A 288,358-nucleotide genomic window follows, 5' to 3' on the forward strand; every position below is an offset into this window, starting at 1 on the left:
TAATGGGAAACTGCCTGTGTGGATTAAAAACACAAACAGATTTCACTTCAAGATGATTGTGTGAGATGCTAAATTTTCAGGATGTGAAAAGTATCTACAGACTATGAGCCACATAAAAGTATCCACGGGGAAGATGAGAAAAATAAGGACTAGAGGCACAGTTCATACATGAATTTTCCCTACCTACTTGTGGGGCAGAAGATAAAAGGGGCTTTGTAAGCTGGATCCCAAGTTGGCTACTTTACTGTTTATTCAAGTAGGGCAAAGTCCACTTTTTCGAGTGAAATACACAGGTGAAATCTCAATAAAAGTTTATAGAATGCATGCAACTAATCTCCACTAAATAACAAAAAGTAAAATAAAATCATAAACCTTTAACAAACAGAGAAGGGCACGGTGGCTCGTGCCTGTAATCCCAATGCTTTGGGAAGCCGAGGTAGGAGGATTGCTTGAGCACCCAGGAGTTCAAGGCTGCAATGAGCTATGATCGTGCCACTGCAACCCACCACCCCACATTAGATGACAGAGCAAGATCTCGTTTCTTTAAAAAACAAAAAAAAATTCAGCATAAATGTGAGAAATAAGTAGAATTAAACAGTCTTTAAGTGAAGCAAATACAGATGAATTCATTCACCATCAGACTTGCTCTTTTTGCAGGCATATTACTTACTAGGGCACCTCTATGAAGTTTTCTGAGGGATCCTGACATCTCAAGATGAGGGAGGAATCAGGGTGCTTTGTGATATTGAGTCAGGTGGTTTTCTGAGATCTGGGAACAGGATTTGTTTGATAATTTAGTAAATTAAGGTGGGGGGGATTTTTTAATGTCCTTCAACACCAAGTGAAACATGATTGGGTTTATGATGACTGTAGTTCTCTTTTCCATAAAGTCCTTGTTGATATGACTTAGGTATCTGCCAGCCCCTCCAGAAGTAGAAAAAAAATCATTAGAATCTATCATTTCGATGTCCCCTCATCCATACACTCTGGGACATCCACTAGTGTAGGTGTCCTTTGTGATTTATGAGAAATTCTTATGGGAAGGGCTCCTTGTAACCCAATATCCACACACTGCTATTAATAACTCTCAATAATGGCATCTGTCATGTGCCAAACATGACACTAAATACTGGATATGCATCATTATCTACCCCTTCACAACAAATCTCTAAGGTAAGTTTTATTATGTTCATTTTACAAATGAGCAAGTTGAGGCTCAAAGATGTAAATTAAGTTGTTCCAGGTAACAGTGCCAAGAAGTAAACAGGACAGATTTAGTCCTGGGCGATTTGATTCTAATAAGCATGTGTGCATGCTTTTATTGAGAAACTACTAGGTATAATGGGAAAAACAGGCACAAATAAACAAGACATAGGTAGTCAACGTGTCAGAAGTGTGACCCACTAACCATAATACAGGCACTACAACAGATTTTAGACCAAGAGGGAAGGATTCAGAAGGTGGTGTTTGAAGTAAGGTGTGGCAGAGAGAAAAAGGTTCCCTTTTCTCATTAAAATCCTACTCTCCCTTCCAGGTTCATCAGGGATTCCTAAGTGCAAAAAGGACATTTACAATAAAGAAAAAATGTAACGGGGTGGAAAATGAAGCTCACATTTATGAAATTGCAGACTATCTAGGTTGGCTGAGGTGTAAGCATGTGAAAGGAACCGTATAAGGTAAAACTAGAAAGATGAGATTGAGCTAGTTTTGCAAGCAATAATTCTTTATAACTGTATTAAACCTCTTTGACATCACAGACAAATTCCATCAACATCTATACTTGCATTTTCTTGCAAGTCTCTTCATTCCAGTTCCATAGGTATTTTCCTTTCCTCTCACTTGGCTTACTCCAAAGTCACTTAGCATCCTAGTCCTCTTCCATCTTTCTTGAGTTCTTCTTCAAATAGAGTTCAAACTAAGTCACTACTCCTCATCTGCAAACCTGCCCTCTCACTGAACATTCATGGACTTCTAACTTGGTCCCACGCCTTGTCTACCAAGGTCTGGCCTCTATTCATATCTGTGAGCCTTGCCTCTCACTATTCCCTGCCTTGTCCCTAACTCTAGTTAAAAGGAATACTGGAAAGTTCTTAAACTCTCATATATTCTTTCTTACTCTAAGCCTTTACACAGGACCACCTCTGCACATGGCATGCCTCTCCTTGCTCTTCATATGTGCCCAGCTAATTCCCCCTTATCTCTGAGTATCAGTTGATATGTTACGTCTGTCAGGAAAACATGTCTGTCTCCTCACATCTAAGGTGCGCTCCTTTGCTTTCTACACACCCTGATACACTCACACTCACCATTCAGTATTGCAAATGCTTTTCTATTTGTCTTTCTCACTTGTTATCTTAAACAGCTATTGAGCGTCATTAAATCCTGCAATCTCACACATGAAAAAATGAACTATTTTCCATAACAAGCCAATACTACTGAATTCACTCGTATATTACTCATTTTTCACAACTCTTCTTCAGATTCTGAAGAAAAATACTAAAGAAAAAAACTGTATCTTCATATTTTCTCTACTCTCTTCCATTTATTTCCTCTGCTCTTAGATCTACCTACCTTAGATATTGGCCCCTTCGAGGGCTTAACGAACATCCATCAGTAAGAGAGTACAATAAGTGAATCAACTTAATATACAAATAAGTATGATGAGCAACTGCTCCATGTACCATTTTTTGAGACTATTACATAAATTTCATTAACCTCAGTTGGTACCGAGAAGCATCCAGTCCACCGGACTAATATGGGAGAAAATAAGTCAGTATTCATCCCTCTATGTCACTGCATTTCCTCACATTCTCTTTCTTCATTCAATTTTCTCTGTTGTTTGAGAGTAAATTCTCCCAATTCTCCCAGTGAAGACAAGCTCTCGAGTGCGTAAGGCACCATGGGCCTTTGATGCCTCCACGTATCTCCAACAATGAGAGGTTTAAGTGGGGACGCAACAAGTCGCCCAATTGTTGACTCATCCAATCAAAGAAAATTAAGTGATAAAACATTTATAATGTTAATATTGCCCTCCAATCACTTGGCAAAGAGATTAGTGCCTCTCCCTGCCACATATTCCTGATCACAAATCCAAAGGCAAATACTAGACATATCAAACAAGGCACGCGCCTCTTTAAACTGGGCAGATAAAAGCAGAACTTTCAGGTGGGCACAATTAGCACCCTCCCGAGGGAGAACAGAGAGAGGGGAAATGATGTAAAATAATGCAGAGACACTTAACTGGTATTCACATTCTAGCTTGCAAACAATTTCTAATTCACTTGCCTAGACAGTTAACCATCAGTCTGGATGTAAAGAATTCAAGCTCAACCGAGAAACAGGAAGCATAAGTTCTGTCACAAGTGTGTTTATTTTGGTGGCTCACATCTGCAGCTTTTTCCCCCTCAATGTATTTTTTTCAGAGCCAAACGAGGAAGGGAACAAAGTTACTGGGCCTAAATCCATCACTGTGATTGTGATATGCTGAACCACCCACAGCATCATGAGAAGGAAGCTATTAGTTTCATGCTGAAGAACTCCAACCCACATAGGGGCAGAATCTAGAAGGAACAGTCTATTCAGCATGATTAACTTTATTCAGTATACCCAACAATGTCTAAGAACCGATCTAGTCATGCTCGGTTTAAAAGCAGCATTATCTAAAGGGATGTGTTCTAATGGATGTTCCAAGGTACCTGGTGTTCCACTAGGAATCCAGCATCAGCAAGAGATCTTTTGGTGTCATCTCGTGTTGATAACATTACTGTTAAATCACTAGAACTGCGAATAGAGACTGAACACTGTGTAGGTGCAGGGCTAAACTATCTTAAACCAAACTTACAAAACCAAAGGGTGTAGACTTCACAACAGCAGCCTTGTTAACTGCATCGCATGGATCCAAATCCTTGGATGGGAAATCTCCTATACAGATTGAGTTCTTGTAATCCAGAGAAAGGGTCAGCAAACTATGGCCTGCAGGCCAACTCCTGCCAGCCACTTTTTTTGTAAATAAAGTTTTACTGGAACATAGCCACAATAACTCATTTAAATATTATCTACTGCTGCTTTTGTGCTACACTGGAAGAGCTGAGTAGTTGTATAGAGATCCTATGGTCTGTAAAGCTTAAAATATTACCTGGCTCTTTACAGAAAAATTTTGCCAATCCCTGGTCTAGAATGGTGGAGCATTCACTAATTCTTGCTCTGCAAAACCTGGTTCTAGGTCAAAATTATTTTGTCTTGATGCTGTAATTCCTCACTGAAGATCCTAGTACTTAAGGCTTTGGGTTGGCCCACAGACATCCCAACCCTCTGCTTGAAAACACTATAGGAACAGGTCCAGGTGGCAACCCTGCAAATCTGAACAGATGCCTATTTTTCTTCTGCCCATGAGACAGATGGTCCTCAGAGAGGGGGAGAAGAATTAGTCCATGAGAGAGAATTCTCTGTGCAGCACTAATTTTGGAAATGTATCCCTGATCCATCTGGCCAAAGAGGATTCCTTAGGAGTACCTTTGCTATTCGGGTTTGCTGAACACTCAGGAGGGGAATCCTAAGTTCCAAGGCTAGAACCTCAGGTATTTGCTCTCTGTCAAAAGGTTAAGTAAAGCCCTTGAGACAAGAAGTCTCAAATAATTATGACAGAAGATGATTATAAGGATGAAGACAAGGATAGCTGACTACTCATTCAGGGACCTCTTTTCAGCAATTTTCTTCACTTTCCTTTGACAGTAAATTTTCCCTTAGATGAAAAAGATGATACTCTGATATTCTGCTATGCACAGAAAGCAGGAAGAACAAGACCTTCTGACTGGCTAACAACAGTAGCTGTCCTCTAGATATAACAATATTTCTCCTTCTCATTAACCACCTTAACTCATCTTTCATATTCAGACCTTGTTATCCTAAAGAATATTTCCCCGCAGAACAAACCATAAATTTGCAAAGTTAATTAGGACTCTGAGCTTAACACATTTTCCCCCATTTCATTCCTAACGCTCAGCCAGGGTGTCCAAGGGAGAGGAATACAGTCGTGCGTTCTTGGTTTCTGTTTCTGGTTGAGCCAATAAAGCCCCTTCCTCATCCCTCTTTTCCGCTTATCACTAGAGATGTAATATAAAAACTATATAAAGATAGAATGGAATGTCTTAAACTCCTTCTCCCTTTTATAATTAGTTGGCAGAGAGACATTTAAAGTGTGCACATACTTCAGGAAGACACCATATAAATATGATTTTATCTAGGTATGACATGGCTTCAGGCTGCTAAAAGCCTAAAACAAAACAAAGCAAAACAAAACAGAAACAACAACAAAAACAAAATAAGGCGGGTTGGACAACATTGCTAGTATAACAGGAGTGTCCAATATTTTGGCTTCCCTGGGCCACATTGGAAGAAGAATTGTCTTGGGCCACACATAAAATATACTAACACTAATGATAGCTAATGAACTTTAAAAAAAAAATGCAAAAAAAAAAAAAAAATCTCACATTTTAAGGAAGTTTATGGATTTGTGTTGGGCTGCATTCAAAGCCACCCTGGGATGCAAGTGGCCCTACAGGTCGGACAAGCTCGCCGTAAAGGGTTGGTTCTGTTCAGCCCCAAATAGGAAAGAGACAATATTAAGATCAGACACGGGGGGAAAGTTAGGCAACTAGAAGCAGAGGCATTAAGAAAAGCAACTGCTGACAGATTCTCATCATTCAATCTTAGCCAACAGGCTTTCGAAGTATGATGGACTTCATGTAAGTGAAAGAGTTGAGTAGTTGTATAGAGAACACATGGAAACTACCATTTACTACCTGGATAATCTCAGAGTCCTCATCTATAAAACAAAATAATAACGTAGTTACTGGTGTTGTTATTGTGAGGATTGAATGAAAAATGCACATAAGTCATTTAATAGCCTGAGTCACAACACAGTAAGTCCTTAATATGTACTTAACAATCATCACTGAGCAAAGTTCCTGCTAAAAGCATAGTTGCTGTTAGAAGCAGAAACAAAGGTGGAGCAGAGAAGAAGTCACAAGGGAAAATATCTTTCTTGACTTTCTTCTGAGTCATATACTTGGAGACAAAGGAAAATTCTTAGTGATTTTGGTCTCAAAACCCTGTGTGGCGATACCTGTGAGCCTGACAAGAACCTTCCCTCAGTTTCAACATCAAGGGGAAGAAGATGCTGCTTCATATAATGCAGGTCTCTGCAGATGATGCTGTGCCACAGGAATCAATCAAGAAATAGTTACATCCCCAGCATTGCTCCGTGGGTTGTAAAATAAATGTTTCTTAGACAAAGAAAGTATAAGTAGCTGAAACATTAGGAAAATAGTATCACTGATCCTAACACGGTAAAGTACTTGGCTTAAATTTAGCCTTACAATGTTTTCTTAAGAATATACTATTTGTTTATTTGTTTACAAAATTTAACTCAGTATTTTTCTAAATTTTTAACACCATCTACATGAGGTCCCCAGACACAGGCACAAATTGTAGGAACAGAGACCATGAGCAAATAATAAACCAGGAAAAAAAAAAAGAGTTGATTTCATGATAACCAGGGTGGGAACAAAATTGACATAGGTTTTTATAAATGAAAACCAATACTTGATTTGTAACTAGAAGCAAACGGGCAGCCGGGACAGATGACAGAACACAGCTGCGATGACTTCTAGCTGCTGATAATCTCATAAAGCTCACCTCTGGGGCAACTCCCTGAAAGCAAATCAAGATCAACCCTGCTCCTCTCAGCAGATGCTTCTTTTTCCAAGCTCCATGGGTTTAGGTTATATCTGAGCTCGCTTTCACGCATGTTGCGAGCTAATTACAAAGAATCCAGAAATGTGGGAATGAACTGGGAATATTGTAGGCTGCTTCAACAAACCTTAGCACCATCTGCTGAAATATTAAGATGCTTGTTTAAAAAGTTGGCTGTCAGAGAAGGAGGTCACAGCACAGACAGTGGGGAAGTTCTCTTAAATAACTACTCTTTCTTCTCTTTCCTGTATACAAGCAGTAGGGCACTGAGCCAAAGGTGAACTGTCCAGAGACAGAAGACCGTATCTGCTAACTTCTGGTCCAGGTGCTAGCAGGAGATAACCTAAAGCATGTTGGTCATCAAAAGAGAAGAGATACGGTCAAAAGACTGTGGCATGTTTGTGCATTTCAGTGAGCAACAACAGTCATTTGGGAAAACAGAATGGAGTGTCTTACATTCCTTTTCCCTTTTATAATTAGTTGACAGAGAGACATTTAAAGTGGGCATATACTTAAGGAAGACATCACATAAATATGATTTTATCCAGGTAAGACAACCCCTTAGTAATCTGAGACTTGTGAGATTTGGGGTTTCCCTTGGTAGATAAGATGTTTCTCTCTTAAACAGAGCAGCTGAAAAGAGCCTCAGGTTTGTAGACAATGATCAGGCTAATGCTTAGAGTTCCAAGGGGCTTAGGGAAAGCAAAAGAAAGCCTTGCATCATTTAATGTCAATGTTGAAAGGCCCCAACAGAATCACATATTAATAATAGTAACAGCAGCAGCTAACATCTTTCAAGCATGTACCAAGCATTATGTTAATGGTTACATCTGTTATTAAGTCTTCCAGCATTCTCAGGTAGGTACTGCTGTCTCATTTTATAGAGGAAGAATATAGATGCTTACAGAAATTAAGGAACTTACAAGAGCTCATCAGTTTGGAATGGGTGAAGCTGTTATCGAAGCTAAGCTGCTGACTCCAGAGGCTAATTTCACTTGGAACCATGAAACTATATTGACCATGGACTGAGATTCATGTAAGGCCACTTACACAAGGGAGCGTCATCATAAGGATATGAGCGGTAAAGTGGAAGACAAGGATCTTTTAAGAGCCCAAAAACCTGCTTCAGGGAGACAATAAGTGGAGCCAAAGTAACTAGAAGGATGTCCAGCAGCACAAGTTTATGGGTGTTCACTCTTGCGTATCACTATTACTGACGCAGCTCCTCTGCCTATCTGCTTTCCCTTCTATTAACTTGTTTCTGTTCTCTGTAACTGGCCCAAGTCACTCATTGGCTAGGCTACAGATTTGTTGTCCTTGAGTGAGGCACCAATTAACTGAGGCCAGGTACAAGAGTGGGGGCCTCAAGGGCTGCTGAGGGCCCCAACTTTAGCAGAAGTTATGGGAAAGGCAGATACCTATGGAAGGGACCATAGAACAGTGAGCCCCATGCTGCTCATGTAGTACAGAAAGCAATTCCACATCCATGTTTGTACTCTGCCTCACATTTTTGACTTTTACAGAGATTATTTATATCCAAAAGGGCACACAGGATTACTTTCAGTCCCAACAGTCTATGTGTAGTGACTACACTGATAAAATAGTATATACATACGTGAAGATCTCTCCCACTAGTAAGTACAGAGAGTACTAACAAAAACAGGTTACTTATAAAAGGGTTTCCTCTTCCTTCTTCACTGTTTCAAGGTCCTGTTCATTAGAATTAGAAGGTGCATGGTCCTGATTTCCACTTACCAGGAGGCTGGTCATTTTTCATCATTATGTAGAGGGGTGGCTCCGAGTTTAGCTCAACCATCTGTCGTCCCTCGCAAGCCTGAGGGATTCACAGCAGGACCAGGAGAGTTTGCCAACCCTCTCAAGCAGGCTCTGAGGGCAGGGTTGACAAGTTACTTCCCAAGCCTGGGTGGACCAGACAGGAAGAACAGACCCATACATATGACTAGACAGAGCCAGACACTCAGGGATAATAGGTCATCAAAAAAGCAAAGCTGGTCTCCAGAAAGAAGAAAACCCACCCTGCAACAATCACTATCAAAGTCACAGGTATTCACACAAGACACTTCCATCAAACTCCAAATGTCTCTAGACCAAAGAGGTTAAAAATGTTCTTGTGGTAAGTAAAACCTCCTTTTCATGCAAACAAAAATTAATCACATAAACATTACATGGTGACATAAGCCAAAAGATCAACAAAGCTTTATAGTAAGTATGATCAATCCACTGAAAAGAATAATTAATGTTCAAATAAGCAGGGCATTAATTTCCCTAAGAAAATTAAATTCTGAAGATATGGGTTACTGAATATCATTAGATGAGAACCAAACTATTAACACGCTTCATCCAGGTGGCGCTCAGCTCCACACAGCTTTCTGCTAGAGTCAGCTTAGAAAGGATGAGTGGGGAGTGAAAGTAAAGGCGTACTTTACAGCGCTTTTTATGAAATGTTACAATCCTGAAATATTCCACTTAACTTCTCCAGGCTCTTTTAAATACACTTCTAACAAACTGGTAGGACGGGCATGAGAAAATATATGAGGCTCCGAGTCACCAGGAGCAACTGCAATCCTAGGTTCCGCCATTTACTAGCCTTTGTTACATACAGCAAGTCCTTCAGTGTCTCGAGATTCAGATTCTTACCTTCTCACCCCAATCCCAATGAGCATCTTAGCACTCGCCCTATCTATCTCACAAGATTCTGCAGATCAAATTAAAATGTATATTCAAAGCTTTACAACCCTGAAGTAGTCATCAGACATTTTCATTTTTAATGGTGGCATGGACTCAAATCTGTTTTACCCAGCTTTCAATAAAACAGGGTACACGATGAGAACAGGTTCCAGAGGCCAAGTTAAAACCTCAAATTTAAATCTTAGCTCTCCAAATAAATCTTGGAAATCTACTTACGCTCTTATTTCCTCAGCTGTAAGAGTGGAACACACAACTCATTTGTAGAACTATGAGGTGTTGCACACAAGGCGAGGCTAACAATGGATACTAAATAAAACACTGGTTTTCTTCTTCTAATCTTGTGGTGCCTTCCAACTAAATCTTCTGTAATTATCCAATGGCTTTCTGGTATTATATCTAAAATATATATAATAAGCAATGCTCAAAATGAACACAAAACTTAAGATGGCTAACCTTTTCAATTCTTATATTGTTCCAAAAAGCACACCTTTATAAACTGAAACAAAAGAAATCTACAGGCAGTAAAGCTTTCAAAATCCTGACACGTGTCATACAGGAATGTCCTCTCTTAGCACTTACTTTATATTATCTATAAATGACTTACTTTTTATTAAAGGAGATAAATGAAAATTAAGGACAAACGAACAAAACTTCACATACCCAGGCTTTACCCCAAACTCTAAAAAGTAGAGTTTGCTAAGGATTGCACCCACTACAAGTAATGAAACAACTTATTTCCCTTCTAGTAAGACGTATCAAGCACTTGATGCCAACCAGAGAAGATAAATAATGGTTTAAACATTATAGGAAAAAGATCCTTAGAAAAACTTACTTCTGGGGTATGTATAATTTTTCCTGTGTCACTGCTGTACTAAGATTTTACAACACAAACAAGAATACCTGTCAACTCAAAAGAATTTTCATTTTGACAAGAACACAAACATACCTACTGAAACCCATCCAATATCCAAATCCTCCTGTTTCCTCAGGCTTAGAGATTTAGCAGTCTTACAAGGGTGAGGGCCAGTACTTCCTGACCACACTGATCAACCGAACTGTTTGCAACCCTCAAATGTACCCCTGCTCTCAGTGTATAAACACATAAAAACACCTTAAGGCAAAGTAGGTGGCGGCCAAGCCTTGGCTGCTCAAGAACTGCCCTAAGTCAGTTCAAAAAGGAAAAAACAAATAGTGATGTCAGCTGCTGCAGGGTTCTGATATGTGTTGGCTGTACCTGGCAAGAGGAATGATGAAGTCATCAAAGTTCTCAGAAGGAAGTGGAATTTAGAAAAGCAGAGATGTGCAATTTGTTTTTTCTTTTCCATGGACAAAGACAGCAAGGCCCCTAGCCAACCCATTAAATGGTTTACTGGAAATTGTTTGCATATTATTCCTCTGGCCTATTTATCTCTACATAGATTTTCACTTCTAGGAACCACAGAACAGTTTTTTCCATCAACCATAGTCCTTTGCAGAGTAACTTTTAACAAATAAACGTGGAACTACTGTAGATTCTACCTCCAGCCCTTGGTAAAAGTAACCAGAACTGGTTGTAAAGATCTGCTACAGTTTGAATGTCCCTTCCAAATCTCACGTTGAAACTCAAATGCCATTGTGACAATATAATAGGTAGAACCATTAGGGGGTGATTAGGCATTGACAGCTCTGCCCTCATGAATGAATTAATGCCATTATCACAAGAGTGAGTTCCGGATGAAAAGCAAGTTCAGCCTTCTCTGCTCTTGTTCTCACATTCTCTTGCCCTCTAGCTTTCCACCATGGGACGATGCAACAAGAAGGCCCTACCCATATGCTGGTGTCAAGCTCTTGGACTTCCTAGCTTCTGCAACCATGATACCAATACATTTCTGTTCATTGTAAGTTACCCAGTCTGTACATACCCAAAGGAATATAAACCATTCTATTATAAAGATGCACACACACATATATTCATTGCAGCATTATTCACAATAGTAAAGGCATGGAATCAACCCAATTGTTAATCAATGATAGACTGGATAAAGAAAAATGTAGTACATATACACCACAAAACACTATGCAGCCATAAAAAGGAATGAGATCATGTCCTTTGCAGGGACATGGATGGAACTGGAAGGCATTATCCTCAGCAAACTAATGCAAGAACAGAAAACTAAACATTGCACATTCTTACTTTTAAGTGGGAGCTGAGCCACGTGAACAAATACACACAGGGAGAGGAACAACATACACTGGGGCCTGTGTACCAAGAGGGAGAGTATCAGGAAAAATAGCTAATGCACGCTGGGCTTAATACCTAGGTGATGGGTTGACAGGTGCAGCCAATCATCGTGGGACACGTTTACCTGTGTAACAAACCTGTACATCCTGGATATGTACCCCAGAGCTTAAAATAAAATTTAAAAAGAAGTTGCCCAGTCTGTGGTACTCAGTTATAGCAGCGTAAAATGGACTAAGACAAATCTTAAACTAATTGAGTTCAACCACCTAAACGACACTTGGGATATCCCAGCCCTGGGGGCCATCCAACCAATGCTGCAAGATGTCCAGGGAAAAGACAACTCCTAATGCATGTACCCCAGGCCTATGAAATCAAGTTTTGGGCCCAGGAATCTACGTATACATGTTTCAACAAGTCCTCTGGGTCAATCTTAAGAATGCTCAAGTTCAAGAAACACTGCCTCACATCACTTCTTCTCAAACTTTAACACGCGTATGGATCAACCTGGGACTTCTGGTAAGATGCAGATTATGACTCAGTAGTTTAGGGATAGAAGCCATTATACAATGAGTTTGCATTTCTAACAAGTTTCCAAAGGTATCAATGCTGCTGATCGACGAACCATACTTAGAACAGCGTCCAGTGCTCTTATTCTATGTACTATAATAATTTATTAGCAATCTTCTTTGGCAACCAGGATTATGTGATGTTGAAGGCGATACGGTGGTAATTGGACCACTATCTGAAATACTGCACATTTTATTTCAGGAAAGTCCATATCCTTCATGTTTATGCACTTCAATTTAGATAGCAAGTGCTACTATAAAATGTATTTGAATACTTTCAGGTATTATTTCACTCATATGATACTACTCAGTTTCTAAATCACAGCTTGGTACATAGAGGTCTGTGGTTCTAATCAAACAGAGTGCACAACATTAGTCAAATCAATCACTTTTCCTTTACCAGAGTTCCTTACCTGCCAAACAAAGGCATTTGCATCAACTAATCCACAAGGCTTATTACTCCTTAAGCGTACAACCGCATGCATGAACAACAAGAAAGAGCAAAAACAGAAATACCCACAACTGCTACCAAGATAATTTTCTACACACAAAAAGCAGTTAAGATCATTGCTTATCTTGCCACCAAAAGAACAAATGTTCCCTTGTCTCTGAAGGCAGAAAAATAAAGATTTTAATCAAAGATTTTAATCTGAACTGGGTTCCATTGAAGCTTGCAAGTTTTCTTACCTCTTGGAGGTTCACATACCACAAAACAAAACGGAAACAACCTGGGTTCTACTCCAAAAAGTTTGACCCTGACCATGCTTTAGTCAGGATACACGCTTTAGTCGTTTTTCGTTCACTTACCTAGAAACAGATAACTCATCTTTCCATCTTATTCTGTGATGATGAAAGAAGCTAAACCCTAACCCCTTATTCCATTAGGGGTTGCTTTGTCTTTCCAAACCTCAGGTTTTCCTATCTGTAAAATGGGGATAATATGTACCTTTCAGAATTATGAAAATTAGTAATTAGGTCATGGTCTACATTCAGCAAAGGAAAGCAATAATGACAAGACAGTTTTATATAAGAGTCTGACACTAAGTCAGAGAAATATCTGCCTAAGTACACCCAAGAATTCCACATGCGCATAACCTCCTGATATTGTTGTATGACTCTTAGGATTCAGCTTTGGTCTGTAAGTGGCATTAGTCAAGCTATCAACTCTAAGTAGAGGATATTCTACCACTAAGAGTAAATTCAAGCAAGTCAGGTTACTTTCTGGCTATAAACACCATAATATTTCCATCGAAAGAGGAGAGTTATGAAGTCTTGTATTTATAAGTGTACACTAAATACCACTCACCTGGTCTTCTAATAGAACACCAGACATTTCAACTTTTCTTTACATTTGTCTGATTTATACTGATACACAAACAACACACACACACAAAGACACACACACACACAGTTTATATATTGCCCAAGACAGAAGACATTATAATTAACTGTTTATATCACTAACTTTATATGAGAAACATTCACACTTAGAAGACGTTTTTATCCAAGGAGAACAGAAACAACACGTAGCAGTTTACTGAGTGTGTACACTTGCACTTTCTCTTGAAACACAGTAATTCCTTTTCCATACTTTTCCTGGGGTCACTGTTTTATAATTTGGGCATTATTTTCAACCCTGACATACCCTCGAAACAAGCGAATCCAAAATATTAAAAAAAAACAAAAACAAAAAACCCCACAACGAATATTATCAGCACTAATGTTCTGATAGAGAAAATAAATTTTAAAATGAGCCAGGTCTCACACCCTAACTGTGAGTACGTAGTAACTCCTCAGACTTCACTCTCACCTTTTATGTATCCTACATCCATTCTGAGTGCTCACTATGCTCAAGGAACTGAGGTGGATACAGAGGGAAAGAAACAACAAGCTGACCTGCAAGAAAGGTACTACTCTAAGGAATTTTCCAGTCTAGAAAGCTAAAACATGAGCTAAGTTATATATGTATTATAGACTTCCCCTCACACACACAAAAAGCCCAGCTAGACTTTTTTCTAAGTGATGTATTTTCAGCAGTAAAACCAAACCACCTCGCTTAAGGGTAAAATTCAAATATTTCTATCAAGGCCACCTACTACTGACCACTACTGTATACTGTGTTAAGACTGCAAGTTTTGAAGTCACAAAACTTCAATGAGTTGCAAATCTAGCTTAACAATTTGCTAATTGTAGTCCTTGGACAAGTTTTTAAACCTCTTTCAGTCTCATCTTATTCCTCTGTAAAATTGGATTAGGAGTATCGCCCTCATAATGTTAAGTGAGATAATGCACAGAAAATACTTAGCACAGTGCTTGACCCAAATCACTTAGTCAAATTTAAGTTTTCTGGGTGTCAACTGGTGTAGAAACAGACAACCACAGGGTTCCCGGACCCTGAAGAGAACACAACAGAGGAGGAGGAGGAGGAGGAGGAGGAGGAGGAGGAGGAGGAGGAGGAGGAGGAGGAATGAGCAGAGTAAGAACACCTCAGATTTCCTATACCCTTTCCAGCTAACTCCAACCACTACTGTGTCTCTAACTTGGCTGAAAAAGCCCTGTGTGTTATAAAACCTGTCTGGGACTTACCCTAGAGCCACTGAATCAGAATCCAGTTGTGTCTGAAGCATCTTTATTAATAAGCTCCAAATGTGAGTTATCATGCATACCTAAGTTTGAGAGCCACAGTGGAAGATAAAATGTTTTATAAGTGTTTCAATATATGTTGAGACATGATTCAGCTAAGATCTGATGTTTTACTTTGAGCCCAATACACCTGTCCAGTCTTCAAAACCTCGGGAGCATTGTCCAAACTTTCATTCAGAAGTCTTCCTAATGGAGTTCTTCCTGATTTACCTCCACTCCTTGCCCAGGGCTCCTGCTCACTGTGTGGGAAAGGAGAGCGTGACACAGAGGTGCCCTCACTGATCCCTCTGCTCAGAGGTCTGGTCAACCCCTCTATCCTCACTCACAGCTCCACACCCTTCTCATCTCACTTCCGTATCTCTGATGGGTCCTTAACTAATTTATTCAAGATGATGTTACCACACTGCTTTCAAATACATTTATAATCAAGTCTGAGTATGAAAAAACATTGTCTAATAGACACACTTCAATTCTGATTCTGGTGTCCTAGTATATATTGGCTTGGTTTCCAAATAGATAAAATATAAATTGTCTCAAAGAAACAAAAAAAATCCATCAACGATTCACACTATTGCAATTATTTAATCTTCATTAGAAGGAAAAAGGGAAGAAAGTCTTGCATTTGCTGAAACTTGTGTGTGGTCAATTCAAAACACAAATACTGTAGGAGACTATAGTATTATTTAAAAATCGTTATCCAGAGAGATAAAAATATTCACAGAAAAAGTTTTATTAAAATTACTAGATAAATTACTAGATAAAATATACCAGCATTTATACCTCTCCAATTATATGAAAATTTCTATTGCAGGGAGGTGTGATTAAAGAACTACACTACTTGACTTAGTAACAGATCTAAGCTGGCTACTCAAACAGATTGCCATCTGGTCAATCAATTGCCATTTGAAAAGCTGCTCTAAAAATATCTTCATATAAGTGCCTAAATCTCATCAAAATGTAATGACTTCTAATTAATTTATGCTAGTTAGCAGGAAACAAACTTTCAATGTACACTTTAGATTCCCACTTATAATACAATTACCAAAACCCTCCAACATTCCCAAATTATTTCCCCAAAAAGAGACACAGTAACAGCTCCTGATTCCACTTACTATGAAGCCACTATGAACTAGTCCTACAATTAGGGCAATCTCTACCAGCCTTTTAAATGTAGGGGAGTCCATCAATTTACTTTAGCTACAGAATATACAAAATATGCATTTTCTTATTTCCACTAAATGGCAACAGTGCACAAAAGGAAGCAGGTGCTGCTATTTACCAACTCTGAAGTTTACGTACACTTCTGTAAAATGGGAACAATACAGAATTCTCTGCCTCAAAGGTTGTGAGAATCAGAGGAGAAAACGTATGAAAAAGCCTATTGTTTCCCAGGGCCCAGCAAAGGGACCAAGTCTCCGGAGCCCTGACGCTAAGTGGTAACACACCAAAATATGGATTCATCTTCCACTCCACCTTCACTGGCCAAGCAGCTGCTAGGAATAAAGGCCACATCTCCCGATACCTGGCAAACAATTGCAGTATTGCCTCGCAAATCAACTGCTTCGCCGAGGTGCTCATGAGCGTATTTGGGGAGACGCTTCAAGAACAAGTTGAAGACTGTCTTTCTATGAGACTGGCGAGATCCCATGAAAGAAACCGGATGTCATGAAGACAGAAATGGTTCAGGTAGAGAAAACTGCTGCTGAGATTATTAGGAGGCTGGAGAAACAGGCGTAGAAACGCTTAAAAGGGGAAAAGAAATGCTAGCTGTGCTTGCTGTCGTGTCTTTGGAAAATAGCAGTAGAACTCCAGAGGAGTATGCAAAGATAAGTGTAAAACCCAAAAAGAAGAAAAAGCAAAAGCCCCAGGAGGCTCCTCAGGAGAATGGAATGAAAGATCCATCTAACTATTTCTCCAAACCTAATAAAAGGAAATCTTTTTCCAAGGAGAAATTGGTTAGTAGCCATCGAGAACAGACCCCTGGCAGCATCAGTCTTCCCAAGAGGAAGACATCTTCACCCAAGAAGGAAGCAGTTAGTGATCCCAAAGAGGCAGGCAACAGGAGGGTCGCTAAGAAAAAGAGGAAATTCTCCTTCAAAGAGGAAGGAGCCAGTCAGCAGTTGACCTGAAGAGGCTGCTGGCAGCAAGAGCAGCTCCAAGAGAAAGTTACATAAAGTACCCCAGGAAGATTAGAGCGCAAATGGACGTTCCCTGTCAGGCGGGGCACATCCTATCCCAAGGCAACATTTCCCATTCCCATTCCCCAATAAAAAATTCTCACACACGAAGCATATTGTGAATCCTAAGGCAGTATGATTATGGATATGCACAGAAATATACACTCCTTCACCAAAAGGATATTCATAGGCAGAAGTACAGACACTAGAAAAATACTGAAACAACTCCTTCATTTGAGCTGCTGTTTCTGAAGTGTCAGCCATTAAACTGGAGCCAAGATTCTCTAAGAAGATACTCTTTCCAAAAGACATAAATCAATGGGCACCAGATTGTATCTGTGAATCTCTTTCTCATGCGTGCACATGCAGATTATCTCACAAAAGCTCTAACAAGTCAAAAGCAGCAAACAAGAAGTAAACACAAAAGGAAAAATTCTTGAGAAAACAGCATAATGTTTTGAGATGAGTCACATCCAGGTTTGCATGAGGAGGATTCAGGAAAAGGAACACTACATGTTCTTTCTGCACATGCAGCCACAGCCATCCTGGCTTGCACAAAGCAGCAAGGTGTTTAAGTGACTCTGATCAACACAGCATGCTGATGATCCCATTGTACATTTGATTTGGCTCAGGATCGCCCAATCGAATTTGCTAACACAGTAGACTCCAGAAGAATCACCCATTAACAACAATCCAAATACAGAGTCTAAATGTGCATAAGGCCTTTTGTGATCTCCGCTGGAGCTTATAGTATCTAACAGCTGCAACTGTGACTGTTCTAGCTAATTGCTCTCAGCAACAAAAATAAACAATCGCTTCAGGAAGGAGACTGTATCCACCAAATATTAATGAATTTTTAAAGTCAGAAATCTCAAATCTTAGTTTAAAAATCTTGCTACTGCTAAAAAGTCTCAAACAGAGTTAAGGAGGCCCTGAAAGTCCTTATTTTGTAGTTAATCCGACCCTCCCACCCACCTAAACCCCTCCCCCACAGTAAAAAAAAAAAAAAAAAAAAAAAAGGAAAAGGAATGTGCCTTGCGTTTGGAAGAATTTAAGCAATCTGAGATATTTTAACTCATGTATAACTTTTTAACATATGGGGGAAAAGAGTCGCACTGATTGGAGCTATTTTTAAAGTGCAGCTCTACCATAAAAATAGACATTTACTCATAAGGATGCTTGAATAGAGAACAGGCCCAATCTACGTCTCATTGTTAAGAAAGGGGTGAAAAAAGGCCGTCGTGCTTTCTGGAGAGCCGTTTATGGTCCGCCTGTGATGTCATGACAGGATCCAGGTGCACTCTAACAAGCAGCTTTCAGTCTCATCAATTCCTTTAAAAGTGCTCTTCTACCATCAGCTACTTCTCTGAGCACAAGCAATAAGGAGCCAGTATTTACCCAGACCCTTGCAAGACAGAACATCACCGCAATCACAGACCCAGGAAGGAGGAGGAAAGATTACTCACCCACAATTGGGTTCATCTTCGTCCTCTCCTCCTGTCCCCATTAGGGAAGGAAGCATTTTCTTTTGCTAAGAAAAGAAAGGACAGAAGTAGTTATCAGTACCCTATGACATCTACTTGCCCTCTGTCCATAAAGAGAAAAAATAGCTTCATACTTCTCTCCCTATCCATGACCCTACTGCACAGCTGATGCTTGCAACCAAATTGCCCACCGAACACAGTGGCAAGTAGTCATTTAGGCATCACTACCCCAAACTGAGGTTTGGAGAGATCTTAGTGTCTGGACTTAATCTGTCTTTAGCCTTTTTAAAAGCTTGGAGACTCCGGCCCATAATCCCAGCACTTTGGGAAGCTGAGGCAGGTGGATCATGAGGTCAGGAGTTTGAGACCAGCCCGGCCAGCATGGTGAAACCCTGTCTCTATTAAAAATACAAAAAAAAAAAAAAAAACTGGGCGTGGTGGCAAATGCCTATAATCCCAGCTATTCCGGAGGCTAAGGCAGGAGAATCGCTTGAACCCGGGAGGCAGAGGTTGCAGTGAGCAGAGATGGTGCCACTATACTCCAGCCTGGGCGATAGGGCGAGACTCCGTCTCACAAAAAAAAAAAAAAGCCTGGAGAAATACAGTTGTAATAGGAAACCACACAGAACTCCTGATTTTTATATCTCCCTGACATGTCAGCAACACTCAATATAACAAAAAACAGAAGAAAACAGCTTTGACATGTCTTAAAAATCAGATATTATTTTATGTCTCAAAAAATATTATCCATATACATAAAGAACACAATTAAAAATGCAAAAAAACTTTATTAAAGAAAAAAGCAAATCTGAATGTTTGAAAATGTTGTAGAAAGGATTAAAAATAAAGAGGCAGAAACAAAATGTACTAAAAAATGTTTTCTTTCCATGAAAGGACTGAGTAAATTTTGACTTGTATTTTTTTGTACTTTATACATTTGACACTATGTTATTATTGACTGAAATTATTCTTAAGGGAGGTAAATGATATTGAGCACATCAAAAAATACTATATGCACTTACCTATGTCCAAATTCTAGATGCCATACATACCCTGAAGGATTTCAAAACTCTGATGTCATAAAAGGACACAGCTTATTAAAGTTAATTCAGCTTGTGTTTTAGTACTTTGATGGTAGGAAGGACAGAGTTCCAAGAGTGGGGAGGGCTGGGTTTAAGTGCCAGGTCTCAGGCTAGCAAAAAATCTTGGAGAACCTTAACTTCTTTGGGTCTGGCTCATATATCTGCAAAATAAGGTGTGCTGAACAAGACCACTGAAACGTCTTCCAACTCAAAACCGGACGGAGAAATAGAACATAAATTAAGTCTTCAGCCTAAATCTTACAACATAGTGACTGGTACAGAGCAGGCGCTTACGTACACTTAGTAAAAGGATGGAAATTTTTAAAAAGTATTTAAAACAGAGCTTCCCACACATAAGCTCTGGTGTGCTGCTAGGCCTAGAAGTGGTTGTACGTGTGTGGAGATAAAGGTTCTTCCCCCTTAGGAAAGGCACTCATGACATAAAAGAGCTTGGGAGGCACAACTTTTAAAATGTACTACTATTTCAGCAAAAAATAAAATAAATTTTCATTATTAGGATTAGGATAAGTTTCAGACTAAATTTATGAAAAGTTCTCACCACCTTTATGTAGGAAAGATCGAATGCTTGGCTTATCAGCTGGTCCTCAGGCCATCTTAAGACAGAAAACATAAGTAGCAGTCTACTTATGCATTGTATGAATAGAAGACAGGTACTTCTTTAAGAGTAACTCCTGAAAAACAGAATACATTCAACAACACAGTTCTCTACATACAGACCACACACTGTAGCAACCATTCTTGAGAGATGAAATTTCTACTAAAGAACATTTAATACAGTAACAACTGCAATTTCTGGTTCAGCATTTATAGTAATATCTGCTTAACCTTTCTGATAGTAACTCAGGGTTTGTGTGTGTGTGAAAATATGCAGTATTTCTTGTAATTATTACTACCTAAAGCATAACAACATTTTTAAAGAAATAGATGATCGATAATATGGATGTAGAAGTACGGGGGTTTTCTTTCAACAAGGTGCTCAATGGTACTTCCTGATGGGCTGCTTTTTTCTTCAAGGTCCAAGGAATAAAGCACTGCATCTTCTGGATGCCTACACAGATTTATGGGTCATGACCTCCCTCCCCCATTCTCATGGTCAGCTGCTGCACCTTTGCCACACTGCAATCAAAAACCCGCAATCCAGATAACAAAGCTACCTTGCCAACTGTGTTTCATTCCAAACGGTGAGTCACCCTAAGAGTGGCTGCTGGTCTCATCATGTCTGCAAGAAAATCCACAGATGGGCGGGTGGCTTCTGAAGCATGCATTCAACAGGACGAGGAGGATTCTCAAAAGGAGCATACCATGAAAATCAGCATTAGAGATAGCATATGGCTATCGACAACCTGTAGGTCAAAGGGCCTTACAGGATTGAAAAAATCAGCAAGGTTCATCATTGAAATGGTTACTGAGTTTCCAAGCACCAAAAACCAAAACAACAAAACAAAAAACAACAACAAAAAGGCAACCTATCAAACTAAAACCTCATCTTACAAATATCTGAGAAATATTTGAATTTTAATTTTCTCTTGCCTTCGATGAAGGTGATGCTTGAGTGATACAGGTTAAGAAGAGTGTAAAACACATATCCAAGAAAGGAATGAATCAGGTACTGTCACGTAGAAATAACATAAATCCTAATAGATGATCACTGTTATCATGTTAACAATAGAATTTGATAGGTATAATAGTGGGAGAAACAGATCAGTATTCCTTTGCTGGAGATTCTGTTTTTGTTTGATCTTTTCACATATACTGACTGCCTGACACACCCCAAATAAATGTCTGTTTTAAAAGAGAGGAATGTCCCTAGCAAGTTCTATGGAACTCCCCAAACCACACATAATCTATCATGGCAAATAATTTTTAGTATTTCAGTAGAAATGGGCAAGAAAGCAAAAAGTTTTGCTGTTTCGGTATTTTTTAGACTTAACTAGTCAAGGGCACAAAAATGTCCAAGAACTCGTAAGTCTGCACTGAATATGATTAATTCTCCAGAAATAATAGAAGTAGATAGAGGCTTGCCTATGTCTTTGATCACAGGGATCTCTTCTTGAATTGCTTCCCCTGGTATCTTTTAAAATCCCACCTACCCTTACTGACCCAGCTCAACTGCTGTCACTTTTGTGTGACTCAGCATTCCCATCCCAGGAACAACCGTCTCCCCGATTACACACAACATTAGGAGTCTCCCCTTCCTCCTCCTTTAACACACTTTGTGTAGAACACTTTACTGCAGTTACTTGCAGATGTAATCTTCTAGAGCATGACAGGCTCCAAGAGAGCAGAAAGGCATGTCTTCCACACATTTATGTCTGCAGAAAGAGACAGTTTTATTTATAAGGTTGCTATAAGGTACTTATTTGAAAAAAACACCTATGAGTGTTTTTGAGGCTAAGTATTAATGTACTCCTCCCCTACATCTTCAGTTACTTAAACTAAAAGTAATGTTAATAGTAAGTTTAAGATCCTAAGATAGTGGTCTTAAGGTAGGGTAAAACCCATCAATCATACTTTTAATATCCAGAGTACTTTACTATATTAGTACATTCAAAATGGTCACTCCATAGATTATGTTTAGAGAGAGTAAGACTATCCAGTCAGATACCTCACACCATCCAATTATTCAGATAGACAGTGTCTTATTGTGTATCAGTAGCTTCGCGTTTTTTAAAGAAAGGATCTGGACAACTTGAGTATGAGAGTATTCAAAGATTTGCAAAACTAAGTGATACCACTGTCAGACTGAAAATTAAACAATCAGCCAATAATTAGTCCAAGAAAGGGAAAGAAGCATCCATAAGAGGAGTAGAACAGGTTTTACTTTTGTGAGTTGTAACTGGATTTATAAAAACTACAGCAAACTAGCTTGACAGCTGCTCCTGGACTCTCACAGCACTTAGGACGTTGCAGTCATAACCTGCTGGCTTGTTTGTCCTCCCTTCTAGGTAGTATCCAAGAAGGTAAGAGCAGTATTTTGCTCACTTTTATAGACCCAGGGCACAGCAGATAGCTAACTATGTGTTGACCAACCAAAAAATCTGTTTATTTCTATGAGCCAGAATTCTAGAAAGGTTAATTTCAGTAAGGTCCATCCTATATCCACAGGATGCCTGTATTAGTGGTGTAAATATTCAATCTTTCCAACTTGAAGGGAAATGGGCCTACTTTTGGAAATTTTCAAAGGAAGAGTGTGAATACTACTAGAAGTAGAGAAATATGGACTATTAACTGCAATGACAGACTGTAAATGCTCTTCATCCAGTAATAAACTGTCATGATTTTATCAGTATTTGTTTGATCCCACTGTTTGAGGTGCCAGTATAATAGAGGCATAAAAAAGCTAAATGTTCCCCTTTTTTTATTCTACCCAGTAAAAGGTATATGGCATATTGCTCCATAAGTAGGTTAATAGGCCTAGGTACTACAATTTCAACAAACTTATTAAAAAACACATTTTCTTTGTTCCAGGTTAACGCTGTAAGCAAGTAGTTGTCAGTTTCCACTAAAATTCATGTGTAAACCTCTTATAAAGAGTAGAAATCTTGAAATCTGTTTATCTTAAAAAACAGTAAGGTTAAATTGCTAATATTTTTCCTCAGATTAAAATAATGTAAAATGATGTGAACATTAAGAATTTCATGTTGGCCACTCTAACACTGAATTTCAATATTGTTCAGATAATTTCCAAGCACAGGTAAGAAAAAAAAAATGGGAGAAAAACGAAGTTTCTCCTCAAACATACCAGTAGTTACTAAATCAACTTCCTTTGCTGAGAATTTTCCCACTATCTGCTCAATTATAAAAGAACTGCTGACATGCAAACCAATCAAAATACTGATACAGCATGCAAGAGGAGAGAGGTGAGGGGAGGATGTTCCAACATCACAAAATTAAGAGTATTAAATTCATATAATAAGAAAAGACTAATTGCATGTTGAAAAAAGAAAGTGTCTTGTCACTCAACTACGCTCTTGACTAGTAGGTTGTGAATTCAGGACAATTACTTTTAGAATGGCTTCTACCAAAAAAGCCAACAGATACAATAAAATTAAAATAAGTCATTTAGTATACTTTGTTTAAAAAAAAGTGTTTCATTATTATACTCATTTGTCTGAAGTTCTATAGAAGTAGAATCCTTCCACAAAAGAACAGCAGGAAATCTTTTTTTCCTTCACAGATCTGTTAAGGGTGTATACAAGAACTGAACTTGTATGCGAAACACAGGGTTGGCAGAGTTCACGGTTTGTAACCTGTGCAACACAGAACAACACTAATTTAATAGAAACTGAGTTTCTGATTTTAGGGAAGAATCTCTTGACAATCTAGCATGTGTGCAAAAAAGTTAACTTTTACACACCAACATTTAATCCCATGAGTGAATTAAAGATTGCCAGTGGAAGCTGAGTAAGCTACTTTCCTTCTATTTCGTTTTTAACTCATACAAATGTGTAAGGGTGATTATTTGTGCAAAAAGCTGAAGGTGGAATCCCAGCCATAAAATGGTGTTGATATCCAATTTCCCAAACTTTACAACTAGCAGATGAAAGTATGTTCTCCTGTGAGAATTACTCATTTAGTAATATTTGAAAACTAATCAGAAGGTGTCATTCAGTCCAAAAATTTTTTGCGTGTTCTACTTCAAATAACTTGCCTTTTGGAATTCTAAGAGGTAACACTGCTTTCCACTGAAACTCTGAGGGAACTTCTTTTAACTCAAGAGGGCAAGTCTGCGTATTAGACTGAGCACAGGTGCGCCCGAATTGTGTATAAAGACCTACTCACCACACTGTTCTTTCCCTTCAACTTTGTTTATTGATGTACTGAACATGAAAAAGTACAAAGAATCCAAACACAAAAGAAAACATGTACAGCCTCTTAAATACTCAACAGAATATATTTTCTATTCCAACAGATGTGAATTAAGTCATACTGTACAACTTCAAATAAATACCAGCCTTACATTTTATTAAGTGCTCTGATAAACACTGTAAAGTGAAGCACAATTTGCATGCCCTCTCATCAATGCCTTGGTTTGCTACAGTAGTATAGGAAAGAAGCATGTAGCTGCTGTTTTCCCTTGAGGGAAACCTTATTATTTTTTTTTAAGTATATACATGTATTTTATTTTTTAGTGTTTTTTTTTTTTTTTTTTTTTAAACGCAGAAGGTTAACTCTGACAATCTAAATGCACCTAAGGATATGAGAAAGTGCTAAGCCAATTGATTTCTGAATAGCATTGAGTGGGTCAGCATGAAAACTCGCTTATTCACTTTAGCACGCGCCTCACAGTATATGTACTGTACTATACTGAAAAATTTTATAACTACAATTTTAAATAATAAAAAATAAAACTCAAAGCAACCGCAAAGATAATGTACAACTATGTTATGCATAGCACATTGCCTGTTCTAAGGGGAAGCATGTGAGCATCTCAGTTTATACAAAAAGCAGGACGTAACTATATAGTTCTCAGTGCATCCTGATGAAGGCATTTTTGCCTTCAGCTTTTTTGAAAATTTATTATAAGCTAGATGCTAATCAGAAAATATTTTGTATTTTTTAAAATTTCTTTCATACATGGTAAAGACTTATTTTATTATTTCCCCAAATAGTGGTTTAAGCATCATACAAAGTTAAATTTCAATAGCATACAGATATTTATGATTTTTGTATGAAAAATGTAAGGAAATTTGTTCAAAACCTATGGTTATACTCATTTTTTTATACCACAAACATATTTATAAACGAAAATGTAGCATCACCATAAACAGCTGAAGCTAGACTATCTACAGACGAAATTAGCAACAAATCTGATGCACTGTAAATTCAAGTCCTCAGGACAACAAAAGTGGTTAAGCAAGACCTCAAGTAACAATGTTAATGCCATTTACAAAGGAAAAAACTGATACAAAAACATTCAAAACCTGAACATCACTTGGCATGTAAGGGAAAAAAAATTAAATTAGCTGAAAGGTTCATAAACACAAGGTCTTATTTACATTACACAAAGCTCAGGTGTTAGCCTTGAACGTAACTTTCAAAATACCTTCAAATATATCCAACTCAGATCACTTTTGCTGATTTGCTGCAGTACAAATCATGTGCAACGTCTTTTTTCCTTAAGACAAAACAATTCTTCAAACAATACTGCAAGTACATCACTAAACACCATGAGCTCTATCTGAAGGGATTTCTTTAGGAAGAACAGATTTTTTCCCCCATCTCTCGGTAATTTAAATTTCTTGCCTGCTCTTATATATTCTTTTGTAAATTTTTTTTATTTGTTTCAAAATCACAAATCAATGTGAGCCACCTATCATAATAACCAGGATGATCAGACGCTCCACTGGTGATTACAAAAATGAAACCAGCAGTGTTTCCCCCAATGATTCTACTCCTTTCATACAAAGATCTCAAAAGTATTTTCTACACCATAAATCTTTCTAAATTTTTCAACCGCTGCAAATTTCCTGGTAAATTTTAAAAGCTCACTAGGTGTCATATGAAGAGATTTCTCAAAGTATTCAAGTCAAAATATTTGTTCCAGGACCAGTAAAAAGTTTCTCCAAATTTTCTTTTTTATAAAAATAGATGCTTTTTTTAAACCCACATCAAAGAGGCTCTTATCTCTTTGGCAAGGTACTGCTTTACGAAAAGTTCTCCAGTATTCTTACAATAAGCGTTTATAATGTAGCCCCCCCTTCCCCAACCCAAATCATAATTACAAAATAAATACTGTTTTAAACTTCATAAATAAAAATGTAAACTTCAAAATACTTTTCTTAAACAGACATAACAGCAATGCTTTAAATGTAAACCAAACACAAAGCTAATCAGAAAACGGAAAAAAAGGGGGGAAAAAAAAGACACAACCAACTGAAGAATTACAACACAAAGCCTCAATATTTACTCACAGGTTCAAGGCAGTTATGTAAAAAGAAAAGAAATGTCTTCCCTTAGCTGAAACACTTTAAAAGGTCCACCTTCTTCAAAGAAGGCAATAGAATGCAATGTGACAGGTAAAAACCCTGTACCTCTTGTCCATATTCAAACATAAAAGATATTTAAGAAGTTTTAATTCAAATACTAGCAATAAAAAATCTCACATATTTCTTAGGATGCTAAGTAGTCGTTTTATCCCCATCTCAACACTGACTTACAAAGACATTTACTAATGTATAAAGTTTCTCTTAACTTGCCTTTGTTGTATAGTTTTCATATATAAATGGACTGAGGACAAGAGCTCATTAGGCTTTGTGCGTTTTGTTTGTCTTAAAGGAGACCTGCAGTACTCTGTCTCCCAGACGGTATCCATTGAGGCTAGCTATCGCCATGGCAGCCTCATCATAGTTTGTCATAGTCACAAATCCAAAACCTTTGCATTTATTGGTGTTAAAGTCACGGATGACCTTCACGTTGGTGACAGCTCCAAAAGGCCCAAACATTTGCCACAGGATACTCTCATCTGCATCAGGAGCCAGGTTGTACACAAATATACACCACCCTGTTCCAGGGTGCCCAGGGATATTAATTCCAGCCAAACTGGTCATTCCGTCAATGGTCATTGGAGAAAACCTACTAAACAGAATAGGAAACACACACATACACACAAAAAATGAAAACAGAGGTTGGTTATAGCAATGAACTTATACTTTTTCCATCCCCAATAATTTTAGTAATTCTCCTCCCCCAACAAATACATAAACCACTTGATGTTTTGACCAAGGTCTGTGTGTGGCTTTGCAGTGACATGCTAGACTACTGAGATATTAATAAGTTATAAAATGACCATTATTCACCATACTAAATATCATCCACAATAGCAAAGAAATATATTTAGAACTGGCTTCATGAATTAAGCAGGATTGGCAGGGGAAGGGATCAACACATATGTAAACATGCTATAACGTCATAACGCAATACGAAATAAATGATGGGTTTTTAAGACCAGGTGGCATCCAGTGGTATAAAAATTTCTTGAGTCAATTGTGTTTCCAAGAGCAGCTTTTCATTAGGTTGCACATGCAAAATAAAACCCAACAAAAACTTATGAGGGGTGTGAATAGCACTCCCAAAATCAAAGAAACCAATCAACTGTGGAAAGGGATTATGAGTATCATGAACCTCTATCATTACCTCTTTACTCCATAAGCCATATTGAGCAGATTGTCCAACCTGCAAAACACACATTTAGCAAACTTCAGTTTTTAATTTTTCCCCTTGATGTTCAAGAAAGCTGGGCTCATTACTGCCGTCTTCCGAGGGGATATTTGTACACTGATTATATGTGAAGTCTCAGAATGCTGGGTCTTTTTACATTCTTAAGCTAATGGGCACCAACTGCCACAGGACAGTTCTTCCAGTGAACGGTTTCTCTCTACAAGGGTCAGTACATGGGACACAGTAACGGTCATCTGAGGATACCTTTCAGAGAGGAAGTGCGAAAGCTCTGGGATAGTTAACTTTAGGGTTCTCATCAGGTAGGTTCAAAGTGATCAATGGACAGCTACATGTACTTTATACGACTTTTGATTTTCAAAACTCCTTTGGTCCCTGCAGATACCTAAGGCACACAGGGTTTAAGTGGCTTGCTCAAGACCACAGGGCTAGTAAATTATGGCATTGATATTCAAACTCTGCAGGTTATAGAATTCCGTAAGTTTCCCTTTCATATCCCAACTTTGAAGGACTTTCATCTCTTAGAATCAAGGAGGTATAATTACAGGTAGAAAAAAGCCTTATAGACAATCCGAGCTAACCCTCCCCATTTCTGAAATGTGCTCAGCTGAGGTCTAGAGAAGGAAAAAAGAAAAACCCACCACTCTTATGTGCAACAAAGCCAGGAGTTCAGATCCTGATCTGGATGCTGTATTCAAATTATGCTACAGAAAGTGTCGTCCTACTCAGTTTTCAAAAGCCAGGTAGGAAACAAAATAAGCCAACCTGAGTCTCACTTAAAAATGTTTAAAGAAAGTAAATAGGGGTGGGGTTGGGGGTGTCATTACTCTTTAAAACCTTCTACCTTTTTCTTATATCAAAAATTAGTTTTACAGCATTTGCTTCTTCTTTATCAGTTTCAAAACATCACTCTAATGTCCCAAAATTTCCACAATGTTTACCAATTAATTACGTGTTTTGAGGAGGTAGGCATAACTTAATACAATACATAGCCCACAACCACTCTCAACTGCTACAATGTTCAACACTCTCCAAAGACATCCCAGGGTTGTCCCTCCAGGACTGGGGATGGTGGGGAGAATTTTTTCTTTAACACCTGTGAAAGCTAAGTTTGAAAAAAGTCTCAACCTTATTGCCTAACCTGTGGCATCAAGTCATGCTAAAGTACACATGCAAAAGTAACTCCTTTTAGTTTTGTAAAAGCCAAAACACATCTCATCTGGTCTTTCAGAATGGGGAAAAATATAGTCTCCCCACATCCCTGCCCTCAATCTCCACTGAAAATTTTGTTTTGTAAAGATGAAAGGAACTGAGCTTATGCAAAGTGTAAGGAAACAGAACAGACCACAATGACAAAATATCTTTGTGTGTGTGTGTGTGTCTGTGTGTGCCTTGACTTACCACCCTTTCATTGCACTACTGAGCACAAGCCAGGGTCACTGATAGTTTATAATAAATATATGATGACCAAAAAAAGACAATGAGGTTACCAAAAATATTGTCAACTTAGTCCAGAATGAAAACTACTAAGAGGATTGGTTGGATGACCTTGTTTGCACATAAGTAAAAAGAGTATATATGTGGGGTTTTATTTTTTGCAGAGATGAGTATAGTCAAAGATGCCATGCCTTTATAGTCAAGAATAAGGGTCACCAATACCAGCAATAAAGACAAACACATTATTAGCATCACCAATCATAAAGTAACAACACAGTTTTATCAAATTGCTGGAATGATCAATACAGAATGCACTTGGCATATGGTACCTATAGAACAGAACAGCATATTGAGGTCTCCAACCAAAGTGCTAGAGGGCCAGAATGCAGAGGCACCTTATCAATTCACTCAAAAGTTACACTATCTATGCCCATTAATTGCATCCAGCTAGGGACAGGTCACGTTTTGCTACCACCCACTCAGGACACCAAGCACATGCCCAGAGACAGAATTTCCTAAATGAGTTTTCAGAATTTTCAAACAGGGTAGAAATCAAACTTGCCCCTGAAATGAATTACAGTCAGGCATCGTTTAACAATGGGGATATGTTCTGAAAATGTGTCACTGGGTGATCTCGTTGTTGTACGATCAGAGAATGTACGTATACAAACCTAGATGGTATAGACTACCACACGCCTAGCTATATGGTATAGGCTATGGCTCGTAGGTTACAAACCTGGATAACATGTTATTGTACTGAATACTGTAGGTAATTCTGACACAATGCTAAATATTGTGTATTTAACCATATCTAAACACAAAAAAGGTAATGCATTGCACAATGTTAGGATGACTATGATATCACTAGGCAATAGGAATGTTTTGCAGTCTACTATATTATGGGACCATGGTCATACATGTGATTGACTGAAACGTTGTTATGTGATGCCTGACTGCACACGCAATGAGGTAGAAACATTTCGTTTTCCATCCTCCATTTCCCCCACTTCCATCTCTGGCATTTCCAGACAGGAAGGCTGGAATTTTTATAACAGGATCTCTGAGGACCCTCCAAATTATGATAGGGCATCTTATTTACCCTATCTGTGAAGTCTTACATGATACCATGATCTTCACTGATTTCTTCACTTCTCTCTCATTTTAGAAAAAAAAATGGTCCTTGGAATTAAGCCAAGTTATCTACTCTAACATTTCTTTTCCTCCCATCACCAACGAGTGTAGGGAGAAGCACGGAACCTAGAAAACAGGGCCCAGGCACTGCTGAAACGCCCCTGCCAGTATGCAGCTGGGCCCAGAAGTGTTTCCTAGCTTTCTCAGTGCCACACATTCATGTTTCCCATGGGAGCTCAGAAAAGGCAGCGGGTGCTCCACATGGACACCATTCACTCCAAATCTAGTAGCACTTGGCAAACTGTAACGCAGGCAGCTGTAAGAGAAAATGGTGCAGCAACTAAGACACAAGGACTACTACAAGCCCCTAGAAATATGTCTTTGCTGGGTCTGTCCACTGCTCAAGGACATCTTTTATTTATGGTCATTTATTAATGGAAGTCAATTTTTAAATGGAGAACAAGCTAGCTGCCTCCAGAGTTATCTCACAGAGGGGTGTGGATGATAATGTACTACATCATGGAAGGTTAATATTAAAGTATCCATTACATATATATTTAAAATATAATATAATATAAAATAAATATGTATTTAAAATAAAATATTTTTACTTATATTTAATAGATGCACTGAACCCAGTAACCCTCTCAGTCCTGTGTATCACCTGCCTCCCTGGTGGAAGACTGAGCAATCATCGAAGGGGAGAGGTGGCCAGTGGCACTCTCCTCTGCTCTTTAGCCCGAACAAAATCCATTTTACAAGTAACACAGTAAGCAGATACGGAGGATTAGTCTGGATGACCTGCTTTAATTAAAATAACCTTCATTTAAAGAAAAAGTAACTTAAAAAAAGATCACTACAAATAAAAATCAGAGTAAAGAATGGTACCAGTAAGGGAAATACAAGTAAATAAGAAAAGGGAGAGACGATTATTTCTCCTACTCTTAGTACAAGCTACATTATGAGGTTAGACACAAGATAATCCAACATGAATCACATGAAGTCAGATGAGAAATCTGAAATGATTTTATGGATCTTGCTTTAAAAGATATTTACTAAGATATTAGGTACATGGAAAATGAAGCCAAGCAGTATAGTAATGAGCAAGATATTTAATATATTTGTCCGTCTTTATCCTTTTTTATGTTTGATTAGAGTTTACAATTTAATGAATAGCACAAGTCCATGTACATACGTAGTTTATGAAAAAGGCACATAGGAGAGATATGTGTACAAACATTTTTCTATCAACTGGAACACAGCTCCAATTATAACTTGTCAAAATTTTGAACAGAACCATGTATCAGGTAGATCATTCCTATTTTAAAGCTCTGTGTTTATAAGTAGAAAATAAAGTACCTGCCTAGTTTCTAAAAAATTTAGCTGAGGGACTATGGGAAGGCCTACATGTAAGTAAGGGGAAATGTGAACCCAATTAAAGTCAGAAATAAAAATATGAAGTTATTGATGGGTAAGAAAATATACTCGGAATCCCACAAATAACGATTATCAAACTCTCTCCAAAGTACCAACCAGGAACTTCTTGGAAATTATCCACAACAAGACCATCTTCTTAGTGCCTTACTGCCTTATCCAATTAGATGGTATCATCTGTCCTCTAAGAAACGGGAAAATTATTCAAGGGAATTGATACCAGTTTCTTCCAAAAGGAAACTGTGATAATGCAACCAGCACATGCCTTAAAGGCAACTCAAGTGCTGATTTAAAAGGCTTTTTAAAAATTGCATAAAGGCTCATAGAAGCAGGCACACAGGCCATTAGACTAGGTCATATTCAATAAAATTAAAGCGCTCCACAAGAAAAGAACATGAAAAAAATTGGCCTAAAGTGTAATTCTGATATCATGTCCCAAGAATATACTTAAGGGGCTTGAATTACACCATCCATCCAAATAAATAAGGCTTGTCCTATTTTGAAAGCTGCAGTCAATTAAACAAGCATATTAGACCAGCAGTGCTCATATTACAATAATTCTCTAATCATTCATACGGGTTGACTAAGCCATAAACCTCACAAACCCACCTTTAAACTTAACCCTTATTACACGGATTTTTAAGTTTTTTGACCTTAAAAGATATGGCTCATACTTTATGATTATTAAAAGTATTCTTGACTATAATACATATAACTTATATTCCTCAATCCCTCTCAACTCCCAAGGTACTATTACAACATAAAAAATACAGTGAGAAATTTTCTACATGTCTGCTGAAAGGTGACAAACTCAAGGCAAGAGCAATAAAACACAAATATCAGGGACAAAATATCTGTGCAATGGTTTAGACTCGAACTATAGAAAACAGCAAAATATCAACAAAAGCAGCAAACCCTTAATTCAAGTGTCTTTATGAGGTGAAAGAAGTGGGAGTGGGGCGGAAACCAAGATGATGACAGCCAAGTTCAATACACCGTATTAAAGAGAAGCACCAAACATCAGGTTAAACCTGAATTCTAATTTCTTCCAACACACCAAATCTAGATCAAACACTATCTCTGAGCACACTAACTCATTCATATTGTATTATCTGGACAGGGATCGTGGGAGGAATGAGAAATGGGGTGAACGGGACAACAGTTAAAAATCTGAAGAGAGAGTAAGAATTTCTCCCATTTTCTGAAACCAAGTTTCCCTTACAACTGACAATCTCTTATTCTTGTCTTCCAAAATGTCTTTCTATAGGAGTCAAAGAAAGAGAATTTTCAAGTTAATGATAACATATGGTACTAAAAGACAAAAACACAGAATGGGCCAGAAAAAGATAATTAAATTTGACCATCAGAACATCCTGTAAAGCTTTACCCAACCAAAAATAAAAAGCACAGAGCCTACAGGGATGGAGGCTAGGTAAACCTAAGGGCTGACACCCATCAACAACCTAGCACCTGAGTCACCTACAAGCCTTGCCATTTCAATAATCAGGCACTCCCCAAATCCTGTCTTCTCAGTCCTCCTGCTCAATCTTCCTAAGAACTCAATCTTGATTTCAAGAACATTGTTTCTTAATAACTATTACACAAAACTATTGCTTCAATCAGGAAAAAAATAACTAATATGGCTTTCTACTAACAGCAAACATTTTGTAACTTCACAATGTTAAAAATCAACCAACACATTTTGAAGAACTTTCCTCTATCTAAACTCGAGATCATTTTCAAGGCCCCAAAGAGCTCTGAAATTAACTGGACAAGCTGCCTAGGAAATAACCTGTAAAATTCCTTCAGGCTTGTTTGTTCTACATTTGCATTTTAAAAAGTATATTTACACATATATTATTCACTTAAGATGTCACAGAGGAAACCTATGTGCAGAGCTGAAAAAGGGCTTTCTGTGTGAGACTTCTTTCTCCACAAAGGCAAGCATCAAGCAGCCCTACGCATCTCTCACTCTAGACTGATCACCAACAACCATGGGAAGTCAAAGGTGGCAAAGGTTTTTTTTTTTTTTTTTTTTTTTTTAATTTTAAACCAATGCCTTTTCCTCACAGCAGAGCATGAAGTACAAGGCTTGATCCACTGGCAACCTAATAACCCAGAGTTCAGATGTAGCCTTTTGACAGTACCACCTCTTCTCCCACAGCAAAGGCCAACTTAAGTTGAAATTTAATGTGGCATTTATAACAAATTTCCTTCTCATATCTCAAGCAACATAATTTAGTATTTTTTAAAAGGAGCTACTTGGACTGATTTTATCTCCACTCTTTTCAGCACTGTAAATATTCCAATGAAAAAAAATAAATGCATAGATTTAATCTAGAAAACATAACTCCTTGATCTTATTAGGTTGTATTTGTGATTTTATTTTTGGTAATTAACTATTCCGTCCCAGGAATTAAATAAAATTGATACGCACTTGGAAATAATCTTTAAAAATCAGTGTGGGGTTAGATAGCATTCTGGGTGTAGTATACCATATGGCCAAAAAGGATATTTAAAAATGTCCTGGAAAATAAAAACTGCATGACTTGCTTATGAAACCAAAAACTCTCTGCTCTGCTTAACTTCTTAAAGTCATTGTTCTTCTCACATGCAGATTAGAGATTTTTTCAATGACTCCTGGTTTGTTATTCCGGGATCAGAATAAAACTTAAAAAGTTAGACTATTTATGCCTGTCAATGAGATAGAGTGTCTTCTTTGGGCTAAAGCCATGGTCATTCTATGGACTATAGAGAGGTCAGTAAATTACAACCGACAGGCCAAATGGAGACTGCCTGTCACCTGTTGGTGTATGGGCTATAAGCTAAGAATGGCTTTTACATTTTTAACAGGTTAAGAAAAAAACAAAAACAAAAACAAACAACAAAAAACAAGACAGATGCAACAGTGACCATAACCCATAAAGTTAAATATTTACTATCTGGTACTTTACAGGGAAAGTCTGCCAACCTGTTTATGAACAATTTTAAAAAGGAAGACAGGAACTCATTTGTAGAAACTTAATGTAGTCACATAGGTTATATATCCTTAACTGTGCACATATTATAAAGTGAAGTAATAGAAACAGCTTGACCTAAAAACTGACACATGAGAATAAAATCTTTTAAGAAAAAAAAAAAAAAAGAGGAAATCTGAAGCCCTAAAAACAATTAAGATGACCCCCTGGAAATCTACAGATTAGAATTTCTCAACCACAGCATTATTGATGCTTTGGGCCAGGTAACTTCTTGTTGTTGGGGCTATGTTGTACATTGTAGGAGCTTAGCAGCATCCCTGACCTCTACCATTAGATGCTAGTAGCACCCCACACAAGTTATGCCAACATGAATACCTCCAGACATTGCCAAATGTTCCCTGGGAGGCAAAATCACCCTTGGTTAAGAATCACTGCTGTAGGTTATTTCCTTTGGTCCCTATCTTCCAATATTAGCAAAAGACACTATTCCTCAAGTAGATTCTCTCTGTGCCCATGAAGAAGAAAAATTAATAATAAAAGCAGCAACACTGACAAAAGCAAACCAGAGATCCTGTCAATAAAAGTACGGGACAGTAAACCTGAGTATTCTCTTTCAGTTTAGTAGGTGGGCACAAGAACCAAACCAGACTTACCTAAAACGCTGTGCCTGCTGAGCTAGCGGTCCTGGATACCTTCTGTTTGGAGACTGGTACAGCTGGGAAAGGATGGCCTGATTGGTTTTTTGGCTTGGATTATTAGCAAACTTTACAGTGATTGGCTCCGTGGCACCGGGAGGTTTCTGGCCATTTAGGCCTTTGATAGCTTCTTCTGCCTCAATTCGCTTGTCAAATCGAATAAACCCTACACCCCTTGATATGCCTAAGGTAGATTTGAGTAAAGATTTGGAAAAGAGGGGACAGAAGGAGAAGGGAAGGAGAGAAGAAAGGACACATTAATTCTTCCTTCTAGAGAACATGTTTTCACCTACATATAATATTTGCCACAAAATCACACAAGGAAGAAACTTTCCCCTTAAGTTACTAGCCATTCAGTTTGGAATCACAATTTCGCATTTTCAGAAAAATTCATGTCACTTATATAATCTGAGTACCCATTATCATATGCATTCCAATAAACTAAGACAAGAAAGCACAAGCATGTCCATGTTTTCTCTCTCTCCCACCTCCCTCCTGTACACTCTTTTAATGTCAACAGTGTACTGGAGTTCCATTTTTCAAATTGTGCTATTGGACAAGCAGCTCAGAAATGAGGGACACAGTAGCTCCTGTCCTTGAAACAAGGAGAACAGAAAGAAGAATTTGCTAAAAATGCTACAAAGCTATGCTAAAAATACATACACTGTGGTAGAAAGACACTTCAGTTGAAATTTTAAATAATATATTCAGCTTAATAATATTGCACAGGATATAGGTCCTTTAGGGAAAAAAACGCCTGAGAGGCTCTTCCAGTTCTCTGAAGCTCTCTTGTGCTTCTAACTAGCTGTATTTTATTACAGAAATAATATTATATGGAGAAAAAGACCTAGATTTTAAAAATAAATAAATTTCTACAAGCAAAGCATCAAAGCTTTCTGACCTCAGCAGCATCACTCCTGACTACAGAAGATCACTCCCTGCCCCACATTCTCCCCAGTGTGAAAGACACAAATGGGAAAGAAGGAGAGCCAAGAACCTTTCCAGATTATGAAAAATTGTAGAGGGAAACCCAGCTCATTCCATTTAATTAGCGTGAACAGGCCAGTGGGGTGGCCACAGCTGGTCATCATGAGATAAGCAGTGGCAGGGAAATTTTTTTTGGCAAGTAAATGAGTACTAGCAGGACCGGATTAGACTAGTAGCAAGAAAGTACAGATGATTCAGAGTATGTCAGTGAAGAAAAAATAACAGGATTACTAAGAAAGGTATGCAGAGAAAAAGCACTGGACCATCATGCCTGGAGGAACTTAAAAAAAAAATGAAGGTCTACTTGCTTTAAAATTAATACTGTATAAGGTCAATGACTTAGAACTTTCTAATGTAGATAAAGCTTTTTTTCCACATATGCATATCTAAGATAACCCCTATCACTTTACCTTTTCTATTTAAAGTGCATGCATTGCACATTATTACCACCTGATGGCTGAATAAGAAAATTGCAGGGCTTCATTTTTCATTTCAGGTAAATTGAGTAAGTTCACTTTGAAAGCCTTAGGTATGAAGAATAAATAGTGAAATGATAGCAAATATATCTTTTCACTTATCTACTAGCGCCCATTAAGAATTAATAACCCCTAGAACTTAGCTGTTCCATTAGAAAAGCATTAGATTAGCAAAAAAACAGCCTCTACACAACTTGAGTCACCTACACCAGTGGTCCTCCTACTTGAGCACACATAAGAACAACCTGTGGATCACCCTCAGAGATTTATTCAGTAGGTTCTGAATGAAGCTCAAGAATGCATTTTTAGCAGGGTTCCCGAAGACTGCTGATATGGCAGGTGTGGGACATACTTGAGAACCACTGATAAAACAAGCTAGGTCCACCTGTGATGGACTATCAGGTAAAAGGAGACGCACTTTGTGTCACAGGTGAAACCTACTCTCAATTCACAAGATCTCAGAACAAATGAAATAGAAAGCATGAATGAAATAAAATACATTTTTGTTGCTTTCAACAAATTCATCTGTATTTCTAGGCCTGGATTTCTATTTAACACCATTATTAGTCTATGTGATAATAACACAGGGTGGCAACGTATGAGTATTACGAATTAACTAACACATTTAAGGAGGCTGAATTTTACGTATTCTCACTTGACTAAATATTCTCATGACAGCAAAATCTTTAGGCTCTTCTCCCAGCATGCATATAGTGCTAGCTCTCTCAGAACTCTAAACGTGGTGCTTCCTATGAAGCCAATTAACAGCACAGAGGCAGGTAATATGGGCTCCTCTGATTACACTGAGATCAACTAAATGGATCTTCACTTGATTAATGAAAAATCTGGCTCGATTTTCTTCTGAAGTCATTTCTTTAAAAAAAATTAGACATTGTAATATACAACATGCCTCCAGGGTATTATCATTATGCGGGTCGAGAGAGAGAGAAACAAACAAACAAATAGGAGAAAAGCTACCTTAAAAAAACAAAAACAACCTCACAAATCTTCATGTGTCTGCTTCAGTCTATGATACTACAGCTAATACTTCCCCCTCACGATGTTTCTCTATTTTTTTTAACTGTTTCTACTTCCCCCTCACGATGTTTCTCTATTTTTTTTAACTGTTTCCTAAAGAACAAGTATTGCTTTTATTTTATTATTTATTTTTTGAGATGGAGTGTCACTCTTGTTGCCCAGGCTGGAGTGCAACGGCACGATCTCGGCTCACTGTGACCTCCGCCTCCTGGGTTCAAGTGATTTTCCTGCCTCAGCCTCCCGAGTAGTTGGGATTACAGGCAAGGCCACCACACCCAGCTAATTTTGTATTTTTAGTAGAGATGGGGTTTCTCTGTGTTGGTTAAGCTGGTCCTCAACTCCCAACCTCAGGTGATCTGCCCGCCTCGGCCTCCCCAAGTGCTGGGATTACAAGCATGAGCCACCACGCCTGGCTAAGTATTGCTTTTATAATAGAAAACTATATCTGTATTTTATTTTTAAAATCCATAATCAAATCTACATTGCTAGCTTTAACTAAAAGATCTGGCAGAACAGCTCCCTTACATTCAAAAGTTTTAATGAACATTTTAGTCTTCCCATTTCAGTTGGGTTAACAGTGGTATCAGAAATAAAATAAATTTTTAACATTCAAAATTTCATACTCTTACATATGCCCATACAGCACAGCATGAATCTGGAAAACAGCCTGAACAGCAATTACCAGTGTGGATGTAGTGTAAGCCTCCCTTGGAGAACTAGCTGCATACTAGTGCATTAAACTTCGCTTTTTGACAAAAGAAAGGTTGTTTATTAGTACTTTATAAGCAGGATGAGGGCTTTTATCACACAGTGGCTTGGAAATGAAGATTATAGCATCTATAAATTTATTACAAGCCATGAAACAGGCTTCAAACCTGCACCTTCGGGGTGGGAATGACTCAAGCACGCTCACTATACGCCACAATCTATTTTTATCCATGCATATTTATGAACAATTACAGCAGAAAATTGCATTTTCTGGCCCACATATACCTTTGATATGTTCTAGAGGCAAGACTGCTACATGGAAAGACAGAATATTTCACAATCTGCTAGTCAGAGACAGGGAAAGACTGTCCAGAGTGGCTATCTACTTACCAGTGACCTGGTCGACAAGAATACGAGAAGTAATAATGCGTCCATATTGTGAAAAAAGCTGTTCCAACTCCTTCTGGGTCATTGTTTTTGGAAGTCCGCTGACATACAAATTTGCATCTCTGATAGAAGCTGAACTTGGGCGAGCATAGGAAACCTGGAAAAAGAAAATAAAATTAAATGTATATGCACGCTCACTCACCTCCCTTTAGAAACTCAAAAACTGCCTCAGTAACTTTCCCATAAAGAGCATAGAACACTGAAGTTCACGCAAGTCACGTACGTGCTAAATGCTTTATTCTTTTCTGGGAAAATTCTAGACACATAGGTAGTAGTATTCCCATTCCCTCTCCCGTGGGTGGAGAGAGTATCTGTAATATGCTGGACTAGCCTACTGCGAGGGACAGAAATTTCTCAATATACCCCATCCTCCAGATTATTACTAAAAATGGTCAATGGGTCTGGGATCAATTTGCTGAGGTATAGTGATATGATAACGACTGCCTGCTCATTTTAACACTTGTACCCACCTTTAATCCAATTTTAATTCACTAAAATTTAAAGTTCTTTAAACAGACCAGTGGTGCATATAGCATAGTACTATTCACGAAAATAGGTTGTCTTCTGTGGGGCCAAACCCCTAGAGCAGTGGTCCCCAATCTTTTTGGTACCAGGGACTGGTTTTGTGGAAGACAATTTTTCCATGGACCGTGGTGGGGGATGCATTAGATTCTCATAAAAAGCGCACAATCTAGGTCCCTCGCATATGCAGTTCAAAACAGGGTTTCTGCCCCGATGAGAATCCAGTGCTGCAGCTAATCGGACAGGAGTTGGAGCTAGGGCAGTAATGCTGGCTCACCTGCTGCTCACCTCTGGCTGTGTGGACCGGTTCCTAACAGGCCACGGACCAGTACCAGTCCACGGCCAGGGGCTGGGAACATCTGCCCTAGAATAGGGATTTAAGCCCAATCATTCTAAGCTTTAAGATTCCAGATTCATGGAGACATTTTTTGTTTTCTAGCTTCTCCTATCTGTGTGGGTGGTAGTGCTACATTTATAAAAAAAATTCACCCTTATCATTGTCCATATCATTGTCCACAAATTCCCAGAAATTTGAATGTGTGAACAAGCCTTCATTATCCTTTGTCTGTTGTCTTCTCATCCACAGGTCTTTTTAACCTTGATTTTCAAAAGGTCTTAAGTCCCTATAACTAACTTTACCTGCCATTGAGAGTACTTTCAAAAGTTTCATGTCTTTTGAGATATGGTATACAAAATCCCACAAGGATGAAAGACAAAATAGGTCTGCATGTATTTGTTTATAATCATCATTCCTCATGTAAACTCCATGAGGGAAGAAACCTTATCGTTCTTGCTCATCACTGTATCCTCAATGACTAGTGAATGCCTGACATGTGACAGATGCTAACATATTTGGTGAGTAAAGCCCATCCAATAATACCCCATTGATCATGCAGATCCACAACGGCTTACTGAACCAGAACACTTAAGGGTCAGTTCAAGTCATCCAGATCTCCTGCCCCAATTGTAATTGATGGCTCTCTAGCTATCACCTATCTTTGCCAACATTGAGTCTCATGAGCTATTCCTGATCACATTCCCTTTGGTTTAGCTGTAATATTCTGGACTAGCTTACTTCAAAGGACAGATATTTCACAGCATACCCCATCCTCCAGATTATTCCTAAAAATGGTCAATGGGTCTGGGGTTGATTTGCTGAGGTATAGTGATAACTACTGCCTGCTCATTTTATTATTGGCACCCACCTCTAATCCAGTTAAAAACAAACTTTCCCAATTTACACTAATATTGAAATAACTTTAGGTATGAAACACCAAACATTTTCCCCATAATCTGAATTGTGCCCACAGCTCTGCTGCCACTTTTTCTTGGCTTTCCAGAAAAAAAAAAAAAAAAAAAAAAAAAAAAAGCCAATTTTTATACTACTTTATAAAGACGTTAACTTTCACACCCCTGCCCCAATGGTGTTAACATTTAATATTCCTCTTTATTCAAACAGTTTGCTCATCAGCAAGTGAAAATATACCTGTTGTTCCAAGGGCTGTATTTGGAAGTTATATTAGCACTGTCCTGTCCTACAGAAACAAGGAATTTGGAATAGTGGTGGAGAGAACATACATAACTATTCATATAGTACTTTTTCTCTCTATGCCTAAATACTTAAGAACAGTGAAGATTGGGGAACTCAAATGTACGTGAAAAACAAGTGGCCAATTTCAAGTGTTATAACTTAGATGGAATCAAATCTTGGGACTGCCATAAACTGATGAAACAAGGCCAATGAATTATATATGCATTCAGTAATATGAATCAATGAAAATCTCATTTCTTTTCTGTTGTAAGATTCTCAATTATTCAGAAAAGCTGAAACCCCACCAGTTGGGACCTGCATCCCTATCTAGGATTCTATGGCTTTATTTCAACAGGAGGGAGCACTCAACAAGTCAGCTGTTACTCTGTTCCAGATCATGTGACTAAAGTACTCCCATTATGAAGAGCCATGTCCCATGGGCTCCAGGGCAGGCATCTACACATTCTCCAAGGAGGCTAACTTCCAACGACTGATGAAGCAAGCAGCAGCAGGAGACAGGCTCTGCACAAGATCAAGTGTTGCAGGAGGCAGTGGAAATGTGGTTAAAGGTAATGGTTGATCAGTGTGCCTGGGCTCAAAACTAGGTTTAATTCATCACCAGTTCTGTGAACTTAGAACTAAGTTCTTCAAGCCTATTACCACAATTCTACCTTCTTTATATGGCTATTAGGAATAAATAATTTCTAATCCACATGAAAAGCTTCAGAATCTAAAAACCTATGTGACTACATTATAAATATTATTTACCTCTACATGCATCTGAAAATTTAGGTAAATACCCAGCCCACTTTAAAGTAGAGAGAAACCTGGGTCCATTACAGTGTTCCAGAACAATTTACTCATGCAGTGACATTCACCGCTTTGTACAATTCAGATGAGTGTAGGTGGTGTGTCTTAAAAAGTCACCCTAAAATATATTTAGGAAAATGGGTTTATATTTAGTGCTTATATAAAGGCTTTGAAAACATACCTAGGTTACGTGATTTTTTTTTTCCAATGTCCACTCTTCAGTTTATATTGCATCTTTAGTTCCCAGTCACATTAAAAAGTCTACAAGACAAACCTTCTCAAAACAGTCTCTTTCAGTAACATCGTCAAAGAACCATTTTCCACTACCACAGGCAGGACAGGAGTGATTAGATTATATATAAACTTATGTTGGTAACAATGCTTAATGCTAAACTTACGTTTAGGGGATTATGAGACTTCACCATTTACAAGGCATTTTCACAAACTACATATTTTGTCTGTGCCTCACAACAACTCCATGAGGTAGGCAGCATACATATTAGCATTTTGTAGCTGGGGAAACCAGCATAGACAAGGTAAATAACATGTCTAAGGTTATACACAACTAGTGTTGGATTCTGGCGTCAAACTCTGATCTTTCTCGTTCTGTGTCCCGGTCTCCTCATCCAGTTTTCCTTCCATAATACTATGGTAAATGAGCCTTTCAGTTCACTTTTTCTAAGAGTTATGAAAAATTAAATAAATCTTGGTTGTTTCTTAAAGGCATACACAGAAAAACTGGCCACGGACAGAAAACAGGATGTTGCTAAAATTAGTTATTTTATTCCACTTCGTATTATTATTATTATTATTTTGAGATGGAGTCTCACTCTGTTGCTCAAGCTGGAGTGCAGTGGCATGATCTCGGCTCACTTTAACCCCTGCCTCCTGGGTTCAAGTGATTCTCCTGCCTCAGCCTTCCAAGTAGCTGGGATTACAGGCATGCACCACCACACTGGCTTTTGTATTTTTAACAGAGACAGGGTCTCACCATGTTGGCCAGCCTGGTCTCGAAAGCCTGACCTCAGATGACCCACCCGCCTTGGCCTCCCACAGTGCTGGGATTACAGGCATGAGCCACCACGCCCGGCTCCATTAATATTTTTAAGAGTAACTTTTTCTAAGAAAAGAGAAGTGGCCACTAATTAAGATTAACCAGACAAACTACATATCATCATTAGAATTTTTAAATTAATATTTGTTACTTTCTAATCTCAGGAGGAAGCAATGCCATTTCCACTCACTTTCAGGAAATAAAGATGTAAGAAAGGGTAATTGCCTTCTCCTTCCTCCCAGACTAAGGCTCAAGGTTCCACCCCTATCCCTTTATTTACTTTCTTATAATTAAAACAGCTTCCTTTCCCTTCCATTATCAAGGATATTACTGTCATCAACATCCTCCCTTCCTGGAAACACTTCTGCTTCCATCTCAAAAGATTATAAATAAAAAATGTATCTAGACCAAAGTGGGAAGAAGGCTGATAGTGGAATAAGGACTCACACTCTGAAGACTCAAATCAGTTACCAAACTAAATTTTGTATCTGACAATTATCAGCAACCTTCTCCATTCTGATTTTTTTTTTCCTATGGATTTAGGTCTTGTACAGGCGCCCTCATATGCACCTAGAGAACCATGCAGGGGCTATCTTCAGAAAGCGTTCAAGTATCTTTTTGGTTCTACAAGACTAAATTCCGTTGAAGACCCAAAAGAGGGTTCGCTTTAAATGACAAATTCTATATTAGAAATGCTTAAATACAATGGACTTCTAGCATATGTCCTACTGAGGTGAAAATAGCCTCTTTCTCCACTGCAAGCTGTTCTCCATTCTACATTTGCTGGATTAATATATGAGTTTGGATTTTAAATTTTCACTGCCACTTAAACAGGTGAATATTTAATGCATGAGGAGCAAGGTTATGAAATGTCAAAACTACTAAGTGAAGGATCTAATTTAAGAGGCAGCCAGAGAGTCTGCAATTTAAATATTTAAAGATGATACAGGGAGTACAACACTGAACACCAATCTACTCCAAAGATAGCAATTTAAAACTCAGGTTTATTCTGGAATTTCTCACAACCCTACAAGTGATACAATAAACAAAGACAAGCAATACTGACATTATATGAGAGAAGGTGAGAGACAGGGGAGCAGTTAAGTACTTGCTACTACAGGTAAGTAAGTAAATGGCCCATGGCTTCTCAAATTGTTCTTCACAAACAAGACTAGACAGGACAAAATAAAGATAGAAATCTATCTAATTATGTCAAAATGGAACAGCTTGAAATATAGTGTATTCCTTGAAATTTTTTAAAAGCTCAGTTCTTCATCAGCAGCTAAAACTAATTATACATTAAACATGCAAAGATGAGTAACACATGTACTAAGAGTGGGCTATCAAAACAAAAGTTAATCAAAATATACAAAGAAACAAAACCATCTTATGAATTAGTACTTTATTAATTAAATATACACAGCGATGTTTAAAATCCCAGTGCATCACTTTCACAAGTCCCTCTACATGCTTTTGTCCAAACACACAACTGCTCTCGTTTCTCAAATTCGTCAATGGAAAGATCAGTAACAGTGGACATTAATACCAACAGATTACAGTGATAAGGTCCATAAATGAACAAAGAAGTTCCCTCTTTTTTAAACTAAGAACACTTGAGAAGTCACCCACTGACAAGATCACCACCGAACAACTTTTATCACTTGTCAATTTCTCACCCAGGACTACAAACACTAAACCTGAAAATTAGACATTTGCCACTTCAGACTTTTTTCAAAAAGCTCCATTCAATCTCTTCAGCTGAAAGGTCACAGTTATGCCTATTTAAACGGAGAGTTAATTGCTGTTCATGATGGAGTCTTCATGGGACTATCTGAAAAATGATACTACAACTGAATAAAAGTTAGTTCTAGCTCTAAGTAAGCAGTAGCAAAGGTCTTGTGACAGCATCATGGATATCTAGACAGTTGGCTACATCAGACCCTCCGAATGAGCTCAGAAGCATAGTACACAGAAGAAGGGGATCTCTAACCACAACTCAGGCCAGAGACCTCAAAATTCACCCAGAAGAAAGATGTGTACTTTGATCCGCTTCTAAATACAAAATCCTACCAGGAACAAGTCTCAAACACACATCAAGGCATAGACGTATCACAGTCCAGTATTGTTTTCAATAAAGAAGGGCATATTTCATAATGGATCGAAAATGACTAAGCCTAAGATAACAATAAGAAATTAAGTATTTGCTCCAGCAAAGTTGTTAGAGCTAAAAGAAACAATCACATCAAACAGGAAATTTTATAAAAGGTATTAAAGGTTAGGGCAGTTATCTTTAATAGATATTCCAAAATACAGGATTTAGGAAACTATCAGTGGAAAATACATACAATACATACAGAACCTTAAATTTTATTTTGACTGGATTTGTTGAATGTTTTAAGACTGAACAACTGCTTTAATTCCAGTGAGAAGTTCAGAGATACCATGGAATATATTTGATAATGTCATCCTCAACTTAAATTCCCTAAAGGGCTCCCTAAGACTTTCAGATAAATTTTAGAATTCTGACTCCTTTATGATCAGAGCACTGGCTAGCTACCTTTTCTATACAAGCATACAAAACCTTCAGTAGTTTTCCAAGCTTCCTGCTCTCACTTTTCTGTGTGAAAAATAAGCTGCTCTCCTTCCAATCAGCTAAATTTCAGTCATTTCAGACACCTCATGGTTATCAACTTGTCCCTAAAGTCAACACTAATCAGTCCTCTCCACTACAGTCTGAGTTAAGTGCCTCTTACCCATACCCACACTGCATTATATGCCTTGTTCTCTTAAATACTGACTCAACCAAAATGTACTTATCTCTTAACCCTGTCTTGTGACTGACTTAACCCCTCGAAATAAGAAAACTTGTCCTCATCCTACTTTGTACATCCTGGTACCTACCACACACTTATTGTAATGAAGATGATTTATAATCACATACTAAATTGAGAGTTTATTTTTGAAATATTGTTTGAAAGTTAACAGAAGCCACAATCTTTGTAATATACCAAACATTACAGGCAATGGTACTTTGTGTAGAGACTAAAATGAAAATTCTATTAAACATTTCAAAAATGAAGTTTCACTTCTCAAATTTTCAAGTCCCCAGAGGTGACACAATCTTCAACAAAATAATATGGTGCTGATAGAAGGGTGTGGGGGAGGGGAGTCTTAATTTTAGAGCAAAAAGAAAATACAGTGATCATTTGGTCCAATTTCTTTATATTTGGGAACGAGGAAGACTGAGGCACAGAAAGGTAAAGTAACTTTTCCAAAGATACAAAGAAAAAGAGTTGGGTGTAGGACTCAGGGGACCTTAGCTCTTCGTCACAGGATTTTCCGTTACACCATTAGCTGCAACATAGTCTTCAAAATCATAAAATTTTCCTGTGAAATGACAGTGACTAGGATGATAATCAGACATTTCCAAGGAGATTATCCGAAGAGCTATTCCAAGAAAGAACCTTAGCTTTGCTACAAAGAATATTTTCTTGTATACACATAAGTAAATATAAAACACATCAAAATAACTGTCTTAGGACAGTTATTGTATTTCTTCTACTAGTAATGCCTGAGAATTATTTAGATGTTGGAGAAAAAAATCTAATTATTTTGGGAGTTGGAAGAGAAAAATCAAACTAAGAATCCTGAGACCAGCATTTTCCACCAATTAAAATGTACCAACCTACAATAGCCAGAATCTTTTTGATAGTCAGTGTCTCTGCCCTTTTATAAAATTACAAACCATTTAACAGGAAAACAGAATGGCAACTGGTTGTTTACACTAGGAAGACTTCTCATTTTCACATAATTTTCAAGTTTTAATGCAACCTCATTAAATAACAGTCAAGGCAGTTGATCTTAGCTTCAACTTAAAGATGAAGCTAGGAATAAATAAGTAATGTCATAAAAATAAGTGATCCTATGACATTGTTAAAGGCAATAATAAAACTACTGAATAGCCACAGAAAAATAAAAAGTGTTCTGGCTTTAAGATCTGTATCAAGCAACTAATCATAAACTACAGACTTGGCAAATTAGACCTCCATTTTCACACATCTTCAACAGCCTCTAACAAACCACACTGAGTGGGGTTTATTAAATGCTACCCAAACATATACATCCATGTGTATCAAAGAGGGTCCAAATAGGCTGCCCTGACAGGCATCTCGTTTTTATTAAAGTACAACTGGTAGATAACTTCTGCCCTTTTATTATTGTTGTTTCTCCTTGGTTCTAGTATGAAGTTGGTTCAACAAGGACCTCTCATGCCGGTAAAGGCAAATGAGATACATGGTAAAAATATTCTTGGAATGCAACTTAGGCCACAAATACCTTACCGTTTCTTAAATTTTTTTACCTGCAGAGATACTTAACAGAAAATAAAACAATTGAGCAATAGTAGTGGATACAGCATCTGAGGTGGAGGCAGTGAAATCAAATTCACTACGGTAGTGGCAACAGACTAGCCATTCCAAGTCTAAGCAGGAACTTGTCAATCAAAATATTCCATTGCTAATCCCGTACATTTCACTTAGCCTTTCCAGACTTTAGAAGGTGATTACACTAAAAAAGTATAAAAAATAGATGGGAGTTTTAGCTGTAACCACCAGAGTCTATTCCTACTCTCTCTGCATTAGAAAATTTTCAGTAGTGGTTAAGAATGCTAACTCCCTTACTTTTAACTTCAGAAATGAGACTGCATTTATTTGGCCACATAATATTTATAAATATTAAGTAATGTGAATAGGCTGCAACAGAGGCAATCATGAGTTAGCTTAGCACCAGGATAAAAAATATATTATAAAAAGCAGAAGAGAATACACTATAACTGGTAAAGTTCTGGCCACTACACAGCATATTATGAACTAGTGGTTAGGATGGAATGTTTGGATCAGAACCCTCCAATGTTAAGGAGTAAAAATGGTATGGAGTCACACAGAGCTAGGTCCAGGTCTTGGCTCTGTCACTTACCAGTTAATCATTTCCTTAGGTCTTCTATCTCTTTATTTGTAATTTGATGTTAATCACAGTACTTACCTCATGGAAACCTTACAAATATTAAATGGAACAATAAAACTATTAGCACAGAGCTGGGGAACCATAATAATGTTTTAATTATAATATCATTTTATATACATACATAGGAAACAATTCAGATAATGATAGCTCCTAACATTTATTAAGTGTTTACCATGTGCCAGACACTGTTCTGGATATGTAACATATGTTAATTCAATTGCTTCTCCCAACAAGTCTATGCATTGGGTATTATCATCATCCCCAACTTATGGGACAAAAACTCAAGGAATACTAGTATCTTTGAGGTCAGGAAAGATGACACAGAGGAGGAGACTTGGCACAATAACAATGTATGCACTCTAACACCGAAACAGTGCAAAAATTACATATATAAATGAGGCTTCTTCCAAATCCATGGTGATAATTATTAAAGTTAATTCTTGAATATTCCAAGTATTTTGTAAGATGACAGCAGATGAGTGTGCTGGGAAGCCTGCAGCCTGGATGGAGGGAACATAAGGAAGGAGCTGTCTTACTGACATACAGAGAACAAATATTCAACATCTTTAAATGGGCCAACAGTAAGGCCCCCAAATTTTATTTCTCCCATCAGGCTGTTACATATTAAACCTCCCATTACCTCAATTCTCTTTTGTACAGATCTGTTGAACCTAAGCTAGTAAATGAGAAATACTCTTTTGGATAGACATAGTAGAAATATAAATGAACCTCATGGAATAACTTCTATCTTCAGATGAAAGTTATGTGTATGTTTCTGCATGTGGAATGTGTTAAAAGCTACCATGCAAATGGCCACCTGATGATTCAATATGATTTCCCAGTTAAAAAAAAATACTGAAGAGGCTACACTATCAAGTACCACTATAAAACTTTCACTTTCATTAAATATACTATTAATACATTCGAGAGACTAAAAGAAAAATCTCAGTACTCAGTAGCCAGTACTCAGATGGGTTTGAGCCCTCTTAAATATGGCCAGAGCACAAGACTGCCTCAAAGCTTCCTCCCAAGTTAATAGTATTCCCATTCAAAGCTTTTATATTACTAGGTTTTATACTTCTAGAGGGTTGAAACTAGTTTTATATGATGCCTATCTCACATAGTCACACCCATCAAGTAGGGACTCTAATACCTGTTGAATGTATATATTCCATGGCCTTGTAAAGGAGGTTTTTCTTTTTCAAGGCGGAGTGTCGCTCTGTCGCCCAGGCTGGAGTGCAGTGGCGCGATCTTAGCTCACTGCAAGCCCCACCTCCCGGGTTCACGCCATTCTCCTGCCTCAGCCTCCCGAGTAGCTGGGACCACAGGTGCCCGCCACCACACCGGGCTAATTTTTTTGTATTTCTAATACAGATGGGGTTTCACAGTGTTAGCCAGAATAGTCTTGATATCTCCTGACCTCATGGATCTGCCCGTCTCCGCCTCCCAAAGTGCTAGGATTACAGGCATGAGCCACCGTGCCCTGCCAGGTTTTTCTGAAGTACCTCTCAAGCAAGATGATTAGAAGTTGTGGCATTTGCCCAAGTAACTTGGCTTTTGCTGCTTCACTGAAAACAATGCAGGCTAAATTGGCTTACAGATAATCAGATGTACTCATCTAATTGTTAGAAACCCATTCTCCAGCAATGGCTTACGGATTCTTTCAAGATTCTGAAACTTGACCTAATGACATCTCCAACAGATGCCATACTATCAACATAACCATGGCAACTTTATCTCCGAAAATATACTTAAGATATAATTTGTATAGTATCTGAATATCTAGTATGCCTAAGGCACTGTCAACAGATTAAAATGCTGAGCTAGAATGTTAAACTAAAGAAGGACTAGACACTGGCTGGCATAAATAAACTGCAGGTGTCTTAAAAACCAACCAGTACTGGTTGGTAATGTGAAAAAAGAAAAAAGGTTCTCATCAAGCCAATTTCAGTGAATTAAACATTCTAGGACTTTCATTCACTTCTTCATCCATAATCTGACAAAGAGAGAAGTACATGAAAAGGAGAAATGGATAAGAAAAGAGACGGGCAGGTGGACATTATGCAGAAAATCTCACATAAAGGGATACCTTTACTTAAATATTTGTTTTTGTATGAAACCAAAAAGCTGTTAAGTCCTTTATATACCCTTCATCCAATCATATCTTCAATGTATAGTGACACCTACCAAGAAGTTTTGAAAAACCCAAAGTTAAAAATGGCATTAAAACAAAAACAAAACAAAACAAAAAACCTCCAAGAATTTCAACTTTTAATTTCACTTAAACTGTGACTTTTTCCATCTTTGAGCACATAGAGCAGGTCTTCACTGTCTCTTATAAGCAACAGACAGAAGTTTCCTCATATAGAGGTTATAAATAAAAACATTCTGTAAGTTGCTCTCCAAAGACAAAAATCTCATTGCCCTCAGAGAGCAGACCACCAAATAGAAGAAAAAGGTAATGTATAGTGAATACATTTTTATCCACTTTATTAATTTATTTTATGGCCAAATAAAACTTTGTAAATGACAGGGGTAGAGGGCCATGTAGGCAGAGAATAATCCAAGGCAATGGAGAATTAGGCTTGCATACTGAATGATAAAGAGCCCAGCTGAGCCAGAATAAAGATTTCTGTAGGACACTGACAACACCAGAACAGTGAGTTGAGGGCAGAATCTAGAGCCCTTGAACGTCAGGGCAAAACTTTCATGAGCAGAGGAATAACAATCTAAATGTTCGTAAGTATTATCAGATAGAAATGTAAGGAAGGAGAATATATAGACAGTTTCTCTTCATAACCCAGGTGAGGAGAACAGTCAAAATCAGTGTGGTAGTGAAGTTAAATGTAAATGCCATCTACAGTTAAGTTTCTGTTTGTACTATAACTAGAAGAAAAACTGCTTTGCAACAATGTTCAGAAACCCAAGTCTTCTTTGACCTACTTATATATACAGTAATGAAAATATAATGATCATTTCCTCTGTGTGTACACTCAATACTGCTTAGAGAAACTTCATCTTGATACCATTTGTAAATACTTAAATGAGTCCCATAGGTCTCCATGGATCTTTGCAGAGCAAGGCAAATATGTTTCTATGAGCAAATTACTTGATCTACCCAAAATTCATTCCTATAGATTCTCTTATAAATTAGGTCTTCACTAAAGGGGGATAAATGTAAAGTATAGGGCTAGGTTTAATCAAATTTTCCTGCCAATCATTTTTGTAGAAGGTTATTACTTGATAGAATAAGTATACTTTATGGTGTTCAGAGGTAAGCTTCTCCTAAAAGGTACACATCACATGAAGGCCTCTGTGGTTTTGGATGAGACATTCCCTTATGTGTAATACATTTCTTCTTTTTCCACCCCATAAAACCTAGCTTGTAAAACACTATCACCTCTGAAATCGTCGCAGAGGCCTCTAGACAGCAAGTGGCATATCCATTTTCATTGTATTCTGCGTTCACTCATCATATATCCAAATAATGGTCGTATAAACTAAGTGCTGTCTCCTCTACGACACAATGACATCAAGGACAAGGCTACCTCTTGTCTTATTTTAATGCTGTTCCAACATTTAGCAAAGCTAACTAGCCCACACTAAGCACTCAAAATGTTTATAAAATATTTAATTACAGATACTCCCTGTCCAACACTGTATAGTCAAGATTACAACAACAACAACAAAAAACCTGTAATTAAATACTTTTCAAAGATTTTTACATTTGTTCATCCTGGCTCTTTGTTTTGTGGGCAAGGTGAGCATCACACACATCTTTTAAAGCTACTGACCTTCCCTACAAACTTGGAGACAGGCCTATTAGTCTTGTGCGGTTCCATATAATATAATAAAGTTCTAAGGGGAGGGAAGTCTTGAATATAAAATAACTGCTTCTACTAAATCTTTAATGTATTTAAAAAGTATTAGTCCTCCAACACCCAGAGAAAAACTCCTAACAAATAATCTTCCTCTTAAAGGATGTTTTATTTCAACAATCCTCATTCAAACACCTGTTTTAAATTTAAAACACAATCTGCAAGCCGTATCTACATTACAAGTAAACCATACGCTATCCAAGATTTAGTGTTTTGGGCCCTGATTTGACCCAATTGTCAGGGATCTAATGTATGTATACAGGTATACATATACAAAAAAGTCAGGAAGCCAGCTCACTTTCTTTCAAGGGCAGCCTGTCTTTGGTAAGCCTCAATCAGTAGAAACTGTACCAGTTTTTAAAAAATTTAAAAAGCAGTAACAGCAAACACTGCAGATTGCTTATGGCATTTAACAGGCTGAGATGGAAATTTGTGTGAGGCACGTATGATAAAGGAGAAAGCAAGGAAAAAGAGTAACAGAAATGTTATTAAAAGCCCTCCCCACAGAGCCAAAGGAAGTTTTACCTACACATATTTTGTGGAGCTGACTAAGTTATACAACTATGAAAAATTTATTCAATACATAAGGGGATAACCCCTGAAACATTAGTGTTTTATGACTTTAAGTCTACCAAGATATTTCTCTCACAACAGGATTAGACATTAGAGAATAACCACAGGGAAAGCTTTTTTTAAATGAACTGATTTGCAAGACTAATAGTCTCATTCAAAGACAATCCTTCATTCTCCAAGTATCTATTAGACACCTGAGCTGTATATTTCCCCTAACAGCTTTAACAAAAAATAATTACTGTATTCCTTAAACCCTTCGTGTGACAGTTGTGAAGATTTTAAAAGAAAGAGTTTTTAAGGAAAACATGGACAACCTTCACTGTACGTACGCAATAAAGAGACCATATCATTGCCATCTATACAACACCTGCAGAAATTTAAAGATGGGCAGCAAGGACGGGAACAACCACCTTTATCTTTGTTCTAAGACAAAGTGTACTCCTGCTTCAGATCTGCAGAAGCACCTTGAGAATCCCGTCCTGAGGTATTTAATTACACTGAATGATTTGGCACCAGGCCCTTTCCCCGGGTCTTGCTGATTGATAGCATCAATAACACTCACTGGCTGTAATTAAACCACCAAATAGTATCCCCTTTGCCACTTGGCAGATCAATGTTCTTTAATACTCCAAAGAACAAAGTACAAAGGTGAGAGGGGTGTTTTTACCCCTCACCTTCACAGTTCATTTGACTTTGTGCACCAGGATATACTGTAGACAATGCATATTTTACAATTCCCCCCAGACATTGCTTAATGAAGAACATGAAGAAAAATCCTTGGTTTCTTATTCATTTTTGCAACTCGGAGCAGGGGGAAAACATTCTAAGCCTTTGGCAAAAGTATGCACTGCTTTAACGTAGCTTTGCGGCAACATTCAGTTCACAGGTCAAAAGGTTTCTGAATTAAGGTTGCATATCAAAAAATTTTTTCCTTAAAAAATTATAGCATAAAATGTGTGAAAGCTCTTATAACAGAGCAAATTCCCATTTACCGAGGCCCTGGCTAGAAAGTTCAAGTATCAAGACACTGGGTAGGGAAGGAAGAGGGGTTTCGTTGGCAGGCTATAAATGTAAGACAAATTTTTATTAAATTTTAAAAGCCTTTTTTTTTTTTTTTTTGAGACAGGAGTTTTGCTCTTGTTGCCCAGGTTGGAGTGCAATGGTGCGATCTCAGCTTACTGCAACCTCCGCCTCCCAGGTTCAAGCAATTCTCCTGCCTCAGCCTCCCCAGTAGCTGGGTTTACAGGCGCCTGCCTTTGTATCTCAAGTAGAGATGTGGTTTCACTATGGTGGCCAGGCTGGTCTCAAACTCTTGACCTCAGGTGATCCACCTGCCTCAGCCTCCCAAAGTGCTGGGATTACAGGCGTGAGCCACTGTGCCCGGCTCAAAAGCTGCTTTCACAATCTAACATCCTGGATCACAGAATTTAACTCCCAATCTCTATAAGACACCCTGTTTTTTTTTTTTTTTGAGACAGTGTCTTGCTCTATTACCCAGACTAGGGTGCAGTGGTACGATCTCAGCTCACTGCAACCTCCACTTCCCAGGTTCAAATAATTCTCCCTGCCTCAGCCTCCAGAGTAGCTGGGATCACAGGCGCCCGCCACAATGTTGGGCTAATTTTTGTACTTTTTAGTAGAGATGGGGTTTTGTCATGTTGGCCAAGCTGATCTTGAACTTCTGACCTCAGGTGGTCTGCCCACCTTGGCCTCCCAAAGTGCTGGGATTACAGGTATGAACCACTTTGCCCGGCCAAGACACCCATTTTAAATGGATGGGCCCTAAAGAACCATACTGAAAATTCTCCAAATACTCTCAGAAGCAAATAAATTATGCTAACATAATTGTGATGTTGAAGTATTTAATGACACACAAATGCTTTGAAAATGAGCAAATTGTATGTGAGAGTATATATTATTTCTTAGGTAAATCCAGCACTATATTCATTAAAAACACATTAGTGAATCCCAGCCATTCAAGATAGCTTGATATAACCTACAAATGAAAATCCTATTATTTACAAGTAGACTTATTTTAAAATAAGCACCACAGACCTACCCAAGTGCAAATCATTAAGATCCACTGAACAGTGTTTCTCAGGTCAAGCCACCACCCGCTTAAGAATCACCTGTGGTGGCTGCTGAAATACAATTTCCTCAGTCTCTCTCTGCAGATACGCAGATTTATTAAGTCTTGGTTGGGGTGTAAAAATCTGCAGTTTTTATCAACCACCCCATCCCACTGATTCAGATAAACATTAAAGTGTTGGCAGTCTCTTGTGTAAAGGCATTTGAAATAATCCTCAAAACTATGGGCATATTAGGGTTTCCTAGATAGCTCATAAGAATCACGGATGCCAAGCCCTTTTCCTTGCCATCCACTGATAAGTAAGACAAATGCCAGGTAGCCTGAAAGCAAAGCATTTAGGAATATAAATCACCTGCAAATGCAAAAATGCAGACGTAAAATAAAGCCCATGAAACTCATCCAAAGCTATTTCCAAGAACCCAGACTGGCTGGATGTGGCTCAACTGGGTTAGTCTCTTCAAAAAGGCCACTGTGCTTGATTCTATGAAGTTAGGAGCTTCTCTCAATGACTCTTTCTAGGAATATGAATAGGGTTATTTGGTTAAGGCAGGCACAAATTTCTAGACAGACATTTAACAAAACTGGAAACTAAACTTTTTCTGAATTATCAGTTTCCAGGACTACATGCTTGTTCTACTTTTCCTTGTCCTTCCTGCAGCTCACCTGATCAAGAAACCAAGAACAAAACACAAATCCAAGACTTATACCTCCAAGTCCTATTGCAGCATTCAAAAGAGTTCTTCTCAGAAGGAATGAGAGGAGGCAGACAAGTATCAGATTGCCTGTACTGTTTTCAAAATACAGATGACCCTGGAACAACATGGGTTTGAACTGTGTGGGTGCACTTAATATGGGATTTTAGACCAACCCCTCCCTCTTCCTCTGCCTACTCAACATAAAGATGACAAGGGTGAAGGTCTTTATGATGATCCACTTCTACTTAATGAACAGTAAATATATTTTGTCTACCTTATGATTCTCTTAACATCTTCTTTGCTGTAGCTTACTTTACATTGTAAGAACACAATATGTAATAATACATGTAACATACAAAATATGTGATAATTGTTTACGTTATCAATAAGGCTTCTAGTCAACAGTAGGCTACTAGTAGTTACGTTTTTGAGGAGTCAAAAGTTAAGACTTTTTGTCATACGGGGGCTGTTACCCATAGCCCCAGAACTGTTCAAGTGTCAACTGTACAGCCCTGTCTCGTTGCCCAAAAGCAGCAGGTCGAGACACTTCTGGAAATAAAACATCCACAAGTAATTCTAATGTAGTACATGCAGCTGAGAACGCACACTAAAAGTAATGATAGGAAAGGCTGGCAGAAGTGAAAGTAAAAGAAAATGTACCATCCATGCTTTTTTAAAGAGTCTGTGGAAATTTAAAGAGAGACCAATGTTAATGCACATTTCTGTAACTTTTAAACTAGCATCTAAGACTTACATGAACCTATCAGAAAAATATTCTTGAAGAATGGGTAGCTGCCTAAAAAACAAATTCAGGAAGTTACTACTATAATAATAATTTCACTGTTCATTACAACTGAAATAACTGAATCAATGTTAACTCACTTATCTGCTAAGTATGACCTCCAAGTCCGGTTTTCTTCTCAAACTATATGTCTGTCTGTCTGTCTCAAGAGCTCACCCTGAAAGAGGGCAGAGTTCTTCACTCCTAGGCAAAGACGGCTCCACTCCCTGGCACTAAGAGATTTGGTCCAGAAAGTCTCAAGACAAAGACACTCAAAGGACCAAATTAAGGCCTCTATTAGTTGGTTTATTTAGAGTGGTATCTGAGCAAAACAGTTAAACATCAATAATGTGAAATGGAAAGAAAGCAACAAAAGCTACGGCATCAGCCAACATGATACTGCATTTCTGATGCCAGTAGTGCTTATTAGCTATTTCATTTTGAACAAATCCCTTTAACCTGAGCTTTATTTCATCAAAGAGATTAAGTATTTGCCTACCAGAGACTACTGCTGTTTCTGCATGAATTCAAAACAGTAAAAAGATAATAATCCTATGAAATTTGTTTGAAAAGTAGATACAGCAAATAATTAAGGGCTCCTTCTTGGGAAGTTAACACAATCATCTTAACTTTGCAAGCCAGCTATGTGGTAGAATAGACTGAAGCCAAACTGACCTAGCACCACTTTTCCCAGGTCATAAATGAAAGAAAAGCCCTACTCCACATTCCCCTTAAAAAGCAGTGGAGAAGTAAAGCAACAAGGGCCAGCAGTGTGATGTTCACGTAGAAAAGATTTTTGGCCATCCCGATCAGTTTCAATTTATCTTATCTCACTGTTATCTTAGAACTCAAACTCAGATTTGAACATGTGGTTCAACTATTTTCAGTGTCTTCTATCACGATGCACATGGTTTGCTTGAATCTCTTCCTCAGCCTCATTATTACTAGAAAACCAATTTTGCACTTAACATTCTAGACCTCTGAGCTGTTATAAGGGTCCTGCCTCAATGACTCAAATTTCTGACAGTAAGTTTCAATGACATCCCCACCACGTGAACCTTTCAATTCCACACGTGCACACACACACAGCAACAATTTCCTAAACCTATACAAGTTATTACTTCTGTGGCTTTCCCCCTGCCTTACACAGAAGCAATAACTCACAAGGAGGCAGTTTCCAATGAAGGTCTTCATGAAACCTGAAATTCTCCATGCTGGTTACAGAAATGGAAGAGCCAGGGTTTTCTGGTATAGACCTCACTTAGCATAAGTTTAAGCATCTGCCATGAAGGGCTATGATACCCCTGTGGAGCATGCTTAGGTAACAAAATGATCCATCAATTCCAATAAAGATGGGTTCAGTCAACTGTTGAGACTCTTCCACCATCACTACCCAGTGTGTGGCTGGCAGGCAGGAAGTAAGCTGGGGACACTGCCACCAGGAACCCTGGTTCCTCATCCTTCCCTCTTTGTAGGCTCTGCCTCTGCTCCAACAACTGTGGGAAAATCTAAAGGAAATCCATTGGAAGAATGCCTAGTTATTGCCCTTTGGGAATTCCAATTAACTCTCACTTTGGAGGTAGCTAGAAGGAACAGATGTAACACAAGCGGCCTGAGGACAGGACATTCAAGCTCTGGATCTTACTTGGGCTACCTACCCACATTCCCTAGATCACACTAGGTGAGTAAGACATTTCTGGGCTTTTTGTATGAAAAAAATTAAAGCTGAAAAGAGAGAATTCTACAAAACACATGAAGGGCATTATACAAATAACAATAAAAAAGTCATCTGTCGCTTCTCACTTCAAGTAAGGACTATGTAAATGGGACTCAATATAGATAGAAGAATTTTATCTAAATGTATTGAAGAAGTGCTGATAAGAAGACATAATATACTGTTCAAACTTGACATGTGGCTGTGGAAATTTCCAGAACACAAGTTAACAATGAAGTTAGGAAAACATGTACTCCGTCAGTCTGTATTCTTTAAAAGGCAAACAATTTACTCAATGTTTCCATTTTTACCCCACTCCTGGTATCTACTTTTTCAATTATTTTTTTTTTTTTTCTGGTCCAGATAAATGACAGTTATCAGGCTAACACCTCATAAGTAGGTCAATTAATTTGAGGCCTGGTCTTCAACCTATTACTTCTAAACTTTCCAAAGCTGCTCAAGGTAAAAGGGAAATAATGGTATATATCCAAGTTTTTAAATGAGGAGTACTTTGTAGAAGATGATTTATAAATTTCTACCCTTTGTACTATCACAGAAAATAACAAACTACACAAGCCAGAGAAACACTAGGGTGGGCTGAAATGCTCAGAAAGATGTGGAGTTTAAATACAAAGCAAACCTTCCTCTCCTAATAAATACTCAAAGTCAATCCCAACACTGCTCTGCTCAAAACCCTCCGCTGCCCCATCCTCACCTACAGAACAAAACATCAACGCCTTTACATGCGCACCCAGAACACACTTCTATAACCCATAACTCAGGCTCATTCCCACATTCGCCTCCCATCCTTCTTTCTTTCTGGGCAAATTCTATATGGTTCCCCTATCAACTGCTTTAAACCTTCCATGCCCTACAAAAGCCATGAACTCTCAGCATTATGACTATTAAATGAGCCACTTATCTCAAACACAAAATTATGCTGCAGGTATTTTAACAGAGGACCTACTGGGTGGCAGGCCCTTAGCATAGCTTTATTTACACTCCTGCCTGCATATTCCCTCTCTTTCTTTACAGTGGGGACTGGTTTACACAGCATCTAAGAATATTTCCTCCTGGTCAGTATTAACTTTTATAAAAAAACAAATTATAATGATAAAGAAAAACCACCCCACTCCCAATAATCCTGTCGCAAAAGGAGTTTGAACTAGAAACTCAAATCCCAATATAAAGTTTACAGTGGCTGTTAAACTTGCAAGAGTGAAAGAGGAAGGCAGTTAAAATTATTCTCTCTTCAGGAGAGGGTGCTGCTTTTCATCAAATCATTCTATACAATAAACATGAATTCATTTAAAAAGTTACGTTTTTTCTTAATATGCAACTTGGCAGACCATCAAAAGCTTTTTTCCTCTCCTAAAAGGCAGGTAATGAACATTCTCAGTGATGAATAAATTATTTTAACGATATAAATGGAAACTTAAATGGTTAAAAGCTCTGTCCAAGATTACGCAGCCAGTTAAATCATTTTAGTAAGGTAATTTAGACAGGGGAAGACTTCAGAAATGTAGTTCTATATTCCTCCTATGTTAAGGGTCAAGTTCATGCTAAACAGAAAAAAAAAAGTATAAATATGACATTTACTAATGAGAAAAGGATAAACCAGTTAGAAAAAGGTATAAATTTAACAAAAAGTTAATGGCAATACAGTAGCTTAGAATACAGGTTTCTTAGCTTTGTTTAATCACTCAAACTGAACACAACAAATAGATAATACTATTTATAATATTCTCATTTTTATACTAGAATTTTCCAAATGTGGTTAAATTGTGGTTTAATTATTTCAGTGTAAGAAATTTCATATGATTGTATACGAATTAATAACTTTTAAGCAAAGGTAAATTTTAGCCTGGTCTATAGCTGAATGATCAAGGAAAATTAAGACAAAAATCGGGCAGTTTTTCTATAGTAGTAGTTCTAGGCAGAATTTTTTTTTTCTTTTGAGGGGTTAGAACCTACCAATAACAATAAAACATTCTATTCCCTAAGATAATAGCTCCTTCTCTCCAGATAAATCAACCCCAGTTTCAGGAAAAATAAAGCATCGTAGGCCCATTGTAGGGAAGGGAAAAGCTGAGAGAGATGCTGGGAGCCATGCATCCATTTCACTGTTACGTGATAATCATCTATCCAGAGCTCTTTATGCAGAGGAGGGAGGAAGTCTATACATATTCTTGGAAATGAATGATTTTAGCTTGCTAATCATGAACTTCAGTCTGACACTATTAACCTAACAAGTCAAAAGTATTAGCTTTAAGCCATAAAAATTCCACATACTATCTAGATTTTTTCAATACTTAAGACCCCTAAAAATAAAATGAGTAGAGAAAGAGCATGAAGACTGAACTCAGTAGGTACAACCACTCGCCTCATTATAATCCACCAAAGGAAGGATTCCCATAGGGACCTGAAGGCTTTTGGTGAAAAACCTCTCTTCTCATCAGCATACAATTTGACACTTCCATGAGATTACTCCCCCACTCCCATGCCTGAACTGTACACACATATTACCTTTTCATTACCCTCCCTAATGAGAATTTTAAAACATTTTTGTAATATTCACACTTTATTTACCATGTCAACACTGGGGGACAATGTGGGCAGGCTTAACCCAAAACAGCTGCCTCCCATGTAGTACAGGGATGATGTGATTTCACCAGCAAGGTATGCCTCTGGGACATCTCCTTAACCAGGGAAAAAAGTGACCCTTAGGACAAGACAACTACTACCTCGAGACTTTAACCTGTATCTGCTACTACTTAAACAGCATCTTACTATGAGGTGAGTATGTTGTTTTCAATTTCTATGCCATGTTTTTTAAAAGCAAAGGCTGGTGAACCATGTTGAACTCTGAATGCTAAATGATCACCCAGGATGCTCAAGAAAAAACATTAATATTTTGGTTAACAGAATGAACCACAGGAGGATTATTAAGGTAAAATGCTAGAAGACAAACTGAACTTTGCACAAAAAATACCAAATGTATAGAGAACCGCCAAACATTTTTGGTGATTCCTAAGTGCTAGGCCTTAGACTTGCTGTCATAAATTACCTGGGAAGCATAATAAAAAACAGAACCTTGAATCTCTCTTGTGGACAGTGATCTAGCAGATCTAAAGTGGATCCCAGAAACTGCATTTCCAACCCACTTCTCTGGGGATTAAGATGCAACCAAAGTTTGGGAACAACTGCTTTAGGTCCTCACAGAGCCTGAGGGACTTCACTCACCACGGAAATACTGAATATCTGTCATTTATTCAACACACCAACTACTGCACAAAACCCTACTGAGCTAATGCTATTAGGGAGCCCCAGGAGAAACTGCTAAATAAACCACCTTTCACAGCACTTGATTCACTGTTTCAATATCCCAATAACCAGGAATTTTACCAAACGCATACTAAATGCTAAGAGTACACAAACACTTGTACGTACTAACCAATCTTCTGTACCTTTCTAAAGCAAAGCACAGTGTCCTGGCAAGAGTTTTGATATAACGATCAGAAGACAAGGGTTTGTTCTGAGTCACAGCTCTGTCTTCAACTGCCTGGTCTTGGCTAAATTGTATGACCACCAAGATCTCCACTCTGACTGGGGACAGAGAGCAGTGCTTAAGCCTAAATTACATATGGGTCCCCCTGTAATTCCAAAATGTCTGTGATTCCTCAAGGGTAAAGAATATAGACTTCAAAGACGGCAGAACTCAGCAGGAGCTGGAATAACCTGGCAAGACAGAAGCTGAAGGACAGAATTCCTTTAGATGGGCTCCAAAACATGAGATGACCACAGTTAAACTAAAAATGAGTGTGAAAGGGTATACCAGGAAGTAGGAGTTGCAAAAGCATACGCATAGACATTGGGAATAAGATCAGCTTACAACTAAAGAGCCAGTCTGACTACAGTGGAGAACAGCAATAGCACTGGCGTCACTGCTACAAAGCTCAGCCAGATGATAGGGTAAAACAGTAGAGAAACACCATCGAGTTTTGAGTGAGCAGTAACATGAGTAAAGTGGTGCTTTGTAAGAAAGTGGTGCTGACAACCATCACCAGTATAGACTAGAGGAGGGAAAAGACTTATTTATGGAATAGTATCCCAGGAAATGAAAAGGTTTAACTCAACTTCCAAATCATTCTTAAAGCTGTGAATACTAGAAAAACTTGGCTCAAGACATTGTACAGGAACACAGAATCTGCCTAATGGAAATAAGTAAACACAGAAAGAACAAGTAAGCAAAGGGGATGCTATATACTTGGGGGAAATGGTTTGCTTTGCCTGTTGGACAAATCTGGGCCAAACTGAGGATACCAGCTGTTATCTGATATTTTTACAGGAATCAAATAGGGGCGGGGAAAGTAGTAGCCTGCTGTTTACCCATTACCCTGACCCACATCTCAGAAAATCAGAAATTGATGTCACAGTATAAAAGCCACAAGGCTTTACTGTCCTTTCTTCCACATATTCAGCCCAAGCAGCTGGGCCCTAAAGAGAAAAGGCTGGATTATGAACAGTAAAGGAAGCAGCTGTCATCAACTGTCTCCTTGAAGGCCACAGGCATTTCTCCTATGGAGACCTATTTTCCCCTGCATTTCTACCTTCTTTTGGATCTTAGTGCAGTGAGGATATATAGTAAAATAACTGACACATTAGAATGAAATAAGTGTAATTATTTCTGGAATGGAGAAAAGGATAGTTCCTGGGATGAGCCATCCTGACCATCTATTCCATTTTCTCTCAACCACAACTCAGGACCTCAGAACTAGGACAAATTAGCAGCACCCCTGGAAATCAATATAAATTGAGGTAGAGAAACCTGCAAAAATCTGTAGGATAGAGAGCACGTGGTCTGAAGGTAACTGAACACTGGATGTCTTTTTAAAGAACACTTGTTATAGTACTAGTAAAAGATCTCTGACACAAATAAAAAGTATGCAGAGAAATATAACCAGAAAAAGTAGTTCAGACTGAAAAAACTTCAAAGCAAACTTAAGGCTTTGTCTTAGACTTTATTGGAAATCTGATTTTTCCCTTCACATTTTGATAATATACAGTAACCAGTTCATTTTCTGATTGGTGAATCTTTTCATAGGACATTTTCTTGCTCAAGAAATATCTAGAATTCTTGGACCTATCATATCCTAGTATATTTGGGAACCACTATATACTTTCCTTTAGATAAGACAGGGGTGGTAGGCATTTTTCTTGGGGCCCAATAAATATAAAGAACAATGTGTCAAAACCACTCAGGGCTAATAAATTACCTTAACTGGTAATTCTAAAAAAGCAACTTTAAAGCACAAAAATGATACTGCATTTCTAGATACCTGAAAAAAATGGGCAAAAATCTTTTAGATCAGTCTCTAAGCAAGATGGATACTACAGTCAGCGTTGACTAACTTCCCCCTCACTACTTCAGGCTATCGCCTGAGCTGGTTTCTTAAATCAACGGTGGAAAATAGGTTCACACTTGAGTCAATTGATAGAGGTTGTCTGGAACACTATTTTGAAAAATATTTGGGAGCCACATCTAGACTCTGTGAGAAAGAGTGCCATGATTGATTGGCAATGTCTGCACTGGGCAGGAGAGAGCAAATTGATGGTACATGTACTAAGAATTTGCTAGAGGCAACATCCCTCTTATTTTCTAAAGGAAAAGAAATCTACGCTGTGAATTGGATTAGCTCCCTCTCCAGAGAGAATCTACATAAGAATTTCAAAGATTCACAAAAGCGGCAAAATATCTACAAAATTATTCACTGTATGTCTTAAAAACAAAAACAGAAAAAAAAACCTGTGTCACGTAAGTTCCTCCAGTCAGTCTCCTCAAAGCAAGCTGAATTTGCTAGAACAAACTACAACTCAAGCACCAAATCTAGCCTGCCACCTTTTTGTATAATCCATGAGCTAAGAATGGTTTTTACATTTTTTAACTTGGAAAAAATAAAAATAATATTTGTAACACATAAACATCTTATCAAGTTTCACTGCCCATAAATAAAGTTTTATTGGACCACGGCTGCATCCATTTGTTTATGTAGTGGCTATTACTGCTTTCAAACTGTAAAGGCAGAGTTGAGAAGTTGTGACTGACTGCATGGCTCGCAAAATCTTGCTTATTTAATACCCAGACCTTTAGAGAAGAACAAGTCTAACGTTTCCCCAAGTTATAGGGCAAGTAATTCTCTATAAGGGAAGAAGATCTGATTCCATAGGCTTACTAAAATATTTATCTAAGAGAGTTGTTGCTCTGTCCCTTTGCGAATACATGAATGATTATATATAGTACTCTTGAACAGTTCCCCCCATCATGCAACAAACACCAAAATTCCACTATGTCTCCCAGGTAACTGTTTATATGGGCCCAAAAGGAAGAAAGGAAAAAACTACCAGTAAACCTTAATTTTTTTAAACTTCTGTTCTACAAGTAGATATAAAAAATTTTTTTAACATACTTTTATTGTTTTGGTTTGAAGTCTCAGTCCATTCAGGGTGTTGATAGCTTTCTCTGCATCCTTGGGGTCAATGTAGTTCACAAAGCCATATCCCAAGCTCTGCCCTAATGAGAGGGAAGGGGAAAAAGGCATATATTAGTTCTACACTGCTGACAGAGATCGACTTTCGTTTTGGCATATGGTCTTGTCATTAACACCAGCATATTTCCTCAACAGTAAAAATAACTCTCTATTAATTCTAGAAATATACATGAAGTCTTTTTGTTTCCTGTCTACTACATTTGCAAGTTTTAGAACTCAACAAGCAGTGCTGTTTAGGACAAAAAAAAAACCACACACATCCCCAAAGGATTCCATCATACATGCCCTGCCTGAGCCAGAGTATACCAGCAGCAAGACAATGCTCAGCTCCAGAAACTGTGGGGATAAATCTCTGTGCTATGGAAAGGGCTTAACAGGCAATACCTTTTCAGCTTCGGTTTCCTTAGCCATAAAATGGGAAGACAGAAAACATCAACCAAGAATCTGTCAGTGTTCTGTAAATTGTACCCTGACACATTTACAGCCTTTACCAAGTACAATTATGTCGGAGTCTAAAATGGTGAGGAACCATGTGTGGGCATGTATACGTGTAAGTTTATTTTAGAGGAGGGCTTATCTTCAAATACACTCAATCAAATTTCTCCAAAGAGGGTTTTATGATCTACATAAGAACAGGGAAATATGAACACAGAACATTTACAGTGATGACATCGAAGACAATGAGAACATATAGGAAAAGAAGAAATAGAACATAAACAAAAATAACAGGAGAAAAAAAGTCTGGAGTAAAAGTTGCTTAAAAGTGTTTGTTGTTGTTGCCACCCTCCCCCAATCATCTGAGCCCTCTCACTCCTGGCTAAGTGATGCCCTAAATCTCAGAAAATAGTAGCTATCAAAAGCAGCTGAATCAATGGAGTGCAAAGATAACTAAAGTCAATTGCAAAGGTATCAATTTTTCAATGAAGAAAGTTTCTCAGTTTGAAACGGCAAGAAACATTATACAGGTGACAAAAATGGGCATAAGAAAAGTTTGGTCTACAAAAGTCAAAACAAACTAAATGACGATTTCCCAGATGCCCAAGGACAGTCCAAATGCTTTTACTAAGTTCTATTGTTGCATCGATTTCAAAGGGAAGTAAGGTATTTGTTTTTGATGGGGCACCGTAGGTACAAGTGGGTTTTTAAGACAGGTACTCTGGTTATCCTAATGTGGCTACTTGTTACTATGTAAACAAAAAGAGAAGGCTAAATATAGTGCCCAATATGAAAACTGGTGATTATATTTTCGGACCACAACCAGAATTTTGGATAATCACTGCTTGTACCCTCTTATCAAAATGTATTTTTTTCTGTGTGGTTTTTTTTTTTTTTTAAAGAGAAAGGAATAGAGAGCTAAAAACTAATTAGGTTAATTTTATCTCACACTAAAATTGAGAGGTTTTATTTTATAGTTCTAGTAAAGAGTCACATGTGAAGCCACTGTATTTTTAAGCATTCAGCTTTTCATTAATTCAACATTTATCATGTGTCTACTGCATGCATTGTGCCCCTCTTATGAAAGTATGTTGCGGTCCTATTGTCATTAAGTAGAATTAAATAGGCTGAATGTAACAAAACCTGCTCAAAGAACCAGCTTACAGTGGAAAGAAGACAGATTTCAATACTGGTTCTGGTGTTTACTGGCTCTCAGCTGTGCAACTTTGAAGAAGCTACTTAACACCTCTCTGAACCACAGCTTCCTTGTCTCTAAAATGAGGATAATTTCTACCCAACTAGGTTGCTGAAGCAATGATGAAAATACTTATTAATGATGAAAGTAGATCATCACCCTAGTCAAAAGATAACATGAGAAAAAAATAACAAGCTTACTGTTAAAGATTTTAAGTGTATTCATTTAAAGTTAAATAAAAAAGATGCTACAAATATAACAGAAAAAGAAAAGGGCAACACAAACATATCATAGTTTTGTCACACTGCTATTCTATGACAAAATAAATCAATTATATCCGCATAGTCTAATTGCCCTTTCTACTGATAGATACTACTCCTCCTGCATCTTAGCAGCTTCTAACCCCAGTGCATTCTCAAACTTGACTGCAATGGAATCATCCAGAAAGCTTTAAAAAAAAACCAAAACAAAAACACCCTGATGCCCAAATCCCACTCCCAAAGATATATATACACACACACATACACACACACATATACGTGTGTGTATACATGTATATGTATATGTATATGTATGTATATGAGATGAGATCTCACTACGTTGGCTGGGCCATGCTTGAACTCCCGGGCTCAAGCGATCTTCCCACCTTGGGCTCTGATTTTATCAGTCTGTCGTGAAGCAGTGGTACTAGCTTTTTAAAACCCTGGTGACTACCGTACAGCTGCCATGTTGAGAAATCACTGCATTTAATGGTGAGAACCACGGTGGGGCTACAACGGGGCTACTGAGAGGTCTAAGAAAGGTCTTGTAGGGATGACTGCCGTTTCATAGCCATGTTGTTTAGATACATATGGATGTGTTTCTTCTAAAATCTTCAAGTTACCTATTACTTCAAAGAAACAGTTTACTGGCCTCCTGAGGTCAGTCTGGGGCACAGAAGTGCCCGCTGAGATTAGATCAGTGGGTAAAGTGAAAAACCTGTCTTGCTTACTTCCTACTTAGCTGTTTCCCACTCTGGCCTCTGAACTCTTAACTCTGGGCCTGCTGTAGACACGCAAATGTTTGCTAAATGAAAGAATGAGAAACTTACTGATGTTATTTAACCAAAGGTATTATCACCACCACCACCACCACCACCACCACCACCAGAGGACCCAACCATCAGATGGGTCTTCCACGTGACACCCTCAAGCAATCATGACTGGCTATGATGAGTCAAATATCTAATATCTGTTAGATACTCAGAAATATTTACCTAATATTTATCTAATATTTACCTAATATCTGTTGTTTATACTCAGAAATATTTATCCGCAAATGACTTTGCCTCCTTGTAAAAAGTTTCTTACTTGCCTAGTGGTATTATTAGGATGAGTGCCACTCACAATATGTTTGAGGTAAGCAAAACTGTATTATTACCCTGAGCAAAATAATATGAAAGAGGGTATCTGCTATTAAAAGACTGTATTTCTAAACCTACCGTCGTTGGTGTATTAAAATGTTGGCACTGTAACAAAAGGGAGTTAGAACTTTAAATTACTTCACAGTGAAAATCTGTAATCAAGGCAGCAAATACTTATTGGATGTTTAAAATATATTAAGGGCATCACAGATGATACCAAGATAGGCAAGCCTCCCGATTCTCACCTTTTAGCTACATGGTATTTTACTGTTTAATTGTAGCTTCACATTAACCATGTTCGGTATTCAGATTCTTCTCCTACAAGGTAGAAATGATATCTGAAGCTTGGCAAGGTCAATCAGCTTCTACAAATCAAAAAGGCAGGGAGGAAGTAGTAAAGTCAGGACTTAAAGTCAGGACTCTCAAATGCTGTGCTCTTCTCCACTCAATTAACAACTAGTTTATACCTGAACTGAGACTTCAGGCATATTACATATAAGCCCAGGACTAGTTTATACCCAATATGCCTGAATAATAATGTAACCAGGCACTTCTGACACTTTTACCACAAAAGATGCTTCTTGGCTGACTATTATCTCAAACTTCTGTACCTTTTGCACAAATACCACTTTTACTATATATGAATTTCTGTGCCGTTATTTATTCCTATGACAACATAAATTGCATCTTATTTATATAGTGCATATTTCTGGTGATAAGTGACTGCACAGTTTTTAAAAATAAAAGCAGTAGCAAAGCAAACATTAAAAAAAAAAAAATACCTAACCTACCCTTTTCCCACTCTTGTATTCATCAGTAACAGTCATGGGCCACAATGGAAGGCTTGGAAACCAAGCAACATTTATCCTTATCATCCAAACCTATTTTTCAAGTCTCTCTGAATTTAGAATGTGCATACTGATAATCCCCAAACTAAGACTCATTTCTTTAAAAAATTTTTATAAAATGCTCCATTTAAATTCCAAGTATAACCATTATGGAAACCAACATGATTAAAAGACTGTTCTGACCAGAATGACAAAGCTAAGGCTCTTCAAAAAAAAAAAGTCTTTAAACGCTAAAAACTTTGCCTGGTAACTGAACATAAAGAATAGGGTCAACGCCATGTGTCCTCAGCTATTCTCAAAAGCTACCTGTGGTCACGTGTTCTTAAGAATATTCAAAACCATTAATCCGAATCTTTTTTCTTTCGAGACAAGGTCTCTCTCTCTGTCGTCCAGGCTGGAGGGCAGTGGCACAATTTCGGCTCACTGTAACTTCCGCCTCCTGGGTTCAAGCGAATCTTCTGTCTCAGCCTCCCAAGTAGCTGGGATTACAGGCATGCATCACCACACCCAGCTACTTTTTGTATTTTTAGTAGAGACAGGGTTTCACCATGTAGGCCAGGCTGGTCTCAAACTCCTGGCTTCAACTGATCCACCAACCTCGGCCTCCCAATGTGCTGGGATTACAGGCGTGAGCCACCGTACCTGGCCCCAAGTCTTGATTCTAATTGCCTTGGTACGGATTCTAGAACTTTGTTATATTCTGTGCTGCACTATGGTGTATGAATGCCTTTTGTTTTACACCCTTCTTTTTAATCTAACATATATGCCACAGAAAAGAAATCCATCTTCACAAGAGATAGAAAAATAGCTTATAAAATGCTCCTGGCACAACGCGAACAGTTATAAACAGGCTGGTAGAAATCATGGTCCAGGGATCTATATCACAGAGCCGAAGCACTCCACAGGCCTCTGAAGAGGATCAAAGACTACTGAGAACAGGGGTCAGAGCAAGGAGAGGAAAACAGGAAGACAGCCCGTTTAGTGGCAGAGTGCTACTGTGGGAAACCCAGTAAACGCCAATTTATCCCAAACTGTGCGTAATTCAAAGCATCAGCCATTCCCCTGCCACCTACATTGCTTGTAATACCCTACTTTAATTAAAATTTTAATTGTATATTTTAATTAGAAATACACAATCTTCTGGACCTGTTTCATTCAAAGGTCACTTTATTTAGTCTTTTCTATTTTAAATTACTACCAATGTTCAGAAAAATCAAATTACCCCCTCAGGTTTAAAGGTAAAGGCAACAGACATTGATTAATTCTTGATTAAAAGATACATTAATTTTATCTAACCAATATTAAACGAGACCCTCAACACAAAATTGTGGAAAATAAAATTTTGTATTAAAAAAACACCAAAACACAAGAGTCACCCTACAAATTTCTCATGTAAAATAAGCATTCAATAACTATGGGAACCATGCTTTTTGTTAGGCCTTGAGAATTCAAAAGAGAAAAAGTTCTTTCTCATAAAGCCTATATTCTGACAAGTGGAGATACAAACACATTCTACAGGGTATTAGAAGAAAATAGAGCTAAGGAGAAAAAAAGCAGCAGGGGATGAGAGTGGGGAGGGGAGGGGCAGGGCTGCTGTTCAAATACAGTGGTCAGAGCAGGCCCCATTCTGCAGGTAACATTTGATCCAAGGCTTGAAGGAATTAGCTCAAGTCTAACAGTGAAGATGTGCAAGACTTACTCCATTCCAAGTTCTGCCATACATGCATCACATTCTGCCAGTTCTACCATCTAAATCAGTCCTTTGTCTGCATTAGCATTGGTTCTGTATTATCCTGGCCCTGATTATTGCTACACTATCCTAATAGGACACCCCTTGCTTAGACTCCCGTTAATTCCAAAAACAGCCATCCTCCACCAAAATATTGTCCAGGAGAACTTCCTAAAACACAAATCTAACCATACTCTGGTTTCCAGTCACTGTCAGTTTTGTGTTCACTTCTACTTTTGCTCATCTTCCACCACTCCTACACATACACCCTAGGTCTGGAACACAGCTCTCCAACTAGCCAACTCCCATGTATCCTTTGAGACTATCTGAAGTCATTTCCTGCCACAACTTGCCCCTTCCCCGATGCACACTGTTCAGTGCTCCTCCTGTCTAGTCCTCCCACAGCTTCTTATATTATTCCGTTATCTTGCTATGTATGCCTGGGGTTTTGGATGCTCCCTCACTAGACTGCCGAGCAAGGGCAAGCAGAATATAGTTCCTGACAAACAGGACCCTAAGACAGATCATTAAATGTTCTGTGAAGGACTGAATGAACAACAAATGAAGGAACAGCAGCATCTGCCCTCTAGGAGCCTGTGGTTTAGGACAGTTGCCCTTATAAACATGTTTCTCATGTCCCTACATTGTACCAGATGGATTACAGAACATGTGGAGGCAAGATGCTGAAATGCTATAGTATTCTGCCTTCATAAGGAAGTCCTATGAGTTTTAAATAGTTCGTGTAAAATTGTTCATATGAAAAATTTCTACAAATACCATTAAGATGAAGTCTCAATTTTAAAAAATGTCATCTAGAGTAATTTGATAGATTTACATAAATGTGTTTCACAAATCTGTAAGTATGAATTACGGGATGTCAGCATATAATTTTGTTGAAAGTACTTTTTCACTAATATAATTAAGTCTGCCGAGACTATTCATGTACAAGTCAAATAAAATGCAGAGTGAATTCTGTAAAAACCTGGTAGTTGAATCAACAATAAAAGGTGACTACACTGATTGATGTGTATCTATTATTTCATTTAGAGCAGTAGTAATGTTTTATGAAATAGAAGAATAAAAGCAGTGTGGGTCTTTTTCAAATCCCACAGTTAGCAGAAACAGGTCACTATGGTCCTCTCTGTCAAGCAAGATTTGCAACCTGAGGTTTAAAAATGCAATACTTTTAAAAGCAAAATGGAAGGATTTGCTTTCTCCAAACACAACCCTAATACAGCATTAAACTGCATGCCTTAACAACAACAACAACAAAAGCAAATAATTTGATTTGCAAAAACAAGTTTTCATTACAAGGGGGGAAAATTTTTGTTTTTAATAAAGACCCTGTTCCTTCCTAATATCCTTCCCCTCTCCTTCCTCAAACACACAATGAAGTTGCAAATATGTTGTATTTCTTCCGATGGACTTACTGTTCTTGGGCACTCATTATGTGTGTCTGTTCAGACAGGCTGTGCACTGCAACTCTGGCACCAAAGCAACTTGCACCAGACTTTGCAAAGGAGCTTTCTTAATATCTCAGATTTGATACACAGCAAAATCATGTGGGTACCACACAGCAGGGAAAAGGTTTGAGAGAATCTTAGAACAGAGGGATGCAATTCTCTCTAGACACGTTTTTCTCCACATTTTAATTCCTGACTTAACCCGAGTCTCCTCAAATGTAGCATGCCAGATGCAGCAGGTCGTTCCATTTAAACACTCAAGTTAACGTGGGTCAAGTTAAACAGGTCCCCCTTGCTGCCCTCTAATGAGTAAGATCAAATTGTGAGATGGAGGGCTGCTGAGATCCCATTACTACAGTCCAAGCCAGCCTTCCTGAAAGCTGGGAGCATTTCTACCAGCTTCCCAAAGGACATTACCAGGGATTATCACAAGGATGGAGAATTCAACCTAGACACTCACATAATACAGAAAACAGATGGCTCACTCGAAGACTCATCTTCCACCCAAATGCTAATAAAGCTGGCCTGAGACTGAAAGGCCCCAATATTTCAAAATGATTTTCAGGACTTTACAGACACATGGAGCTAATATAGAAGAGTTTATAACTTTTCTGCTGCAATCAAAGTTGTAAATAGTGATCGTTTGGTAAATATTACCTAGGCAGCCTAATTCTAGAGGGAGCGGTTTAACGTCCTCAGCACCAGGGCATTTTCCCTTCAAGTTAATTTTAATAGCCGTATCTGTCCCCTGATTATGCAACTGGTAGAGCTCTATTTTCCTATAGTTCCAGTCCCAGTAATTATGAATCTGCTTGCAATGCAGCATGACCCTGCTTAAGTTGGCGAAACTGTGGGTTCTTAATATATCACATTTTCAGACAACATTAAGAACTCCCACACAATTCAGTCTTAGACTATTGAGAACAGAAACAGCATATTAAATCCTCTAAATTCTTGCCAAGTATTACACCGGGTACACAAAGATGTCTTGCATCCAAGACCAGGAGGATTCGGAAAAATTATCTGCAGTAGAAAAATAAACCAATTCCTCTACAATACACAGGATGAGACTCTACCTGAAGGCAGGTTCTCCAGCTCGAAAGGAAGTGACTGAGATAGTGTAAGCTCACCACAATGAAAACAAAAGGCGGTTCTCATTACTTATTGATGTAGGTAGTTTCTCTAAAAGATAGGTCAGCAGTTCTACCTTCAAACACTGGAGCTGCCACCAGGATAGAGCAAATGCCAAAATACCTTCAGATAGCCTGAAAGTCACACTCGACAGTTCAAAAAAGGTTAGAACATTAACAACTCTGGGCTAGTCCAATCTACTTTCAATTAAAGGTTTGGGTCTGCTGCAACTTTCTCATTTCTTTGTTAATTATAAATGACTCTATACAGATCCGCCACCCCCCTCCCCCAACACACACACAGTCTTATATTATCTGCTTTATCTTGTGTTTACTTAAAAGACAATGGAGTTGTTCAAGTAAGTATCATTTGGGATGAAGGCAAAGGAACTGTATTCCTCAAAATAGTATTGTGGTAGAGGAAAACAAGTTAACTGTGGTAGTAAAAAGGGCATCTGCTGTTGCTTGTGCGACCAGCTGGTGTCAATCTTCACAAACATGCACTCTTGCTTGTGCCTGCACACACACACACACACACACACACACACCCCTCCCACTAAGCAGTACATCAAGAGGCAGTATGGCTTCTTAATGTGTTTTTCTCTCTGTAAGAGATCATTTTTTAATTCTGATACGAGAAAAAAAAAAATTAAAGGCCCTATGCACTGTAATTAGATCAGCGCCTGTTTTGAAACTGTGTCAGAGTCCTGCAAACCACCATGGAGAGCTCCCCATTTTGCCAAGGACGGAAAACTATAAAATTAGTCTCTACCAAACTCACCAAGTCCACGTGATAAAAAAATTCTTGTTAGAGATAAATTTTCTTCTTGAACACATTTTTCTTAAAAAAATCACTCTCTCACCCAAAAGTTAAAAGTTCACCAGTCCAAACCTTCCAGTATGAAAAGGCAAGTCTGTTGGGGAAAAATGCCCATTCACACTGCCCCATAAATGCTATGTCTACCTGTCTTGAAGTCAACAGGCCACTGCCAAACTAAACTATCAAGCAACTATGAGCCTTACATTACATATGTCACATTTAATTCTCACCACAAGACTACATGTAAATACACCTGTATCCATTTTACAGACAAAGCTGGGGGTTCAAAGTCGCTAATTTAACTTGCTCAAAGGCACACACAGCTAGCGCAAGGGAGCAGTTAGGTTTTCACGCCACAATCAACCTTTCCAAACTCAGTCTTTCGAAAGCGTACACTTTACTGCCTTCGGTCATGTGTGGAAATTATTTTGTGGCAGAGTCCTGTACATCCAAAGTTTACATCTTTCCAATCAGAATACTTATAATCTCCAAATACATCTGTATTTTTTCTTGTTCTTTGTCATGAAATAAATTGACTGGAACGTCAATTCTTTCTTAAGCCATCCAAGAGACTATGAAAGGAAAAAAAAAAAAAAAAAAAAAAAAAGACCTGAAAGAAAAGGAAGGACATCCTGCAGGTGCACAAACCACTTAAGTCCCCGAAACAAATCCATCATTACAAAACAGATAGATGAGAGGTATCTGCATTATAAAAAGATCCATTTAAAATGGGCCTTGATTTACATACTCCTTTTCCAAACTCAGAAAGCAGTTCTTATGGCTAAAGCCAAACATGTTTGCTACTGCCAAAACAGTCTCCCACACAAGACACTTCTCTCCTCAGCAGATTGCATTAAAATGCTTTCATACGCATAGCATGATTTCATAGCAGTGGAAAAAAGATGGGATCAATACCACATGGTCTCTGCCCTCTAAGATGCTCAAAAATTTTAAGCCCCACACAGTAAACAACGGAGATGCAGGCACCTAATGAACGTGAAATACATAAAGTGCATTGCAGGGGTTTCAGGCTTAACCAGGACCAGCTTGAAAAAGAGAACTCTTTAGTGTGTTAAAACAGAAAAGATGAAATTCAGGTGTTTCCTGACAAACAAATTAACGAAATAGGAACATGGAGAAGAACAAATTTGTAAAGAAGTATAAACGAGACAGTCAGACCAAAGACGTACTACGCTGAACATAAGGCGTCTATGTAGAGGTAAGCAAGCTGACCCCCTCATCCTGGGAGCAAGGCTGGCCCATGTGAAGGTTTATAGCAAACTGCAGGATGCACCAAGCCCTGAGGCACAATGAGGAAAGAGGCACACGAGGGACCCAGGGACAGTCACCTTAGTAGCCTGGTACAATCACTGAGCAGATGCAGATATAGGACTATAACTAGGGACCTCGGTGTTAGAAATCACCTCTTCTTTCTTCCCTTCCCTCTCACCTCTTCATTCCTTCCCTCTCTAGACACTCCCCTCAGGCAATCCATGCTTATCTACCACACTCTTAAGAAATCTCAGAGGCTAATCTTAAAACAAACCAGGAAGAGAGTCCCCACTGCAAAATCCTCATGATTAGGAGTCATAATTAGTCCACCACCAATGAACCAAAGTCAAGATAATGCCAGTCAGACCCTCAGACACCCAAGAGAACCACTGAACAAGACACACAGGTCCTGTACCACTTCTGCATGTCTCCCATACCAAATTTCCCTTTGAAAGCCCTATGGTAAATTTTTAAACCGAAGATGGTACTTTAGAATGCTAGTCTACCATCTTCTCAGTTTGCTGGCTCCCATTAAAACTGCTTTTCCTTCCACCAATCCTTGCCTCTGGTGTTCTGGCTTTCAAGTGGCAGGCGGCTGAACCTGGGTTTGGTTACAGACCTTCTAGAGTAATGGCCAGGATTGAAACCTAGCAACTCCTTGCATCCCAGGAGGATCCATACTTTCTTGGCATGGTAACATCTTGCCTTCGTAAAACTAACTAGAAGGCAAGAAACCTTTTGAACCATAATACCCAGAGATTAATACAACACACCAACTCAGCAGCCTTGCAAATATTCTTGCACTATAAAACTGAGATGGATAACCCCAACTACCAAAAAGCTACACCCAAGATGACTACATCTGGGAGGGCTTATGATTTCCTGAGACCTCCTTTACATAGCTGTAAAAACAAGTACCTGAAAACTCTTTCTGCCCACCCACCTAGACCCAGTTAAGCTGCTATTATCAGTGGACAAAGTGTTAATAACTACCGTAAGTGGGGAAAAACTACAGCAAGTGTTAACGAAGCTTATTTTTAACTCTGAGCTGCGATCGCAAAATTACACATGCCTTGTGAATGCACGCACATACCTATGTCCTTCACATATAATATGGTGACATCAAGTTAGAAAGGAGTGGGCGAGGGAGGGAAGCTGAGTCATTAAGAAGGGAATATTGGGTAGCATCACATGATCAGATGTTTCAATAAAGTAAAAACATTTCACCTTATGTGTACTGATCGCAAAGTATCTGCTATAAAGTGGTATGTACAACCCTTCCACCGGGGGGAAACTGTCCACTGTAATTCCTTTTATATCAAAAAGAAAGAGCAGAATTAAATTAGAGATATTTTTAGCAAACACAAAGGAAGTAAATTTCCAAAGGACATCCATCCTCCCCAGTCAACACAAGGATTAAGTATAAATAACATACGATTTTCCTTCTCTTGGTACAGGACATGTTGCTTAGTTTATAGTTAATGAAGAAGTAGTTAATCAAGAGGGTCTGAGGAACATTTTTCTTTCCTTCCTCTAAACTTAAAATAGTCACACACAGCACTGACTTTTATACGCTTAGGAAAAATCCCCAGACTGATGGTGTTTGGGCTGGTGGGGGTATCAATGCTGAGTATAAAGGAAACCTATTTAAATACTACAGACACAGCTTCAAAAACCTCAAGAACACTCTCTCTGAAGCAATAAAGAAAACGAATCCCAATAGAACACAGTCCACAGAGGAAACTGAGCTGTATATGGTTAAAGTTGTAAAGGCTATGGGTCAGATGGGAACCATGGCTATGAATTAAGTCAAACAGGTACCCTGACAGAAATAAATACCAATTTTGCTTTTGCTCAGGGACAGCTTATGCTACAGCAAGCCACTCTGAGACCACGGGGCAACCTGCCCACCAATTAACAGATGGCTCCTAAAGAGAAGTACAAAATGGTGCAGCTCCCACAATTGCCACATTCATATCACACATGAGCATTTCTTCCCAAATCACCTCATTTAAAAGTTGAAGTGATTAGCTATTGTAATCCTCCAAATTTAAAATTCACGGACACTTTGAGGAAGACTTTGCTAAAATGATTTTACCTAGACAATGATTCACTGCCAAATGAGCAGAGCACAGAGGCTTGTCTTTTACCACTGACTTTAAAGTATATTAAAAACAAACTATCTAAATCATATACCCAGCAACTTAGTACACCTGACTATTGCTGCTAATTCTGGACAGGTCTTTCCTATGAAACAGGAAGATCCTAAACACAATTTTAACATATTACCGTTTTATTATCTCAAGTACTTTTAAATGTATAACAGGGTAGAGGGTTAAAAAAAATCTTGTTCAACAACACTTCAATTTTAATTCATCTTAAAAACTTTTAATGTGATGCTTTCTTTAATCTGCTGTGACTGAAGTTACTCAATTTGCTTATTCACATATCTGAGACCCACTCTTGGGGAAGGCGCTATGTTTTTATGGCACCAGATTAAACAATATGAAGGACCATCTGATGTGGGAAGTAACTTCTATACACAGAGCTTCTCAGCTATTTGGGCCACATTACATGCCCACTTGGCAAACACATTTTAAGATGAAGGCAAAGACAAGTGGATTAGAAGAATCCATCTTATTACCACAAAGGAGGCCCTAAGGAAAAGGAGGTTAGGAGTTTAAGGCCTCCAGCTAACTAGCCTTATGAATTTGAGATTGGTATCTCATCTGTGGGAAAAGAAACTGCACTAAAGGTACTCTCTGATGCTCGCCCCCACCTATGATTCCACCATCTCCACCTTAAGTTTCACAAATAGATTTTGATCTGCATGTTAGAATCAGTCTTGTTAAAGAGCTTCCTACAATGTAGAATGCCATACAAAATGTTAGGTATTCAATTATAAGTACACCACTTGAAGAAATGAACGTTTCACTAAACTAGTTTTTCAGCTCATTCCAATAATGAATAGCCTATGCTGTCAAGAGTTTTCCTATTTTGTGGCTGAAAACTTCTTCCTTCCTATTTATAATGAAGGAACACAATAGTTACATATTATAAACTAATCTCCTTTATTTGGGGAAAAACTTGAAATATGTATGCTGCCAGATCACTTACTAGCCCCTATACCCAAATAGAATATAACCTATTAAGTGCTTATTCTAGTTATCCTAATTGACAACAACATTATTAAGGTATTCTACTTAGATTACTAAACTTATTTTTCTCAAGCAAGAGTATTTTCTAGCAAGAAAACATATATATACTGAAATGGATCTTAACACAAAAGCCTACTATACTATTTTGGGCTTCTTTATCCTTCTTGTGCACCCCCTTCCAAAAAGAAAAAAAAAGTAATAATTAAATCTAATACTAAAGGAATTAGAACTTATTTGATCTCATTATTCCCTACAAAGCTAATTTGTTCCTTTATTTGCATTCTCTGTCATTGTAATCTAAGACTTAAAGAAAATGAAGCAAAAAAAAATTATTTTCAAAACAAACAAACAACAACAACAACAACAAAAACAGGCTGAACACAGTGGCTCCCAAATACCAGCACTTTGGGAGTCTGAGGCTAGAGGATCACTTAAGCTCAGGAGCTCAAGACTAGCCTAGGCAACAACAGGGAGAACCTGTCTCTACAAAATAAATACATTACTGGGCATAATGGCACATGTCTGCGGTCCCAGCTACTCAGGAGGCCAAGGTGGGAAGATCACTTGAGCTTGGGAGGTTGAGGCTTCAGTGAACTGTGATCACACCACCACACTCCATCCTGGGCAGTGACAGAGCAAGACTCTGTCTCAAGAAACAAACAAAATACAAATCAAATAACCAGGAGCTATGGTAGATTTTTACAATCCCCAAAGAAGTATGTTTTCTGAATGTAGAATCTATAGCTGTATTAAGATGTCATACAAAGATTTTCTGTGTAATCCTCTATAACCTGGTAGTATCTTGGCCGTGTCATTCCCCTGCCCTACCCACCACCACATTTTCACTTACAGCCACCTGAACAGATATCCCATTCAAATCCTTTAGGTGTACACAAATATCTTAACAGGCTGCAAAGAAGAACATAAAATTGACTAGATTCGTTTCTGAACAATTGCATTTATGATTCACCATCAATGACTTACTTGCTGGGGAAGAAAACAAACTGCAAATAAAGGTAAAACAAGACCTGAATCTCTTCAAGGAGAACCAAAGACTGTCCAAAAACCTAATGATGACATATACTTCTTATCCCATAGGACACAGAAATTTAATGCCTGTAAGCATACATATGTCCCTACATGGCTGGAAACCAAAAGGGTTTTAAAGAAATGACCATTAAATAAGCAGAGGAGATAAATGCAGGTCATTCACAGGCAAATCTGTTTTTCCACAAGATATATGGCTCTCCTTAGTTACTAAAAGCAATGGGAGTCGCCAAACGTTACCGACCCCTGAAGATTAAAAGCTAGAGACGAAACATCCAAAAAGACCTGCTGTGTGAATGCTACTGCTGGTGGTCATCTCAGTCATTCTTCAGGTTGTTCTTGCTCACACTCAGGGAGCAAAGTAGTGCCCAAGAAACATAATCACAAGGGGGAGGAAATCACAAGAGGTGACTTGGAAGGGAGGATCAGTATCTTCACTGTACCTACTATTTTGCATAATTAAATTCAAACTTTGCTTTCCCCCAACATTAACAATGTGACACAAGTATGAGTAAATTGTTTGAAAGACACTGACAAGTGACTTTATTTACAAAATATGCATACATACGAGTACATACCTCTCATAACAGACAAACTCCTTTACCAATAGCTATGGCGAGTTCACAACAGGGGCTTCTAACCAATTACAAAAGTTGTTCTCTTATAGTCAAATTGAGACCAATAAAAATTAATAAGCTTACTTTTGAGTTGAAAAACACTGATAGAAAAAGATAAAAAATATGAATTACATAAAAATTGTTTCAATGGAGTTCTAGATTGTACACCGACTATAGCTAACTGGCACAAAGAAACACACTGGAATAGTCACAGAGGGTTTTCAGAATGAGTAAGGGCTGGGAACCAGACTTCAAGGAGTTAAGTAGTATGAAGTAAAACTATCCCCACCTCAGAACAGAGAGGTGAGTCATCATCACCATCTTATCCTTCTGTCACTTCCTTAAAACCCTGGGTCCTGAGAGAAAATGCCTAATTGACTTTACTAGGTAGAGTTCCTTACTGGCTGCTTGCCTATAGGAAGCCAGGCACAGAGAGGACCAGCCCCACTGGCTTCTGGAATTAACTTTTTCCCATCGGATATATACTAAGAGATTTCCCCAATATGGAAGGATCCTGATGAAATGAAAGACTGAGACAAGTTTGTCTTGGATCCATGAACATCCTTAGAAATCTTTCCATGTAAACTGAAAAAAAAAAAAAAAAAAAAAAAGCCTCTCTTTCTGTTCAAATAAATGACTGCATCACATATTAACCATCAAATGAAATCATCAACAAATCTTAGTGAACCAGACTATACTTCTACATCTCAGCTCAACAAAACAAGCACCAATTTAGAACATCTAGCATTCCGCATTCCACCTTCACAGTATGACAATTCCCTCCTTCTCTACCTCCCTTGAACCATGAGGTGCACCACAAGAAGTTCCACTAGCCGAGTACAGTAGTCCTCCACCCCAGACCTTATCCTTGGGGGTTACAAGACCCTCAGTGGATGACTGAAACCACAGATGGTACTGAATCCAATATAACATACACCACTTTTTTTTCCGATCTGTTAATCAAGATGGATTCGAAGTGACTGAAGGACAGTGAACATGTACAGCCATGGATGACGTGGACAAAGGGATGATTCACATCCTGGGCAGGAAGGTGCAAAATTTCATCACGATACTCTGAAAGGTGAGCAACTCAAAACTTATGGATTGTTTATTTCTGGGATTTTCCATTTAATATTTTAACACCATGGTTGATGACAAGTAACTGAAACTGCAGAGAGCGAAACTGTTGATAATGGGAGGACTACTGTATTTCATGACATAGGTTCTCTTCAACAGTCACCACTTGAAATCAATAACTTAACACTGGCTGATATTCTCCAGCACACCCAAAGCTCAGACAAAGACTGCTGAACAACTGGTTAAGCTTGAGTCATCTTTAGTCAAGACAAGACCTTACAGCTCCAGAGGTAGAACACCTTCCTCATCTCAAATCACAGGCTTTTGGAAACTCCCTACAAACATGAGTGCAAAGTAGGCAGTGGGGAGAAGTCCACACAAAGCTTGCATTAAGACTTTAACCACGAAGTATTCGCCTTTTTCATTAAACTCTTACAACCCAGGGAAGGCTTTCTGTTAAGCCCCAACACAGGAAATTGCTTTTCAGTTGTCAATAACCAACGTCTGAAAATAAATCCAGTCACTAAGTGTGGAATGATGTACTTGCAGCCAACATGCATTTGGCTGATGCCAACAGAGAAGGCAGGAGGCCAAGATATAAGACCTAAATTTTTTTTTTTTTTAAAGGACTGTTCTACTCAGTAACAGAATCTGAAATAATGCAAAGGCAGAAATAGGCCACAAACCACCTGCCTCTAGCTTCAACATACATCAGCATCTGTCTCCCAAGGTTGCTTCAGAAACATATTTAACTCTTCTCTAACTACAATAATTGCTCCAGTGGTCTAAAAAAAGTGGCTCTGTCCTGTGGGTTTTTGGTTGGGTGGTTGACTGTTATATTCATGGGGGGTTTCTTTGAGGGGTAGGAGGAGAGTATTAGCGAAGGGGGAGGAAAAAATGGAAGAACTAAAACTACGGAAGAGAATTTCTAACTCTTCGCTCTTTGACTCTGATTGAGGAATAGCTTTCTGCCAAGATTTTCTTCAAGTGCTCAGCAGAGGATGAAGTGAGGTAACAAGAAGTCTGGGGATGTTGCACACTGTGTCCTGTGTCCCAAGACCCCACAGGGATGTTTGTCCCTGGATGCTCTGACTCTCTGGGAGAAAAGAGCAGAAAAGTATGAAGGCAGAGGAGACTCCTAGGGAGCAAAACTACCTGGGTTCTTCTTTCTGACCTACCGTACTTACACCACTGCCTCTTCCTCCAGGTGACTTGCCAGTAGACGGGGAGTGACAGAGATTGAAGGTAATTTTCAAAAGAAGAAAATAAGCCTGAAATCAGGCTGAACAACTACAAAGGGGGTAAGATGAAGTCCCTGCAAGTAGTCAGCAATCTGGCAAAATATTGCACAAATTCAGTATTTTAATTGGATGTTTCTTTTATGGGGAATGTGGCATGAACTAAATTTGAAGACAGGCTATTTATTTCAGGGGGAGGGGTTGGTCACTAAAGCCACTTGGAGAGGAAGGGAAATAAAATATACAGAAGAGTCTATAGCCCAAGGGGAAAAAACTAGTATCTCCTGAGAACAATCATCATAGTTTACTTTCAAAATACTTTGGTACATCAAATGTTGTTATGATTTCATTTATACGGGGTACCGAGAATAGGCAAATTCATAGACACAGAAAGTATAATGGTTACCAAGGGCTGGGAGCAAAGGAGGTGGGTGAGGAGTTACTGTTTAATGGTTACAGAGTTTCTATCTGGGATGATGACCACAAGGTTCTGGAAATGGATAATGGTGATGGCTGCATAATACTCTGAATGTGCTTAATGTCACTGAACTGTAAACTTGAAAAGGTTCAAATGATAAATTTTATATTTTGCCGCAATAAAAACATTTCTTTTTAAAGTTTAGAATTAACCTGAGGACATGTGTTCAACAGCCATTTAAGCTTTAATTGTGGGTCATCTAACATACTATAATTAATGCACAATCCAGGATTAGTTAGTATAATACAAGTAGGCTAAAATTCAAGTGACTAGTGTAAGCCAACATATTATCCATACCTAAATCAACAACCAATTCTCTGCTGATTCACCTAATGGACGTCAAAATACAGTTTTGTTCTGTAAACCAGTTATTTGTTAATTAGTATAATGCATGTTAGAAATGGGGTCTTACTGGTAAAATTAAAGGAATTCAAGACATGCAGATGGGTTAAATTACTTTAGAGACACTTCCCACCTTTGTATAAACAGGGCACAAAAATCCAAGGTGGCATAATCCAAGGTGGTTATATCTTTACGGAGAGAACCCCTAAATATTAAATGGTCCTGGGCTTCAGTCTTTGTTTAAAGGGATTTCTTTTTGCATGATGCAAAGTGAGGGTGCAGAACACGACTTTTGGGATGTTGTCAGCCTTCGGTGAACATTTCATGTAAGGTGTGTTCAAAGCACTTAAAAAAGAACAGAGAAGTGAAACTTTACCAAGCTCTCAGAAAAGGCTTATCCATCACTTTGGTCCTGCTTGCTAGATAGAGGTATCTATGTGTGGTGGGATCTGGCTTGAGACCTTCTTTTATTATAACCTATAGAGCAACTAAGGCTCACCTCTCCTCCTTTGGTGCCTACTAACAACTACCCAAAATTACCTAAGAGCTGTTATTCACTATACTAACATAGGTCCATTTAATAAATCCAGTCTCAAGCAGTCACTGGTCGTGAACACAGTGGCCTCCAAGGGTTCTGTCTTAAAAAGGGGGGAAAAAAGAGACTCTTAATTTAAAAGTCCATTGTCCAGCTATAAAGGCCAGGAAAGAATATTAGACATCCCCCTTACTTTGATGGCTATGTCCAAAAATACTGTTTTCCATAAACCTTCAGAGAACTAATATATCAAATAGAGTAAGAAATTAATCCCAGAAGATTCCATATTCCACTTTTAAGTATCACATCAGGACTAGTTTTGAATGTTCCAGAGCTGGAGATATAACGGAATGTTATCATGCCTTTTTGCAAAGGCTCCCGATTTCCAGCACTTAAAAAATAAATATATTAATATAAAACACAGTAATAAATCCGTATTAACAATTCTGTATTTTAATCTTATTGGAATATGTATAAAAGGGCTTACCTCTGTAAAAATAAAGGTCCACAAATAATAAAGAATATGAGAGTCTAAAAACAAACCTGGTATAACATTGTGAGATTTTAAGATACTACATCCCAAATCATTCTGTATACACTGGCTGCACCATATATGGCAAAATCACTTGGCACCATGTTTAAAAAGAGCTCACCTAATACTCAGGTTCACAAAAGAAAGAAAAGTCACAATTTTAGAGTTAGGATTTGGGAAGTCATTTAGGCGAGCCCTTGTCTACATGAGAAGATGCCAATTGATTTGATACACCATAATCAGTCTCTCATTTCTGTTCAAAATGTTTAGATACATTTAAAGTAGAATAAGAGCAAACTACAATTCATTTAAGTGGAATGAAAAAAGCTCCCATGGCCTAGTACCAGGTTTAGAAAGAAGGATTCATAAGACGGTACCCTTGAAGGCAACTCCTTGAGACCGGATTTAAAGCATTAAAATATGTTAGGAAATAAAACTGTTCTCTCAGGCTCCAGTGACCTTGAAAATAGTGCAATGATCCTGATTTACCAGTTTACATGCAGCTATGCCTCCCTTCAACTTTAAAAGGAGGATTTGACTTTCTCAATATTAAGTCCAAAGGTCAAACAGGTTGTAAAGAGTCAAGGACACCACCAGATCTACCCTACAAGGTAAAAAAAAAAAAAACAAAAAAAACAAAAAAAACATTCAAGTCTATCATCCCTCACCAAGAAATGCAAATTTTTGTTGAGCTAGAGGACAGGAGTTGGGGAGTGGTGGATAGAGGACTTGTACGCCATACACATTTTCCCTACAAAAATCGAAGCAGTATGTACAAAACAGAGTTCCAACAAAAAGTACAATGATGAGAAAAGAACTCATTAAGAGCTAAAAATAAACTCTAATTCACAATATGCATAAGGATTTAACAAAAAAGGAAAACAAGATGTAAAATTGCATCTGCTAAGTTAACCATACCCTCATAGAAACTGCCCCCTCCCCCATACACACAAACTGAAATCTGTAAAGTCTGTGATGACTGAATGAAGCAATGCTTTAAATGTTTTCAGTGACTATTTCAACAGAAGAGAAAACAAAGGGAATTCTTTTCCTCAGCCTTCTGATCTGCTAACACTGCAGGAACACTAGGTTTCTGAAGATCCCAAAACCCAGGTCTCTGTACATCTAGACTTGAACATCTTATTTGATAAAATGAGAATATTTAGTATAGTATTTGCATTTTATATTAAAGGGATATTCATCTTAAGGAAGATGATGTCAATAAAAGTAAAAATAAGCCACAGCTTTTATCTAACCAATACTTCATGGCTCAATTTAACAACTTGCTGACCTTCGAAGCCCAGTAATAGTCCACCGGGAAGCTCACTTGAGAGTGCCTTCATATATTAAGTCAAGCTAATTCATTCTGAAACATTTACACAATACCACATAGAGCAATAATTCCACACTCCAGTGCTCTAATTCATAAAGGCTGGTGTAATATCATTAATCATCATTCTGGGCTCCCAAGTCCTGCCTTGTACTTTCTATTCTTACTTTGTTCCACCCCTGGAAAATCAATTATGTTGGTCAAATAACCTAGAAAGCAAAGAATGGAATATGAGCTCTGCATTCTTCCCACATCATGACAAACTCTAAGAATTCTAGGACAACAGATCTACTTCAAGATGTTTTTCAAAAACTAGTTTACACCTATGGGGGGAAAAAAAAGTCTGCAACTGTCATGCAACTCAATGGATATTAACTATTAACTGGTAAGAGGACAGGAAAGAGAGACAGTACCCGTGTGCTAGGTACTTTATGAAAGAAACTGAAGTTTCATAAAGTCCACACAGGCCACGACACAAATTAAGTGGCTCAGCTGGAATTTGAACCCAAGTGTAACAATATTCTAAGCTAAAAGCTGTAAGATTACTTTCAGTAGGCTACCTTCCTAGTATTTTGACTCAAACTTAATCCCAAGAACTTATTCCTAAACTAAGTAACAAACCTAGTGTACATAAGGGTTTAGTAAATTCTACTACCCACTTAAACTTTTTTTTTTTTTTTTTTGAGATAGAGTCTCACTCTGTCACCCAGGCTGGAGTGCAGTGGCTCACTGCAAACTCTGCCTCCTGAGTTGAAGCGATTCTCCTGCCTCAGCCTCCTGAGGAGCTGGGATTATAGGAACCCAGCACCACGCCCAGCTAATTTTTGTATTTTTAGTACAGACGGGGTTTCACCATGTTGGCCAGGCTGGCCTCGAACTCCTGATGTCAGATGATCTGCCCACCCCGGCCTCCCAAAGTGCTGGGATTACAGGCACGAGCCACCACGCCCAGCCAAGGAACTCTTATAAACACAACTTAAATACTTCCGTCTTGCTTTTTTCCCCCTTAAAGGAGGCATAAGGTAAATCTTTGTTCTAATTTAGAACAATACAGAATGATCACCCCTCGATTACCTAAAGATGATACATGGTGTCAGAGATTACCGAGTAGAGTCTGAAAAGATGTTTTTAACTGAGGATCTGTTTCTTCACAACACTTAGAGCAGCAAATGCTACTCTGTGATTTATAGCCCCTCAAAAAATATTTGACTACATTTACCATCACCAATAAAAGTAGCATCCAAGGGTGTTGAAATACTGACATTCTAAAACTTTAAAGAGCCAAAACAAATACCTTAAGGACTAAAACATGCTAATTAAGCCACTGTATAGACCTGACAAATCGAATGACACTCACAAGTAAAATGCCAGAAAATATCTGTTAAAGTTGACCTTTTGAGCTGGAAAAGCACGCTCTGAGGGTTTCCACAGCTCTCAACATTCAGTAGCAGCAGTGTACTCAGCTGAAAGTCAATTAACTTAGAACAAGCTCAAAAGAAGTTGGCAAATTTTGAAGCACAATTTTAGCTCCAATGATCAACTATTCTGTTCAGGAATATTTGAAAGGAAATGTTCCAACAGGTACAGAATAAAAGTGCTTCGCTCTATTCTCAATTTAAACAAAGTAAAAAAAAAATAAAATAAAATAAAAAATAAAAGGCTGGTGGCCACAGTTGTGTAATTGTTACGGTAGTGAAATAGAATGAAAACTGTCAAAAACAGGTTGATTTTGTATATCATAAAATTGGGGGGTATAAATCATTTTCATACCAGAGAAGAAACTATTTTAAAATTCTATAAATTACAAAAAAAAGAAGCAACAAGTTTTATCACAATTTAACTGGGTTTTATCTCCTAATTGAGCTATCTTCATTTTACTTCACCATCTTCTTTCTCATCTACTTTTTCCATCATTCCTATAACAAGCTCTTAAATTGAGAATGGTTTCTCTTCTATACCACTAATCTCCTGATGCAAAGTAAACAAAGACTACCCCCAGAAAAGGTCTGGAATAGCAAATAGCACACATGCACTCTTATGCTAAATTATAAAGAGTCAAATGTTATAAGAGAATTTCAACTGTAATTTTATTTTCTATGAATTTGAATATATTTACATAGTTTGTGTTTTCTGTCAAACTAGCAAAGGAACAAAGAGAAAGATACTGAAGACTATTCCTCATTTACTGGTAAGGCAAACATGGCTATTCTAAAAGTTCCTCTGATAAGGGCTAGGAAAGCACAAAATCAAAACTCCTGAACCTCCTTTTCACCATAGATTCAACCTTATTTTCCCAGTAAACATTCTAAGAAAGCTGTTGGAAAACTGTGTCTCCTGGGAGTGACACATAATTTTTTTTACATTTTATTCTAATGGACCAAAATACCAAGTAACACAAATATCAGTATCAGGAAATCAGAGAAACAAATCTGGATGATTAACAAATTACTAGAGAAGAATACTGTTTCATATTTTTCTGTATCCTCAAATAGGCAACTAGCCATTAAAGGCTTCATTACCACTGCTTATCTAAAGAAGCAGCTCTTTGATTTATGAAGAGCTGTTAACTGGGAATTAACTTACTGAATAGTGAAGAGGTCCAGATTTGCCACCCCAAAATATTCCACTTTGGCATTGTTTTTTTTGTTGTTGTTTTGTTTGTTTGTTTTGTGAAATGGAGTCTTGCTCTGCCGCACAGGATAAAATGCAAGTGCGGTGGCATGATTTCAGCTCACTGCAACCTCTGCCTCCCGGGTTCAAGCAATTCTCCCACCTCAGCCTTGTGAGTAGCTGGGAATACAGGTGTGCACCACCACATCTGGCTAATTTTTTTATTTTTAGTACAGACAGGGTTTCACCATGTTGGCCATGGTTGGTCTTGAACCCCTGACCTCTGGTGATCCACCTACCTCAGCCCTCCAAAGTGCTGAGATTACAGGTATGAACAACCGCACCTGGCCAGCATTAAGTATTATCTTATACTGAGGAAAATGAAAAATCAACAGATGCAAGAAGAGTTCTCTTCCCTCCCCTTTTCTCCCTAAAAGCAGAGTATAAATTTCCCATGGGAAGGTGTCCCTCTGTCCTGTACCAGTTCAGAGGTAAGCGACTCATTACTTGAGAGAGTCGACACCAGATTGTTTATGCATACAGGTCTGTATAAACCAACCTTGTTAAAATTTCCCTTATCTGTCCCCTTACATATTTTCTTAACACTTCCCCACAATTTTCTATTCCACAAAGTCCAAACCTTTCCTTTGTTAAAATGGTATATAAGCCCCCCAACCCTGACCACTTGAGTTTTATAACACTTTTCTGTCAACTCCCAAACATATAAAATACTAACAAAAATTGTGTGCCATTTCTCCAATTAATTTCCAAATCCCCAGGTACTAAAGAGGACAGAAGTTAACAATGATAAAGAACTGTACTGTATTTTATTTCTTAAAATGTTACAAATTTCTAGTTTCATCATCCTGTAATCTTTCAACTAAACTAATCAAGGCTCACACTGAAAATTGTTCTATAAAAATACCCAGGTTCAAGTAAAAAGTGAACCTGAGAAGAATAAACTTTAATGTCTTTCTCCAAAATTGTATATGAAGCTTCTATAGTGGTAACACCAAATGTTTTAAAGGACTGCATGACCTTTGGCAAAGAAACAAGATATAATGAAAAAATAATTAAGTTTAAAGACACATCAATTAAGATGCAAATAAAGTTCCTCCATTACCTTTTACCTATGAGAGATGTTCCAAAAATAGAGGTTCCACAAACTTGACACAAATTTCATTTTATACAAACCTAGCCAGTAAAATCTCAAAACAGATTCAAATGTTACCGTATTCCACAGCTAAGGCACTGGGGACCAAAGCATTTTACGTATCTTCTTTCCTACAGACCCTAAGAACACACACAGTCTTTCTGCCATCTTTCTAATTAAATAGCATACAGAGTTTGCAAAGTGAGGTGTTTATTCAGTTACCACCCACCCACCCACCCAATCGCCCTGCTGTTTCCAACTACTAGTCTGCAAGAATCAGAATTCTTGACCTCTTGATACTACGGACATTTCACAGGCTCACTGTACAACTGTAACTGACATACAGAATCACATTTTCAAATTAATGTTCATCAAAACAGCTTTGTGTTCACTGTGATTGACTCATAGGAAATAAGTGCTATTAAAGTTGAAGGTTCCCATTAGTCGAATAAAATCCCACTTATCTGTTTCAATCCTGAGGAGCTAAGATTGTATTTGTTTAAAAAGAAGAGAATCCTATGCCATTAAAATAAACTTTGGAAATCACATTATTTTGATAGAATAAACAAGGATCAAAACTAGCTTTAAAATTCTCAGCAAGCAGAGACACAAGATAAACCTAGCTAAGAACACTCATATATTAATAAAAATGATTTTAAGATCCTAGCCATAAGGTGTGCTGGGGCATGGCAGGAGCCTTATCATGCAAGGCACTACCTTGTAAATCAACATCTCTTTGGGCTCCCTGGAATTTATATTTGGGTTTTTGTTTTTTCCTCTTTTGTAAAAGCTTCTAGTTAGCAGTTGATGAGATCAGTACAAGACCTACCTCAAATAACTCAAAGAAAGAGTGAAATACTCATTACCTGAGGTCTTCCACTAACTACTACTCTAGCCATTCTTTTAGAAGGAAAAATAACAGTGAAAGAACTATCTACCCTGGTGTTTCAAAAACCTAATTACTATCAGATCAGTAAAAACACAGCTTAGTGACTTAAACTCAACATCTCTAGTTCTGAACCCTAGGAATTAATTCAGAGACCAATGCTGAGGAGAGGAGAGTAATAAACTTAAACTTTCCAAGGAATTAAGTACTGCAATTGTTAACACCTCTTTCATAACCCCCTAAATCTAGAATTCAGGTAAACTTGGAAATGCCTGGTTCAATCTCCCTGTGAAATGTTCAAGACATGGATAACTCCTAGCTAACTAGTACGTTCCAGGTCACCCCTACAGATTCTGATTCAGTAGGCCTGGACAGGGCCCAGGACCATGCATTTCTGGCACTCATTACAAGTGATTCCAATGCAGGAATCCCAGTGACCATACTTCAAGAGACACAGTCTGATCCCAAAACTTTTTGGGCTTCAAAATCACCTAGGAAGCTCTCTGACAACAGATTCTAAAACTCCCTTAGGTGAGGATGTAGAGCCAAATTTGGGAACCACCAGGCTAGAATATCAACTTCACAACCATTGACTATAATGTTTCTAGAGAAGGACAGATGTTCTTGTTCATTTGGTGTATTCGTCAGTCTTTAATTGTCAAAAACCTTCCACTTCCCTTCCACAGAAGACACACTCACCAGAAGACGTCCTCTGAATAACTCTGTAAAAATTACACATCTCTCTATAAATTCATCAGCTGGCCCTGTGCTTAATCTTTAAACAGTGAGGTCTTGCCTCCAACAAGAGGCAAAGAGGAAACATCCAGGTAAAGAATAAGATAATCAGAATTCTGGTCCCTACTCTACTGCTTAATAGCTGTGTGGCCTTGGACTAGTCATTTCACAAACCTGGGCCTCTCATCACCTATGATGTTCGGTGGAAAGAAGGGAGAGGGTTGGCTAAGGTCACCTCTAGGGCTTTTCTGACTGTAACGCTTTATTATTCATTCCTTGCATCACAAAATCCATTTTGCTCATCTAGAATGCAACATCAGCAGGTATCAAGGACTCCGAAGTGCATTTAAGAACGCAAAGGGATGGACCAAAGTCAGCTAAGCTGTACAAGCAGCAGAAGCTTCTCATGATGAATGCCTATAGATGGGAAACAGTCTGAAGCATACAGCTGGGCAGAAGCCCAAAGAGACAGACCTGACAAAAAACAAAATAAATAGAACTTAGTCTAGAGAGATTATTGTATTTGCTACCGAAGACATTTCTTAATGTACTTCCGTAATCCTCACTCGATCAAAATAGTGACATTAATTTGCTAACACTGACAGTCTAAAAATTATACACTCTCTTCAAGGACTTAAGAGGCACACACTTTCCTAACTAGATATTTTTGTTCCTCAGATACAGTTTCCTAATTCAGCATTAAGATTTAAGAAAAGGGAAAAGGAAACATTTCAAATCTTCCTGCAGAGTGACTCCAGAGTTTTCCCATAAACCAATTAATGCTCATGCTCCTACAAAATCAGAATACAGAAATGGGTCCCAACTGCTCCCCAGAAGGCAGAATAAGCTGGATAATTAGAGAAGGACCAAAGAACTCTGATCTGCACCTAAAATGCTTACTGAGAAACTGCACAAGATGGGTAGTGCTACACATCAGAGGGCAGCCTCCAAAGCTCCACAATTCTTTCAAAACCTTGCTAAAGATACATTAATACTACTTCTTAGAAAGTGTGCCTACTTTTCAAAGTATAACCATTCAGAACCCAGTTTTAGATACTACCATTTTCTAGACTATTTTACTCAATATAAATATTTAGTGAGAAACACAGGAAAAAAAAAAAAATCCTAAAGCAGTTTATGCTTAAGCTAAACGAGTGAGATCCTTCCAAAAGCCATTTTAACCCATATTACAAATAAGATGTCAGTGGTCCAAATCAAACCAAGATTACCAGAAGTTGAGGTGCCTAGTGTTCAGATTTACCTACCCCACTTTTGAATTTATTATCATGTATGTTTCTTTTAGGAAACATGCTCATATGTTATTGATGTGAACAGGTTAAACCGGTCTGATAACCAGTTAATAACAAATGATTTCAAAAGCTTTTATAGCACCATGTTCAGTGGAATCTACTGGCAGGGAGATGTATTTACCCTTCCAACAGCCCCCAAATAGGTTATATGATCAAATAAGACTGGGGACTATAAATCAAACATTTTCTTTACTGCTATATTTTTCATAGTTCTTAATACAGTGATTATCGAGTATGGATCTTAAAGAACTACGGAGTGCAGCACTTCCTAAACTTGTCTGTCAATACAATACTTAAGAAATAATTACTATCATCTAACGAAACGAAGGTTGAAAAACATCTTTCAATCTTATATACTATTGTGGGAAGGCAATTAATACACTAAATACACTAGGAAAACTGGTATGAAAGTTCCTCAAAAAATTAAAAACAGAACTACCATATGATCCAGCAACTCCACTACTGCATGTTAACCCAAAAGAAATGAAATCAGTTTGTCAAAGAGATGCATTCTTATTGCAGCAATGTTTGCAATAGCCAAAATATGGGCTCAACCCAAATGTCCATCAACCAATAAATGGATAAAGAAAATATGCTATATATACACAATGAAATACTATTCAGCCACAAAAAAGAATGAAATTCTGTCATTTCCAGAAACATGGGTGAACTTAGAGGATACTATGTTAAGTGAGGTGAGACAGCCAAATACCACATGATCTCATAGGTGGAATCGAAAAATGCTGATCTCACGGGAGCAGAGAGCAGAATAGTGGATACCAGAGGGTGGAGAACAGAGGAGGAAGGAAGGAGGGGGCTAGATGGTTAATGGGTACAGGGTCACTGTTAGAAGAAATAAGTTCTGGTGTGCTATTCCACAGAAGGGTGAATATAGTTAGTAATACTGTATAGCATACTTCAAAATAGCTGGAAGAAGAGGATTTTTGAGCACTCTCAAAGAAATTATGAATGTTTGAGATTTGGAAATGCTAAATACCCTGCTTGATCATTACACAATGTATATAGCATCAAAACATCTCACTGTACTCCACAATTTGTTCAATTATGTGTTAACTATATAAAAAATATATACTATATATAATATATAGTGTATACATGTGTATATATCATATATAGTATTATAGTATGTGTATATACATATATGCATGTATGTATATGTATGTATAGATATGTACATGTACACACACATATATAAAAATGTTACATCTTTATAAACATCTTTCAATACTCATGCCCACTGTGGAATTTCTTGGGGACTCTACATGCTTACCAAATATTTTTAATAGAAATTTTACCACAGTGGACACCTCCATTACAGCCTTCCCCTCGAGCCACTGAAAAGACAATAGGCAGGGGTCAGAGGTGAAGGAAATGGACAAGAAATATTTACACAATTTTTTAGTATCTAGCCATGTATTAAAGAATGTCCATGTGTTGTTCTTCTATTACCACTGTCTACCACACTAAAGCTAGAGAGGCAAAGGAGATGAAGATAAAGAACTCAAATTTATCCCATTTTGTCACATAACAGCTCTAAAGATTTACAAAAGAGTAAGATTAATTCAAGATTGACTAGAGGTTAGATGTGAGAATCTGTAAGATGTCTCCTGCGGCAAATGCCTAATATGAAAGACGTATGATTTTTTAATATTTCCATCTTATAAAATGATAAAATGTATCATTTCATAACAGTTTCATAACAAAATATGACTTTCGTGCTCTGTTCATTCATCTTTCTTCTTAATGGTTAGGGGAACTCTACTAAGCAATCAGAAATTGCATCACTTTTGTCACAGTCCTCAAGTCATTTATCATATTTTATCTTTTATATTAAAAAGGTTGTAAAATCCACATGTAAGGGATGTTGTTTTACTTTAACAAAAAAAAAAGATAAAATTCAACATCAGGACAGAGACATAAGAGCAGCATTTTGTTCTTCACCTTTTTCAACTTATTAAAAACTCTATAAACTTCACATATGCCTATCACACTCAATTTGGAAAAGAAACTGAAAAATCTCATCCATCTGATTATCAGACGGATGATCTTATGTTCAGGAACATAAGAACCACCTTCCTAATATCATAGTGAACATTTAAGCAACATAATTAAAATAGAATGGCCGTTTGATATAGATCAATGACAATCAGTTTGTACTTAGTTTTTAACTTGATTTCAGTAAGTTCTCTCTGTGAACCTCAATCTGTAGCTTGAGGACATATGATTATGAGGCCAAGCCCAGGGGCTGGCTCTAGAACTCACTTGTAGAGCTTACAGAGAATGAGCCCTAATGATTAGCAGAATAGCTCAAAGTCCCATGTATGAAAACGTCAAAAGTGAACTTAGAAATGGCCCAGTGTGAGCCCTTTTCTCTGCCTTTTACCTAATTTTGCCAATGGAAACCAGAAGTCTAGAGCTGACTTGTCCAAGGTCACATGACTAGGTGAGAGTTCAGACTCCTGGTCTCATTCTTCACACTGTCTTTAAGTATCTTTTACTCATTTCAAATATACCATTTTATATTTTTGGTTATAAGCTTTGTAAAGGAATTTGGTATATACCATCAATCAAATTTAATTAACATGAAAAATCCACGGGGTTTGTCTACCTTCATATATTTTTAGTGTTTAACTTCATATATACGTCTAACTTCATATATTTTTAGTGTTTGAAAACAACTCCTGCAGGAAGCATTAACCCTTCTATCCCAAGCACATGCTCTTTAAATTAGGTTTTGGCTTACTCTAAAAATTTTGTCAAATCTTAAAAAATATTAAGAAGATTGTCAACTACCTAATATTCAAAATGTACTATAATTAAGGCCTTATCTTTCTGACAATAAGGACAATCATATACCATGTCATCCTTTCCTTGTTAAGGAACAGAAAATAAGATCTCATTACACTCGGTATTGCATCAGTGAAAATGTTTATACACTGACAATGTGAACATTACCATTTATTTTATCATATATAAGCAAAAGGATTATACTAACATAAAGAAAAGATACTTCAAGATTTTTTTCCCCTCTCCCAAACACACATTGTATCTCACTGTTGAAATGCTAAATTAAATACACTCTGGATACTAAAAGATAAAGGTTAACATGACACTTGCTATCCCAGATACACATACTTTTAGAACATTTTCCAAAGATACTGTCCGGATCAGAGTACATTAAAGTCCAGTTAAAATATATACTGTACCAAAAATAGTTTATGCTTCAAAAAGAAAATTTTAGACTAAGTTTCATATTGCTGATGTAATAACAGAGAAAATCTAGATATGTAAAATCGCAGCATGAATTATTTACAAGCAGTAATCTTATTTTCTCATATCTTGAGACACGATCCTTTAAATATGAGTCATCTACATAAAACTGCTTACCTGTTATTTTGTCTCTTACAAGCTTACAGGACTCTATCTCACCAATGCTCCCAAAGAGACTCTTTAGTTCCTCCTGTGTCATGTTCTGAGGAAGGTAGTTGACTATTAAGTTGGTCTTGCTGTCCTCCGTGTTCCCAGAGTCAACTGGTGACGAGCAGTTGTTGTTTATGGTAGTTGGACCATTGGCTGTGTTATTGCAAGTTGGCCCATTAGACAGTTGTGTTTCCATGGCAGCAATTACCTGCTAAAAACAGAGAAAATAAGAAATGTCAGAATTCATATTTCACAACCTATTAGAGACTCCATCCAAGAATTTAAACACTTGTCACTAAACACAGTTGTTCTACTGAAATTACAACAATGCTTCAACAAAAAGTATAACACCTACACTAATTTTTACTTCCTATTAACCTATTCATCTTAAGGTTACAACTATATTTTCACATACATATTCCATACATGCACATAAGCACAATTTAAATCTTAAACATTTTCTAGAATCACATTCTGCATCTATTCACATATCCTTACTCACCTGCAGTGTCCACAGATGAGAAAATTAAGTACCAAAGGGCACAGAATTGAACCCTAACTAAAAATCATACTAGAAAATAAAAGTGCTTAACATGCTACAACAATGAACAAAAAAATGACCTACCTAACTCTGAAGAGATTTTCAGTTAGCCTAAGAGGTTCACAATATTCTAAAACTGATAGATATCCATTAACTTAAAAATCAAAGAGCAAGAGTACTTTTAAAAATATAAATTTGTCAACATGTACTGTTTTGGTTACATATTGAAAATGTTTTTGATGGATAATATCATCTACCATTGGTAAGAAAAAAATAGATGCTATGTTTTAGGGAGTGGAAAGGAACTGTAAGGTAACTTGGGAATGAAGCTATGAATACTTTATCTACCTGGTAGAATCTAATAGGACACTCTTGTCAACCTTGGCAGCTAAAAATCAACAAGGCAACTGATCTACAGCATCAAAATAAAATCCCCAAACACTTCGATATGGTGTTTTTCCTTGACTCTGCTTTTTAATGAGAAAAAAGAAAACCTATCCAGTCAATGAAAACAACAATGCAAATATATCAACTTTTGCAAACAGACCAGCCCAAGGAATTCTCATTTGAGCACATAAGCCTGTTGAAAATTCAAGTAATAGGGTATCTATAAACTCCAAACACCAGATAAAGAACAGAATTGGGGAAAATGGCCTCAAACTGTTCAGGCTACTCTAAAAATCACTTATTAAGCAGTTTTAAATCTAGTTTCCTAAAACCAATCCTATGCCAAAGAGTCACAAACCACAGCCCCATATTTTCCAAAAGCATTTTCCAGTAACTACCTAACTTTGGACAGCCAAGACTGTGGTGGAATCTAAAAATCAAAGCATCACTGAAAGGATCATCCTTCATATTGCATACATCTCTCACCTCCACAAAGAACTACTTCTCAAAACTGACAGTTCCGAATTGACGGGATGCTAGTTTTAGGGAAGTTTTAACATAGAAAAGGCAAAGAACTTGAGGCAAAGAAAAAAAGCAAAGTAAAGGGAAAGAGGGTTACAAGGAAAGAGAAAAAACTGTCTTTTAAAACGCATATTGCCTAAGAAAACCAATAGGGCACATTAGCAGATAAACATATAGGAAGAAATCTCTACTGCCAGATGTTAACAAAAGAAGGCAGTGTAGGACAGATTGAGACTGGTCAGACTGGACAAGAATCAGTGCTGTCATGATTTAAAAAAAAAAAAAAAAAAAAAAACAAACAGGAGGCAAAATCCAGAACAGCTTTTCAAATATCCAACAACCTGTAACCCCTCCGTGACTTCATTTCCTTGTCAAAGAAGTGGGTATTTATTCTATAAGCTGCAAGCTGTTTCTCTTGGGTATGTAAGCTTTCTCAGGGAATACTTAAAGGGATGAGGGAAAATAAACCTTTGGAAATCTGTATTTAAAAATCTTAAATCAAGATAAGGGTTTTACTATAACTAACAAATCTATCTGAATTTGAAAAGGGAAGTTTCAGATTTCCTAATTAAACATAACTGTTCTGGTTTGTAGAGTATTAGCTATGGGTCACTCTTTTCACAGCAAAATTATTCTGGGGTTAACCCTTGCCCAGCAGTTATGGAAACAATGAGCTACAAGATTAAAGTGGCCAAAGACACATAAATCACTATTGAAAAGTTTGGATAGGTGTAGAAACTACGAGAGCCCCAAATGGGAGATTCGGACTAAAGCTCACTGGAATAGCATTTGAAATACAAAGTGTTCATTGACTGAAATTAGCAAGATTTAGAAAGGACAACAAACACTCCTCACTTAATTGCACATTTATTTCCATGTTCAGGTGGCAAGAATGAGCTCCTAAGCCAACATTCAAGTGAACAGCTGCAGTAGGCTGTGTGCGCTGAAAATTACAGCATCTCTCTGCTATAGGACCATCTGCTCAGAATAAAATGATACTAATGTGCTATATTTTACAAATAATGCATATTCCATTGATAGGCTCAACACAACTGTTCACAGAATGCAAACTCTTTCAACAGTTACTGGGCAAATAATTTTCAGCTAGATTTACAATTTCAACTTTTTTTTTTTTTTTTGGAGCATCAAGAATTGTAAATAACTTCAAAATTTAGTAACCAAAAAAATACATAGTAAACAGAATGTATAGAATTACGGTAACTTAGTATTCAGACCATACCAAAACTTTTTTTTGTTTTTTTAAAAAAGCTTGTCATTCTTTTGAGTCTGCGCTAAATCCTAATTTAGATTAAAAAATTACATACGAGAGCATGGTTCTGATGCTACGTATACCACTACAGTTAAAATTGCAATGTGCTTTAAGTCCTAAAGATGGCCATACCACAATAGGTTAAATGTAAGAATAATTAGTATGCCAAATGAAAGATTCAAGTGTTTGGTATGGCCTCAGCACTCCTGCAACATGCTAAAAAAAAGTAGCCTACAGAATTTAAGAAAAATCCCACAGACCCCGGTCCAAGGCTCTGCTGCCCACGAACCACTTCTAAGCAGAGAAGCCACATCACACAGTCTGACTGCCATGTTAGTTTGGAGTTGCCGTCTGCAATATGGACACAAAAAGTACCGTATGTTAGATGAGCATGATAATGCAACAAATCAGTTTGTACAAAATTTACAGTGATTGTATTGATATTCCCAGCACGTCCATGCAGTGTGGCTTAATTGAAATTGAGGCAATTCCAATCTAATCTTTCCAAATTCATTTCAACATGTAGTTTTCTTGCACAAATATAAGCATTTTAATTAAGAGCCTGATTTTAAAACAATATTAACTAGTTATCTTGGCATCTATTCTAAAGAACTAATTTAAACCACACCTCAAAAATTTTAAAAATAAAGTAAAATAAAGCAAAATACTGCAGGCTATCTTATCTCTTAAGGATGTGGGAGAAGGGAGGAAATGTGAATGAAATTTTATAGTGGGAAAAAGTGATCATGCAATTCCTAAGTGATTGCTTTGCATAAAAGCACTCTTTCCCCAAAATATCAGAAGGACATTAAGAGAAGCTGTATTTGCCCACACTGTTACATTATACTACAAATGATCCTTAATCCTGGGACTTAAAATTAAAAGTGAATCGAAACCCTGTGAGGTTATTTTGCCACTACAGTCAAACGGTTTCTAACAGTTTCACTGAGAATTGTTCAGATATACTAAGAGGCAGTAAACCAGCATCTTTCAATTGAAATAATTGGACCGATAAATAGGATTGTTTGGAGTAATGCTTGCATAGGATGTCAGCTTTGTCCCTGAACAAAATCAAGTGAACATTTTTTAATATGTAAATTGTAAACCCAGCACGATTTGAAATTAGTGCTGCTATGAGGCCTCCAGTATAGTTAATGGGCCATTTACCATTTATTGCAACTTGCCCAAATACCAAACAGAGCCATGATATTGGCACAAAAGCCAAAGTTTACTTTTTTTTGTCATATATGCAGATGCTTCAAATGGTCAACATAATAATCAGAAAACTTAGTTTCTAAAAATAGACAGTGAATAACAGAAGAGGTCCGAAAATGTCTTTTACTTATTTATAATTATAAAAATTTTATCGTGAGAGGCAATCCTGGCTGTAAGTGATGTACTCTTGATATTAGCAATGCTGCCAGTAACAATGGATTCCACTTTCTGGCATCTACCAAAAGTGGTTAACATAGTCTTTTTTTTTTTTTTTTTTTTAATTTACAGGATGCCATGAAAATGTTTTACTCTTCTTCCGTTCTCCCACTGTAACAAGAGAATTCGGTCTGATCCTATGTTCTTTATTTTTCAAAAAACTACTTATAGTTGAACTGAACCTGTGAAAAAGTGCTTTACACCCATGTAAGATTTTTTTAAGAACCCAACTGTAGTTAGACTACATGAGCAAGACCACACCCAGCAGGGTAAAGCAGGCATAAATGTATGTCCTGAATACCCTCAGGAGTTCAATCTAAACATTCCTCAATACATAAAACAGATTTTAATTTAACTGCCTTAGTCCCTTCTATTCCATAGGAGGAGGACACTAATGAGCTAATCTGTTGACACCCCTCTTTCTGAAAGCCCCAGGGAGGTGAACAATCACTTTATTGCACCAACTAGATAGGAAGGCTGTGTATGGAAAATGATTCTACTGCACTTTTACATTTCAAGCACCCCAGACAGTCTCTCCGCTTGAGGCAGACACATACCTTTATGGGAAGTTATAAATAAATTGCTCACATGGCCCTTACCTTTATGCTGGCCAACAATTCAGTTACTAAAAATGTAAAGCTACTTCCCCTTCACTTAAAGACAGGCAATTCTGCTCTACTCAATCTACCACAGACAACTGGGCTGCGCACTATTTATAGATTCCATTGGCTCTGAAACTCTTCGGAAAGAAAAAAAGGCCATATTCCAGTGAAACAGAGCCATTAATTTTAAGGCTTAAAAAAAATAATGTTTCAATATATATTCTCCTCTTAATTTAGACATCACTTGCGCCAATTCAGACTGCTTTTCCTCCTGTTATTATCCAAGTAATAATTTATGAAAAGGCACTTTAGCATAGATGAATCCAGAATATTCTAAACTTTCACTGGGCTCCAAGGTAAAATGGTTGTTACTTTGGTGAAAGCGTAGGTTTTATTGGGAAATAGAAGATGGTCTCTACTTTTAGGCACACAAGTACTTCCAAAAAGCCATAAAGACTTTTAAACTTTTTATTTAAATGGTTCTCTATGAATTTTAACATTTACTGTTTTCACAATAGTGGAATTTAGAGAATAAATGCTTTAGTTCTGGTATCTGGGAAGAGTTAAGAATTTGAGAAGTCAAACTGATCCAATAGTTTCCTGGTCATATGAGAGAAAAGTGGCCTGTATTTTCTAATCTTACAATTAAAAAATTCTGCGAACTAAGGTAATCAGTTTTTTCACTATTTTCAAACCTCTTGCAGACAGTCACCAAACCAGAGAGTTAATCAAAAGCATCTTAAATAGGCCGGGCTCGGTGGCTCACGTCTGTAATCCCAGAACTCTGGGAGGCTGAGACAGGTGGACCACCTGAGGTCAGAAGTTCAAGACCAGTCTGGGTAACACGGTGAAACCCCACGTCTACTAAAAATACAAAATATTAGCCAGGTGTGGTCTGTAGTCCCAGCTACTCAGGAGGCTGAGGCAGGAGAATGGCTTGAACCCGGGACGTGGAGGTTGAAGTGAGCCGAGACCATACCACTTCACTCCAGCCTGGGTGACAGCAAGAGACTCTGTCTCCAAAATAAATAAATAAACATATCTTAACTATATTCTGAGAATTTTTATGAAGTTCACTCAGCATAATGTTGCAAGGAGGGAAAAAAGGTTCCATAGCCTAGAAACCACCTGATTTAGGGGACAGACTTCTGTGGGTTAAAGTCATAGCAGGGCTGCTGAAAGGGCCAATACAACGACCCCTGGTGAGGCTGGTCCTGTTGCTCCAGCCATGGTCACCATCCTGACCCGGGCTCTCATCTTCTTCTGGACCACCAAATTAAAGCCTCCAAAAGGTGCCTCTCTCCTCATCCTCATCTACCCTAACACTGTTACTGTTCCCAGGAAGACTTTCTAAACCCTTCCACGGCTCCCTGCTGCCTATCAAATTACGTGTAAACTACTAGGTATCAACAGAGATCCTGTACAACCACTTTTACCAACCCACTTATTCAAGCACCTTAAGATCTGAACTACTCCTTGTCCCTCAAACAGTCCAATACTTTCACTCTTCTAGCTTTGTTTATGCAGTCCCATCTCCTTTATTCAAGGCTCCATCCAAACCCACCCCACCTCCATTTCAGGGGTTTGTACAAAGCATTTAAAAAGGAAAGGGCAAGAACAGTTTCTTAAAAATTGGAGAACGAAAGAGCAAATCCCCTCCCTAAATGTGTACAAACTTGGTAACTTTTTTTACTTTTTATAAATAAATTTAAACTATAAATTAGAAGCACAAATAATCATGAGTGGCACTAACTTGTTTTTCTATCCCACCAAGTATTTTAAACCAGAATTATGAAAGCGTATTTTCAAGTTTTGGCGCACTCCATCAGCCACCCTCACCCACTGAAATCTAAATTCCTGTTATATGGCGAAACAAAGGAAACCATTTACCTTTGTGAACAGTTGTGTACTTCTATTTCAACAATCTATCACCCCAACTACAAAACCCTGGAAGACAAGACAAATCCAAGCCTCTGGCCAGCAGGGTTATAGATACGGGCATGTGGAATTTGGGTCCAATTTCAGGAAAATAGCAAAACCAAAGGTAAATGCAGGAAAATTAAACAGATCTTGAAGAAGACATTTAGAAACACATCATGTTAAGTAGTGGATCACAAGTGATCTTGATACTAACTAGAAAAGTTTAGGCAAATAGAAACGATAACATCTCTGAAAAGAATCATGGCTAGCATTTAGAAGCACATCATGATTAAGTCATGGATCACAAGTGATCTTGATAGTAACTAGAAAACTTTAGGTAAATAGAAACGATAACATCTCTGAAAAGAATCATGGCTAGCAGTTAGAAAGCACATCATGATTAAATCATGGATCACAAGTCATCTTGATGCTAACTAGGAAACTTTAGGCAAATAGAAACGATAACGTCTCTGAAAAGAATCATGGCTAGCAGCAAAGACAAGCATCTCTCTCAAGGCTGGAAAGGCCCGGCTTGAATAGAGTGAACTTGGTCTCTACACTTATTTGCAACTAGAAGGTATGAATACCCTGAGTATTCAAACACAGCACACCAGCACAGAATCAGCCCAGTGCAAAGGCCTTCCTTCTGACCACGACAAACCTCTCCCTAAATGCCAAGTTACACACAAACAGAAGACATTTGGTCTCTAAAGTTTTAGAGCCAAATCTACCAAAAAAAAAAAAAAAAAAAAAAATTCCCGGGCAGCACAACCTTTACAACACCATCCTTTGGGGAACTTGCAGCAGGGACAAAAGCACTCAAAATAATTGGTGAAATAAGTTATACGAGCTTATAGATGACAGCTAGGTAGGCAGTCAATGGGGTCATCTGCCTGAGACACAGCATTCCTACAGCAAATGCTTTATCTTTCCCATTCACTAAGTGGTATTTTCAGGATATGTTTCTGGCTTCACTTAATTAAGCAAGAGAATAGCCAACCAAGTGCTAAAATCACAAGGCTAAGGATGTCAGTTACAGGAACAAGCCATTAGTTTGTTTTCTTCAACTCTCTTTGCTTTGTGGTTCCTAAAATAAAGGTTTGTAGCTTTAAATGTCAAAGGATTTCTTCAATCTAAAATCCCTGTCAATTCTCCAGACCACCCACATACCAAGTTAGCTGTCTCACTAGCTCTACGAATTCCTCAAACCCACATTTTTGGCCTTGGGGCTAACAAGGGCCCAAGCACTTGCAGAGACAATGCACTGAACAGCTGCAGGCTGTCATAAGGAGAATGTTCTTTGGCAGCGAACAGTAACACTTTTCTGTCTCTTGGCCCTTTATGACTTCTACAGAGGAAGTACAGAGTCTCCTTCATGCCAGTCTTTCTGAGGTTTTAGTCTGAGAGCTGCCAGGTTTAAAAGCTTTGAGGTTAGAGAGGTAAGATAATGAGTTTAGGGTCCCAAGTCCTTCTCTTCAGTCTAGGTCCATTACAGGTATCCAGGTTGAGCAATGGGAAAGTAAAGATCTGGCAAAAAAGATCTGCTTAAGTTTCATGTTTTGTTCATTCATGTATTTAATGAACATCTCCATGCAGCTCCCACAAATTCAGGACAGTCCTGAGGTACAGCAATGAAGAAGTATCTTGGAGTGCTGATTTGCTGTGGATGGTGTGTGCAGAACATATACAAGTACGAACATATAGAAGAAAAACAGTATATTAGCAATAAGTAAGTGTGCTTTGGAATACATATAGAGAAGAATAAGGGGGGTTGAAAATGTGGAGATGAAGATGGGTAGTTTCCAGCATTAAACAAGCAGGCCTCAATGAAGAGGGTGAGCTTTGAATCAAGGTTTGAAGGAGATATGGGCTGGCTGCTGTGATAGGTAGAATAATCCCCTTCCCCTCAATGTCTACATCCTACTCCCAGAAGTGTGAACACGTTATGTTACATTACAAGCAGGAATTAAGATTGTAGAATTAAGGCTGCTAATCAGCTCACCTTGAGAAGGGGATTTTCCTTGGTTACTGAGGTGGGCCTAATGTAATTACAAGGTTTCTTATAAGTGAAAGAGGAAGGTGAGACAGTGTCAGAGTGATGAAGCATGAGAAGAATAGAAAGGACATTGCTGGCTTTAAATGGGGCAACCAGCCAAGGAATATAGGCAGCGTCTAGGAGCTGCAAAAGGCAAGGAAACAATCTCTTATAAAGACTCTGGAAGGAATGCAGCCCTGCCAATACTTTCATCTTAGCTCACTGAGAACCACTCTGAACTTCTGATGTTCTTCGGAATTGTAAGATAATAAGTCTTGTGTTGTTTTAAGCCAATAAATTTAAAGTAATTTGTTATAGGTCTAAGAGGAAATAAAGACAGCCCCCATGGAGATATCTAGAAGAAAAGATTCTAGGCAGAGACCTGCCAGTGCAAAGCTTGTCTGTTGTGCAGAATGACAAGGAGATAACAGGGAGAGTAGCAGGAGATGAGTCTAAGAGGTAATGAGGCCAGAACACATAGGGTCTTGAAGGCCACCATAACAAAAAAGGAAACTATAAAAGGTTTTGAGCAAAAGAATAGCATGTGGCTACTGTGAAAATAAATTGTGTGTGGGTGTGCAGGAAGACTCAGTGAGTTTGGAAACAGACCAGTTAAGAAGCAACTGCAGCAATTCAGGTGCAGGATGACAGTGACTCCCACCAGGGTGAAGTCGGGGAGAAGTCATCAAATTCTGGATATACCCAGAAGATAACACATTACTAATGTGCTACACTTTAATTACATCAGTACACTGTTTAAATCCATTGTCAAGAAACTGGCTTAGATTCTAACTGCTCACATTCCTACAAACCACCAAAACATTTACTATGCTCTGGACACTAAGAACACATGATGAATAAGCAAAGGAAGATATTTTACGGACAGTTGTGCCTTAAAACAAAAAAAAAAAAAAAAAAAAAAAAAAAAAGGAGATATCTATATCTATAGATATATAGAGGAAACCCAACATACAAAAATTTGGAGTTTATAAATATTAAATCAGAAGTTATTCACTTCATGGTTGGATATTCACTATTCACTTCGTATTTGCTACTAAAAGAATCCACTGCCAGCTTCTTAAAAGAATCAACTGATTCATTTAGGAGCAAATATAAAGTCAAAAATCAGTAGCTTAAAAGATGCAACTACTCAACATAGTATGTCAGAAAATTGATTTGCAATCTATGTGAGCCCCCTTAACACTTTGAGAATTCAAAGTAAAATATCTCAACGCTCCCCACACCGAAAAGTTTAAAAACAAAGTGGATGAAGATGAGATTAAGTCACATTTTGTGAAATGGGAATAAACTTTAAAATCTATATTTTTCAACAGGGTCATTTATATACCTCTACAATAGTAAAGGTTAAGCCATGGGTTAACTCAATCTTGGTTATAGGCTGGAATACGCTAAATCATTACCTTCTGGTGATGAATCATTCCAACCTCAGTAGACCTAATTAATTTCCATGCCATTATTTGGCTATAGAATCTAAAAAGGGATATGAGTACAATAAGAATAAAATCAACTACTCCCTCAGTTTTGTAGCAGAGGTTTTGTTTGGTATAGGCAGATAAATCTGAATTGCTAAATTAAGGCAGTTAACATAGTAATCAACACAGAAATTGGATTAACTTCACATTCTTCTACAAAAGTCACAGCTATCGGGAACCCCCTCAGGGTAGTACAAATGGTGAAAGGCTGATTGGAAATCCTCAAATTAATCCCAGTAGTTGAGTGTTTTCATTAGGTAGGTTAAAAACATAGCTCCTCTGTTGGGTAGACACTAAAATACTCTGTCATGTACAAACTCCAAAGCAGAAAGAATGACTAATCTTAAAGCGAATATAAAAGGAAGGTTTATGGATACAAATAATGTTTTTTAACTCACAAATGTTAGAAAGTGCCACAATACTCCTCCTGGCCACTTAGGTTAACATTTTATTTTTCACTGTTATTTAGCAGGACTTAAGACATAGAAAACCAAATGCTATACTGTTTAACCTCAAGCAGCTTACACACACACACACACACACAAAGGATCTAAAATGTCAACTAACAAGATTACTGTCCTTAGTAATGTTAGGAGGCTACAAATATTTCTACAGAACTTCAGAGAAACTGAAAATAAAGGGATGCCATCCCAGGGCATGTAAATATCTTATAATTCATTGATGTATTGTGGAGAGCAAAACAAGGAGTCTAAACCCTGATCAATACAGACAGCTTCCTTCTGTTCTGAACTGTGCATCATCTCAATTACTGGTATTCACCTATGAAATGTATTTTTCTTTACTGTTGATGTGTAACATCCTGAGATTCCCAAGACATGTATACCTGTGATTTAGAGACGTAACTATGATTTATTTACTGTGGAAATCTGAGGCATCTTATAAAAACAAAATTCACACACTAAGATAGTAACTTTATTTCCTTTGGTCCACCTCTATCTCTTGCTCCCCGCCAAAGACAGCTTTCTTTAAAAAGGGACATCCCAGGCCGGGCGCGGTGGCTCAAGCCTGTAATCCCAGCACTTTGGGAGGCCGAGACAGGCGGATCACGAGGTCAGGAGATCGAGACCATCCTGGCTAACACGGTGAAACCCCTTCTCTACTAAAAAAATACAAAAAACTAGCGGGGCGAGGTGGCGGGCGCCTGTAGTCCCAGCTACTCGGGAGGCTGAGGCAGGAGAATCGCGTAAACCCGGGAGGCGGAGCTTGCAGTGAGCCGAGATCCAGCCACTGCACTCCAGCCCATGCTACAGAGCGAGACTCCGTCTCAAAAAAAAAAAAAAAAAAAAAGACATCCCAGCTAAAACAAAAAACACCTAGGTACATCTGTGACTTTTTATGGTAATTAAGTTTCTAGTTATTCACTACATTTCAAGAAAAAAAAGTTGGGGAGGAGAAGCATTTACATTCAATGCAAGTGTTATTTTTATTCAGTGATTCCAAAGTGAGGAAAGGGTTGATAAGGGAGAGTAGTATCTCAAGGAAATTTCTTGTTAATCTGCTACATAAGAATGTATTTAAGAGTTAATAATGTTTTTCAAAAAAGTTAATGCTATACACTATAGAACAGGTAAGGCCCTTCTTAGCCTCAGACCTTATCCACTTACATCCACAGCAGGCACATACACCCAATCTCGAATAACCCCCTAACAGAGAAAGGGGTCAATATGCTTAGAATGATGACCTCTCACCATCTCACCCAGCAAAGTGCTTCCTTTCACTCCAACTTTTGTCAGACTTCCCACTTTGCAAGTAATCTTAGTATCATTCAAGTGAAGCACATTTGAAACAAACGTTTAAGGATCTCAAAAAGTACGTGGGGCAAGTACCCCCGTTAGAGATGAAAAATGAAGCAAGTGTATGAGCATATATGTATATAACCTGTATATACATATACATACATATTCCCAAGTGTTGATGAGAAACATCTATCCCCTATAGGCTGAAGAGGAGAAGGGAGCACATACACAATTACAGGCTACATTTTTAACAGGTAATTATTCTTAAGACTCAAACCACAAAGGCATTAGCCTTTGAATTATTTCCACTCTGGGAAGGAAAAGAGCAGGTAAAGGGGTCTGTTCGCTTTAAAAGCTTTAATTACATACACATATTTTGTCTGATAATGTCAAAGCACTTTACAAACTCTAAGGTGCCAAGTGAATAGAGGGTATTATCATTATTGCTGGACAAAGAAGATGTCTCTTAAAACGTTAGCATAGAAAATTTGCTTATCTGGGCCTGGTGCAGTGGCTCACACCTGCAATCCCGGCACTTTGGGAGGCCGAGGCGGGCAGATCTCAAGGTCAGGAGATCGAGACCATCCTGGCTAACATAGTGAAACCCCATCTCTACTAAAAAAAAAAAAAAAAAAAAATTAGCCAGGCTTGGTGGCGGTCACCTGTAGTCCCAGCTCCTTGGGAGGCTGAGGCAGGAGAATGGTGTGAACCCGGGAGATGGAGCTTGTAGTGAGCCGACATCCCATTACTGCACTCCAGTCTGGGAAAAAATGCGAGACTCCGTTAAAAAAAAAAAAAGAAAGAAAGAAAGAAAAAAGAACAAAGAAAATTTGCTTATCTGTCTTTTGGATTAAGCCTATCAGTTTTTCTTCTCCCCGTACCTAAATGGACAGCAAGGCTGCAGAGTTGTGTTGCAAGCTTTTTAACATGGAAATGAAATGCTGTGGACAGAAAGTACAGTATGCAGACTTTTCCTAATCATGACTGTTAGTTCCTGTCCTGGACCACTGAAGCAGATGCTATGTTAAACTACATTTAGCACAGTCACAAACGGTGACTAAGGAAGTTAAAAATTTTTACTTGCAATGCTGCCATTTTTAACCCCAGACCTCCAAAGACTATGTTTAAATATATATAGTACCAACAGCCCAAGCGTTTCACATTAGAATTACAGCCTTGTCTATTTTACCTTACTTTTAAAAGTGTGTGACCCCCTCCCCAACTCCTCCAAAAAATACACATCTCCCATCCTCTTCAAGTCGTCTTATGCTCAGGCTCTTGGAATTTGAGTAAGATTAGAAATTGTGACCTCCCTATTCTTGCTAAGAACTCCAAAGATGATCCAAGCATCTTCTACTTATATTCAGATTTACAATACAGAGAAAACAAGAGTGTAGAAATCTAACTCACGATTATACCCTAGAATCTAGATTGATAATGTGCACATTATGAGATCACATGGGATCAAGTTTCAACAATTAATGGATAAGGCAAATGATCCATGTATGTACATTCATACAAAATCATACACTCTCCAATCATCTTTCTCCTGTCATGATTTTCAAAATGACCTGAATTTAAACTGTGGCTTTAAAATCACATTTAATTAAAAGAAAAATAGAAAAGGAACTCTCCATGGGATTTGAGTATCTTTTGCTACAGTAAAGAAGTTCAGATGATCTCCCTGCTTTCTGTAGAATCCAATGAATCCTACAACTAAAAGAGAGTAAAAATAAATAGCAAGGGAAAGAAACTAGCATTTATTGATTCCTCATTCCATGTCAAGTCTTAAGCTAGATATTTTACAAACAAAATCTTATTTGATCCTCTTGTGGGGCAGGCAAACTGACTCATGCTTGTAATCCCAACACTTTGGAAGGTTGGAGGTGGGAGAATCACTTGAGTCCAGCAGTATGAGACCAGCCTGGGCAACATGGAGAAATCCCATCTCTACAAAAAATATGAAAATTCGCTGGGCATGGTGGTATATGCCTGTACTTCCAGGTACTCCAGAGGCTGAGGTGGGAGGACTGCTTGAGCTCTGGAGGCCAAAGCTGCAGTGAGTCATGATTAACACCACTGCACTCCAGCTCGGGTGGCAGAGCAAGACCCTATCTCCAAAACAAATCTTATGCACTATAAGCTATATTACATTCTCTTTAATTTACCAATGAGAATTTCAAAACTTCAAGAGTTCACACAAGTATTAAGTGAGAAACTGGGATTTGAAATCAGTGCTGAGACCCCATCTAGAGCTTCCTAGCTGATCTCTCTGCTTCCAGGCTTGCCCCTTTCTCCAATCCTTCCTCCATTCCACGGCTATGGGGATCTAACTAAAAAAATGGTCAGCACTCCACTACCATCTCTTTTAAAGCTCTGCTGACTCCACAGGGCCTATGAAGTAACATCTCAGGTCCCCAGTGAGGCAGCTGACAACCAGCTCCTACATCTTCATCCACATGCCCAGCACTCCCCATCACATACATAAGCTCCCAGTAGTTCTTCTCACTCCTAGTGCTTCCCAGTGCCACAAAATCTGTTTTCTCCACCTGCAACAGCCTCACTACCTTTCTTCTCCTGCCTCATGGAAACATCCTCAGCACAGGAAGAGAGCACACAACACCTCCAGGAAGCCTTCTGTGAACCACTCAGTTGGACCAGATAACTGTGTGCTCCTATATGCCTGACTTACCTTTATCTCCCCAGTAATAAATATCAAGATAGATCCACGAAGAGAATGAATGTCACAAACTGTGATTCAAGGTGGCAAATAAAAAACATCCCCCTTACTTATCCATGTTCCCTGCCAAGTGGTAAAAATTTCCATTGCAACCCTGTATACCTGGAGAAGACGGCCAAAGTCATCTCAGGTTGTTTATAAAGAGGAAGGTAGACGTCAAGGTTGTTTATAAAGAGGAAGGTAGACTATCAAGTGGAAAAAGGGGAAAGTAGGCTGTCAAGTCCTACCGCTAACACACACATCTCTTTCCACATATAGCTACTAATTCTATATTGTAAGCTCAAACTTCAAGTGGAATCAGCATTTTAAAATTCCTAGCTACAAGACTTTGTTAAAACAATATAAAGCTCAGGGAGGAACCAGGGACAGTTGTGTTCCATTGTCACCACCTCACAGTTTAAAATAAGCCAATCTCATCACCAATGTGTAAAATCAAGAGGAAACTTGAAGTTTATACTCTCTCCCCAACACAGTCAAGGTCTGGTGTGTAGAATAATACTAAAAAGAAGAGTAAAGAAACTCCCCAAGGCTGGAAAAGCAACATTCCTGATCCACTGCATGTACCAGGCGCTGTGCTCCGATGCTGGGAAAACAAAGATGTACAAAACCCCACTCATTCCACCCCTCACGGAACTTCTCCAGAACACACCTGTGCCCTAAGAAGGTGTCCAAAGAAGTCAAATGCACACAAGGAAAGCTTTAAGAACCCACAGCCAGAAATAATCACTTCTCTACCTGACCTATGCTAAATATTTTGCTATCCAAAAAACAAAAAACAAAAACCGGGCAAAATCACTGCTGCTATGGAAACTACCACTTCTAACCCTCAACATTTGAGTTTGGACACGTATTTGAGAAGAAATGAGGCATTTTGCTTCCCAATGTTTAAAATGCTAGACAATAGGAGACTACACAGCATTGACACTGAACATTAAAGTGGACTTCTGCCTCACTAAGAAAATTTTATATTTTAAAGAAGCGCAGGCTGAAGTTTTCCTGATTTAGAATTGCTCAGAGTTTCTGGGTACCCATTTCCTGTTACAACTTTATCCTATGTAAAGTTCAAGTTTCTTTAAAAGAACTCTCAGAGTAGATTTAACATGTAAATTGTTTAGCAGTAAATAGTCTTTGACTGTTGATAAGACTTTCAGGAAGTACCTACTAAGTACCAGGAAATATAGTATAGAGCAGTTAGGACTGCAATCTCTTTCAGATCAAGCTAATAAGAAATTCTTACTATCATCCACTACTTTAATCTGAGATGGGTATGAACAAAAAGATCCTTAAACTACTCTTCTAAAGGGAACCATGACCCTGAACCCAAAGTTTTCAGTTCTGTGAAGAGTATAGATCTACTCAAATGCCACTCTATCACTCTATCTTAGACTATTTTAAAGAGTTCCTTGACGATTCTGAGTGCCAGTCTCTAGTTGAGAATCACTATAAGGGAGTAGATGGTTTAGAAATGTGCTCTTTCTATACCTTTCTGCCCCACCCAAGCATGCTTTTACATCCATCCTTTGTCAGGCTAAAACCCAGGATTCACAACAAAGATCTAGAGACTACAGGCCTTGGAACTGAGTTGAATCATCAGAACACTATTTTTTATTCTCCATTTCTAAAGAGCAAACGGGGGGGGGGGGGGAAGGGGGAATATCATGAGGTAGAAGAATAAATATAAACTGAAGAAAACTTCCACTGCATTGGAACAGTAATTAGACCAAATTTCACTGCCATCAGAGTAAGAAAGAACAACTGCTCTGCATCGCTGGCCACCAACACAGCAGTAGTTCTCTGAAGTAACTTCTTGCTCTAACTGGAAAATGACCCACACCTTTATTTGCCAAGAGTAGAGACAGCTGGCCTCCTACATTAAAAATTACCAAAATGGAAACAAGTGAATCTTCTTTATCCACCAAGGTTGACTACACATTAACTAAGACCTAGTCTAATAAACATGGCCAACATAAACAGCAGCAGCCAGGTGGCCACTCTGAACATTCTTCCTGATACAAAGTACATCATATACCTAATGGCAATAGTGAACAAGACCCCCCAGAGCGGCTATGACCAGCATGAAGAAAACATTGAGGGGGTGGGAGTCAAAAGTCTACTTAAAGTATTAAGCATTCAAGTAAATGGCAGAATCTGAGGGCCAGCTAGTAAAAACAAAAAAATAAAAAGACAACAATGGACTCTGCTTAAATAAATCACATGGGAAGCTGAAAAGAAGGACAAAGGAAAAGTGGCAAGGATGGACAGAAACAAGCAGACATGTTATGTGGTCTCTCCAATGTCCTTTTAAATAAAAAAAAAAAAAAATCAGTAGTGTTCAACGTTTAAAATTTCACCAATGTAGCAATTTCACATTTATAAAAATACATTTCTGATTTCGCTTAATAAAGAAAGTTTGCCAAGAGTTCACATTCCCAGAGCTACTAGCCAACAAGTTGCCCTATAAACGGGGCGCCTTCTTTCCAGTTCTCCCAATACAGCCTTAATGTTCCGGCCCCTGCAAGGGCTGGATTTTAAGTAAAAGAATATAATAGCCTAAATGTCAAATGTGCTAAAGAGTATATGCTTTTCTACCATGATGGAGAGGTTCAGAATGTCAGAGTACTGGTGAGGGAGGGGGTTTTCAAAGGTCATCTAAACTGAGGATCTTTAATTGTAGACCTAATCATCTGTGAAAATATTCTAATGAGCATGCATAACAAAACATAAGGCAAAAAAGCATCAAGTCTGTGTTACTAAACATCCTAATATGACTGACTGCCACAGACATCCAAAGCACTCTAACTCATTCTGGCCTGTTCATACTACTAGGGATTTGGATTAGAAAGTCATCTTGTCCACAAAGAATTAGGTATATCCTGTCTTTTCTGGGGGCTGAGGAGAAAGTTAATTCAAACGTAATCAAATATTTTGCTCTAAGAAAGAAGAGGAGAGGCCCATTAAGTGCTTTATCCCCAGGATGAGGCAGGGAGTAGGGCGGTACACAAAAAAGATAAAAATCACCTGGCATTATACCAGAAGCCCTTGAATTAACATTACATTTTCAGGTTAACACTCTAAAAACTGTCTCACGACAAATCACAAATTATATTTTGGAGGTAAAACAGGAGGTAACTGGGGAAGGAATGGAAGGGTAAATAAGAGGTCTTACTTCACACTCTTTCTGCTCCTTTTGGTTTACCCCAATAGAATCCCATGAAAACCTGCTTCACACTGGCAAAGTGGCAGGCAGAGGAACAAAGGCAATTCCAGGGCCTGCAGAAAGTCTTTAAAGGCAAGGGAGAAAGCAAAAAAGCCCTGCCTAAACACTGGCTATTTATAGCACAGCAATGGAAGATCTGGGAGGTGGCTGAGGGAATATGAAAGCTAGAGAGTGGGTGGGCGGGCTTCCTTCTGGCTTCCTTAGACTCAGAAACTAATGCATTCTTCCATGCCTCCGAAGCTGCTATTTTGTTTCCTGTGTAAGTTTTCAAAATACTGCAACACGGTCCCTAGGCGCATTTGACAATATCAGAGCAATTACAGTTTGGTTAAAATCTGAAGGTAATCAACTCACCATTCTTTCCTATTCTCTAGAAAAAGGGGCCTGAACTCTTTAGAAAAAGAGGCCTGAACAAAGAGGAGGAGACACCACCACCCAATTCATAAGGATGGTCTCCCAGAATCCCCTGAACTTTCACAGTGTGGAAAGTTTCTGTGATTTCAGGCAGAGACCAGGAGAAACTATACTTTTCACCTCTTCTCATTAACTAGAAGCCACAGCTAAAAATAAAAAGTTGGAGCAATTCCAAAATTGTGGGTTTTATAGGACACATTAAATCATTCCTTATCAACTGCAAACCCTTAAGGTTGCAGAGTATTGGCTTTTTTCTTTTTCCCCCAGAATCAGTGATAATTTTCCTCAAAAAAAAAAAAAAAAAAAAAACTCCTCATGAACTTTCAAGTCCAATCTCTACTACAAGGTGAAGTATCGGTTCCTAGATCTGCAGAGTATATCATCTATTCTACAAAACCTCACACATAACTTAGGTTGGTATCTTTTCCAGGACTGTATTATAAAACATTTTGAATTGAGAACAGACCAACAATTGGTATTAAATAATAGTAAATTATAATAATCACTTTACACTTATTTACTAATCTAGTGCGTGAGATTCAAAAATAAGAAAACAGTCTCACAATAGAGAACTTTCTAAACAGAATGTGAAGCTCTCACATTTACTTAAATATAAACACTAAAAAGTGTTTAGGGTTCCCCCTGGACATTCAATTGTTAACTCTTAAGATAAATTTCCAACTTAATAAACTTGGAAAATTGCTTTTTAAGCATATTTTCAATTTGTTGAAAGTTTATAATATTGAATCCTATGAGTCTTTTTACAATTATTTTCTTAGGAAATTTGTGGTCAATTTCCTGTGACCTTGGTAAAACTTAAATACACCTCCTAGCTCACATCCATAACTATGCTGGCTTACACCAATATTCTTATATTCTTCATTAATGGCCAAGTTCCAGAAATAAGAGTATTTGGTCTAAACTCAAATCAAATGATCACGTGTAATACACAGCAGCACCCAAAACACAGGCACTATTTTTCATATCTAAAACATCAGAACCTAAGGCATCCATTTACATTAAAATGAAGATTTCAGTTCAGCTCTTCAGGAGAGTTAAGACATGGCCAGGTAAATTAAGACCAAGAAACGACAAGTCACAACACTATGTAGCATTCAGGAAATCTGGAGCAAATTTAAGCTTTCACATAAAACAGAGTCAGTGTTAGGAGTGGCCTCAGAGAGGCAATTATCTCATTCCCAAGTCCCAGGCTAACAAACTAACAAGGATATGGAAAAAAAGACCAGAATGAAGGTAAAAGCCCATATGAAGTCGAAAGACAATCACTACTGGTCCTAAATCTATTTCTTAATGGTTCTGTGACCCTTAAAAAGTTTACCTTCATAACTTCCCTCTTCTATTAAGAACAGATTTTTCTCACTTTGCTAGCAAACGGGGTTATTAAAAGAAATAAGCTATAACAAATTACAGATAAAAGAATGACTTATAAAAAATTTCGGGCACTATACAAAGTAGGGTATTGTTCTCAAGGCACTAACCTTCTTGAGAATTGTTTTCTGCTTTCATGCTCTCCTAAAAACACATCTCTAATTTATGGTAAGGTCAAGCTGCCATTATCACTGCAACCTGAGAAATTCAAATTAATGGTCAAAGATACACATACACACACTCCAGGCTTTGCTTTCTTCTTTCCCTCAAAAGGTCATTTTTTCACCAAGCAGATCAGGAACTCTACAATATACTATGTTTCAAGTACCAAATATTTAAGCCACCAAAACATACAGCAGAATAGCATATTTAAGAGAAGTTTCTTTTTTTTCTTTCCTTTTTCTTTCGTTTTTTTTTTCAATACAGGGTCTAAATCTGTCACCACCCAGGCTGGAGTACAGTGGTGTGATCACAGCTCACTGCAGCTTCCTGGGCTCAAGGAATCCTCCTACCTCAACCTCCTGAGTAGCTGGGACCACAGGTACACATCACCACACCCGCTAGTTTTTTAAATCTTTTGTGGAGATGACATCTTGCCATGTTGCTCAGGCTGGTCTCAAACTCCTAGGCTCAAATGATCCTCCCACTTCAGCCTCTCAAACTGATAGAATTCACAAGCGTAAGCCACCACGCCCAACCAAGAAGTTTCTTTAACATAAAAATGTCCAAGCAGATAACCAAGTCAAAACACTTTATTACTGAACAGCAGACATGATGTTTAGTTGGCAATTTAAGAATCACACACTATAGCTATTCCTAAAAAATTCAAAATCAAAGTACATGGTGAGCATTTGCTCAGAGGCTAGCACAGTGCTTAATGCACAGTCTTAGCATTCTTAAAATGCAAGACTAGCATTTAAAAACATGCAAGACCAGCATGGGCAACATGGTGAAACCTCAGCTCTACTAAAAATACAAAACTTAGCTGCATGTGGTAGTGCACACCTGTAATCCCAGCTACTCAGGAGGCTGAGGCACGAGAATCACTTGAGCCTGGGAGGCAGAGGTTGCAATGAGCCAAGATCCTGCCACCACACTCCAGACTGGGTGACAGAGCAAGACTGTCTCAAAAACAAAAAACAAAAAAACAAAAAACAAAAACTAGCCGGGCGAGGTGGCGGGCGCCTGTAGTCCCAGCTACTCAGGAGGCTGAGGCCGGAGAATGGCGTGAACCCGGGAGGCGGAGCTTGCAGTGAGCTGAGATCCGGCCACTGCACTCCAGCCTGGGCGACAGAGCGAGACTCCGTCTCAAAAAAAAAAAAAAAAAAAAAAAAAAAACCCAAACCAAACCAAAAAACCATGCAAGAGATTAAGTCCTTTTAAAGAGCTGCAACCATGAACTAAGATTAAACCTGAAGACAATTAGTGTATGTTCCATCCCACACCAAGAAAAACACTTCATATGCTCAAATACTTCTTGGTATATTCTTCCAATAAGGCAATTCTACCTGAATTTACTAATAAGCTATTTACCAGTCTGCTTGACCACCAAGATCTGGTAAATAGACTTGGACACAATGTGGAAGCATAGCTGAGGATGGAGACCCCAAGGCACAAGAAGTGAACTGATGAGAAAAACCAGGAAGGAGGTTAAATTTCTTTGATAGGCCCTTCTCTTTCCAGTCCTAGCTTCCCTTCTTAATTGCTCATTGCGCCCTCACCCCCACTCCCATTTGAGAGCTCAGCTGAGTCCGCAGATATCCCAAGACACTAACTGGTAAGTATCTGGCTAGAATGAGAGCCCACTTTATTTTCTATGCATCCAACAAACTCGTATCTCAAAAGGGCAGTAAATACACCTGGAATTTACTCTAATACCTGTGAAAGGTAGCCAAACTCTACTCTCCAAAGGGGTGAAGTCGTCATACTTCCAGATAAAGATAACAAGCAGAATTATCCTTATCTCATCTGTTACACTTCAGTCTCCCAAATTAAAAACAGCCAAAGAGAAACTAGCTTGTTAAAAAAAAAAAAAAAAAAAAAAAAAAAAAAAAAGGAAATATTCAAGGTGCCAAGGCTGCAAGACAGCAAGATCTCACTGAGCTCACAGTCTGAAGCCACTTAAATGGAGTAACTCCAAGCAAAACCAAAAGTTAAACTGTTTAGAAAAACACATAACTTCAGAGAGCATGAAAAACTGGTACAATTCTGCACAACTACAAAGTGGCCATGCACCAACCTGAAAACAACGAGGCTCATTATTGAATAAAGGCAACAGGAACTCTTGAAGATGGAGCTTTCAAATAAAGCTTTAGTCACCACTAAAAGGACATAGAAAAAAATAGATACGCCTCAAATATCAACACATTCGAAGGACAGACATCTGCATTCATTCTAATATGCAAATCCTATGTGCAGGGCACTGTGCTGTATATCCAAGATGACTCAGATAAGGAGTTCCCACTTACTGTCTAAGCAAAGAAGGGAACACATGCAGAACCACAACACAGGACACAATCTGGTAAGTGTGAGAAGGAGGGATTATATCTGGATGACAGATGAAAAAAATCAGGCTCAGAACAGAAAAAAGCAAGTGCACTAGGCTCTCTGTTGTCACAGGTTCAAATAGAGGGTGAAGTACACATAGTTGCAATCATTTTTAAAATGCTGGGCAGAGAGACTATAACATAAACAAGACAGGTACTAAGGTAGTGGGAGAGACATATTAAGCCAAAGAATAAAGCTAGTGTTTAGAACTGCAGTTCACGCCATGAAGGAAAAAAGGATGCTGTGGGAATAAAACTGGGACAGTAATCAGAAGAAAAGCCTTCTGCAGATTAAGTGACATTTAAGCTGAGATCTAAAGATAAACATGAAGGTGCCACACACATACTAGGTAGTGTGCTGGGCAGCGGGACGGGTGAGTAAGACATAACTTGTACCCTGAGGAATTTTATCCTAGGGATGCAATTACATGCAGTATGTGGAACCCAGCAGGCAGAATTTTACAATTATGGATAAAACTTAAGCTACACAGATCTTGAAACCCATCTATCCTCAACCATTCCTTTTATCAAATGAAGGAAATGAAACCCAGAGACTGGCTCGGTGTTTCTGAACTAGGTAGGTGCAGAGGTGGGGCACAACCTGTAACTCCCATTACATCACACTGCCAATTAACATTTTAATCAGAATTTATTTGGCATGTCAGAATTCAGTAAATCGATCATGTACAAGAAACAATATCCATAGGGAAAAATAAGTAGATTTGGGCCTAAGTGTCAAGCACTTCACTAGACATTGTGGGGAAAATATTATTTGGTTCCAGGCAAAGAAAGAAATGTAATGAGTATTTTGTAAAGTGAAATATATTCAATTTCTCTTGGGAAGTTACGTGCACCCTAGTGTGGGGCATCTAAGCATCCAGGAAATGACAGTGATAATAAGTAATGTGTCAGATGGTCTTAAATGCCTTTCCTTTGCAAAATAGAGTTGACAAACCTATTAGTTCCCTCTCACAATGTACAGTTTTATTTCTTATTGTACTTCCCTGAGAAATACATGTATCAAGGAACAACTGTTACAAAGAGGGTTGAGGCAGTAGGGGGAACCACTCACAGAATTCATAGCAGCACTGTTCATCAAAGCACAAGAAATGAAAACAAAGTGTTTATCAAGGAAGATGAACAAGAAAGATAGGAAGATAAAAAGTCATACAAGTTCACACAATTCTATGTTCTTCAGCAACCAAGAGCCCACACACAGACCAAAGCACATTATAAAATGAGAATTTTGATGAATTTAACTCAGTGTTCTGGAGGATAAGAAAGGACTTACGATCTTTTAGTTATCATAGCTGCCCCTACAAGTCAAATATAGGCAAAAGGAAACATTTTTAATCAGATATCCCAAACTTTGCATTACTTTAAGGATAGTGTGAAAACAAAAACAACAAGGGAGGAAAAAATCCCCTTCAAATTGAAGTCACTATAGCTCGATCCTCTGTCTCATGTCTGTTAACCTAAAACTCCCAGTATCAGTACTAATCAGTTATAACATAGAAATCTAGACCTATTCTGCCAATGAGCAGCTGCTCCAGGTCTGCATCAACCTGAAAACAGGTATTTCTGAAGCATATGACCAGCTCCAGCCTGAGCAGAATAACAGATCAAAACTGGAGAGGACACACAATGGGAAAAGTAGTTGATCGGTTTGATAGAGGAGGAGACACTGGGTCCCACTCAAAAATAAAGTATCTCAGCCTTTTCAATGAATTTCCAGTCCCAAATAATAGATTGTACACTAATTAAGAATTCCATGCACATGTACCCTACAACTTAAAGTATAATAATAAATAAATTAAAAAAAAAAAAAAAGAATTCCAGACTTGGGTACTTGAAGGTCACTATGAGGTCACCTGGAATAGTGATCTACTAGAAGAACAGCCTGAAGTGTTCACTGATCCTACATTCTACTTTGTACACTGTCTCAAGCTAGCTGAACTTGAGAGATTTCTAAGTCTTTCCAAGGACATTCGAAACATTTGTGATAAATGCAGAGTATTTATCTGTTAACAATGAAGAAAAGTCACCTTCCAGAAGAACTGCAGCGAAAGCCTACATCATGTGCACTATTATTTAAAAAGTAACATAGAAAAGCAGTTTAAAAACAAAATTCTGTTATATACCAGGAAAGTCAAGAACTATAAAAAAAAAATGACAACCATAATACCTAATTTCATCAAAATGATGTAAGCAATAAAGATCTAATTTATATTGAGATAAACTATATAGGCTCACTCAGACTATCCAGGCAAGGAACCAGTAAATGCTTATTTCATACTGAAATTTACAGGACATGAATGATTTAGCAATATACATTGACCCTGAGCTACTGAAATGATGACAACCCAAAGGTGATTACTGATATATCAGAAGAATAACAATGAAAGTTGAGGGTCAGAGTCTCTTTCACTCTTTTAAAAAAAAAAATGCAGTTCAATAAAAATGTACCTTTTAAAAATAGAAAGACAGTTATCCTTTTCAACTGGTGTTGATCTGCCCTTTATTATTGGAGATAGAATATATCACTCAGAAAGTTACCCTGAAGCTATAAGAAGCTTGGAGGAAAATATTAAACTTCAAGGTAAAGATAGGACCAGGAGTCTGTTAAGACAGAAAACGAAGACATTAGTGTTCAAAAAGTATATAAGCAGGAAACTTGTAGTCTCAGTAACAGACTTCAGCGGCCAAAAAAAAAAAAGAGAGAGAGAGAGAGAAAGGAAAGCCTTTTAAAAATCTAAGCCACTGAAATTTTAAAGTGACACCCACATGACCCAGTTTACTTTTCTATTCAAAGAAGTTCTGATGCTGTTTCTCTATTTCTCTTTGGAAGTTTTTCATGTCTAATATATTGCAGAAGGTAAAAGGTACACTTTTATTTAAGCACACAATGGAATAAAGCATCACTGAGGACCTTGGACCTGTAAATAAATTTTAATGGGAAAGACAAGAATTCAAACATAAGGAAAGGGCAACAGATATATATATACGGCAAATGTGAGGAAGAATATGAACATTTGGAAAAGGAAGACAATATTGTTGGATAGGGTAGGATGACAGCTATTAATTTAATTTAGGATGTGCTAGGTCATGCTCTAAGCCCTTTTCAGGGGCATTACCCCCCATGTGATCCTAATAACTTAATAAAATGGTCACTTCATCCCTTTTTTTCTTTTTGAGATGGAGTTTCGCTCTTGTCTCCCAAGCTGGAGTGCAACAGCATGATCTCAGCTCGCTGCAACCTGCCTCAGCCTCCCAAGTAGCTAGGATTATAGGCACCCGCCACCATGCCCAGCTAATTTTTGTATTTTTAGTAGAGATGGGTTTTCACCATGTTGGCCAGGTTGGTCTTGAACTCCTGACCTTAGGTGATCCAACTGCCTCAGCCTCCTAAAGTGCTGGGATTACAGGCATGAGCCACCAAGCCCGGCCTCATCTCTATTTTTCAAATGAGGAAATAGGCTTAAAAAAAAAAAGATTAACTTGTTCAGAACTCACAAAACTTGCCAATTTGGATCCAACAAACTCCAAAGCCCATGCTCTTCGCACCACACATCAATGAAGCAGCTAAAATAACCAGTATCTTGCTGCACCCCAGACCAATTAAATAAGAATCTCTCCTAAGGGCCCAGATACTGGCATTTTTATAAGCACCCGATTTCATTCTAATCTGCAGGCAAGGATGAGAGCCACTGTAAAATACTTTCATAAGACAAGGGGACTATCAGTTGGGTAGTGCCAAACAAATAAGAGTCAAATAATCAGAGCCTGGGGGAGTCATTCAACTTTTAGGGGGAAAACAGAAGTTCAAAAACAGTGGAGGTGCTGAGGCAGAGCTGATCCAGAGTAAGTTCAAGGAAAGTCTGAACACAGGCTTTAATCCAAGTGGTGATTAAAAAGGCAGAAAAAAACAGGTTGGAATCATTTTGCCAAGAGAACAAAGTACAGGTTAGAAAATCTTTACTTTTAAGACTGTAGGTAAGGGAACACAAAATGACTTTTACAGCTAATGTAACCAATGGGTATGAATTTTAGAAAAATATGGAAAAAATAACAGTTGACTAACCTAAAGCCAATGAACCAGGACACAAAATACAAGAAGTGAGCGACAATAAGCAGGGCTTGCTGAGCAATCAGATATAGCCTAGTAGTTACAACTATCATCTCTACGGCATTTGCCATCCTAAGTCTTGATTTCCTCATTTAGGATATGGAGAAAATAATCATGTCATCTCATTCAGTTATTGGAAGAAATACATGAGATATGGCAGTCCCTTTTCAAGCATCCAAAAGCCCCAATAGATGCCTGAAACTTCAGATAGTACTGACCCCTACCATGTTTTTTCCTACACATACTTACGATAAAGTTTAATTTATAAACTGGGCCCAGCAAGACATTAACAATAACTAAGAACCGCTGTAACAGTACACTGTAATAAAAGTTATGTATATGTGATCTCTCTCTCAGCATATTTAGTTTTCTTTAAATAGAGAACTTTCACCTTTTTACTTAAAGGGAACATGGAACACTTTAACGCCCTCTCTTTGGCATATCAGAATTGCCAGCATCACTACTCTTGTGCTTTGGGGCCGCTGTAAGTAAAAGAAGGGTTACTTGAACACGAGCAGTGCAATACCTCGAAAGTCAATCTTATAACTGAGATGGGTATACTAAGGGACTAACAGCATGGATACACTAGACAAAGGGAGAATTCACATCCTGACCGGTCAGTATGAGGGTACATCACACTACTCAGAAGTACATGCAGTGTAAAACTTGTGAATTGTTTATGCCTGGAATTTTCCATTTAATATTTGTGAACCACGGTTGACTGCAGGTAACGGAAATCATGGAAAGTGAAACTGAGGGTAAGGAGGGACAACTGTCATTCAAGCAAAAGAAAAGAGACCAAGAGCTTCTTTATTCTTATAGAGGGCAGTGCAAAAATATAATCCCCCAATTTTTTCCTTCTTACCATTAAAACTTTAGATGGCCTTGTTAAAGACTCAGTAAATGCAGAATAGAAGTTTCGCCTGCTTATTCAGTTCCTATTTTCAGTAACCCTCTACACATCAGTCTAGGCCAGTGCCCAGACACTAGATGTAGCCACAAGAAATAGCATTTTTCTAAGTGGTAAGGTGAAATGTATGTCCCCTACCCTTACTGAAGTGACTGTCATTTCACAAATAGAATTTATATATTAAGTGATTTATTAAATTTATGTTATATACAAAATTATATATTAAATTGCATAGGTGTCCTCAACTGAATTCTTGGGACCTAGTATTTAGGAAACAGTTCAAAATAGTAATAGAATTCGGTAAAACTTTTAATTATTACTCAAAAGAATCCACACAACTTAAAATCTGACACCTGCTGAATGATAAAGCTTGGTCATCTGCACAACTTCCTATTCAACTTTCATTTTCACAACCCTTATTTTGTATTAAGATGATTTCCACACACTCAGTAGGGTAATCTTTTAGCTAAATGATCTGAAACCCACAATCTGAATGGCAAGAAATTGCTTCCTAAATAATGTATCATATTATACAAGCTATCACGTTTCTCCCTTCCCCCAGAAAAGTAAATAAACATTCTTAAAGTGAGCCGGGAGGAACAGAGTATGGATGTAAAAGAGTTAGCTTCTTATATCTTTCAAGCCTTTACTAAGTATCACTTATAAATGAGAAAACATATTTGAAGTTTTTAAGTGTTCTATGCTCTTTAAACCCTTTCCTGAATGTATAGAGGTAGAACACTCACAGGTAAAGCAAGGGGTAACCGTGTTCCTAAATTACATTAATTTCTAATGCCTGAAACCAAAGTTTTCAAAGGGCTTGAATAAATCCATTAAGATACATACAAAATGACAGTTGATGGTAAAAAAGGAAAAAAAAAACCTTCCAAGAAATGACAAATTTTCTCCTAAATCATTCTTTGGTTAGAGGACCACTGTAAAAGAGGTGGGTCCAAGTGCTGTTTTGTACTGGAAACAAAACAGATGTAACAGGTGTAATGAATACTAGCGAGAAACGAGACAGAAAATCTTAAAATTAAACTTCTGTGGTTCAAAAAAAGAGAAGGGGCACAAAAATATACAGAAATACCTGGTTGGATGAAAGGACAGTAGATATTTTAACCAAACCATTTAAATCCACATTATCAGAGACCTCCATACCCCCTTTCCCATTCTGTGACTGCACAGGTAAGACCAAAACATATTTTCTGCTTTGGAATAGATTTTCTACTTAGGATTAATTACAGGCATATCGGCTGCTCTGGGAATTCACTTTCAAATAAAATGAGGCCACACTAAAAACTTGAAGGAACTGAAATAATATCCTTCATCTCATCTGTCGCCCATAAACCTTAACCTAAAGAAAGCTAAAAGGCTCACTGCAGTCCCTCAAGAAAAAGTTAAAGGTTTGGCTCTCTGACAATTACCTTGGATAGACAGCAAAATTAGGCTGGAGCCAATAACTATAAACTGACTAGCTAATGTAACTAGGCATTAGCCATTCATCCCAGAGCTTTAATTTTATGTTTTATATATTAGGGTTCCCCTGGTGATTTTCCACATACCTCATTAAGTTCTGACTTGAGGATGTCTGCTCTGGATAAGTACACAGAGCAACACAACACAAAACATCCTAAACCTCACATCTCTTAGCATTTCCAACACAAACATTGCAGGTCTTCTGATGAACACTTAACCTCTACATGTTCTCTAAGTAGAGAGTGCCTAGAGTCTCAGAGCTGCACAGACACCAGCAGACATTCTGTGAAAACACTGCCAAGACCCTTTTGACATCTGTGGCAAAAGCATCGTGTCTTCTAAATATATGTCCTGTTTAAGTGGCTTTTAAAGCATAAGCATGGTGCCTTTAAAAGCAGTTAGAAACAAGAGGTCAAACTATAAAACTGAAGAGGTTAGAGAAGAAATCAATTGTGTATCAACTGTCAAAACTCAACTTTAAAAGGCAGAGGTGCTCAGAAACTACTGTACAGACAGGGTAAATGGAAAAGAAATCTCCAGGTTGAAAACGGCAAATGCTAATCATGGGGGTGGGAGCAAGGAGTCTTGACCAATCGTAAAGATGAGAAAGCATTTCCCTTCTGCAATGAAAAACTAAAACTGTAGATCAGGCATTCAGGGGAAAAGAATCATTTCTGTTCATGCCTGGAGAAATTAAATACCCTTACCCCTTTAAGAGAACTGAACTGTGTCTCCCAAAATTAACATGCTGAAGCCATAATCTCCAATGTGACTATATTTGAAAACAGGGTTGTGTAGTTCAGTAGTTTCAGTAGACACAGTACTTCAAGTAACTACACAACCACTGTTTTTCACTCTCAGTATTTCCTTATTTCAGGAAATAATTAAGGCTAAATGAGGTCATAAGTGTAAATAATTAAGAATAAATGAGGTCACAAGTATGGGGCCCTAATCCAATAGGATTGGTATCCATATAAGAAATGGAAGGGACACCAGTGATTTGTCCTTCTTTACATACCCAGAGTAAAGCTAAGTGAAGACACAGTGAGAAGGTGGCCTTCTGCAAGCCCGAAACAGAGGTCTCACCAGAAACCAACACTACCAGCACCTTGATCTTGGTCTTCCAGCCTCCAGAACCACAAGAAAATAGATTTCTATTGTTACCCAGGCTGTGGTATTCTGTTATGGCAGCCCAAGCAAACTAATACAACCCCACACCAATTCTTAATCTCTCAGTTGCCTTTTCTTCCAATTGCTGCCACCCAATCTTTTCCTGGAATCTGAACCTTAGGTATACAGATAGTCCCCAACACACACGGTTTGACTTAACAGTTTCTAAACTTTGCAATGGTGCAAGATCGATACACATCCAGTAGAAACAGTACTTCAAGTAACTACACAACCATTCTATTTTTCACTTTCAGTATTCAGTAAATTACATGAAATATTCAACACTTTTATTATAAAATAGGCTTTGTGTTAGATTGTTTTGCCCAATTATAGGCTAATCCAAGTGTTCTAAGCAGATTTAATGCAGGCTAGGCAAAGCTATGGTGTACAGCAGGTTAAGTATGTTAAATGTATTTTCTACTTATGATATCTTGAACTTAAAGATGAGTTTATCAGGATATAAGCCCCATCATAAGTCAGAGAGCCTTCTTGTAGCCATTGAACCATGCCCCCTTGCTTTTGAATCAACACTGTCAGCTATCCATAACTGCTAATTTACCTTCACTAAAATGACTGTCTACCAATATCTACCCCTCGTCCTCCAATTCCCATGACACCAGGGCAAGCCTTTATCATCACATATACACTGCTTCAAATCTGTCTTCTCCACTAACATGCTCATCTTTATATAATGGCTAGCTTCAACTTCCCCAAAACATCTCATGCTATCGCCTGCTCAAATACCATCAATTGTATACAGACAGATAGATCTTCATTCAAGGGCCTTTTCAACTTTCTAATCCATCCTAATGTTTTCTCCCAACTTCTCAAGCCAAAACCCTGCATAAGGTCAAAATGACCCATAACCATCCTCTCAATCTGTCACATTCTTTTATTTCCTTTTTTCATATTTTTATTTTTTAGACACAAATTCTTACTCTGTCGCCCAGGCTGGAGTACAGAGGTGTAGTCACAGCTCACTGTGGCCTCCAATTCCTAAAATCAAGCAATCCTCCCCCGTCGGCCTTCCAAGTATCTGGGACTACAAGCATGCATCACCACACCCAGGTATTTTTTATTTTTTACTTTGTGTAGAAACAGTCTCACTATGTTGTTGAGACTGGTCTTGAACTCCTGGCCTCAAGCAATCCTCCCCCCAAGGCCTCCCAAAGCGCTGGGATTACAGGAGTGAGGCACCACAGCCTGGCCTGTTTCCTTGCTTTTATTCTTATTGTTGTGACAATCTGGAATGTCCTCTCTGCTTATTTCCTTTCTAAATGGGAGCTGGAAGAAAGAAGTTCTGAAGAACATTACACAATCACAAGGGGCTTGTTATGGCAAAACCTTCTACCCTTAAATGATGCTCTGCCCCATACTGATTTTATTCAAATAGGCTTTTAGCTCCACCATATCAAGCCAGGTACTTACACAATATTTGAAAGATGGCACCAATTTCAGCTCCATATAAATAGAAAATGGGAAGATCTGACACAAATGAAATTCAGAGTGTTCGGAGGCTCTCATCTTCCCCTAAATATTATCATCCTAAGTAAGGTCTAGAGACCATGAGACACACATACAGATTTGATCTGAGCTGAATCAGCTCTTCTCTCAAACCCTCGACTTTTTTTCTAAAATTGCCACCTAAATCCCAGCAACAAAACTAATACATTAATATACTACGATTTCCAACAAACTGAATACCTGGCTCTTGATTTTTTTTTTTTTTTTTTTTGAGACGGGAGTCTCGCTCTGTTGCCCAAGCTGGAGTGCAGTGGCGCGATCTCAGCTCACTGCAAGCTCCGCCTCCCAGGTTCACGCCATTCTCCTGCCTTGGCCTCCCGAGTAGCAGGGGCTACAGGCACCCGCCACCACACCCGGCTAATTTTTTGTGTGTTTTTAGTAGAGACGGGGTTTCACCATGTTAGCCAGGATGGTCTCGATCTACTGACCTCGTGATCCGCCCGCCTCGGCCTCCCAAAGTGCTGGGATTACAGGCTGGCTCTTGATTTTTACATGCCCCCAAAATAGCCTCTGTCTCACTCAGTGGACTTTCCACCTCCAAACTTTTGTAACTATTTTCTCCACTCATCATCTTCTCCCTACTAGTTCCAGTTTACACACATGCTCTTCATTATAAGCTTTGCTCATCTTCTCTAATAAATTTTGCTTACCCCTTTAAAAATAGTCCTCCAAGAGCTCTGTCTTGGTAACTTAGCATGCACTATATCATACAGCCATTTGTAAGGCCCCATCAGTGACTCCACCTGTATGTGGTCATCTTTATATAGAAACGCAACCAGAATGGAGACTTAAAATTCTAGAAGAGCTTTAGTTCTTTCATCGCTCTGATCTAAATCAAAGGGCAGTGCAGTCAGCAGCACCCAGAGATACTCCAATGTCACTAACTAGCATACCAACAGCATTCAAGCTGCTTCGTGAGCTTCTCTTTCCCCTTCTAACTTTATGGGTGGTAGGGCAGAGAAATGACACCAAGCACATCGACAATCAGGGCCTGGAATCAGAAGCAAACTGATAGTGTAGCATTCAGGGACTTCAGTGACACTTTCCTGGAACACTGAGTGCCCAAAAGGGTTGGGCCATCAGCTTCCCCTCAAGAGGGGAAAAGCACCACCCACCTTCTACAACAGATTGAGTGTTAAACACATGTACAGCAGGCCTCTTGCAGGAGAAAAGGCAAGCTGTCCTGCCAGAGTTCCTAAAAGCTTCTGAGGACAATTTTTCTTAGGGAGTGAAAAGATATATCCTAATCCATACTGGATAGATAGTCCCCATTTTTCAAATTCAAGGCTGAATAAGATACATTCAGTTTTAAACATTCCTAGAATTTGAGAATTCCAAAGTATCAATCATTTTTACATCAAATAACTACATTAGTCAAACCAGACTAGTTATTAAAATTACACAAAGCTTGTACAAATCAATCCTTAATGTTTAGGAAAATCATTAAAAAATTTGTGTGGCTAAACCAGTCTAATCTTTCCAGAGCCAGTACACCAACCACTTGGCAATGCTCCCTACAATCTGGAAAGATTTCCTGACCAGTAGAAAATACAAATAATATACGGCAGAGTATCCATTAATGTTCCCATCTTCTCTTGTTTTAATAATATGTAGAGAGCCAGGACCATATATAAATTAGGAATACACAGCTCCTAGAAAAATAAAATTTAACTAAAGCTAAAGATTAACACTTCTTTAACCAAATTTCCCGCCTTATTTTATGTTATGCACGCCTACAAAACATCTGTATACATGCCTTATAATAGCTTTTGATCAACTGCTATCAAAAAAAACCAGAGGACTAAAATAATATTACTGCTCTTTAGACATTAAACACATTTCGAAGCAATATTTTCAAAGTCGACAACTTTGAAAAATTAAGTCCCTACCTTTATAGGCCACAGGCTCTTTATAATCAAGTGGGTAGTTTGTTTATATTTTATATAAGACTCCCTAAGAACCTAAGATCCTGCCAGTGACTAAGAAATGGAGAAAATGTTGGGCGTGGTGGCTCATGCCTGTAATCCCAGCACTATGCAAGGCCGAGGCGGGTGGGTCACCTGAGGTCAGGAGTTCGAGAACCGCGTGGCCAACATGGTAAAATCCCATCTCTACTAAAAATACAAAACTAGCCGGGTGTGGTGGCACATGCCTGTAAGTCCCAGCTACTCGGGAGGCTGTGACAGAAGAATCGCTTGAACCCGGGAGGCAGAGGCTGCAGTGAGCCGAGATCACGCCACTGCCCTCGAGCCTGAGGGAGACAGAGCAAGACTCCATCTCAAAAAAATAAAAATAAAAAATAAATGGAGAAAACAATATTGTAAGTACTGGAAAATACTATGTCCATAGTCATTAATATATAAAATGCCTCAAAAATAGGATTGTCATAAAATACAGAACCTCTTACAGAGAAGAAATTTTAAGTTGCCAATATTAAAACAGAATTAAAATCTCAAGATTCCACATATTTATGAATATTCCTTTGTTCATCACAAAGCTGAGACAAAAACAAGACATTTAATGGCAATGTATCTCCTCCCTGAAAGCTGATTTTATTGCTATTTAGCATTTCCAGGAAATAATGTCTAAGAGCTAAACAATCATTTTTAATACTGACTCCTCTTCACAGCCTGCTCCACAGCACACCACATTCTTACAAACCAGGGGAAAAAGCACATAAGTGTATGTTTAAATGACTTTCTTGATCAATATCGTTTCCCACCAGATTTTGGAATATTATGAAAACAAAGCGTACCCATTTTGGTCCTTGGACCTTCGACTGTTTCTTAATTTTTAAGAGAAACAAAAACTTTAACAGTAACATACTTCGGCAATCCAAAGAAGAATTAAACCAAAAGACAAATGAACTTTCTAGGGCCTACTATAAAACACTAGAGAGTTAGAAGGCTGTTCAATGTTAACATATAACTCTGGGTCAAGCCCTGGTTACGGGGCTTTCACTGGGTTATTACAGTTCCTGTTATTTACAAATGTGGAAGCTTATTACATATAAAAGCTCTTAGTTCTAATAAGCTTTGGATAACTTGCAATCTCCATTTAAAAAGCCTCTTCCTCACAATTACCATCCATTTGAAGAGCGATTTGACCCATACTCTGTCCTTTGAGACATCACATAAAAGGACTCTCACCTACTCAAAAATCAATCTTTTCAGTCAGATGAAACCTTAATGAAAGCTGAGATCATCTTGAGGAAAGCAAAATACTGCCAAAAGGCAAAAACAGCTTCACACTCTAACGGTAAACCCACAAAGTTGCCAGATTATAATTCTGCTGCTTAGTCATTATGATCCAAAGATGCATGATTTGCCTCACTAGGGCAATGGCTCTCTGTAAGATATCCAGGGTTTACCATCCTTACAGAGAGCCTTGACACTATTATTGCCAAATCTATATGTAGAGTTAGTTCCCTGCATAAGAAGGTATTTAATCATAGCTCTATAATTTTTTTCAAAACAAAGAGTAATATCCCAAATATGTGAAAAATATTCTGAGAACTGCCCTTGCCCTGTGTCCTTTGTATAGGTTATTCTACTGATGCAATATCACAGTCATGGAATATACTAGAGAAAATAGATTTGGACTTGCTTATCTATTCCTTTTAACCCCATTTTCCTCATTCCAAATAATAAGGATGCATTTGAGAAATAGCTAACTACAAAGAATGAGGACAGGGACAATGGACTGCAAAGCTGGTTGATGCAGAGTCTAACTCACAAGCATGACATGGTAGCCAATTTAGCTAAATGGACACAGGTTGAATTAACCTGACCTTTATGCTTCAATGTCCTAATTTGTACAATAGCTACCATCTGCCCAGCTGAGTCCTGAGCAGCTAACAATAGGATTTGAAGAGTTTAAGATTCGAGACAAAAATGAACCAAAATCCAGAATGAATTCTACTAATTCTACTTAAGCCCAAAAGTGAACTTCTATCCTCTGTTTGAAAGAAAAACACAACTGTTTTCAAAAAAATACAACCAGTAAAGGCACTGCAAAAAGAGAATGACTTTCTAAAAATCATTAAACTGATCTTAAATTATAATGCATGCTAAGTCCCTAGTACATCACAGGAACAGTGTAAATATAAACACAAACTAAATGAAGAAATGTGTAAGTCATCTTCATGTTATCTGGTAAATCTCATGTAAGATACACTTCAATAAAATCCCCAAAGACCAAGTATTGGGAATTCAAAACAGAAAGGGTGCTTGGTAGCAGGGGGGCATGGGTGGCAGATAATGACAGAAATAATTAAAAGGTAGGGACTGAGAGATTTTTTAAAGTGCACCATGTGTAGGATTTAGGGTTGCCATAATTATATACTTGAGTGAATAAAAAGTATGGGATGCTGGCATGGTGGCTCACGCCTATAATCCCACCACTTTGGGAGGCTGAGGCAGGCAGATCACCTGAGGTCAGGAGTTTGAGACCAGCCTGACCAACATGGAGAAACCCCGTCTCTGCTAGAAATACAAAATTAGGCGGGTGTGGTGGCACATGCCAGTAATCCAAGCTACTCGAGTGGCTGAGGCAGGAGAATCGCTTGAACTTGGGAGGCAGAGGTTGCAATAAGCCGAGATCATGCCATTGCACTCCAGCCTGGGAAACAAGGGCGAAACTCTGCTCAAAAAAAAAAAAAAAAAAGGTATGGGATAAGAATTCATGGGCCATGATCAAGAGAAAAAGTTATTTGGCTAGTTCATGAAGTAAACATTGCATCTGGCAAAGAATGGAGAACTCTGAAGGCCTGAAAGTGTTTGATACCTGTTCTGTAAGCAATAGGGAGCCACTGAAGGCTTCAGGAAGGACGAGAGTGCCAAAGCTGTCCTTTATCTGTCTCTTAGAAGGTTCTAAGGCAAATGTGCCTAAATTCTGCAAGGTTATTTATCTGAGGAGACAGTTCATAACATTAGTGAAAAAGGTCACAACAGCAAAACAGAACTCTTTATTTGATTCAATAATTTAGTTCTAATACCTGGGCAGAGACAATTCTAGTATAGTTGTTACTGTGCACTCTGAAGCCAGACTGTCTGAGTTCTAATTCCAGCTCTGTCATTTACTGCATCTTTGGGCCAGCAACTTAAACCACTCTATGTGCCGTTTCCTTATCTATAAAATGGCGGGAGGTGGGGAGAGATAATTATACTACCTACATCTCAGAGTTTTAAGAACTCAGGTGAGTGAATCCATATAGACTGTTTAAAACAGTGCCTGGCACAAAGCAGCAGCCTTCAAATTATGCTGACACAACCACTTCTATGCAATACCTTTGACATCTGACAGATGTTATTGTAACATTTCATATAAAATAAGAGAATATTGATTCTGCCTTTGCAGGGGGTGCATGCGTGTGGGAAGGGAGATGAGGGAGGCGTCAGATTCTTCTGCTCCTATCCTTCAAAACCACAAGCCAAGAGCTATATACCTAGGTGAACACTTTCCATTTCCAATAGGCCTTGTCCATTTTTCCCTTCTCGATGGTTTAAAATGGTTCCCAGGCACACGTGTAATTAAATTCATTATCTTAAAAAACTGCTTTAGGAAATGCAGCAATCAAATCTGCTACCATCCATTTTTTATAGATAGATATAATTACAACCTAATAGGCATCATTTAATCAAGATTTAACAATTAGGTTCTTAAATCCAAAACTTGATCATTTTCTTCCTTGATATGTGTACAAAATTTTCTCCCAGGTGGCGGTCATGTAAAGTGAAGGACGGAAGAACTATTAAAACCCTTATCATAATGGCCTTCCTAAAGTGCTAATTATTACACAATTAAGACAGACATAATCTAACTAGAGAACCTCAGAAAATCTAATACAATCTCACAGAAGCTTTTTAAACTTTTTTTCCATCTGTCTCCAAACTACCAACAAAAAAACCCCAAAACACAAAGTAGGACCTCTCGCCTATGACTTCCAAACAAGCAAATAAAGTCAGGAGTAGCACCAACCGTTCCCCTGGTTCTGACATCACCCCCTCAGATCTTTAGAGGAGAAAAGCAACCCTGTTTGTTACCTTGTTTCCCATTCCACATTTTAAGAGGTAAGAAATTCAGGCCCTGAAAAGTGAGTATTTTCCTAAGGCACTCTGGGAGAAACCCGGACTAGAATCTAGGTGTCCCTCCATGCAAAACAAGATTTTGAACTCTTAATTCCACCCCACCATGTGAGTGGGGAAAAGTAGAATTTTGAGGGCCTACCATCTTCAAGTCTGATCACTGGGTCTCTCACATCTAATTACAAAATCCAGCCCCATTTCCAACTAAATAAGATTCTTAGTCACTGATGCTTAATAGTAACTCTTGCTACTCCCAGCAGCCAACACCCTAGTTTGAAAGACACGCAGGTCACTGATTAGTGCATCTTCTATTGAGAGCCCCTAATTGCCTTACCACACCCAAGGTGCTTCTGGCTAGACTAAGCTTCTTTACACACCTAATACACCAAACAAGAGACACATAGTTGGGCAAGAAATCTATTAAGAATTAGAAAACCCTGAAAGGGCTCTATTTATCACTGAAAAGAGAAATCTTAAGCTCTTTATAGTTTCCCATTCTCCTTCCTTTCCCAAAAGCTGTAAGAGGTCTCCCAGCAAATCTAAACCAAGCCCTCACTTTTAAACATAGCTGTCCAAGGACTGTGTGGGTGGGTGCAGGGGACAGACCTAATCTTTCCCTACGCAAGATTGGAAGAACATTAGAGAAACAAAGCATTAAAGAAACAAAGCCTTAAAGTCCAATATTTCTCCTAAAATAGCCTCATTAAGGTCTTCGGTCTTCCAAAGAATCCCAATTCAAAAATGAGAAAAGTAAGTAGCTAATAATGAGAGCTTCACCATAAAGCATCCCAATCAACCTTTCATTATTCCCATTCTGTAGGTCAGATATTTAAGGTTTGGAAAGGTGGAGTAACTCTGAATAGGGACCTCACATTCTGAACCTGAGGTGCAACAATCAAGTCCTAAAACAATAAAGTTCCTATTCCTCTCCTCAGCTTATTTTAACACCAAATGTGCAACTCAGGCTATCTGCTCATGCAGGGGCCTAAGTGCACCCTTCACAACTCGGGATGGTAGAGCCCAATCGCAGCTCTACTAAGCCAGAATGAGCAAATGGCACCATGCTTCCATGAGGAGAGCGACCCCACAAGCTGCAGAACATGTCCAGCCTAGCCCCCTTTCCTTTCATTCAACGATGAAGTGAAATGCACTACAGCCCCATATGCTTAAGACATTAGATGGAAATTTTAAGAATTCTTTCGAAGAACATAGGTCATTATTCCATACTTTGGAAAACTACTTCAGATTACTTGGTTTTGGGGGTAGAGAAGCAGTACAGAATGCTTCTCAGGCAAATGAATCTACAAAATTAGAAAATTCGACTTACTTAAAATAACTTACAGTAAAAGTTTAAAACTAAACTTTAAATTTAGTTTGGGAAAGCAGATGACGTATGAAATTTTTTATTCAAACACTAATTTAGATCTATCTTCATCCAATATGGGTGCCTTCAAGGGCAATGAGTAGCTTTTTAAATCTCCTCAGAGGATCCCATTCACATTAAACAGAAGCCACAGGAAAACTGGCATTAACATTTCCTTCCTGCTTGTTGGAAAGAAAGGCACCTTATTTGAGGGCTTTCCAGATCAAGAACACATTTTATACCAATAAACTTTACAGTTGGACCCAGCAGAGACCTATAAATCAAGGCTAATTGTGAACTGTATAGCAACCACCCCCTGCCTTCCATTTTTACATTTTATTTCAATTTGGAGCTACCTAACAGACACAGAAGCCCTCCAGACTATTTCTCAAAACTTTCTGTTTGGAAGTAGGTACACTTACCCATGAATAGCTGAAGTATGAAATAAATATTAAGAGCCTAGAAAAAATACAAAAACAGTACTGAAAACAGGCTCAAGTTTAATTTTTTTTTTTTAAATAACATTTAAAACTCAACCTCTGCTTTCTTTTAAACTCGAAGAAATTTTCTCAGGTTGAAGATTTTTTAAAGCTACAAGGGATTTCAAAATTAAAAACTAGTATTTCTTCTCTCGAATGTTGTTCTTGAAAGGAAAAGTTGTATTGTCATTCATTCAATAAATATTAAGCTCTATGTACAGGAACTATCGGAACATAAAGTGTGTATCTGCCTTCAAGGGCTACACAGTTTTCAGATGAGTAAATTTCTTGCAAGCAGAAATTCCAGAATATCAATGATCCTCACCCAAAAGAGGTGTCGTAGCTAAGGGACTTTAGTTTTAAACAGAAATCAACATCATTAAGAATGCTAGATGTCACTGTTACTGACATTTCTTGATCCAGTCAGGGCATACAAAGGTCAACATCTGACAACAGAATGTTCAGGAATTAGTTATCCAAACAAAATGCAGAAAATGTCTAAATCAGCACATTTGAAACTAGGAAAATTGTATTAGAATATTAAATGTGGAATCATACACAGAAAAATAAATGGGCACCCTTCACCACCAACACCCTATTTTGCATTTTAAAGGGGCAAGGGACTCCCACAGAGTTTTCTTCTAACAAGCGCTACAAACAGGAACTGACAGGTGGAGCCCTGATTGATAATGGTGGTTTTAGATAACATCTCACTTCCCTCCTCCTTACCCACCTAATCCCACGACTAATGGGGGGAGGGGAAATAAATACAGTGGAAGATTGTTTATCTGTTTTGTTTTGTTTTTTTCTTAAGTGCAGGTATGTTCCACAGTTGAAGAAAGAGGTTACGATGCTATACACACCCTGGGTACCATTTAGGCAATATCTACTTGAGCAACAAACTAGGACAATGAAACCAATACGGGAAAAAGAAAACGCATGGAGTAGGTGAACTACTCCAAGATGCATTTTTAGCTCACGTGACCTTCCAAAGTGCTCCAAGTATGTTGCACGTAGATGTTTGGGCATGTGTGTATTTACAGAAAGTGTCAAGAGAGCATACATGCATAAATCATAGAATGTTAGTGCTACAAGGGACTTCCAAACGCTAGCCCACAGCCTCAATTTTTAGACAGAGAAAGCAAGCCCCAAGACTTGGCCAAACTTTCTAGCGACAGAACTTGCTAGTGATAGAACCAGGTCATAGTATTCAAGTTTTCAACTCCCAAAGACAATCTTACCTCCAAAGTACTCCAATTCCATGGCTTTATTCTTAAATTTACCCCTCCCCTAGAAAGATGACTGTCCACTCCTCCCTACAATACAGATTCCAAGTTTTAAGACTCAGATGGGCCTAGCCCTGTCTTCCAAGAATCCATTAGTCTAATCCAGTGGTTCTCAAAGTATGGCCTACGAACCCAAGAGTCCTCTGAGACTTCCTCATACATCTGGGAGGTCAAGAGAAAGCCTTTTTCTCTCATAAATGTACAGTAGAGCTTTCTAAAGGTTACATGTGACACCTGCTTCTGCATTCAGTCTGTTGCAATGAGAATACAGTTGACTAGATTAAGCCAGATGTTAAAGAAATGTGAAATGTAAAACTATGCCACCCTTATTTTTTTAAAATATATTCTTCACTTTAAAAATATTTAATATGTAATGGGTTTGCTATTTAAACATGTTTTTAAACTTTCTCATCTTAATTTCTTATATAGTAAATATTGATAAACATAACAAACAAAAGGTCCTGGGGTCCTCAATAATTTAAGTGGATAAAGGGATTCTCTAATCAAGAACTTTGAGAATCACTGGTCTAATTCATTACTACATAAGCACGCCTTTATGGTGAATCCCTTTAGCCCATACAGATAAACCTCAGAACAGCTTCCAACTACTCTCCTTACCTTCAAATGGATGTTCCTCCAGCTCTGGGACTATGTAAACTACTTCTTATGCCCAGTACCACCCTGATTTATAAGAAAAAGATGTTAATCATCTCAACTTCCTTTAATGTAAAATTTTTACATAAACATTGTGGGAGAAACATAACTGTATATTCTGGTTCTCAGAAAAGACACTTTACAAAGCATAACAAGCTATTACATGTTTCATGTTGCATACTTACACTGGTTTAGAAAAATGCTTGAGTATCCTATGAGTCTACAGAATACAAAGCATGCCAAAAGCAGTTTTTCACTTTCATTTGGGGGTTTCCATCCTAGTCAGGAAGCCAAGCATGCTCCATCTTCCTTTCAAAACCCTGGTTCCTTCCTCCTCAAGGCCCCTTTAGCCACATCAGCCCATGTCTTTTGCTTCAGTTTTCCTCACACTAAGCCATCCTACAAAATTGTTCCAAGTCTGGCTCTCTCAAACAAAAAAACAGCAATGTTCCTGTATGGATTTCAATGTCCTCTAGAAACCCACCCACGTTCCAATAATCAAAACTTTTTCCTTACATGCTAGGAGTACATCACACTTAATCCTCTTCTCCCAGGGATGGGGGGGTGGGGTGAGGGGACAACTCCCCCTACTTGCATAAAAGAGCTCAAGTGCTACTCACATCTACCTGGTTTCAGGAACCTTTTCCCAATGTTTGCAGCAGACCTCACACCAAACTCCCCTCCCATAAATTCACATTTTCTGCCTCTGGACTGTCAATCAGACTTGAAGAACTTAAAAGTAGCACCCACATCCTAGTGTTTCTGAGCACCCAAAGACCACGCACAATGCTCAGCTCAAGGCAGGCAGTGAATGCTAACAAACAGCTTATATGTAGGGAAAGTGGAAATCTATTAAAATGCTCTGAAAAACCCAAGGGGGATCAGCTTTTGAAGTAATTAGTAATTCTACTGTAACAATTTGTGCAAATTAAAAAATATATATTTGATGCAAAAAGATAACCACAGAACTGTATAAAAAATGGATTTATTTTTTATTATTTATTTATTTTATTTTTGAGACGGAGTCTCGTTCTGTCACCCAGGCAGGAGTGTAATGGCATGATCTCGTCTCATGGTGACCTCCACCTCCTGGGTTCAAGCAATAAAAGATAGAAATATTTAATTCCTTCAAACCTACACCTGAGTGGTTAACAATTTCATGAACAATTTGAACATTTTCAAAAAAATACAAACATGTAAAGGCACAGGTGAGGAAAAGTAAATACTTAATACACAGATCTTTTCGAATGCTCTCTGAAGCTTGCTTTTTACATTTCAAGATCAGCACATACTCTTTACTTAAAGATTACTATATAATAGAGATATATACCCTAATTAATTTAACAATCCCCTGATGAACATTCCAAGGCTCTGCTATTTCAAACAGTGCTTACAATAGATACCTTATACAGCAAAGCAAAAATGTAAATGTAAAGATAGAAATTGCTGGTTCGTAGCCTATTTGCATTTTTAATTACGCTAGTCACTGCCCAAAAAACCTTATAAAAACTTATCAGTTTGCAATCCCACCAAAGCATAACCTACATTTTTAAAAAGGAAATAATGCAGCAGTGTAGAGGAGAGGGCACTTGGAGCAGGAAAGGCAAGTCAGGAACCAGCCACAAGGTCACATTCACCAACCGTAATCACTATACCTAAGACTTTAGACAACAGAACACATCTTAGCATCGGTCTTGAATGTATATGAAATGAGACTGCTGTTCAACACTATAGGTAGGGCCTTTCCAGCACTAACATTCTCTGATGTCCTCGAACTTGTTATATATAAGAAATGTACATTAAATATGAAGACAGAATGCTTATTCTCTTGGGCTACCCAAGAACAACAAATAAATGCTGGGAAAGTCAACTGCAGCAGTGGGAACATACATGCTCTGACAAACCCCTGCTAGGAATTTCAAAATGGAAGTGAAATTGAGACTGGAAGGAAAAGACCACCTAACAGGAAAGACAAAATGTCATTTCAAAAATGATAAACAAAAAAAGACGTTAATCATTTGGGGATTTTCCTAGTTTAAAACAAACCACATCTCCGTAAAAGAAATATGGCTAAAGGGCTATAACAAGCAAGGGCTGCCAAAGCACCCTCATGGCTACTAATAAATAAAAAGATACAAACATCCCTTTTAAGTCTACCATTTGAGAGAGTGGATATTAACAAGAGATATGATTTGCTAAGCTAAACAAAAGTCTTCATTAACAGGAAGTGACAGGATCACAACCCTGCCGCTGATGAACTGCCAACATATCCAAGTTCTTCAATGAAGGGTTGGCCGTTTAACATACTGCAGCTTTAAAATGAGTTGCTTTAGAACAAACAGTTCTATGTCAAGGCAGGCCCACAACATACAAAACAGATGGAACTGCTACTGTACCTGGGGTTTGTGTGTGTACCCATGCACGAGCGTGAGCCTGGCTTATACCACAGGAGAACCAGGACCAACAACACTTCTTAAAGTTAGCCATCCATGATTAGAGCATCTACCTTAGACCTCAACTTCTCTATCTGCTTCCAAAGATACTCAGTGTAGAGCAGAAAGCATTCTTCTGATAGCTGAAGGGAGTTCCACATGGCTATTAAATGACTGGCCTAGTGGCCATCCATGGAGACCCCTCCTTATTCCTGGCAAACACAAGACATTTCAGTCCAACCTTGAAGCAGCCAGTATCTTTTTAATATAGCACACTTTGAATCTGTATTAACAGGTCATAAACACATGTAAAAAGCATAGTTTCAGCTTAGTCAAATGGGTTACAGAAGCATCACTGCATATTTTTTTCTGGGTGGTCCAAGTAAACTAAACTCACCAACTAGACTGCACCTAGATACCATAAATTCTTAATTATTCACAGGTATGGATGAAAAGAAACAGCACTGTAATAAAAAAGTCATCTTAAAATATTAAGTTATTCAGTATCTAGCACTTAATTACCATATAGTAGTGATACCTAAAAAACATAGAAATGTTTGATAGTTTAAATATTAACAATTTTTATTAACTCCAACTGGTTAAATATGTAAGTTATACAAGACAACTTCATAGCAACCAAAATACCAAGGCCAAATACACAATTAAAAGAAAAACAAAACTTTCATGTAATATTTACCTTCAGCATATATAATTTTATAATTTTAATCTTCATTTTAAAGACATAGGACCTATTAGATTCAAGAAATCAGATTAGCCAGGTGAGGTAGCTCAGGTCTGTAATCCCAGCACTTTGGGAGGCCAAAGCAGAAGGATCCCTTGAGCCCAGGAGTTCAAGACAAGCCTGGGTAAGATGGTGAGACCCCCATCTCCAACAAAAATTTAAAAATTAGCCAGTGGCAGTAAAGCATGCCTACAGACCCAACTACTCAGAAGGCTGATACTGGAGGATCCCTAAAGCCCAGGAATTCGAAGTTACAGTTAACTATGATCACGCCACTGCAGCGAGACTAAATCTCTTAAAAAAAAAAAAAAAAAAAAAAAATCAGTAATAAGACAATAAGACTTACTATATTCAGAAAACAAAGTTATAAGAATCACTGACATCAAAGAGCTTCCAATGTAGTCGAAAGTAACAGTTAAGTTGTGCCCTAAAAATTTAAACCAATTTAAAAAGCTATTAAGAAGTGACCAGACACCCAAGGCAATGGAAAGTTGTTACCCAAGTGCCCATTCCCTGACCAGCTCCTTAACTCTCATACCTGCTGTTCCCGTAATGCCAGAAGTAAAATAAAAATTCTCCTCTCCTGAACTAAAACTTGGTTTGCTTCTCTCCAAATTCCATCAAGAGTTGAGGTTACTCTCTGTATTTCCAGCAGCTTCTTTCTGCACCCAAGGAAAAGTGGCTGAAATCTAAAAGCTGTGATGAAATAATATCCACCTACAAAGAAAATGCTATATCCATGTTAAATCAAATGATTATAAGTGGTATAAACTAAAAGGCATGCAAAGTTTTTATTATCTTCCTGAAGACCAGCTTATATTAAAAATAAAAGAAAACTGTTTGCCACAGTCCACCTCTCTGAGGAAACAGCATAGTCCAAGTAAGCTTAATAATCTAATAAGGTGGTCAGAAAGACACTATTTTAAAATATCATATCCTTGTCATGGATTCACTGTACTCTTCAGTTCTGGTGAACTGTGTGAATGAGGAAACTAGCCAGATGGAGAATTTACTTCTTCATTTTCCTTATCCTTTTTTCCTTGTCTTTTCCAATTGCTTAGACTAATTTCCCAGATTCTACCCATCTCCTATGAATACATCTAGCGCCCTTTAGGATTTAGGAACTCCACAGAAGCCACTGATTTTTTTTTTTTTTTAAGTATTTTTCAACACTCTCAAACAACAAATGTCTTCCAAAGTTTCTACAAAGAAAATTGCCTAAAGTCTCTTCCATTCCAACTAATATTTTAAAAACAATTCCAATTAATACGGTATTTCCTTTTAGTTATAATTTAAAAGAACACTGGAAGGAACGCAATATGTTAAAGCAATGGGGTGGTTTGTCAGAGGGATTATCTAAAAGGTCATTCATACACAAACCAAATAGTCCAATCAATGACAAAATACAACTGTGGATGAATTAGTGAAATTCTAATTTAAGCCAAGCAAAAAGCCTAACAAATATTCCTAACAAAAAGCCTAACAAATATTCCTAAGTTCTTACTGCATCAATTAATACATTAGAAAGTGTTATTTTAAAAAATACTGATAATATTTCAAAATCTGATATAACAGATTTTCAAAGTCATGGGTAAAGAGAAAAAAGGATTTAGACAATGCAGATCTCACCGCTGGGCTTTGCATTCACCATGTAGTTTTCAGAGTAAAAGTTGTCAAATTATGTTGTCCTGCAAAGAACATTAAAATTGGTTTCTCATAAAAAATACACGAAGACAGATCTATGGTGGGATACAAGCTGGGTGGCAGGAATCAGCTCCAGGACTCAAAGTTCACCATGAATTTATCAAGGAGAATAGAGTTTAATTTTAGGACCTCTGTCTATTCTTATGCCTATAAAATTAAAAACTAGTCTGTTTTTATGTATAGCAAAAATAAGGTAGCTAGGAAGGAAGTCAACAAATGACCTTCACTAACCACCTCCCACACTGTTACAAGCCGTAAAGGTTATTTTCCTTCACAGCACAAATCACAATTATATATAATAATTTGTAGAACTTTAACATAATGTCTCCTCCAATAAATTCTAAGTTCCATATCAGCAGGGAGTATACTGTATTCACTACTATAGTATTAATACCTAAGGTATTGTGTGGCATATAGTAAGACCACAAATATTTACTAAACAAATGAAACTTTGCACAGGAAACAAGGACATGTTCACAATGTAAACTGGCAAAATAATTGTTTTTAAAGCACTGCAGGACAGGAAAGGCTGGATCAACAACTCAAAAACTGAATAGAAGGACAATCAAAAAGAGCAAAATGCCATTCATGTCAGGAGGCCAGAAACAATAAAATAATAAAATGTTAAATGCTAGGAAGAGAGAGGTAAGTTTAAAGTTTTAAAGTGGCTACTAATAAAAACTTTAGATGTAAACATTTCAAATATTCATAGGCTAATATTTAATAAACTGTCATCAAATTGCCTCATTTCTTTGAGATGATAACAGAGAATAATCACAGGGAATGAGAGAGAGAAATAAATGTTAGCCATAATGAAAAATTCCTTATGGGTAAAGGTCCAGAAAATTCCTTAAGGAGACTGAACTATAACAGCCAAAACTTAAAGTCCCTGGATCTCTTAATGCTTCTGAATTCCACAGGGAACTGGGGAACTACAGAAGCATTTTACCGAACAAAATCTCTAGTAGTCTTCGCCAAATTTAAGGAAACACACCAAAAATTAAAGAGAAATGGTACATATTCATTAAGGTCAAAGTTTAAGGTTACTATGTCCTATAAAATGCAATGATAAGTAAAATGCTATTGAGCTTTCACTCTCAACAATTAACTTCTGCTTCATCCTGTGATATTCTAAATTACAGCTAAAAGGTACCGAGCAGCCTTGGCAGGATCCCACCTGACTGCTTTGTGCATAGCCTGTTGGGCCAATTTTATACCAGAGGCACCTGCTTGAAATATGTAGAGACAATCTGATGACCTTATTTTCTCAGGTTTACACCAGCTTTGCATAGCACAAGGATAATATTTATAGTCTAGAAAGAGTAAAATATTTGCAGAGATAATAAATCAGAGAACATGTTGGCATGCAGCTACTTCAGCTTCTCAATTCTAAGACATTTGGATTGAAAGATGCACCAAGAACCTCACAGCTTTGGGGGACATGGAATCACGACATTAAGTAAACGTAAGAGACTCAAAAGTAATATAAAAATTGCATATGTAAGACATGAGAAAACATGGGAGTAGTTAAGGCAGTTTTTGCAAAAATTTCCCTGTAGAGACTGAAATTCTAGTAAGATTACCTATCATTCATGATTTACTTACAGATGCAAATAATTTTCAATTATCAGTCTCAAGTACTATATTCTTTCTTTAAATTATTATCTCTATTCCAGACTTTTGAGTTCTACTATTCTAGTGACCTTCAAATATTTTCCTGAATTTCTACTACAAACACACTATGTGAGAGATCAAGTAATGAACAAGTGCAGATGGCCTCTTTCCAGGGAAGAGCAAAAAGGTCATTTTGAATCTGTAATTCTTTGTCATCCACCCCAACCAATTTTTCTGACAGTAAAGTTGGAGAAACAGTAAAGTTGGAGAAATATTGAAAATTTATGGAGAAAGGTGAATCAAGAACAATCTTTACTGAGGGGATATTTTGTTTATTCCAATTTGGATATCATACATCCTATTGAACACTTGACCTGCCATTTTTTTCTCAGAACAAAAAGTGGTATTTCTAAAATCCCACCTGATTGGGAACACTTTTTTTTCATAAACTTAACAAGTTTAAAAAACAGCCCTTACAGATTATCTACTACAATGAGCCAGGGTTATCTCAATGTCACTTTCACCTTTTTCTTGATTTTAACAGCATCCTAAAAAAAGCCTGAAAACAGTGTCTTCATTTCCTTGCTTACAGAAAATAACCAATCCATACTTTGTACGGTTCCAAAAAGTAATCTTGCAAGTCAAGGATGCCAGCTGGCATCAGAAAGTCACCAGCCTGTGATGGAATTGCCTCCAGAAGTCACCCAGTCATGGACCTAAAATAATCCAAGGTCAGAATCCTGGCCCTGAGGAACAAGTTGTGGGCATACTGCTAGGAGTGCTACGGGGACCACAGTGAAGCTTAAAAAAAAAACTGTAAATATAAACAATAATGCTGGTACAACAACCCCTCCACTGGGGAACCAAACAGCCTCTACAGCAATTTAATATGGAGGTGAGATACAGTTGCTGCTGGAGTCACACCATTTTACTACAAAACACCCCTAAGAGAAGCAATATATTCTCCAAACATGAAAACTGAGTTGCTTCTTGGATCTGATTTCAGCCACCTCAAACTACAGCCAGCAGAACTACCAAAAGTAGAAAGAACATCATCATTCTAGGATCCATGGAAAGAGGTACAGAACTAGGAGTCTGACCTGATCCTACTTCCCCCACTTGGTTGTATCCTTGGGCAAACCACCTGACCTCTGAGCTTCATCTTCCTCACCTATAAAACATCATCCCAGGGAGCTGTGGCAAATTTCTGTAAGGACAGAAAGACTAGGTGTTATCACCATTAATAGAGGAAATGTTCCATCTCCTGGTTCCATCACCTTGGAGTAGTTCACCATCTCCAACTGCCAACTCCACATATTTTTCTATCTTCCTAATGGTAAGTCAACAACTAAAAAGCGGCAGATCCCTGCTGTCCCATCCCAATCCACTGCTAACTTGACTGCCCAACATAAAATTTCTTACTCTCGCATTCTCAAGAGGGAGTCATTTGGAAGTTACCATAGAAGTTGTACAAAAGAAAAACCAAAACAGATGTCTTCACTCTTCCTGTCTAGATCACAAACTATTATTCACTATAAAACCAACTATTTCACCCTACTGTCCACAAAACAATGTTTGTAAGTCAGCCAAACTATTTGGGAATTCTTTTTTTCAGAAAGTCCAAGAAATAAGAATACAAATTATTTCCCAGTCAGTTCCAACTGAAGGAATGAGCCTCTCCAGTAAACCAAAAAGGTAACGCAGTGTACAGGCTGTTCAACCACCTTTCAAGGAAAAAAAAAAAAAAAGGAAAAAACAGTAATGTAAATTCCACTAAGGGACAAAAGCAGCAGCCAAGCCTCAGAACACCAAGCACTGGCATAAAAAAGCTATAGTCAGCAGCCCAGACAACACATGCTCCTAGAAGACATGGCCTTAGGCATGAAGATGACCCAAGGAGAAGGCATAGATCAATGCTCTGAAAAGCATCCCAGTTTCTGTCCTGTCACTTGCTTCTTGCTCCTGCAACTATACTCCTAAAAGGGAGGAAGCCAAAAAAGTTATAATTATTTTGACTTTTTCCTAGGTGTTTTGAAAAATAAACGCTATACCCAGAGGAGGTTACTGGCATATAATGTTGTCAACAGAATAAAACTCTAGGGGAAACTTTGTCATCCACCCCCAACCAATTTTTCTGACAGTAAAGTTGGAGAAACAGTAAAGTTGGAGAAATACTGAAAATTTATGGAGAAAGGTGAATCAAGAACAATCTTTACTGAGGGGATATTTTGTTTATTCCAATTTGGATATCATACATCCTATTGAACACTTGACCTTCACGTAGTTTGGTCAAGCTTCACCTAGTTTGACACACACGTGCCTCGGATCCACTCTTTTGGGACAACAGTGGAATTAAGACAGTCACAGCTTGTCTCTCTCCAGCCACACCCTAAAACTTGAGTAGGTTTTGCATAAATATTTTTCACCTGTGACTGAGCTCCTGGCAAAGTAGGAAATAGTTACTCATGCCATAAAAGAAAACCAAAGGTAACAAAAAAAATATGGGAGGAATGGGTGAGGGAACAAGACACAAAAAGCAAAAAATAGACAAAACAGATGAAGAAAACACATAGTCCTGTCCCTAAAGCAATAAGCAACAACCCGGCCTGATCCCTTGATTCCCAGACTACAGGGATGTGTCCCTTTGCTCAATTCCTCAAGCACTCAGTTTCTACTATTAAATGCAAGAGTGGGGAGTGCGTGATTTTTTAAGCTATTTTCTGCCTCATCTCCTTAGGCAGAGAGACCAAGGAATATGAGGTAAAGGGCACTTTATACACGTCTCAATGTTCTCAGTATCCAGCTCTCAGTAATTTGTGATGAAACAGTAAGTATTACACAATCTTCCTGGCTTCTGAACATAATCTCAACACAAAAACTTGAAGAATATTTTTATAGATCCTTTAACAAAACTTAAAAACAAAATTAGATGAATTTGGAAAAGCCCTAGACTTCAAGTTAACCAGCAGCCCACATATATCAAAGTCATTCTTATTGCACAGCAGAAGCTCCACGGGAATGACTCCCAATCTTTAGAGGGATAAAACATGCTTGTTTTTACTGATGTTCAATTCCCCACCCCAATCCAGTAACTAAGCCACCCTAAGGTGCCGCAGTCAGATGCTGCAGGGAGCATCAAAAACAAGCAACATATTCATCTAAAAGAATCATGTAATCATAAAATAGAGGACGCTTGGTACCAAGAATTTTTAAGTGCCTCAGAAAAGTTCCAAATGTACTTAACAATGATTTTTTAAAATCATACACAATTAATTCAAAATTAAGTATTTAAGTAAGCATACACTTGTACTCACACCCCGAATATCCAAAAAAAAAAAAAAAAAAATTGGCTGGGTTGCAGAGTAAGCCAATGTTTAAAACTGCCAACATTAAGCTATTATTCTGAAGGGTTTTGCTAAGATGTTCAATACAGGGGCACATTCTGATTCATCGTTATAACTGGCCTAGCTCAAGTGGCTGCCAGAAGAGCAAGGTTTTATGGGCATTGTTCCATCCTAAGAAGCTACATTAATGCTGGGTTGATAAAACAGATCTTTATATCTATTTGCCAGCCTGAACAAAAGTTAACTAGAAATGTAAGTGCTTAAATCACCAAAAGGAAGGCTCTACACTGACATTTTCTACCTACTTGGCATTCAACTGTATTCATCTCACTAGACATCAACACACACCAAAGTTGCTCTCTGCTATTCAAATTATGCTATTATGCTCAGGAGTAGATTAATATTATCCACCTTACTTATTGTAAAATAAAATTACAGCATTGGTCCAAACACGACATGTGGAGCCTCTTTCTACTTCTGCTGGTGCGTCCCCCTGCTCTACGGCACACACGGGAGAGCGCCTTGCTAAGGCTGCCTTGCTGCTTCCGGAGTGGGGGAGAAAAGGCTGAAAACTGAAAAAAATAAAGGGGGAAGGGAGAGAAATAATACACACATAAACCACACACCTGGTAGTCTCATATCAGCTTTCTTTTTTTTCCACAACAATCTGAGGGGAGAATGTCATTTATAAGCTCACATCTTCAGCAATGAGGTTAGCAGGTGGGCCACAGGCCTCTTTTAAACAGCTCATAACATCCTATTAGTTTTTACAGCACCAAGTAACAATGTTGACCCCAAAGAATCTGAACAAATAGAAGCAGGCAAACGGCAGGGAGAAATCCTTACTCCCAATGGGGACAGGTCTAAAATCCCAGCGGGGAAGGAGAGAAAAGGTAAGTTAAGCTGAGAGCAGCTCATTTTATAAAAGGAGAAACTGTTTTTCAACCAGGGTTTAAGGAAGGAGACACCCAAAACAAATCTTCTCTGAGGTAAAGGAGACTGTAAGATCTAAATGTGTAAGGAGCAATTTAACATGATTCAAACATTATCCGTAAATACGAGAGATCAAAAGAATATAAAATCTTTAGAACTACTGCCTTTGTCTTTATACTTAACTTTTCAATTCACGTGGCTTTAGGAAGTAGAGCATTAGAGACACCAAGGCCAGGCAAACAAACCAAGGCCAAAGTGAAACAAGTCATGCTTCATCCTGAAGGGGCAGTCGATAAATGTGGACTCCATTGTTGCTCCATCCTTCCAAGTTTTCAAGAAGCAAGACATTTGGCTGTACATCTTTATATATTACCAAACCATAAATCAACAACTCAAAACTATTTAAAACACAGTTCAGGGCAATCAAAACACCTATAGGCCATATGAAGCTCATGGGTCACCCTTCGGGACCTGTGGCACAAATAATTTGTCCACTGATACCAACTGCTCCTTCTGGTATCAGCGATTCACTAGGTCACAGAAGATATTCTTAAGTAAAATGTAACAAAGTGCTAAGAGCCAATGCAAAAGCACAAGCAAGACAAGAAAATAAAGGAACAGGTGAGCAGGTTGCACCTGATCCCAAATTACCAGGCCCCGGAACTAAGCACAAGGCTCAAAAGGATAAACAAAGGACAGAGGGCAAGTACAGAGGCATTCCAAAGAGGGGAGGAAGGCTGTGGGTAGTTCAAGTTCCTTGCGGAGACTATGGAGAAGGGAAGAGATGAAAGTCAAAAGCACTGATGACTTCGTATTTGGGAAAAGTCCATGCAGAAAAGACCCCAAGGGTTTTTAAACAAAATAAGCCAGCTATCAGTAAATAGCACCTGGGGAGATCAAAACTGGTGTTGAATAAACTCAAACAGAAATAGGCCTTACCTGGGAACAGGTTACAAAAACTTGCCCACTCTCTATAGTAAATGTTGTATATTTAACACATTCTGGATACTGCAATAAAGGTGGATGACCCCCTCACCTGCCATGTCACCTCCAATAAAGCAACATCAGTATAACACAAAATTCTTACTTTTAAAAAGCAGCTCAGAGAAAACAAGATTAATTGCTCCAGAAATATTTTCCCAGCCTTACCCAATTCACTGAATTTATTTTCAGATACACTGCGATTTGCTTTGAGAAATAGCTCTTGTACTTCTGATATACACAAATGACGCCTAAAGAATAAAAAAAGTGCTAAACATCCTTTAAAAACTGAACAAGTGAGCAATTTCCAATAACTTACTTGACAGGGCATCCATCAATGATGTTCACACCATTAGCAATGAGGGGAAAAAAATGTATTTCTGTGTAATCTCCATTTTGTGATGTATAGGAATGGATCCTTGATAAGAGGTTAAATAAAATTCAAATCAGGGAAAATGTGGACTATTTTAATATAAATGGTTAAATTTAAAATTTTGATTTTTCACTGAAAAAAATATGAGAAATTTAAATTAAGAAATTTATATTCCTGGAATGTTAGCTGGCTAAATCCTCAGTCTCATATGTAATCTTTTAGCATTATTTATATTTTCAAGGAAAATGTATGTTAAACTTTCCAAGTTCCATCATCATAGGTATAAATATGTCTATTTCCATACTGAAATGTCCAAAGTCACAACTGTCCCAAATCCTCCCTGCAGTCTGGGATTTTTCTTTTCCTTCATGGCAAAAATAAACATGATGGTGTATTATAAAAAAACAAAATCACTAAAAATGGTTCATAACACATTGAAAGCCAAAAATATAAAACTAATCAAGAGGTAACCACCTATTACCACCTTTCCAATTCAGTCAATGTCATTTCACTGCCAAAAATCTTGTACTTCAATATGCTCATCTTTACGTGGTCCTTGAGATGGGGAGGGTAAGATTTTATACACATCGAAGGTTAAGAAACCAAGGACATAGGTAATTAAACCAAACCAGATGCTGAAAACTTCAGACTTCTAGCCTAGTATTTTCCACCTGCCTGTGCTAAATTAAGAGTTTCAACCTAAGTGACAAAACCTACTGAGACAACTCAGCAAATAAACTGGCTACACAGTGCTCACAAGACCTTATGTGTGTGATTATTTGTTTACAAAAACGGAATGGATTTTAAAACAAACTGAGACAGGCAAGCTTAGAGTCTGCCATCCTTCAAAGAACACTAAAGGCGCACATCACTAACTCAACAGCAGACAAAAACCTCTGAATGGCTTCATCCCTTTCTCACTAGTATAAGACGACAACTCTAATTGCCAAAGTCCTATTTCCCAAATGGAACCTCATTTTAACACTCTCTCTCCCAAACTGCAAAATACTAAAAACTGTATGGAAATTTCTTAATTATTTGTATATATTTCTCTAGGAAGAGACAGCTACAGCTTTCTTCAAATGCTTATAAAGAGACTCCAGCCCCTCAATATTAACAAGAACTTTCAATTTCACAATGACTCTAAAAAAAAATGCAGGAAAGCTAAGAATCTCAAAACAACTATCACTGCCTAGTCCCATAAAGAGATGAAATTAGTCAAGAAAGTGTGTACTAAAGCTTTCAGTGAGGAAAAAAAGGAATAAAAATCCATGTTGAAGGAACAGTTTATTGATTTGATATTTACAAAAGATTTTTGTGACATTCCATTAACATAGTCTTTAAAGTTGCTGAAATAATCTCCAATAATGAACAACCCACAAAAACAAAATTCTGGAAGAAAAGAACATTTAGAATATAAATTTCCTTTTCATGATAAACTTTTTTAAGTCAAAGGAAAAACCTGACTATTAAATCTATCAGTACAGATGGTCCCCAATTTATGATGGTTCAACTTACGATTTTTCGACTGTATGATGATATAAAAGCAATACACGTTTAGGAGAAACTATATGTTGAATGTTGATCCTTTCCCAGGCTAGCAGTCGGTGGTAAGAGACTCTCTGATACAGGACAACGGTAGCAAGCCACAACTCCCACTCAGCCAGTGGATCACCAGAGTAAACAACCGATACTCCATGTTGCCAGATAATTTTGCCCAACTCTAACATAAATGTTCTGAGCATGTGTAAGGTAGGCTAGACTAAGCTCTGATATTCAGTAGGTTAGGCGTATTAAATACATTTTTAACTTAATGCCATTTTCAACTTACAATGGGTTTATCAGGAGCATCTGCGTTAGATTGGACAAGGGAAAAATATACATGTACATCAAACTGTAGATAATATACCTGGTTCAAAATATACAAGTGCTAAAGCAAAACCTTCAATGTGCCTTAAAAAAAAAAAAAAAACTATCATTTTACTGTCACTGTCTTACAATAAGTATAATTTTAAATTTGTCAAGCTTTTTAAAATACATTTTTAAAAGTGGGAAAGGGGATTTTGCATGTCAGACCTTATCTGCTATTCATTTTCATTCAGAAACTGATGTCATGGAAACCAGTAATATAAATATATACTAAGAAACTGCAAGTTTAAAAAAAAAAGACACTGTAAGGCATTCTATAAACTGGTTTAGTTTTATCCCCATTCCACCTATTCTTACGACTTTCTGGGTTATTTTAACTATTTTACTCCTCAAAGCCCCTATCCTTCTCTTCATAAAGATTTCTTACAATGAAAACCTATATCTATTATCACACGAAACTATTCAGCAATATTCAAAAAGCTAACATGTCATTAAGAATATCAATTCAATTGACGCACAGAAAGCCTAATTAAAAGCTCTGAGAAAATAACACTCGTTGCAAAAATAGATATTTTTATTAAGACCAGTCTCTAGAAAGTTAGCACTGATATTAAAGCGGAAGATGTCTATGAGAAAGCATTTAGCACAGCGTTGCTCACACAAGAGTTACCTTTTGTTTTGTTTTACACAATGGAATACAAGCCTAGAGATACAGAAAATCTTCCCTTGAAATAAAAAATTATTCTAGTGACCTTACTAAAATGAAACTTACAATACACATCACACAAGCTGAAAGCCAAATCAGTTAAATGTACTAGTGAAAAATATCCTAAGTATTCCATAAAAATCTAGGATTTTATTACGCAAACTTCGACTTTTTTCAGGCTCCAAAAGTTATCATTTAAAGCTATAAAAAAAAAAAAAAGTACCTTTTAATATGTAAAAGCCTTAAAATAAGCACTGCCTTTTAAGCTTAAGTGTCTTCTGTTTCCACTTGGCAAATTTACATTATTTGAAATCCTGAAATAATTAACTAGCACTATAAACCATCTAGTATCCTGAATCAAATAAATATACAATAAATGTTCTTCCCAAATTAGAACATACAAAAGTGTGGATTTGGCACTGAACTACAATATGTGGGCTCCGTGCATAACCATATCGGTGAAGATTTCTACATCTCGAAAATAAAAATGGCCAAAGCAAGAAAAAATTGTATGCATTTTATGTCCTCCATAGTGAATTTGACAGTCAGGTGTGGCATCACCAGACATAAAGCCTTCAAACAGTTCTATAATATATCAACAAAGCAGCCATACTGACAGCTAAATACTAACAAGCGGGAAAGCATCTAACCAGGAAAAGCTACGTAATCTGTGCATCCCAGTGCAAAATGAAAATGCAGGGTAACCTTGTACAAAAATTCTTAAGAATTTCAAGATTGGGGAGGATGCGCAACCATACCGGTTACAAGCTGGAAAAGCAGTCCTGCCTATAATTAAGTACCCATGGCAAAAAAAATAAAAATAAAAAATTAACCTTCCCACACACACACTCAAATGTGGTAGCTTACAATAATTTTTGACTTGTCCAGCTGAGTAGCCAAGAAACAAAGAGCCAGGGGTAGACTGCTATGGGCAGGTTTTCCACAGGGTGGCACACCATCCGGACCTAATACCACCTCACCTATCCGGCCCCCTTAAAATGTCAACAAAAAAGTAACCAAGCTAAGTATCATAGATTCTAGCCTCTCTCAATTCCAAATATTATGAGTGATAAAGGTGGTAATAAGAATGTGATGATATAATAGATTTAATAAGACATCAAATGGGAGCGAAAAAACTGATGCTACCATGCAGACAAGCTATCAAAAAGGTGAATGGTAAAGTCAGTCTTGGTAAGAAGCTTAAGAAGCTATTTCAGAGTATCTAGTCCTTTGGGGAAAAAGAACATGAAGACTAATTTGCCACTGTGGTACTCTTGTGCCATGCTAATGCCTGAAAAGCGTCACAGGTTTGTTTTTTTAAAAAAAAAAAAAAAAAAAAAAACCAAAAACAAAACCCGGGTCTTTCAGCAAAGAAAGAGGAAAAGGTTGATCCCAGCTTAGAAGTCAGGATATTCTGGAAGGCTTTGTTGTGTCCTTCAAGAGAACCTAAGACTTGCTTCTAGAATAGAAGTGGGGTGGCAGGAGGGGAGGCGCATTTTTAAAAGATAAGCAGGAAAGGCTGGAAGAGCCATGAGCGCTTGGTTACAAGGATTCAGCCAGCAGCATCTGTCTGTGGACAGATAACCAAAAGGTTGGTTCAAGGAGTGATGGTACTGACACAGCATCATTCTCCCTTAACCGACCAGGAGCTGAGTCTTAACTAAGACCACTGAAACTGGGACAGAAGTGCTTTGTTTTTCTCTTGTGAAGAGGCGGTAACCAGAACAAATCAACCAAAAAAACTAAATCAGAGAGGATCTATAAAAACACATCTTAGGCCTAGAAAAGAAAAAAGGTTCCACAGTAAGTAACAGGTAGAGTGGCAGACACTGACCAGCACTGGGTATTTGTTCTAAACAAGGAGCATACCCTAAAACTAAAATTCCCTTGAACCACAGAGAAAGAGTGTGTGCACTGAATACAGCTGACTTGATTGTTCCTGAAAGACGACACTACACAAGAAAGAAAACACCTAAGACAAGGAAGAGGGAGGGGCTTACACACCTAAAGTTGTCTTTGAAGGGAAGAAGAAAAAAAAAAAACTAACTCCCCGAAAGGTGGCAGCATAAAGTTACCCGAATAACAGGCAACAAGGGGCCAGATTTAATCACACAAAAATAAAAATACTCTCTCAAAAAGATAAAATTACAAAAGAGGAATCACAGAAAATTTAATGTAATGTGTTCCTTCATATTCTAATTTTTCCTACCCCATTCTGGCCTTTATCTTCCAGATGTTTTCTTCCTCTTCTTTCTCTCCCCATAGTTTAAAACTGCAAGCGAACCTCCCCCCTAACTATATCCTCCCCACAACCTTCACAGTGTTAACATCCCAACAAACCTCCTATTAAGGACCTGACCACAAATGCAGTAACATTCGGGTCCACTCAGCAATACAGTCACCATTGATATACCCTAAGGTTCCTAAGACAAGGTAGATCCAGGACAGCTTTTCCACCCGCTCACCAAAATGGAGACTCCAGGTCAGCTTCCACAAGAAACGGGAAATTCAAGCGCCTGTGGCGAAACGACTTTTGAGAAAACTCTTCAAGGGCAACAAAACAATATTTCAAACAAACAGATTTTACTTGAGGGAATGGGGACATTACACACCAATTGATATTCGAATGGTTTTAAATGGACTGATTTGCCGTAAGTTTTGAGGCCGGGCTAAATTTTTATGAAGAATTAGTAGGAACAGGGCCACTAGAAAATTAAGTTTTAAAAGCGCTTTTGTCCTTGTTGAAGGTATTACATTTGGGCACCGCAAAGAACCGTTCTTGGAGGGAGGGAATAAAGGAGAGTGGACAACTCGTAGCAAATCTTCCTTTTCCCACGTTTTCAGAAAATGTGGAGACGACAGGACTTGAAAATCTTTGTCGTAAAGACGGTCTTTAAAAATGCACACAATTCTAAATGACCATCTGGACAGCTACAACTCCATGCTCATAGCTCGCATCTAGAGGCATGGTTTTACGCTCTGGCCCTCAAGGATAACAAGTAGGCTTTTAAGGAAATGCCGTGAGAAAGACTCTGCTGGCTGGGCATTGTCACGGCCACTGGAGGAGCACCTGCCAGTGAACCGACACTGGCTGCCCCAGTCTCACCAGTGCACGCACACACGTCCGTGAACCCGAGACGCCGCAGGCGGGCCCACCCAGCCAAGCTAGAGGAGCAGCCGCCGCAACCACGGCAGGCGAACTGAAATCACAGAGCCGGCCTCGCCCGGCAGAGCGCCCGCGCTTCCCGCGCAGCGCACGCCTCGCGCGCAAACCCAAGATGTGACCGCGAGCTGCGACCTCGCGCGGCTGAGACGGGCCTCACCTAACACGCACAAGAGGATCATCACTGCTCCTGCTCAGTGCGCCCGCGGCCCTACACCACCTCCGCACACAGCGCGGCCAGTGCAAGTCTCCAAACGCCCCGAGAGCTCCAAGGACCGCACGCGCGGAAGCGCCGTAGCAAGTGGGCACACACTAGACACCACCCCGGCGTGTTCCGCAGGAGAAGCCAGTGCACACATCCTCCCGCAAGGCGGGGTTGCCAGTCCAACACAGGAATCCTGTCCTTTTTCTAGAAAAGCCCCCTCCCCCACTTTCCCTCCAATACACTCACCTGCGTCCCAGCAGTTTCCTTCTCGCGCTACACGCGGCCGCACCCGGGTACGTCCACGCCCGTGCACGCTGCCAGGCGCGACTGGCCCCGCTCGGCTCCCGCCGCCCCCAACCTGCTTGCGCCCACGGGAGGGGCGGTGCCACCCCCCGAGGCGCCCAATTCTCTACACTCCCGCCGCAAGGGGCTGAGCTCTAGGAACTTCGCGGGCACAACCTCCGCCGCCCCCACCAATGTTCCCGCCCAGAGCTCGGACGAGGGCACACCACCCCCACCCCACTAGGCGCAGCGGGGGCGCGCACAGACCTTAGCCTCGGCGTCCAAAATGAACCAGGGGCAAGGCGCGGGCGCCGTCCCCGCCCCCACGCCCCCACGCCCCCCGCACTTGCCTGCTGTGACTTGAAGCTGCAGCTACTACAGCTCGTGCCGCTGGCCGTCAGCACAGCCGCGGAGGAGTCGCTCTGGGCGAGCTCCGCGGAGAGGCGGTGGCGGCGGCGGGAAGGGGGACTGAAAGCCGGCAGAACCCCCGCCCCACCCGCGCCGCGCCGGCGACCGCCCTCCTCACCCGGCCGGCTGCTGCCTCAGTGACGCCCGGGCGCCGCGGTCCCGCCGTTTGTAGCGGGGCGGGAAGGAGGGGCTTGCTTGGAAGAGCGCCAGGAGGCGGGGCCGGCGGCGAGTTCGCGGCGCCGCGGCCGCCGCCGGCGCGTGCCCTGCCCGACCGCCCCGCGGGTCCGTGCCTGCAGGGAGACGCCGGGCTTCAGCAGCTCAGCTCCGTCCCTCCGGGCTTCCGAATCTCACCAGGCTTCCCCGACAAGGTTTCCCTGGACTCGGTGGAGAGCGTTGAGCGCCCAGAGGAGGCCGATTCCAGGTCCAAGTTTGCAAACCCCGAGGCCCAGGGCGCTAACGGGGAGTCAGAGCAGCTAACATGGGGGTTACTTTATGTGTTCATAAATGTATTTATAAATATATATAAGTATACACACATATGTGTGTCTCTAAAAGTCTCTTTTTCCCCCTACTTCGCAGCCAAGGGGTCCTGTCCCTCGAAAGAAAATAAAGGCTTAGCCCCTACTGCCCCTCCCTGCCTCTCTAGAGGGAACCTGACGTTTAAGCCCGGAGTACCTGTGCGGGGTGCTATACTCTGCTTCAAACGCAAAGTAGGAAATCCTGCACTCGGCTATGAAAACGCTTGCCGCTAGCCGCATCCTTCTAACGCCCCCCCACGCAAGACCCGAAATGGCCAACTCTTCACCGAGGGGGCGTCCCATCGCTGCCTCGCCTCAGCCCGCCCCCTCGCCAAGCTCAATCCCTTTTCCCCAGAAAAACCTGTGCCTGTCCTCAGACCCGGCCCCACGGCTGGAAGTCAAAACCGAACCCGGAGCCACGCGGCTGGAGCACGTTTTTACACCTGCTCGGCCGCTTAATTACGAGAGCACCTGTAGTTGGGATTTTTTTTTTTCATTGCAAAGGCATCGGTTTTAGCCCTTCTCCTAAAATACTACTTTAAAAAAATCACCTGTCATACCTACCTGAAATTGTAGGAGGTAAGAGAAAGGAACCAAGCAGTGGGCGACCGAGTCGCCGCAAGAACGTGACTGAGGTTACAGCTTCAAGGGCATGATGCGGGTTTGATGCAGCAAGGTCCGCTAAGGGCGTCCAGCGCTCCCCGCCCCCATGCGACGGGCGGAGCGGGGTTGGGGGGAAGGGAGGGGACTCGTCTAACCCAGGGCGGGGGTGGGAGAGGCAAATTTGCCCTCTTGGGCGAATTCTAATCAGCATAGTGAGAGTAGGGGACTCAACCAAGGTCAAAAGCGAGACAGGCCATCCCTCAATTTGTGGGACCCAGTCTGGGGACACCGGATACAGCTAATTGTTTCTATATCAGCACTTCTGTGTCACCCCAAATGCGATTTGCAATTAAATGACCTTAATTGACTTTGTGTGGGTTCCTGGGAAAACGGCTCAAAGCGCCTGCGCCTCTTTGACCTCTCGGTAAATGGTTAATTATAATATTCCCATCCCAGGCACGCGGGATTGCTAAAAATGCCTATTTCCAAAACGTTAGGCGAAAATGGGCCTACTTAATTTGTCAATCCAAACCTAAAACTCTTAGAATGCCCTACGCCCTACTTCCTGACGCTGACTAAATTATGGGAGAGCTCTCAAAAGAGTTCCCCAAGTCTTCCAAACCACTTCTGCCTACAACCATAGCGGTTTTTGTGAAGAGCTGCAGAACAGGTTAGGCTTTATGAAGCGGGGTGCCCAAGCACTTGGTTAAAAGAGGGAATGGGGAAGAAGTGCCTGCTGTAAGACACACACAGGCAACGACAGCAATAAGAAAGGGCGAGAGTTAAAAAATAAAATGTTAACCCCATAGCAACTTTGAAACTCTCAACATATTTTTTTGCGAACTTATCTGTTCATTTTGACAAATCTTTCAGATGTCCCATTTAAGAAGCCATTTTGCCATTAAGTCTTAAGGCCCAAACACATTTCCTACCCTTCTGTTCCCCAAAATACGAACACCCTTTTTCTGACCTTTAGAAACTCATATTCAACTTGGAAAATAATTTCTTCAGTTACTATTGTCTGCTGTGTAACTTTCTAAAAATTTTCATTTTAAGCCTACGTTTTATAGGTTGCAGTTAATAGTGTAGGCCTGGGAAATAAAACATTAATCTCCTTCCCACCCCCCAGAGGATGGGTATAATAAATAGGGGTGCGGAGAAAGGCTGAAGGTTTAGAATCTTAACCAACTGGAGTGTTTGTACATGAGAAGGGCAGGGGACAGAATCCGTGCATTTCGGGGAGAAAGTACAGAGACCTACATCCCTGTCCAGCAGTGTTAAGAGTAAATACTAAATGGTTGCCTATTTCTCTCACCCTCGCCATAATAAAACCAGACCTGCAGCTGGTAATTACGAGAGAAAATACCCAGTCTCGCCATCAGTTTTTGCTAACCGGTACTTGAAAATGGGAAACGGGGAACGTATCCAACCTCCAATTTGTCACAGTTGTATAGCTCTCGTATTAATTCTGTACAGACGTGAAATAGGTGGGTACGTAGCAACGTGCTGGGCATAAATTAAGCAACAATGGCCACGCGAGGTCTCGTCCGCCGCGGAGCTCCAGTGGTGGGCACTGCCACCTTGCCATCCCTAGCCCCCACCGCCCTTCGCAGAGTCGAGTCCGGGAGGCTGACGGTGCGCTGTCTTTCCCAGCCGGGAGAATGGGTGGGGTGAGGAGCAAGGAGACGTTAACCCCAGCCGGCTTTGTAGCTTTTCCCCATCCTCTGCCTCCCGAGCACCACATGAGCGCTCTCACGCACACACACTCACCCACACACCCTCGTGCCAATAATTTAAACTTCTGTTAGGCAAAGCCAGCACCTCGTTCCACCACCACCACCCCTTCCGCCCTCCCCGCCCCACGGGCATCCTCCCCCTTTCCCACATCTACCCTGGATCCTCTCTTTGGCAGTAGAAAGCCAACTGGTTTCTCCTAAACCCTGAGAAATCACAAAAGTTAAAATGAAGCGTGTGCCTATCTGCCCAGCTTCTCATCCCCAACCATCTTTCTCCTGGCGTCAATTTAACAATAGCTATTCGAGGAAGGCGGGGGGGGGGGGGGCGATAAGGAGGGGGTAAGGGCTACGTAGCCGAGTTGGCTCCTATGGTGGCTGCGAAGACTCGCGGCTGCAAAGGGGTTCCCCCTCGCCCCAAAGGCGAAGTCAGCCGCGTAGGACCAAGGACAGGGCTTGGAATCCACTTCCCAGAGCCCAGCACAGCGAGGCTCCCAAGCAGCCGCCACTTCACAGACACAGCTCCAAGGATCTTATTTACGCTTTTCGAACAAAGGGAATCTCATATCCGGTACAGGCTTAAGAATTCAGCCCCAAACTGGCTATCTTCTTTTAAAACTGAATTATGATAATTGAAGTCCCTGAATCAGAGCCCGCATACAATGATGAGTTTTGACAGCTTCTAACAACCCTAGCCTCAGCCCAGCCCCAGCCCCAGCCCTCAGGCGGCATGTACTTTTTCAGTCAACTACAACTCGCTGCCTGGTGCAGCATCTAAATTCCATCTGGCAATCCCATCTCCCCAGCACATGCTATCTGGTTAATGCAATTAAGCCTGTGGTTTTCGCTGGTCTAATCTGCCAGTCCAGGCTTCTGATTCCCCTTAATGATTCTAAAGCCTCTCCGGTTCTTCGGTTGCTGAGCGAAAGTAGAGGCATGCATCCCCAACACCCAAGTTATCCCTCTCTTCCCACGAAATGAACTTCCAATCTCAATGCTGAAGCTCACTCCACATCTAACCTCCCATCGTACCCCTGCTCCCCCCTGGCCACATTTGCCACTGAAGTTTCTGCCATGGACATTTGCGAATATTCAGTACGCTAAGCATGCGTCCACCGTCTTTTAGTCTAGCTCTTTAAAATTAAAAAAGCAGAACAGTAGCTTTGAAATGAGACAAACATGTGCAATTAACTTCATATTCTGTATTCCGCTCACTTACAGGTTTTCTGGGTTTGCCAGCGCATCGCTGCAACTAATGATTAAAGAAACCAAACCGAAACTTACCTTTCTCCCTTAAGGTTTTTGTGTGTGTGTGTTTTTAAAATAACGGTGCAGTTCTCCCAATAAGGATGAGCAAGAAGCTGCTGGATAGTTCTCTTAAGACAGCACGAAACCTAAACTGTGCTCGGCTTAAAAGAAGCAAATAAAAAGAAATGCTTTCGACCCCAAAGTCCAATACTAAAAGAAATGGCGAAAAAAAAAATATGAAAGGGGAGGGGAAACTTAAAAAAGAGTTTAAAAAGACGGAGAGACTGCCCTCCTATTGCCGTTCAACTAAACAAAAAGGGGCAAGAAAAACAAACCAAGGAACAAAGAAAAGAGACGAAAGAACGTTTTTTCAAAAAGACGATGTCTTTCTCCTTGTTGCTTTTTAGTAGGTCGCTACAGGAGTAAGCTGCTGCATCTCTAACTGAGAACAGAAATAGGGGGGAGGACGTCTTAAAAGGGAGGTGGACTGGACCACAGATTTATAGCACCGTATCACCAACCCCTTCTCTGCCTCCGCACTGCCGTGTGTGCAGCTGCTCTGCCAGGCTCCTATCCCGGGCAGCACGCGCGGAAGTATACGTCGAATCGCGCCACAACGTAACTTGCTCATCGCCCCAGGATCCTGATTGGTCCAGACGTTTCCATTGAGGCCGACCAGGCGGGGCCGCGTGAGACGATTGGCTATGGGTTTGTGTCACTCTCGAGAGCTCAATGGAGTCCCGTTTCAAGGTAAGTTGTGCGGGGAGGTACACTCAACACTGGCGGCGAAGGGAAATGCAAGAAGCGAAAAGAAATGTGGAGAGAGCAACGTGGGAGGGTTGGAACTGTACTATCAGAGTTTGCGATATGGCACGATCTCCTTTCCTCTTAAATCTTTCTGCTTCAGAAAGATTCATTTCCTTTGCCATCATTGCTGCATCTATGGCATATTTCTTTATAACATTTAACTCCCTGTCCGGTATGTATGAGTCATTGAGAGCTCCCTCTCTTTGATCTGAGTGAAAGGGATGAATGTACATTCATTACTTGCCTGCATGCCTTTTTTCAATTTGTGTTCAGTACTGTATTTTGTATTAGATGTTAGGTAATCGTATGTCTTTATTTTAATATATGCATATTTCAGATTTATGTGACCCCATCAAACCCTTTTTAAAGCATCCTTTTAAGATAAGGATGAAGTCAGAAATGCTCTCAAATAAAGCTGCACGGTTTGAATTAGTTTTCACTTCATGTTAGAATAGAAAAGTGAAGGATAAATATCCTATCCAGAAAAAGAGGTACTGAGTAGAGCTAAGGTCCTTCACTTCGAGGTGTCTAATGGCTCTCAAAAAGAGCAGCTGTATATAAAACCGCAACAAGCCACTCCTCTGCATTTGCAGACAGGTACAGTCCTTGGGCTACACATGTATTGCTGACAGCAAAGATAGTCGAACCTTTATCAGGGCTCTTTCTGTGAGGATTTAAGAAGTTTAACCAGAAGACCAAGTGCTGTCAATGTGTCTGCTTCATAGAGGAAGACTACTTTATTACAACTCCATATTTTAACAGCATTCAGGAGACCGAATACAGTTTTATGCATGATAATTGTTTCTTCCTCTAAGTGAAAGTGAGGTCCTCAGGATCGTCTGGATGTGTAAGTAGACACAATATTCATTTGACCTACGTTCTTTTCCAGCCAGAATTTCTCCTTTCAATCTTGAAAGATAGCACCAACTTCCTAGACAGTTCTTACCATTCTTACACAAACAATGTAATGTATCTTCTCCAGAGGCACATGCCTTTTTGAAAGGGATTCCTTTACATATTTACAACTAGTCACTATCTTTGAGAATGCCAGAAAAGAAGACACAGGTAAGAGTTACAGATTGCAAAAGGATGGGGTGTCCTGGAGGGGAATGGGACAGATGATCCCAAAGCAAAATGACTTGGAAGTGAGGAATACCGTAAATCAGTGTTCTTTGAGAGTGTCCTTAAGTGTTGATAAATGATTAATGGTGAAAAACAGACCTGTTTATCTCCCGTGTAGCCTGTATAACAATATACGAGTTCTATTACTTTGCATGACAATAACTGGGGGTTGAGAATGAAGGCCTGAATCTATGCCATCTTATAATTAGCATTTATAAAATCATGCCTTAACCTCTACCCCCACTTTTTATATAACAACCTCTGGAGTCTTAATTTCAACTTAAAACTATTCTTTAGATCTGGATGAAACTCATAGCAAGAAGAAAGAAAAGAACTTTGAAGAAATGGAGTCAAGGGGGAAAAGACAGAAAGACTCCACCCCATCTAGAATAGATGTATGAATAACAAAAGACTGGGTTTGTAGTCATCTTCCTTCAACCCTCCCCTTGTTCCCAGCTCCCTACAGAGAAAATAACCTTTAAATGAATAAAATTTGGGGAAAGTATAATACTGTTTGATTTAATCAGACTTACCTATGAAGTGAATTGTCTTTCCTCCTTCTTAACATACTCTTAAGTTAATATTGAATTAGCTGCATATGCCCATACAATTTCAGTACATTGAAGTAAATCTTCACCATTATAATTATATAAGTGCCTTCTAACTAGGTGGAAACTAATACTTTTTTTGGGTGCATGTTTATATCCACAAAAAAGATTTGTAGATAACTATGATATCTATCTGTAGATAACCCAAAATGATAGGGCAGGTGTGGAAAGCTGGGAGTGACATGGAGTAATAAAAATCTAGCATGTGTATTATGTAAAGAAATTACATGGAAAACAGTAAAATTGTTCATTCAAATGCAAAATGCTAAATTCTGTAGATTCAGTATTTATGGGTTTTTTTCAGTTCAGGAAGAGTGACAAAATATTATTCAAAGTATTGTCATCCCTAATATGTTGTGTTTTTATGTAGGTAAAAGGGACTTAATTTAAAAAGTGAAAGTATCTTAAAATACTATTTTACCTCCTCATTAAAACAGATGTTTTTACATTTTAAAACTTTTAAATGGATAGATGTATTATAAGTAACATGTACTTTTTCAACTTTTAAGAATAAAAAATATTGATTACAGCCACTTTAAAACAAGTGATATCTGGATGTAGATTTCACTTTGAAATTCATGTTTCATAGCTTGAAACATTAACAAATACATACTATCCTGCGATTAATTAATGAAGGCTATGTGCAAACATCTCACTTAAGAATAAGCAAAAAATGCAATGAACCCCTTTTCACTCAGTTTGGTAAAATAATTATCCACAACATCTGAATTTGCATTAGAAAATATTTAAAAGACATTTGAATATGATTAAGTCATATGAACTCTGACATATCTTCCAAGTTTCTGGCATTATTTTGAATTGCAGCAGAAAAGGGAGAGATGGAGTGACTGCGAACTTGGAGCAAAAGTGTGAGGTGGATAAAGTTGCAAAAGAATTGTTCTCAAAACTGAAAAAGTAATGAATTTGATTATTTTACTAAAGTTTCTATATAAAAGAACATTTATTCACAAGAATATGCAAAGCTGTTGTGGAAAATGTTTTTTAGGATAAATAACTCCCTTACACTAGAGGTCCTGGGGGCAAAGGAGGGAGTGATTTTACATTTTATAATAAAGGTTACTATAAACTACTTGTAACGTTTTTTAAGTAAACAAAGAAGTTAAACTATTAAAATGAGCTTAAATGTTTGGCTTAAGGCAGTAATTTCCAACAGTAAACCTTCTTAGGTGAATAAAAATATTATGTGTTAGTTTGGTGGAGTAGGGGGTTGTGGTTCATAATATTGGACATGTGATAGTTTAATGTCTGCATGAGAAATACAGATATCATATACCTTGCTGATTACTCTTTTATTCTTCTTAAAGTAGTATGTGGACTTGCCTTCCACTGTAAGGGGGGAAAAGTTGTGAAAATTGACACCAGTGTGAATTTATACCATGGCAACCATGCAAGAGAGAGAGGCAAGAATTAGCACCATGGACAGAGACGAGCAGCCCTCAAATTAAGATTTGCAAAGCTTGACACAGTGTTTTCTGTCCCTTTCTGTGAGACACGGAAACTGCGCGTCTTGGGAATGTTTCTTTCTACGGGACTTTGTGGAAAAGACTGTCCTACTCCACAGAAACTCATTTATTTTGACTTAGGCTGGCTTTTCTTAGGACTCAGCCATCGTGACAAACCGCCAGGAAAGTTAGAGCCCCGAACTGGCTGCGCACCTTCCACTGTCCTCTTTTACATACACTCCCTTGCCGGCGTGAGCCCGCCTTTCTTCAGAGTGTTCATGCAAAATAAATGCAAATCCAGGTAGTCTTCGAAAAGTCTGGTAAACCTGCTCCAGAGTTTTTAATCCTCGAATTTCCCAGCTGGAATTGCAGCAAAAATGCTTATCTGCTCACCCTTGCTCCCTTCCCCCGGTTCTTCTCACTGCTCCTTCCAACCCCTAGCAAAGGGGTAAAGCCTTTTACTCGAAGGTGAGTGACTCCCAAGACTATTTTGCGAAAGATTCTTTACATTGCAAACACTTTCGTTGGGGACAGTGCCGGGGCGGCAGTGAGCGCGATCTCAAACATCCTTTACTTTCTCTTTACATTGTGTCTTTAAACTCCTGTTCAAGGGGGAAAGACTGTAAAGAGAGCACACTCAACGAATATTCCCCCTGAATCCTGAGGTTGCTGTTCAAACTTAAAGACGCATGAGTTGTTCATTTAAATGTTCTTTTTAAAAATGTAACTAGTGTCGCGGTAAATCTTTGAGACCAGCTTAGGTTGGTTCTCCCTTCCCAGCCCCCCCACCTACACACACACTTTTTTTTTTTTCCTGGACCAATGTACGAGGTTCATTCTCCTTTAGATGATTTGCCTGCAGATATTCAGACTAAGATCTGTTGCACATGTCCCAGAGTGTCTAGGAAATATATTTGCAGCCTCAGATCGACGATTATTTTATGTAGACGCTCTCACAAATGTCCCCAGATTTCCCTCCCGTCTTTTACTCAATAGCAACTTTTAGGAGGATAGACTCACGTCTTTCCTGAGCATGCAAAGAGAAAATCTAGGCGACTAGGCGAGGGTGAAGGAAAAAACAAAAAACAAACAAACAAAACAAAAACTGGAGGTGAAAAAGGGCAAATCAGAGCCTCAGGTCCGTTTCTTTCAGGGATACTAACAGCCTTCTTTAAGCTTCCCCCTGGAGCCGATACATCTCATGCAAAATTAATACAAGCAATTAAAAATAGCAGTTTCCAAAGTTAAAGGAAACCATCTGTCTCAGCTGGTAGTAATCAGTCTTTTCTCCGGCCCCTTTACCGGGACCTCCGATGAAACGGTTTTTCTGCTTCCGATGCTCGGAGGCTCTTTCTTATATTGAAGATTTATGTTTCCACTTGTGTGCGATACACGTCTAATTTGAAATAATAAAGCCGGGCTGAGCAACCAGTCAATCAGAGCCATCCAGGGCGCTCGGCACGCCGCCCTGCCCCCCACCTCCCTCCGGTCTCTAACTCTTTCCCTCCTCCCCCTCACGCTCTCCTGGCCCTCCCCCCCTCATTCCTCCCTCTTCGGCTCTCACACGCGCTCACACTTTTACCCCCACGTGTGTTCAGATCAAACCCTTGCCCCACAGAGCAAGTGCCGGCACCGGGCCACGGTGACAAAGGCGGAGTTTGTATCAGAAGAAGACTGAGGCCCGGGGAGACACAGCGGCTAGAGAAACAGCTGTCTTATCAGCCCGCTGCAGAGATGGAGATGGCTCGAGAGGTCCTCAACAGATAATCACTTGAATAGGTTTGCAATGCGCCAAACTTCACGCTTGATAAGGCCAACCCAATGTAGAGAGAAGCCCAGATCCTGCTCCATTCTGTTTTATCTGGGCTGTAAATTAAGAAATTGAAATTCAGGTGGCAGAGGCAGCAGTCTGCTGATAGACCGCTAAAGTAAACTGTCATTAAAATGCTTTCGGCAGGCAGAGGGGGCGCCTGGAATGGAATATTGTTTTAAAAAAAATGTAGTGGGAGGGGGCAGTGAGAGAGAAGAAAAAGCCCAAGGGGCTTAAAAATTATTTGGGGAAGGGAAGCTGTGAGGAGAAGTGGAAAAGGGACACAGCATCTGGCCATGATTCCTAATCATAGCTACTGTGAATAAACAAATTGAAAAGTACAGTATGGAGTTGTGTAAAGTTTGGTGTGATAAGAGATCAAGGGACAATTTAAATCAGTCTGGTATAAAAGGGAATTCCGTCTTCATCTGAGCAGGGGTGAGGGGAAGTGGATATCAAATGGACTCTAAAGTTTTCCTATCGTTGAAAGAAAAGCAGATCAACCGGATACAGAGGAGTTACCATAAATTGAAGTTAACCTGTCCTTTTGGTTGCAGTGATAGGGCCACGGGAGAGATTCCAGGATGATTTTTACAATAGCCTAAGAAGTTGTCATCTACAGGAAAGAATCTGCTTACCTACTTACAGGAATAACAGTTATTTTTCAACTCCCTCCTCCCTTTACCCAGGTAATTACTATAGGATAATACAGGAAACAAAAAAAATCCCAGGTATGTACTCTAACACATACCTGATTCTTACCCCACACTTTATATCTACATTTTTCTGCTGCTCTTTGGGATATGAGGTTTGAAATTTTATGCATTATTTAAATAGATGTTTTCACAAATATTTAATATGTGTAATGACCAGCATATAGCCAGTGACATTGTCGTCTTGATTCATTAATGTCTTAGTGTTGTACCTTGTTCTTTGTGTCTTAAGTGAATTGCAAGTTCGTTGGTGTCCATTTATGAGGTGCATAGCAAGTATGAGAAGATACATGGCATTTTCCACAAGGGCATTTACATTTTAAGTCTTAGAAACATTTATAAAATTTACCTTCAGCTGACAATACATAGTTAATGCAGCTTTAGAAAATGAATCAATTTTTATTTTGTTTAACTTCAAAAATGTGACCAATGTCAGAATGCACTTAACTGACAATATAAAGGCTTATATCACTTTAGGGTAAGGAAAAATAAAAAATGAATTTGTTGGAAAAAATGATGAGAAAAATTTTAACATGCTGTCATAAATTTTAGCAACTATTAAACTACTTGAATTAAAAACAATTATAAACTTTGAAGTTGTTATTTGATTATTCATAGGGTAGTAAGCAAATAAATATAGGTCATGAAATCTCAAAGACATTTCTGTTGAATTGTTATATGCAAAAATCCTTCATATCTAACAAAAAATAGGTGTTTGGGGTTTTTTTATTCTTTTAAATTTAAGTGTATGGATGAATTTGTGCCTTGTATCCTTTAATGAGAGAGAAATTTATGGTTATGTAAGCTAACTTTTCCTTTCCATACCATCATTTTCCATAAAGTTATATTGGTTTAAATAATGGCTACTATATATGTATATTAAGAAATATTATTTTAATGAATTCCAGCATTTTAGGCAGTATTATATTATCTCCAATAATCTGATAACAAAGATATTTTTCTGCTTGTTAGAAAACAGTTTGAATTACCAGCTTTAATAAGCCCCTTAAGCTATGATTTTTATTTTTTTCTTAATCAAATTGAAAATATGCACACAACGGACAGCTTAAACTATTCTTTAATACAGGTAAGACTTTTTTAAGATGTGAATTTGCATAAAGATGAAAAGATACACTGTCGCTAAGTTTGAAATGTGAAGATACTTTATAAATTTAAATTATAGCATTTCAAAACTAAGATAATTTTAAGAAGTGACATTTTCATTATGAACATAAAATCTTTTAGCATGAAATTAGTATAAAAAATCTTGTTTTTATATACTTTTTTGTCACAAAGCGAATGCTATATATGGTTTCTAAAGGCATAGCAATTCATTATAAATGATGAAAAATAAAAAATAACTAAAAATGTAAAGTTAGTTTTTTAAAGGATTTTCAATTATTAATCCCCCTCTGTGAGAAATGGGATATTATATTTTTAAGGCAAACAATCTTCCTATGATGTATTAAGGCAAAAATGTTGGAAGCTTTTGAAATATCCAAAAGTCTTAATGTTTTTGTTTAATGACTGATTATAATTCTATTACCAAAAATATCACATATAACTAATTATGTCCTTCCAGATATAACATTTATCATCAGGTAAGGGTCAAAGGAGCAATACATAATCCCTTAGTATTTCTAAATATTTTTCTTAATCTTTGACAAAAGGCCCATTTCAATTTGATTCAGCATCCTCTGAGTGCCTAGCATGTGCCAGAATAACAATATTAGATTAGAGACAATAAATGCTTGAAGGAAATCAGATTATATTTTAGGAAATGATAGTAAATAGAAAATTTGAGAGGTTTAAATAACTCTGTTAATATATTGTATAATGCATATTCACAGTGTGTCTGGTTTATGTTGTTGTTATTTTTTATCCTTACAAATTTTTGCACAAAATCACTTTTTAAATAATATAACTTGTCAAAAAATTACTCCTTTATGTAGGAATATCATAGAAGGGATATTATCCTTCTAGGAGCTACAGTTTTGCAAATTGCTAGTGGCTTGGGTTTTGACTTTAGACACGTGGATTTGAACTTCATTTCACGGGGCCTTGGACAAGTTACTTTATTGCTTCTAAACCTTGATTTTCTAATCTATAAAATTGTGATAATAATGCTTAATTTAGAATCACTGTGAGGTTAGATGTAATCATCAGTATAAAATACTCAAAACTTCCTGGCATGGAGGAAGCAGTCAATATATGGTAACTACAATTATGAGAACAAAAATGGTAACTTATCACATTTATTTGATGGAGCCAGAATTAGAATTCCTGCCTTTGCATACTGTCTCTTTTTTTTTTTTTTTTTTGAGACGGAGTCTCGCTCTGTCGCCCAGGCTGGAGTGCAGTGGCGCGATCTCGCATACTGTCTCTTAAATATTTTCATTAGCTCTCATTAATGTCCCAACTAATATATTTCATGATAAATATTATCTCACATTTCTAATTGCAACCAAGTTTAAAAGGCACCAAAAGGCATAAAGTCTTCTATCTGCCCTGTTATGTGACTTCAATATATTTCCCAATACAATTTCATGATTCACCCATAAAAAGTTGTGGGTCTTCAAAAAGGAACTGAGTCTGAGATCCCATTTGACTGATATAATAAAAAAAAAAACCTTAGATTTTTATCGTACCTTTTATCACAAAAAGCTCAAAGTACTTCTACATATTTATCACTGTAACCCCAGGAAGTAAAGAAGGACATAAATTATCTCTCATTTTCAGGGGGCATAACAGAGGCATTAGGAATTTAGGTAACATTTCTAAGGTTAATAGAAATAGTTTTCCCGGATGTCAGTCTTTCTGCAATCTTACTGTTTTTGGCATTAATTATGGCTACTGTTACTTTAGTTAGGCTCAAACATTAGTGTTTGGCATTAACTATAGCTTATAATTCAGTTAATTACTTGATGAAATCAAGTTGAGTCAAATATATACCATCACAGTCTAATCAAATTAAAATATTTTGATTTTATGTTGAGACACTTTTATTATTCAATTTTATATATGCATACATTATTCTTATTTACAATTATGTGTTAATTTCTAAGGCAAGATTTTAAAGGTTATTACTCATTTATGGCATTGAAAGGAACTAGTTCCAATCTACTTATCACTCACCTCTCCCTCGGCTCATTCTCCCATTTCCACATATATTTTTATAGGCTATTATCTTTATTCCATTTACATAGGCTAACAGTATTTTCTGCTCTAGTTTTCTATTTAGATGGTGCTTGAAAAATCTATCAAAATAAATATCTAAAGGAATATAGAGGTAGATTATATAAAGCGCTTTTTATAATGGTTTTTTTTTTGTTTTGAATAAAACAAAAGTGTATAACTAACATCCACTTGACATTATAAAATATAGAATATCAGAAGAATACTAAAACTTGCTTATGCTTTATAGTTTTGCAGTTCCCTCCTGGGCTTACACTGCTATGAATTGATATAGATGGAGCTATAGCTGTGTTCAGTGAGTAAGTGAAATGGAAGGAAATATTTTGCAGCCTTATAAAAGAATGAACCTTAAACTTTTAGAAATCTAAATTCATTGTAGGTAACAACAGAAAACAGACTTAATGTTTTTGTTTTAAGCTTCAATGGGCATCTGTCTGCATCTTAAATGTATCATATAATTTAATAAAATTGATCCACTCAAGGTCAAGCCCAGTCATGTGACTGCCAGACTTCTATGAGCAAGTGTAATTAGCACCAAGAAGAAACACATATGCATGCACACAGAACAGCCAGTGCTGCTGTTTATTGCCATTTCACACTAACCCCTCTTAACTCTTCATGTTGATGTGATTAAGTAGAAAATCCATTTCTCTGATGAGGCTGAGGATACTGTTGTAATAGAAATAATATTCTATACCTTTGATCATTGTCATTCTAGTATGAGAAATTAGAGAATATGGTTGCTTGAAATGTCAGTTTTTGTAAATGTGAGTTGGAAGATGTAACACAAATGAATGGTGTTATAGACTGTTTAAGCTGCGTGAGTAACAAATAGACATTTCCTTGAATTACTTTGACACAATTTACTGTGAATTTTTTCCTCTAGATGGTATTTCTAGATTCCTTGTGCAAACAATAAAAAACTTTCTTTTATGTCAGTGCTTATTATTTAACTTATAGAGTCCTGATGTATACTGAATACTAATATTTCTAGATGTAAAATGAATATGAAAAGATACATGTGTCTCCATATTAGTTATATCAAAAGGATACATGAAAGTTTGAGCCTCTTTGTAAGGTTTGTATGAAAGAGGAAAATACTCATATATATTATAGTGTTCAGTCATTGGTTTTAAAAGGTCTTTATATAAATCTACTCAATTGGGTGTATGTGCATGCGTGTGTGTGTGTGTGTGTGTGTGTGTGTGTGGTTTAGAGCAAATAAAAGGAGGTTGAGAGGTGAAAATTACAAGAATTTGTTGGAGTATACCAGCCTGTCTATAGTAGAAGAAGTAGGCTACAAAGCATAGGAAATCAGGTTTGTGGGTATTGTGTTGTCACATTATGCTGGCTTTGAAAGCCAGTAGAGGGAAGTACAGATATACAACTATTAGAAACAGGATACACCTATTGACAACTGTGAATTTTAGAAATGCCAACCAGAAAGATACCCAAAGGTAGAGGAATTAGAACCAACATATAAGCAGGGTTAAGAAGCTTTCGTCGAAAATTCGAGACTCCTTGCAATGAGGTGGCAGAGTCAGACTATAATAGATATGAGGAAAAGACTGACAGGTATAGAAGAAGGGTTCATGACACTGACAATAATGAAAGTGTTTTGATGGCCAAAATATTTCCACCAGCACTGGGAAAGAGATAGGGCTCTCAGCATATAATGTTTCTGAGCCAACGAGCCCACGGACAAGTCCACAGAAGCTGTGAGGGAGAGAAACCAGGGACAAAAGCCTGTCAGGCTGGTGCTCTACATAGCCCTGGACGCCTCTAAGATACCTTTGTGCCTAAGGGAGGGCATTGAAAACACTGCTGGGAAAGCACGCACTGTGGCATTAAGCAAAGATCTCTAGATGTGGAGAAAGGGGACATGAGTCCTAGTATTATTTCTCCCACTAACTAGCTGATTCTCTTCAGAAAGTCACTCTGACTAAACTTCATGATTCCCGGGAGGAGACTAGATTAGTAATAATAATGTAAGCTAGGTGGCATTCTAATGCTCTACATGCATTAAATCAGTTAACCCTCACAAGAATCTTATCATTTTACAGATAAGGAAACTGAGGAAGTTAAGTAATTTGCCCAAGATAACACAGCTAGAAATTAACAGAGCTGGGATTTCACCATAAACAGGCTGTTTCTAGGGCCCAAGTCCTTCCTTAGCCACAATTTATTAGAGTACCTCTAAGGTACTTCCAGATGTACAATGTTGTAATTTTAAAGAAATAAAACAGAAATTACAGATGACATAACACTTGCAAGAGAACAAAAGCCTACGGAAAATAGATATTACAATGAACATAAACAGATAAAGCTCTCCTTTTTATTTCAGAAATAATCATACTCCTATACCTTGCCGTGCTCTCTACTGCTGACAAATAGAAGAGAGAGAAAATTTATAGTTGGATGATTTGTTCTTTTAAAAAGATTCAGGTCAAATATAATAGAATTTTGAGAAATATTTTATATAAGATGTCCTTGACTGTTCTAACCAGCAGGTAACATTGTTTTGTGGTTTAATTACTTAGCTTTTACATATTTTAAGATGTCTACTCCATATAGTAAACAGTTACAAAGCCATTAAAAAAGTGTTTATTATGTAATGAAATGTGAAGATATTTATGAAAGATTATTAAGCATATTAAACATCATATAAAGGATGTTTACTAGAACACTAAACAGTGGCTATTTTGAGGTAATGGGAGTTGGATTTATAGTCACTTTTTTTCTTTACATTTTCTGCATTATTGGGTTTGTGAAAATTCTGAGCATGCATTCTTATTCATAAATCAGAAAAACAGGTAGTTTATTGTTTCAGAAAGAAAAAACTCTACAGCTCAAGCTTGAGGGCCTACAGCCACCAGGTGGGAGCAGGCGCTAGATGCTGGATGGTAAGGACCAGTGACCTCTTAAAAGACAACTTAGATAAAGAGAGAGGTCAGAATAACACCCTGTGGCTTTACAGTTTATAAACACAGTAACATTCACTTATAAAAACACATTGAGATTTAATACACATGAAAAATAGATATGACAAAAATCTCAGAAATTGCTCTACCATTTTCTTAGACAACAATATCAGGTATAACTATCCTGTCCAATTAAAATTGCCTAATATTAATTATATACCATAAAATAAATTATTTCTTTCACTTACTATCTGTATTATGGCCAAGGAATGTTCTTCTTTTCAATGAATTAATCATTTCTTTTTCCCTATTAAATCTTTTCTCAAATTGCTCAAGAATCTCATAAAACGAACCTTCATTCCCAGCCAGTAAAACCCTTAAAGTGATTTGCTTATATTTCTATGGCATATAAGTAAGTGAAAACCATAATACAGTAAATAATTATAATGAGATTGAACAAAAACTGGCTTCCAGACAGGTACCATTAGTGAATTGCTATTTCAATGTCCTAAACAGTCACCTGAGTTAATTCAATTTTCATATTGTTTAATTTTTGTCTTTAAAATCACTCTTCAGAGAATGGAAAACTGGCTCAATATCTCAACTGTGACTGATGGCACAGTTTCTGAACATTCTTACTTATTTCGTTTTGCTATTTAGAAATATTCTAATACCATGACCAAGAATTTAACAACAGCTATCTAACAGGTATTATTTATCTTAAAAGGAATACTGTTATTAGATTTATGACATTGGTAGAACTAGAAAAGAAGGTACTAAGAAAAAATACAAAAATAAACTTATTTTTTAATATGATGTATTTTAATGTGTTCTGTTATCTTTTAAGTTTTATAAACCACAGACATATATTAATTGTAAGATATGAATGACGACCGTTTTGAAAAAAAACTTATTTGTCATATACAGAGGACATAAAGTGTCGCTGCCCTCACTCAGGCACTCATTTGACTCATGGTGCAGTCTTGAATAATTTTAAACCAAACATGACTGCGGCAATCAATTTTCGTCCAATTTATTGGGCATGAGTTAAAGCCAATTAAAAAACCATTTTTGGTGCAATTCAAGAGGAAAACTATATAAACCCATGAAAAACAAATTTCAGTCCTAGACATGAGTCATCACTATTCTAAATATTGGTGTCAGTCCCAAATCAAAAAGAACAAATCCTAAAATTGCGCAGTCCACACTGGAAACTGCATTTATCAGCAATGATTTTACACAATTATTATTTTTTATAAGAAATTGACCTGAAAGGAAAATCATGCTCTTCTGCCTCATATCTGAATAATTTTTACAATGAAATTAATAGGTAGTTTACAGCAGCTCCTTGAGTTTCTGAATTAAGAACTGAGATAAAAAGTCATCTATGACCTTTATATAAAGAAAGCAAAACATTTTACCTATAATTTTAAAGTATCTTTTACCTATTAGACCATGTCTTCTTTCACATGAATATAGTGGCTCTCTTTTAAGGCCATAAAATGAAACAATCCCTGTACGCTCCAGATATTCTTAGGGTAATCAAAGCAGCAAAATTGAAGCTTCTAGGTTGGAAATTACAGCTATAAAATACGGCCATACATTTTGAATCTGTATATTAAAAAGGCCTTTCAAGTTCACGGTTGTCTCGGTTAAAAGTATTCACGCAGACCTGAATTCTGGTTCTCCCTCTCCTGTGTCCTTGGTATATGACTTTGGGCAAGTTGCCCAACCTCTCTAAGCCTCAGCTTTCTCATTCTTAAAATGGGTATTAAAAATAACCTACCTTTTAGGGCTGTTGTGAGCATTAAGTGACTAAAGTATTTGTCAAGTACCTGGCACAGAGTGAATCTTCATTAGATGACAGAACTGGATAAAGGAAAACCCACTGATTCTCACACATGGCTGTGCAACAACGCCTCAACCTACCTGTAAGGTTTTTTCTTTTCAAGTTCAGATGCTTCCCCTCTACCTCAAGAGATTTCACTGTAATTCTGAGGTGTAATCTAAGCATATATGTGTATGAAAAGCTCCACAGTTGATTCTGATGAACAACTGATTTAGAGCAAAAATCAGTACAGGTTTTTCAGTTGTGCAATTTACATGGGGTTAAACAGTGGCTTGAACTATTTTGGTTCTGTTATCTCTGCTCAGCAGATTAATTGGAAAAAATGCCAATTTTATACTTTGTTTTATACTGAAAAAGATTTAACTAGGATATCTTTAAAAGATTTTATTTACATTCATATTGCTATGAGGTCACAGAATAAGTGTGATTTTCTACAACTTCCTGTTAGTAAAATGAAAGAACCTGTGAGATAACCCTGGGAAATTGTAGTCATTCCACTGGCATAGATATATTCTAGTGTTTGTTATGTTTGTTACTTCTATTTAATAAACATAGGCAGATAAGCCAAAATTACTTAATCAGTTTTTTCAGTTATATTTTCCTTTTGAGTTAGTTCATTTCTAACTGTGCTACTTCAAGTAAGCACTCTCCTCAATGATAGAGATCAGGTGGTGCCATGCTGTTAAGAAAAAAAAAAACTACCAGAAAAATATACATGTTGGACTGACATGACCACCCCACAAGTTACTCACCATGATTGTTTAACAGAAACACGCACATTTTCCTTAAGAGCCAATTTTAAATATTAACAGAAATCAGGACTCTCCTTAATATCTTCCCCTCAGTGGAGACTAATTTATTAGATGAACAACCTGTTACCTTGGAAGGGAAAGTGATATGTCCTAGTAGATCTTGGGTATTAGCAATGTCAGTAAAGGTGGCAGTGTAAGCCTAGGGGAACAAAGGACAGTCAGATCCTAAAAGTATCAAGAGAAGATGATAAGGAGGTGAGGAAACAAATCAGATAGTTTCCACCATTTGTTCCTAGGGCAAGTCTGGGTGTAGCTGGTACATTCTCAGACTTACGGCATTTATAGGCCTTCTTGGTAGGAAACCAGAGTGATTTATACCCTGGCATATCTCTATACTGGAATTCAGAGAAATTCCAATGCTGCTACACCACCAGACAGAGTTTTAATTTAGAGTTTCTAGAGAACAAGACTATTGTTATATCCTCTCTGTGGATTTAAGAATGCAAACTGCATAGATTACCTTAGGGCTCATTGGGACAATACTTATTCTCTGGGGACTCCCTACCCTTGGGGTTTAGAAATGACTCTGCAATCTAAATATAATTCAACATCATGTATTGGCAAGCTGTTGGTAGATCAAGGAGATGCTGGTCAAAATGTCGATGAGGGAGTTGGTATGCTCAGATTCTAGTTTTTAAACTTTTTGTGAATCACTGTGTTTCTACATATAAAGCGAATGATTGTGTTTACTTGTTTTACTTTGTAGGGTTATTGTAAAGCTAAAAGAAAAGTAAATCTAAGAACACTGGAAAAATTTTTTATTGGCATAAGAAATTAGAGGAAAATAATTTTTAATGTATATAACTTTCTAGTAAATTATACAAATGCCTGTCAGGAACATATTTCCTTTTTTAAACTTAAGTAAACTTTTTCTTTTTCAATATGATTCTTGAAAATTTCAAAATCAACTCATCAGATAAGAACTCTATGTTAAAACTTCAAAAAGTGAAATTGCCTGACACTTGCTGAAATATCATGGAACACGAAAAAGAAAATCTATAGAAAATGCAGAACCTTCCATTTCCTTTTTTGTTTATGAATATAAGGTTTTATCTAAGTCTTGCCTGAGACAATTAGTTTCAAAAACGTGGCTCTTTGAAATTTCAGAGAGGAAAGAGCCCCTTCAGAGTTTTTCGTTTAACCAGCAGAGAATTGCATTGTCACAGCTGGAAGCTGAACAGCTGTTGACTCTGACATTTTTCTGTTCCCCTGAGTGAGAGTTCAAGGACCCTCTCTGTGCCATCAGGAGGACAGCCAGTAAAGGGATCAGAAACAAGTTCCAGTGCAACTCAACTCCAAGGCCACCCTAGAAGACTGGAGAACAGATCTCAGAGCCACTGTCCCCCAAATGGTAGAGACGGTCTCCCTGTTGAGGAAAACCAGCCTCCATGAGAATCTACTTTCTGACTCATGGCCAGATCTCAAGGCTTATGTTACCTGAGGCACCCTTGATATTGGCCAGTCTCAGGAATTTGCTGTCCTTTTAGAATTTATCAATATATATCTCTTTTTTTTCACATATATAGGAAATTTCCTTTTCACTCAGAGTGCATTTCTGGGTGCTTCTTAGTGGATACTAAATAGCTAACTCCATTTTAATTTTATAGAAAGAAAAACAAACAAAAAGAATATTTCAGAATAGCTGTCACTGCAGCACTATTTATTGCATCCACTAGAGGACTCCTCTCAGAATAACTCAAAATCTCTCCCTTCTCATTCTCTATGGCCTCTGGCATTTGATGCTCAACTAACTCTTGAGTTGGGCCATTGGCTACATATCAGTGTTAGAATGAAAACATTCCCCCTACTTTAACACCTCCTGCTAGTTCAATAAAGCGATGTTTAAATAACCGAACTGGCTTCAATGAACTGTACTTGCCATTTTTTCCTGCTTCTTAGCTAGATAAAATGGAGATAATTAGGAAGTGGATGAGCAGGTTTAATGAAAGCCAGTTTCTTTTGGTATACTCCTGAAGCAGCAATCATCATCTGTTTGGCTTTTGAAGAGCAACAATTATAATCACTTAAACCCCCAAGGGGAACAAAAATAGAATTTACATTAGCATATAAAATATACAGCTGGATTGGGCAAGCCTACAAAATTCTGGGGAAATCATTCTAATCTGAATGCTATTCAAACTCACAAGTAAAATGAGTTCAAGAGTATTTTACATACTTCCTTCCTATAAAATAATACTTATAACAATGTTGAGAGGATTTTCCTAAAAATGAACACAGGGAAATAAAAAACTGTTGCCAGGAGAGAATCCCAGAGGGAATAAGCTAAACTGTATTGTCAAGATATCAGAGAGCAAAATGCATAATGATATTCACACAAAGTACTAATCACTCTGAAGTGAAGGTTTTTTACAGTAAAACTACACGTGTTTAGGAGTTTAAGAAACAAATTTTGTTCTGATCACTGGTATAACTTACTTATAAATAAGGAAAATTTCAGATTAATAGTACTTCCCTTCTCCTCCACTGCAGATGTGAAAGTAATATAAAGGAAAGTGAAATTGCTTAAGTTGATAATCTATTGTTATAAAACAGAACTCTGTTTCCTATTTTAAAATATTTTCATATCATTTCCTCTCAAACAATCTCTTTCTTACACCCCCCTTTCTAACTGTAGCCCAGATCACAGGCAACCTCCCTCATCATTTACATTATTTAATTATATCTGCTTTTGTGTGCCTTTCACAGTTTACAAGATACTTTTTTTTTTTTTTGGTAGAGCATAGAAGAATGAAAATGGGGCCTTTGCTTTATCCATTATGCTACTGGCAACAAAACACTAACATAATCAATATATTAAAGGCTTTCCCGGCTGTGCACATTTGTCAAAGGCAGTGTATCTGAGAAATTACACTAATGAATCTTGAACAACTCAGCATCCTACACAGAAAACTTGTTCTCTCTCATTATAAGTACATATCAATATGTAAAGACAAGAAAAATATATACTTCATCTTTCTATATATTATTTGAAGAGCCACTGTTACATTTCTTTAAAATGGAAAAAAAAAGTCAGTAAGCAAAATTCCACCGCCACTGAGAAGCCTTCCTGAACACCACACTAAAGCCAACCACAGGCATGTTAGCGATAGCTTCTTCTGTGCTCCTAAAAACACTTTTTACATATCTCTGATACCAATTATCTCACTACGTTATAACCATCTGTTGACATCTCTATCTCTTACACAGAGTATGCATTACTTGACAGCACAGCCATCTTCTCCAGCCAAGTATTATCAGGTTCTAGCACTGTGCCTAACCCAGTAAGCATGTAATAATGTCTGCTGAGTGAAGTGTATCATTCACTGCATTCTAAGACATCAAAATGTGGTATTCATGGTAGGAATCAAACTTATATATTAAATATCATCTCTACAACAGTGTAAGATTTAATGATAAATTAAGCACTGAGAAATTAGAAATTCAAAAGTCTAGATTTTTGTAGCAATCTTAGCTCTAATTATCTTTAACAAAGGATCATGGTAGTATTTTAGATTTTGTTAAATATTTATAATGTTAATCAGCTCTTTAAACTATCTATCCCATAGTTAATTATTTTTACTGAAAACACTTGAAAAGCTGAGTTCTTAGTTCTTAATGGTAATGACCTCAGGTTTCATTAACTTTATAATCTCTATTTTTAAAAAATTAAAAGCATTAACACTGCCTTCTCAGGCTTTGTCAATGTCTGTCAAGTGAGGCGGTATCTAGCTTGTGTTACTCTGCCCTTTCTGTAATGCTCTGAGAGGCTTTGAAAATCTACAACATATAACTTTACTTTGAACACAAAATGTGATGATTTTATATTCAAAAGGATTTACAGGGATAATTGTGGTGCATAGCTTCAAGGATTCCAGGACCTATGCAGGAACTTCCTTAAGATCCTTTCTTTTTTTCTTACTTTTAACATAATTCACATTTTTCCTACCAGTTTTCCAAGTGAAATTATCATTTTGTACAGTTATGACAAAGCAATAATGGAGAGGTAGAAGAAAATAGACTCCAGAAGACCTATCCTAAAATACTCCTGGATTTGTAGTTAGTAATAGTTAATATTCTTATCATTAGATAAAATTATGTTTTGAGGAATTAATTATATCATAAATTTAAAGCTGAACAATAACTTCCCCTTTTAGCTTCATATTGCTATAACCATAACTTTTATATGTATAGTTACATATATTCATCATTTATATAGACAGATTTGTGCACTAATGAATTTGAATGGAAAGAAAAATTGTATAGATGGTTGTATGATTTTAGTACATAATCATGTAATATAAATTTCCACATCAAGGGATGAAACAGAAAATTATATGAACACTTTATTAGCTATTAAAAAAACGTGGCCTGAATTTTATTTAAAATTAGACCAGTAACTAAAATTAGTTTTGAGAGGGGTAAAAATTCAGGGGTTTTTCCAAGATCAAAGTGAAACAGAGTGGTTGAATGCTAGAATACTGTGGGGTTGAAATGCTCAAACCTCATAATTCTCCCCTTTATAACCTGGTTCTTAAAATTCCAAAATTATCTGACTTAAAAAAAATCTACTAGTACTCTCACAGTAATGAGGTTTAAACATGATTAATTTGGATGGTTTCACTTTATAAAAAATTGAAACTTATAAAATGGATGTATCAATTTTTTTAAGTCATTCACGTAACAAGATCATTAATTCAAATACTCTTTTAACATGTGAGCACTCTGCTTTTTTTTAAAAAAAGGCAATTTTTAAAGAAAGATTTACACAAAACAACTCAGGAGCCCATTTATTGCATATAGTGCAGATAGAGTTATTCTGAGTGCTTTCATTTCTTCTCAGGTGAAAAGTGAAATATTGAGCAGGTTTCTGTTGAATGTCAATGATGTCCTTAAACATATTTCATTGTTACTTAAAGAGGCTTGAATGAATTACCTTGATAAAATCTTACAATCTCTACTCCACATCTAAGCTAATAAACAAACCCAAGAATAGGCAATATTTATGTCCCAATCTCTCAGGTCCAAAGATTTTATAAATAAAAAAGGTCAAACTTAGAGCATTTTGATGGGAAAGGATGTTTTCTCTGTATTTACTAGAGAGTCTATCATCTTTAATGTTTAAAAAGGAATCATATAGTAGGGCCCTACTTAAAACTTTTTATTTTCTGTATCACTTACATGTTTCTTTAGTTCACGAAATGAGGGCAGTTTAAAAAATCCCCCTTAATCACTGTGATTAGAAGTTAATTGATTAAGTATATTAAAGTAAACTCTAGCTTAGAAAATACATATTATCGTAAAAATATCAAATGATTTGCTACCTATAAAAATCATAAGATTTTATTACATTACCAAATGTAAGTGTAATCAAAATTTTAAAAGTCTTGAAAATGAAAAATTAAATCCCATTTTAGTCATTAAAATTTTTAAAATCACTCTGCTTATTTAAGTTCCTTTTTAAGGAAAATTGGGTACAGTTAGGTCTTCCTTTTATTTAGTAGGTATTTTTGCTATTTATTTTAAAATACTTTTGTCGCTATAACTGAGTTAATCTTTCTCTCCTTTTGTTTTTGGAATAGAATCGAGAATATAATAAATTCTCCATAATTAATGTCCCAAAAGAGAAATAACCAGACAAACCAGGCTAATTTATCCAAACCCAATTTGGGTACAGTTAAAAATATTTCAGAGAAACTTTTTTCTTCAAAAATGTTGTATTGCAAAAGTGCCAAGATTGACAGGCAATTCCTACCCTCAGAATTTGTGGCAATTATGTGAGCTTTATGTGGAAGGCCTTTTAAAATCTTATCTTTCTATTATTTGATTGTCATTTTGTTTGACTTTGGATCCAACTTTTGAGTTAGATAGATTTTTGATTCACATCCTCACTTTATGGTTCATGAGCTGTCTTACTTTAGGTGCTCAGTTTCTAAGTGAAATAAAAGCTACCACCTAAAGTGTTCGGAAGATTAGCTGAGATATTGCATATAAGGCACTTACATATATGATTAAATTCATGACTGAGTCATAGCAGGTAGACAACACATGTTAACTATTAAGAGTCATAGCAGGTAGACAACACATGTTAACTATTAAAAGTCAACTTCTTTGAGATTTTAGATTGTATATTTGACATAGGATACACACTACATTTAATACCAATTAGAAACAATAAATGAAGATTATTTTTGCATTTTTTAAATTATAATGTCACTTCAGCCATTCTTTTTTGCTTTTATGCTTGCAGGTACATTGCATCCCCTGGATATGGTACAAAGGCAAAACCTGCAATGTACCATTAGATAACCTGGCTGCCATTCACCGCCACTTCGTACATCTCACTTTTCTCCTTTATGCATGAATACTTTTTCACTTAAAGTAAGTCACTGTTATTGGAAGCAATGACTTTCTATGAGAGTATTGCTTAGTTGAAAACACTTAAGAATTTTGTGCTTATGAACATTATAGCTTTCTGCTATTTGTTAAACTTATTCTAATAAACTGAGTTTCAAGAAAAATATCAGAACATGAGCACTGTATTTCCAATGTGCCAATAACATAAATAGAACGTTTATAATTTTGGTATAAAAGCAATTATACTGAAGATAAAAATGTTCATATTTTGTAGAAAAAAATTGGTAATTGTACTTTTACATTTTAAATTTCCATGTTAAGAATATTTAGCAAACCTAAAATTGGCACAGAATTATGGTGAGGAAAGTATGAGGAATATATAGCATTAAATATATAGCATTAAAAAGTCTAAATATTTTAAAGACAGTTAAACTACATGCACTATTAATTATTTAGAAGATAATTTTCAATTACCAAGCTTATTTTAAATAATAATTTTTAATGAATTACTTCAACTAAAACAGTATTTTCAGTGTTTAGGTAAAAATGAAGTAAATCTGATGGCTTGTTTGAGATTATGATTAAAATAACTCTGAATAAAATTGTTTTTTTCCACATGTCAAAGTAATTTAATTTTACATATATACAGGACATATATTTACTTATAAATATCTATACATTAGTAGATAATGAATTCTTTGTTTAGCACTGTATATATATAGTTCAAGATGTTTATTTTAAAACCCCAGTTAGTGTTAGTATAGTTAAGAATTATAAAATTAAATCCTGTGATAGTTGAGTAATATGATGTAAAATTAATTATATAGTTAAGAACATTGCTAGCTGACTGCCTGTGGTCTAAGGATATTAGTGGGTAGAAAAAGCAAATTTCTCAGCTGAAATTCTTGCTAATACAAAGATATAAAATACTATAAACTCTTCTTTTTTCACAAATTTTACTGAATTGATTCCTCTTGTACCAACAAATTAGTAGTTTAACCATTTTGGTGTTTTAGCTCTCAAAAACTGTTTTAAGGATGGTTATTGCCAACAGCTAGACTAAAATCAATAGTGATGACTTTGGAAGCTGACTGCATAAGGTATCACTTTCCTGCGGTAGTTACTGTTGAACTACAGTAACTTCATGTAGAATAGGCAAAAAAATAAGTCAGTTGTTAAAATAAGTTATTAAAATATATGCCCACTAAAATATATTAAGCTGTATTGCAATACAATCATTTTTTAAGTTATTTTCTGTGTTTTCTATGATCATGGGAAGTTTACAATTTAAAAGTATTTCAGAATAGGGCTTGAGAAATGCAGGCACATGCAATTATATCTATACACATAAAAAAGATAATTAAGAATGGACTCAACAAAACAATTCCTTTCAGTGGCTATTTCTGTTTCCATCCCATCCTTCAAATGAGAAAACTTAGATGGCCTTGCCTCATCAGAGAATGGTCAGGTCCATTCCAATATAGGGCATCCCAGTTCTCTCCATGGCAACAGCCCTGGATAAGTTAAAAGGCAACTGAAAGTTTTTAAGACTACTAAACACTATTAATCCTTTTTTAAAAGTGCAGAATAGGCCAAACAATGTAGAATTCTCCAGAGCAAAGGTTGTCTTTTACCAAACTTGGAATTGTTTACATTGTCACAAATACTGTGTTGGATACCTATTCTTGGAAAATGAATGAGATAAAGGGGCAAAACACGGAAGTCCATCCCTGGAATATACCTCCTATTAAAGACAAAAGGGATTAGGAACGGATGCTGAAGAAGGACTCTTAAATGAATCTGTACACTTCAAAAAGTGGGATGAATGGGAAGAGGGAGGAGAGGAGAGGAAAGGGCAGTGGGAAGAAGGGTTAATAAGCAATTCCTTTCTCTAGTCTCAAATCTTTTAAGACCACAACTTTGCAAATGTATTATTTCATCATCATTTAGTATTTAAAATTTGTCTAAGAATAATGACTTCAAATGTTGCTACCTGAGGAAGTGTGAGGAAGAGTGGTCTAACTGCAGGAGAGTACACAGAGATAGTTGTAGTGGCTGAGGATGACCCCATTGTTTCGTTTCTTCTTCAGGATTTTGATCAGGAATGACCCAGCTGATGTGCCGAGTTCAGGAAGTCAGAGCTACAAAGTTCTTTTGAAACCAGACAATAACCTAGTTCCCTTCGCCTTCCTTCCCTGCACCTCTCCCCTGCAGACTGCCAACTCTCACCCACTTTACCTATGACCATCCCAAGAGTATCAAACATATAAATATAGAACTTGTCCACTGACCATAGTAGAGAGAAAAACAAAATTAGCACTACTGGTTTCTACGGGTTTCTTTTTGTTGTTGTTTAACCACCCCCTCCTCCCAGCCCCCAACCCTTTGTGTGTGAGGATTCCCCTTCAAACCACCCACAGACCGAGCAGACGAGAAGAAATGGTAATTTTCGGTTTAAAAGTTCACTTACCACGGCAACCTCATATTGCTTTGTCATGCTTTTTGCACTTAAATTTTCAAAACTGCTTGTGCTGGGCGCAGAACTGGGAAGGCAGGACTAAAGTATCTCTAGTAATCACAACAAAAAGGAGAGAACATTCACCAATCAGAATTACATTTAAAGGCACAATCAAACCCCAGAGCAAGAAGCACGGTTCAGAACACACCGGGGAGGGGGTGGGGGTGGGAAAAGCCAAACTAACAAAACAAAAGGTAAAGGGGCCAGTTGAGTGGTTGGAGGGGAAATTGATCCAAGCCGCCTTTTGACCGTGGACTGGCTTAAAACCACCACCACCACCACCCCCGCCCCCAGCGTCCCCGCGATTACCCGAGTGACTGCACTTGCCTCCAGCCAGCTCAACTGCAGGAGAGGAAATCCCCATCTAAGTTCACTAGCCCTGCCACAGTCTTCCACTGCCTGATGGGTTCCTCCAAGAAAACACTTCCAGAGGCATTCATCCACTTGAGGTCTGGGGTTGGCTGCTGCTGCGAGCAGCTGCTAGGATCGTTGCCGTCTCGTTCCTGCCTCTTTCGAGCTGCACAATAGCCTCGGCTGGGTGCACCTCATTAAGCCAGCCGAGAGCCCCAGGAGCAGGGCAAGCAGTGTGACAGCGCTACCTCTTTGTAATGACTGTATGATGGATGCAACCGAAGGGTGGGGTCTGGGTGGGTCAACACTGTTAACGACAGCATGTATCATTCTGTCCGTCCTCCAGGAGAGGGAAGCCCCCTGCCCTCCCCTCAGGTCTCGGGGTCTCTCTCTCTCTCTCTCTTCTCTCTCCCCCCCATCTCTTGTCTCTGTCCCCTGTCACTCGCGCGCGCACACACACTTTCCTCCCTCTTCCCCCACCTCCCTATGCCATTTTCTGCAGTCAGCGTTCAAAAAAGTACGAAAACCATCGGGTAATTTCCAACTGAACCGATTACGGACGGCGAATTTATCCAAACACTTAAGGAAGAAGATCCTAATAATCGAAAAACGAAGGCGGAAGGGGCGAGAAGAACGGGGTGGAGTTGGGTGGAGGAGCGAGCGGGACGTTAACTGGCCAATAGTTTGCAACTGCCGGTCAACACGCGTAGCCTCCTCAGCGCTGCTCATGAGGCGCGGGACGCCGCCTGCACGTGCGCCGCGCTCCTCCCAGTGCCCGGGACGGTGTCGGGGGCGGGCTGCACGGTGAGAAGAGCAAAATAAAACCAGCCCTAGAGGCGCCGGCTGGGGCCGAGATTGCAGGAGTAAGTTCTGCATCCAGGCAGCGCGCAGCCAGTTGGGGAAGAACTCTGCAACCAGACCGAAAGAAAGTCCGACCCACCCGGGAGGGCTGCCAGGGAGTGTCAGGGTCGGAGACTCTCTAGTCGGGCGAGGGCTCCTTCCCCCGGCCATTGGGTCCCCCTTTGGACCAACACCCCCGTCCCGCTTCAGAGCGTCGGCCCCACAGGTGCGCAGCTTAGTCACCACGTTGGGGACTAGACCCCCGCCTCTCTCTCTCTTCCCTTTCTCTCCGGACCGACATCCTCTTCACGTCTCACTCCATTCTTCACGTCACTCCATCTCTTCACGTCTCATGTCTCCAGTCTCTTCATGTCTCACTCCATCTCTTCACGTCTCACGTCTCCAGTCTTGCCTGTGCTAGCCATGCTGCCCCAGGGAGGCAAAAACAAAAAAACAAAAAAACCTCTCCTTTCCCCCCCCTTTAAGGGGAGCCTTGGATCTTTGTTTCACTGCCACCTCACTGACACCACCCCATTGACATTTTACCCCCTTTCAGTTTTGTTAATGGTCCCAAGAACCTAGTTCACAGGCATCGGTTTTTCTGCTATAGGAAAGGCTTACTTATTTCCCTATGTGGACAAGTATACTTATTTTACATTCAGCCTCCTGTTTCCAACTTAACTATGATGCTGTACGCTCTTCATGTGGCTACAGAGCACCTTCCAGACATCCTGAGCGATTTCTGCAGAACCGCGTGGATGCCATTTATTTATGTTTATTAGAGTTTATGGAGCACCACTTCTCTGACTCTGTGCAATAGACTTCTATGTTTTTATCATTGATGTCTTATAGCAGTAAGAGAAAGCAAGAAGCAGAGAGTAAACAGGGTATTTATGTCTAATGAAGCATCTCTCCCTTTTTATGTCGGCCATTTATTAATCAGTTAAAATTTGTGTAGGTTATGCAGCCTGCTCTAGGCCATGGGATAGCACTAAAGATTTTATGCCACTCCTCGAAGAGCTTCTGATCCATGGGGAAGGCAAAAGAACCTTTAGCTCTTAATTGCCTCTAATAAGAAACCGCTTTTAATAGATGGGAAGGAGAGACCTTGTCAGAAAGCTTTCAGCAAAGGAAAGGAACACTGTGGTGTTGACCTCAGTGGTTCTTTCAGGTCATAAACCTGCAAGGCCTCAGAAGTGTCCTCTCATTTATTTATTTATTTTTTAACCAATTGCTTTTCCCACCTTTTTACAATTGTATGTTTTGAAGGTAGTACCAGACTTCTGTTCGCATATTTCCTAGAATTAAATATAAAGGAAAGGGTAGGGGGCAAGAGAAGGCCAGTTGGAATTAGTGAGAAATCTAAATTAATTGACTAATTAATTTACTAACAGTAACACCAACTTAAGCTTGCCTAAAAGAAGTCCTTAGTGATATAACTTAATGAGTAAAAATAAGAATTACAGATAATTATATATGATGTATAATTGTATGAAATTAGCAAAATAATTGTTTTTATGTAAATAGTTCTTTGTAAGGGCATCTGAAAACTGTCCAAACATTTCCTCTTACATTGTTTTAGTAATAAAGTTGCATAATGAAAAAGATAAGTATAAAATAGTTGGGAGTGGAGAGAGTTAATTGATTTTGTAGTATGTTATTAATTGTAATCATAACAAAAGTTTATTATTAAAGTTCTCCATTTCTTTAAAACCTAGGTGGGCAAGATACTAAATACTTTTCTTGGAATATGTCATCTTGATTGAAAACTACTAGGATATTTTTGAAAAAGTAGCTCATTAGCTGGCCGGGTAAGTTTGTTTGTTTACAATGGACTTTTCAATGATGGTGGTAGGCATCCTGGGAGATAGCCACTTTACTAAGTTCATTTTTCTCTGTTTTTGTCTACTTCTCTAACCTTGAACTTTATTTAGTCAGGGAAAATGGAAGGAATGGGAATGCTAACTAATGGAAGAAAGATATTTTCTTTAAACTTTGAAAAACAGACTTAAGTAATTGACCCATAAATTTAGAAACCGGGCTTTTAACAAATGAAAATTTTAAGATGTATAAAAACAGCTCCCATAAGTTTATGCACCAAATGTATTAACCTTGTGATACATAAGATTGCACCTGGGAAAAGTTAATACCATTGGAGATTATTAAGACTTACCAACTCACTCAGCTTTAATAAGGAGAACTTGAGCCAAGTGTGGAACACAGTTGTACCAAATTGGCCAGAATTATACAGTTAAATATAAATACATTTTTTTTTCTGGGAGGTAAAGATATTAAGCCCCCCAAAACACTTTAGATATGTTTTTAAAAAACTACTGTCCTGCAAAAATGTTTGTCCTACCAAAAGTTTCTAGCCTCTCCCATAATAACCTATATGACAGTGTTAGTACCACTTGGAAAAGATGTTTAATATCTGAACACGGTAATACGTTCTATTTCCTATTTTTGTTAATGGGATTATAGATGTGATATATTTCAGGCTCTGCATATCTATGGCAGGAAAAAATTGAGGGCAAAAGAGTTTCTTTGGCGTACATCAAGGACTACATTGCAATCAATACAAGCAAACCAAGTCTGGAAAATATATAAGCTAAGTATTAAATAAGTAACTCACTGTCTATAAATCTCCTACTAGTGGGTGAATGTTGAAAGTCATATAAGGGCTTCAGTGACTAATGGAATACAGTTGTTCATCCCAAGCGACCTTGGCTATCCTTTTAGAAAGTTCTCAACAAGTTCTGCTACATGTAAGAACAAGATCATGTCCAAGAATTCAGTAAGGATTTTAAAGATTGTCTTGCATGCTGCCTTTGAAAAGCAAGTTCAATACTTCGTCTTTCAGAAAGCATTTGTTTGCGTGCTGTTAAGATTTCTTTACCCAAGTTAGACAGCAGTTTCTAGAGTCATATAGAAATTGGTTCCAATGCTTATAAACTGGGTGACTTGTACAATTCTCTTAATGACTCTGGATCACACTTCCTTCTTTAGTAAAATTAAAAGAACAAGGACCAGCTCCTACAGTTGTGATGATTTAATGATATAAAGTGTAAAAACATACTGCCTAGTAAAATGTCAGTCCCATTGAGACAGATATTGTAATTTGCCTCACTGGATGTTAATTCTTAACCTCCTCCCTCCTTGTCTTTTTCTAACTTAGAGACTGGAAATTTGAATATTTCATTTCCCAGTTTTCTTTGCATCTAGTAGTAGCTGTTTGACATAGTTATGGCAAACTAAATGTAAATACGGCTAGGGGTGGTGGCTGATGCCTGTAATCCCAGCATTTTGGGAGGCCGAGGTGGGCAGATCACCTGAGGTCAGGAGTTCAAGACCAACCTGGCCAACAAGGCAAAAACCCATCTCTATTAAAAAATACAAAAATTAGCTGGGCATGGTGGTGTGTACCTGTAATCCCAGCTACTTGGGAGGCTGAGACAGGAAAATTGCTTGAACCCAGGAGGCAGAGGTTGTAATGTGCTGAGATCACACCACTGCACCCCAGCCCAGGCAACAGAGTGAGACTCTGTCTCAAAGAAAGAAAAAATGTAAATACGTATTTGCTAAGGAACCTTCTGAAAATGCTTTTGTTTTCCTGATTAAAGACTAATAGTGACAACTGCCACCACTTTTTGCTGCATTTGTCCTACCTGCTTCTTCCGATGTGATATATGTGATATCTGGAGCTAGAGCAACCATCTTGCAGTTATGGACCAGTTGAAGACCAATCTCTGAAAGATAGTGAAGGAAGATAGGAAGAACCCAGGTTTCTGAAAGCAAACTTGACTTCCTGAATTAGTCCTGGACTGTTGACCTTTAGACATCTTATTGTATATGAAAAAATAAACTGCTCTTTAGTTAAGCCATAGTTAGCTGAATGTTCCGAATATTATGATACTGACATGTCTGCCATGATTGTTGTGGTTTTCTGCTTTTAAATAAAATCTGCCTTGATTATATGACCCTGAATGTCAGTCATTTTGAAGAATTTCAGGTAAAAAAAACTCTTCTGAGAGTCCGCCCATGCACCTATGACTAGGTCACCGTTTTGAGTTTGGATGATCTGCTCAAATTATTGAACCTGGAGTGGGTTTGTAAGGACTTTTTTTTTTTTTTTTTTTAAAGTCCCACAACTGACAATTCTTTTTGAGGAAGTCCCATAATTGTACTACAAGAGACTGAACCTAATATTTATATTGTCTAAATATCTTTTATCTTTCCTTTCATAATGTATTTTTGCTTTTGTTTTCAAATAAACATACTGGGATGTATTTATTTTGAATATATTGAAATATTTAGAATATTTACTTTGGAAAATGATAAATACTTATTTAATTGATGATCCTAGTTTGCTGCCATAGCTCCATACAATTTTTTTTTTTTTTTTTTTTGGTAATATAAGGTCTTGCTCTGTTGCTCAAACTAGAGTGCAATGGTGCAATCATAACTCACTGTAACCCCAGACTCCTGGCCTCAATCTATCGTCCATTCTCAGCCTCCCAAAGTGCTGGGATTATAGGCATGACCCACCACAACTGGTTTCTACACAATTTAAAATGTCCTCTTTAGGAGTCATGTTTACAATGGGAATCACAATTTAGGAGAATGTCAGCAATGTGGCAATAGTATGTTCTCTGAAGATTGGATTTAATCTAGGATAATACCTAAAACGTTGTTCAGAATCAAATCAAGTAAATTAAGTGAGCAATCACTTAAAAACTAGATACTACAGGATTTTTCATTGCTGTTACAAAAAAGTAGGTATATACGCAAAATAATAAGACCTAAAACATGTCTGAAATGTATTATAGCAAGGATGGCATCCTTCACATAAAGATATATCTTCCTAAGGGACTGCTTTGGAGGCCCACACACTTGGTCACATGTATTAGCTAAACATGTCAGTCTCATAGCTATTTTCAGTTTAATTTCTTTGAATAAACCAGATGTTTCTTTTTCACCTTTTCCCTTCCATTCTGTCATAAATTTCTTATTCTGAAAAAGACTCAGTGTTCAATTGATTCAAAGCTATTTTTGTAGTACTATCACTTTAGTTGATTAAAAAAAAATGTACAAGTAGCAAGACAGAATAGTGCCACGGACACGATAGTAAGACTTTGAATCAAACCGAATTTTATTTGAGCTCCAACCTTACTACTTACTAGCTGTGTGATTTGAGTGTTTCTTTAATCATTTCAGTCTGTTTTGTATCTGTTAAATGAGTATAAAAATAGTATGTCTCTTAGAGAGTTATCATGAATATTAAGTAGGATAATAAACATGGGGTTTGTGTATAATGCTGTGCATACAGTAAGTGATTAATAAGCATTACTTATGATAATATTATGTTAGGCAAATAGCAAGGTTTTGAAATACGTAAAATGAAAAGAATATTAGGCCATTTATAGGCGTTGCTACCAGTAACTGCAAATCTAAAAATAATTTAGCTAATTATGAGTTAATCATGGATAGTTAACATAGGCTGATCTGGATATCATTTTGTTTGATGCAGTGGAAAAAATTTGGTCTTAAAATAAATAGGCCTAGTTCCAGTGTGTGATAATAGGTAAATCTCTGCCTATCTAAGTCTCATTTTCCACAGTATAATGTAACTAATGACCGTTTTCCCAGGGAAATGTTCTTAAAAAATAGGTAAGAACCTGGTAATTACTTCTCTCTCTCTCGTTAATAAAGAATAGAAACCCGGATGTATTTTCTAAGAACCAGGAAATCACAATTAACTGTGAGTTTACGAAAGATCTCCAGAGATATTTCATTACTTGGAGAACAAAGATCAGAGTAGAAGGTAGATTACTATTGATATAGGTCATATATGTTTATGACACATCAAACAGATGATTAGAAAAAAAATTTGTATTTTGGTGCAAGTTACTCAACTCCTCTGAGCCTGTTACTTCATCTGTGTAATAAGTAAGTAGACTATGAATGTAGCTTTCAGTTATTCAATTATTTCTAGTTAATTTGTTTCTAGTTAATTTTAACAAAATATAAAAGACAATTTTCTCATTTGATTCAACAAGACCTTCCCCTACTCACCTAATTGTGTTAATCATGAGGGGGATAGAATGTAGGCATGGGGAGAGAGGAAGTAAAATCATTCAGTGGTTTCTGATTGATTAGAGTTGATTATGTGTTCAAGGTAGAATATTAAAAAGAATATTTTTTTCAGAAAAAAAGGGGAAGTCAAAGTCCTCTAAAAAGTATTTAGATTTTTTAAATTTCATATTTTACTAGGGGAGAAATATATCATGAATAATATATGTTAAGCTATGCCAGAAATAAAGCACTTAGAAATAAAATTATGTGTGTTCGTTTTTTTCTTTTTGTAAGAGGCAGTGTCTCTGTTGCCCAGGCTGGAGTGCACTGGTGAAGTCATAGCCCACTATAGCTTTGACTTCCTGGGCTCAGCTAATCCTCTCACCTTAGCCTCCCAAGTAGCATGCCACCATACCTGGCTAATTGTTTTTAATTTTTTTTGTAGAGAGTACAAAAGTGCTCATCCTCCTGCCTCAACCTTCTGCCTCGGCCTCCGAAAGTTCTCGGATTACAGGTGTGAACCATGGAACACAGCCTTATATGTTAAACTTTAATTTGTTTTACATAGAGTAGAAGACTCTATTGTAGACCAATGCTTCTCAAAGTGTGATCCATAGCCAGCACCATCGTCACCTGGGAAATTGTTAGAAATGCACATTATTGGGCTTCATGCAAGACTTACTGAATAAGAAACTCAGGTAGACCCATCAACCTATGTTTTATTAATAGCAAGCCCTTCAGGTTATTCTGATGCAAGCTAAGATTTGAAAACCACTGCTGTAGGCTTGAACAAAGGAGTACGTCCTTTGTAACTGAGATTGCAGTTTCTTCCATCAAGAGAAAGGAGTCTCTCTCTGCATTCCTGGAATCTGGCCTAGTTTTGTAAAGTGCTTTGACCAACAGAATGTGGTAATAGTAACAACATGCCAGTTTGGAACCTTGGCCTCAAGAGTCCTTCACTTTTCCTCTCCCTTGTTACCCTGGTACCACCATGTAAATGATCCTAAAGTAGCCTGGTAAAACATGAGAGATGATATGGAGAAGAGTCCAGTTGTCCTAGCTGTGGCCATACAGTTGCGACCAACCAGCCTAGAAGCCAACCAATTCCTAAACATGTGAGAGAGCCTAGCCAAGATCAGGAGAGCTGACCCATGGGTCCATGAGCAATAGTAAATGTTTATTGTTTTAAGCCACGAGCGCAGTGGAACCTATATCCTTTTGGTTCCAAATTCCCTGTTACTACTCTCCCACTCTGAGAAACTAGGAGGACTATAAATACCTTCCAGTGTAAACTTCTTATTTCTCAGGTAATGAAACCAAAGAAGTGTAGTAATAATGTGTTTAACTCATTTACAATATGAAGTTTTCAATCTTTATAATGCTAAATTCTTACCTCTGTTTATGCAAATGGAGACCCTGAGCAATAATGTCAGAGTCGTTTTGACCTGGGTAGATAATTTTCATTTTTAAATGAGTGTAATAGGTGATTCTGCTGCAGATGGTCATAAATTATCCCGGAATGTCTAAGTCAAATTAGTTATGGAGCCAGGACTCAAAATCTGGTCTTCTCATTCCCAGTGAGGCCAACTTTAAACTACAGCAGTGATTTCAGCAGGGCAGGGAGATGGATTCCCTCTGGTGATGCAGGATTGACAGGAGGTGGTGTATAATAGAGTCATGCTAAGGAGCTTTTTCAAACCACCCCTTCATGGTCGGAAAACCCCTTCCAAAGTCCCCTCAAATGGGATCCCTTGCTATGGTAAACTACTGTTGCTGATGGGTTTATGTTATCTTCTCCAGCCTTCAGGTATGCAAGAGTTCAAAACGAGCAGTCTGGCCAGGTGCAATGGCTCACGCCTGTAATCCCAGCACTTTGGGAGGCTGAGGCAGGCGGATCACAAGGTCAGGAGATCGAGACCATCCTGGCTGACATGGTGAAACCCCATCTCTACTAAAAATTCAAAAAATTAGCCAGGCGTGGTGGCAGGCGCCCGTAGTCCCAGCTACTCAGGACGCTGAGGCAGGAGAACAGTGTGAGCCCAGGAGGCAGAGCTTAGAGTGAGCCGAGATAGCGCCACTGCACTCCAGCCTGGGCAACACAGTGAGACTACGTCTCAAACAAACAAACAAACAAAAAAACCTCAGCAGTCCAAGGAAGATTGAGAAGTTACTTCTGTACTGAGTTGTGCTGCCTCAATTAGTTTATCTGGTTAAATTTATTCTCACCCAGTATTATCTAATAAATAAAGGCTTCAGTGAGAATGGTACTCAGAAGTATTAAGTTTTTACAACAGTAATTATAATAATGACTAGCTTGGAGCCTGCTCATATAGCTTTATACCATTCCCTAGTGGGAGCATTTAATTGCAACCCTACATTTAGATGACACCTATCTCTGGGTAAGAACAATATATGAATCTTTATGTTGGAAGTTTTCAGCCTAGTATTGATTCAGCCTAAAGGTTTTTCTACTCTGACCATAATTTTCTGGTATGCAGTCTCCTGCCTTTTTCTCCTTTTGCTTTGCTAATAAGTATTAGATTCGTGTACATTAACCTACTGGTATCCCCATTCACAAATACTATTCATCACCTGTCCTAGAGCTCAATACTGCCTTTCAGTTTCTCTGATATTAAACCACCATCTATATGTCTGGATATCTGCTAATTTTTTGCTACAGGATTTACTTGCCAACTGTGATTGTGTCTAGTCTGCTCCTCTTCTTCCCCTACCCGCCCCCGCCCAACATCCTTCCCATTCACAAGGAAAAAAGATTGAAACCTTCCCTGGAATGTTTTATCCTTTGGATAATGAACCTCTTGCATGGTTTCTATGTTCAGACATCCTGTCTTTATTGTACACTATAGGCTGTCTCATTGTGGCTGTCACCCACACCACTGAGGCCTCAGAAATGAATGGCAACAGACGGGAAGTGATGGAAATGTGGCCCATGTGCATGGTCCTTGGAAGACAGGGCAGTGCAGGTATCCCAAGGGCAGAGGCTTTTTCAGTTTTGGAATTCTATGGCTTTTTTTTTTTTTTTTAAATTACACTTTAAGTTCTGGGATACATGTGCAGAACGTACAGGTTTGTTGCATAGGTATACACGTGCCATGGTGGTTTGCTGCACCCATCAACCCATCATCTACGTTAGGTATTTCTCCTAATGCTATCCCTCCCCTGGCCTCCCAACCCGTGACAGGCCCCAGTGTATGATGTTCCCTTCCCTGTGTCCATGTGTTCTCATTGTTCAACTCCCACTTATGAGTGAGAACATGCAGTGTTTGGTTTTCTGTTCCTGTATTAGTTTGCTGAGAATGATGGTTTCCAGCCTCATTCATGTCCCTGTAAAGGACAAGAACTCATCCTTTTTTATGGCTGCATAGTATTCCGTGGTATATATGTGCCACATTTTCTTTATCCAGTCTATCGTTGATAGGCATTTGGCTGGGTTCCAAGTCTTTGCTATTGTGAATAGTGCTACAATAAACATTTGTGTGCATGTGTCTTTATAGTAGAATTATTTATAATCCTTTGGGTATATACCCAGTAATGGGATTGCTGGGTCAAATGGTATTTCTGGTTCTAGATCCTTGAGGAATCGCCACACTGTTGTTCACAGTGGTTGAACGAATTTACACTCCCACCAACAGTGTAAAAGTGTTCCTATTTCTCCACATCCTCTCCAGCATCTGTTGTTTCCTGACTTTTTAATGATTGCCATCTAACTGGCATGAGATGGTATCTCATTGTGGTTTTGATTTGCATTTCTCTAATGACCAGTGATGATGAGCTTTTTCTCATGTGTTTATTGGCCGCATAAATGTCTTTTGAGAAGTGTCTATTAATATCCTTTGCCCACTTTTTGATGGTTTTTCTTGTAAATTTGTTGAAGTTCCTTATAAATTCTAGATATTAGCCCTTTGTCAGATGGATAGATTGCAAAAATTTTCTCCCATTCTGTAGGTTGCCTGTTCACTCTGATGATAGTTTCTTTTGCGTGCAAAAGCTGTTTAGTTTAACTAGCTCTTATTTGTCAATTTTGGCTTTTGTTCCCATTGCTTTTAGTGTTTTAGTCATGAAGTCTTTGCCCATGCCTATGTCGTGAATGGTATTGCCTAGATTCTCTTCTAGGGATTTTATGGTTTTAGGTCTTATGTTTAAGTCTTTAATCCATCTTGAGTTAATTTGTGCATAAGGTGTAAGGAAAGAGTTCAGTTTCAGTTTTCTGCATATGGCTAGCCAGTTTTCCCAACACCATTTATTAAATAGGGAGTCCTTTCCCCATTGGTTGTTTTTGTCAGGTTTGTCAAAGATCAAATGGTTGTAGATGTGTGGTGTTATTTCTGAGGCCTCTGTTCTGTTCCACTGGTGTAAATATCTGTTTTGGTACCAGTATCATGCTGTTTTGGTTACTGTAGCCTTGTAGTATAGTTTGAAGTCAGGTACCATGATGCCTCCAACTTTGTTCTTTTTGCTTAGAATTGTCATGGCTATATGGGCTCTTTTTTGGTTCCATTTGAAATTTAAAGTAGTTTTTCTAGTTCTATGGAGAAAGTCATTGGTAGATTGATGGGGATAGCATTGAATCTATAAATTATTTTGGGCAGTATGGCCATTTTCATGATATTGATTCTTCCTACCCATGAACATGGAATGTTTTTTCATTTCTTTGTATCCTCCTTATTTGCTTGAGCAGTGGTTTGTAGTTCTTATTGAAGAGGTCAGTCACATCCCTTGTAAGTTTTATTCCTAGGTGTTTTATTCTCTTTATAACAGTTGTGAATGGGAGTTCACTCATGATTTGGCTCTCTGTGTTTTATTGGTATATAGGAATGCTTGTGATTTTTGCACATTGATTTTGTGTCCTGAGACTTTGCTGAAGTTGCTTATCAGCTTAAGGAGATTTTTGGCTGAGATGATGGGTCTTTCTGAATATACAATCATGTCATCTTCTTACAAAGACAATTCGACTTCCTCTCTTCCTTGAATACCTTTTATTTCTTTCTCTTGCCTGCTTGCCCTGGTCACAGCTTCCCATACTATATTGAATAGGAGTGGTGAGAGAGGGCTTCCTTGTCTTGTGCCAGTTTTCAAAGGGAATTCTTCCTGTTTTTGGCCATTCAGTAAGATATTGACTGTGGGTTTGTCATAAATAGCTCTTATTATTTTGAGATACGTTGCATCAGTACCTAGTTTATTGAGAGTTTTTAGGATGAAGGGTTGTTGAATTTTATCAAAGGCCTTTTCTGCATCTATTGAGATAATCATGTGGTTTTTGTCATTGGTTCTGTTTATGTGATGGATTATGTTTATTGATTTGCATATGTTGAACCAGCCTTGCATCCCAGGGATGAAGCCAACTTGATTGTGGTGGATAACCTTTTTGATGTACTGCTGGATTTGGTTTGCCAGTATTTCTTGAGAATTTTTGCATCCATGTTCACCAGGGATATTGGCCTGAAATTTTCTTTTTTTGTTGTGTCTCTGCCAGGCTTTGGTATCAGAATGATGCTGGCCTCATAAAATGAGTTATGGAGGATTCCCTCTTTTTCTGTTGTTTGGAATAGTTTCAGAAGGAATGGTACCAGTTCCTCTTTGTACCTCTGGTAGAATTCGGTTTTGAGTCTGTCTGGTCCTGGGCTTTTTTTGGTTGGTAGGCTATTAATTACTGCCTCAATTTCAGAACTTGTTATTGATCTATTCAGGGATTCAACTTCTTACTGGTTTAGTCTTGGGAGGGTGTAAGTGTCCAGGAATTTATCCATTTCTTCTAGATTTTTGTAGTTTATTTGCATAGAGGTGTTTATAGTATTCTCTGATGGTAGTTTGTATTTCTGTGGGATCAGTGGTGATATTCCTTTTATCATTTTTTATTGTGTCTGTTTGATTCACCTCTCTTTTCTTATTAGTCTGGCTAGTAGTCTATTTTGTTAATCTTTTCAAAAAGTCAGCTCCTGGATTCATTGATTTGTTTTTTGAAGGGTTTTTCGTTTCTCTACCTCCTCCAGTTCTGCTCTGATCTTAATTACTTCTTGTCTTCTGCTAGGTTTTGAATTTGTTTACTATTGCTTTTCTAGTTCTTTCAATTGTGACATTAGGGTGACAATTTTAGATCTTTCCTGCTTTGTCCTGTGGGCATTTAATGCTATAAATTTCCCTCAAAACACTGCTTTAGCTGTGTCCCAGAGATTCTGGTACATTTTGTCTTTGTTGTCATTGGTTTCAAAGAACTTATTATTTCTGCCTTAATTTCTTTATTTATCCAGTAGTCATTTAGGAGCAGGTTGTTCTGTTTTCACATAGTTGTGTGGTTTTGAGTGAGTTTCATAATCTTGAGTGCTAATTCAATTGCACTGTCATCTGAGCAACTGTTTGTTATGATTTCCATTATTTGGCATTTGCTGAGGAGTGTTTTACCTCCAATTATACAGTCAATTTTAGAATAAGTGCTATGTGGTACTGAGAAGAATGAATATTCTATATATCTGGGGTGGAGAGTTCTGTAGATGTCTATTAGGTCTGCTTTGTCTGGAGCTGAGTTCAACTCCTGAATATCCTTGTTAATTTTCTGTCTTGTTGATCTGTCTAATATTGATAGTAGGGTGTTAAAGTCTCCCACTATTATTGTGTGGGAGTCTAAGTCTCTTTGTAGGCCTCCAAGAACTTGATTTATGAATCTGGTTGCTCCTGTATTTGGTGCATATACATTTAGGATAGTTAGCTCTCCTTGTTGCATTGATTTCTTTACCATTATGTAATGCCCTCCTTTGTCTTTTTTGATCTTTGTTGGTTTAAAGTCTGTTTTATCAGAGACTAGGATTACAACCCCTGCTTTTTATTTCCTTTCCATTTACTTGGTAAATATTCCTCCATCCTTTAATTTAAGCCTATATGTGTCTTTGCACGTGAGATGGGTCTCTTTAATACAGCCTATTGGGTCCTGACTCTTTATCCAATTTTGCTGTCTGTGTCTTTTAATTGGGGCATTTATCACATTTATATTTAAGGTTAATATTGTTATGTGTGAATTTGATACTGTCATTATGATGCTAGCTGGTTATTTTGCCTGTTAGTTGATGCAGTTTTTTCATAGTATGGATGGTCTTTACAATTTGTTACATTTTTGCAGTGGCTGGAACCGGTTTTTCCTTTCCATATTTAGTGCTTCCTTCAGGAGCTCTTGTAAAGCAGGCCTGGTGGTGACAAAATCTCTCAGCATTTGCTTGTCTGTAAAGGATTTTATTTCTCCTTTGCTTATGAAGCTTAGTTTGGCTGGATATGAAATTTTGGGTTGAAAATTCATTTATTTGAGATTGTTGAATGTCGGCCCCCACTCTTTTCTGGCTTGTAGGGTTTCTGCAGAGAGATCCACTGTTAGTCTGATGGGCTTCATTTTGTGGGTAACCTGACCTTTCTCTCTGGCTACCTTTAACATTTTTTCCTTCATTTCAACCTTGGTGAATCTGACAATTATGTGTCTTGGAGTTGCTGTTCTCAAGGAGTTTCTTTGTGGTGTTCTCTGTATTTCCTGAATTTGAATGTTGGCCTGTTTTGCTGGGTTGGGGTAGTTCTCCTGGATAATACCCTGAAGAGTGTTTTCCAACTTGGTTCCATTCTCCCCATCACTTTCAGGTACACCAATCAAATGTAGGTTTGGTCTTTTCACATAGTCTCATATTTCTTGGAGGCTTTGTTCATTCTTTTTCTACTTTTTTCTCTAATCTTGTCTTCATACTCCATTTCATTAAGTTGATCTACAGTCTCTGATATACTTTCTTCTGCTTGATCGATTTGGCTATTGATACTTGTGTATGCTTCACAAAGTTCTCATGCTGTGTTTTTCAGCTACATCAGGTCATTTATGTTCTTCTCTAAACTGGTTATTCTAGTTAGCAATTAGTCTAACCTTTTTTCAAGGTTCTTAGCTTCCTTACATTGGGTTAGAACATGCTCCTTTAGCTCAAAGGAATTTGTTATTACCCACCTTCTGAAGCTATTTCTGTCAATTCATCAAACTCATTCTCCATCCAGTTTTGTTCCCTTCCTGGCAAGAAGTTGTGATCCTTTGGAGGAGAAGAGGCATTCTGGTTTTTGGAATTTTCAGCCTTTTTGCGCTGGGTTTTCCTCATCTTCGTGAATTTATCTACCTTTGGTATTTGATGTTAGTGACCTTCGGATGGGATTTTTGTGTGGACGTCCTTTTTGTTAATGTTGATGGTATCGCTTTGTTCGTTTTCCTTCCAACAGTCAGGCACCTCTGCTGCAAGTCTGCTGGAGTTTGTTGGAGGTCCACTTCAGACTCTGTTTTCCTGGGTATCATGAGTAGAGGCTGCAGAACAGCAAAGGTTGCTCCCTGTTCCTTCCTCGGGAATCTTCGTCCCAGAGGGGCACCTGCCAGATGCCAGCCAGAGTTCTCCTGTATGAGTTGTCTGTCGACCCCTGCTGGGAGGTGTCTCCCAGTCAGGAGGCACTGGGGTCAGGGACCCACTTGAGGGGGCTGTCTGTCCCTTAGCAGAGCTCAAGTTCTGTGCTGGAAGATCTGCTGCTCTCTTCAGAGCTGCAGGCAGGAACATTTAAGTCTGCTAAAGCTGCGTCCACAGCCGCCCCATTCCCCAGGTGTTCTATCCCCCGGAGATGGGAGTTATATCTATAAACCCCTGACTGAGGCTGCTGTGTTTCTGTCAGAGATGCCCTGCCCAGAGAGGAGGAATCTGGAGAGGCAGTCTGACTACAGCATCTTTGCAGAGCAGCACCCAGTTTGAACTTCCCAGTGCCCAGTTTGAACTTCCCAACTTTGCAGAGCTCTGCCCAGTTTGAACTTCCCAGCGGCTTTGTTTACACTGTGAGGGGAAAACCGCCTACTCAAGCCTTAGTAATGGCAGATGCCCTTACCCCACCAAGCTCCAGCGTCTTCGGTCAATTTTAGACTGCTGTGCTGGCCACAAGAATTTTAAGCCAGTGGATCTTAGCTTGCTGGGCTCCGTGAGGCTGGGATCCGCTGAGCTAGACCACTTGGCTCCCTGTATTCTGCCCTCTCTCCATAGGAGGGAAGAGTTCTGTGTCATTGGCATTCCAGGCACCACTGGGGTATGAAAAAACTCCTGCAGCTAGCTCAGTGTCTGCCCAAACAGCTGCCCAATTTTGTGCTTGAAACCCAGTGCCCTGTTGGTGTAGGCACCTGAGGGAAACTCCTGGTCTGTGGGTTGTGAAGGCCATGGGGAAAGTGTAGTCTGGGCCGGAATGCAGCATTCCTCACAGCACAGTCCCCCATGGCTTCCATTGGCTAGAGGAGGGAGTTCCCTGACCTGTTGTGCTTCCTAGGTGAGGCAATGCCCCCACCCTGCTTTGGCTCACCTCCGTGGGCTACACTCACAGTCTAACCAGTCCCAATGAGATGAGCTGGGTTTCTCAGTTGGAACTACAGAAATCACCTGCCTTCTGCATTGATATCACTGGGAGCTGCAGACTGGAACTGTTCCTATTTGGCCACCTTGCCCTGGAATTCTATGGTTTCTATGAAGCGAAGCTACCCAGACGGAGCAGTAGGGTGTTGACAGGGAACAAGTGGCCCAAGACAGCAACTTTAAGTTTTTCCCAAGAGATACCCTGTATTCATGGACATCCAGAAATGTGGTCCAGGGAAGAACACTGTGTCTCGTTTTAACCTTTACTGTATTGTCTATTGCTTATCTAACAAACTACCATAAACTTTCTGGCTTAAAACAACGCAATTCAGCAACACAAAATTTTGAAGGTCTGAAATTCAAATTGGGTCTTACTGGAATAAGAGTCTTCTGTTAACAATAGAGAAGAATCTATTTCCTTGCCTTTTCCAGCTTCTAGAGGGCAGTCGCATTCCTTAGCTTCTGGCCCCTTTTCATCTTCCACACCAGGAGTGGCAGGTTGAATCTCATGTTGCATCGCTCTGACACTGACTCTCCTGCCTTCCTCTTGCACTTATAAGGAACCTCATGATTACCTTGAGTCTGCACAGATAATTCAGGATAATCTCCCTATCTCTAGCTGATCTGATTAGCTACTTTAATTCCATCTACAACCTTAATTCTCCTATGCCATATAAAAATTTACAAATTCTGAGGATTAGAATGTGGACATCTTGGGTGGGGGGCATTATTCTTCCTTCCACATCTAGGTAGTGAGTAAACAAATTCTCATGGTAAACATGTATTTGTAAAAATATCTATTCTCTAGGAGTCACAAAGACAAAATACAAATAAAAATGTGTCAGGCTCTTTGACCTTAGGAAATTCATGTAATGTAGTGAAAATTCTAAGGAGATTGAGGAGGGAATTACTGTGCAGTAGCCTGTATGAATGTACCATTTAAAAAGTGTATGTGGTTCTGTAGTTCATGTTCTGTATCTATTGGTTTTCATGCTTAATGTGTATGAGGAAAGCATTGATAAAAACCTGACCTCCATACCCTAAATGAAGAAATGGTGATCAACTCACATGAAATGGGTACAGGTATAAGCACAAGGAACTGATCAAAATATGGCTTTATAAAAAGTAAAAGCAATTTTTTGCATTCTTATTATCATGTAATAATATTTAGTCTCAAACCTTCATCATTTCCTCTGGCTCCAACCCTGGATCACATCTATGCTGCTGATTTAGCAGCCAAGTCAGTAATTTAAGTACTAGGACTTATTCTGCATGCTAAATTATGTTTACAGAATCAAAGGATTTTCAAATGGAAGGGCTTATCTGGAATTTGGAGATGAGATCTATCCAAGTGCAGAGAAAAATCTTAAGTCTGAGAAATAATTAAATTACAACATTGTCTTTATTGAGCTGAAAATCAGTTTGTTGAAAAAATTAAATGTCTCTCTGATTTTATCTTTCTTGTTCATTTTTAAAAGAAAAATTACTATTGATTTTGTAAATATAACACTTGCTCATTATAATGAGTTCAAGTCATGCAGAAAAGTAAAAAGAGGTTTAAAAAAATCACTCCAAATCCTTTTTTTAACCATTATTAACATATAATACATGCTATTTTTATAAATAAGTATTGAAGTAGAAAGAAGCCAAATGAAGCTGAAATGAATTGGAGTGGAATTCTGTACTTCAAATAAATGTTTTATTTAGTACAGAATGTAGTATTTTTTAAGAGATCCATCTAAAAGTTAAGAAGAGATTACTGAAAACATTAAAATGTTGAAATTATAGCTCTAAAATATACATATGTTAATTGCTATGGCTTCAATTGTTTTCCTGTTCTGAAAGAAAACAGACATTGGCTTTTTCTTTTTCCCCTCTTCCACCTCTTGATCTTGTTATTTATAATGTTTATTTATGTATTGCCAAGGTTTACACATTTATATTCTATTCTATAATTATTTAAATATATTTTCAATGGATTTGATGTTCACTCAAGACCTTATGTATTTCCTCATTTTCTTACCTTTCAGTCATTTCTTAAGTAGCTGGATTTCATTATCAAGTAATGTGTACTTATCTGGTTTTCTCTTTAGTGGAGAAGGGTGCATGTTTGAAGACATCTATAAGCTCTATTGCAGTTTTATATCTTATATACATGGATATTTTGCATACCTTGAAGGTTTGTAATATTGCATTATGTTTCTTTTCCTTCAAAATTTCTTAGATATTTTCCAATGGCTTCTGTTATGAATGTTACTGTGGAATGATATGAAACCAAATAATGACTTACCTCAGGGTTGAGTGTTTATGTCAAGTTTCCTTGGAATATATGTTCCTTTTCAATCTGAAGATTAAATTTTTGCTTCATTTCAGAGAAAGTTTCTTCATTAGTTTTTGTTTTTGTTTTTTATTATATCTTTGGATACATTGATTTGTTCCTCTGTATGTGTGTGTGGTTTGTTGTTGTTGTTGTTGTTTTTTGTACCTAAAATACATTGCTGTATTGCACAGAATTTGTCAGTTCTCCAGTTCTATGAGCTTTTTGCTAGTTGTTTAATGTCATCCCTTTTTTAAAAAAAAATCTGTATTTACTATTACTATCTCAATTATTCCTTGCTTTTGAAATTTATTATTAGTTCTTTAATGATATTGTTTCCATCTCATATTTCCTTAAGTTTGCAATCCCTCTTTTCTCCATTCTTCTGTTTTTAAATTCATCTTTAAATAATTGTTTTAGTCTTAAGTTACTTAATAGCACATAGCATACACAGTTTAATATTTATTAAAATATTGTATCTTGAAGGTGGTTTCATATAAAAACTTATTCAACTTCTGCACTCTTTTGAATTGTGCATAACATTTCATTTTGTATTCATATATAAATTATGTAACTCAGGCTCATGAGATATAATATAAATAAACTTTTGTTTCTGCCTACACTCCTTTAAAATTTATTCAGTTCCCATAATCTTCTCCGCCTGCCGCTAGGTGGGAATTAGGGCAGATTCTCATGACTTCCCTGCTCCCTCTTGAGAAACAAGAGTCAGTTCCAAAGTCACTTTGTCACAACCCAGACCAAATTCAAAAATCAGAATGCACATGCCGGAGATTTTTCAAAATTCAGAAATAAGAAATTCAATTCAATTTCTTATTTATTTATTTATTTATTTATTAACAGAGATGGGATTTCACCATGTTGCCCAGGTGGTTCTTGTCTTGAACTCCAGGACTCAAGCAGTCTGCCCACCTCAGCCTCCCAAAGGGCTGAGATTACAGGTTTGAGCCACTGCACCCATCCAGAGATAAGCAATTCAAAATAGATTTAACAAAAAATCTACTCTCCAAACAAACTTTATGTTAGAAGTCTGCAGAGGAAAAGGGCAACAGAATTGTTTTGATGTGAAACTTTTCTTCCTTATGGAGCCCTTGTAAACTGCCTCCCCGCACCTTCAAGTGTGCTGGTTTCTAAGCCCTCAGAGTTTAGGATTTCAGAGCTAGGAGAATGGGAAAGAGCAAGAAATGTGGACTGGTCTCTCTTAAGCTGCATTCTTCATGTTCTCTAGACCTGGCATATGTTTAAAACGAACTCTCCCTGGTAGGCTTTTCAGAGATTCCCTGCTGAGTCCCATCAAATATACCCCTCTTGACATGAGACATGAACCTTTTCCTTCGGCATGTCTTTTTCTCTCCAGTTTCAACTTACATTTCTCTGACAGTCCATCCTACACAGTGGCTCAAGTGATGAGTCCCCTCATTCTTTGCCAGTTACCAATAGCCCTCTTAGGTTAAGTAAAGATTGCCTCAACTTGGTTCTCTCTCTCCCATCTATAACTGGACCTGGAAAAATTACATGTTTTATCCTGCCAAGCTTGGGACTGTGGGCCATTCTCAACACAGAACTCTCTTGATATCACTATCAAGTGGTAAGTTAGCTTTTTTTGTCACCCTTTGAACTTCTCAGCTCCCAGATAGTTGGGCCGCTGCGGGGAACACATCTTAAGTTATCTCACTGGTCCCAACAGAAGCTCCTTCACACTACCTTGCCAAGCCACACTGGCACCTGAAGCAGAATAAAAACCTGCACCCCTATGTACACTTATCAAAATATCCTCCCATATTTTGAACAAAATGAAAAAAGTTTAAAATTCTCCCCACACCCAAACACACACACACCAAATAACTATGCAAAGTCTCACTATTGTCTAATATGTTTGTGTGCTTTTGTCAACCCACATAAATATACCCAGTGAGAAGGACGTATGGCTTTCTGCCCTGCAACAAGGGCTCTTTGGAAATGACTCTTTCATCACCCAATACTGTAAGGTCATAAAGCAAACAACAGCCTGTCTTTATTTACCTTTTTGATATTTGGCTTAACATGGGTTGTTTTTGCATTTTTATTTTTTCAAATCTTGCATTAAACTATTTCTTATCTTGATTACTGTGTTTTTGGCATCACCTAAAATAATTTTAATAAAAGCTTTATTGAGATATTCACATGTCATAGAATTCATCTATTAACACAGGAAAAAAACCAAAATGAAGTCTAGGAGTCAGGATTAACATGCAGCTCCCACTTGGATAGACAGAACAGCATCTGGAGACTCACACTGTGAACCTCTGCTCCAAGAACCACCACTGGAACATACTAGAAAATCTGAAAGAATTCATAGACCCTTTGAAAGACGTGGCTTGTTGCGGAAAATGCCCTGAGACAGCACAACTGTGAGTTCCCAAAGTATGAGGGGGAAAAGTCTGCCTCTGAACCCACATCCCCACTGGGGAATCTGAAAATCCAGATCACAGGAGAAGGGTTTAACCTTACTTAAAGCTGAAACAGATTTAGAGAGATGAGTGAAATATAAAAGTAGAAGAAGCAGTGGGAAGAGCCCCATAGGCACTCCTGGTCCCCGACTCGAGCCCAAGGAAACCATTCCTAGCTTTATCTCACAGAGATCCTTGGAGAAGAGAAGGCAGCCAGTGAAATTGGGGAGGGGCCAGAGGGTGAAGGAAACTCCTAGCTAAACTTTGTAATAATTTCAACTGAGCATGAATTTTCCTGAGCAGAATCCAGGAGCATGAACAGGAAGTGCAGACACCAGCACAGAAGCCACAGCCAACAGTGTGGGTAGCAGGGTGGGCGGGCAGGCAGAGAAGGGCGAGGCCTGAGAGCCCTGTTGCTTTCTCAGTGGGGAGGCTGGTAGCCTGGGGCAAGATCTCAGCCCTGCTTGCCGTCTGCCTGGATATAATCTTGGTGTGGTTGGGGGGCCCACGGTGGGAGTGAAACTGGTCTTGCTGGCAGGATGAGGGAGCAGGATGAGGCCTGTCCCCGCCAGCTTTCTCCCACTTCCCTGGTGACCTGTATGATGTAGCAGAGGCAGCCATAATCCCCCTGGTAACATAACTCCATTAATTTGACAACCACATCCTCATCTCCCATGGTGGCTGCAGCAAACCCTGCCCAAGGAGATTCCGAGCTCAGACTCGCCTAATTCTGCCCCCTCCTGGTAATATTTCTCTACCATTCTGGTAGCCGAAGGCAAAAGACATAAGCTTTTGGGAGCTCTATAGCCCCACCCATCACCTGAGAAACGTGAGTACTCATCCTGGCTGGTGTAGGGCAAGATTTTATCCCCCTTCTACTACTTAAGCTGGTGCTGTCTTGAAAGTGCCACCTCCTGACTAGAGGCCAACCAACTCAGGCCATTATAGCAACTCAGAACAACCCTGCTCCAAAAAAGGAGAAAACAACAGCCAATTTCACTGCCTACAACACTTAACTAACTAGAGGTCCTGAGCCCATTCCTGTGACAACTTCACTACTAGCATAACCAGCATTCAAGAAAACTAGTGCACTAAACAAAAGTACAACAAAGGACTACCACAGAGTCCACGTCATTTCCCTGCCACTCCCACTGGAATAGGTACTGGTATTCATGGCTTGGAGACCTGAAGATGGATCATATCACAGGACTTTTTGCAGAAATTCCCCAGCATCAGCCTGGACCCTGGTATCCCATTAGATGGCTAGACCCAGAAGGGCAATAACAATCACTGCAGTCTGTCTCTTCAGAAGCCCCATCCCTAGGGAAAGGAGGAGAGCACCATATCAAGGGATCACCTTGTGAAACAAAAGAATCTGAACAGTAGACCTTGAGTTTCAGACCTTTCCACTGAAATAGTCTACACAAAAGAGAAGGAACCAAAAAACTAATTCTGGTTATGTGGCAAAACAAGTTTCTATAACACCCCCCAAAAGATTATACTAGCTCTCAAGCAATGGATCCAAACCAAGAAGAAATCTCTGAATTCTCAGATTAAGAATTCTGAAGGCTGATTATTAAGCCACTCAAAGAGGCACCACAGAAAGGTGAAAACCAAGTTAAGGAAATTTTTTTAAAAAATACAGGATATGGATAAAAAAAGTCTCCAGAGAAATAGATGTCATAAAGAAAAGACAATCACAACTTCTAAAATGAAAGACGCACTTAGAGAAATGCAAAATACACTGGAAAGTTTCAACAATAGACTCTAGCAGTTAGAAGAAAGAACTTCAGAGCTCAAAGACAAGACTTTTCAATTAACTCAATCTGACAACGAAAAAAGAATTTTAAAAAATGAACAAAGCCTCCAAGAAGTGCAGAATTATTTTAAATAATCAAACCTAAGAATAATTGTTGTTCTCGAGGAAGAAGAGAAATCTAAAAGTTTGGAAAACATATCTGAGGAAATATTCCAGGAAAATGTTCCTTGCCTTGCTGGAGATCTAGACATCCAAATACAAGAAGCTCAAAGAATACCCAGGAAATTCATTGCCAAAAGATCATCACTTAGGCATATAGTTATCATGTTGTCTAAAGTCAAGATTTAGGAAAGAATCTTAAGAGCTGTGAGGCAAAATCATCAGGTACTCTATATAAAGGAAAACCTATCAGATTAACAGAAGATTTCTCAGCAGAAACCCTGCAAGCTAGAAGGGATTAGAGTCCTCTATTTAACCTCCTTAAACAAAATAATTATCAGCCAAGAATTTTGTACCCAGTGAAATGAAGCTTCATAAATGAAGGAGAGTTAAAGTCTTTTGAAGACAAATGCTGAGAGAACTTGCCACTACCAAGTCATCACGCCAAGAAATGCTAAAGGGAGTTCTAAATCTTGAAACAAAACCTCCAAATACACCAGAATAGAACCTCCTTAAAACAGAAATCTCACAAGATGTATAAAACAATAACTCAATGAAAAAATAAAGTATTCAGGCAACAACTAGCATGATGAATACAACATTACCTCACACCTCAATACCGATGTTGAATGTAAATGGGCTAAGTGTTCCACTTAAAAGACACAGAATGGCAGAATGGATAAAAATCTACCAACCAAGTATCTGCAGTCTTCAAGGGAGTCATCTAACACACATGGGCTTACATAAGCTTAAGGTAACGGGGTGGAAAAAGATATTCCATTCAAATGGAAACCAAAAGTGATCAGGAGTAGCTATTCTTGTACCAGACAAAACAGACTTTAAAGCAACAACAGTTTAAAAAGACAAAGAGGGACATTATATAATGATACGAGGAGTTGTCCAACAGGAAAATATCATAGTCCTAAATATATATGCCCCTAACACTGGAGTTCCCAAATTTATAAAATATTTACCATTGGACCTACGAAATGAGATAGGTGGCAACACGATAATAATGGGGGACTTCAGTACTCCACTGATAGAACTAGACAGGTCATCAAGATTGAAATAATGGACTTAAAGTATACTCTAAAACAAATGAACTTAACAGATATTTACAGAACATTCTACCCAACAACTGCAGAAAATACATTCTTTTCATCAGCACATAGAACATCCTCCAAGACAGACCATATGATAAACCACAAAACAAGTCTCAACAAATTTTAAGAAAATAGAAATTATATCAAGTACTCTCTCAGACCACAGTGGAATAAAATTGGAAATCAACTCCAAAGAATCATCAAAACTATACAAATACATGGAAATTAAATGATCTGCTCCTGAATGATTTTTGGACCAACAATGAAATCAAGATGGAAATTTAAAAATTCTTTAAACTGAATGATAATAGTGACACAACCTATCAAAATCTCTGTGATACAGGAAAAGCAGTGCTAAAAGGAAAGTTCATAACATTAAATGCATACATGAAAAAGTCTGAAAGAACACAAATAGACAATCAAAGCTCACACCTCGGGGAACTAGAGAAACGAGAACAAACCAAAATGAAACCCAGCAGAAGAAAAGAAATAACAAAGATCAAGCAGAACTAAATGAAATTGAAACAAAAAAATACAAAAAAAAAAAATAAATGAAACATAACCTTTTTATCTGAAAAGAAACAAAATTGATAGATCATTAGCAAGATTAAGAAAAGAAGATAGAACATCCAAAGCTCAATTAGAAAAGAAATGGAAGATATTACAGCCAATACCACTGAAATACAAAAGATCTTTCAAGGCTACTATGAACACCTTTATGCACACAAACTAGAAAACCTAGAGGAGATGGATACATTCCTGGAAATATATAAACCTCCTAGATTAAACCAGGAAGAAATAGAAATTCTGAATGGACCAATAACAAGAAGTGAAGTTGAAACAGTAATAAAATATTGCCAACCACAATAAAAGTCCAGGACCAGTGAGATCACAACTAAATTTTATTAGACATTCAAAGAAGAATTGGTATCAACCCTATTGAAATGATTCCAAAAGATAAAGAGGGAATTCTCCATAAATCATTCTATGAAACCATTATTATCCTAATACCAAAATCGGGAAAGAACATAACAAAATGAAAACTAAATAACAATATTCCTGATTAACAGTGATACAAAAATACTCGACAAAATGCTAGTTAACTGAATCAAACAGCATATCAAAAAGATAATACACATGTTCAAGTGGGTTTCATACCAGGAATGCAGGGTTGGTTTAACATGGGCAAGTCCATAAATGTGATACACCTCATAAACAGAAGTAAAAAAAAAAATCATATAATCATCTCAAGAGACACTGAAAAAACATTTGACAAAATCCAGCATCCCTTTTTGATTAAAACCCTCAGCAAAATTGGCATAGAAGGGACATACTTTAAGGTAATAAAAGCCATCCATGCCAGACCCACAGCCAACATTATGCTGAACAGGGAAAATTCGAAAGAAATCCCCTGAGAATTAAAACAAGACAAGGATGTTCACTTTTACCGCTTCTATTCAACATAGTACTGGAAGTCCGAGTCAGAGCAATCAGACAAGAGAAAGAAATAAGGGGCATCCAAATTGGTAATCTATCTATCACTGTTCAAGAATGATATGATTGTTTACCTAGAAAACCTTAAAGACTCATTCAAAAAGCTTCTAGTTTGGATAAATGAATTCATTAAAGTTTCAGGATACGAAATCAATGTACACAAATCAGGAGTACTGCTATACACCAACAGCAACCAAACTGAGAAATAAAGAAGTCAATGTTTATGACAGCTACAAAAAATAAAATAAAATACTTAGAAATATACTTAATCAAGAAGGTGAAAGATCTCTGCAAAGAAAACTAGATAACTGCTGAAAGAAATTACAGATGACACGAATAAATGGAAACACATCTCATGTTCATAAGTAGAAAGAATATTATTAAATTGTGTTAATGAAGAATTAATATTGTGAAAATGCCAAAAGCAATCTACAAATTCAGTGCAATTCCCATCAAAATATGACCATCATTCTTCACAGAACTAGAAATAACAATCCAAAATTTATATGGATCCCAAAAAGAGCATGCATAGATAAAGCAATAGTAAGCAAAACAAACAAACAAACAAAAAACTGGAGGTATCACATTACTTGACTTCAACTATACTACAAGACTACAGTTAACAACATTATACCTGTATAAAAACAGGCACATAGAACAATGGAACACAATAGAGAACCCAGAAATAAACCCAAATACTTACAGCCAACTGATTTTTGACAAAGCATACAAGAACATAAATTGGGGAAAGGACATCCTATTTAATAAATAGTACTGGGAAGTCACAAGTAGAAGAATGAAACTGGATCCTCATCTCTCACCTTATACAAATATCAACTCAAGGTGGATCAAAGACTTAAATCTAAGACCTGAGTTCATAAAAGTTATAGAAGATAACATTGGAAAAACTCTTCAGGCATTGGCTTAGGCAAAGATTTCATGACCAAGAAACCAAAAGCAAATGCAACAAAAACAAAGGTAAATAGATGGGACTTAAACTAAAGGGCTTATGCACTGCAAAATAAATAATCAGTGGACTAAACAGGCAGCCCACAGAGCGGGAGCGAATCTTTGCAAACTATGCATTCAACAAAGGACTAATATCCAGAATCTACAGGGAATTACAACAAATCAGCAAGAAAAATTCAAATAATCCCATCAAAAAGTGATCTAAAGATGTGAATAGACAATTCTCATAAGAAGATATACAAATGGCCAACAGACCTTTGAGAAAATGCTCAACGTCACTAATTATCAGGGAAATGCAAATCAAAACCACAATGCAATACCACCTTACTGCTGCAAGAATGGCAATAATTTAAAAATCAAAAAATAATAGATGTCGGCATGGATGTGGTGAAAAGGGAACACTTTTACACTGCTGGTAGGAATGTAAACTAGCATAACTGCTATGGAAAATAGTATAGAGATTCCTTAAAGAACTGAAAGTACAACTACCGTTGAATCCAGCAATCCCATTACTGGGTATCTACTTAGAGAAAAAGAAGTCATTATATGAAAGAGACACATGCACATGCATGTTTATAGCAGCATAATGTGCAATTGTAAATATATGGAACCAGCCTAAGTGCCCATCACCCATGAGTGGATAAAGAAAATGTGATACACACACACACACACGCACGCGCACACACATACATCCCCTGGAATACTAAGCCATAAAAAGGAACAAAATAATGTTTTTTGCAGCAACCTGGTTGGAGTTGGAGACCATTATTGTAAGTGAAGTAACTCAGGAATGGAAAACCAAATATCATATGTTCTCTTATAAGTGGGAGCTAAGATACACAAAGGTATAATAATTTTATAATGGACTCTGGGGACTCAGGGGGAAGATTGTGAGGTGGTGAAGGATAAAAGACTACATATTGTGTTCAGTGTACACTGCTTGAATGATGGGTGTACCAAGATATCAGAGATCACCACTGAATAACTTATTCATGTAACTAAACACCACCTGTTCCCCCAAAACGATTGAAATAAAAAAAAGAGAAAGAATGCCCATCCCAAACTAGCAAGACTGCAGAGAGGAATTGGCATACCATATATGTACTGCTGATAGTATCAACAATGTTTTATTCTTTTATAAAGCAATTTGTGGTAAGAGCCAAAAAAAGAGAATTCATCTATTAAAAGAATACAGTTGAATAGTTTTTAGTATTTTCTAAGAGTTTTCAGCCATCAGAATTTTAGAACATTTTAATCACCCCATTAAAAAGCATATCAGCAACCACTCCCTTTTTTCCTTATCTCACCCCCAGCCTAGGCAACCTCTACTCTATTTTCTGTCACTATTGATATACCCAAGAAAAATTTCCACATGAATGTTTATAGCAGCACTATACATACTAATCAAAGATAGTCCCCTTAAATTTTGCCTTTGTACCTGTTTCTTCCTTGAGCTTCAAGGAGGAACATCCCTCATTCTTTTCTCTTTATATCAGTGCAGCATTTCTCTCCAAGGAAATTGCTTCACAAAATCCTCCCTCTTTCCATACGCTGAGCTATTTTTGTATCCTTGATCCAGCTGAGACATTCACTAGTCTTGAAACTGGTTCCGAATGGGCAAAGAAAAGGTAGTATAGCTTAGTATTTTGAGGCACAGATTCAAGAAATAAACGAGCCCATTCACATTCTGCCTGATATGGTGAGACTTTGTTGTCCCCACCCAAATCTCATCTTGAATTGCAATCCCCATGTGTCAAAAGGTGATTGGAACATGGGAGCAGTTTCCTGCATGTTGTCCTCATGTTAATGAGTGAGTTCTTAAAAAATCTGGTGGTTTTGTAATGCAGTTTTCCCTGCTCTTGTTCCCTCCTCTCTCTCCTGCTGCCTTGTGAAAAGGCGCTTGCTTCCCCTTTTGCCATGATTGTAAGTTTCCTGAGGTCTTCCCAGCTATGCAGAGCTGTGAGTCAATTAAACCTCTTTTCTTTGTAAATCACCCAGTCTCAGGCAGTTCTTTATGGCAAGGTGAGAATAGACTAATACCCCACATTTGCCTGTTACAAGGGAAATTAAAGTTTCTGAAATTCAGTTTTCTCTTCCATAAAATTGAGATAATAGCATAATGTTCTCATAGATTTGTAACATTTAAATGAATCAATTCATGTAAAGTGCTTATAGTGATACCAAATATTCAAAAAGTAAAATGTGTTAGTGATTTTGTATTTTTAATTTCTGTATTGTGTAAAAACCACATATCATAGTATTTACCATCTTAGCCATTTTTACATGTACAGTTCAGTAGTGTTTACATTTATACTGCTGCAATATAGATCTCTAGAACTTTTTTGCCTCTCAGAACTGAAACATTTTAAAACAACTATATCCCCATAGTCCTCTTTCCTCAGCCCCTGATAATCACCATTTTACTTCTGATATCTAGGAATTTGACTACTTTGGATACTTCATATGAATGGAATCATATTTGTCCTTTTGTGGCTGCCTTATTTAACTTAGCATAATGTTTTTAAGGTTTAATCCGTGTTGTATCATGTAACAGGATTTCCTGCCTTTTAAAGTCTGCATAGAATTCCTTTGTATCTTTATACTACATTCTGTTTATCCATTCATCTGTCAATGGACATATGGGTTATTTTCACCTCTTGGTATTGTAAATAGTGCTGCTATAAACATGATTGTGCAAATACCTCTTAAAGTCCTTGCTTTCAAGTTTTTGGAATATATACCCAGAAGTGGGATTGGTAGATCATCATATGGTTGTTGTATTTGTAAGTTTTTTAAGAATCATACTTTTTTCCATAGATGTTGCACCATGTTACAGTCTCACCAACAGTGTACGAGAGTTCCACCTTCTCTACATGTCTGCTAATACTGGTTATTTTCTGTTTTTAAATTGTAGTCACCCTAGTGGGTATGAGGAAATACCTCATTGTGGTTTTGGTTTGCATTTCTCTTATGATTAGTGATGTTGAGCATCTTTTCATATGCTTATTGGCCATTTGTACATCGTCTTTGGAGAAATGTCTACTTAAGTCTTTTGCCCATTTTTATTTTTTATTTTTAAATTTTATTTCAATACTTTTTGGGGTACAAGTGGTTTTTGGTTACATGGGTAAGTTCTTTAGTGGTGATTTCTGAGATTTTAGTGCACCCGTCACCTAACAGTGTACACTGTACTAACTATATAGTCTTTTATGTCTCACCACCTCCCAAGCTTTCCCCACTACATTCCCCAAAGACCATTATATCTTCCCCAAAGACTATTATATTCTTATACCTCTGTGTCCTCATAGTTTACCTCCCACTTACATGTGAGAACATACAATATTTGGTTTTCCATTCCTGAGTTACTTCACTTAGAATAATGGCCACCAGTTCCATCCAAGTTGCTGCAAAAAACATTATTTTGTTCCTTTTTATGGCTGAGTAGTATTCCAGGGTGTGTGTGTGTATGTGTGTGTGTGTGTGTGTGTATCTATCTATCTATCTATCTATCTATCTATCTATCTATCTATCTATCTATCTATCTCATAATTTCTTTATCCACTCACTGGGTGATGGGTACTTAGGTTGTTTTCATATCCTTGCAATTGTGAATTGTGTTGCTATAAACATGCGTTTGCATGTGTCTGTTTCATATAATGACTTCTTTTTGTTTGGGTGGATACTCAGTAGTGGGATTGCTGGATTGAATGGTAGTTGTACTTTTAGTTCTTTAAGGAATCTCCATGCTGTTTTCCATAGTGGTTGTACTGGTTTACTTTGCCACCAGCAGTGTAAAAGTGTTCCCTTTTCACCACATCTATGCCAACATCTACTATTTTTTGACTTTCAAATTATGGCCATTCTTGCAGGAGTAAGGTGGTATCACATTGTGGTTTTGATTTGCATTTCCCTGATGATTAGTGATGTTGAGCATTTTTTCCTAAGTTTGTTGGCTGCTTGAATATCTTCTTATGATAATTGTCTATTTATGTCCTTAGACCAGTTTTTGATGTGATTGTTTCTTGCTAATTTGAGTTCCTTGCACATTCTGAATCTTAGTCTTTGCCGGATGCATAGTTTGCCAATATTTTCTTGTTATCTGTTTATTATCCTGATTATTCTGCTGTGCAGAAGCTTTTTAGTTTAATTAGGTCCATTCATTTCTGGTTTTGTTGCATTTACTTTCGGGGTTTTTGCCATTAATTCTTAGCCCATGTCTAGAGGAGTTTTTCCAATGTTCTAGAAATTTTATGGATTCAGGTCTTAGATTTAAGTCTTTGATCCATCTTGAGTTGATTTTTATGTAAGGTGAGAGATGAGGATCCCTTTATTTCTTTCTCTTGTCTGATTGCTCTGGTTTGCCCATTTTACAAATAGGTTATTTGATTTCTTATTGCTGCATTGTAGTTCTATATGAATTCTGGATATTAAGATCTTATATAAGAACTGATATATGATTTGCAAATACTTTCTCCCATTATATATGGGATTTTTTTCACTTTGTTGATTTTTTTGTTGTTGTTGAACGGAAGTTTTAAAATTTGATATAGTGATTATTTTTAAAATGTGCTCTGTAAGTTCTATGTATAACAGTCTATCTTTGGAACTTCATATATGTCTCAGGAGAAACTTCTATTTTAATGCCCTATAATATATATACAGTTCGTTTCTTATTGATAGGCATTTAAGATTTTCTAATATTTTGCTATTACCAACGTTTCAGTACTTCTGTATACATGTGTCATTTTTCATTTGTATGAGAACATCTGTAGGACAAATACCTAGAGGTAGAATTGCTTAATAAAATGATTTATGTTTTAAAAATGTTGACAACATATGTCAATTTACACTCCTACTGACAAATTATGAAAATGCTTATTTTCTGACAAACAGAAAAATATAATACAGTGTGTAAGCAAACATCCTGATTTGCCAACCTGATAAATAAAAAATTGTATCATATCGTTGGAATTGTATCTCATTTTCCTTTTCAATTGCGTTTCGCACATTCTAAGGGAAAGTGAAGTCATTTCATAATTTGAGGGCCATTTTTTTCCTATAAAGTGCTTATATGTCTTTTGCCTATTTTGGGAGATTAGCTTTCTAAAAAATTAAAAAATATTATTTTTTCTGTATTAAAGAAATCAACTGATTGTAGCATGAGTGGTAATGATTTTCTAATATGTATATATTTGACTTGTTCTAGGTTATTGATAATTATTTAGAAAATTATGAGTTTATTAGTTAATTTACATATTCTTAATGAACCTCTTTGTAAAAATCATACATAGGAAGGCTTTCCTCACTCTAAGATCTTTTATGACCTTCTGTTTTCACAATACAATTTTTTAATCCAACTAGTATTTACTTCAGTATGAAGTATGCAACGCAGATCCAAAGCCATATTGTCCAGGTATGTATTTGCACACTACTTACGAAAGAAGCCAATCTTCACCATCCACCTACCTCAGTGTTTAATGCTTTCTTTATCATTTGTTATGCTTCCATATATATTTGGGTCTATTAATATTTCATTGGTATACATATATGAATTATATACATATGCACATACCCATATACACACATATGTTCATATGCCAAAATTCTGTACTCTCTAAAAATTATTTTTACCTTATTGAAATATAATTGATGAATAAGAATTGTATATATTTAAGGTATATCATTTCTTCTTTATATTTAATATAGTATACTTTTAAAAAGTTGACATATATTATTTGTACATATTTATGCGGCACATAGTGATGTTTCAATACATATAATGTGTAGTGATTAGATCAAGGTAATTACTACATCTGTCATCTCGAACATTTATAATTTATTTGCATTGGGAACATTCAATATCCTTCTTTTAGTTATTTGAAACTATACACTATATTATTTTTAATTATAATTATCCTACTGTGCTATAGAAAACAAGAACTTATTCCTCTATCTGCTAGAATTTTGTATCCTTTAACAAATCATCCCTATTCCCTCCTTTCCCTGACCTTCCCAGCCTCTAGTATCCTTTGTTCTACCTTTTACTTCTTTTTTTTTTTTTTTTTTTTTTTTTTTTTTGAGATGGAGTCTCGCTTTGTCACCCAGGCTGGAGTGCTGTGGCCGAATCTCAGCTTACTGCAAGCTCCACCTCCCGGGTTCCCGCCATTCTCCTGCCTCAGCCTCCGGAGTAGCTAGGACTACAGGCGCCCGCCACTTCGCCCAGCTAGTTTTTTGTATTTTTTAGTAGAGACGGGGTTTCACCGTGTTAGCCAGGATGGTCTCGATCTCCTGACCTTGTGATCCACCCGTCTCCGCCTCCCAAAGTGCTGGGATTACAGGCTTGAGCCACCGCCCCCGGCTACCTTTTACTTCTTTAAGATAAACTTTTTTAAGCTTTCACATATGAATGAAAATGTACAGTGTTTAATTTTTTGTTCTTAGTTTATTTTACTCAACATAGTGTCTCCCAGTTCCATTCATGTTGCTGTAAATGACAGGATTTTGTTCTTTTTTATGGATGAATAGTATTTCATTGTGTGTATACACCATAATTTCTTTATGCATTTTTCTGCTGCTGGACATCAAGGGTTATTCCATATCTTGGCTATTGTGAATAGTGCTGCAATAAACATGAGGGTGCAGATGTGTCTTCGATATACTGATTTCCTTTCCTTTGGATAAATACCCAGCAGTGGATTGCTGGATCATATGGTAGTTCTATTTGTAGTTTTTTTGAGAAACCTCCATACTGTTTCCCATAATGGGCTGTACTAATTTACATTCCAACCAACAGTGTACTAATATTCTCCTTTCTCTGCATTCTCACCAGCATTTGTTATTTTTTGTCTTTTTGATAATAACCCATTAATTGGGGTGAGATGATATCTCATTGTACTTTTGATTTGCATTTTTCTGATGATTAATGATGTTGAGTATTTTTTCATGTATTTGTTGCATTTCTCTGATGATTACTGATGTGGAGCACTTTTTCATATATCTGTTGGTCATTTTTATGTCTTTTTTATGAAATGTCTATTGAGCTAATTTACCCATTTAAAATCAGATCTTTTTTTTTTTTTTTTTTTTTTTTTGCTATTGAGGTGTTTAAGTTCCTTATATCTTCTAGTTATTAATCCCTTATCAGACAGATAATTTGCAGATATTTTCTCCCATTCTGTAAATTGTGTCTTCCCTCTGTTGATTGTTTCCTTTGCTGTGCAGAAGCTTTTCAGCTTGATGTAATCCCATTTGTCTATTTTTGCTGCTGTTGCCTGTCCTTTTGAGGTCTTACACAAAAAATCTGCCCAGAACAATGTTCTGATGCATTTCCTCACATAATTTTTCTGGTAGTTTCATAATTTCAGGTCTTACATTTAAGTCTTTAATCCATTTTGATTTAGTTTTGTATATGGCAAGAGATAGTGGTCTAGGTGCATTCTTTTGCATGTGGATATCCCATTTTTCCACCACAATTTATTAAAGAGATTATTCTTCACTCAGTATATGTCTTGGTACCTTTGTTCAAAATGGGTTGGCTGTATATGTGTAGATTTATTTCTGGGTTCCCTTTTCTGTTCCGTTGGTCTCTGTGTCTGTTTTTATGCTATTACAATACTATTTTGGTTACTATAGTTTTGGAGTATATTATGAAGTTTGGTAGTGTGATATCTGTAGCTTTGTTCTTCTTGTTCCGGATTGCTTTGGTTCTTTGGAGTCTTTTGTGATTCCATACAAATTTTGAATTTTTTTTTCTATTTCTGTAAAGAATGTTGTCAGTATTTTGACATGGATTACACTGAACCTGTATATCCCTTTGGATTTTATGGATGTTTAAAAAATATTAATTCTTTCAATCCATAAGAATGAAATATCTTTCCAATTTTTGTGTGTCCTCTTCAATTTCTTTCATCAGTGTTTTATAGTTTTCCTCATAGAGATCTTTTACTTTATTGGCTAAATTGATTCCTAGGTTTTTGCTTTTTTTTGTATAGCTCTTGTAATAAAAGGGATTGATTTCTTGATTTATTTTTCAGATTTTTACTGTCAACATATAGAAATACTACTGACTTTTTTGTTGATTTTGTATCTTGTAAATTTACCACATTCATTTATCAATTCTAGGAGTTTTTTGGTAGAGTCTTTATGTTTTTCTAAATATAAGATCATATCATCTGTGAGCAAGGCTAATTTGACTCCTACCTTTCCAATTTGTATGCCCTTTATTTCCTTATCTTGTCTGACTGCTCTGAATGGGACTTCCAGGATTTTGTTGAATAAAAATGGTGAACGTGGGCATCCTTGTCTTGTTCCAGATCTTAGACAAAAGACTTTCAATTATTTTTTCACTTAGTATTTAGTATTCTGTTAGTTGTGGTTTTGTTGTATATGGCCTTTATTGTTTTGAGGTCTGTTTCTTGTTTTCTTTGTTTGTCTGTTTTTGTGTATGTGCGTATGTGTGTGTATTAGTCTATTCTCACACTTCTAATAAAGACATACCACAGATGGGGTAAGTTACAAAGAAAAATATGTTTAATGAACTTACAGTTCCATGTGGCTGCGGAGGCCTCACAATCATTGCAGAAGGCAAAGGAGGAGCAGGGCATGTCTTATATGGTAACAGGCAAGAAAGCATGTGCAGGGAACTGCCCTTTATAAATAAACCATCAAATCTGATGAGATTTATTCACTACCATGAGAACAGCATAGGAGAAGCCCACACCATGATTCATTGGGTCCCCCTGATGACACATGGGGATTATGGGAGCCACAGTTCAAGATGAGATTTGGGTGGGGACATGGCCAATCCATATCTTTCCACTCCTGGCTCCACCCAAATCACTTTTGCCCTCACATTTCAAAACCAGTCATGCCTTCCTACAGTTCCCTAAAGTCTTAACTCATTTCAGCATTAACTCAAAAGTCCACAGTCCAAAGTCTCATCTGAGACAAGACAAGCCTCTTCCACCCATGAGCCTGTAAAATCAAAAGCAAGTTAGTTACTTCCTAGATACAATGGGGGTACAGGCATTGGATAAATACAGTCATTCCAAATGGGAGTGATTGGCCAAAAAGGGGGCTACAGGATCCATGCAAGTCTGAAATCCAACAGGGCAGTCATTAAACCTTAAACTTCCAAAATGATCTCCTTTGACTCCATGTCTCACATCCAGGTCATGCTGATGCAAGAAGTGGGCTCCCACGGCCTTGGGCAGCTCTGTCCCTGTGGCTTTGCATGGTATATCCCCACTCCCAGCTGCTTTCATGGGCTGATGCTGAGTGTTTGCAGTTTTCCAGGTGCACAGTGCAAGATTTTGATGGATCTAACATTCTGGGGTCTGAAGGATGATGACCCTCTTCCCACAGTTCCACTAGGAAGTGTCCCAGTGGAGACTCTGTGTGGCAGCTCCAACCCCACATTTCCCTTCTGCACTGCCTTAGCAGAGGTTCTCTATGAGAGCCCCACCCCTGAAGCAAACTTCTGCCTGGACATCTAGGCATTTGTATACATCCTCTGAAATCTAGCCAGAAGTTCCCAAACCTCAATTCATGATCTCTGTGCACCTGCAGGCTCAACATCACATTGAAGCCGCCAAGGTTTGGGGCTTGCATTCTCTGAAGCCATGGCCTGAGCTGTACCTTGCTACCTTTTAGCCATGGCTGGAGCAGCTGGGATGCAGGGCACCAAGTCCCTAGACTGCACATAGCAGGGGGGCCCTGGACCTGGTCCAGGAAACCACTTTTTCCCTTCTAGACCTCTGGGCCTGTGATGGGAGGGGCTGCCATGAAGGTCTCTGATATGTCCTGGCGACATTCCTCCCATTTTCTTGGTGATTAACATTCAACTCCTTGTTACTTATGAAAATTTCTGCAGCAGGCTTGAATTTCTTCCCAGAAAATGGGTTTTTATTTTCTATTGCATAGTCAGGCTGCAAATTTTCCAAATTTGTATGCTATACTTCCTCTTGAATGCTCTGATGCTTAGGAATTTCTTCTGCCAAATACCCTAAATCATCACTCTCAAGTTGAAAGTTTCACATATCTCTAATGCAGGGGCAAAATGCCACCAGTCTCTTTGCATAGCAAGAGTGACCTTTACTCCAGTTCCCAAAAAGTTTCTTATCTTTATCTGAGACCACCTCAGCCTGGATCTTATTGTCCATATCACTATAAGCATATTAATCAAAGCCATTCAGCAGGACCCTAGGAAGTTCCAAACTTTCTTGCATCTTCCTGTCTTCTGAGCCCTCCCAGTCTCTAGGAAGTTCCAAACTTTCTCACATTTTAATCTTCTGAGCCCTCCAAACTCTTCCAATCTCTGCCTGTTACCCAGTTCCAAAGTTGCTTCCACATTTTTGGGTATCTTTACAGCAGTACCCCACTATGCAGTACCACTTATTGTATTAGTTTGTTCTCACACTGTTGATAAAGACATACCCAAGGATGGGTAATTTATAAAGAAAAAGAGGTTTTCTTTCTCCTTTTTTTAAACCAATGAGTTTAATATCTTCAGATGTTTCCTTGTTACATTTTAGTGTCCATTTCTTTAAGTTTAAAGAATGCCCTTTACCATTTTTTTGTAAGATAAGCCTGGTATTGGGGAATTTCCTCAGCTTTTGTTTGTCTTGGAAACTCTTTATTTCTTCTTCATGTTTGAAGGTTAGCTTTTCTAGTTATAGTATTCTTGGTGAGTAGTTCTTTCCACCCCGCCCCCCGCCCCCCACCTTGGCTTTGAATATAGCATCTCACTCTCTCCTGGCCTGCAGGGTGTCTGCTGAGAAACCTGCTGAAAGCCGTATTTGCGTGTCATTGAATGTGATTCTTTCTTTCTTTTTTTTTTCTACTGCTTGAGTAATCCTTCTTTTTACTTGATTTTTGCTAATTTGATTATGATTTTTTTCTTGACAATTTCTTCTTCGCATTGAATTTGATTGATGATATCCAAGCTTCCTACACCTGAATGGTGGTGGTGTTTTCCAGATTTGGGAAATTTTCAGTCATTATTTTCTTAAATATTTTTCTCTCTCCTGTCCTTTGAAGTTTATTATTACGCAGATGTTAGTTTGCTTAATGTTGTCTCACAATTTGATGTGTCAACTTGACTGTTCCAAAGGATGTCCAGGTAGCTTGAAAACATTATTTCTGTGTGTATGTGTGGATGTTTTCAGAAGAAATTAGCATTTAAATTGAAGTAAGATCAACTTCACAAACATGGGTGGGCATCATCCATTTTATTGAAAGCACACATAGATCAGAAGGTGGAGGAAGGGCAAATTTCTTATTTCTTCTATAGCTAAGACATCCATCTTCTCCTGCCCTAAACCATCAGCATTTCTGATTTTGAAGCCCTTTTCCTTGTACTGGGTCTTACACTATTGGCTCCTCTGTGTCTCAGGCCTCTGTGATTTAACTGGATTACACCATCAGCTTTCCTTAGTTTCTAGTCTACAGACAGCAGATTATGGAATTTTTTAGCTTCCATAATTGCATGAACCAATCCCTCATAATAAATCTCTTTCCATTTCTCTCTCTATATCCTATAGGTTCTGTTTCTCTAGAAAATTTTGATTAATGCAGGAATTTATTCCATTTACATTTAACTAATTATTATTGATAAGGACAGATTTACTAATTTGTTGACTTTTGTTTTTCTTCTAATTTTTTTGTCCCTCTTTTTCTCTCTTGCTGTCATAGTGTATGTTTTGTCTTTTTTTTTTTTTTTTTTTTTTTTTTTGAGACAGGATCTCACTCTGTCATCCTGACTGGAGTGCAGCATTGGCATGATTATGCTCACTGCAACCTTCAAGATCTGGGCTCAAGTGATTCTCTTGCCTTAGCCTCCAAGGCAGCTAGGACAACAGGCATGTGCCACCACACCTGGCTACTTTTTAATTTTTATTTTTTATAGAGACAGAGTATCACCGTGTTTTGCAGGCTGATCTCAAACTCCTGGCTTCAGGTGTTCCTCCCACCTTGGTGTCCCAAAGTGGTGGGATTACAGGTGTGAGTCACTGTGCCCAGCTGTTATTTTTCTGTTAATTGATAGGCTTTGATTCGTGTCTCTCTTTTCTTTTGTGTGACTTTTATAGATATTTTCTTTGGTATGCTTACATAAAATATGTCATAGTTTTGGCTGGCCATGGTGTTTTACACCTGTAATCTCAGCATTTTTACTTGATGTTCTTTAAGTTTCATTGGATTTGGATGTCTTTTTCTTTCTCTGGGTTTGGGATGTTTTCAGCTAATATTTCTTTGAATAATTGCTTTCCACTTTGTCTTTTCCTTCTGGAACTCCCATACTATGTACAGTGGCCTGCTTTCTTGTATCCTTTAAGTTCCTTAAGCTATCTTCACTCCTTTTCATTCTTTTCTCTTTTTGCTTCTCTCAGTCAGATTTCCAATAACCTGTCTTTTAGTTTGCTGATCCTTCCTTCTCCATGATCTAATGTTCTTTTGAAACCTCTGTATTGCATTTTTCAGTTTGGTTATTGTATCCTTCAGCTGTATGATTTTTGTTTGGTACTTTAAAATATTTTCTGTCTCTTTGTTGAAATTCCCACTGTTAAACCCTTGCTCTCCTAGGCTTGGCAAGCCTCTTTATGAGAATTTTAAAAATTTCTCCATCAGATTAATCATACACCTCTATTTCATTAGATTTTGTTTCTGGAGATTTATCTTAACTTTTATTTGAAGCATATTTCCTTGTTTTTTCATTTTCTTTGACTCTTGTGTTGGCTTCTGTGTATCAGATAAATCAGCCACCTTTCTCAGTGTGTTAGTCCATTCTTTCACTGCTGTAAGGAAATTCCTGAGACTGGGTAATTTATAAAGAAAAGAGGTTTAATTGGCTTACAGTTCTACAGACTGTACAGAAGAATGAGCAGCTTCTGTTTCTGGAGAGACCTCAGGAAGTTTCCAGTCATGGGGGGAAAGTAAAGGAGAGCAAGGTGTCTCACATGGCAGGAGCAGGAGCAAGAGTAAGTGAAGGGGGAGGTGCTGCATACTTTTAAACAGCCTGCTCTCATGAGAACTCGCTCTCATGAGAACTCACTCTCATGAGAACAGCATCAAGGGGATGGTGCTTAACCATTCGTGAGAATCCACCCCCACGATGCAACCACCTCCCACTAGTCCTCACCTCCAATACTGGGGACTACAATTCAACAGACGATTTTTCTGGGGACACATATCCAAACCATATCACTGCATCTTCACATACTGGCCTTATAGGGGAGATGAACCTCATCAGCCTGACCAGAGATGCTCAGTACTTACTGAAGCTTTTTGCTCTCCCAAACCCACCATATTTGTTCTTATCGACCCCCAGGAAACTAGAGCATGCTATGTCCTGTCAGTGGCCTAAAACAGATGAGTTGCAAGTCACACTGTCAGGCAGCAGTTGGAAAAGTTAAGATGGGGAGAGGCCAGATGGGTAGTATTTCAGCTCTTTCCAGGTAGAAGCTGAAGACTTCTGTTTTATTGCTGGAGCAATCCAGGGGGATGAGCCACAGAGTGCTTACATACTCATTCACACTCTTAAGAGTATTAGCAATTGCCTTCCCCATAGCTCCTAAAGAGAGGCTAGTTAGGAACCAACCTTTGGGCAGCATCCAGAAAAGTTAATACATTAGATATGTAGTCTAATTTCTTTGAGGAAGAAGTTGGGAGCTGGAATTTATTGTCTATTTACTCTGCACTGAGCCAGGAGGAAGTGCTACAAGAAGTGTCTGTGCATCCATTCTAAACTACCTCTTTTTTCTTTGTTGGTCGAGGGGACTAATGAGTGCTAGGCTGCTAGCTCACAGAGACAGATGAGTTAGGAGCCAGTTGCTCAGGCCTCAGCTGGAAAAGTTGGGGCACTAGATGTGACGTGCAAACTCATTGCTCTTCAGCTGGAATTTAGCAGTTCCCTCCTAATTGTATGGCACTGTGCTATGGATGGGGTTTATGGCAAGTGTGTGACTCAGCTTTTCCTATCTGTTTTGATATCAGTATCCTCTCAGTCACCCCATGTGCAGGAGTCTCTCAATTAGTTTCTGTATATTTCACAGAGGAAATTGATCCATCTGTGCTGTTTATTCAATGTGTCTGTAGGTTGAGGAAAAGTATAGAGCCACCTATTCTGCCACCTTGATGATGTCTCTCTCTTTCTCATTCTAATTTAACTATTGTAGTTTTTCAATGACAAAATACCTGGAATTGGAAACATTCTTTACTCCTACTTCAGTACCTTTATTTTTCAGAATTTCCTGGCTATTCTTTTTTGATTATTTTTGTATGAACTTTAGAAGCACCTTCTGAAATTAAAAAAATATTGTCTAACTATTTTTATTGGGATAAAGTTAAAATTTAAAAATTAAAGAATATTAAAGTATTTATAAACTTAAATTTTTCTTTCCAGGGACATGATATGTCTTTCCACATAATTGCCTCCTGTTTTGTATCCATCAGTGGCATTTTAAGGTTTTCCTCATATCAAGCTAATATATTTCTTATTTTATTTATTCCTGATGTTTTATCCTTTTTGTTGTTGTTTTAATTTTTTTCATTACATCTTCTAAATTGTTGTTTGAATATATAAAGCCTATTTATTTGTATATTAGTATTATACTGGTTGTCTTACTGGTGTTTGAAATAGCTTTTTAGCTGATTCTCTTGCATTTTCTAGATAAACAATTTTAGTATCTACTAATAATGATAATCTATTTTTCCATTCCAATTTTTGTTCTGCTTACTCTTTCTGATATGTGTTTGCATTGGCTAATGTCTTAATGATTCCCCTCCACATGTTGCCATGATTTGTTCCCTTACTTTCTGTAAGTCTCTACCCAAGTGTTATCTTAACAGAGATGATATTCCTGATCACTTTATATAAATTAACAATGTTACACCCTTTACTCCAATTTATCTCATTCCATCTCTATTACCCTGCTTTATTTTTCGTCCATGGCTGTTTTTCCCATCTAGTATTTGTTTATGTATTTATTGGTTTTTTCTTAATACTGTGGTCTTTATGGAAGTGGGATATTTATTTTTATACAAAGATTTGTCCTCTCTAAAATGGTGGTTAGCACCAGTTGGCTCTAAATAAATATTTGTTGAATGAATGCATGAGTGTTAAACAATGATGGTGGTAAAGAATATCTTTTACTTATTCCTGATTTAATGGGAATGTGTCTGTTGTTTCTCTATTAAGTCCAATGCTAGTAGTTCGCATTTAATGTTTATATAAAACATTTTCTTTAATCTCAGCAAAAAATTCTCAAAATTGACCTTCATTTTAAATTCACTGGTTTTATTTTTTTAAATAAACTTTTTTTTCCCCTGTCGTTTAGTCCCACTTACCCACGTTCACAGATTGATATTAGTATGTGAGCCTTAAAAATTTGATAATTGAAGTTTACGGTTTGGCTTTGAGTCTTACTAGTATATCATTGCTTTTTGGGCTTGACCTTTTTTATCAATACTTTTTGTTTTGCTCCACTTTGAATGTAACACATATAAAGAGAAGTACACAAGGTATAAATGTATAACTCAACGACTGAACACAAAACAAAACTTATAAAACCACTGTCCAGGTCAAAAAAATAGAACACTGCCAAAATGCTACCAGTATGGATTATACCCCTTCCCAATCATTACTGCCTCTGCACATTATCTTGATTTCCAATGCTGTAATTTAGTTATATTTGTTTTTGAACTTTATAGATATGAAACCATACAATGTGTATTTTTGTACTGTATCCTTTTACTCAACATTATACAATTCTTTATAAAATTTATTCATGTTTTTACTTATTGCTCTAGTTTCTGCATTTTTATTGTTGTATTACGATATCGCATCATGGGAAGAGGCTACTTCCAGAATTACCAAACCCCTCTCCCTACACCTTCAACAGGGATAATTCTTATTTGCTGTTAGCTACTTTTTTCTTTCCCCTTAGAGAGTTTTCTGGCTTTTTCCCCCTGTTTACTCTAATTATTGCCTCTTACGCTCACTGCAACCTCCGCCTTCTGGGTTCAAGCAAGTCTCCTGCCTCTGCCTCCCGAGTACCTGGGATTACAGGCATGCGCCACTATGCCTGGCTAACTTTTGTATTTTTTAGTAGAAATGGGGTTTCTTTATGTTGGCCAGGCTGGTCTTGAACTCTTGGCCTCAAGTTTTATCCTGCCTCAGCCTCCCAAAGTCTGGGATTACAGATCTGAGCCACTGTGCCCGGCTCCCACCAGAGTTTTTAATAAAAATATTTTTGATGATTTCGGAGAAAAACAATTTAGAAAGTAAAACTATCTTATTTAGATATGTGTAATTAGATATTTAAAGATGCGAGTCACATAAATTAAATTATTCCTCTAGGGACATATCTTATTTTTTCATTGATGCTTAAACTGAAAATAAATAACTCAAAAATACATTTGTTACTATGTGAGTGGCACTAACTTCAAATATTATCTCAAATTTTCTGATCAATTTTAGTATTGCTATCTTTTAGCAGCAGAAATAACTTGAAGCATTAATCTAAATTTAGATAATAACAATACTTATCTACAACAAACTTTTTAATTAACCTACTTATTCTACTAATAACATCATTCAATTTTGCCTTAAAAATGAGAGTTCTCTCTGACAAAAATTTGTTGTGGTAATTTTCTGTAGTAAATGGATAGAAAACTGCTAGCCCTATTTGGTTGGTGCCAGGTTTTGAAGTAATTTAATTGGGCTTGTTCTTAAGTTTAACCTGTGGATAATATGCAGGGAAGATTCTCTCTAATATATCAAATAAACAAAGATAAAATCACTCCTCTCTTAAACAGCAAATGGACTCTCAGAGCAATAGCATTTACATAAATCTATAATTTAGTTATAAAGTGTGTTTCAAAAACAAAAACAAAGTTATTCACCATCTGCACACCTGAAGAATATTCAAAAGTAAATGACAAAGCATTTTTTTTTTTTTATAATACTATATTTTAAAATGAGAAAACAGAACTGCTTTTCAGGAAGGAGAGTTGATCTTTGATTTTTTTTAAATTCTATAATATTTTATTTCTTGTTCATTTTGCTTTGTTTTGTTGGTATTTTTTCTTATATATAATAGTTGTACATAGTTTTTGCGTACATGTGATATTCTGACACATGTATACAATGTAAAATGACAAGATTAGGGTAATTGGGGTATCCATCACCTCAAACGTTTATTCTTTCTTTGTGTTGAACATATTACAATTCTTCTCTTCTAGCTATTTTGAAATATACAATAAATTATTGTTAAATATAAATTCCCTGCTGTACTATTGAATACTAGAACCTAATCTATCTATGTAAATGTACTCTTATGCCTACGAACCAAATCAGTCTTTTATTTATTTTTATTTCATTTTAATTTTTTGAATCGGAGTTTTGTTCTGTCACTCAGACTGGAGTGCAGTGGTGCAATCTCGGCTCACTGCAACCTCTGCCTCTCAGTTTCAATCAACTTTCCTGCCTCAGCCTCCCTAGCTGGGATTACAGGCACCCACCACCACGCCTGGCTAATTTTTGTATTTTTAGCAGAGATGGGGTTTCACCATGTTGGCCAGGCTGGTCTCGAACTCCTGACCTCAGATGATCCGCCCGCATGGCCTCCCAAAGTGCTGGGATTGCAGGTGTGAGCCACAGTGTCCAGCCTAAATTAGTCTTTTAGATGTCACTACTATTGGTTGATTATTTTGATGTTACAACATAGGTAAAACAATTTGAAACTTTCTTTCTTATTGAGCCATAATATAAATCTATAAAGTAAATTAATTCTTTAAAAATATGTATAATGTAAATTATTAATTTAAAACTTATAAAAGTTTATTTTTCCTTTTGCTCATTATCATAAAACAAAATAATTTTTTAGTGTGCAATAAACTTAAGTGTTTTAATTGTGTGTATAAATCTATGCTTTTTTTGTAAATACATATATGTAAATGTAAGGATTTCATAGGAAAACTAGCTGTGAAATGTTTCGTGTGCAAAAATTAAGCACTATATATGTTCTAGTTAAATCTCTTTGGCGTGCATAACTCACAAGAGGCCTTTCTTTTTTTCTTTTTTTTTGAGACGGAGTCTTGCTCTGTAGCCCAGTCTGGAGTGCAGTGGCGCGATCTTGGCTCACTGCAAGTTCCACCACAAAAGGCCTTTCTAAGATGGCTATTGAGGTGAGAAATTTTGAGAAGCTTTCATTTAAATAAACCCATTGAAAGCATGTTTGTCTGTGTACTCTTCTAAGATTACATTAAAATCATAGACAAGAAGTTAGAGGTAAAACTTCACAAGGAAAAATAGAAAGAGAGGGAGACAACTTATTTATTAATGTTGCAATTATTATTAGGGGCAATTTTTGTTTTAAATTTAGAGTTACCATAGTTAGTGACACTGGGAGACAAGCATTATTTTTGGATGAATTTAAGCATTTGGAACTACCTGCAAAATGGAATAAGCTTCTACCTAAGACAGAGTTTCCTTTTCCCTTTATTTCTCAGCAATTAATCAGAGATGGAGTCTTCACTTATGGAAATGCTGTTACAGGGCATTCGATTAGTATTTGTGTTCGTGTGTGTGTGCTATGGAGAGTGGATTGGAGCTGGGGGTTGTGAGCAGAAAGGAATGAGATGATCTTGTACATTTTTATCCCATTGAGTATCTGTGATTCAAAAACTTTACAATCCGTTTCTTATTTACAAACCTAGTGTATTCTATATTGTTATTATTTTAAAAATCTGAACTATCATCTTTATGATAGTTGATAGCAACTAAGAAATTAAATTTAAGAAAAATTTTGAGTAACTCCTATTTTTGTTTATTATTTTGTCTCTTATAAAAGCAGCACAATTTGATGATTATTTCAAATAAAGAAAACAAGGCACTTTCAAATAACTTGCATAGATACTTCAATTGTGTTGGATTTAGTGCTGCAACTTTCAGTTTACCAACTAATGCTTGTGCTCTACTTTTAAATAGAAGACACAAAATAAAAAAGAAAAAGTCAGTATTCTAAAAAGCTAGAAAAGTTGCTAGGGTGATTTTCTGTTTAGAGTTGGTTAAACCTAGTTTGAATCCCAAATTTGCTATTTTCCAGTTGTATAACCAATAGCACATTGTTTGTCCTTTCTTCAGTCTCAGGTTCTTTTTCTGTAAAATGAAGAAATGAAGTAGAAGTATAATCTACTGAAGGGCTTTTATGAATATTTAATGAGATTAAGCCTGTGAAGGATTTACCACATTGCCTTGTGAATGCTTAATAATCATTGGCTATTAATAATAGGATGATGTTAACATTGTAGACAGTCAGCCCCATGGATAACAGACGTGTGACCTATGATAATCATATGACATACATTAATAAAGGTCTAGAGCTAAGAATCATCCGGAAAATCTCATTTGATAGACTTTCCCTGGAATTCTATAAAAACATGTGGGTAACAAACAGTTTCTCAATTTCCCCGGGAAAATGCCAAATAGATTCAACATATAAAGATAATGTTTACTATTTTGACCTTGTCCTAGAGAGGCTAGACAAGAGGCAGTGTCTGTTCTAGAAAACCTGTATTTCTATATCCATTCAGTTATGTAAGTAGCTATTGTTAGTTTACATCACTGTGCAGGGGTTTGGCTGGCATAACAAGATGCTGAAGTGTTTTAAATGCAAGAGCCTGGTATTCCTGTGTGACTAAGTGCATTGTTTACTAATGACATTAAGTGTAGGGTAGCTCATTTAAAACTTGGTGTATTGTATAAAATGAACCCGATTTAAAATAAGACCATGTATTTTATTTAATCCAAAAATTAATGTTCCCGAAGAAAATGCAAACCCATTTTAACAGTTACTATGTAATTCTAATAAAAATATCTGGCAAAAATGATCAGCAATTACATACTGTTAAGCCTATTCTACTTGTACTGAATGGAGAGAGATTTAAAAAAAAATTTAATTTAAGGAATATGTAATAGTAGGAGCCCAGAATCATAATGTTCACAGAGAGTAATGGTTTATTAACTACAATTCATATACCCTGAGACTAGGTATGATTTCCTTTTGAGCTTTGACATTAAAAAAGCAACAAGCAGTGCTAGTTTGCTTGAAAAGAAACTGACTTCTGTTGTAACTCACTGCTGTAAAACATTTTTTTTTTTTAATCCAGTTAGGCAAAAAACGTAGGAATAATCTAGCAAATGGTTTCAAATAATCTAGCAAATGGTTTCAAAATGAAAAAAAAAAAAAATCAATTCTTAGAGCTGTTAATGTTCAGCCTCACCTCAGACATCAAGTTTTCTGATTATATGTAATGCAAAAAGCATATTCATAGAAATAAAACAAAGAGGAGGGGGAAATTAATTATTTCTTCATGTACCATGAGAATACCATTTTAAGCTTGCAAGCTTAACTAATGACACACTCAGAAAGAGCATTCTTCATAGTGGGTATAAAAATGGTCTAATTTGAAAGACAATGTGTCTGGCATGCACACCCAGTAGGTTCTATTCAGCAAACTCTTGAGGTTTCATGTTAACATAATGAAATATTGTACTGTTCCTTGTAGGCAAAATTTTTCTTTACCTTTTAAAATCAATAGCCTAATAATATTTTGTTCAACTCTACGTGCATCTAAATTTGAAATGACTTTGCTGAAAATTGTAGATGTACTGCTCTGAAGCCACTAACCTTTTCCTTTTCCTTCTCATCCCACTCTCATCCAAATCTTTTATAATTAGTTTTTATAATGCACACCATAAACATTAATAAAACTCACTTAGGCATAACTATTTTATTCAGGTGTCAGGAAAGGTGTCCAACCTTTGTTATAGTGTTGACAATTTGGTTTAACTTCTTCAGCTTCTTTAATAAGGAAATGCTGGAATTGAATATGATTATATTTGTGTTAGCCTGGTAATCTCTCTAAGGTGTGTGGCTCAATTTAATTTAACAAACTGTTGTGTATATAGGGAAAGGATATTTGGGGCAGACTCTTGATGATTTTTCACAAAAGTCAATGTAATATGTATTTATAAACCTATAACTTAAATTCTTAAATTTGTGTATCTGAAGGGTACATAAACTTTACATTCTCAGATCCTCACTTAATGATATAGTAGTTTTCAAGTTACATTTAACTTTTTAATATGAAAAATTTCAAAAAAAGTAGAAGAGTAAAATAAATCCCCACATATTTATCACCCAATTTTTTTTTTTAGTTTCTTGTATTTTATTTCTTATTTATTTTTATTATACTTTAAGTTCTAGGGTACATGTGCATAATGTGCAGATTTGTTACATATGTATACTTGTGCCATGTTGGTGTGCTGCACCCATCAACTCGTCAGCACCCATCAACTCGTCATTTACATCAGGTATAACTCCCAATGCCATCCCTTCCCCCCTCCCCTCTCGCCATAATAGGCCCCGGTGTGTGATGTTCCCCTTCCCGAGTCCAAGTGATCTCATTGTTCAGTTCCCACCTATGAGTGAGAACATGCGGTGTTTGGTTTTCTGTTCTTGCGATAGTTTGCTGAGAATGATGGTTTCCAGCTGCATCCATGTCCCTACAAAGGACACGAACTCATCCTTTTTTATGACTGCATAGTATTCCATGGTGTATATGTGCCACATTTTCTTAATCCAGTCTGTCACTGATGGATATTTGGGTTGATTCCAAGTCTTTACTATTGTGAATAGTGCCGCAATGAACATACATGTGCATGTGTCTTTATAGCAGCATGATTTATAATCCTTTGGGTATATACCCAGTAATGGGATGGCTGGGTCATATGGTACTTCTAGTTCTAGATCCTTGAGGAATCGCCATACTGTTTTCCATAATGGTTGAACTAGTTTACAATCCCACCAATGGTGTAAAAGTGTCCCTATTTCTCTACATCCTCTCCAGCACCTGTTGTTTCCTGACTTTTTAATGATTGCCATTCTAACTGGTGTGAGATGGTATCTCATTGTGGTTTTGATTTGCATTTCTCTGATGGCCAGTGATGACGAGCATTTTTTCATGTGTCTGTTGGCTGTATGCATGTCTTCTTTTGAGAAATGTCTGTTCATATCCTTTGCCCACTTTTTGATGGGGTTGTTTTTTTCTTGTAAATTTGTTTGAGTTCTTTGTAGGTTCTGGATATTAGCCCTTTGTCAGATGAGTAGATTGCAAAAATTTTCTCCCATTCTGTAGGTTGCCTGTTCACTCTGATGGTAGTTTCTTTTGCTGTGCAGAAGCTCTTTAGTTTAATGAAATCCCATTTGTCAATTTTGGCTTTTGTTGCCATTGCTTTTGGTGTTTTAGACATGAAGTCCTTGCCCATGCCTATGTCCTGAATGGTACTACCTAGGTTTTCTTCTAGGGTTTTTATGGTTTTAGGTCTAACATTTAAGTCTCTAATCCATCTTGAATTAATTTTCGTATAAGGAGTAAGGAAAGGATCCAGTTTCAGCTTTCTACTTATGGCTACCCAATTTTCCCAGCACCATTTATTAAATAGGGAATCCTTTCCCCATTTCTTGTTTTTCTCAGGTTTGTCAAAGATCAGATGGCTGTAGATGTGTGGTATTATTTCTGAGGACTCTGTTCTGTTCCATTGGTCTATATCTCTGTTTTGGTACCAGTACCATGCTGTTTTGGTTACTGTAGCCTTGTAGTATAGTTTAAAGTCAGGTAGTGTGATGCCTCTAGCTTTGTTCTTTTGACTTAGGATTGTCTTGACAATGCGGGCTCTTTTTTGGTTCTTTATGAACTTTAAAGCAGTTCTTTCCAATTCTGTGAAGAAACTCATTGGTAGCTTGATGGGGATGGCATTGAATCTATAAATAACCTTGGGCAGTATGGCCATTTTCACGATATTGATTCTTCCTATCCATGAGCATGATATGTTCTTCCATTTGTTTGTGTCCTCTTTTATTTTACTGAGCAGTGGTTTGTAGTTCTCCTTGAAGAGGTCCTTTACATCCCTTGTCAGTTGGATTCCTAGGTATTTTATTCTCTTTGAAGCAATTGTGAATGGAAGTTCATTCCTGATTTGGCTCTCTGTTTGTCTGTTAATGGTGTATAAGAATGCTTGTGATTTTTGCACATTAATTTTTGTATCCTGAGACTTTGCTGAAGTTGCTTATCAGCTTAAGGAGATTTTGGGCTGAGATGATGGAGTTTTCTAAATATATAATCATGTCATCTGCAAACAGGGGCAATTTAACTTCTTCTTTTCCTAACTGAATACCCTTGATTTCTTTCTCTTGCCTGATTGCCCTATCCAGAACTTCCAACACTATGTTGAATAGGAGTGGTGAGAGAGGGCATCCCTGTCTTATGCCAGCTTTCGAAGGGAATTTTTCCAGTTTTTGCCCATTCAGTATGATATTGGCTGTGGGTTTGTCATAAATAGGTCTTATTATTTTGAGATACGTTCCATCAATACTGAATTTATTGAGCGTTTTTAGCATGAAGGACTGTTGAATTTTGTCAAAGGCCTTTTCTGCATCTGTTGAGATAATCATGTGGTTTTTGTCTTTGGTTCTGTTTATATGCTGGATTATGTTTATTGATTTGCATATGTTGAACCAGCCTTGCATCCCAGGGATGAAGCCCATTTGATCATGGTGGATAAGCTTTTTGATGTGCTGCTGGATTCGGTTTGCCAGTATTTTATTGAGGATTTTTGCATCGATGTTCATCAGGGATATTGGTCTAAAATTCTCTTTTTTTGTTGTGTCTCTGCCAGGTTTTGGTATCAGGATGATGTTGGCCTCATAAAACGAGTTAGGGAGAATTCTCTCTTTTTCTATTGATTGGAATAGTTTCAGAAGGAATGGTACCAGCTCCTCCTTGTACCTCTGGTAGAATTCAGCTGTTTATCACCCAATTTTAACAGTTACTGAGACTTTCCAGAGATCGCTTCAACATTTTACTTGGTTTCAGAAGTATTTTACACAAACTTTTTTTTTTTTTTTTTTTTTTTTAAGGATAACAAATACAGGAAAAGTCCCATATACCATGAGAATATACCAGTATAAGCATCTACATCAAGAAGCAGAACATCAGCAAAACCCCAAGATTTCTAATGCCCCTTTTGGGTCTGTTAAAAACCTTAGACAAACTAAATTTAACAGACCTTCATTGAACAAAGAATGATCCGTGAATCGGGCAGCCCACCAAACCTAATTTCGCTTCAGAGAGATTCCAGTGCTATCATGTGTGGTAAAAGAAGATTTATGGCTAGAAAAAGGAGAGACATACAGAAAGCAGAAGTAAGGTACAGGAACAGTCAGATTGGTTACAGATTAGAGTTTGCCTTATTTGAACCCAGCTTGAAGAGTTGGCTACTTTTGATTGGCGGAAACTCGGTGATTGGCACAAGAGTAGGTTACATTCTGTTTACACATGCAGTTAAGTTATAGAAACCTTTAAATGAAAGATACAACTTTATGTTAAACTTAATTTATCAGGGCTCAGAAAGCAATACATAAAAACATGGCCCTTTTACATGCTGAACTAAAGCAGCAGCCTCAATGTCTCTGTGACCTTGCCCTGACCTTCTGCCTCTCAGTTTTCTCTTTCCCAAACCACAGGATGAAACCGTCCTCTGAAATTCCCTTATCTACCTAAAATCTGGACCCACCAAATTGGAACACATTTGCCTTCGATCCCCTCCCTGAAATTTCATTAGACGGAAAAGAATAAAACTCATATTTCAGAAAAAGAGACTAAGCATTAAACAGCACACCCAGGGCCCACACAAACTTTGTCCCAAACTATTATCTGTTCTCTGGTCCCATTCAAGTTCCAAAGAGAATCACTCACTTAAAATTGTTTGAGCACTGGGCTCGTTCATTTCCCCTGAAAATCGTTTACTACCCCTCCCAATTGCCTAAACTCTCCATTTCTGTCTCCCCTATGAAGAGTGTATGTAAGCCTCAACCATCTAGGCCTTCTTGGAGTCTCATCTTTGCAGGACTCCATGTCCATATGTTTGTTAATAAATTTGTATGCTTTTTTCTTTTTAAAATCTGTCTATTGTCAGTAATTGTAACTTCAGTGGGTGGAGAAGAAGCTTTCTCTCCGTCCTTACACCCCCTCACTATTTTACTCCATCCAGACACCTCCATCACTATTCCCAACTTCAAGAGTAACCAGTATTATGACCTCTATCAAAGCAGATTAGTTTTACCTGTTTTGGAAATTTTATATAAATTAAATTACATAGTATATATTTTGCATCTGTCTTGATTTGCTCAACATTATGTTTATGAGACTCACCCAGCTGTAGTTCATTCTGTTGTAGTATAGTATTCAATTGAATGTATAGACCACTGTTTATCAATTTTAAATCTGTTGAACATTTGGGTTATTTCCTGTCTTTGGTATTAGAAATAGTGCTGCCATTAACATTCCTGTACATGTCTTTGGTGAAAATATATATGCATTTCTGGTCTATATTCATTTGCTAAAGTATCTTACAGCAAGTTCCAGACACTGTTATTTTATTCTTACACACCAGCATATTTTAGTATGCATCCAAGAAGTATGACATTTTCTCATATAACCATAATTGCTTGTTACCATCTGATGCCTTGTCCTTTATTAATTAAAATGCATTATTAAATAAGGAAATCTCCTTTCTTCAGGATAGCTTTTGAATATAGCAAGCTGAAAATATTGAAGTTGAAATGCTCCTAAGCTGATAGTAGTTTTTTTTAGCTTTGATAGACAGGTCAGTCAAATAATCAACAAGTACTTATTGAGCTCCTTTTTGGTGGATCAGCTAAGTCATCTTCTTAGCTCTATTCACACTCCTCAGTACACTGACAGACCAACTGGAATTTAAGGGGAGAAAACCATTTCTTTTGATGAATTTTTAGTCACATAATTGTTTATATTAGGTATTACAAAATAATAGTTCAACTCATAAAGAAAATGGACTGTGAAGCATATTTTAATAAAGAGTGACTTTAATGAAGAGTGACTTAAGTGACTTTTCTCCTGTAGTGAATGTTATAGCTATATGTTTCCTGGCAAATATTGAGAATAAATAATTAGATATTATATTATGTAAGATATATATTATATAAATATAACAATATTAATATTTATAATTTAAGTATAAATTAAAGTTAATATGTTATTATAAGTAAATAATTAACAATTAATGAAAACATTTAAGAGGTTTTTCTTATGCAGATCCTGCATTTGATTTTATCATTTTATGAACATAATAAGAATTGTAAGAGGTGATCATTTTCACTTGGGATCTATGACGAATCAAATAATTTGAAATATCTTTGCTTGTATACTCTTGGTTTATATTCTTAGATGGGACCACTCTTTTGTTAATAGAAAAGTTTTTTGGCTTCAATTTTCTTCATAATTTTTTATTCCAAACACTGAAACTTGTCTCACAGACCTGGCCTTAAGTTCTGACTTTCCAGCGCACTTGTTCTGTGATCAAGATCAAGCAGCAACTTCTCCGAGGCCCAATTTCCTTATTTAAATGATATGATGATAATTCCTTCCTCTGTTTTTTTGCATATTTATTTATAAATGTTGTACTATATATTAAGAAGATTCTTCTAGAGGCTGACAATATGTATAAGCATTCTTTTTTCTTTCTTTCTTTCTTTTTTTTCCGAATGGTCTCACTATGTCACCCAGGCTGGAGTGCAATGGCAAAATCATAGCCAAAGAATCCTCCCACCTCAGCCTCCAGAGTAGCTGTGACTGCAGGCACTATGCGTGGCTAGTTTAAACAATTGTTTTTTTCAGATGTGGGGTCTCACTGTGTTGCCTAGGCTTGTCAGCATAAGAATTCTTATATTAGTATGATACTTTAATACTTACAATTTCGAAAATCAAAAGAATAGCAAAACTACAGAAAAACTAGTCAAACTTTCTGCTTTTGTTTTGAATCTTTTTTCTTTGACTTTTGGTCACTCAAAATAACAGAAGCGATGACAGCAACAACAGCTATGATTTACTGAAGCTCGCTATGTACCAAGTACTATATTTGTTATTTCATATAAAATATTTATAATTTTCACAACAATGCTTTAAATGCTATAATGACAGTAATTAATAGTAATAACTTATATCTCTATCACAAATGAAGAGACCAAGACTTATAGAAGATAAATAACTTTTTCATTGTCACATAGCTGGTAAATAGCAGAAGTAGTTTCTAATTCCTTTTCCTTTTATTTGACGAGGTCAAGATTTCTTTTATACAAAGGAAATTCACTTTTCACTATTATCTTTGCAAATATAATTATAAGCTCTATGATGTAGTTATTGTTAACTTTCAGTAAAGTTTTAAAGAAATGCCAGTAAATAATGCTGTTTTACCAACAGCATTTTACCAACAGTGCCGCTTCAATCCATGAGTAGTTTCAGGTTGGAAAAAATTAATATTCTTCCTATTAATGTTTGTAAAAAGAGACTAAACAATTTAGAAAAATTTTATATTATATATAAAATGTGTATATTTTCAAGAAATTATTTTTACAAGGTAATAGCTTTAAAATATAGCTACAAAATAATTGGTTAAGTATTATCTAACTTGATTCATCTTTTATGAAACACTGGGGCATTAATTAGATGTCCAGAAGGCATCAAGAACCTTGACTAACTGCCATGCCACATTTTATATGGAATTATCAATGTATACGATCTGAGCATTCATTTTAAAGAAAGGTGTCACTAAAGGTTCTGTTGCAAAATGTCTGCTTATGTGATGAGGAGTCATGTGATCTGCCTATTCAGAAATCATATCGTTAGTTATTTATCTATATTCTCATCAGTCTAATATCAAATTATATTTCATCCTTCCCACTTTCTTAGATGCTTTCACTATAAAGAATGAAGCAAAAATTTTGGATCGAACAACTCATAATGCTTGAAAACAGTTGCCAATTTGCCTTATACATTATAATTATAGCTCTAGTCTCTTTTCTGATTAAATATTGAGTTTATAGCTGGGCACAGTGACACCAGTATCTAATTCCAGCTACTCAGGAGGCTGAGATGTGAAGTTCAAGACCAGCCCGGGCAACATAGCAAAAGTCCCTCAACAAACAAACAATAAACTGAAAATTAATTACTTCTCAGGCTTTCAATAAAATATTAGTATTCTAAACTTGATAAAGATTACCATGTGGAATCCATAGTATTTCTTGGAGTAACAATTAATGTTTTCTAGCCCTGCTTGTCTGCTTCCTTGCCATGGTCAGTGCTTTCAAAGGTCCCCAAGAGGTTGGACTGTGTGTGATGGGGGGTGTGTCTGTATGTATGTGGCTGTTTTTGTTTGTTGGAGGTAAGGGGTAGGATGGAGTGGCAGTGAGGGTGTGATAGTTAATTTTAAGTGGCTGTTAATTTTAACTTGACTGCATTAAGGAATACCTAGAGAACTGATGAAGCATTACTTCTGGGTGTGTCTGTGAGGGTGTTTCCAGAGGAGATTGGCATGTGAATCAGTGGATCAAGTCAGGAAGATCTGCTCTCAATGTGAGCAGATACCATCCAATTGGCTGGGGGCCTGGACAGAACAAAAGAGATGAGAAAGAACTCTCTCTCCCTTTCTGCCACTCTCTCTCTCCTGGAGCTTAAACACTCTCCCCTTCCTGCCTCTGGACATTGAAACTCCAGACTCCAGCATGGTGACTTCAGGCCTTACACCGGCACCCATTGGATTCTCAGGTCTTTGGCCTTAGACTGACAAATATACTCTTGTCTTCCCTGATTGTGGTGCTTTAGAACTTGGGCTGAGCCACGTACCTAGCACCCCAGGGTCTCCAGCTTACAGACAGCCTGTTGTGGGACTTCTCAATCTCCATAGTTATGTGCGCTAATTCCCCTAATAAATCCTCTTCCTACGTATCATCTATTTATTTAAACATATATCGTATTGGTTCTGTCTCTCTGGAAAGCCCTGGTTAATACAGAGGGTTATTGTGGGAAAGAAGTGAGAGAAAACAGAATACATCAAAGATAGGAACTTTCAAATTAGTGTTGCTAAGTGTACAGAGGTACTTTTGAGGTAATACTTTCCCATCATCAGAAACTTTAAAGCCTGAAGACCTTTACTCGATATATTGTGTAGGGGATTTGGATATTTGGATTTAATATCAAGGCCACTTATACATGTAAGAGTCTAGAAATTCATGATTCTAAATGATAGGAAACTACTTAGAGGTCTTTGGCTGGCAATTATGAATTAGATTAAGTTCAAAGAGGGAGAGATTTTTATTTTTCTTCTTGCATGGCTACAAGAGCAGTTTCAAACACATGGTAATAATAGTGCTTTGTCTTACAAGATGAAAGTTTGATTCTACTCTCCACAACAGTAATTCAATTAAAATTTTATTTCAAGCTCATCTTCTATCAGAGCTTTGTCTTTGGTATGCTTGCATTCTAATATATCCTATATAAGTCATTCAAACTGGTGAGCATCTCATTTGGCAAAAAGAATGCAGTTGTGTTTTTCATAAACAGCAGTTTGAAAAACTGGGTACAGAGAACAAACTGTTCACTTAGCATTGCAGTTACTTTGTTCTATTTCTCTGTGATATGCTCTAATTTTATTACCATAAACAAATGATAGGCGTAGGGATAGAAAGTGGAGTACAGGCCATATCCTGAATTGGCTTTCAATTGTGACTTGTTCTGAATCCATCGTACATTCAAGAATGGCTATTCTGAAATTAAATTTGCTTGGCATATCTAGGCTATCATTTTCTTTTGTTTTATGGACCTTATCTTCGTTCTGTGGGATGATATAATTCAGGTCTAGTTGGTCACTCTATCATTTCAGTTGGTGAAGCTTGTCCTCATTGAGATTGTATTATGTTTAGGAACTCATTTTCTCTTTAGCTATGGGATGAATGTCTGTCATTAACATCAGTTTTTCCTCAATTTTCATATTTGTGTGACCTGCATCAGCGTCACCTGGGATCATTGTTATAATATAGATTTCAAAACAGACTTATGGAATAAAAAAATGCAGAGATCTTGATTTTTAACAAATTTCCCAGGTAATTCTTATTTCACCTAACATTTAAAACCCTGTTCTTCTAACTTATTACATATATTCTCCCATTTCACTAGTTTCTCAAAGAAAGGTCCACTACTTTCACATCAGCCTGGCTCCCCTCCCTCAGTCACAAGTTTTCCTTACTGAGCCAAATCCCCTTGTTGCACCATAAATCTTTCCTTCTAGTCTCCAGATCTAGAATCTAATGTCTCAAAAGAATACTTTGATGGTTACAATTATTGATCAACTTGGCTAGGTATGGCACCCAGTTGTTTGCTCAGACATTAATCTAGATATTAGTCTATAGAAGTATTTTGTAGATGTGCTGAAGATCTATAATCAGTTGACTTTCAGTAGATTGACCTAGATAACGTGAGTTGGCCTCATCCAATCAGTTGCCTTAAAAACAAAAGCTGAGGTTTCCCAGAGAAGAAGAAATTCTGCCTCACAATGGACATAGAAATCTTGGCTGGGTTTCTAGCCTGCCCTATGAATTTCAAATTTCAGACTTGCCAGTCTGTCACATAAGGTAAAGCAATTCCTTTTAATTTTTTTAAAATAGAGATTGGGTCTTTCTGTGTTACCCAGGTTGGTCTTGAATTCCCTTTCTATGTTGCCCAGGCTGGTCTTGAACTCCTAGCTACAAGTGATCCTCCCTCCTTGGCCTCCCAAAGTGCTGTGTTTGGGAGTGCAAAGGTAAGCCATTGCACCCATCTGTAAGGCAATTCCTTAAGCTCAATCTCTCTCTTCCTTTCACTAGAAAACCCTGGTTTGTACAAATACTTTCAGTTGTTCATGTGACGCTCATATTTAGGGGCTCATATCCTAAAGAACACCTTTGCAGGTCCCTCACTATGTGTTTATATAATCAATAGATCTATCTTCTACCTTGAATCTTGTATTATTGGTTGCCTCCCCTCAGCTGGTCTCTAACACAAAGCCTTATAGAGAACAATGAATTCCTTCCACTTCATCTAATTCCTAATTATTGTTTGCTGCCTGTACTTCCTCATTCTGATCTCTATTTAATAGATTGAGACCACCAAAGCTGTACATGTAGGAAATGGCATTATTCACGTGACTCTACCTTTATAATGATGGTAGTATCCCCAGACCTAAGTTATTTTAGAATACAGGTATCATTTCAGATCCTCTCTGCTCCCCACCCTTTTCCCTTGTCTTCTCCGATTTTCCCAAGCAGATAATTATGCCTTGAGTCTGAGCACTGATTTATCAGTATAAATATCCTTAGTGTGATCAAATAGTTATATTTGTATTGTTTATTTATATGTTTATTATTACCTTGTTCCATGCCAAATTTATGTCTCACGTTTTAAAAAAATTAAGTGTAGTGAGATGAGATAGTGAGATGAGAAAACATTTTATCTTAACAATTATTGGTCTCAGAATTCTTCTCACAGTGAGAAGAGTTTCAGGGTGAAAAGCTCATTTGTGATAAATTGTACTTTGTGGAAAGGGTTTGGCAGTTGCCAAAACCATATGTTATAGTTGCAGGCAGTATTACATAGTGGCTCAAAGGACAGGCTCTAGAATCAGACTGTATGGGTTCAAATCTCAGCTCTGCCACTGATTAGCTGTGTGAATGTGGAAGAATCACTAAATCTTCTAGTTTCCTCATCAATAATAAAGACAATAATATTAACAGTTACTTCCTAGGGTTGTTGTGAGAAATAAACATGGTAATACTTGTGAAACAACACAGTGTCTGAAGCATGTGAAGTACTCAATACATTTTAGCTATTATTTTTTCATCATCAGAAGAGGGAAAATTGCTCTGTACAAGACAGAGAAGAGAAGGGGAGAGGAAGGCAGGGATTCTGGAGAGTTGGGGAAAACTTGTAATTATATTACAATAGTAAAGTGGCAAAAGAGCATTCAAAAATAGTTCAGCCTTAATATTCTTTGGGAAATTGAATAGCTGAGATAGAAGCTATTTCCTATCTCCTCCTTCGAAATCTACTAAACTCGTGAATGCTTTATGCCATCTGTGCGTGTGTGTGTGCACACTGAAGAGAGTGTTGAGTTTCATATCTAGATTCAAGCTTTGTGTAATATTGTATACACAGCAGTGCAACCAGGATGGAAAAAGTGGTTCTGAGAACATAAACCCTTCAGGAATTTGTTGTAATTTTTGGAAGTGTTTTTATAGGTTAGAAATCAGATTGTAAACAGACAGGGAGGGTCTTCTGAGGACTATAGGAATTCATCCACCTTGAACAATCTACCTGCGTTATAGCAGCCTATCTTACAGGCTTTCGGTGTTCAAGCCCTGTGTGGTATGTGACCACCTAGTCAGTTGAAAACAGTTCCTGACAGATCCATTTATACATGAATCTGAGTGAACTTTCCTCATTGCCATGCTAAAGTTTCCATCTGAGGACCAGCTGTGGCTTCATTACCATAACATCGTGTGCTGGCATGATGACTCAATGCATCTGTGCTAGTGGGACCCCTCCTCTCTATGCAGTGATGCACCCTCTTCCCCTCTCCATTGTCCCATAAAACCCTCCTGTCACTTCCCCTCAGGGAGACACTGCTTTGGAGAATAGTCCCAGTGCTCTCCTTACTTTTGACAACTAATAAAACTGCTCATCAAAACCCCATGTTCTTGTGACAAGTCACTTGTTACCAGGAGAACCTCGGTTCTTCTCGGGTAGCAAGATCAAGTCAAGTTTCCTCAGTTCAGGACAGGGGACCCCCAGCTGATATCTTGGTTAAATTTGTATTTTTTAAATTGTTATTGTAAAAATTGGACATGCTCCTTGTAGTGCTCCATATTAGTCTTTGAAGGGCGTCATAAGTTAGCAAAGACTAGCACTATAAGGTTAGCTACTACTGCAACAGTCACTGAAAAGTAATTTTAATATTTACTTGCATCTACAGACCAAAAATAATGATCAAATTTATATTACCAAACTATACTTTCTAAAATACCTCTTTTTTAAAATTATACTTTAAATTCTGGGATACATGTGCAGAACGTGCAGGTTTGTTACATAGGTATACATGTGCCATGGTGGTTTGCTGCACCTCTTATTGATCTTGTTATTTCTCTGAAGACTCTTAGGAAACTCCCAAAACCTTCCCAGAAACCCAGATCTTTGGATCACTTCATCTTCCCCTCCCAGGTCTTTGTTATATGTGAGGTTGGTGCAAAAGTAATTGTGGTTTTTGCCATTACTTTCAATGGCAAGTAAGTAGCATAGCCTCTATGGCTAAGGACTCTCCATTCTCTCATTCTTACACTTTTGCATCACAAAAGAACAGGTCCAGCAAGGAAGGAATCCTCATGAGAAAGTAGGAAGGGAGAATCCAAATGGGCAATGACAAAACTATCTTTAGTAGGAAAAGAGAAAAGGAGAGTAAAACAGAATACACTCTCACATCAAAAACCCTTTTTATCCTGGTCATATCAAAAAATGTAAAAGAGAAAGAATCACCTGGATTCCAATCACCTATGTCTTTTAAGTTTCTTGAGAGGGACTGAGCTTCATGCATTAACATGGATTAATGTTTAATCATTGTTTGATAGTATGTTAATATTAAATATATAATGTAAGCCATATTTTAAGATACTAAAATCTTAAAGGATACTAACAAAATTGGGCCATTAATATGCTGAGAAGGACAGCATAAGAAAAAGCAATTACAGGCCAATTTATCTAATAAACATATATCATACATGAGATTATGCTAGCCTCATTAAATAATATGGGGATTATAACCTCTGTTTCTATTCTCTGGAAGACTTGGATATGATTAGAATGATTTATTCCTTGAATGACTGGAAGTCATCATTAGTGATGTTATTTGGGCCTGGAGTTTTCCATGCGGCAAGATGTTTGATTTCGGATTCAATTTCTTTCATAGCATAAGACTACCCAGTTCATTTTGTTTTTGCCTAACTCAGTCTTATAATTTGTATTTTCTAGAAAATTTTCATATTCATATAAATTTTCAAATGTTTTGGCGTGAAGTTGTTTATAATATACTCATATGTTTTTGGAATCCACATTAGCTTTAATAATTTCCTTAACTATATGTCTTAACTGTAGCAATTTCTACTAGTTTATTGTTCCTATCTATTTAATTCTGGAATAGAAAGGGAACAGAATTCCCTTTCTGTCATACCACTCTCTGTAGAATGTCTACTGCCTTTTACCCTGAGAATGGCATGGTGGATTAAAGATGAACATATTGCCAGGTGCAGTGGCATGTGCCTGTAGTCCCAGTTACTTGGAAGGCTGAGGCAAGAGGCTTGCTTGAGCCTGTGAGTTCAAGGCTGTATTGTCCTACCATCATGCTTGTGAATAGCCACTGCATTCTAGCCCGGGGAGCAGACTGAGACCCCATCTCTTAAAAAAAAAGATGACCACACATTTCTTGATATTTCTCCCATGAAGTGTGGGGTCTAGCTCCCCCAGTCTTTGTTAAAATATACCCGCAGCTGACAGATGAAATAAACTCATGTGGCTAAAATGAGAAATAAAATCAAGTGGCCCTATCAGGGAGAAGGGTTGGGCATATATCCCTATGTTACTAGCTGCCATAAAGTCTTCTTTCCTGAAATTGAACAGAAACTAACCCTTAAATAAACATTGTTAAAACAGCTACTGGCAGTTTTCCAGCTGCCCCGATACTGCTGAATTGCCTAACACCAGCCACTGGCAACTGGACTTGCTACACAGCCCTTCTGCCCCCTCCCTACCTCCTACCAGCAGCTCTGAGTTGACAGTAGACCTACTGTGCAAACAGTGTTTCCTGATAAACACCCACAGACCTTAAGCCAGTTTCACCAGGTTTACAGAGCCTGTGCACAGAACGTTTTTGTGCCCCACATAACATTTTTATGCCCTTCAGTTCACCTTTTGATGTAAAGAGCCAAATTTTACCTCATTTTAACATTAAAATTTCACCCTAAAATGAGCCTAAAATGTATGTTATATATATGTTTACTCATTGCACACATGCTTTACTTTCCCCGAACCTAGTAAATATGCACCTTAGACAGACTGAAAGATGTAAATGCCCCTTTTCCTCTCTCCTCCTTTGACTGTACTTCCATTTTACATTGGAGGCTGTGTCTTCCCATCTATATATTTCTTAAAAATAGAACATAAAACTCTCCCTTTTTCCTCCACAGATTTCACGGTCTCGTGTTAACATTTCAAATCTGGTTTGGACAGTGACTGCATTGACACATAGTGTATGGCAGAGGGGACCCTGGCCAGTACTGGGTCATGTCTTAAGAGGAATGAGGGCTCCTAAAATCCTTGGAATCTCTGAAGTGGTAAGTGTCTTTTCTAAATATTTGACTATAAGAATCCCTCTTGATTGTTCATTTTAAGATGCTACTACTTGTGTTCTCCAGAACACATGTTGGTAAATGCTGCTTTAAATTTGTTAGGTTTTGATGTGGACTACAAAATCATTAAATTCTGGTTCTAGTAATTGCCAAGGATCTTGTATTAGAATAATCATCCTGCATATAACAATTGTAAACTGTGGATTAGGTTAAAAAAAATCCATACACTTGAAGTCATGGAGTTTAATCAAAAGCAGGGAAAATAAAAATAAGAACAACAACAGTACCTGAAACTTGATTCTTGAGAGAACTGCCCTGAGTGAGAGTCACATTGATACAGACTTTTCAAAAGGTACATTTCCTAAGTTGGTGCAGTGCAGGGCAGCTAGGCTTGAATAAAGAGCCACAGAACTATTGGCTTGAGATGTCAGAGGATGGAGTTCGGGGCTGCCAGAACAACTTGAAATTAATAGGCATAAATCTCATAAACTGGAGCTCCACAGTGTGGAGAGCCCCCAAGTTTATATATAATCTCTCCTCAAATCCTTGGCTAGCCTTTGAACTGGGCATGCGTGAGAAAGACTGTAAACAGTTAAGTGGATATCAAGTTGGAAACCTGAAAAAAGATGAGCAGAGATTTCAGCTGCTGCCCATCACAAGGGAGGGAGAGACAAAGTTTGGAGTTTGGGTCCTACCAAGTTAACTTTATGCTAGAACAACAAGCTCAAAACTCTTCAGAGGAAGGTAACAAAATTCCGTGTCTAAAGTTTGTCATTCACAATGTCCAATATACAATACTATTTTTTCTAATCATGCAAAACAAACAAAACAAACAAACAAAAAAACAAAAACGGGAAAATGTGACCTTATAGTTCAGGAAAAAAAAAAAAAGTAACAAATAAAAACTGAACCTGAGGTAGTACAAATGCTTTTAATGCTTTAGTTAAAAGGCAGATTATCAGATTGGATAAAAAGCACAACTACATACAGTCAACAATAGATGCACTTTAAATATAAAGTCATAAATTGAAAGTAAGAAACTGTGGCTAGGTGCAGTGGCTCGCGCCTGTAATCCAAGCACTTTGGGATGCGAAGGTGGGTGGGTCACTTGAGCCCAGGAGTTTGAGACCAGCCTGTGCAACATAATGAGACTCCCATCTCTACAAAAAATAAACAAAAATAAGCCAGGTGTTTTGGTGTGTGCCTGTAGTCCTAGCTACTTGGGAGGCTGAGGTGGAAGGATCACTTGAACCTGGGAGGCTGAGACTACAGTGATTCGAGATCCAGCCACTGCGTTCCTGCCTGGGTGACAGAGCAGAATCCTATCTCAAAAATAAATAAATAAAATTTAAAAAAAGAAAAAAAAAAGAAAGTAAAAAACTGGAAAAAGGTATACAATGCAAACAATAAATATTAGAAATATTGGCATAGCTAGGTTAATATCAAAGAAAACATCAAAAAGTGATTATTAGAGATAAACAGAAATTTCTAGATAAAAGGTCAATTAAACCAAAGATATAATCATAAATATACATATATACTTAAAACAGAGACTCAAGATAAAGGAAACAAAATCAAAGCCAAGGTAGAAATAGGCAATATCACAAACATAGATAGGGATTTTAATATACCACTCTCAGAAATTGATAGAACAAATACAAAATCAGTAAGAATCCAGAAGATCCAAATGACACCATCTACACAGCAACTAGTAGAACTTATAAATGAATAGAGTAGTCACAAGGAATAAGTTCAACATACAAAAATTAATTGTATTTCTGTATTAATATAAACTATTTTTTTAAAAAAATCAGTTTAGAAAAGCACCAGAAAACATAAGATACTTTAATGCCTTCCCAATGAAAATCCTGTCTATTTTGAGACACTGACAAATTGATTCTAAAATTTACATACAAATTCAAAAGATGAAGAATGGCCAAAACAATTTTGTAAAAAATAAAACAGGTGGAGAATTTACATTACTTGGTTTAATAATCTACTTTAAAACTATAGTAGTCAAACCAATATAGTATTAGCATAATAGACATTATATCTATAAATCAAAATAGTCCAAAAATAGATCCACATATGTACAGTTAGTTGATTTTCAACAAAGATTCAGTAATGTGTGCTTACTCATTATTCAAGAATATTAAATCTTCTATAGAACGGGGAATGGGAACCTATTTCTTAAAGGCCACAGAGTAAATATTCAAGACTTGCTGGCTATACTGTCTCTGCTGCAACTACTGTACTCAACTCAGCCTTTGTAGCAGGAATGCAGCTAGAGACAATATGTCCATGAATGGTTGCAGGTGTGTTACAACAAAACATTATTTATAAAAACAGATAGTGAGCCTGCAGGTCATAGTTTGCTTATCTCTGCTATAGAACATAGGAAAAACAAATACAGTGGATAAATGAAACTAAATATGCTAATAGCCCTGTGTATCCATGGGTTCAATCAACTTTGGATTGAAATTATTAAGAAAAATATTGCATCTGTGCTGAACGTGTTCAAACATTTTTCCTTGTTATTATTCCCTAAACAATATAGCATAACAACTATTTACATAAGTAATCTAGAGATGATTTAAAGTACAGGGGAGGATGTGCCTAGGTTATATGCAAGTACTATGACATTTTATATCTAGGACCAGAACATCTTTGGGTTTTGGTATCTGCAGGAGGCTCTTAGATCCAATCTTCCACAGGTACCAAGGGATGACAAAGCAAGTGGCTTGTGAGACATGTTAACACAAATAAAGTAAGTGGACTGGAACATCTGTGTTTTGTTCATAGATAAAAGGATAGAAGAGCTCAGAAGGACCACATGGGTACTGAATATTCGTAATGTGTCCAGAATTGGTTCCTTCTGGTGGGTTCTTGGTCTCACTGACTTCAAGAATGAAGCCATGGACCCTTGCAGTGAGTGTTGCAGTTCCTAAAGATGATGTGTCTGGAGTTTGTTCCTTCAGATGTTTGTAGTCTTGCTGACTTCAGGAGTGAAGCTGCAGACCTTCCTAGTGAGTGTTACAGCTATTAAAGGTGGCGTGTCTGGAGTTGTTTTTTCCTTCCAGTGGTTTGTAGTCTCGCTGACTTCAGGAGTCAAGCTGCAGACCTTCGTGGTGAGTGTTACAGCTCATAAAGGTAGTGTGGACCCAAAGAGTGAGCAGCAGCAAGAGTTATTGCAAAGAGCAAAAGAACAAAACTTCCACAGCGTGGAAGGGGACCCGAGTGGGTTGCCGCTGCTGACTTGGGTGGCCTGCTTATAGTCCCTTATTTAGCCCCACCCACATCATGCTGATTGGTCCATTTTACAGAGAGCCGATTGGTCCATTTTACAGAGTGCTGATTGGTCCATTTTACAGAGTGCTGATTGGTCCGTTTTTACAGAGTGCTGGTTGGTGCATTTACAAACCTTTAGCTAGACACAGAGTGCTGATTGGTGCATTTACAATCCTTTAGCTAGACAGAAAAGTTCTCCAAGTCCCCTAGTTGACCCAGAAACCCAGCTGGCTTCACCTCTTAATCCCCCCCTAAACAGGACACCCCAACTGCTGTTGGAATTTGGCTGATGGCTGCTCTAGCTACTTCCTGCTGGATAGGAGCAAAGAAGGTGCCCTGCAGTTGTAATGTCCTTCAGAGGGGAACTCTTTAGGTCAGTGGAAGGGCCAGTGGGTCAGTCCAACAGTCTTTAGTAGAAGTTGTTAGTTGAACCCATTTGGGATTCCATTTGTAAGACCATCTGTAGCTTGATGGTCTCAATTCTAGAGGAAACAATTTTGACAAGAAGTTTAAAAATAAAGGGCCCAAAGGTGAGTAACAGCAAGATGGCTGCTACGGGACCTAGAAAGGGGGGAAGCCATGTTGCCCAACTCCAGAAGTTGGTATAAGAGTTTGAAAGACATTGTCTGATTTCAGAGGCCTTTTTCTGTAAACACTGGGTGGCATTTCGTACTATCCCTAACTGGTTAGTGTAAAAACAATACTTTTCCCCTAAGAAGGTGCAGAGTCCTCCTTCCTCAGCAGTGAGGAGGTCTAGGCCTTGGCGGTTTTGGAGAGTCACTGCTGCCAAGAGTCTATTTGGGATTGTAAAGTAAGGATAGATTTCGTTATTTCTTGCAAACTGTCGGAGAATCCTTTGAGAGTGTGTGGTAATAGGATAATGAAGTAGACAAACTGACTATTTCAGTTCCTGTAGCAGTAGCCATTCCTAACCCTATAAGTAGGGGGTGTTAGTTGTATGGCTCTGCACTGACGGACTTGAGCTTTGAGGGGTACTGGTAAGGTCTGATTTCCTGGGGCAATGTTAATGTTGGGACTTAGAAAGACTAAGGTGCAAGTGCCTTTCCAGTTAGTGAGGAGGCAGATATAGGTTGATGTTCCACATAAGAAGAATATACCTTGGCTGGGTAGACAGAACTGGTTGTATATGTTAAAAAGGTGTGTGAACTTGTTGTTTTCATTTTCCCATACTCCTAGAGTACTTGCCAAAGTAGCTCCAGTGAACGGCTGGAAAGGGGTGTTGGGAGCCAACAGAGTGGCTCCCTGTATTCTATTTTCCCATTGGAGAAAAAACCATTTTCTGTGTACTAGGAACCATTTGAGAGAGTGATGGAAAGGGGATGAGAAGGCATTCACTAGTGGTGGGGCACTGCTGCAGGGGGTCCAGGGGTGAATGGTCATGCTGGGAATATGTTTGCCATTACAAAACCTGGACTATTTGTTAAGCAGGGAGGAGGCAATGATTTTTTGGGGCCCTGAGAAGCAGACAAGCCATCTGAATGGAGCTGTTTGGGTGACTCAGAAGTTACTATGATCAGTTGGGGCTTGAAGTTGCAGGGTGTAATTATACTGATGGGGTAGTAGGTGCCCTAGGGGCAGGCCTGAGAACAGGTTGTGTTGGATGCATAAAGGGGCTTGGAAAGTTAAGATGGTATTTGTAGTTACAGGGCCATGTATGAGCTTTTCATTGCTTGTATAACAGGTAAGGTTGGAAATGTAAGAACGTAAAAGTTGGATCACACATCCTGTTAGGGTATTCTTGGTTCTATCAGAGATGGGGAAGTCGGCTAATGATTGCATATTTAGAAGTCGGAAAGGGTATTTTCCTTCATAACGAGGGTGGTAGGTTAAGTTGGCGAAGACCCAGTTTTTTGCAGGAATGGGAGTGGCAACGTAAGAAGAGGTTGGTAGAGAGATACAAAGCCAACAGTCATTTGCCAGGGAAGGATTGGACTGATTTAACAGAGAGTGGGTTAAGTTGAAAGTCTTAAGGAGCTAGTGGAAGGAGAGGGGTGATTGTATGAGGTATCCAAGGAAGCAGGAGGGATAGATAGGCAAAGAGTAAATCGGAAGGTAAAGAGGGTGCTCTGGAAGACGAGATCATTTTATCCAGTCTGCGTTAAAGATAGGAGTAAATTGCTGTCAGAAGGAAGGAAGATAGAAAGAAGGTTGATGTGATTAGGATTTTCATCCTGGCAGGAACTACAGTATATAGCCCTATTGCAAAGAGTGTGGTTAGTATGCTGCTTAATAATATGATAAAATAGTAAAAGGATTCCATTAAAGGGGCAAGGAGAGGTGTTAAAGATAAAGATTATGTATGTTTTCACTTATCTTTTTTAAGGAGGAAAGAGTTTTTCTTCAGGATCAGTGGTGGGAGCCTTTTTAGTCTGGGATGTTTCCTTCTGAAATAGGAGATGCAAGTCCTCCAATGGTTCGCAGGTGTATTGAGGCTGGTCTGGCTGATCTTGGGACTCCTGAACTGATGGTCTCACAAGTTCCTCAGGGGGTGTCCAAAATTTAACTCCAGTGTAGTGAATCCAAGATTCCACTCCTGCCACCTTAACTGCAGTGGAGGTAGCGAGGACTACCGAGTATGGTCCGTACTACAAAGAGTCCATAGATGGGGAGGTAGAGGGGAGAGATCTGACCAACACTAGATCTCCTGGTTGAAACAACTCTGTTCCCTTTTCTCTGTGACATCCTTCAGTAGGTTTTTAAGGTTTTGTTGATATTTTGCCAAAGAAGTTATATCTTTGACCAAGTTGGCTGTTTCCTGATGGAGTAGGAGGTCATTTGTGAGAAAAGGTCATCCACATGGCATTTCATATGGATTGAGCCCCATTTTGTGAGGAGAATTTCGGATTCTCATCAAGTCCATGGGCAAAAGAGTAGGCCATGGGAGATGAGTTTCTTGTGTTAGTTTCCTTAAGTGCCTCTTGAGTGTTTCATTTGCCTTCTTGACCTTCCCTGAGGATTGTGGCCTCCAGGTGCATGAAGGTGATATTGTATCTGTAGAGCGCTGGAAATTCCCTGAGTTATCATGACTTTAAAAGCTGGACCACTGTCGCTCTGTAAGCTTTGGGGAAGCCCAAATCTAGGAATTATTTCATGAATTAGGGCTTTAATCATTTCCTGAGCCTTCTCTGGCTTGCAGGGGAAAGCTTCTATCCAATTTGTAAAGGTATCAACACAGACCAACAAGTATTGAAATCCCTTTAACTTAGGCATATGGGTGAAGTCTAACTGCCAGTCCTCTCCAGTATAGTGACCTATTCTTTGTTCCCCCAAAGGGACCTTATGATGGACCAAGGGATTATTCCTTTGGCACACCTTACAGGCTTTGACTACCTGTCAGATGGTCTGGAGGAGATTTGGCCCTGTAAACAGCGATTCGGCCATTTGATGAGTGTTTTCAATACCTGTAGGAAAAGTTTGGTGGAGGGTTTTAAGTATTTTCCACTTGCTGACTTCGGGTATAAGTGCCTTTCCTTCTTCTGTTGTTAACCACCCTGAGGGGATAAAACTATGCCCCTGTGAAAGTCCCCATTCTGCTTTAGTTGGGGAATAGGGAGGCTTAGTCTCTTGGAGGGGGTTGTTCCATATCAAAGGTCCTTCCCTAGGTATTTCTAATGGGAGGTTCTGCCTGGCAGCAGTTTTGGCCTCAGCATCTGCCCGACAGTTTCCTTCTGCCTTTTCTCCTTCACCTTTCTGGTGCCTTTGGCAGTGTAAGACTGCCACCTCCTTGGATTTTTGCACTGCGTGCAATAACTCCATAATTTCCTTGTGGTATTTAATGGGAGTTCCCCCAGATGTTAGGAACTCCCTTTCTTTCCATATTGCAGCATGGTCATGTAGGATTAGCTAAGCATACTTGCTATCTGTATACACATTTATTCTTTTTCCCTTTCCCAGTTCTAAGGCTCAGGCCACTAGTTCTGGAAACTGGGCACTGGTCCCTGGGGGGAAGAGGCTTACTTTCAAGAACAGTTATATCACTAACAATGGCATAACCTGCCCTTCGTATCCCATTCTCCACAAATGAACTTCCATTGGTATATAGGTTAAGGTCAGGATTAGCTAAGGGGACTTCTAAGAGATCATCTCGGGCAGCTTAAGTCTGGACTATAATTTGTTGGCAGTCATGCTTGATTGGTTCTCCATCCTCTGGGAGAAAAGTGGCAGAGTTGAGGGCCACACATGTATGTATTTGAAGCACCAGTCCCTCAAGGAGTAGTGCCTGGTATCTAAGTAGCTGGTTGTCTGATAGCCATAAACTTCCTTTGGCACCTAGTATGCCATTTACATCAGGAGTAGTCCAGACAGTGAGATCCTTTCCTTGTATTATTTTGATAGCCTCTGACACTAAGATGGCCACTGCCGCAACTACCCTAAAACAGTGAGGCCAGCCTTTTGCTACTACATCAATTTCTTTACTTAGGTATGCCACTGATGTGGGGTTGTCCCACGGGTCTGAGTGAGGACTCCAAGAGCTATCCCTGCTCTCTCTGTGATGTATAAAGAGAAGTTTTGTCCTGTGGGAAGGCTTAAAGCTGGAGCTTGTACTAGAGCCTGCTTTAAAGTTTTGAAGGCTGTTTCTGCCTCTGGTTCCCATTCTACTAGATGAGTATTTGCCCTCTGGGTCTCCTTGATTAGAGTATAGAGGGGCCTGGCTATCTCGCTGTATCTGGGGATCCATAGTTGGCAAAAGCTGGTGATTCCAAGGAACCCTCGCAACTGTTTTAATGTCTTAGGGCAAGAATTAGCCAGTATAGGCTGTATTCATTCCTTGCTGAGGACCCTGGTCCCTCTGGCTAAGATTAGGCCTAGATATTTGACCTGCTATAGGCAAAGCTAGGCCTTTGACCTAGACGCCTTGTACCCTTGAGTAGCTAGAAAGTTCAAGAGATCTAGAGTAGCCTGCTGGCACGAGGCTTCTGAACTGGTAGCCAAAAGTAAATAATCCACATACTGAAGGACCAGAGTGCCTGGAATTGAGAAGTGGCTGAGATCTTGGGCCAGTGCCTGACCAAACAGATGAGGGCTATCCTTAAACCCTTGGGGCAAGGCGGTCCATGTAAGTTGGGACGTGTGGTCTGTGGGATGCTCAAAGACAAAGAGAAACTGGGAGTCAGAGTGAAGGGTAATACATAGGAAGGCATCCTTGAGGTCCAGAACAGTGAACCATTATGCTTTCTCTTGTATTTGAGAGAGCAGAGTATAGGGGTTGGGTACAACTGGATATGGAGGAATTACTGCCTCATTGATGAGTCTAAGATCTTGCACTAGTCTCCACTGCCCATTCGGTTTTTGTACTCCTAGAATTGGGGTGCTGCAGGGACTAAGCATTTCCTTACTAAGCCTTGAGCTTTTAAATGTTTAACAATATCCTGTAACACTTTATGAACTTCAGGCCTTAAGGGATATTGCCTTTGATAAGGAAAAGTGGTACATTCTTTTAGCCTAATTTGGACTGGGTGGGCATTTTTTGCCCTTCCAAATTGTCCTTCCAATGCCCAGACTTCAGGGGAGGGGACAACAGATGGGTAACTTGTTCCCCATATTCATGTAGATAATAGCTCCAGCTTTGGCTAACATATCCCTCCCTAATAAGGGTGTGGGACTTTCAGGCATAACAAGAAAAGCATGTGAAAAGAGCAAAGTCTCCCAGTTACAACTGAGGAGGTGGGAGAAATACCTGGTTACAGGCTGTTCCAGGATTCCTCAGATGGTAACAGACTTTAGGACAGTCGTCCAGGACAGGAGATTAACACTGAGAAGGCCACGCCAGTGTCCAGGAAGAAGTCCATTTCCTGGCCCTCAATGGTTAAATGTACCCGGGGCTCAGTGTGGGTGATGACATGAGCTGGTGCTTGCCCTGGGCACCCTCAGTCCTGTTGTTGGACCATCTGGTTGGGGCTTCTGACCCAGAGAACCTTTGTCCTCTGGGGCAGTGTGCCTTCCAGTGATTGCCTCAGCGTAGCAGACATAGACAAGGGGGAGGCTTGTTTCTTGTTAGACAATATTTTTTAAACTGTCCTTGTAAACCACACTGATGACAAACGCTACCGGGTGATTGGCCTGCTCCATTTTCTGTCCACTCGGAACCACCAAGGTTTGTTTGTCTGAGGGCCATGACTAAGGCTGCGGCCTTTCTCTGATCTCGCTTTTCCTTTTGGGCCTATTCCTCTTGGTCCCTACTATAGAACACCAAGGTTAGGCCAGGCGCGGTGGCTCAAGCCTGTAATCCCAGCACTTTGGGAGGCCGAGACGGGCGGATCACGAGGTCGGGAGATCGAGACCATCCTGGCTAACACGGTGAAACCCCGTCTCTACTAAAAAAAAAATACAAAAAACTAGCCGGGCGAGGTGGCGGGCGCCTGTAGTCCCAGCTACTCGGGAGGCTGAGGCAGGAGAATGGCAGGAACCCGGGAGGCGGAGCTTGCAGTGAGCTGAGATCCGGCCACTGCACTCCAGCCTGGGAGACAGAGCGAGACTCTGTCTCAAAAAAAAAAAAAAAAAAAAAAAAAAAAAAAAAGAACACCAAGGTTGTTGGGTTTAATAATGGCTCCAGATTTTGTTCAGGGCCTGCTTTTGAAGCTTTCTCCTGATGTCTGCAGCTGCTTGGGTAATAAACTTATCTTTTAGAATCAATTGACCCTCGAATGATTTGGGTGACAGGGGAGTATATTTTCTTAAGGCCTCCCATAACCACTCGAGGAAGGCAGAAGGATTTTCTTCCTCCTGAGTTATGGTGGACACCATTGAATAATTCATGGGCTTTTTCCTAATTCTCTTAGTCCTTCTAAAACACAGGTCAGCAGTTGTTTATGACTCCAGTCCCCACGATCTGAGTCTAGGTCCCAGTGGGGATCCATACTGGGGACGGCTTGCTGACTGGTAGGGAATTTGTCCCTTTCTTTGACTGTCATTCTGTCATTTACTTGACTAAGATACCAAGTATCTCCAAACTCTCAGACTGCAGCTAAAGCCACATTGTTTTCATTAAAGGCCAGGGTTTGACCTACCAATAGCATGACATCTCTCCAAGTGAGATTGAAGCTTTGCCGTAGACCCTGTAGGACATCTATGTACCTATCAGGATCATCTGAAAATTTCCCCAGGTCTGCCTTGATCTGCTTTAAATCAGTGAGGGAGAAAGGGACATGCACCCAGGTTGGGCCAAATTCCCCTCCCCCTACAGCTTGAAGGGGACATAACCAATAGCCTGGGGGTTTTTGTGGTCCTTTGGAGATTTCTTTGCTTATTTCCTTCTGAGCTGGGGAGACTAGAGGAGGCTTATCATTAATAGGAAGGGGAGCTATAGGGAGGATAGAATATGGGGGTAAGTGAGAGGTCCTCCTGTGGGCCATAAATTACCAGCTTTGCATAGTTGTGTATTCTTCAATGAAAAGAAAGCTTGGACATAAGGTATTTCACTCCATTTGCCTTCTCTCTTACAGAAAAGGCCAAGCTGCAGGATAGTTTGTAATTTATACTTCCCTCAGGTGGCCATTTTTCACCATCAGAGAGAGAACATTGGGACCAAGTCATAGTGCGGAAAAAAATGAGCTGCCTCTTTTTCAGGATTTGCAGGTCAAATTGGTCCCAGTGGCTTAGGATTCATTTCAAGGATGAGCCTGTTGATGCCAGAATGTTTCATATCTGAAAGACAAAACCGGCCGGGCACGGTGGCTCAAGCCTTTAATCCCAGCACTTTGGGAGGCCGAGACGGGCAGATCACGAGGTCAGGAGATCGAGACCATCCTGGCTAACACGGTGAAACCCCGTCTCTACTAAAAAATACAAAAAACTAGCTGGGCGAGGTGGCGGGCGCCTGTAGTCCCAGCTACTCGGGAGGCTGAGGCAGGAGAATGGCATAAACCCAGGAGGCGGAGCTTGCGGTGAGCTGAGATCCGGCCACTGCACTCCAGCCTGGGCGACAGAGCGAGACTCCGTCTCAAAAAAAAAAAAAAAGACAAAACCACCTGCGGTTTTGGTTTGTTTGTTTCTCCCCCTGCCCAATAACCCACAACAGTCCCTGGACCCAGCTAATCGGAATAATTGCACTCATCGACACAGCAGCAGTAACACCCCTTGCCCAAGAACCTGCAATGGTCCCTGGTCCCTGCTCATTGGAATAGTTGCGCTCACTGACACAGCAGCAGAAACACTAGTTTTCCTCCTAGACCACAAGGAGGACCGAGGAAGGTTGGATTTAGTGGCTCTTACCAACACATTCTTGAAATCCTGCACCCTTGCCTGTCCTTCTAGACCACAAAGAGGACCGAGAAAAATCAGATTTAGTGGCTCTTACTGACGCATTCTCGAAACGCTGTTAGAGTCCTAAGTGTTCTCCTGTTAGTATTGGGACTTTACTCCTGTCCTATAAAGATGTTATGCCCCAAAAATGAAGTGGAGGCCCATACCCTGAGGGAGGGAAGCGATCTCCAGAGTTGGAAGAGTGATGCCTTTTGTCCTCACTTATGTGAATAGGAAGGATACAATTTCTGTGGCTCCCCATATCCTAGCTTCAGGAATAGCTTTTGTTAGGCCTGCTTGTCTGAGGAGGGATCCTGAAATTCCAAATAATCCACCCTATGATGGGGCTTTGGGCAAAAATTACATCTTTCTGATTAGTGAGCCCAGGTGCCTAAAGAAGGTAACAGAGTCCTGGAGTTTATACCAGAAATCGTTCTTACAGGAGAAACTAGAAAAGCACCAGAGACTGGGAGTGGTTTTTAGAAGCAGGACTAGCCTTGGAGAAGAGGTGAGAGGAAGTTTGTCTGACAGGCATTTGGGCCCAGGAGGCAAGGCTCAGGATAGATAGGATAAAGATGGACGAGTCTCGCTTGTGTGACATGACTTTGAGAGTTCCGCTCATGGCCGTAGGGTCAACCAACTTGTTGTCGGGACCCCAGAGCTGAATGGCTTTCGTCTCTGTTGACTCTTGGCTCAGCCTGGAAGTACAGGAAAAGCGGAAGCTGGTTCCAGGCAAATCAATGCTCCCAACTCCAAAGAGACGGGGGTTGTTAGAGAGCCCTTTCCCAGAAAGCCTGACACCTGTGTCTTTAGTCCGGCGGCCCCACTAGTCACTTTTAACTGGCCGACAAGTGCTCAGTATTTAGCGCCTGAATTCTAAGGAAAAGTAGAACAGAATAGCAAGTGAAAGGGGTCCGATGGTACTCACTGCTTGGCAATAGTCGAGTGTCCCATCTGGGGCACTAAAATGTGTCCAGAATTGGTTCCTTCTGGTGGGTTCTTGGTCTCGCTGACTTCAAGAATGAAGCCGCAGACCCTCGCGGTGAGTGTTACCATTCTTAAAGATGGTGTGTCTAGAGTTTGTTCCTTCAGATGTTTGTAGTCTTGCTGACTTCAGGAGTGAAGCTGCAGACCTTCGTAGTGAGTGTTACAACTCTTAAAGGTGGCGTGTCTGGAGTTGTTTGTTCCTTCCAGTGGGTTTGTAGTCTCGCTGACTTCAGGAGTCAAGCTGCAGACCTTCGTGCTGAGGGTTACAGCTCATAAAGGTAGTGTGGACCCAAAGAGTGAGCAGCAGCAAGAGTTATTGCAAAGAGCAAAAGAACAAAACTTCCACAGCGTGGAAGGGGACCCGAGTGGGTTGCCGCTGCTAACTCGGGTGGCCTGCTTTTATTCCCTTATTTGGCCCCACCCACATCATGCTGATTGGTCCATTTTACAGACAGCTAATTAGTCCATTTTACAGAGTGCTGATTGGTCCGTTTCACAGAGGGCTGATTGGTGCGTTTACAAACCTTTAGCTCACCATGGAGCACTGATTGGTGCATTCATAATCCTTTAGCTAGGCAGAAAAGTTCTCCAAGTCCCCTACCTGACCCAGAAGCCCAGCCAGCTTCACCTCTCAGTAACACACTAAATAAACATAAGCCACATGAGTCTCCCAATATTCATGAGGATTTAAATAGGTCACTTATTGATGATGCCTCCTCTGGCCTCAATATTCTTACCCAATAACACAAGTTAAATTTGTACCTGCTCATCACCTTAACTAGTGTACCACGACTGTGGTCAGTTGTACTTTCCCCAAAGTCTCTCTAGCGTAACTGTGTATGTAGCTGGCTCTAGATGCCTTCTATCTGCTGAGTCCTATTTTTCACACCTCAAACAAACCATCAGCTGAAAACTCTGATGTGACAGAGAGATTGAGCTATAGGACATATAAATACAGTATTACCTAAGATTCAGGTAGTATGGTCCTTCCATTCTGTTTAAATTCATTCTAAGTCTATTAATATACTCACCTCTTTCTTTTTGTGTCTTTATTTTGTGCTTATTTGTTAAGCCATGTGTTTTGAGTACCACCTTAATTTGATCTGCAGACATTTCTGTTTTTCTGACCTGGAAGGTGGCTTCACTGGTAGGGTATCTGGAGGCTATCATTACATCAAGGTAATTTCCTGCATGACATGTGCCAGGCAATTAAATGGGGAAAAGAAAAGCCTTCTCAACAAATGATGCTGGAACAACTAGATAAACAAGTGGAAAAAATAAACTTTACTGTCTAAGCCTACACTGTTCCCCAAAATGAATTTCAGATAGATCATAGATGTAAATGTAAAAGATAAGCATATAAAGCTTCTAGAATATAATGTGGGAGAATATCTTTGTGAACTTGGGGAAGGAAAAGTTCTTAAAAAGGATGAAAATTTACTAATCATAAAATAAGTTGAAATAATAAAAATTGAAAGTTTTGTTCATCAAAAGACACTCTTAAAAATGAAAAGACAAGTTACAGATGGAGAGAAAATGTTCAGAAAATATATCTGATAAAGGTATTACAGTAAGAATTTACAAAAATGTATACAAACCAGAAAACACATAACCCAACATAAAAATGGGCAAAAGACTTGAACAGGCATTTCATAAAATAAGATATATAAATGAATGGCCAATAAGAACATTAAATATTATTATTCATTAGGGAAATGTAAATTAAAATTGCAATGATTTTTTTTGTTTTGCTTTGTTTTGTTTTGAAGACGGGGTTTTGCTCTGTTGCCTAGGCTGAAGTGCAGTGGTATAATCTCGGCTCACTGCAACCTCTGCCTCCCAGGCTCAAGTGATTCTAGTGCCTCAGGCTTCTGAGTAGCTGAGACTACAGGCATGCACTACCATGCCTGGCTATTTTTTTCTATTTTTAGTAGAGATGGGGTTTTGCCATGTTGGTCAGGCTGGTCTTGAACTCCTGACCTCAAGCAATCCACCCGCCTCACCCTCCCAAAGTGTTGGGATTACAGACATGAGCCACTTCGCCTGGCACAATGAGATATTAATATATTTCAAACCCATAGAAAGGCAAAAATTAAATTTAATTCCAAAGTTTAATTTAGTAAAATTAAAATAAATGTAAAAGAGGCTACTTTTAAGTACTACTTGGATACAGACCTGACAAAGAAGAAAGTTCATAAAAAATGTCAGGTCAATCAGGCAGGAAAAGACTATGGGTGATTTCTAGGTCTGTTACAAGAGAACTTTATTTTATTTTATCTTCTATTTATTTTATTTTTTATTTTTATAGGTACATAGTATGTGTATATATTTATGGGGTACATGAGATACTTTGATACAGGCATACAATGCTTCATAATCACATTTGGGTAAATGGGGTATCTATCACCTCACCTCAAGCATTTATCCTTTCCTTGTGTTATAAACATTCCAGTTATACTCTTTTCATTATTTTAAAATATACCCGACAAAATTATAGTAGTCAACATATTGTGCTATCAAATACTAGATCTTATTCATTCTATCTAACTATATTTTGGTACTCTTTAACACTGCCCACTCTCCCCTCCCCCAATTGCCCTTCTCAGCCTCTGATACTCATCATTCTACCATCTATCACCAGGAGTTCAGTTGTTTTGATTGTTAGCCCTCATGCATGAGTGAGAACATGTGAAGTTTGTTTTTCCCACAAATGGGTGAGAATATAAGAAGAAAGGACAAAGTGCCGTATTTCACTTAAGAAAATGTGGTACACATGCACAATGGAGTACTATTCAGTCATAACAAAGAATGAGATCCTGTCATTTGCCACAACATATATGGAACTGGAGGACATTTTGTTACAAGAAAACTTTTAAGAGAAACCTATGTGGCCCCAGAAAAAGTGTGTACATGGTGTTAGGAGATATAAATATATGAATTGAAAGGAGATTTCTTAATACTGTATTCTCTTGGACGTATATCCTGTGCACAATCTGAAAACATACTAGTAAGGTTCTCTTGAATAAACAATCTTATTAGGAAGACAAAATTATTTTAGGAAGGAATAAGGATGAGAAAAAAGATAGAGAGAAGGTACAAATTATAGTGTATCAGGGCCCAAAAGGGGACCAGGACTACTTTACATGTCAATACAGTATTTTTTAACTGGTCTGCCTTTGCTTGAGGGAGACTTGAATGTCTCCCTTCCCCACTTTCCCAGCGTCAGGCTGAATGTCCAGTCTTAGTGGCCTTGGGAAGAAGTCTGGATTATTTAATCAAACACATTTACTTATACTTCATTAACTTTGGAAGATGAGCTGAGAGAATAGTGAGGTGTGGAGATCTGCGTACTAATGAATTCACTTCAGGTGATGCCATAGATATTTATGATGGAAGAACATAAAAAAAAAAAAAAAAAAAAGAAACGCTTCTGATCTCTTGGTGGGCAGAATGTTGTATAATGAATCTCTCAAAAGTGTCAACATTAACCATAAGCTTCATGCATAGAAAGATTGTGAGCAAAAGGGATTAAAAAGAAGGATGAAGAAGGAGGAGAAGAAGAAAGACATACATTTGGAAAGATATCTTATGTAATTACTTTTTGATAAAAATAAGTACAGTATAGCTATTGAGATACAAAGCATATAAAAATTCTTGCCCATGTTGGAAAGAAACCCTATCTTTCTATAGTTTTCAAGAGCTCCTAGTGGGCATTAGTTGGAGGTCTTTGTTACTTAGAGAGGCTGAGAGGAAAAGAGGAGGGAATCCACGAGGATCCAAGTCTTCTATCTTTACTTCAACCAGAGAAGCTGCTCTTTTATCTATTTTCTCTCATTGTACTTGCATGTAAAATTTTGTTTGAAGATAGTTTCCATGGCTAAACATCATTTTTTAAAAAAAACTACCTTCTTACACCTTTGCTGTCAAAGTAGGTTGTAAATTTATTGTGAGCAGAAAGAACTTCTCTGCTCTTGAGAAGTGATTAGTATCTTGCTTTCACATGGGAGGCAAGTAAATATGTAAGTAAAAGTAACACATAATGGGCAAACATCATCAATAGATGAGTAACCAAAGAACAAATATAGTTAATTTATGAAAACATCTTTAACTTTAATCAACAGAGAAATGCAAATTAAAACAAAATACTATTTTTTCCTGTACCAAATCATCTGAGATTCTGAATAAAGGAGGTTTTAAAATGTTAATGCCGTGAAATACCATACATATAGTGTAATTTATGCAATGTACTCTTAAACATTTCAGAAAAAATATATCTATATTCACAGAGAGAGAGAAAAAGAGATAAAGTGAAGGCAAATGTAATAAAATGCTAACATTCAGGGAATCGGGTGAAGGGTATTGTGGGAATTCTTTGTGTTATTCTTGTTTCTTTCATGTTACTCTTACATTATGTCAATAAATACATTCTCCAAAAATAAGAAAAAGATGATATGGCATTAGAGATATATATAGTTAAAAAAATGATTAAAGTCAATGAATAAGTACTAAGAAAAAAATACAAAATATTGACTATCAGTGAGGATGCCATGAAAGAGTCAATGTTACATACTGCTAGCAGAAGTAGAAGTTGGTATAACCTTTTACAAAACATTTGCTGATGTATATTTAAAGTCTTTGACAATGTTCATTTCATTTTATTTGGTTCATTTCATTTATTTCATATTCATTTCATTTATCTGGAAATCTAAGGAAATAACATAAAATAGTACAAAATATGTCAAATCTAGCATTTTTTATAAAGCTGACATATGTAAGGAACCTCATTATCTTTCAGTAATCAGATGGTTATATGGTAGAGCCTTATGATTGGGTTATTGTATAATAGTAAATATAATGATGAAGATGGTAGCTGCCATATGCTGACATATAGTTACTATGTATCATGAACTATACTATGTCCTTTTCAGGCCTATCTCATGTAGTTCTTGTAACAGTCTTCAAATTGACATCCATTTACAGTTTATTTTATTATGGAAAACATTGCATGATGTTAAATGTAACATTTTAGGTAACAGTTGTGTGCTAATTTTATACTAAAATATAATAAAAACTTTTTTCTTTTTGGAGATGGAGCCTCACTCTGTCGTCCAGGTTGGAATGCAGTGGCATGATCTCGGCTCACTGCAACCTCGCCTCCTGGGTTCAAGTAATTCTTCTGCCTCAGCCTCCCTAGTAGCTGGGATTACAGGCGTATGACACCGCATTCGGCTAACTTTTTAAAAAAATATTTTTGGTAGAGATGGGGTTTCATCATGTTGGCCAGGCTGGTCTCGAACTGACCTCAAGTGATCCACCCGCTTTGGCTTCCTTAAAGTAAACATTTAAAAAGGAAAAGCAATAGTAGAAATGATTTTAGTAGAAGTCTAGACATAGTTTTTATTTAAACTACCATAAAGTTGAAAACATTTTTAAAAGTATCAGTAGGTTAATTAAGAAATGTAGTTGGTGTTTATATTTAATCCTAATTGATTTCGGAAGACAAAAAATTACTATATTTTTTATAACAACAGCAACATACATTGTAATAATTGGCCTGAGAATATTTGATGCCTCAATAAGCTTAAATAGTAGACTTTTTCTGTTTGCATCTGCATTGTACTATAATCAATATAAACATATAATTTGAACAAAAACAAAGTAAATGTAAATTATAGTATAGTATAAATGTAGTAGAAAAATGTGGTATAAAAAAGATCATGTTCCCAGAATTTTAAAGAATATACCTTTTTAGATGTAAAAGTTAGTAAATTACATTTTAAAAGAAATTTTAACTTAAAAAATCTACAGTTGTTATAAATACATTAAATACATTACATGAGAACTGAAATTTTTCAATAGGATAATGGTATTGGCTATTACAATAATGCAAATATTGAGTGAAATATCTTCCGATTTGAAGTAGAGACTAAGTATCCTAATGAACATAACACAGAAATGAAAATATCTTTTCCAAAAAATATTTCCATTAAAATTAAGCCCACAAGTATAATACATTTTCTAATTCTTTGTTGCCAAGAATCATGGATAGATTCAGAAAATAGTTTTAAATATTTTATAGAGCTACTAGGTATTTTATATCTTCTGCACAAATTCTAAGTAGATTTAGGCTAATTTTTATTACATACCATAAAGTTAAAAGCAAAAAGTAGAGAATGTAACCAACTGACTTCAATAAATGGAAAATCTAGCATGGATGTTCATAAGGTTGTACCATTGAAATTATCTATCTCAACGTCTTTGTTCTCTGCCTGAAAATTTGAGATCCCAAAAGATTAATGTTTTACAGTACACCCCTTTGACTGCAAAGGGGTGTCTCCATGAACAGTCAAATCTTTATCAAAGGTACATCCTTAACATTGTATCTATTACCCAGATTCTCTTTTCTAAGAGAAAACAGTGGATGATTAGGAGAAAAGGATATGGTATCCATACTTCCTAGTTTTTATGAGACACTTCTTTTTATACCTATTATCTTGGTGTAATTATTAACAGTTCTGTCTTTCATACTCAAAACTATCAATCTTGGCTTGGACACCTCAAGGTATTGGGTGTATTGAGTTTTTAATTTGGTTAAATTATGCTGATGGGGTAAAGTGGAGCAGAAATGGGAAAAGGTGGAGTGGCTATTTTCTTTTGCTTACATTCTTCCAGCTAATCCAAGAAATTTTTTACAGACAGGGTCTCACTGGGTCACCCAGGCTGGAGAGCTGTGGCAGGTCCTAGCTCATTGCAGCCTCCAACTCCTGGTCTCAAGCAATACTCTTGCTTCAGCCTCCACAGCTGAGGATTATAGGTGTGTGCCTCTGCACTGAGCTCTAAGAGACATTTGGAAAGACAATGATTGAACAGCTTTCCCAGGATTGCATAAAGTTAGAAGCCCAATGTTTTATCACATTAGTTTGTATTTTAATTGAACAATTGTGTATTATACTGCATACTTGATGACTTGGGTTAAGGTCTCATTCTGTTGCTCAGGTTGGAGTGCAGTGCAGTGGCACCATCATGGCTCAAGCAATCCTCTTGCCTCTTGAGTAACTGGGACTACAGGTGAGCACCAATGTGCCTGGCTGGCTAATTAAAAGAAATTCTTTTTTTTTTTTTTGTAGCAACAGGGTCTCACCATGTTTCCTAGGATTGGGTTAATCTTGTTGTAAGCCAGTGTTTGGTTTTCCTGCTCAAGAACACTAATAATTGGACATGTACTTATTCTGAGACTGTTAATACATTTTAGTCTTTTGCTTCTATCTTCGTTCCGTTATAAGCTATAAACTTAGAAGATCTGGTGAGGCACTGAGTTAAAAACAAGTAAAAAAAAGTCAAGAAATAACTTTCTGCTGGGAAGCAATAATTTCAATTACTGTGTTTAAGTTACTATTTAGAAGGGGAGGCACAAATAAATTGGCACATGCAAATTATATGCAAACACGTTTGGTCTTCTCAATTTATGGTCCCATAATTTGAATTAAAATGTTCCTTTAAAGACGCTTATGTAGTCCTAATGTTCTGTAACAGCAAACCAAAATTTGGATTCTCTAAGGAGAAACTTAGCGTTATAAACAAGCTTCCATACTTGGGATTTTGCTAAAACTTGCTCTAAACTAGTCCCATCTTATGTAGTTGATATGTGAAATGTTTGTGTTTTGATGATAAACCCAATGCAATTTTTGGTGTTAAATTGATGTTGCATGGTGGTCACAGTAATGAGTCATAGTTTCTGAGTAGACTTAACTTTTGCTTTCATTTTGGCAAACAAATGGTTATAGATTCACAATTATGTGAATAGATTGTTCCCATGCTAAGTGCAAAGGGAGTAATACTTGAAGAAAATCTTTACCTAATTTATATTAATATTTTATACATATCTAATATATATATAAAACCTGAATCTATTAACTATAATGAACAGGTACTAAGAAGCCATACACTGCCACATGACATAAATTACAATCTCAATGAGATATCCATATTTACATAAGCAGTTCCATAGGCACTCTAAGCTAAGTTCATGGGAAGAAAGTCTTCCAAATGCCATTCATACCACCAGGGATAATTGCAGGACTAGAAAGAAGCATCCATGCCATTGATGGGGAAACAGAGAATGGGGTTTTAATTTTCAGTTTGACTTACATGCTGTTGTCATATCATGGAGACTACAGTTGCAGTTTTACAGCATGGTTTTCCTTGGCTTATTTTAGAATCACAGAAAGAGTAAGCTTGCAAATCTTTTAATAAGGCAATTACATTCAGACAAAGATTAGATCTCAGTGGCACAATAGATTTTTGCTATATATTCAGTATCTTTTTGATATTCCACTGTCACTAGACAAAGCTGTGAATAGTAATGTGACAAGTCTATTCAGAAGACAACAATGAGGGTTTCCTTAATTGTGTTCACTTGTATGCCACACAAACCCTCACTTAATTTTTTTTTGCCTGTTTTGAAAAAGCAGAAAGAAAATACCATTTAGAGTCACAAAAAACACTGTTGAATCTATCTTTGAAATCTGCATTTTGTATTTGTAAGATTAAAATGTTGAGATATTCAATCATTTAATTTTTTATTTTATAAAAATATCTCATGATTCAAAATGTCAGTCTTAATATAGAAATGAATTACTTGGTATAAAAAGAACAAAAATCCATAAGAATCTAAAGACTTGTTTCAAAATAAGTGCTTTGGATGATGTGGGATGTGGAAATGGAAAATCCATGTGTTAGTTTCTAATGGTTACTAATGAAAAGAAACTTAAATATAATTGTTTTATTTATGAGGCTTGTCCTTCCCCCTCACAAATTAAAATTCCATAAAAAATATTACTATAGAAATATAAGATATATGGTTATGTTTAGAAAATGCAATTTTACATTAATATATCAGTTTATTTGTGAGAGGGAAATAATATTTATATGAGCTAGCATTTTGTTAATTTTATAAATTAATATTCATATATTAATTTAAAAAATGGATATAATGGCACTTATTTTAATTATCCCAAGTTGAAATTCATTAGCTAAAACTTCATTTAACTTACAGTTCATTGTTTGAAACTAATGAGTTTATAGAAGTAATTATCCTTAATTGCTAACTCAAGCAGGACAAATGGAGACTGATCTAATGAAGAAAGAATTGGGTTCTAATCTTGATCCTACAACTAAATTTTACATCTTGGTTTCATTTAATCTTTTTGTATCTATTTTCTTAAGAGTAAAACAGGGACATATCTGATGTGAGGATAGAATAGAAAACTAATAAGAAAATTCCTGCAAATATAAAAGTGCTACACTAAGGCCCTGTAATATTAGGACAGATATAGAAGATCCAGGTAGGTCCTATATTCACAAATTTGGGAGATTCACATACTGAATCCTGGAAATAAATAAGAAGGACTATATGATTGTACACCAATGGTTACTCTCAAAGAGATAGAAATAAACAAATGACTCTAAAATTTTCTAATATTTTAGAAAATAATTGTTAAATTATACGATGAAATAGAACTTAATTATTCTGAGCAGCATTTACCTTTTTTAAGCACTTAAAAAAAGCTAATTTGATATTACTAGTGGAAGTGATCAATAAAACTTTCTGCTCACTGAAAAGCACTGCAAAGCATTTTGGTGTTTTTGCATAAAAATTAAGCAGAATACTTAGAGCAAATGTAATAAGTAAGATATGAATTAACTTTTTCTAATTAATTGAGACATTTGCACAAATACTAATTGCAATGATCAGATGTCCTGAGAACTATATACCTTGATATTGCTACAGAAATCTGCACTTTTTTGTGCTTGCCAACAGTTTATCATTTTAATGAACTTGTCCAATAGAGGTCGATCACAATACTAGACTTGCATCTGGTGCTTCCAAAAATTATTAAGAAAATAAAAACAATACTTTATGATTGTTAATTATGTGGGCAAATTAATATTCACAATCCTGCAAACCCAAATATTGAGTTTTTAAAAAGTGTTTCCCTAATGTAATTCAGGTCATCCAAAACAGTCCCTCACAAGATCTAAGTTTATCTTGCTGATGTTCTTAATACAGATTTGTCGTGGACATTAAAATCCCATACAAAATGTTTGATACTTACTGTGGAAAATCTTAAATGTAATTTTTCAGTATTATATTCTACCTCTACAGATTCTAATGAATGAATAAATTCTTTATTGACTTTGGCTCAAGTGGCAAGGCTATGTGACTCAGGGAATAACCAAGTGTTGGCAGAACAAAAGTGAAAAATCAATAGCAATTGATTATTTAAACTCGGAATTTCAGGGTACTCAGGCAGGATTTATTCTAAGCCAAGCCCCAGTAGGAGCACTCTGAATCTATCTGATTTGTAAACTGTCTCCAATACTTTTTCCTATATAGTTAATTTGCAATCAGAATTGCTGTTTTAAACTAGGGCATCTTATCTGTTGGTGAATGTTATATAGTGCATGTAATTTATTTATTTTTGTTCATATATATGTCAGTGTCTACCTATGTCCCATTACTTTTTTTCCTTTTGACTTCTGACCCTTCTCTTGAGATGTTTCTTCTTTATATTATTTTATTTCAGAAAATGCTAGAATTCCTTCAAGACTCTAGTACCCCTGTGGTGTTGTCATATTGAATTGTGGGGGAGGGGTGTTACCCCATCTGATCTCAGCCAAATCAGGATGGGACATCATTCAATTGAAAGCCAAGAGGGACACAATTGGAAAGCAGTGCACCATGCTTTTTGTATATTGCACCTGCCTCTTGGGGGGCATGCTAAAAGTGGCAGCACTTTCAGAAAGAGAAAAGCTGGCAGATGTTGGCGGTGATTAAAGGGATGATTAAAAACTGGCACACTCTCTCCATGAAAGTGTGTCTGTGTTTATTCAACTACACTTAGAACTTGGCAGGTCTTGGAGATCTGGCCAGACCAGCAAAACTCTGGCAGGACCACTGTTACTCATAGTTTCTTCTTCCAAGATACTGGTATCAGATACTAAGCAATTAAATTTGCCAAAACAATATATAGTGTCATAAATATAATTTTTGTATGAACTAAGTAGAACATAACAAAGTTACTTTCACAATATGGTTATTGAATATTACAAACACTAATTTTTTGACTAAACGTATGAATGAATGAATAATTTTTAATTGGACCAGAAAGAACAGACAAAATTACATAAGCAAGAATTAAAATAAAATATCTGAGCTCATAAGATTAAAAAGTACTGACATAGATGAACTATTGCTGAAACAACCAGTATTATCTCATTTTCATTATTTAAAAGAGCTATATTAACCAATGATGGCCCCAGTTCACTAAGTGAAGTGAGCCTAGAGACAAGTATAATGAAGGAAGACTTTTCACATTGCTGAGAAGAATCAAAAGTGGACAAGGAACAAATGTTGATGTCCTATAGCATGCTGTTGAAATTCATGTCTTTTGTCATGCTGGTACCCCCTCAGCAAATGATAAAATCCTCAAAATGATAAAACTTGTATTTCTGGCAAGCACCCATTGTTTGCCATTATTGTCCATCTTGATAATATGAATAAAGCTGTAAGATTTTGCTGAAATCAGTATATTATTACTTTTTCTAATGTAGCTATAAGTGGAACTAAGGTTAATACATTTGCTAAGTTTCTTTCTTTGTGAAGTTATTGGAATATGTTCATTTTGTAGCTGTTGTTTTGTAATAAAACAAACACATAGGAACACATACAAAGAATTTTTTGCTCCTTAGTTCAACTAAACTCTGGGTTCTTGTCTCATGACCAGGAAAAGTTAGGCACATGGACACATTGAAGGGTGAGGAGAGCAGAATTTATTAAAAGAAAGCTGTGAAAAAAATGGCATCCTGCCAACAAGCTCTCACCTCACAGATTGAACACCAGACCACCACACATGAGCTGAAGAGGCCAGGATCCTCCTGCTGCATAAGGCACAAATTCCCCAAGGCCCCACCCCATTTTCCCACTGAGCAGGCAGGCTCTTAGTCTGAGTCACTCCACATTGATTTACTTCTCTTACTGCACATGTGTTAAGGGATGGAATTTTTTACCGTGGGCATGTTTAGGCAAGCCCCCCGTGCACAATGACCTCATGTGGCATTTGGCTATCTCCTGTCTCTATCATTCCCCTCTCTAAATAATTATATCTAACTGCCATAACTGCCATTAGAACAAGGATAAGGATAAGGGCAAATACCAATCTTAACTGATTCCTGCTGACAGGGATGCTGTTTGTGAAAACAGTAGTCCGATCTCCTTCAGAAGCCTATTTAAGGGTTCCCAGCAAAAGGAGCCATCATCTGAGTCTCTGGTTGCGTGATTGTTTGGAGTTTGATGATCTGAAGGCAAGAAGAGACAAGTTGGGTTATTAGAAAACATATCACAATGAAAGAAGGGGAGGTAAGGAAAGCTCAAAAATCCTGAAGCCTTTTACCATTTTGCATGGGGGAAGGGAGGCCAAAAGCCTGGCTGGTAAAAAAAAAAATTCTTTGCCTTTTTGCCAGCATGTTGGGCTTCTGGGTTCCCTTCCCCCGAGCCCAATCCTAAGACAACCAGTTTAAGGTTTCGGAAATTAACTTTTCCCAGTTTGGAGGATACATCTGATGGGAGTGTCCTGTAGTACAGAGACACGACTAGCTATCTGTGAAGAGGAAAGAGGCAGAAAAAGGAAAAAGGAATTATTTTCAAAGGTGTCACAGGGATTCAGGATGCATTCAAAAGGAGTACAGACTGAAGATGAATGACTACTCATCTAGAAAGGGGGCAGCAGGGCATCCCAGCTTCCCTTCTCTTCCTAGCAAATACCCAGGGTACATGAGAGAGAGAAAGTGAGGTATCCCTCTTTCTTTCTTCCATCCTTATATCCCCAAGTCCCAGCAACCACAACAGGATACCACCCATGGGTGTCAAAGCGGCTTTCACCCATGTTAACACGGGGTATGGGGGTGGGAATATCCACTCTTACTTATTTATGCCCTATCTCCCCTGCTGTCGGTAGCCTTTGAGTTCCCTAGAACTCATTTATACCATGAATACTAGCATGACCTTTATCCATGAAATGAGAGGCTTGGCTTAATTGGCAGGAATTAGTGATGCTCACCTGCGCTATGCCTTTTAACTTCATTATTGGCTGCTCCTGCATCCCTCAGATCTAGTTTTCGTTCCTAGGGCTCAACCAAAAACTTGGAATTGAGTTTGGGACCAAAAATCTGTCTTGGGGAGGTTTCATGGACTCCTTATCATAAGCTGAATGCTAAAGTGAAGCTATGAATTGAGTCCTATTCCAACAAGGAACCCAAAAAGGAAACATCTGGACATCCTATTTATTTCTATCACCCAGCAGGATTTTCAGGATAATTGCCCAGAACTAGAATATTGATCCAGATTTTTTCATTGTCTATCCCCTCTTATTTTTATTTTTTATTTTTTTGAGACAAATTCTCACTCTGTCACCCAGGCTGGAGTGCAGTGGCACCACCTCAGCTCACTGCAGCCTCTGCCTTCCAAGTTCAAGCAATTCTCATGCCTCAGCCTCCCGAGTAGCTGGGGTTACAGACATGCTTCTCCACACCCATCTAATTTTTGTATTTTTAATAGGGATAGGGTTTCACCATGTTGGCCAGGCTAGTCTTGAACTCCTGGCCTCAGGTGATCCACCTGCCTTGTCCTCCCAAAGTGTTGGGATTACAGGCATGAACCACTGTGCCCAGCCTTCCCTTTTGTTCCTTCTGAGCTGTAGTCAGAGATTGCGGGTTGGTTCATAGGAATGAGCAGGGTTAGTCTAAAATGTAGGCAGGAACTTAAAAACAACTAATAAGCCTAGAATTTAATGATGATAAGTTTTGAAACATAATTTCTCTCTGTAGTCCTCATTTTTGTTAAAAATAAATCATGATAGGACTGAGTTGATTGCAAAACAGACTTTAGTATTATACTTGGCCTGATTATTTACATAAAGTGCAGCAAGAATAATTATTTTTACATATGCCTTTTAGATTGACTTTGATGGAACTCTGTTCCACAAGGAATCTCAGATAGGACTTTCTAAAGCCGAGCCCACCCATGGGTTTGTACCCTCAAACACCTGTGAGTGGATAAACTCTTTTCTTGAGGTCCCAAGAGCATGGGGTTCTTGGGCCTGTTAGAAAGTGACATTCTTTACTTACCACAGATTAGGAACCCTGTATGGGGACTGTGTAGGCAAGGTATGAGTCCAGTTTTCCCAAGGGACTTTTATTGGCTCTGCAAGTTGAACTTGACTCCTTAAAGGGAAGCATACCCTTTCAGTCAAAGCCTTGGGAAAACAACCAGTTTCTCCAATTGCATCCTGTTGCAAAAGAAAATGGGTTGTTATTGCACTGATGCAAGCAACTATATTGCCATATGTTAAGACTACTCAACTAGTTTCCAAATTCTGCAGAAGCCAGAGAGAGAGAGAGAGAAAAACATGCTCCAAATTTTGTTCACAGGAGTATACCTTACTCAGTTATTAAAGGCTGTAAATAGCTCAAAATAAGTTTCCTTGACTCTGAAAAACGAAGGATCAGCAATGTTCCAGCAAAAGTCAAAAAATTACTTCAGCTTTCTATTAGTTCAGTCCATTTAATTAACTCGTTTTGCTTAATATTTGTGAACATATCACCTCTTCATGAGTCCTGTAAATTTTTTTCACTATTCCAATGTTACAATCTCCAAAGTTATCGGAAACCTGCATTTGAGAGCACTTGTCAAAGTTCTATAGCCATCTTTTGAAGTTATAAACCATCTTTTGAAGAGGATCAAAATAAGACAATTGTGAATAACAAAATATCTGGGGTAGTTACAGTCAGACACATGATTGACAAAGAAATTTGGTTATCTGTATGGTTTACAATAATGTAACAACCCTAATTGTGATTGATAGCATATATTCAGCCATAAGAATTTTAGAAATCCCATACAATTTCGGAACATATATTATTCCCTAAAACAACCTGATGAAGATTAAACATCATTTTGGCAATCCCATGTACCTAAACGTGTCAGACAGTCCTGTTTACCTCTCTTCTGGATGCTCCAGAGGCCCTCTGCAGCATCCGAAACTAGGGTTCAGGAAAGACAACCTTGAAGCTGAAATATAATTTTGGGAAGCCTGTTAAATGTTAGAGGTTTAAAAAACTTGATGTTATGAAATAAAATCCCAGATTACCGTAAGTTATTAATTTTGCCAAAATAATAACTCAAAAATTTTAAAAAAGCAAAAACCTTTTATAACACTTTTGAATTTAGTCAGTGTTCACACACAGAATTTCTTTGGCAAGATTAATTATTTAGAAACTTTCCACAACTTCTTTGAACTTTTGGCTTTATCTTATCTAATTCAAAACAATCCTTTAACCCTAGGCAAAAATTTACATTTTGACTACATCTGCATTTCACTAATAATCTTTAAGGCTTTTTATTTCTCAAAGATTAAAGTCTTGTGAACCAAAAGAAATCAGCTTTTATGTCCTCTTTAAAAAAATATTTGATTTAAGCATTTATTTTTCTTTCAAGCCAATTAATTAGAGCTCTTTTTTGTGGACATCACACACAACACATATATAACTACACAGACTGACAGCAGAAGATTGAATAGCTATAAGAGAATTTTTATTTGCCAGTCTCCTAACTGGACTATTGGCCTCTGGGTGGAGACCTTTAAGAGCAAGGCTAGGAAAGCATGCACTTTCTAGGGCCTCATAAACAGGTATAACTGAAACACAAAAACAGATTTTGAGAGGGATCCATCTGCCTCCAATTCCTGGGACTCCCTGAGGAAAACAGAGGTCTCTCTCAAAATGGAATCTGTGGTGCCTTTTCTGTTTTTTTTCCAAGGAGTCCCAAGCCATCAGAAATTATCTTAGGGCCCCTGATGCTTGCATTTAGTGTGACAAGACAAAATGGAGAAAAATAATTCAGTTGACTGAGAAAAAATCCTTCTTCCTGCAAAACAAGATCCAAGAAGGGAAAACATGAAGACCTTTTAAATATACCTATAACTTGGATATCCACTTTTAATTAAGCTGAACACTCTTTAAGAAAATTCTTTTAAATCCCTTGTTACATGACTTTAGCTGCACTAAGCAGCCAGTATTTCTGGCTTTCCAACTTCACTGAAGGTAACCACGCAGGTGCTCAGAGAAAGGAAAATTCAAGGCAGTTCATGGAGTGGAAGAAAATCAACAAATGGCAAAGGTCACACAGATATCAAACCAGAAAAGACTCATTCCCTAAGCCAAGATTGAATCCAGGCCACCACTGTAAAATAGTGGAGGCTAAAACAAAGCATTGCCACGTGGTTCTCCCAAGGACAGAAAACAATATAGAAGCTTGCAGCAAAGTTTGCTACTGACCAGTTAGCCAGGCTGGCTTGAACAGTGGGCCTATGGAGTCCTAGGCCCACATCCCATCCTAAGATACCCCTCTTTCTGACACAACCATACAGAAAGCCATCCAAAGCATCACCAGATTGGCTACAGCTTAAGACCAAGCTCACAAATCAATTTTCATAAGTAAAACTTTACAAAGAATGTAAACAGTGATAGTTGGGTTCCTGTCCTAGTAAAATGTCCTCTAAAAGGAAAGAATAGCCTCTTGCATAAAAGTTAGCTCCTGATCTAATGGAGAAAAGGAAAAGAAAAACAGCTTAAATGCAGGGCTAGAAAGATACCTTGGGGAAGAGCCTCTTATTCTTATGCAAATGGGTTTCTCTAACAGGGAGAGAAACTTTTAATTGCTATTGGATGGAGATGGACTCCTCGACTGGGGGAGGGGAAAACACCATGGGTATGTGCCAGGGAATGCTGGCCAGCCAGCCATGCGGGGCCTTGGACCATGCGCCCCAGCCCCAGCTAGGAGGGTAGGGGGGTGGGAGTCACCACTCACATGTCTATCCAGTGCACACACCTGCAGCCATTGGGGTGGGGGTAGAACACCCTCAATATTGTAAAGGAAAAAATAGGTGCCATTATAGTCCCAACAAGAAAGATGGAAAATGTCATAGAAAAGACTGGGTTGGATTGAGGCTGACATTCCCGAATCCAAAGAGCGACAGTAGGGTGTTGGTGGGGTGGGGTGCAGTTTCCTCTACCCTTGGAAGAAGTCTGAGGACAGGAAGACTCAGAAACAAGAGGGATAAAGATGTTTTAGTCTGCATTTTACTCACCTTTCCTCATGCCCCATAGAGGCCACCAAAATGATGCAGATTTTTTTTTTTTTTTTTTTTTTTGCTTCTTAGCTCAGCTAAAATCTGGGTTCCTGCTTCATAACCAGGAAAAATTAGACACACAGACACATTGAAAGTCGAGGAGAGTGGAATATATTAAAAGAAAGCTCTCAGCAAAGAAAGGGGGTCCTGTCAACAGGCTCTCACCTCACATATTGAGTATCAGACCACCACACAGGAGCTGAAGAGACCAGGCTTCTCCCTGCATAAAGTGTGAATTCCCGGTGTCTCCACCCCATTTTCCCAGTGTACAGGTAGGTCCTTAGTCTGAGCCATTCCACATTGATTTATTTCCCTTACTGCACATTTGTTAGGAAATGAAATTTTTCACCTTGGGCGTGTTTAAGCAAGCCTCCTGTGCACAGTGACCTGGTTGGCATTTGGCTGTCTCCTGTCTCTCTTGCAAGCACACACGATGACTTGGGATGATGCATATATTCAAGGAATGGATATTAAAAAAAAACAAAAATTATTAATCTGGGCCATGTTCACACTGCTGTTGCTCTTTATTTCCTTGATTGGGGGGAGTTTTCTTAATTTTATTTCAGCCATTATGGCCTTTCATGCATTTCAATTTTGAGCATAATGTTTTTAATGAATGTTCTATCTTGGTTAATATTTTCACAGAATGCTGTTTTCAGTAAATTTTATATAATGCAGCTTATCAACTAATGTTTCAAAATATAACATTTTTGTTATATTGCTATCATTGAGTGGGTACCACTCAAGAATTTTAAACAGGACTGTGATAAATTTACTACTGTTTATTTTCTCTGTCTTTTTTGTTTGTTTGTTTGAAATGAAGTCTCGCTCTGTTGCCAGGCTGGAGTGCAGTGGCATGATCTCAGCTCACTGCAACCTCTGACTCCCTGGTTCAAGTGATTCTCTTGCCTCAGCCTCCCAAGTAGCTGGGATTACATGCACGTGCCACCATGCACAGCTAATTTTTGTAGTTTTAGTAGAGACGGGGTTTCACCATATTGGCCAGGATGGTCTCTGTCTCCTGACCTCATGATCTGCCTGTCTTGGCCTCCCAAAGTGCTGGGATTACAGTTGTTAACCACTGCACCTGGCCTCTTTTAGACAGCACTAGTTTACAGATCAAGATCTATTCTCAAATATCTAACTATATGTTTATATATTTATACTGTTTGTATATTTATATTTTCAAATAGTAAGTTTTTCCAGGAATATTGAAGCAGAGAAAAATAATTATGTAATGAATCTCTGAGGTTCAGTTGAAAAATGAAAGTAAGATAAAGTATCTTTATGATTTTAAAAAATCATCTTTATCTCAAGAGCAAGTGAATGAGACTGTATTAATGAATAAAATGTAAAATTTCAAAAAGAGTTATAAAACTAATTAAATGTTGGAATTTTGAATTCTAAGGGATAGAAAAAATAACTAACAAATAATGAAAATCAAAATTTCAATCAAATGTTAGTCAACAAATGGGAAGTAATAGAAATTATTAGGTAAAAAGAGTTTCAAGGAACATTTAGAAAATCACACACATACACAAATATATGACGCTGCATAGGAGACATTGGAGGGGTACTGCTAGTTGAATCAAAATTTTAAAACCTTGAAAAATGAGACATGTATAAGAATTATACTAAAGCAGGATTATTTGAAGGACTTAAGCTCAGAAAGTCAAAATAAGAAGGTAGCTGCGACTAATAACTGACAAGATGTCAAGGCATGGAGTAATTAACCTCTAGAGATATCTTCCAATTCAACCAATAGCTTTTGTTTTTTTAAATACTACGAAGGTCCTTGTTTATCTACTATATGTCTTGTGTTATTATGAATAAATCTGATACAGTTCTGTAGAACTCAAGAAGTTTTTGTTTTGTTTTTGTTTTTGAGACAGAGTCTCACTGTGTTGCCCAGGCTGGAGTGCAGTGACACGATCTCAGCTCACTGTAATCTCCACCTCCTGGGTTCAGGCACTTCTCATGCCTCAGCCTCCTAAGTAGCTGGGATTACAGGCATGCACCACCATGCCAGCCTAATTTTTGTATTTTTATTAGAGACTGGGGTTTGCTATGTTGGCCAGGCTGGTCCCAAACTCCTGACCTCAAGTGATGTGCCCACCTCAGCCTCCCAAAATGCTGGGATTAGAGGTGTGAGCCACCACACCTAGCCTAAGAGGTTTTTTTTTTTAAAACACTCTTCAAAATACAGTCAACAGGTTTCTTCTTGAAAATAAAATAGATTATACATGTATTCTTTAAGGAAGCAGGAGAGATCTAGTGCTTATTTCCACAACTGCATTCCTGCTACATCTACTCTCTTTTGAAAGAATGTGTGCAGTGAGTTAGATTTTGTACTAGAAATGCCAAAAGTGAAAAATAGAAAAATATTATACAAGTTAAGAATTATATGTTTATATTCATTTCTTCAACAATGATTTATTAACTATTTCTTCCAGGCACTATTCTAGGCATTGAAGATGTAGAAGTAACCTAAATGGATAGTAACTTTTCTCACGGTGTTGTGGTGTGGGAAGACAGACAATAATAATAAAAAGGAGTCAGTATGTGTCAGAGTGTGAAGAGAGTTTTGGAGAAAAAAGACAGAGTTAGTAGATAGTACTGGGGTTGCTAGTTTAGACAGGATGATCAGGAAAAACCTCTTTAATGTGGTGAAAATTAAGCAAACACTGAATACAATGAGGTGGCTATGTTGGGGAAAATGTAGAGATTTTAAAAATTACAGTTTATAAAATGTATTACAAAGTGTATTATTTTATTTGAGTTCTACAACAACTGTAGGAAGCTAGATATATATTATTATCATTTTTAATCTTGTGGAAACTACAGTTAAGAGAGGACAAGGGAGTTGAAGTTACCTGCCTAGTAGAGAGGGGTGTTATATTTAATCCAAGTCAAATATTATTAGTTCAGCAACAGGTCTTGACAAAGTTGCTTACTTTCTCTAAGCCTCAGTCACCTAATTATTAAGATGGGGATAATAGTAATAGTGACCCCATAGAATTGTGACAATTGTAAGATGATCTGTATAAATCAAATTAATGTTTGGCATATGCATCTGACAAGCCTTGACTGTAGATCAGGGGTCAGCAGACTATTGCCCCAGACCCTAGCCAGTCTGCTGTCTGTTTTTGTAAAATATGTGAGCTAAGAATGGTTTTTACATTTTAAATGGTTGGAAAAACCAAAAGAACCTTATGTGGACTTCAAATATCATTATCCATAAATAAAGTTTTATTGGAACACAGTCACTCTCATTCAATTATGGTTGTCTAAAGCTGTTTTATGCTACAACAGCAAAATTGAGGAGTTATAAAAGAGACCATACAGCCAGCAAAGCTGAAAATTTGCTAACTAATCCTTTCAGAAAAATTTTACTGATCCCTGCTCTGGATAGAAGTGCTCAACTTTGCTGCCCAAGCTATGTCTTGTTTCTTTTTATTTCATTTATTTTTATATGATTTTATTTTTAATAAGCATATAATAATTGTACATATTTTGGGGGTACCTAGTGATGTTGTGATATGTACCATGTACAGTGATCAGATCAGGGTAACTGGCATATCCATCATCTCAAACATTTACTGTTTCTTTGTGTTCAGATGATTCAATATCCTCCTTCTAGCTATTTAAAACTATATGTTATTGTTACCTATAATCATCCTATAGTGCTATAGAACACTATAAATTTTTCCTCCTACTTGACTGTAATTTCATATTTTTCAACAAATCTCTTCATATCCCCAACTTCCACCACCCTTCCCAACCTCTAGAATCCTTTGTTCTACTCTTTACTTCTTCGAGATTAATGTGTTTTTTTTAGCTCCCACATATGAATGAGGACATACAGTATTTAAATTTCTGTTCCTGGCTTATTTTGCTTAACAAAATGCCTCCCATTTCCACACAAGTTGCCACAAATGACAGGATTCCATTCTTGTTTATGGCTAAATAGTATTCCATTGTGTTTATATACCACCTTTTCTTTATCCATTCATCTATGGTTGGACACTTACCTCCAGGTTGATTCCATATCTTGATTATTGTGGATAGTGCTGGAATAAACATGGGAGTGCATATATTTGTTGGATATACTGTTCTCCTTTCTTTTGGATAAATGCCCAGTAGTGGAATTGTTAGATCATATGGTAGTTTAACTTGTAGTTTCTTAAGAAACCTCCATACGGTTCTTCATAGTAGTTGTACTAGTTTACATCCTATCAACGGTGTATATGAGTTCCCTTTTCTTTGCATATGTCTTGCCCTTTCAAGTCTGCAAAGAGGTCTGCCCATTCCACCTAATCTAAAGTAGTTCCTTCCATCCCAGTCTCACCTCTTAACTTCTCTCCATTGCTATGTTTTATTTTCATCAATGTACTCACTAGTGTCTGAAATTATCCTATTTATTTTGTGCTTGTTTATCAGTTTCCTTCCCTCTTGACTAAATACTCTGCTAGTGTAAAAAATCCATCTGACATCTTGTCAATTAGAGTTTTAGGATATATTTATGTTTTGTCTATATATCTTTGGTCTTATTTCTCAGTTTCCTATGAACTCTGAATGGTGAAGAAGTGTTGATAGATTCTGCTCAAAATCCCCAGAAACATGTACAGATTTTTTTTTTTTGTTTTGAAGAATGGGACTATACTCTAGATCTTATTTGACTTTATTTTCTCTCTTTATTTTACCTTGTTTGTACATATAACTCCCTATTCTTTTTTTGACACAGAATCTCACTCTGTCACTCAGGCTGGAGTGCAGAGGCACAGTCACAATTCACTATAACCTCAACCTCCTGGCTCAAGTGATCTTCCCACCTTAGCCTCTCCAGTAGCTAGGATTACAGGTATGTGCCACTGTTCCCCTCTAAGTTTTGTTATTTTCTGTAGAGACAGGGTTTCACCATGTTGCCCAGGCTGGAATTTCCTATTATTTTAATAACTCCAATATATAGATAAAATTAGCTTAACTATTATCATGTGGATGGAAATGTATAATAATCTTATTATTACAAACATTGATACAATGAGTATTTTCTTATTTTGTTCATTTGTGCAAGTATTTCTGTAGAGTAGTATTAGATATAAATATTATCTTAAGGAATATGCCTATTTTAAAGTTTATAGATATTGATGAATTGCTTTCTAAAGAGCTGTGTGAATTTTTATGCTCCTTAATAGCACCTTTTCCCCATATTGTAACTAACACTGGATATTGTAAAAAGTTTTAATTTCAGGCCAATCTGGTATTTAAAATATGATATTGCTTTACTATTTTAATTTTTTCATTGACTATATATGACTAGACATATTTGCTTAGGTGTGTTGGTCATTTGTATTCCTTTTTTCTGTAAATTACCATTCATATCATTACTCCTCAAAAATGTTGAATCATCCTTTGTTAAAATTGATTTTTATTAGTTCTTTAAAAATTTTTGACATTATTTCTTTTTAATCTTATGTATGTTTTAAATATTTCCCATTTGTCTATTAATTAGCTTTGAATTTTGCTTCTGGTATCTTGTAGCCAAATCTATCAGCTTTTTCTTTGTGGCTGTTAGATTTTAAGCCTTGAAGAACTTCTTCAATCAAAAAGTATAAAACTATTTCTCTATATTTTCTTCTAGTAATTTTATAAATTTTTAATGTTCAGCTCTTTCATCTATCCAATTTTACCTAATGTAACTGATCTAAATTAATTTTTCCCTTAATAGCTATCTGCCTCAATATTATTTACTGAGTTGCCATTTTTAAAAAACTACTTATTTGAAATGTTAACATCCAAAAACATATACAGTTATTTCTTGATTATATATTTTTTAAGTAAAAAATTTAAAATTAAAGAACAGAAAAAATATAGAAGTGCACAAATTGTGAATGAAAACTTGATTATTTTGCAAAGCAAACACACCATGTAACTATCAGCTATGTCAAGGAATGGAATTATTACTATCTCAGAAACCTGTATTCTGTAGGTAGTCAACTGTATCTTCCAATATTGATAATTCTGTCTTTTAGAAATATATTTTTATTTTGCTCCTACTATATTAGGAAGGTCTCCAGAAATCTACAAGGACCTCTTTCTCTTGTTCCTGCTTTACATGGGGAATGCTTTTGATCTTTTATTAAACATGAGATTTGCTGTAGGTTCTTGGTAGGTTCTCCCCAATAAAGTACAGAAAAATGTTTTTCTATTCCAAATTTATAAAGATAAAACATGCATAGGAATTGAATTTTTGTAAGGCAACAATCAGAATTGTCTGAAGGTGACCTTACAGGCGCAGACTGGCTTGCTTGAATATCAGCCTAGCTGGGACAACAACATTTCTCCTACATCAGTAGGAGAAAATTCACTGAAATTCAGCTCTCACTCTCTCTCTGCTCCATCTTTGCAGGAGAAACTAGAGCATCTTACCTCCCTAATATCTTTAGTAAGACAGGTAGCTGACCTACTGAGGCAATTCCTCTAAATTGCTTTTGCTCCAAATCCAGAAAACCTGATGCTAGGCAATCTGAGTGCTCTCCCCACCCACAAGACTGACTCTCATGACTGAATTATCAGGAGGAGAGATGAGGTTGTGGAGGTGATAGTAGAGGTTGGCAGTAGACCTCTGGGTCTACTGGGTTAGCTGTGCTCTAGCTTGGTTTGTCTCCCTGTGTCATGTTGAAAGGATTAGGGGTTTCCACTTATGCCATCTCTTCATTTCTGGTTCCTGGCATTTATCAATTCCCCCTTTCCCAAAAAGTATATTCTTCAATAGGTGTAACATTGTAGCATTCATCCAATAATTTGTGGGTGGAGATGGTGCTCACTCAGGTTACATCCACCAGCTGGGGAAATTACATGAATAGCGTCTGTCATGATTATCATATTTTAAAGCCAATCTGTTAATGAATTGAATTATATTAATGGATATATTGCTGCTTAACTTTTCTTTCTTGTGATAAACCCTAACATGATCTAATGCTGTTCTGATTTGCCGGTATTTATTTATCATTATAAAAATCTCTATTAATGAGTAGGAGGACTTTATAGTTTTTTGTAAATAATTTTGACACAATTTTGGGGAAGCTTTTCATCTTTATTTCTGTGCTCTGAACAAATTTAAATAACAAGGAGTTATCTGTTCTTTTTGAATTTAGCAAAACTGACTAGTAAAACTGGGCATGTGCATTTTGCAGAGAGGATAGATATTGATTTGCTTTCAATAAAATTTTTCACTATTGTCTAATTGAGGCTTCCTATCTATTTTTAAACTCAAAATTAGTAGTTTAAGCTTTTCTGGGAAATTTTCTATAATTATCCATTTCATCTAATTTCCCCTTCCCCCAACCCATTAGAATAAATTTTTATGTTATTGTCTTTAACTTTAAAAAAAGACCCAATATTCCTTTTCTTGTTCTGAATTTATTATTAATAGCTTTTTAATAAAAAGACTTTCCAAAGTTTCTGTTTCTAGAGAACTAGTTTAAGAAATTGTTTTTATAGGCATGCTTTATTTTATTGAATTTCGTAGATGTTGCGTTTTTTATACGGTGAAGGATTGAGGCACCTCTGCATCTAAGCAAGTCTATTGGCATCATTTCTCCAACAGCATGTACTCACTTGTGTCTCTGTGTTACATTTTGGTAATTCTCTCAATATTTCAAGATTTTTCATTATTATTATGTCTGCTATGGTGATCTGTGATCAGTGATCTTCGATGTTATTATTGCAATTGTTTTGGGGTGCCATGAACCATTTCCATATAATACGGTGAACCTAATTAATAAATGTGTGTGTTCTGACTGCTCCACTAACTGGCTGTTTCTCTGTTTCTCTTCCTCCGCTTGGGCCTTTCTATTCCCTGAAACACAATAATATTGAAATTAGACCAATTGATAACCCTACAGTGGCCTCTCAGTGTTCAAGAGAAAGGAAGAGTTGTACATCTCTCCCTTGAAATCAAAAGCTGGAAATAATGAAGCTTGGTGAGGAAGGCACATTAAAAGGCTGAGATAGGCTGAAAGCTAGGTCACTCATGCCAAACAGTTAGCTAAGTTGTAAATGCAAAGGAAAATTCTTAGATGAAAATTAAAATGCTATCTCATGAACAGATGAATGATAATAAGCTGAAACACACTTGTTGCTAATATGGAGAAAGCTTTAGTGGTCTGGATAGACGGTCAAATCAGCACAGCATTCCCTTAAGCCAAAGCCTAATCCAGAGCAAGGACCTCAGTCTCTTCAATTCTCTGAAGACTGAGAGATGCAAGGAAGCTTCAGAGGAAAAGTTGGAAGTTAGCAGAGGTTGGCTTATAAGGTTTAAGGAAAGAAGGCATGTCCATAACATAAAAGTGCAAGGAGAAACAGCAAGTGCTTTTTTGTAGAAGCTTCCATAAGTTATCCAGAAGATTTAGCTAAGATCATTGATGAAGATGGCTGCATACACTAAACATTTCTGAGACTAACCTATAGATATATAGTGTGGGAATACCTTTATTTCTCTGATATTTATTCAAAGATATATGATAACATATACTGGAGATGGACCTTATAAATAAAAGCATGCCAAGATAAAAACCCAGTAGTTTGGAAAGTACAGGAAAGTTTTCAATTGTAACAATTACTTTAAAAGTTATGTGAACACTCCCACTGGAATGGAATCTTATAAATATAGGTTAATTGGAACGTGTGATGCAAAGTAATTATTGCATAATGCTAAAAATGCACGTAAATTTCATACTAGTCATTAATATATAGTATTTGTCAGTGGTTCATTTTTTTTTTTTTTCTTATGCCTGTGGTTTTACTATAGGGATTAAGGAAACAAATTGTATCATTCTTGGCCAATAACAGAGATACTCTTCTGTCCCGCCCTCTCTTTTTATTGTGGCAAAGAAACATATAAAGATATTAAAAAAGACACACACAACATAAAATTCGCCTTCCCAACCATTTCCAAGTGTATAGTACAATATTGTCCACCACATGTACATTGTTGTGCAACAGATCCCCAGACCCACCCATTCCCCACATGACTGAAACCCTACATACATTAAACGACAACTCTCTAAATCCCACTCCCTGTCAGGTCGGCCCCTGACAAGCACCATTCTAGTTTCTATTTCTTTCATTTTGACCACTTTAGATACCTCATAAGTAGAATCGTGCAGTGGAATCATGTCTTTTTGTGACTGGCTTTTTGCGACTGGCTCTTAGCATAAGGTCCTCAGTATTCATCTATGTTGTATAACACATGACAGGATTTCTTTCTTTTTAAAGGCTGAATAATATTCACATATATGCCATACCATAATTTATTTATTCATCTTTTGATGGACATTTACGTTGCTTCATCCCCTTGGCAATTGTGAATAATGCTGCAATGAACATGGATGTGCCAATATCGCTTTGAGATCTTGTTTTTAATTCTTTTGGATATTTACCCAGAGATGGGATTTCTAGATCATATTGTAGTTCTATTGTTAGTTTTTTCAGGAAACTCCATACTGTTTTTTGTAGCAGTTGCACTCTTTTACATTCTTACCAACAGCGCACAAGGATTCCAGTTTCTCCACATCTTCACTAACACTTACTATTGTGTCTGTGTGTGTGTGTTTAATAGTGGCTATCCTAATGGGTGTTAGGTGATAGCTCACTGGGGTTTTGATTTGCATTTTCTGGATGATTACTGGTGTTGAGCATCTTTTCATATGCTTCTTGGCCATTTGCATGTTTTCTTTGGAGAAATCTCTATGTAAATTCTTTGTCCATTTTAAAATCAGATCAGTTTTTTTGTTGTTATTGGGTTATAGGAATTCTTTATATATTCTGGATATTAACTCTTTATCACATACATGGTTAAAGAGGGACTCTATACTTTAAATTTTCACTTGTTTTGCAAGGAATCGTGGAGGTGAGAATTCTGTAGATAACTCTATAAGCTGTAGTACATGAATTTAATAGGCAGTGTTTTTTTCTCTTCAGTTAATAAAATGTTTGTGTATCCACTTAAAAGTGTGTTAGACCCCTAGGTGAGTTGAAATGCATTTCTAATATGTAGGCAGTTGTAATTTTCATGTAGTTGTTTAATTGTTCTGTAATTAATGGGTCATGGAAAAATGAGTTCTTATATAACATTTGTTATGTACAATTATATATTTATATATAATTTATGTTACGTATAATTATATATTTATATATTATATATTTATATTTAATTTATATATAAATATATAAATAAATTTTATATTTATATATTAAATAAATAATATTTATATCATATAAATTATATAGAATTATATATGAATATATAGTTATATTTTTATATAATTATATATTTTATATAATTATATATTCATATATAACTATATATAATTCTATATTATATATATTATATGTATATCCCACCATTTTAATGGGAAAAACTAGTTTTTGGCTGTAAAAGATGTTTATTCTATTTTCTTTGCTAATAAAGGGTTGTGATCAATTTTCAAAGAAAAAAAAAGAACACTTGTGATTCATGGGAAGAGGTCAAAATATGCACATTTACAGGAGTTTGGAAGAGGTTGATTCCAGCTCTCATGGATAACTTTGAGGGGCTCAATACTTCAGTGGAGGAAGTAAATGCAGATGTTCTGGAAATAACAAGAGAACTAGAATTCAATGTTGAAGCCTGAAGATGTGACTGAATTGCTACAATTTCATTATAAAGCTTGCATGAATGAGTAGTTGCTTCTTATGGATGACCAAAGAAAGTGGTTTGTTGCGATGGAATCTGAAGCTGGTGAAGATGTTATGAACATTGTGTAAATGACAAGAAAGAGCTTAGAAGGTTACCTAACTTATTTGATAATCCAGTGGAAGTGTTTGAGAGAATTGACTACAAATTTGAAAAAAGTTCTGTGGGTGAAATGCTATCAAACAGCATCTCAGGCTTCTTGTATTAAATGCTTGGTTTATTTATTTTCAACTCTTTCCTTTCAGTTAATACCTGTATTTAAGTTGATTTTTTTGTTAAGTGCTTCTTTGCTCATCACATAGACTTTGTCAGTAATTTCTTAATAGTTCTAATTTCCTTTTTGATTTCATCTTTAATGTAAGTAATTTAGGATGGTATTTTTAATCTTTAAAGAGACAGGTTTTCATTTGATGTATTGAGTAACTTGTTATTTGATTTATAATATGGTTCTATTTTTCTCCCAAGTCAGTACATTCAGTAAGTTCTGCCTCATTTTCTTAAAAGTTGCATTGCATTAAGTTTTGTAGATGCATCATAATTTATTAAACCATTATCATATAGGTAGAGATTTAGAGGCTTTAGAATTTTAGCTTGTACAAAGAGTGCTACAAAAATATTTTTATCAATGCATATGTACAAGTATTTCTTCCGGAGAGCACCCTAGAATTGAAATCATAAGGTCAAAACTTAGGTATATTTTAAATTAGATAGATACCATTCAGTTGGGTTTCAAAGACTTACATATGTGTGTGTGTGTGTGTGTGTGTATATATTCATATATATATATTCATATATATACACACAACATACTGTATATATATATTTATACAGTTTCAATACTGTATAAACAACAATACTGTTTCCTTTCATCCTCATCATAAGTACGTGTGGTCAACTCTAATTTTCTTTGTGCCAATCAAATTATGGTAGGGAGAATAATGATCCCCAAAGATGTCGATGCCCTAGTTCTGGGAACATGGCAAATGGGACTTTGTAGATATGATTAAGATATGGACCTTAAGATTGGAAATTGTCCTCCTTATCCTATCCAGTAGGGCCCAAAATAATCACACGAGGCCGGGCGCGGTGGCTCAAGCCTGTAATCCCAGCACTTTGGGAGGCTGAGACGGGCGGATCACGAGGTCAGGAGATCGAGACCATCCTGGGTAACACAGTGAAACCCCGTCTCTACTAAAAATACAAAAACTTAGCTGGGCGAGGTGGCAGGCGCCTGTAGTCCCAGCTACTCGGGAGGCTGAGGCAGGAGAATGGCGTGAACCCGGGAGGCGGAGCTTGCAGTGAGCTGAGATCCGGCCACTGCACTCCAGCCTGGGTGACAGAGCGAGACTCCGTCTCAAAAAAAAAAAAAAAAAAAAAAAAAAAAAAAAAATCACACGAGCCCTTAAAAGCAGAAGAGAGAGGCAGAAGAAGGGGTGAGAGAAATGCAACATGAGAAGGCTTGACCCACAATTGCTGGTTTTAAAGATGGAAGAAAGAGGCCATGAGCCAAGGACTGTTCTGGCTTCTAGAATCTGGGAATGACCCCTGGCTTATAGTGAGTGAGAAAATCAAGACCCCAGTCCTGTAACTACAAGAAACTGAAATCTGCCAACAACCTGAATAAACACAAAACATGCTTCCCTAGAATAAACAGGAAACATGCTTCCCTAGAGCCTCCAGGAAGGAAAGCAGCCTGTCATCATCTTGAGAGTATATTGAGACCCATTTCAGACTTCTGATCTGCAGAACTGTAAAGTAATAAATTTGTGTTGTTGTAAGCTACTAAAATGTGATAATTTGTTATGGTAGCAATGGAAAATGAATACATTGATGTTTTAATTTTGTTTCCAAGATAAGAAGTAAATTGGAGCATTTAATTTTTAGTTTACAGTGTTACTGAATTGTGATTAGAAAATGTGATCTGTTTGTTTTTATTTTTAAATTTTATCAAAATGTTCTTTTGGGCCTAATATGCTAATGTAGTTTCTATCTTCTGACAGGACCCTGATTGACATTCTAGTGC

General features: G+C 37.8%; 1 protein-coding gene and 1 long non-coding RNA gene across 40 annotated transcripts; one reads left to right on the forward strand and one right to left on the reverse strand.

The window, feature by feature from the left end:
• Positions 1–24,531: 24,531 nt before the first annotated feature.
• LOC105498395 (ELAV like RNA binding protein 2) lies at positions 24,532–184,003 on the reverse strand. 39 transcript variants are annotated; one of them, XM_011770458.2, is made up of 8 exons: positions 183,864–184,003; positions 183,489–183,586; positions 95,133–95,376; positions 64,302–64,405; positions 39,109–39,262; positions 35,468–35,693; positions 27,793–27,831; positions 24,532–27,234 (listed from the first exon to the last, which is right to left on the reverse strand). In XM_011770458.2, exons 2-8 carry the CDS (start codon positions 183,513–183,515, stop codon positions 26,904–26,906), a joined length of 1,125 nt encoding a protein of 374 aa, XP_011768760.1. In that variant the 5' UTR covers positions 183,516–183,586; positions 183,864–184,003; the 3' UTR covers positions 24,532–26,903. The 39 variants fall into 39 exon arrangements, with proteins under 39 accessions (XP_011768760.1, XP_011768758.1, XP_070933973.1 ...); XM_011770456.3 differs by lacking the exon at positions 183,864–184,003 and adding an exon at positions 98,146–98,236 and having other exon boundaries at positions 183,489–183,511; XM_071077872.1 differs by lacking the exon at positions 183,864–184,003 and adding an exon at positions 98,146–98,236 and having other exon boundaries at positions 95,133–95,373; positions 183,489–183,510.
• On the forward strand, positions 80,449–113,546 carry LOC105498397 (uncharacterized). The gene is made up of 5 exons (XR_011612644.1): positions 80,449–80,579; positions 81,783–81,876; positions 103,435–103,567; positions 107,326–107,377; positions 113,455–113,546. It is a non-coding gene; the product is annotated as an uncharacterized lncRNA (long non-coding RNA).
• Positions 184,004–288,358: the final 104,355 nt, after the last annotated feature.

Source organism: Macaca nemestrina, chromosome 14 (genome assembly GCF_043159975.1).
Source record: "Macaca nemestrina isolate mMacNem1 chromosome 14, mMacNem.hap1, whole genome shotgun sequence".
In the NCBI taxonomy this organism is placed as follows: domain Eukaryota; kingdom Metazoa; phylum Chordata; class Mammalia; order Primates; family Cercopithecidae; genus Macaca; species Macaca nemestrina.

What these genes read in the sequence shown, in the direction of transcription:
- LOC105498395 (XM_071077865.1), bottom strand. Translation starts at nt 98,198, where the DNA reads ATGTGGCTTCTCTGCTTAGAAGTGGTTCGTGGGCAGCAGAGCCTTGGA. An exon ending in TGGGATTTTTCTTAAATTCT is followed by an intron (nt 95,377 to 98,120) that starts GTAGGCTACTTT and finishes CTCTGTTTTTAG; the next exon opens with CAGGTAATTGCTGCCATGGA. An exon ending in TCTTGTCGACCAGGTCACTG is followed by an intron (nt 35,694 to 39,108) that starts GTAAGTAGATAG and finishes AATCTACCTTAG; the next exon opens with GCATATCAAGGGGTGTAGGG.